This window comes from Peromyscus leucopus, chromosome 16_21 (assembly GCF_004664715.2).
Source record: "Peromyscus leucopus breed LL Stock chromosome 16_21, UCI_PerLeu_2.1, whole genome shotgun sequence".
NCBI lineage: Eukaryota > Metazoa > Chordata > Mammalia > Rodentia > Cricetidae > Peromyscus > Peromyscus leucopus.
The window spans coordinates 36,464,188-36,750,820 of record NC_051084.1 but is presented as its reverse complement, the minus strand read 5'-3'; the positions used below and the strand labels follow the sequence as shown (position 1 = coordinate 36,750,820).

Below are 286,633 nucleotides of genomic sequence, written 5' to 3'. Positions count from 1 at the left end.
CGCCATGCCCTAGCTCTACCACTCTAGACTCCAACCCTCTGAAACTCAAGCCCAATGAAATGCCTTTTAAAAATAGGTTGACTAGGTCATTGTGTTTTCACACAGCAATAGCAAAATGGCTAACACAAGCCCTTGCTGGCTTTCTGCTCTAGCAGAGTGTGGAGTCAGCAAATGAGTCTAGAACTCTCCATCCCTCCCAGACTGCAGGGGTTGTGCATGCAAGATTATGGGATGGACGTCTGTTCTGATCAGGTTGACATGGACCACCCTTCTTGTTCGATTGGGTACTTTATCATCCCCCTGAGGAAAAGTAGGTGCCACTGAGTTGTCTGGGCCTGAGGTGTACCCACCACTGGTATGGGAAACTGAACATAAGGCCAACTCACAAACAAGGGCTATGTCTGGACCATAGAATGGAGATATGTGCTGGCAACAATTCTACCAGGATCTCAAAGTTCTTTCTCCTAACAAACCTCATTCCTGAAAGGTTAAGTTTGTGTCAGCTTCTTCTGCTCGGTCTGATACATACACACACACACACACACACACACACACACACACACACACACACACACGTGTATGGTTTTTTGAGACAGAGTTTCTTCATGTAGTTTTGGTGCCTGTCCTGGATCCCACTCTGTAAACCAGGCTGGCCTTGAACTCACAGAGATGCGCCTGGCTTTGCCTCCTGAGTGCTGGGATTAAAGGCATGCGCCACCACCGCCCAGCCCTGATTCTTACATTTAACACACATGAGGACATTAACACCATGTTTGGCCATGGCCAGCTCCGGTTGTTGGTCCAGTACAGGCAGGGTGGGATGCTGTGGAGGGACCAGAGCTGGCTGTCTATCTTTCCTGCTTAGGTGGATGCTGTCCCCTGGGATGTGCCTAATCAGCCCCTGGTAACCCTCAGTCTCCCTGAGATCCAAACATGATACTGTCCCCAGCCCGCGCATGTCTTTCCACCTCCCCCAGGCCTTTGAAGTGCTCTGTGGCTTTGACCCCACCCTGTGGCTTCTCTGCTCTCCCCTTCTGAGTTCTCCCCAGGGGACACACTCACAGGACCTGGAGGGGCTGGACTGAGCCTGGTTCAGCAGGGTGGGTGGAAGAAGATCACAGATTGTTGTCAGGTTCTGGGCAACCAGAAGACACTTAGTCCTCTGCCGGTGTCATGAGGAAGAGACCTTAGCCCGGAGCGCAAATGGCATGTGCCAGCCAGCATCATCATTGTCAATGCTGTCATCACTGTTATTGTTACAGCTCTAGGCTAGCTCTGCCACTTCACTACATCGACCCTCTCATCTCGGCCTCCTTGCCTGTAAGACAACCATGCCACCCACCTGGGGTTATTTTGAGACCCAGACAAAATAATGGATATGAAACTCCTTTGGAAAAATATGAGTAAGTCCGTACTATTGTTCAGATCTTCTCCAGTTGCCTGCGACGTCACACACAATTCCCCTGTGAGGATGTGACTGTCACTGTCCTTTATGGGAACTCAAGCGTGAGCTTCACAGTTTACTCTTGAGCTCAAGGAAAATTCTTACAAGTTCATCCTTTTGACCAAGACCAGCAAACAAACAAAAAACCAAGTTTCCAGAAAAATGAAGCTGGAATTCGGAAGTTGGAGCATCAGTAGGAGAATGTACCAAATTTGTGATAATTTTTCAGAAGAATGAGACAAGAGCCAGCTTGGAGGTGCACACCTGTGATACTAGGGTTCCTGAGGCAGAACTGGGTAGAAAACTACAACCTGAGGCCAGCCTGGTCTACATAATGAGTTCTAGGCTAGCTGTCTCAAAAAAAAAAAAAAAAAAAAAAAAAAAAAAAAAAAAAAAAAAAAAACCCTCACAAAAAAACCCCATCCAAACTAAACCAAACCAACTCTTAGAGTTGGGTAACACATAACCAAAATATAATAAATTCTGTCTTGGTGTAAAAATGGATTGCTATGGGGAGGGGCTCCAGCACCTTCATGCCAGCTAAGTAGCCACTGACGGCTGGTGATCTCTGGGGCAGAGTCAGTTTTCTGTTGAAGTGGGTGTGTGCTGGTTGGCTTTTGTCAACTTGACACAAACTTAGACATATCTGAGAAGAGAGAATCTTAATTGATAAAATGCCTCCCTAAGTGTAGAGACCCACAGAGGTTTCCTAGTGAGAACTTAGAGTCTGAGAATCTGAGCTTGTTTTACCCAGCAGGGCTGTATAAGGGGATGATTTGACCACAGGTGTTTGGAAGTCTACACTTGGCTGTGCTGTGTGCTTTGATCTAGCAAGGTGGAGGTCTTTTGCCCTGCCCCTTGGCATTGTTATAAAAAGCCCTTTTGAAGAGGCAGAAGGGACCACTGGGTTTTGATCCAGGTCCTCTTGAAGCTATCTTTGTTTCTGTCTTTCTCCTCTTCGCTATTTTTCTATCTTAAAGTTTCTCCTCCTCATAGGAACCCTGGAAAAGGTGGAAGCTGGCCTCCCACACCTAAAATTGCCCTGCATGTAGTCTTTAGCTCATGTTCTTGATTAATGATTGATGTGGAAGAGCCACGCTAACTGTGGGTAGTGTCATCCATGGTTAGATGGTTCTGGGTGGAATATGAAAGCAGACTGGGCAAGCTAGTAAGCATCGTTCCTCCATAGCTCTGCTTCAGTCACGCCTTCATGTTTCCGTCTTGACTTCTTCCCTGCCTTGGCTTCCTGTGGTATTGTATTCCCCCAAATATTGTGCATTCTAATAAACTTTTTTTTTTTGCATTCTAATAAACTTATCTGGGGTCGGAGAACAGAAAAGCTACAATATTAAACATAGAGGATAGGCAGTGGTAGCACACGCCTTTAATCCTAGCATTCCAGAAGCAGAAATCCATGTGTTCAAGGATACAGCCAAGCATGGTGACTTGAGCCTTTAATCCCAGAAAGCCAGCCTTTAATCCCAGGGAGTGGTGGTAGAAAGCAGAAAGGTATATAAGGTGTGAGGACCAGAAACTAGAAGCATTTGGCTGGTTAAGCTTTTAGCTGGTTAGCTTCAGGCTTTCGAGCAGCAGTTCAGCTGAGAGCCATTGGGGTGAGGACACAGAAGCTTCCAGTCTGAGAAAATAGGACCAGCTGAGAAGTTGGCCAGGTGAGGTTAGCTGTGGCTCAATAACTGGCCTCAGGTTTGATTTTATTAATAAGAACTTTTAAGACTCATGCTACAGCTTCCCTCAATTGACTGTGGCCTGTGATATGTGAGTCAAATAAACCCTTTCTTCTCCAATACTATGACTTCTGGTCATAGTGTTTTATCACAGCAATAGAAACCCTAAGACAGGGCATGGCAGATGTCCCATTTAGAGCTGAGTAATCCAGTCTCTTAGTCTCTGGAGAGTGACCTATAGTGGAATATGAGGGGTCCAGCTCCTTGATAGCCCTCTTCCAGGGTCTGGGAAGAATATATGACCAGCTGAATATCTACTCTTTGATAATAATAAATGAATCTAAGTACACAAAACTCTTCAGTCCATACACTTTGTTCTTCTGAGTCACTTCTCTCTCTACACAACTTCTTTTCTGCCCTCATGCTTAGCTCCTCTCTGTCTCTTCCCTTCCTGTCCTCTCATAGCCCTAACTAAGCTCTTCTGCTATCAATCTCATCTTCATCCTCTGTTTCTCCATCTCTCATCTTCCCTTCCTCTCCTACTCTCCTGACCTGACTCAAATCCACCTACAATCTGCAAAACCTTTTTCTTGCTCCTTGCTCCTCTGGCTGATCCACTCTTACCCTAACCAGGAATCGGGAATTCTGCTCCAGTCTTCACTCCACCTGGTTATGCAAAAAAAGCTTTTGTCCTTAGTCAATAGCTCTGCAATGCCACTAGGTCTGTGAGAGAAAGGGATGCTCTGAGCTTCATTTGCACAGGAAAAAAGCTATGCATCTACATGTCCACCTGTCTCCCAGGCTTAGGAGAGAGGCATTGTCTCTGTAGGGGTGTTACCTAGTACAGATCAGCAGTAGGTCTGAGAGGCTTATACTGTTTGTCATTATGGCCTAGGAGTTATAGGTGCACAAGAAACTGATAGTAGGAAACAGCTGATATATTAAAAGCTGAATAACACCAAATATTCCTTGATATTTGACTTCTCCAGAAGAATTCCTTGATCTTTCTAGGTATAGCTTTATCATATACAGCTGAATCTCTATTTCATATTCTTGCAGCCTGCAGCAGTGACCGGTTGTGGCTCCCTTTAGCACCTTTTACTACAAAAAGAAACTTCTTTGATGACAGTTGAAAAATGCCACAATCTGTGGGCCAATAACTTAGGTGGTAATTTATTATTATGTTCATTTGGGAATAAATGTGTTAGTTCTCATCTATGACTTAGGCAGTCATGGGACTTTGGTCCCAGTTAGCAGTACCAGGTATGAGAAAATGCCCCTACCAGACTGGCCTGTGGAAAAGCCAGCAGTGAATTTTCTTGATAGGTGATTGACATGGTAGGGTTCAGCTCACTGTGGGTAGTGTCACCCATGGTGGTGGTTCCAAGGTGTATAAGAAAGCAGACCCAGCAAGCCATGGGGAGCAAGCCAGCAAGCAGCTTCTGCTTCAGTTTCTGCCTCCAGGTTCTTGTCTTGTATGGTGATATTTTATTTGTGCTGAAATGTGATTTTATTTGTATGTTAATAAGTAAAGTTGCCTGGGGGTCAGAGCTAATAGCAAGCCATTTAGCAGAAGTCTGGCAGTGGTAGCATGTAGCTAGAGTTTTTCTGCCTTGCCCATAGTTAGGACAAATCTCTGTCACCTGCCAGTCCCACAGCCACTCAGACCCAACCAAATAAACACAGAGACTTATATTGCTTACAAACTGTATGGCCATGGCAGGCTTCTTGCTAACTGTTCTTATAGCTTAAATTAATCCATTTCCATAAATCTATACCTTGCCATGTGGCTTGTGACTTACCGGCATCTTCACATGCTGTTTGTCATGGCAGCAGCTGGCAGTGACTCTGACTCAGCCTTCCACTTCCCAGAATTCTTCTCCTCCTTGTCCCGCCTATACTTCCTCCTGCCTGGCTACTGGCCAATTGGTGTTTTATTTATTAACCAATCAGAGCAACACATTTTATATACAGACCATCCCACAGTAGTAGAACATGCCCTTAATCCCGGTCACATGACAGGCAGATCTCTGTGTGTTCAAGGACACAGCCAGCATGGAGACACACACCTTTAATCTCAATACCAACCATAGAGACCTGGAGGTCTGTATAGCTAGGCAGTAACGAGGAGGTCATGTGGTTGGGTTTACAACCAATGAGAAGGCAGAACAGAAAGTCAATAAAAAGATAGACACACAGGAAGTAGGTCTCTTTCTCAGGGGAAGGACGGCAGCGGCAACAAGGGGTAAGAAGGTGGTCTTGGTCTCAGCTCCTGGCTCTGCTCTCTGATCTCTTGGGCTTTTAACTCTACATTTGGCTTTGTGTTTCTTATTTAATAAAACCGTTCAGAATTACATCTAAAGCCTTGAGTTCCTGCTCTGACTCCTTTCGTGACGAACTGTGATGTGGATTTTATAATCCAGACAGACCCTTTGCTCCTCATGTTGCTTTTGATCATAGTGTTTCATCACAGCAATGGAAACCCAAGCTAGAGTCATTTTAGAAGAGAGAACTTCAATTGAGAAAGTGTCCCTACGGGTAAGCCTGTGGTGCATGTTCTTAATGGATGATTGCTATAGTAGGGCCCAGCTCACTGTGAGTGGTGCCATCCATGGGCATGCCACTGACCTCCTCCTGGGGCTGCTTGTCCTCCTCCTTGGCTGAAGTGTTTCTTCTAATCTCCTTTGTAGAGTTGGTTTAATAACTTTACATTCCTTTCATCTGTTTTGACTACAGAAAGTTTTCGTTTCACCAATTAAAAGGTTTTTTTTTTTTAAAGATTTATTGATTTATTTAATGTGTATGGAGGTTTTGTCTGTATGTATATGTCTGTTCACCATGTGCATGCCTGGTGCCCAAGGAGATTAGAAGAGGGTGTCTAGCCGGGCGGCGGCAGCTCACGCCTTTAATCCCAGCACTCAGGAGGCAGAGGCAGGCGGATCTCTGTGAGTTTGAGGCCAGCCTGGGCTACCAAGTGAGTTCCAGGAAAGGCACAAAGCTACACAGAGAAACTCTGTCTCGAAAAAGCCAAAAAAAAAAAAAAAAAAAAAAAAAAAAAAAGTAGAGGGTGTCACTGGAGTCATAGATTGTGGTGAGCATTGGGTTCTCTGAAACAGTGACAGGTGCTCTTAACCACTGAGCCAACTTCCCAGCCCCCTCCTTCAGTTCTAATAGATAGTTTGGCTGGGGATAAAACAGTTGTGGTCTTTCATAACCGAGAATACATTCCTAGGCCATTCTGGCTTTAAAGTTTTCTGTTGAATATTCAGATGTTATTCTAATGAGCTCGTGTTTATAAGTGACTTGAACTTTCTCTTTTGCAGCTTTCTGTGTTCTCTCCCTCTCCCTTCTGTCTTTTTGATATTTTAACTATATTGTGTCATAGGGAGTTACTTTTTGGTCCTATTTGATGTTCTGTAGGTTTCTTACTCTTGGATATAGGCATCCCTTTCTCTAGATTTAGAAATTCTCCTTCTATGACTTTATTGAAGATATTCTGTATGTCTTCACCACAATATTCTCCTTCTTTTATGTCCATAACTCAGAGGTTGGGTCTTTTCATGATATTCTAAAACTTTCTCCTGTTCCATTTACACATTAAAAAAATTTTTTAAGTGATCCAATTTCTTTAGTTTATCTCCCATTCTTGCCTCTCTGCTTTCAACATGATCTGTTCCATTGGTGAGGCTTTCCACTGAGGCTTTTGCTTAGCATTATCATATAGAGTTCCTAAAGAATTAATAAAAACATTATATTTTTTTAAAGATGGATTGATATGATGGTTCGCATCTATGATCCCAGAACTTGGGCACTAGAGACAGGAGGATCAGGAGTTCAAGGCCGTCCTTGGTTACACAGGAAGTTTGAGGCAGACTGGGCTACATGAGATCCTGTTTAAAAAAAAAAAAGTAAAAAAAAAAAAAGACGGATGAAAAATATTGGTACGAAGCAAACACTGTCTTCTGAGCCCCATTCTGTGCTCCTCATAAAGACTGCCGTTCCTGTTGAGAGTTCAACAGCTGGTTTAGGAGAGGTCACTGAAGGAAAAGAGTGACTCTGGAATTCTGCAGGAGGCGGGGAAGGAGGTGCAGGCTCCAGGAGGGACAGCACAGACAAGAAGGCTCCGGGCCACAAAGGTGGCGGCAATGTAGTAAAGGCCAGGCACGTTCTATGTGGAAAACCATGGAAGCCATGGAACATTAAGGTCTGGAATGAGATTCAGTGGTGTGAACACACAATGTAGCGAAGATAAAGCCAGGTAAAGGGTGACTTGGGTTGGATGGCCAGAGGGGTCCACAGTGAGACCATTTCAAGACGCGGCATTTACCTTGCCTGTAAGTGGGGTGGCTAAGCCTGTGTTTACAGATCCACCAGTTAAGACAAAGTTTGGATATCATACTGTTAGTGTGGTTGAAGGGAAAAAAAATAAAAATCATAAGACAGACGAGAGAGAGAGAGAGAGAGAGAGAGAGAGAGAGAGAGAGAGAGAGAGAGAGAATTGTTTTTTTCTAAATTTTAAGTTGAGGTTGAAGTTATTTCTCCAAGATAATCTCTTTGATATTAAAAGTTAAGAGGGGGCTGGAGGGGTAGTTCAATGGCTCAGAGCACTGGCTGCTCTTCCAGAGGACCTAGGTTTGATCCCCAGCACCCACATAGTGGCTCACAACCACCAGTTCTAGAGGATCCAACACTCTCTTCTGGCCTCTTAGGGTACCAGGAACACATATGGCACACAGACATACATGCAAAGTGAAATACCCATATAATTGAAATAAAATAATAATACAAAGTTTTTTAAGTTAAGAGATGGAAGCTATAGGTTTTCTTTTACAGTCTAATATTCAATTTAACTTTTAAAAAGTTAATGAAAATAAAACAGAACTGAAACATTTAAAAGAAACACACTCACCGCCTACTCCAGCAACTCATTTAAGTCATACCAACTATAGAATGTGAAAAACAAATTCATAAGTGTAATTACTTTAAAATACGCTACTTTCACTTTTGCCAGTATTTTAAATTTGTGTATCTATTCTATAGTGGAAGTAGCAATTCTCTCTAAAAACATTATCTTCTGAAAATCTTGCACATTGGAGCTGCAGGCAATAGCTGATGTAAAACTGCAGAACAGGCCTTTCAAACCTGGCATTTCACTACTACAGTGACCAAGGTATAGAACTGCACAGTGCCTAGACATCCCCATAGGAACCATTATTCTCAGCTGGGCGGTGGCGCACGCCTTTAAACCCAGAACTCAGGAGGCAGAGGCAGGCAGAGCTGTAGTACAAATCCTAACTGGTCTTAATAAAAACCTGGAGCCAGACATGGGGGTAAATGCTGGAAGATCAGAGAGACAAAGACAAGCCACATCCACCTCTCACCTCACCAACACCTCAGCTGAAAAGAACTGAGCTTCTGTCTCCTCCCGCCTTATATCCCTTTCTCTGCCCAACCATATCACTTCCTGTCTCAACCTCCCTAGTGTTGGGATTAAAGGCACAAGTGCCTCCCAAGTACTGGGAGAAAAGGCATGAGATCCCAAGTGCTGGGATTAAAGGCGTGTGTGTGCCACCACTGCCTGGCTTCCATGGCTAACTAGTGGCTGGCTTTGACCTCTGATCTTCAGGCAAGTTTTATTTGTTAGAACATACACAAAATACCACCACACAGAGCTCTGTGAGTTCAAGGCCAGCCTTGGTCTACAGAGTGAGTTCCAGGACAGCCAAGGATGCACCATAAAACCCTGTCTTAAAAAAAAAAAAAGAACCATGATTTTCTTCAGTGTAGAATAGCTGTTCTTGGTCACTGTTCTAATGCTGCGAAGAGACACCATGACCAAGGGAACTGTTAGGAAAGAAGGCACTTAACCGGGGACTGGCTTACAGTTTCAGAGGCTTAGTCCGTTCTCACCATGGCAGGGGGCACATGATGGCACCCTTGACATTGGAGCAGTAGCTGAGAGCTACATCCTGGTCTGCAGGCGGGACGGGCTGCGTGTATGCGTGAGATAAGAAGACACTGGACAGGAAGCCGTTGGCCTCACTTTGGACTTGTGTCGGGGCCAAACTCGGGTCGTCAGGCTTGGAAGCGGGCACCTGTACCTGCTGAGCCGTCCCTTGCCACCCCCACTTTATAGATGTGTAAACTGAGGTTTCAAGTCATTTTTGGTGACATCCCACAGCTTGTACACCAAGGAGGCTCTCAGCCTTGAGCCCAGGTAGTCTGTTCCCAAGCCCCCTCTCAGAAGCGCACCATGAATTCCTTCAGCTTGTCTGCCCCGCCCCCATAGCCTCCCCTTGTCCACTGCCTTACCTGACTAGCCTTGAGAACAAGCCTGGACAGGACATGCTGACTAAACACACTCATAGTTAGGTGACAGATAAGCAGAGCCCCCCCACCCCGTGATGATCAGTACCCCTGTTCCTCTGTGAACTTGCAGGGTCTGGGAAAGCCTTGGTAGCCAGGCCTCCTCTCCGGGAAGCAGGAATGTCACCCTCCAGCCCCGGGAAGCCTCTGAGTCCACCAGACTGAGGCACTGGCTGCATTTCCAGCCACCCCAGGACGGAGGTCCTGACGAGGCCCTTGGCTTCCTGGCAGGGAGAGTATGCGGAAAGCCCTCCCATCTGAGTGACGGGACCTCTAAAGTCCAGTTATGAGGTGTCACCATATCTCAAACAACTGCTTCTTTATTGCGTAAGCTCACACCAGAAATCTGTCTCTTTTTGGGCAGCGGCTGATGGAAAAACAGGGGGCTTTTCCATGCATTTATTATGTGAAAGATAACATATGGGGGACATGCACAGTGATACGTAATTAGACATAGAACAAGCCAGACCAGAGGAGCTGCCAAAAACCCACGACAGGATAATGACAGTGCTTTGAGTGGTATCGTTTATTTTACAATCTGTCATTGCAGTGGATTGCCCCGGTCACCCGCTGAACAAGAACAGGCCATGTAAACATGGAGCTGGAAGCCCGTTCAGGGATCCCTGGCCAGGCACCATCTTGGATTATTAGTTCCTGTGGCTTTTCCAAGGTAAAGAAAGATTCACCCTGAGGCCCTGGCTGCAAAGGAGCTGAACAGAATGTAGTGGGGACAATGTCTACAGAGGCATGGAATGGCAGCGTGTCCCTGGCCTCCCTGCTGGACATGTCTTTTTTTATTTTTCCAGATGGGGAGCAGTGGGTGGCTTCCCCTCCCAGCCCTGTGGCAATCTTGCTTTGAGATCTTCCCTACCAGTGAAATTCTCTGTGCCTCACATCCCACAGTGCAGAATGGGAAAAACTCACGCAGGAAGTCCAGGTCGGGTAGCTGGTGACTGATGAGGAGACGATCCTGCTGTCCTGGCCCTTCCATGATGACCCTGTGACAAACAGGAGTCATCTGAAAAATGTGGGGTTGGGGGGTGGCTTGGTGGGTAAGGCACCTGCTGTGTGAGCATGGGGGTCTGAGTTCGGATCCCCAAGACCTGTGTAAAAGCCCGGCACAGTGCACATGTCTAATTTCATTACTAGGGGTTGGAGGAGACGGATGAATCCTTGAGCTCACTGGCCAGTCAGCCCAGCCAATCATTGAGCTCCAGGTCCAGTGAGCGACCCTGTCTCAAAAACAAGATGGAGACAGAAAAAGGAAGATACCACCTATTGACCACATCCCCCACCCCCCCACCCATCACTGGTATGTGGGTGTACTTGTATGGATGTACATAAACACACACACACACACACACACACACACACACACACACACACCACAGATAGAGAATCTCCAAATCTACCTGGGAAAGGCAGAGAGTGGCGACAGAAAGACCCATCTAAGGGGTCGAGGTAAGGGGAGGCCTTTCTGGGTGAATAAGGAGGGTAGCCTGGACTATCTAAATCAGTCATCCTTGGCTACAAGGACTAGTAAGGAGGGTGGCATTATTGCCGAGCTTGGACAGGCAGACGCCGATCAGATGTCCTGGCAGATGTTTCAGCAGCAGCTATCGGTGGCCTTTGTTCATAGCTGCGATTCTGGCAGTCTTGGGGACATATCTTGTCACCAGGCATCTGTGCATGTAATACCCTCCCGAATGGCCTCGCGGCTTTATTCTTTTGTAAGGGCTTGACACCATCAACTCTGAGCTCATGCTGATAATTTCCCCACCTGTTCGGCTCGTCACTCATCAGCATGGCGCGTTTCAAGCCTTTCCGATTAAAAACATGCGAAGTCAATCCCCATGCTAGTTTGACTTTGAAGGTCCGCTGCATGCACACCTAGCGCTCAGCAGGTTCCAAAGCTCCCCACCCCCTTGTCCTTGCAGATGGTGGATCCCCACAATTGGTCAGTCTCTTTCCCCTAAGTTCCTCACATCTGTCCCCAGCACCCCCGTTTTCCTCAGCTGCTGCCTTGGTTCAGGCTCAGTGTCTCTTAGGCCTTCATTACCCTGCTAGTCTGGGCTGGGCTGTCCGTCTACCTCTGCTCAATTCTGCTGCTCATCTTCTCCTACCTTTCTCTGTGCCGCACTGTGCACAGCGATGAGGTTTCTAGCCTTTATTTATTGCTCTGGATCCTCTCACCTCTCCATAATGGTTTATTTGTCCACCCATCGAGCCTCCAGCCAGACTCTTTCCGGCTGGGCTCTGTATGCACGAATCCCCAAAGCACAGGCCAGCTGTGCTTCTCCCCCGTCTCTGGGATGTTTGAGACAGGCTCTCACTCTGTAGACCAGGCTGACATGGAACTCACTAGGTAGCCCAAGCTGGCCTCAACCATGTCAAATCTCCTGCCTCCGCCTTCCAAAGTGCTGGATGACACCTCACCTCACAGGTGTGGAAGTCCCACCCATCTTCAGTCAGGGTGACGGGGGCTGTCTTAGTTAAGGAAGCAACTTGGGGAGAAAAGGGTTTATTTAGTTTACACTTCTGTATCACAGCCCATCACTGAAGGAAGTCAGGGCAGGGACCTGGAGGCAGGAGCTGATGCAGAGGCCACGGGGGCAGGGGGGGAGGGGGGGGAGGGAGGGGAAGTGCTGCTTATTGGCTCACTCCTCATGCCTTGCTCAGCCTGCTTTCTTATAGAACCCAGGGCCACCAGCCCAGAGGTGGCCCCACCCTCAGTGAGCTGGGCCCCCCCCCCCACAACAATCATTAATCAGTACAATGCACTACAAACTTGCCTGCAGGTAGATCTTACGGGGGCATTCTTCTGGGGGTACTTTCTCAATGGAGGGTCCCTCTTCCCAAATGACTCTGGCTTGTGTCAAGTTGACACAAGACTAGCCGGCACAGGGGGCATTTCAGCTCTTGTTGGCTAGCCTCAGATTTTTCTTACTTCCTTCTCTCCCCTTCCCCAAACCACCCCCGTTGTTCCCTCTCCCAGAGTCCCCCCTGCCTTTGAGGGCTTTGCTGAGACATCACCTCCTTCGTAAAGTTCCCCGCTTCTCTTTCTGGCTGGATACGGGTTTCTCCCCACCAGAGCCCTTAGGGGATGTTACGTTTCTCTGTGGGTCACCGACAGCGCCCCCTGCCCGTATCAGGATCGCTCCTAAGCAAGCCCATCCTTCCTCTAGGCTGTAAATTCTGACTTTGTGTCCTTCATCTTGCTGTGAACCGTGTGGATGGTCCTTCAACATGCATGCTCCAAGGACAGCCTGGCTTTAGCGCCTGGATCTGCTGCTTTCTAATCCCTCCAACTCGGTCCATTACATTAGCTCTCCAAGCCCCACACCGCTCATCGGTCCAGTGAGGGGAGGCTGAACATTAACACCTGTCTGGTGGGGTTGCCGGAGGATGACGTGAGTTAACACACAGGAAACACCTAGAAGGGCAGCAGACAGATGTGAAGCATCTGAAAATGCCACATCACCTCTCCTCCTCTCCCTGTTCCTCCTCCCCCTCCTCCCCCTCCTCTTCCTCCTCTTTTTTTCCTGATTCTTTTAGAGACAAATTTTGTGGCTCCCAAGCTGGCCTCATTCTCACCATGTAGCTGAAGATGACCTTATCTGATCCTCCTGCCTCCACCTCCCAGTGCTGGGATTACAGACATGTTCCAGTTTGTTCTGTGCCAGGGATGGAACCTGAACCCCTTTGTCCTATAATCCTAAGGATTTCTACCAGGGATCAGGGAGAGTGGATACAACAACAAACAGGTCCGTGTCTTCAAGACTAAAGCTTCATCAGAATGGCTTTCCTAGATCGTCCTGTCCATTTCAAAGACAAAGCCCAGCCTTTTCATTAAAAACAGAGGTAAACTGAGGCCTAATGCCACACCAGTGAATGGCCAGACTATGCTCAGATTCCAGTTTTCTTATTGCAATTGCTTTTCTGAATAAACTTTCCAAACTTCTACTCCCCAGGAAGAGGCAGCATCCCTGAGACAGCCCTGGAAGATAGGACCCGGACAGTGGGAAGACCCGCCCACTACTGTGGATCTGCCTACACTTACCCGGCCTTAAGGAGAACCTTAGGTCTGTGTTCAGATATCAGACAGTCAGGACACGAGGGCATATTGGTACCTGCCTGGCCACAAGGGAGGCACTGGTACATGTGCCTCTATCCTATTTACGACAATGTTTCAACTTCCTAGTTGTCATTTATCCCCATGGAGATAAGAGAAGTCATAATGAAACAAATATGGTTAAAAAATGACTCCCCCATCACCATCCCCATCAGGGGTTGGGTAGAGCCATTTAGTGTTTCTAAAAGAATATAAAGTGACACTGTTAACATCCTACTGAAACAGAAACTCCAAAGCAGCTTACTTCTTCCATGGAGCACGTTGGATAACCAGGGTGATATTAGCCACACTGACTGGACCATCAGTGGGAGGCATGCTGCAGGTGCTGGGGGCAGGTCTGCAGGTGTTTGGGGGCAGGTCTGCAGGTGTTTGGGGCAGGTCTGCAGGTGTTTGGGGCAGGTCTGCAGGTGTTTGGGGCAGGTCTGCAGGTGTTTGGGGGGCAGGTCTGCAGGTGTTTGGGGCAGGTCTGCAGGTGTTTGGGGGGCAGGTCTGCAGGTGTTTGGGGCAGGTCTGCAGGTGTTTGGGGGCAGGTCTGCAGGTGTTTGGGGGCAGGTCTGCAGGTGTTTGGGGGCAGGTCTGCAGGTGCTTGGGGCAGGTCTGCAGGTGTTTGGGGCAGGTTTGCAGGTGTTTGGGGCAGGTCTGCAGGTGTTTGGGGGCAGGTCTGCAGGGGCTTGGGGCAGGTCTGCAGGTGTTTGGGGCAGGTCTGCAGCTGTTTGGGGCAGGTCTGCAGGTGTTTGGGGCAGGTCTGTAGGTGTGTGGGGCAGGTCTGCAGGTGTTTGGGGCAGGTCTGCAGGTGTTTGTGGCAGGTCTGCAGGTGTTTGTTTGGGGCAGGTCTGCAGGTGTTTGGGGGCAGGTCTGCAGGTGTTTGGGGGGCAGGTCTGCAGGTTTGGGGGGCAGGTCTGCAGGTGTTTGGGGGGCAGGTCTGCAGGTGTTTGGGGGGCAGGTCTGCAGGTGTTTGGGGGGCAGGTCTGCAGGTGTTTGGGGCAGGTCTTCAGCTGTTTGGGGCAGGTCTGTAGATATTTGGGGCAGGTTTGCAGGTGTTTGGGGCAGGTCTGCAGGTGTTTGGGGCAGGTCTGTAGATATTTGGGGCAGGTTTGCAGGTGTTTGGGGCAGGTCTGCAGGGGCTTGGGGCAGGTCTGTAGATATTTGGGGCAGGTCTGCAGGTGTTTGGGGGGCAGGTCTGCAGGTGTTTGGGGGGCAGGTCTGCAGATGTGCTCGGCAGTGTTGAGATCTCCTGTCCTGCCACCTGCCAGCCTTCTGAGCATTTGCAAGGACCCAGTGAGGAACTGAGGTGGCAGGAGACCCCAGAACACTCCCGGCTCAGAGTGATTCCTCAGCTAGCCCTAGACATCTTTTGTATTTGTGCCAAGAACCAGAAAACCAACCCAAGAGACAAGTGGCGGAATGAAGCCCAGGTTGGAGGGAAGAAGGTTGAGGTCCATAAAAGTCTGTAAGCCTGTCCCAGCATCAGAGAGCTAGAGAGGGCCGAGCTGAGCTCTGAGACTTGGTGGGCTAGCCTGGGAACCCTTCACTGTTTGGATCTGTCATCCATGACCTCCTAATCATTCCTCAAAGCAAATGACCCAGGAGCGTGGGTTCCTAGTGTTCCTGATGCCCAGATAAAAGAACTAGGGTGGTTTGAGAAAGGAGAGGAAGATGGGTAGAGTTGGAAATAAATTAAAAGGTGCTAGGGTGAGAGAAGTTTCCAGAAGGATATAAGGCATCAATGGTGTCTCTCATGCCATCCCCTCTGCAGTGAGATTAGCTGGCTCCGGATGAAACCCAAGCATATAGGTGGGGACATCACCCTGTGCCTGCGCCCATCCTTCAAGCCGGGCCACAGCAGTGACTTCCTGTTACTGAGTGTGGGTTTAGGAACGCTTCATCACTTGATCAGCTCAAGGCAAAAGGGTCCAGAAAGTTCAGTCAAATATTCAAGAAGTTTTTTTTTTTTAAATAATACCCAGAAAAATAGGCTAGAACTTCCGAGTTAAACAAGTGAGAAATCCAAGCGAGGAGGGTGGAGAGAGTTGCCTTCCCTCAGATTTCATGAAAAACGTCTGCAAAATCAATCAGAAACTCAGTCAGTTCATTTCAAAGTCCTGGGAGTCTAGACAGAAGTTAAAGCTTCACATGGATTGAGGTGGATAGTTGGAAATTTGGTTGATCCAAACTCCGGCAAGATTTCAATCTGAAATCCGGATCAATCTAGAGTTCAGTGTGGGTGAGTCCAAGCCGTAGACTCCAATATTTAGTGGGATTCATCATCATGTCAACCTGACCATGTCAACCAGGCAGAACTAGGACCAACATCTGGGTGTGGGACTGAGGTTACGTCAGGCAGATGGAGGCAGGGCATTGGCTGGCTGTGTGCTATGCTCTGGGAGCCAAAATGGAAACCAAGTGGTACTGCCTGAGAGTTTTTGGTAGGATTTCTATCAACCGTGGAAATGGCAGAGCCGGTTAGAGCGTCATTCCCAGACAAGACCCGGCCATTGCCTTCAGGAGACCCCACATGCCAATTTATTGACCCGCTATGGCCATAGACATGGCTGAGCCATTAGACCTTGTAAAAGCCGCCCCCATCTCCTGGCCCAGCCAATGGCCAGTGAGCTAATATGTCCTCACCTAAAGAACGACGGCTGGGAAGATACACGTAGCACACACTTGTCCCCACACGGCCTGCCTGTCTGCTCTCCCACGCTCCTTCCCCTCTTTGGCCAGAGCCGAGTAGGTAAAGCCAAGAGCTGGCTGCCGCCCCAGCTCATGGAGGCGTAGCTGGGCTCTGACCCAGTGCCTCAAACAGGTTCCATATGGCCCTCCCGGCTGCCCCTCACTCCCTTCCCCACCTGGGCTGTTTCTGAGATTAACTTCTTTTCCTGGTTGTCAGCAAACAGCCGGAGGGAGGGAGGGGCGGCTGACTAGCTTGGGGGCTGAGTTGTGTGGAATTCTCATCACTTAGGCTGGCCAAAGAGGCACCCATTTTCTGGGTAGTTGAGAGAGGGGACATGAAGGGGACAGGTGGCTTGAGCCTAGGAGAGATGCTACCTGCTCCTCCGGCACCACTACAACACAGTTCGGTGTGAGCATCAGGCCTGGAGACTCCCAGATGGAAAAGAGCAGTGAGCTGGGGCTCCCTGATTAGAGACCCAGATTTCCTTCTGTAGTTAAGACAGGTGAAATAAAAGATAACAAAGGGGGCAGCGGGCATGGGAGAGGACCTGAGGGGACAGAGAGGCTACTCCATATACGGAACACAGGTAACACAGCAGTCTCAATTGATCAGTGGGACACCAGAGTGGGACCCTAAGGCAGCCACCCTGCTGAGCCTGCTGCCCACCCTTTGGTGGCCGGGATGCCCAGGACTGAGGGATTAGGTAGGATGAGCATCGAAGACATTGCTGGAGCTTGGGTCTGCGGTCCTGGTGGCCATGGCTGGACTTGGCCCTGGCTTAAGCTTCCTCTTCCTGGGCTTGTATTTCTCCTCTGAGGTTCTGACTTAAAGATCTGTGTGTGACTTAAAGAGTCAGTGCTGCATGAACAGGTCCGCCGACTGCCATCCGAGGCAAAGTTCGGGAAGTCAAGAAAGCCTTTGGGTTCCGTTCCAATTCTTCTCATCCTCCGAGAGGCCCTAGCCAGGCCTCCCGGGACCCTTAGATTCTTTGCCTATAAACCAGACAAATCCTGACCTGGGTACCCAGGAACCTCTCCAGGATGTGACCTCCGACCTTTGAACTTTTTTGCCCTCCCCCTTCTCTACCCCGCCAAGACCAATGCAGACTGATCCAGAGGCAGCTCATCCCCTCCTGAGCTCTTGGCTGAACCACGTCCTGGTCTTCTTAACTCTCATCCCTCTTCCAGCCTGTCACCACCCTTGCCCAGGAGCTGGCCCCCAGGTCTGGGGCTCCGGGCATCTGAACAGCTCACACTGCCACATTCTTGGCCCTGCTTTGGGAACCTGTGCTCTTGCCTGGAAAGATCAAAGCAGAAGTCCGCTTTGTTTTCAGCGATGGTATCTGGCTGCAGCAGGTGGTGGTTTAGAATCTCCACCCTGGACAGCCCTCAGGGATCTCTGGCCATCTCATTTTCCTCATGGGGAATGGAATCCAGATCTCCACGGCCCCCAGAATTCCATCTGCAGAGTTCCCGTGGGCTAAGGGAGGAGGCAACCCAGCCATGCCAGCCTCTCTTCTCTTCCCAAGCTATGGGCAGAGGGAGGAAAAGCATCCTTGCCGATGAAGGGGCTAATGGCCCCCAGTGCTTTGAGTGTCTGTGGCTCTGCAGACAGAACTTCAGGGACCCCACCCCCAGCCCCCACCAAGAGGTGGTACTTTCAAGGGCATCAGGAAGCAAGGTTAGGGTGGGGAGAAAGTTTGACAGGTAAGGTACTTGTCTTGTCACCAAGGCTGATGAGTTGAGTTTGATCCCCAGAGCCCACATAGGAGAAAGAGAGAATTGGTTCCAGAAAGTTCTTCTCTGACCTCTCTCCTCATATGCATGCACATGTACACACACACACACACACACACACACACACACACACACACACACACACACGAATAGGCTAAACACAAAATATACTAGAGTGGTATAATAGGTGCTGGTATTTCATGCAGGGTGACTACTTTCAGACTAGGGTGTGAGCAGGTGTGCATTGGAAACCCACGGCACCCCACAGCCAGGCTTCCAGGAGACCCTCCTACAGTAGCAGCAAACATCCGTGGAGGATCAGCCCCTGGCATTTCCTTGATTTCTCAAGCCCTCTGGGACCCACTCCGGTCAGTTCCTGGAAATGCTGAGCAGTTTCCCAGACTGGCTCTCCAGGCTCTGCTGACTCATGGCGGCAGGACAGCCGTTTCCTGCCGGAGCTCAGCTGAGTCATCATCTTCTCCATCCGCTGCTTGTCACGGGGACAGTTTCTTCTGTACTGGGCAGGATGAGGGGATTGAGGACAGAAAACATTTCTTGGTAGGTTCTTCTGCCTTTTGAGAGGACCCACAGGTTTAGAGGGACATCCAGAGTTGGGCTGCTTCCTGTCTGCCATGGAAGCCCTGGGGTTGGTTGGAGCCAGGAAGGCTCTGGAGAGGCAGAGGGGGGAACCTCAGGGCAACCTTGTCTGCATCTGGGGGAAGCTAGTTAAGGTCACCACCAAACGGGAAGGAAGCATCTCAGAGAGGAAGTGAATGACCTGGGCATGTTACTAACTGACCTCCCTGCCTGCACTTCCTTGAGATGAGGTCTGCAAACCCTCTGGGGCTCCACCTTGTCTGACTTGACCCAAGCTGCACACCAGCCTTGACTTATGATGGGCTGTTTGCTGCAACCTCAGCTGTGGATTGCTCCATTGTGTTCCTGCCTCAGGACCTTGGAACATACGCTCTGCGACTGTTCTTCCCTAATTTTACTTACTAAAATTCTTTTCAAACCTAAGACCTCAGTCTGAATGTTACTCTCTCTGAGAAGGCTTCCTGGGCCTTGTCCATCCCTCTAGACTATGTAGGAATATGTGCTTGGTCTCTCTCTCTCTCTCTCTCTCTCTCTCTCTCTCTCTCTCTCTCTCTCACAAACACACACACACACACATACACACACACACACGATTTCTCCTTCAAGGACCTTAGTGCAGTTAAAACCGATATTTCTTTAGTGTCCATCATCCCTTCTTGAAGATGGCATTGGTCATGTCTGCATCCCCCGCCCAATGACAGTCCACAGCAGGTGTTCCTAGATATTTGTTGAATGAGGTGTGGACTGTGGTCCATTCACGGGTGACACTCCAGTGAACCAGCTTGTCGCTTTGTGTGGAAACCTTTCCAACAGAATTAGCCAGGACTAAATGGATGAGCTGCCTCTGGGGACAGAGAACCTCCTGTCCCTGGAGGAATCCATGCTGAGGCTAAGTGGCTAGCTGACAGGAAACACTGGAGAAGCAGGGATGGAGACCGAGGCAAACTGGAGTGCACAGGACAGGTTAAGTAAGGCCGCCTCGGGGCCTTGGAGGAAAGTGAGTCCCATCCATCATCATCGTTTGATCTTTCAGAGCAGCTGGAAATGTGGGAATCATATGAAGTCTAATGTCAACTGCAATCAACCTCGGAGCCACACCCAGAGGCTGCATTTCACCACCTGGCCTGGTTCTAAGATTCTGGGGTGGGAGGGGAGCAACTTCCCTTCATCTCAAGGCTCTTCCAGCCTGCCTGCCTTTCCCTCCCAGGTTCTACCTGGGCCCCACTGTCCAAGACTTACACCCCATCCACTCAGCACAGAGCCCTTCGTTCAGGTCTCCTTGGAAAGTACCATGCACCCATCCTCTGCCAAGGGCACTGTTGGCTGCTGGTGACGCATCCAGTCATCCCTTGTGAGGGCACTGAGGGCTGTGGGCAGCACATGCATCCATCCCCTGGGGGGGCACTTGTGTCTCACAGCTGCATTCCGTGACACTGAAGGCAGCTGGGGAACAGGACCTTTCTCTGTTCTGTGTCCACATCAGTGCACAGCTGCCAGGCTACAGACTCGCCCCCTGCCATCATTTGAGACAGCTTAAAGGGCCGTTAGTGCCTCTTCCAGAACAGTCAAGGTCCTCCCTACAGCCCCATCACATCCGGGTCAGCTAGTCCTTGCTGTTCCCATCTCCCTAGGTCCCTGTAGGTATATTTCCTACAGAGGTTCATGACTTTCTGCGCAGCAGCTCTAGGAGTCTCTCTGATTTCAAGGAACCACCACCACCACCACCAGGACTTTGCCCCTAGTCACTCCCTTCAGACATCTCCTTTTTTTTTCTTTTTGTTTTCGAGACTTCTTGGAGCCTGGGGAGATGGCTCGTTCGGTTAAAAAGTGCTTGGTTTGTAAGCATGACATCTGAGTTCAACTCCCAGAATCCATGTAAGAACTCTAAGTAGGATGACACACATTTGTAGCCCCAGCACTAGGGAGGTAGGTGAACACAGGTAGATCTTTGGGGCTCACTGGTGGGCCAGCCCACCCTACTCTGAGAGCCTTGGGCCAGTGAGAGACCCTGTTTTTCAATCAAGTGGGTGATGCCTGAGGAACATCTGAGGTTGTCCTTGGGCCTCTCCATGAACATGTGTGCAGTCTACAAACATACATGTACCTAAGCCAGCTGCGGTGGCACAAGCCTTTAATCCCAGCACTTGGGAGGCAGAGGCAGGCGGATCTCTGAGTTTGAGGCCAGCCTAGTTTACTGAGTGAGTTCTAATATAGCCAGGGCTACAAAGAGAAACCCTGTCTCAAAAAACAAACAAGCAAATAAATAATTCAATAAATACCAGGCATGTATCTGCAAACACATGTACACCTGTACACAGACATGTGCACCTGTGTATACATGGACTGACTCTCTCTCTCTCTCTCTCTCTCTCTCTCTCTCTCTCTCTCTCTCTCCCTCTCTCTCTCAGAAAAGACTGACCCGAAGAACCCACCTGGAGATATTCATGGTTGATGATATCTCAGGGGCCCCTTTCCAGAGTGGTCTGTTATCTGAGGGAGTTTTTTTTTTTTTTTTTTTTTTTTTTTTTTTTTTTGTGAAAGTGGGGGGAATGAGATTTCAGGGATCAGCAGAGCAGGTAACGGGGTAAGCTTTGAGGATTTCTAGCATATCTATGGATCAGGGACCACACCGTGCCTATAGCTCAAGGAAGACAGAGTGTTGTCCAGCCCATGACTATTAACCGGTGAGGCTGGAGCTTGTAAGAGCCATAGCCTTCTACCACACTGGGACTGTTAAACCAAGAAGTGGTGAGATGTGGCTAGATGAGTTTGACCAAATGTGAGATTCCTCCCCTCTGGAGTGGCTTGCGTTCACTGATGGGCTGTGAAATCCACTACAGGATCGTATCCATACATGAGCTCAGTGATGACGGAGACGCATGTATCTGTGTCAACGCCAAAAGGCTGGGTGCAGATGTCTTAGACTCCCCCAGACTCCCTCGGTTCATGACACCTTTCTGTCCCAGTGATGTTTTACTGGCGTGGCCCTAATGTCAAAAGAAACACCAGAAAGATGCATGGTTAACTTAGTGTGTGTTTCTCTCCTGACAACTCTGCAGCCATCCGCAAAAAGTGAATATATGCAAATTGAAGGGGAAATGTTCATATCTCATTTTTATACAACCACGGTTATTTACTAATGGGGTATATGTTGGGCACCACAGAGCTTTGCAAACCTTGCACTTATGTTGAATACCATCACCTCATCTCCTGTACTGCAATGGTTTGCACATGACATTTTTTTTTTTTCCCACTGTGGTGGTTTGAAAGAAAATGAGCCTCATAGGCTCGTACGGAATGGCACTATTAGGAGGTGTGGACTTGTTGGAGTAGGTGTGGCTTTGTTGGAGGAAGTGTGTCACTGGGGGTGGGCTTTGAGGTCTCAGATGTTCAAGCCAGGCCCAGAGTGGCATTCTTACCCTGTTGCCTGCCGATCTGAATGTACAACTCTCAGCTCCTTCTCCAGCACCATGTCTGCCTGCGTGCCACCATGCTTCCTGCCGTAACTATAATGGACTAAACCTCTGAACTGTAAGCCAGCCCCACCCCAGTTAAATGTTTTCGTCTGTAAGAGTTGCTGTGGTCATGGTGTCTCTTCACAGTAATAGAAGCCCTGACTGAGACAGTCACCATCCAAAGCTGTGATAACAAAGGAAAGAATATGTATGGCATGTCCATGCTCAAAGGCAGTACTGCCTAGAGCTAGCAGTTCCCTGAGCATCTGATAGGTGTCCAAAGCTCCGGTAAGATTTACTCCTGCCGGGGCTAGAGAGCTGGCTCAACATCTAAGAGCCCTGGCTGCTCTTGCAATGGACCGGCTGGGTTTGGTTCCCAGAATCCCATAACCCACATGGTGGCTCACAACCACCTCTAACTTCACTTCCAAGGGATCCAACGCCCTCTTCTGGCCTCCTTGGGCATTGCATGCACATGGTGTGCATGCATGCAGGCAAGCATGCACACACACACGGAACACAGAAAGAAAGAAGTCTTTGAGATTTCCAGTCTTTGTAGTTGCGGTGATGATAGGGCCACACAGCAGGTCTACAAACAATTGTACCCAATCCAGCTTATTGAAGGGGGAGACGCTACTTATAGGAATATGGGTGACTCTAGGGCACTTAGAGTACCAACCGGTCTACCCCAGCATGGGTAAGGACTCATTCAGTCTGCATCCCTGGAGCTCCCTACTGCACTTGTAGGCAGCCCCACAGCAAAGAGACTCCTCCATCCTACCCATTGCTTGTTGCATACATAGCCTTGTATTATGAGCGGCCATCTTCCCAGTCAAGCAGCTGCCATCTTATGGAGTTCAGCTGGGCATCCCTCCCAAAAGGGTTGTACCAGCTAGGCCTGTTGGCTGTTTACACTCCCTCATGGAGGGGTCAAAGGGGGGGCATGAGACCCTCACCTGGGTATCCAGCTGCTCACCACCAACCTTTATACTCAACTCTACCTTAATTGCATGCATGAGGCCTCTGGAGGGACTGGGGATACAGGCTGCAGGATGCCTCTTCCTATGCTGCTGTGGGGAAGCCCTCACCCCACTGTGTAAAGGCTTTCCAGGTATGGCCTCATGGGAGGAGCACCCACACCCCTGTAGGTAACCCCTCATCTCTACGCTCTGTGAGGAACCCCAATAAACTCACAGGTTCCCCAGGGTGAACTTCGGCAGAATCGTGCCTCAGTTTGTCATTGGGACCTTAGGAAGAGGGGTAGGTGTTGCTTACATCCCCTGGGAAAGAATTTTAGCAACAGCTTGGGAAGGGGCCTCTTGAATCTTGTAACTCTCTGGGTGTTCTGGGGTTTCAGTCATACGAGAGTGGTCCTTAGGGACGGAGCTATGATTTGTATTCTTGTGTGTTGGGCATTAAAAAAAAAAAGTCTTTACATGTATCTATTTATTGTGTGTTCTTGGGATGTGGTGGTGGGGGGTGGGGGTGCCTGCATGACACAGTGCACATGTAGAGGTCAGAGGATAACTCACAGGAGCCGCTTCTCTCCTCCTGCCACGTGGGACCCAGGCCTGGAACTCAGGTCATCGGGCTTGGCAGCAAGCCTCTTCACCTGCTGAACCAGCCCCCCAGCCCCAGTGGGGAAATTTTTGTGAGCTCACATTTTATTAAATCTTAGCTCTGGGCATCCCAGGATCCTCCCTGGGAAGGCTTCCTCCCAGGATGAGTTGACCTGATTTGGGAGTCAGGGTGCTTTGCTGCAGAACCTCTGCCCCAGATTTAATCTATCATCCATCTCGGTTCCTCAAAGCACCCGTGGGTCCCTTTGGTTCGGTGGGTCCCTTATGGTGCTTCCCCTTGGGCCAGTGACATCTTTGGATTTCAGCCCTTCCTACCCTTCCCTTTGGAATATTTCCCTAACACTACACAAACTCAGAAATGTGTTTGCAGGGCTGCTTATAACTCATCTGGAATAGATTGTGTGTGTGTGTGTGTGTGTGTGTGTGTGTGTGTGTGTTGGTGCCAAGGACCCCATACATGCCACCCAAGAATTCTGATCCTCAGCTACATCCTCTGGCCTCCTATCTAGTTCTCTAGCAAGGGAACTTTGTAAATTAAATACCTTTGTTTTGACATTGGCGACAGAAGTCTTAGTGGTTGACTGTCTGTCCATCCCTTCACCTAACCACACGTGGACCTACCCTCTATTCCCATCTCATTCTCCTGTGTTCACCTGCAAGCTGCCTCAGAGAAAATGAGAGAAAGCCTCTTCCTTCTTCCCCTTTGCAAAATCCAGAGCTAAAGCTAACCAGAAGGGTGCACACCTGTAATCCCAACACCTGGAGGCGGGAGGATCAGAAGTTCAAGGTCATTGTCAGCTGCGTGACAACTTTGAGGTCACCAGGGAAACATGAGACACTGGATAGATAGATAGATAGATAGATAGATAGATAGATAGATAGATAGATAGATAGATAGATAGATAGATGGATGGATGGATGGATGGATGGATGGTGGGTGGATGGATGGATGGACAGATGAGGGAGGGAGGAAGAAAAATACAATAGAATCAAACAAAGAAAGCATCTCTTAAACTACTGGCCTTCCTTTAAAAGCCCCTTTCTTCACCCTCAACCTCCTCTGCCCCTTCTTCCTGCTTGGACATGCTCAGTCCTGGCATTTAGGACTGCTGTTGTAGGTGGCCATCAGTGAGGTAAGGAGAATCTCCCCCTCCCCCCACACGCCAGTTCCACCTTACATTTGGACCTCTGTGAGCCCAGTGACACTCTGGGCCCAACACGAATGGGACTGTGGGAAAGACAGGGGTGGGGGCCCTTGGCAATGAATGAGCAGGTGCAGCCAGGGCCAGCCACCCTGACAACATATGTTCCCGGTCCCCAGAACAAGCCTCACTTGTTACAAAAACAAAGCAAGCCATCTCTCTTGGTGCTCAGCTAATGCGTCTTTGAAGCCGTGTGACTCCAGGAGGGTCCAGGCGGCCGCTGACACTCAGTGTGTTTGGTCAGGCTGCTTGCCAGCCTGTGCCGGTCTGACATGGACCCCTGTCCCCATCTGCAGCAGTAAATCACTCATGTGGTCGCCGTGGGAGGGGAAAGAGGTCGGATGTCGGGCAAAGGGCTGCCTGGTGGGCACCATCCCATCCATGTTCCATCCTTCACAGACAGGCAGCCTGTGAGGATGAACCGTATTTGGGGGGAGGCTAGCATTCATGTCTCAGTCCCCCCACTGGGGTTTGGAGGTAGAGCCAAAGATTGTGGATGATTACCCCCCACCTTCACATGAGGAGCCTGGGACCCACTGATTTGCACTCTGGGGAATTGCTTGGATGTGGCTTCGGTATCACACTTTCTCCAAGTTCTCCCTTTCCGCGGCGGGGCCGAGTTTGGGGTTGTGTTTTGCCGAAAAGGAGCGACAGTGGGCAGAGCTCCAAGCCGGGAAATGAGGGTCGTACTTCTTCCACACGGCAACGCTATGTGATCTGGTTCCAGCAGTTTCGTGCCTCGGGCCTCTGTGTCTTGGCCAGGAGCTGAAGAACTCCTGTGCTGGGCTGTCTGCTCAGGCCAGATTTCCCAGAGGACTCGGAGTTTCCACTGCTCTGGAAGGTTTTCTTCCTCTCATCTCATCTGAGTGAAAGAGGCAGTTGGGAGTCCCTACTCCGGCCCTCTTTGGGACCCTGAGCCAGGGCTGAGGATGGTGGGAATGAGGTGCTAAGGCTGGACCTTGACTAGATTTTTCCCCCAAGGTCAGCACATCTGGTCTCCATTTCCCTCTGTGGCAGGCGTGGCTGAGCGGAGCCTTTCTCTATAGCTCTGAGCAAACAGTCCAAAGGCCAGGTTCAGGCCTCTCTTGGTGGTTCAGGCCTCTCTTGGTCTTGGGCAACCTAGGGCTTTCTCCTAAGAACCTCAGGTACCCTTCTGCAGGAGAGTCCCTAGCAGGTAGGTGAGTCTTGCATCAGACACACAGAGAGAAACAGAGAGAGACAGAGACAGACTGACAGAGAGACAGACCGACAGAGAGAGAGAGAGAGAGAGAGAGAGAGAGAGAGAGAGAGAGAGAGAGAGAGAGAAAGGGACTCAGGGTATGGCCAGGGAAGGAAGAGGTCCTCAGGAGTTGGGAATGTTGGAACCCCTGAAGAAAAGAAGTCAGGAGCATCAGGGAACCAATGTTGACTTCCTGAAGGTGCTGAGGGGCCACAGGAAGAGGTGCTCAGAGGTCTCGGGGTCACCATCTTCAGAGCAGGCTGGGGTGGAGGTGCCTCATCTGGTTTTCTATTTTCTTACTGCTACTCTGACCCTTGGGCACAGAGAATAAGAATTCTGTGGGGGCCAGGTGGGACTTTCTGGGGTCACATGCTACTTCTTTAAGAGACAAATTTGTGCTTGTTGACTCGGGGGATCCCCTAGGACCTCCTATGAGGGGGCAGGACGACATGACAGTTCAGAACACCAGTTCTGGGGTCTCACATGCCTGGGCTGAGTGCTGGCCCGATAGAGCTTTGAGTCGGTTTATTATGCAGTGTGGAAGTGGGTAAAGAGCACAGAGCCGGATAAGCACAAGCGAAACATTCAGCCTGGCACGTAGGGAGCCATTAGTAAACGCTGCAGACAGCTGTTAGCCACTTATCAGCCCTCCCTCCGTCCCCACTTCCACTCATTCTGTATTCGTCTATTCATTCACTCATCCTTCCATCCTTCCTTCCCCTCTCTCCTCCCCTTTATTCTCATCTGTCCATTCATCTTTCCACCCCATCTCTTCCTCCCCTCTTTTCTTTAATCCATCCTTCCTCCTATCTATCCCTCCTTTCCCTCCTCCATTTATCTCTCCCTCCTCAACTTATCCCTCCATCCTTCCCTTTTTCTTTAACCCATTCTTCCATCTTTCTATCCGTCTTTCCTTCAGTCTGTCCTTCCTGGCATCCATTTATTCCTTATTCTATCCCCCTATTCTTCAATGTACTTTTCTCCCTCCCTCCCTTCCATCCATCCATCCATCTGTCCATCCATCCTTCCATCCACTTACCTATCCCTCCCTCCTTCCTTCCCTCCGAGCTACGTGCTGGAGGGATCCTAGAGTCTGGCCAGTGGCTCAGCAGCTCTCATGGGTGGGAAGCTTGCCAACTGTGCTGACCCTGAACTGTCCCTCAGAGGTTTCGATTCCGTGTAGGACCCAGAACCCTGCATGTTACACAAAGCTTCCCGGTCATGCGGATCAGGTGGCCCTTAGGCCCTTCTCCAGAAACATTCACCAGGTATCTCGTTGCATTTTTACCAAGGGGGAAACTGAGGCTGAAAGAAAGGCCCCTTCTCCCTCCCCTTCCCCTCTGCCTCTGTAGTGTGATGTTTGGGACGAGTGTGACCAGGGTGGTGGAAGGCCATTGACAGCTCCCCCCCCCCCCGCCCCCCCTCCTGCCGACTCCCACAGGAGCCTGTCAGGACCTGGATTTATTCCTCTCCACCAGCTTTCTACCCTTTATTTCCTGCTTTATTTATGCTCCTTGCCTTTTATCTCCCGCCTGGCGGGCCCACGGGGACCATTATGTAGCTGTGACTGTGTCCACATCTATCTCTGGCCCCGGGGGTTGAGCCCCAGCCGGCCCTCATCACTTATTCTCCAGGTCTCCAGGGCTCAGTGCAGCTGTCCCTGTGCACGGCCAGCCTGGGTGACATTCCCTTCAGACGAGACTGTTGTAAGGGGGACAAGGGACGATCGGGTCAGATAGGCTACTGGCGGCTTGTCTGGGGACCAAGATGAAGGTGACCTTTCAGGAATTAGCTGGGTGGGAGGAGACAGCAGGCTGTCAGGATTTCACGGTCCTAGTCTGGACTGGGCCAGTGACTCTGGACTTGTGGCTCTAGTCCACGGTTGCTTCCAGAACTCCTGGGAGTGTAGCAAGTGCATCCCTAATTATTCTATCTATCTATCTATCTATCTATCTATCTATCTATCTATCTATCTATCTATCTATCTATCTACCTGTCTGTCTGTCTGTCTGTCTGTCTGTCTTTCCTTGTCTGTTTGTCTATCTGTGTCTCACTTTTACCTGGAGCCCAGCCGTTTAGCTGGACTGTCTGGCCAGAGCCCTGCAGGAGGTCCTCCTGACTCTGCTTTCTCAGTGATGGGATTACAGGCACACGTTGCCATGCCTACCAGGCTTTCATGTGGGTGCTGGGCATCTAAACCCAGGTTCTCATGCTTGAGCAGCAAGCTCTGTACTGACTGAGCACCCCACCCCACCCCTTCACCCCATCAAATCGGTTTCTTTATAAACCAATGGGTGTTCCTGAGAAAGGCAGGGCACAGGGCACATGCTTTGGCCGTGGGAAGTTTTAGATTGAACAGGGGCAGAGTGCATTGAACGGCAGTCCCTAAAAGATACGTCGGCGACTCCCAGAGCTGCACCTGTAACCTCACAAGGATAAAGGGTCTTTGCATCTAGAATTGAGTTAGGGATCTGGAAGTGAGATCATCCTGAATTTAAGGAGGGCCCTCAATCCCCAACAACAAATAAAAGACAAAAGAAGGCACCAAAGGGAGCCCGCTAGCTAGCGGAGCCAGGGCAGGCAGACCAGACCCCCCACAATCCCACATCAAGCATCCCTGAGGCCTCTTGCAGGCAGCCCAGTCTTGCTCCATCCTGATTTCAGCCCCTTGGCTGGCTTCAAGCCTCATCAAGTGAGCTCATTTGTTCTGCAAATCCCAGGGGGGCAACTCAGAGAGGAGCTATGTCTCTCTGCTGTGAGACCCGTCAGGGCCATTAGCAGCTACCGTGCTGAGGAAGCCCTGGGGTGCAAGGTCGGATGCCGGACACTGAGCCAGGGATCACCTGTTAGGACCCGTGCCTTGGGGAGGTGGGGAAAATGGGGGGGGGGCTACCCGGTCTGACCTTTCTCAGAATAGGGTGATTGAGCAGAGTCTGGGGGCCTGCCCTGGTTGCCATGCCAAGAGACAGGATCATAGGCCGGCGGGGAAGTTACTATGCAGCGTGACCCACTCTGGCAGGATTTGGGAGCTAGAGGACTTTAGAGAAGGGGTTACTGGAGGGACCTGCCCCCAGGCCCAGCCCACCTTTCCATTCAGCAGATGGGCTTGCCGTCTGTCCTGAAATCTTCCACCTCTTCACTAGACCCTCCATTCTGAAGGCCAGGCTGCCTTGGCCCCCTCAAAGCCAGGAATTCATGATCATTGCAGCAGTGATGGTAGCCACGGTTTACTGAGAGATTATGTCATGCTTGACCCCCTTCCTGAGTGCTTTGTGCTCATTTTATTTCTCACATCCCTGTCAGCCCATTTTGCAGACTAGGGAAGGAAAACTTCAGAGAGGCTGAGTTGCTTGTCCAAAGTGGGGGATCTAGGACTCGAACCCATGATATCTGACTGTTCTCCATCACGGTGTTACACCACCTCCCCCAGTTGTAGAGACTGGAGACATTACACCAGACGTGGAAGAATAACTCTGGGATGGAACATGCATTCATCCGTTTCATTCTGCACCCCCACCCCCCACTTCTCTACATGCATTGCTTCAGAGCTTTTTTAAAGTGCATTTTGTTGCTCAAAAATCTTCAGTGGCTCCCCTTGACTTCCTGAAAATCCCCAACACCTTTAATTCCAGGACTGGGGAGGCAGAGGCAGGTGCATCTCTGTGAGTTCAAGGCTAGCCTGGTCCACAGATCGAGAAAACCGTAAAGCAAACCGGTAGCTGGTCCATCTGACATTCCCAGCTCCCTGTGACGTCTCCCATCCCCACCCCCCACCCCCACACAAGAGGATCTTCTGTTTGTGGGTCCTTTCCCAGTGGTTTCCTCTTGAGGCCTTCAGCATCCACCTGACTCCCTGCTTTGGGCTTTCCCCTCCCAAAATACTTCCTCATCCCCTTTATCCACCCATCCTCAGGGCTACTAAAATTCCACTTCCCCCTGTAAGCCTGCAGAGCCCACCAGCCCTCAGCCACCCCACTTCCACGGCCCTGTAGCAATCCTTGTCCTGTTCTGCAATAGGTGGTAGTGGCTGGTTTGGGCTTGCCTCCCAGCAGTTTGGTTGAAAACCCAACTCCTCACTTGATCTTAGCAGAGCAGCCATGATACACACCTGGCGATGTGCAGGGCCAGCATTTCCCAGTAGTCAGTAGGCCGTGCGAATCACATAGATACCTTGTTTGAATGCAGCTCCAGAGTCTGGTGACCCGGAGTGGAACTGAGGTCACATTTATAGCCAGGTCCCAGGGGATTCGGGTGCTTCTGTTATGTGACCACATCTGGGTACCAAGGCTGGACACTTGGCAGAGTTTCCAGCCCCCGGGACCTGAATCAAACAGCAGGCTTGGGCCACAGCTTCTCATCTCCTTGGAGCTGGGCGTGTGCCCCTAGAATTGCCCCAGGAACTGAGGGGTGGCCAGGATGAGAGCACAGGGCAGGCTTTCCTTACCTGTGCAGGTATTTTTTTTTTTTTTTTTTTATGTGACTGAAGATACTTAGTGAAGTCCTCATAGGGCAGGCTCCTGATTACAGATGCAAAAGTGGAGCTAGATTGGAATACCAAAGTGTTATGGCTTTTTAATGGGTGTCCGTCCTCTGCCAGGCACTTTGAGGATTTCAAAGAAGGGTACCCAGCCTGCAGAGCCCCCGGCCCAAAACCTCTGTAAGCCCACCACCATCCACCCACCCCGAGGCACAGGCAGCTCACGGCTCGGGAAGGACCAGGAGGGTGGTCCAGGAGCGATTCTGCAATCACAGCTCCTGCCTCTCAACACCACCCAAGATGGGTGCTAGCTGGCAAGGACTTCAGTCCTGGCACCCAGGAAATGCTGTGCTTAGAAGGCCCAGGGTGCCCTCTGCTGGACCCTGGAGCTATTTCGCCCCTAAGTCCCAGGAGGGAAGGGGTCAAGGATTCTGAGGATGCAGGTAGAAGGGCAAGAGTACCTGCTGCTTCTGAACATCCTGGAAGATGCTGAGGGAGGGTGGGCTAGGGAAGCTCGACCCACGTCTTTTTTGTTTGTTTCCAGATCCCACCATCCACAGATCTAAAATCCAGGTCTGATGAGAGGTCACTGGTTGCAGTTTTACAGGCAAACTGAGCTACAGGGAGGGTATCCCACCCTCCCTCTGTCTCCACCACCATCACCACCACACCACCACCACCACCACCACCACCACTGCCACCACCACCTCCACCTTTTCTCTGATCTCTCAGCATCAGCACCAGCACCAGCATTGATTTGAAGTGGCTCATGCTTAAAGGTGGCATCCTGAAGCCTGGCTTTTGCTGTGTCCCCAGGAGGCTCCTGCTTTGAGCAGTACATGCTCTGGACGTCCCTGTGGTGCATAATGAACCTGGGTTCCTGTGGGTCTAGTTTAGCCTCTGTGGTCGTGGGACTTAGAATGCAGTCTGGGTCTAGGACCAGGGCCATTCTTACAGAGGCAAGAGTCAGCCTGTGTCTAGGGTCAGTCACCAGGAGAGCACCAGGGGCAGGTGCCTGACAGTCAAGACCACAGCCATGCATCTCAGCAAGTGCAGGAGACCTGTGGTGGGAGAGGAAGACAGAGAAAGAGGAGCCTGCCCATCCATCCATCCATCCATCCATCCATCCATCCATCCATCCATCCCCCCAAGTCCAGCAAGATGACTGCTTTGAGCCTTTAGGAGACTTACAAGCTAGGAGGTCAAGGCCAGTTGTCAGGACATCTAAACCAGTGCCCCAGGCTTGCTTGGTTATGGCTGTCCTAGGGTACAGAACCCTAATGTATGAGTATTGATTTCTTAGTTAAAAACAACAACAAACATCTCAGTTGTTTGCGGGGTGTGCACAGTGTTCTGGGTTTGACCCCAGCCAGGGTGATAAGACATATATGTTTTCCAGCACTGAGGAGGTAGACACAGGAAGACTTTGAGGTCAGCCTGGGATACTTGAGACTCTGTATGGAAAGAAGAGGAGGAAAGAGAGGAAGAGGAGGAGGAGGAAGAGGAGGGGGAGGAGTGGGGGAAGAGGGGGAGGAGGAGAGGGGAAGTAAGATGACCTTATAAAAGTACCCAGGAGAAGGGACTCAGTGGTTCCGTGGGTGGGGAGGGCATGAGCCTGTAAGCAGCTGATGCCACTATAGACAGGGATGCTGAGAGAACCCTACAGGCTGAGGGTGGGTTTTGCAGACCTTCGGGAGGTGGCTGGCACCCCGCCCCCCTGGAATCGTATGGGATTGGTGAAAGTCTGATTTTCTGTTTCCCATCGGATCAGAGAGCCACACCAAACCAAGTCAACCAAACAAACAAACACGAATCACCCTAAGACATGACTGGTGAGCTATGAACCCCATGGTCTAAAACGTCCCTGCTGACACATTTTGGTGTCAATACTATGGGATGTTGAATACAAGACAATGGACCCTCTGTCATCCTCAAATGCTGATTTGCTTTCTGCCAGTATAGGCTAAGTTTACATTTTCTAGAACATTCTGAATGAAACTCTACAGAATGTACTTTTGGGGTGGGGTCTGATTTCTTTCATTTAGCCTAGTTATCCCTTTTTTTGAAAAAAAAGTGCGTGTGTACCCACATGTGTGTGAAGATGTGCATACCCACATGTGTGTGAAGATATGTATACCCACATGTATGTGAAGATGTGCATACCCACATGTGTGTGAAGATATGTATACCCACATGTATGTGAAGATGTGCATCCCCACGTGTGTGTGAAGATGTACATACATACCCACATGTGTGTGAGGGTCTTCCTCAGTCACTTTCTGTCTCAGTTCTTTAGACAGTCTCCTGCTGAACTCTGGACTCCCTGTTTCAGCCAGACTGGCTGAATCCTTGGGAATCCTTGGAATATGTCCTTTCCCAGTGCTGGAGTTTTGACTGTTTGCAGCTACATGGAACTCTCACATGGTTGCTGAGGATTCAAGTTCAGGTTCTGGGCTTGCAAAGTCAGCATTTGACCCACAGAACCACCTCCCCAGGTCTGGCCAAATGATCCCGATAGTCCCCATGCCATTGTTGGCATTCAGCTGATCAATTCTTACAACTAAGCGGAAGTCCCGGCATTTACACACCCACGGCATCTGCTGCTGTGACCATTCGGGAGGACCTACGTGTGGGGACATACGCTTTCCCTTTTCCTGAGTAACTGCCTAGGTGTAAAAAGAAACCTCTACACTGTTCTCAGAAGTGGGCTAGCCTCTCACCAGAGTGCCAACGGCTGTAGCTAACCTACCTGAGCCAGTTTTAGTCAACATCACGGCTGACTTGCATTTTCCTGATGATGAATGGTACTGAACATCTTCTCATGGCTTGTTTGTGTGCTGAGCCTTGGGGAGGTGCCTGCTCAGTTTTATTCTTACCCATTTGAACACTTGAACTGTTTTTTTTTTTTTTTTTTTTGAGTTGTAAGAGTTTCTTTCTCTTTCCACACCCCCCTTCCTTCATGTAAGCACAGCCATGCATGTACATATGTGCTTTGAGAATATCTTGGGTGTTGGCCCTTGACTAATACCTTGTTTGAGACAGGGTCTCTTTTTTTGAAGATTGTATTTTTATTTTTAATTATGTGTGTGTGGGGGGGGGGGAGAAGGGTTTGCACATGACTGCAATGCCCACAAAAGCCAGAAGGGGGAGTTAGATCCCTCTGGAGCTGTTGTTGTGGGTAGTTGTGAGTCACCTGATGTGGGTTCCAGGAATGGAACTCAGGTCCACTGCCAGGGCAGTATTTGCTCTGAACCACTGAGCCAGCTCTCCAGCCCTGAAGCTGGGCCTCTTGTTCACTGCTGTGCAAAGGGCCAGCTGGTCCTTGAGCTTCTGTGGGATTCTCTTGCCTCCGCCTCTCGCCATGCGGTAGGAGCCTGGGAGGACAGATGCCTGCTACATCATCCAGCTTTACCCAAATCCTGGGATTCAAACTCAGGTCCTTATGCTTATGCGGCCAATGCTTTACCCGCTGAGCCATCCCCCGAGCCAGAGATCCCTGTTGTCGACTTGACCCAAGGCCTTTGGTGGATAAATACACAAGGCAAATCATCTTTCCTGGTATGTGATTTCCATTTCCATTTTCATTCCATGACTCCATCCATTGAAGAAGAGCAAACTTTATTTTTAGTTTTTTTTGAGACAGGGTTTCTCTGTGTTGCTCTGGTAGTCATGGAACTCACTTTCTAGCCCAGGCTAGCCTTGAACGTGGAGATCCAGCTGCCTAATCCGAGTGCTGGGATTAAAGGTGTGCACCACCACGCCCAGCTCAAACTTTAAAAATTTTGATGAAGTCTGCTTTATTTTTTTATTTGATAGCTTGTGATTTTTTTTTGCTCCATATTTACATTTTTTTTTTTTTTGGTCAAACCCAAAGTCACTAAAATTTCTCCTATCAGTGCTATAAACTGAATGCTTATCTCTAAGCCCATGATCCTTGGGGTGAATTTCTGTATGTAATCCAGGTTAAGAAGCCCAGTTGTATTCTTCTTTTTTTCTTTTCCTCTCCCTTCCTCCCCTTCTCACTCACTTCCTTGCCCCCTTGCTTGTGGATGGGCACATCTAATTGCTTCAGCAACCATTTGCTGAAATCATCCCGTGCTGGCTGTCTGGCCTGCCTGTCGAGAGTCAATCGAGCATGCACGTGTGGACCTGCTTTTACAGACTCCTCAGTGCTTCCCACGGAACTATTTGGCTCGATTACAATACCATGATGGCTTATTAGAGCGTTCTAATAAGTCATGAATCAGACAGAAAGGTCTTCCCGTTCTGCTCCACTTCAAAAATTATCTTGACTATTCTTGTCTTTTGTAATCCTATAAAAATTTTAAATCCATTTTTAATAATCTTTTTAAAATAAAAAAATTAAGTGTGATTATTCTCTCTCTCTCTCTCTCTCTCTCTCTCTCTCTCTCTCTCTCTCTCTGTGTGTGTGTGTGTGTGTGTGTGTGTGCATGTGGAGGTCAGAGGACAACTCTCTGGAGTCAGGTCTCTCCTTCCACCTTTACATGTCCCAAGCATCAGGCCGCCAGACTTGAGTAGGAAGCATCATGACCTGCTGAGCCATCTCTCTGGCCCCATTTGTAATTTCCTCCCCCAAAAAAATCCCTTAATTTTTTTTATTATTCATTTTATATACCAACACCACAGATCCCTCTCTCATTCCTCCTCCTGCTCCCCTGCAGCCTCCCCCCTCCCCCTCCTCCAACAGGGTAAATTCTCCCACGGGAAGACAGCCAAGCCTAGTACATTCAGTTGATGCAGGAACACGCCCCTCCCTACTTTATCAGGGATGAGCAAGGTGTCCGACCATAGGTAATGGGATCCAGAAAGTCGGCTCACGCACCAGGGATAGAGTCTAATCACACTGCCAGGGGCCCTCAAACAGACCCAGCTACACAACTGTCTCCCGTATGCAGAGGGTCTAGTCTGGTCCCATGCAGGTTCCACAGCTGTCGGTCTAAAGTTCGTGAGTTCCTTTGAGCTTGGTTCGGTTTTCTCTGTAGATTTCTCCATCATGATATTCCCTCCCTTATGCATGTAATCCCTCTTTCCTCTCTTCAACTGGACTCTTAGAGCTCGGCCTGGTACATGTCTGTGGATCTCTGCATCTGTTTCCATCAGTTACTGGAGGAAGGCTCTATGATGACAGGGCATTCACCAATCTGATTACCAGAATAGGCCAGTTCGGGCACCCTCGACACTGTTGCTAGTGGTCTAATCTGGGGTCATCCTTGTGGATTCCTGGGAATTTCCCTAGCACCAGGTTTCTCCCTTACACCATAATGTCTCCCTGTATCAAGATATCTCTTTCATTGTTCTCCCACTCTGTCCCTCCTCCAGCTCAACCACCCCATCCCCTCATGTTCGCATCCCTTATCCTGTACCCTCTATTGCCTGCCTCATCCCCAGTTTACTCATCAGGATACCCTCTGTTTCCCCATCCCAAGATGATCCATACATCCCTCTTAGGGTTCTTCATGAAAAACCCTTAAATTTTTAAAATTATTGTTACTATTAGTGTGTGTGTGTGTGTGTGTGTGTGTGTGTTGAATTCTATAATCTCCTACCTCAGTAATTCCAGTGACTTATTAGTGATTCTACAGGATCTCGTGTTAACACCACAAATAGAGTGTTGTCTCTCCCTTTCCACTCTGGAAACGTTCAATTTCATTTTCTTGTCTTATTGCTCTGGCTTCAATGCCAGGGAAGGCCAAACTGGAATAAGAAGTGTGGACTTTCTTGTTTCCTCCTCAGTCAACAGGAAGCAGGCAGGATTTTGGCGTCTGTCATCTGGCTTGTCTTCACATTGGTAAGCTGGGGAGAGTGTCCCTGTGGACATGTGAGGGAGTGTCACCTGTGGGCGTGGCTAGAGGACATGGGTATTACTGTGGGCTTTTTCCTTTCTGGTATTTTTGTGGGAGCCCCAGGAAGGCTGCCCCTGTCTTGGAGGCAGCAATAGTCAACTCCCCACTCTGCTGGGTCCGGAGCTCAGCTCACGGGGCCATTGACTTGTTCTGAGAAGGTCCCTCTGCCTTCTCCCGTCTGCGACTAGAGGCGCTTTCTCCCTGCCTTTCCTCCTGCGGCCCTGCAGAAACCTGAATGGAAGGAGACATGAAAGAGGAGGGCTCGGGTTGCCGTAGCTCAGGTTACTTCACCACAGCGTCTCATTCAAAAATAAACCCGAGGGGATAAGGAGACGGGGTGACGGGGACAGGAGGGAGCTGTCAGTGCTGCCCTGTTTCCAGGCTGTATTTTTAGAGCTGGTATTTAGGCTTGGCTTGGGGACAAGGGGCTGGAAAATGTAAGGCATTTCCTCTTCCTGTCAACTGAGACACTGTGTGTGTGTGTGTGTGTGTGTGTGTGTGTGTGTGTGTGTGTAGGGCCTTGCCACCTTCCCATTTAGCACCTCCAGAATGACAAACAATACACACTTCCTCTGTGCCTGCTCCACCCCCACTCCACTGGATGTACCCTCATCAGACCTGTCCCACCTTGGGACATTCTCTGCTTCTTCTCCGGGCCATCGACTCTCTGGTTCTGCAAGGAGTGGAGTCCTTCCCTCACTCCCCTGGACTGACTTGATGCTGTCTGTCCCAAGTGCCGAGCCAGTCAGCAGACGTGTAGGACTGGCCTTGACACCCTCTGGGTGGGACATCTTAGGATCCAGTGCGGGCGCACCAGGCCAGTCTGTTCACACAGGTATAGGTGAATGTGTCGTGTGGGAAATACTCAGCCCTTCTCTGCCCCAGCGCCCCCACGACCTTGAAGATGGTAATGGCACCCGCTCCCTGAATGGATCAGGATTCTGTGATTTCCTGTAGATATGGCCCTTGCTTGATACTAGGTAAGGTACTTGCCTCACACAGGGTTCAACAGGAAGAAGATACCACATGGACTGACCGGTCCTGCTTGTGAGCCGGCTTCATGTCAGCCCTGGTGGTCAGGGGCTGAAGTAGATACCCTCTATCCTATCTGTAGCCTGCCCAGTTGGAGACCTGCGCTCTGCCCTGAGAGCCACCAATTCCCCCCCACCTGTGGCTTTGGACCAGGCCAGGTTTCTGCTCTGCAGACTGAAGACTCTCCTTTACTCATGGTAAGGTGGTGATGTGAACTACATTTGCATAGTGTAAATATTACAGCTTTGAGGGAAAAGGCTTCCCCCAAGTGTTACAGCTCTGAAGGAAAAAATATCCTGGTAGCCGGGATCCAAGGAATACCACAGAGTCACACCACACAACAAACTGCACCCTAGAGATTTATTGGGAGAGAAGAACCCAGGAGGGTGGCTGCCTCTGCTCAGGCAAGAAGTAATAGAGAACTGAACAGAAGACAGGGTTTATTTATATAGGTTTTCTTGGGGGTGGAGCTTTTCCAGGGTGGAGATTGGTGGGATTTCAAGTCCAGAGCTTGGAGCAACCCAGGAATTGGTGGGATTTTGAGTCCTGAGCTTGGGCTTTTTACTCTGTAGGGTGAGCCCTGAGTCCTGCTGTTAAGGCAGTTAAAGTATTCTGTAGGTAGAACCTGGAAGTTGGAGGTCCTCAGGGCCTGGCCACTCCGCACCTCGGGGGACTTGCAAAGACGATGATGTGAACTACTTTTGCATGGCTGTGCCCCAAATACCTGCAAGAGCAAGTGAAGTGGAGGAAAGATTGCTGTCCGCGTGTGGTTTTGGAACTGTCATTCCATCCGGCTGGGGAAGGCATGGAGGAACAGAGAGGCTCACCTCACGGTCACACCAGGCCGGACAGGAAATAAAAAAGGACAAAGGGAAGCCATGACAGAATATAGCCCTCAGTAACCACTCCTTCCACTCAGGCTCCAGCTCCCACCCTTCACTACCTCCCAATAATGTCATCAGATAAGAATCCATCAAGGGATAAACCCATTGATCAGGTCAGAGCCCTCAGGATTGGACCATCTCTAAAACACCATTCTAGACACAAGCAGAGGTATACCAACTCTCGGGCAATTTTTGTTTATTTGTTTTGAGATGGGGGTCTCCCTATTATGTAGCTCTGGTTCTCCAGAAACCTGCTATGTAGATCCTGCTGGCCTTGAATTCACAGAAATCCACCTGCCTCTACCTCCAAAGTTCTGGGATTAAAGGCATGTGCCATCCCACCCCACCCCCCAAAGCAAGTCTAAATACCGACGGGCTAACAGTGGAAATTAACTGTTTTAATGATGATACGAGTAACCAGAGACTGGAGATCATTGATGTCATGGGTACCCTGTAGATCTCTGGCTACCTTGGTGTCTTTTTTGTAAAGTGACTTCAGTACTTGGGGGTCTCGTTTTCCTAATTTGTGAAGTGATAGGAAGATTACATGTAACGAAATGGTATCCTGTCTTAAATGGGAAGACATTCTGACCTGTGTTACCACATGGAATGAGTGACCTCTGGGACACTGTGTTAAGTGAAATAAGCCAGTGACACAGAGTCGAGCCATGTGGGGTGCTGCATAGTTCCACCTACGGTAGACAGCTAAAGATGAGAGAGCAAGGAAGTGGAGGGAGGGGGAAGTGAGTGGCTGGGGGAGGGCCCTGGGAAGTTACTTAGCCACGACAGGAGGGTAGTTTTACAAGACAGAAAAACTGCAGAGACAGATGGCGGTAAGAGATGCGGTGAGGATTAGCTTTAACTGTCAACTTGACACAAGAATTGCCTGGGAAGAAAGTCTCAGTGAGGGATTGTCTATAGCGGGCTGGACTGTGGGGATGTCCATGTGGAATGGTATTCATTAAGTTATTAATTAATTGCTGTGGGAAGACCCAGCCCACCATGGGTGGTACCATTCCCTAGGCACTGATCCTAAACTGGAGAAGAGTGGGTAAATCAAGCTAAACATAAGCAAGCATGCACGCATTTCTCTTTGCTCTTGACTCATGCATGCAATGTGTCTAGGTGTTTGAAGTTCTTGCCTTGATTTCCTCATAATGATGAAGTGTAACTTGGAGTTATAAGCTGAAAAAAAAGAAAAAAAAACCTCCTTCTCCTCTAAATTGCTTTTTGTCGGGATATTTTATCACAGCAACAGAAATGAAACTAGAATACATGCATACTGTGAATATACAACCTGCTGCACACTTAAAAACATCGAGGCCGGCGGATTGCTTTATGAGCATGTCACCACAATAAAAAGATTGAGAGAGGGGACCGCAGAGATAGTTCAGTGGGGGAGAGGGCTTGCTGCACAAGCCCAAGGCTCTAATTCAGACCTCAGAACTTCTAAAAAAAAAAAAAAAAAGCTTGGCATGGCCACGCACACACATCCCTGTCGCCCCATCATTATGGGGAAGGAGGAGACAGGAAGGTCACTGGGGCTTGCTTGCCACCAGCTTCACTCCAGGTTCGGTGAGAGACTCTGTCTCAAAAGAACACAGTGGAGAGTGAAGGTCCAGAATACCCAGTGTCCTCCTTTGTCCTCTGCATGTTCACATGTATCACACACATACACCATACCCAGTTTTTCTCATGTTTACAACCAATATTTAATGGGGGCTGGGATAATAGAAGCAATTAAAATAGATAGCTGCTGAGGTCTGTACCAACACCCCTTCCAAGGGCTGGCTTCTCTGTCTGGGATGGCTTGAAAGAAAACGGCCTTCAAAGGGAGTGGCACTATTAGGAGGTGTGGTCTTATTGGAGGAGGTGTGGGCTTTTTGGAGGAAGTGCGTCACTTCGGGGGTGAGCTTTGAGTTCTCCTTTGCTGAAGTTCACTTCCTGTTGCCTTTGGATCAAGATGTAGGACGATGAGTTCCTCCTCCAGCACCATGTCTGCCTGCATGCCACCGTGTCCCACCATAACAATAATGGACTGAACCTCTGACCTGTAAGCCACTCCAGTTAAATGTTTTCCTTTATAAGAGCTGCCGTGGCCATGGTGTCTCTTCACAGCAGTAGAAACCCTGACTAAGACTCTACCTCGCCCTTCCTACCGCCTTCTCTCTCAATAGTTACCACAGCTCCCTCTTCCCTTTCCACCGTGTGGGTCTCAGGAATCAAACTCAGGCACCAGGCTTGGTAGCAAGTGCCTCTACCCAGTACTGTGAACCATCTCACTGCCTACTTATTTATTAACTTACTTATTTGTTTGTTTGTTTACTTATTTATGTGATAGGTTTTCACCTAGCCCAGGCTAGCTTCAAACTTGCTGTGTAACCAAGGGTGACCTTGAACTCCTGACCCTCCTGCAGAAACAACAGCTCTGTACGGTGGCATACTGGTATGGTTGTGCACACCTGGTAATCCCAGCTACTCTGGAGGCTGAGACAGGAGAATTTCAAGTTTGAGGCCAACCTTGGTAATTTAGCAAGACCCTGTCTCAAAAAAAAAAAAAAAAAAAAAAAAAAAAAAAATGGAGCCTGAAGATGTAGCTCATTGGTAGGGTGCTTGCCTAGCATAAATGAAGGCCCTGGATTTAGCCCCTGGTGCACCCCACCCCAGCATAAACAATCAACCAAATAAACAGGCCCAGTTTCCCCCGGCAGACCTGGGGGATGGGCATCTGGTGGTGGTGAGTAGGATCTAACCTGGCACCAGACAGTTTAGGAATCTCTGCTAACCCATTCCTTGGCTGCCTAAATGCAGGACCCAGGACCGAGACAGGGAAAGCTGCTTTCCCAAGACCACACATGGGCAAGCCAGGACTGGAGCTTAGTCTCCTCCTACCCTGTCCCCGGGTTTCAAGTCCACAGAGACCCCATGCATTCTGTTGTCCCACTACCGCCCATGAAAGGCTTCCTCATCCCTGACTGCTTCCAAGGAAGCTAGCTGATTCTCAGTTTCACAGGGGCCCACAGAAGACAGTACCCTGCAACAGAAGCCAAGGTCTCCTCCTCTTTTCCATGTTGGGGGCCCCAGTCAGGAGACCAGCCTCAGAGAAGGAGGGGCCAGACTTGGGGAGGGGGGCAATCACAGATGTTCACAGCAATATCCAAGCCCTTACTCTGCTCCTGGGGAGGCCGGAAAGGGATGTTCACAAACTGCCCAAACATCTGGACAGGGAAGAAAGCCAATATGCTCCGTGCAGATGTTTTCGAAAGCTCAATGCTGGGTGTCGGCAGAGATCAGACACCTGGGTGAAGGGACGGGGGTGCTCATTTTAAAGGGTGAGTCCGTGATTCAGGCTAGCATTGGTTCGAAACCGAGGGTGAGGGTGTGCCCCCCACCTGGCTGGCTTGCCTTGTTTCAAACAGTCCCTATATGCTGGGTGCCCATTTGAATTTTTTTCATATAGTTATCTCATTTGACCCTGACAATAACCCTGTGGGGGCAGATTCTATCACTGTTCTCACGCTGAAGCTCTGGGAGGTTGTGTTGTTAACCCAGGCTCACCCAATAAGTTGCGGTAGCAGGCTTACACAGGAACTCATGGAGGCCATCCGTGTACAGCCCTTCCCAGTCTCGTAAGTACCCGCCCCTCAGCAAGGGTCTCTGGGGAATCCCGGAACCTCTCCACCTAACGTCATATAGCTATGGCGCTCATTGCATAGAGAGAACAGGTTCCTGGGGATCGGTTATTTCCAGGGTTGGTCATGAGGACTCGGTGGGGATCCAAGCCAGGGCCCCGTCCAGGCTGGTGGGTGGTTGGCCCGATGCCAGTCCTCTGAAGGCTTCTGAGACCATAGCCCTCTTCCCAAAATGAAAAGTGAGCTCCCTGTGGCAAGCTGGCTGTGGCCAGCAGGGCTATTTATTTTTCTGTCCCTAAGCCTTTAAGTCATCTGTTTACCCAGAGAAGTCAAGAAGCTGGGCCAGGCGTCCCTGTTTGGGCCTCCCTCCCCCCAGCCTGGGCCTCACAGGCAGAGTCAGAGACCCTGACAGCCCCGGGGTGACAGTAAACAGGGAAGAGCCCTGGGGTCTAGAACCACAGAGTCAGGGACACGGGCTGTGCCTGGTCACTGTTTCAGGGAAGTCCTCAGACCTGTGGTTCTGGGGGGAAATGGGGCCATGCTCAGAGTTGCACGAAGAATCCAGCTCCCCTTTCTACGGCCCCTGTCCCCAATGTGGTCCTGTGGCATCTTCTCTCTTCCTTCTCACAACAAGGAAAGAACAGCTGCCCCCCACCCCACCCCCCACCCCACCCCCCACCATGGAAATGGCAACCATTTACCACACAGGGCAAATGTTCTGCAGCCAGGCTCTACCCCTGTGGGGGGAGGTACAACCCCCCCACCCCCCACCCCCCACACCCTGTCCCTTCTCAGAGACCACAAAGGGGAGGTCAGTCAGGGCCAGCAAAGGGAATGGTGGGTGCTTCCTGGCCACTGAGCATCCCAGGGTATGTACGCCCTCTGCTTGGCTGGCCCAGGAACTTCCTGAGCTGAGGCGGGGGAGCTGAAGACCACTCCGCACTCTGTGGCTGGAACAGCGAGAGACAAGGTGAGCTCTCAGGCTGTACACATGGAGCCATTTCCAGAGCCCACAGCTCCCCAACTAGGAACATATCAAGAAAAGGTGACCCTGGTTCCAGAGGGAAACTCAGGTACTGTCTTAGTCAGTGGTCTATTGCTGGGAAGAGACACACACCATGGCCACAGCAGCTCTTACAAAGGAAAGCGTTTCATTGGGGCTGGCTTCCGGTTTCAGAGGTTCAGTCCACTGTCAACGTGACGGGGAGCATGGCGGCATGCAGGCAGGAAAGCGGATGAGAGTTCTACATCCAGATCCGCTGGAAGGCAAAGGCACTTGGCTTAGGCCATGGAAACCTCAAACCCAGTGACACACTTCCTCCAACAAGGCCATACCTACTCCAACAAGGCCATACCTACTCCAACAAGGCCACATCTCCTGATTCTCAGAAATGCTACCACTCCCTGGTGGCCAAGCATTTAAATCTACGGGCCTGGGGGGGCCATTCTCATTCAAACCACCACAGGGGTCAAGCATGGTTGAGAAATACTGTCCCATCCAGTCCTGGAGTGCCCTCTCCCACTGTGGATACTGTGATTCTTGGTGTGATATCAGAAAGAGTTCCTGAGGGTTGGGGGTGGGTTTCCCAGCCTCTCCTACCACCTGGTATGGTACCCCTGCAATGCCTGGTTGTTCTGGAACAAGTGAGCTAAGACTGACAGTTTGTGGGAGCGCTTCTGCAAGGCTCCACATCGTGGTTTTGTTTAGGGATCCTCCTCTGCCCTCCCCTGGCCCCCTGGCTGGGTTGTGCCCTGGAGCAGTGAGATGTTACAGTGGTTCCCACCTATCTGGTGGCAGAGGATGACAAAGATCCCCCTTAGCCATGCTTCTAGACCATCATCTTTGAAGGAATCTTGTCAGTCTGTCTTGGCAGCCATGAAGGTGGGCCAGTATGTATCTGTGGCCCTGGATCCCAGAGGAGCCGTGGGCATGTGGGGCTCAGGTTCTGTCTTCCAAAGTTTACTGGGCATCAGTGTGTATCAGTGTGTGTGTGTGTGTGTGTGTGTGTGTGTGTGTGTGTGTGTGTGTGTGTGGAGGGGGAGGGGAATTTTCCAGGAAGCCACTCCAGACACGTAGCCTCCAAGGCTCTGGGTCTGTTCTACTTGTTGACCACAGACAGAAGATGTTCTTTCTGCATCCGAGTTTCTTCTTGGGAAAACTTCAAAGGAAAAAAAAAAAAAACAAAAACAACTTTTTAAACCAAATTTTATTTTGTAGCCCAAGCTTGCCTCCAACCCACAATCCTCCTGCCTCAGCTTCTTGAATGCTAAGATTGCAGGTGTGTCCCACCACGCCAGGGGTGGGGGGAAATTCTTGTCTTCCTCTTCCTCCGTTCTCCCACTTCAAAGGGGAGGAGAGGGAGCGAGAGGGCAGGCCTCCCTGACCACTCACACCAGCATCAGGGATGTCATGGGACAAATGGGGAACCCAGAGTCCCCAACACCAATTACACACCATGCATGAACTTCAGATCCATATGGCCACACAGACACACAGACACACAGACACACACACACACACACACACAGGTGTTTGTATATGCGTCTGTACTGACTGGCTTCCGCTTATACCCTTTCATTTCCACCAATCCAGTCAGGCTTTCTAATCCTTGAGATCTCAGAGGCATGGGTGTCATGTGCACGTGCTAGGTCACCATCAGGAGGGCCTGTGTTGATGTTACAGTTGGTTGCACTAGGTGGCTGAGGTCATGACAACTTGGAGACAAGAAGTTGTCGTCCTTGGGGCTGGAGAGATGGCTCAGTGGTTAAGAGCACTGGCTGCCTTTGTGGAGGACATGAGTTCGGTGCTGAGCATCCACATGGCAGCTAATAACTACCTGTAATATTCCAGGAAGTCCAACACCCACTTCTGGCTGCCACAGGTACTGCAGGCACATGGTACACATACACGGAAGCAGACACACATTCATAAAATAAAATTAATTCTTTTCAAAGTTGTGGTCCTATGGCTCTCATAATCAGCACATTTGTAAAATCCTAAGCTATTTTTTTTTTTTTTTTTTTTTTTTTTGGTTTTTCGAGACAGGGTTTCTCTGTGTAGCTTTGCGCCTTTCCTGGAGCTCACTTGGTAGCCCAGGCTGGCCTCGAACTCACAGAGATACGCCTGCCTCTGCCTCCCGAGTGCTGGGATTAAAGGCGTGCGCCACCACCGCCCGGCCCCTAAGCTATTTTTATTATTGTTTTGGTTGTTGAGACAGAGTCTCGTGTGGTCCAGGTGGTCTCATCAAACTTCTGATCTCCCCGCCTCTCTCTCCTTACTGCTGGGGTTACAGGTGTGTACCACCACGTTCAGCTCCAAGTTCACTTCGTTTGTTTGTTTTTGTTTGTTTATTATGGGGTCTCACTGGGTTCAAACCCACAGAGATCCACTCACCTCTGCTTCCTGAGTGCTGGGATTAAAAGTGTGTACCAGCATGCCCAGCCTCCAAGTTCACATTTTAAGGACATTGCCAGGATCATGTCTCCACTCACCCTGCCTGACAGAAGTCCACCCTCCCCCACCCCATCCCCCATCCACAGAGCTAAGGTGTGGAAGGAGTAGAGGGAAGCTGCGTGTCCAGGGCACCACAGCTGGTTGTGGGCGTGGGGGGGGGGATAATGCCTCTGGTACTTCTCCCAGTTTACTCTGTCACTCGTTGCTTTTACTGAGAAGGCAGAGACCGAGCTGGGGACAAGCAAGGGCCTGAGACTTGAGAGGAGGAGATGGCTGGAAGCGGCAGAACCTTCCGAGTGAGCAGCCCGGCTCTAGCTGGAGTGACCGTGCACTCAACTGTCCCTGGGGACAGGCCAGCGGAACAGCTGTGGCGTTAGAGCCGGGCTGAACCCCTGCCCTGGACCTCAGGCAGGCTGGCATGCGTTGGGCTTCCTCCATGGCAGTCAATCTTAGTAGGACAGCTGATGCCAGGCCTTCAGGGTGAGAGGGCTGGTCAGGAGGCCAGCCTACGGCCCCTCGGCTCCCTCTGCAGTGATCCTACAACATCTTCGATGCCCACACCCGTCTCCAGGCGCACCCTGGGGCAGAGACTGCTGAGCGCCTTTGTTCTTCCGCAGAACAACTTGATTTGGGGTAGTTACTGGAAAATAGAGGGGCCGTCCCTGACGCAAACCAGGACCCATCTCTACCAGGACTGTCTAAGATCTCTGGGAGCGAAGATCCAACCCCAACAAAACTACCGTGGCCCCCCTTGGGGGCTCCTGTTAATGAGGATGTGGCTAAGTCTGGGGACAAGTGCAGGCCGGCAGCTGGGACGTGGGAAGTGTTGGCGAGTCCATCTTCCCACTAACTCAGGACTCGGCAGCAATCACAGCTAATTCCTAGACCACTCACCATCTGCCAGCCACTCCGTGTGATGTGGTGATCCTCAGAGACCCGTGTGATGGTGACGGCCTATTAGCTCCACTTCATGGAGCAGGTAAACAAGGCCCAGAGCAGTCAAGAACCCTGCCTGACATCACACAGCCCTGGGTCCTGTGGGTTCTGCTGCCTGGCTTATGAAGCGGCCTCTGCAAACTGCTCTGTGTGTGTTTATGGTGGCTCGGCTACCTGCCACACCCAGTTGATTCTGTGTATTTCTACTTGGGTCCTGGGGATTAAACTCAGAGGCAGGCTGAGCTGTCTCCCCAGCCCCCAGCATTTGGGGCATGCTCTTTAGGTCCTTTGTGTCGTCGTGTGTCCCCCACCCCCCACCCCCGCTCCCACCTTGGGTCATAGCACCTAAAGCCAGTGTGGCTCTGGGGGCCGTAGTGACACCCTTCCTATGAAAACCGCCCTCTGCTGCCTCTAGAGCACCCCACTCTCCCCAAAAGAGCTGAGTCTGTGCAATGTGAGACGGGTGGGCACTTGCCAGAGGTTTACAGAAAGATCCAGGGGCCACTCTGGGTTGACTTATGTTGGCGCCGATCGCCATAGCTCCGAATAGCTACTGTCTTGTCCCAGGTTGACACCCTCATAGTCCAAGGAGATTAATGGGTGGGTGGGAGGGAGCTTCAGAGCCTTGGGACTAGCTTGCCATTCAAGGAGGGGGCAGGAGAAGCCAGCCTGTGACTCAGTACTGCCCAGCGCTGAAAGCCAGGAAGCATGGCTACTCTCAACCAAAGGAACAAAATGTCCTGATGTTAGGGCTGAGTGGGACCCGCCTGCATTGCTGTGGGGGGGTGGCTCTATGTAGGAGTGGGGACAAAGAGGCTCCTAAAGAGTCTGTGTGTGTCACGAGAGGTGTGTGTGTCACCGCAGGGCAGTAGCTTGCAGAGTGGACAGGGCGTGGCTCTCTAGTCTACACTCCCTTTCTTAGAAATGACCTGCCACTCTGCTCCCCCAACCCCCACCCCTGAAACCCACCTACACTGTAGAAGCTGCATTTCTTAAATAAAGAAATAAGACATTAAACTGCCTGGGTTTCAAGCCCGATTCTTCCGTTCTTGGTCAAGTGGCCTGGCGCAAGAGAATTTCCCTAGGGGCAAAATGGAGGTCCTTACTTCTGGGGGAAGGGAAGAGAGAGCAGGCTATTAAATGCCACCTGCTCTTCCTGCTCAGGTCCATTAAATAATGGGGTCAGATAGGAAGGGGGAGGAGGAGAGGAAAAAAAAAAAACCATTTCCCAAAAATACAGACCTCAGCCTTGAACCTGAGCAGCTGGCTGGAGCTGGCGGCCTCTTTCCCAGATTGTTTATGTAGATTTCCTTGTAAACACAAAGGATGAAAAACAAATCCCAAAATATTTAAAAATAAATGAATGAGGGGAGAAGCAGTTGTGGGTGGTGCAGATGGACAGCTCTAGGCCTTACCCCCAGGGATTAAAAGCTTAAGGGAGGGACTGGGGCATGACCCCAGGGCCCTTTCCAGCCCCCTCTTCCTTCTTGTTACGGTTCTCTGTTGTTCCAGGGCTGAATCTACATTCCTGTAACAGGCATCTGTCATGAAGAAAGCCAAGGCGCTGTGCAGGAATTGACCCAACATAACACTGCTTCTCTTTCTTTACCCTTGCCCACTACAGACATCATTAATCAATCACAGCATTTTACTTCTCTGGTCTCGACTTCTAAACATCCTAAAGCCCTTGGCTTTCTGTGCACCTTTCCTGCTCAGAGAGTGGTACCAGTTGCTAAGAAGAATAGAATAGTGGTACCATGCGGAGAGATACCCTTGAACTCAGTGTGTCCGGGAATGAGGCCGGCTCCGCCCTTTGGTTGCTGGGAAGCACTCTCTGAAAACATCTTGAACTTTCTGTTTTGGGATTGTTTGGGTCAGAATGGGCCCTGAAGTTGGTTGTTGGGTGGGGGGGAGAGGGAGAGAGAGGTGAGGGCATAGGTATCTGTGCAAAGAAGAAAGGGTCTGCTCCCCTCCTCCCCAGGGCCAGGTGGTGTGCCTCAAGGAGAATGGCCAGCCATCTTATAGCCTTTCTGGATGCAGACCCCCAGACTGGGAAAGAATCTCCGTAAGTGGTTCCAATGTATAATCCTGGCATTCCCACCCTGAAGGTGGAGAACATGATGACAAGCTTCTCCCCAAGCCCTGGTTACCTGAGGCTTTGGTTTTCAGCATCATGTTCAGAATGGGGGAGAAAGTAAACCAAAGGCCACACATAAAACAGGCATGGCAATCCCATCACTCAGGAAGTGGCAGCAGAAGGTCACCCTGAGCTACATAGCAAGTTTAAGGTCAGCTTGGCTATCTCAAATAAATAAATAAATAAATAGTCCTTGGGCCAGTTAGAATGGGGGAGGAGAGGGTGGGGTGTTGGGGGAATGAATATGGACAAGGCACCATGGTATATGTATTTGAACGTTGAAGGAAATTCAGTAAGAAATAAAAAGGAGGACATGGCTACTCCTATGGTAGAGGAGAGGTTTACTGTAGATATAAGAGAGAGCCCAGAAAGGGGCAGAGACATCTGGGAGAGTCCAGAGTGGATATGATCCTGAGCCAGGCCTTGTGAGGAGATAGGGGAGGGGAGAGCCAGGAGACCAAGAGACTAAAAGACCAAAAGTGTGAAAAACAGTGTGGCCAAAATGGCTGGATTATATCAGGAGGAGCAGCTGGGGGGAGGGCAGCCCAGCCCCTGGGTTGGAGAGTTCAGGGTGGGGCCGGGGTATGCCAGCAAGGAGGACTCTGTAACAGGTAGGGACTGAGGGACGCTGGCAGAACCTGGCAGTTGGGTCCTCTGTTAAATAGACACCTCTGTTGTTGGAGGGCTTCTCTCCAGGTTCCACCAAGCCCCGCAGTCCCACAATCCACGTATAAAATAATCACTCAAACGCTTATATTATTTATAAACTGTATGGCCGTGGCAGGCTTCTTGTTAACTGTTCCTATATCTTAAATTAACCCATTTCTATAAATCTATACCCATTTCTATACCTTGCCACGTCACTTATGGCTTACTGACGTCTTTACATGTTGCTTGTCCTGACGGTGGCTGCAGTGTCTATCTCTCCTTCTTCCTGTTTCCCCAATTCTCCTCTCTCCTTGTCCCGCCTATACTTCCTGTCTGGTCACTGGCCATCAGTGTTTTATTTATAAAGAGCGATATCCACAACACACCTCAGCCATTTGTTTCCGTTTTGAGACCTAACAAAAAATGACGTAATGAAATGCATCATTCTGTATGCTAAGAAACAAACAGACAAAAAAAGCTATGAAAGTTAGCTTCAAATCTCTGGAGACAAATGAAAAAGGCAACGGAGTACTCTACAATTCAAGGTCTGCTCACTCTGCTGCGGACATTAGCTACTGTTTATTAGTGGGTGCCTCCTGGGAAGTGCAACCTACAACCAATGTGTGCAAGAGAAGTTGCACTTCTTGACATGGTCTCTCCCTCCCTCTTTCTTGCCCTCCTTCCCTTTCTCTTTCTGCCTTTTGTCCTATTTTATTTTTTTTTACTTTGAGACAGGGTTTTACTCCAAAACTCAGGTATCCTGGAACTTAGTGTGTACCCTAGGCTGGTCTTGAACTCAAAGCAATCCTCCTGCCTTAGTCTCCCAAGTGCTAGGAATAAAAGGCATGAACCACCATGTCCTCACACCCCCTCCCCACCCCCAACCCCCCCAAAAAAAAGAATGAGGACAGAGACTCTGAGCCACTGCACATGGTAGATTTAAGGTCACATTCACTGTGTCAATGGAGAAATCGTGGAGCTCAACAGGACCAAGGAGGTGGGTAGCCAGGGGAGAAGACTCACTGAGTCCTTGGACAAACGCCACCCCTTGTTGCTAGGACGCAATGTATCCACTCATCTTTGCTCTTTCCTATCTCCTGCCTAGTTCCTGAGCATCCACCTGGTGTCCCGTGTCATGCCAGGCACTACAAGAGCATTAAGGAAGACTTGACCCGTGCCCTTGAGGAGGGCACACTTTTGACCAGCTCTCCTTGGCACCTGCATTCTCCCTCCCTAGTCCTGTATCCACTGCAGACATCACCAATCCATCACCAACCACACTTTTAACACAGAGCCTAGCCAGAAGTTCAGGCATCTCTCCGAATCCATGCACTCCAGCGTTTCCAGGCAACGGCTACTGTCAGGAACCATCCCTGTTCCTCACAGGGGTGAAAGATGCAGATCCAATAACATGTTGAAGTGGAGCATCTTCTTCCTAAGACGGCTCTTCCTAAGCAGAGCTGCAGATAGGGGGTCAAACCGCGAAGCCAGGAGAAAGTTATGTGCAGGAACTGTGCCTGCCCCTCCGGGTAGGACACACAGCCTGGCACAGGTCGCCTGGTCCATGAGCCGTGCGTGTGAGCACTTGCTGGCTAAGTGAAGAAACATTCTCAGTCCCTGTCTGCTACATTAGCTGGGGCAGGAGACAGGGAGGCAGTCAGTGCAGACCTGCGACTCTGGGAGGCTTGCTCAGACAGACAAGCATTTCAGATGGGGGGGGGTGCTGGTGGGCTCCTGTCACCCGCATCCCCCCCCACCCTTGTCCAAGCTGCTTCCTTCCTCAGCCAGAGCCTCCTGGGGTCAAGTTCATTAGTACAGGTAGGCGGGGCCTGTCTGATGCAGGTGGGCGGGGCCGGCCTGATACACTTCTTTCTTCCACTCAGCAGCTACTTGGCTACATCGCTGGAGAGGCTCAGGTGTCTGACTGACGGTGGGAAGCCTGGGACATGAGGGACCTGAGGCTGCTCCCGGAATGTGACAACACCTATCGGTGACAAGAGGAAAGAGGCCAGGGAGGCGGACACCCGCCAGCCCTATCTGGCTGTATTCCTAGGACTGAATGTTTCCGCTTCCAAAGCAGACAGGTGAGGATCAGAGAGGTGGCTTCCCCGGAGGGGAAACAGAGTCTGGGCTTGGCGGACTCGCTCTGTGTGTTTATGAATTAGAATCCCACCTGGGAGTCTGGGAGAGCAGAATTGTCATCACCCTCTTCCAGCCTGGAGCTGATGTGAACCACATATGGCTCGGTGAGGCAAAGCTGGCCCAGAGAGGTTAAGTGAGTCATTTTGGGTCACACGGCTTTTCAGGACCTTGTTCATACATTGTTTTCTGTAGAGAAACCTAGAGATGGCACAGGTCTGAAATCCACTGGAGGCTGCCCATGGAGGGCAATAGAGCACTCTAGGTAAATGTCTAGGCCTTGGGATCAGGCTGTCCCATTACCTTTACAATGCCGACTTTAGTCACCTGACTTCAGCTTGGGGGAATAGTATGTCCTTCATGAGCCTCTTTCTCTAACGTCAGTTGAGATTCATTCTATGCTGTGGGGCGTTTACCCACCAACTCCACAGCTCCCCAGAGTTTTCTTGAGTGCGAGCAGCAGGAAATATTAGATAGAAGGATTTATTGCGGAGAATATTGCGGAGATAAACAGATAGAAAATACAGGATAGCCTCGAGAGGGCCTGGAACCTATTCCAAAGGGGACCCAACTGTCTCTGTCGGGATGGAGCAAAAGACCTCCTCCCCCAGCACAGCCAAGTGCAGACCATCTCAGACACCTGCACTCAGGCCCGTGGCCCTAATCATCCTCCATGTGGACCTGCTGGGTAAAGCCACGAGGAACCCGAGAACGGGCTCCCACCCTATGCCATCGAGGCACAAAATGAACACTCCTCACTCCCACATAAAGGTGAATGGACAAAATACAACGTACTTATAGAAGAGGAAACTAACTCGGGCACGGGTTGCACACGAAGGTATTGAAGGATGAGCAAGAGTCTGCTGGGGAGACGCAGTGCACTCACTGGAAAAGCATCTGAGGGGACGGCCCTGGAGTGGTGACTTCCTGCAGGCATGTGTGCACATGTGCGCATGCCTGAGACCTCCGACGGGAGCTGCTCCCTCTAGAGCAGCGGTTCTGAACCTTCCTAATGCTGCGACCCTTTAATACAGTTCCTCACGTCGTGGTGACCCCCAACCATAACATTATTTTCATTGCTACTTTGTAACTGTAATTTTATGATGGTTACCAATTATAAGGTAAATATCTGATATGCGACCCCCGTGAAAGGGTCCTTCGACTCCCCAAGGGTCGTGACCCACAGGTTGAGAACCACTGCTCCAGGGCCAAGACTCAGGCCGGTAGCTGCAGCCTCTTGGAGGCAACAGAAAGAGGAGCAACCAGAGAAAGACTAAGAACTAGGCTGTGTTCTGAGTGAGGGGGGTCTCAGTCCAACCTAGAAAACTCACACTGCTCAAGAGAATTGGGGTAGGGGGACAATGGAAGTGGCAGGCAACTGATCACCCCAGGAGTAAGGTCACTTGTATAGTGAGGCCTGCACCCTCCCTTTCCAGAGCAGAGGCCTTTGAATTCAGAGAGGTCAGTCAGTCTACCCAAGGGCACACAGCAGATCTGAGTCAGAGCAGGGAGAAACAGGCGGACTTCCAGAGCTGTGAGGGTCAAAACCATTGTTCTCCTCTCACACAAGAGGACCAGGCACAGGCTGGGGAGGGAAAACTATTTAGGTAGGGCTGGGTGACAGCAAAGCCTGGGCACTCGTGTCCCTGGACAAAGAGAAGGAGTTGGCAGGATCTGTGCCGCAGGGCCAGACTTACAAACGGCACACACTAGAAGAAGGAGCTGAAAACATACATGCCAGAGAAAAAGACAGACCCCGTTACAGACACGGGCTGTTTACACAGTGGTAGGGCTGGAGGTGTTGTGTGGTAAGTAGCAGAGTGCTTGCCTTGCATACAGAAGTTCCTCAGTTCCATCCCTAGCACCGTAAACAAACAAATAAATAAATGAATGAATGAATGAATGAATGTACATCAGTAGGAAAAAAGACAAATGGCCCAGTGGAAACATGGGCAGGGGCCTTCATTAGCCCCTTCATTAGCCAGTTGCCAAGAAAAGGAATCACACCCAACCAGCACACCCTCGGGAGCAATTAGAGAAGTTTAAACACAACACAGTTCATCAACTTAGCCAGCCCTCAGATCTTAAATGGTCAAAGAAGGGGTGTGGTACCGGGGATGCACCCTCCTGCGTGGAAATTGCCATTGGCACAGCCACGTGCACGTGCTAACCCCCCCAAATACACACAGCCCGCTCTATGCATGCTCTGGGTACCTGCCCTTGAGAGACACTAGCATGTCTGGAGCAGCCAGCTGGGCAGCTGGTAAAGGCATCTGTGAGTCCGCCTGCCCGAGTTCAGTCCCAGAGCCCACAAAAAGGTGGAAGGAGAAAACCAGCTCCAGAGAGCTGTCCTCTGAGTCTGCCTGCTCTGTGACATGTGAACCTAATACACACACACACACACACACACACACACACACACACACACACACACCACATTATATTAGGGTTCTCTAGATTTATTAGAGTGGCCCATGGGCTATGGTCCAGCTAGTCCAACAGTGGCTGTCTGCCAACAGAAAGTCCGAGAATCCAGTAGTTAGTTGTTCAGTCCACGAGGCTGGATGTCTCCTCTGGTCTCCAGTCGATGCCAGCGTCCTGAAGAAGTGGATTCTAATGCCAGTGAAGGAATGGACTTGCCAGTGAGAGAGAACAGGCAGAGAGCCAAAGCATCCTCCATCCGTGTCCTTTACATAAGCTGCCACGGGAAGGTGTGGCCCAGATTAGAAGGGGATCTTTCCACCTCAAAAAGTCAGGACTAAAGGTGAATCTTCCCTCTTCAAATGATTTAATTAAGAAAAATCCCTCCTGGGTGTACATAGCTTCTTGGATTTGAGTTAATACCAGATGTAGTCAAGTTGACAACCAAGAATAGCCACATGCCAACCAGAAAGAAAGCAAAAGACCCACACTGGGATGCTTTTTTTTTTGGCGGGGGGAGTTGTTTTTTGTTTTGTTTTGTTTTGTGGAATCTGGCAACTCTAGACCTGATGATGGAGCTGGTGAAATTGAATAAGTCATAGAAGAAGCCAGAAACCCCTCAGACAGGTGCGCATGATGTCTCTAGCCCCGTAGAGTTTTCTAGAGAACAGAGGTGGTTTGGAGCTGGCAAGATGGCTTAGTGGAAAAGAACGTTTGCTGTGCAAGCCTGACGCCCTGAGTTCCGCCCCTGAGATCCTCAGGAGAAAGAGCATCAGCTCCTGTAGGCGGCCCTCTGAGCTCCACACACGTGCTGTAGCAAGTGTGTGCCCCATCATACCTGCATGCAAGAGGTGGATGAGCTTCCAGCTTCCTCCCGGCTTTCAGTGGACAACCCCAGGCTCCCCCTGAGTCCTTGATGTGGGAAATCTGGCTACATTCAAACTTCCAGGAAGCTGAGTGTGGTGGCAAACGCCCTTACTCCCATCTACTTGAGAGGCTGAGGCAAGAGGGGTCAAAGTTCAGGGCTAGCCTGGGTAACTTAAGGAGCTCCTGTGTCAAGACAAAGTTAAAAGAGATAAGGGGTGGTAGGGTGGCTCGGTGGTAGAGCACCTACCTAGAATGCACATGGCTCTATGTTCAGTCCCTAGAATTGCAAAAATAAATAATAAATATATAAATAAGGAAATAAAGTGCCTTGAATCCTCAAGGCCTCCCAGGCCATTTTTCTCTCCGGAGGTAAGCTCGGGGATTTCACGGCTGTCTGTTAGAGTTTCAGAAAGCAACTGGCAGTAGTCCTCAGTGCCAAAGGGTCTGGAGAATGAATGAGGTAGGGGGGAGGTTACAACAGATGTGAGCCGGGAGGGAAGTCAACTTTCAGAGTTTGTGCACATTGAATTCAAATTCCTCATCGACTTTACTTGTTCTATTAGAGACGGAGGCTTCTGGAGGGAAACTTGCCATTCCGAGATGTCATGAAATGACCTTTTTTTTTTCTTCCCCCAGAGCTAAGTTGTATATTTAAAGGGAAGATATTTTCCAATGTCTTAACGGCAATAGTCAAAATAAGTCTGCAGGTGTAAACAGTTAGTACAAGTAGGTTCCCAGCTCTGGCCCGCGGTTTCAAAACACCCGGCGACTGCCTGCTTAATGGAGCAGATCACGAGGCCATAAACCGCTTTCCTCGACTGCCCACGAGAGCAGATGTGGCTGCCTGCCTCAGTGGCATGAGTGACATTTGGGGGTATACTGGTTGCTCTGTGGCAAGAGGGGGTACCTGACCTCACTAAGAATACTCAGTTAGACGTGGAGGCTTTAAGAGGCAGGCTGTGTTCGCCAAGGGGCCAGGGAAGACCCAGGTAGGGGAGGTACACACCGAAAATGAGCATTCATGGAAGCTGCTTCTGCTACGAGGAACCAGAGAGAAGGATCCCACAGAATATTCTAGAAGGTGCCTCTCTAGATGGTTTTATTTAGGACCAGAATCCAGGAGAACAATAAAATTCAAACTGTTCTATTCTTTGCATTTCTATTTTGGCAGTGCTGGTGTGTGTGTGTGTGTGTGTGTGTGTGTGTGTGTGTGTGTGTGTGTGTGTGTGTGTCTGTAAACAAGATCTGTGGTTGGTATGTAAAATGAATTTAAAAAAAATTTCTTAAATAAAAAAAAGAAGAAGACTGGATCAGGAAGCTGGGGTTGTTGGAAAAGAATCTCCTGGCACCTAACAGACTCAGTTCAGAGGACATCTCTAGGACTCACGGTGGAAGGGACAGAGGACAAGGGGGGCGGGGGTGAGGGGGTGGCAGGCGGGGTGGAGACCTGCCTGATGTCAGAATGTACAGAACAAAGATGGGCGCTGGCTGTGGTTTCTGCTGCTTCAAAGCTTGGCCCACTGCTTGTCTCTCTGTTTCTCTTGCACCCCACCCAACCTAGCTCTGTCACCCTCAATTTCCCTCACCTTCTCTCCTTCCAGCAGGCAGAGGCGGGAGTGTATCCGGACCTGGCTGTCCCCTTGGCTCTGGTTTCTGTGCTTCGGTGGGTGCTTTGTCCTGAGGTAGTGGGGTATTGTAAAGATGGAAATGTGTTTTTCCACACTTTGGAACATTGGCTTCCTATGCAGGCTGCAAAGATTTTCCCCAAAATCATGTACTCTGAGGAGCTCTGAGGTCTCCACTTAATCCAAGAGTGGGACTCGGGAGAGACATTGGGAGAGATGGATAGACCTGCCTTCCCAGAAAGCTAGGGTGTGGGATCAAGTGACACCCCAAAAGAACAGGAAGAAGAAGTTTTGGGTTTGGGGCAACTAAGCACAGAAGTAACTAATAAATGAGTCAATTTTGAGGGTTTCTTAGGGAGACTCCAGCAGAGCTGGAAGCTTCTAGAGAAAGGAGCGAATCTGAGACTCCAGGGATGGAGGAAATGGCAAAACTGGTCCAGAGATGGAGAGAGAGGGAGATGACTCCAGGAGGAAGTTGTGAGGGGGGATGTGAAGGGGAATGGACACCCAGGTTTTAGGAGACCCACAGCACCTGGGAAGTGGCCCAGAGGAGCCTGGATTTAAATTTTAACGTTCTTTTTTTTTTTTTTTCTTTGGTGGTGGGTAGGTAGGCAGGATCTCATGTAGCCCAGGCTGGGCTCTACTCAATGGTAGCTGAGGATAACCTTAAACAGCTGGCCCTTCTGCCTCTCCACCCCCTTCCCAGTGCTGGGGTTACAGATGTGCACCTGACCTGACTCTGAAAGGTCACATGTAAAGGGAGGTTGGACGCCTGTCTGGTGCCAGAGCCTCAGTAGACTTCCTGTGCCCTGTGGATGCTGCGAATCCTCTGTCATGGGTGCCTGCATCTGCTTCTGATGTTTGCTGTATGCTTTATGCTTCCTGCTCTCTGGCTGCTCTAGGTTGGTGGGAACCCCCCACAGCACAGAGAGGGGCACCCTCTGTGAAACTACCAAGGCAGGGCTCTTGCTTAGCCTACCTGTGGACCTCTCCTGGGCTCAAATGAGTTAGCCTGGGCTCTCCTGAATGGAAGTCTTGGTCTCCAGCTGTGCCACTGAGAGATATGAGCCTATACATGGTGGGGTCTCATGGGGCCATCAGGTCCAGGGAGGCATGCCCTTGAAGGGGATGGGGGCAGGGGACTCTAGCCCTCTCTTTCCCAGCATAGGATGAGTAGTTTTACTCCGCCACATGCATCTTCCATGGTATGGTGCCTTAGCACAAGCCTAAAAGCAGAGGGCTAGTGGCTCTTGGCCTGCAACCTTCACAACTGGAAGCCAAAGGAACCGTTTCTCATTTTAGGCTGATCATCTCCAGGCATGTGCTATAGCGACAGAATTAATTGACCTCACCTACCTACCTATCTACAAGCTGTCTTCCTATTCTCTCATTAGTCTACTCATCTGTTTTCCTACATATATAGTTATCATCCATTTACCTGCCTGTATCATTTAGCTATCCACCTATTTCTGTCTACCCATCCATCCCTCTATCCATGTATCTAGCGTCTACCTACCCATCACCTATCTATCCATGGAGCTGTCTATGCATTATCCATCCATCATCTGTCTACTCACCTCTCTTCCTGTGGTCTACCCACCCGTGTGTCATCTCTCTCCTATCTCCTTACCCAGCCATCCGTTCATCTGTCTCACAAAGCAGTCACGGGGAGGATGAAAGACTACCCTAAACCAAAGAACCTAAAGTGAACCTCATTCTCTGTGGAACTGGTTGTCCTTCTTTCTAGGATTTTCACCTTTTTTTTTTTTGAGACAGAGTTTGTGTAGCCCAGGCTGGTCCCGAACTCCGTATGTAGCCAAGGAGATCTTGAACGCTTGACCCTTCCACCTCTACCTCCCAAGTGCTAGAATTACAGACATGGGCAACCACACCCGGTTCATGGAGTTCTGTGGATACAGCCCAGGACTTCACGCATGCTAGGCAAGCACTCTGCTGATGGAGCCATAGTCCCAACCCTTGGATTTTCACCTTGCATGGGCAGACTGACGGAACCACTCCCGACACACAGTGGTTCTAGTTGAATCAGTCTTTCCAAGGGCAGTACCCCTTTTACCAGAATGATTTGTTTCTTTCTCTGCTTCTATTTAATGGTGGGTCTCCAGGGGTTTGAAGGCTCTCTGGGGGAACCAGGACTGTGATGGATGGAATTGAGCCCGGGGATGAGTAGAGGAAACATGGGCCGATGAGTGGAGAAGGCATGCCTAGGGCTTGCTGGATGCCTCAGGTTCTAACCTCACCTGTCTAGTCTCTGGACCTACCAACAGAATGGGGGGGTGAGGGTGGGTGGGAGTTATCCTGTTGATTTCAGGGGCTCTCCGCTTGGGCTTCTGTGGTAACAGTCCTGGCTTGTAGACAGCTTGTTGCCAAACAACCATTTAACACAGGCTTGTGAGTGGGCACGATGGCCACCTGTTTTGACTCTCGGGTCCAGGGAGTTGGGCGACTTCAAAGGTCACTCAGCAGCGTGTGACTCAGGTCTGTAATGATGGGACAGTACTCACGGTCACCTTACCGTCGGCTGCTGACTGTCAGGGTTGGTGTCCCTGAGAGGATATTCTCTGAGGTGTGGAGAACAAGTTCCACATGGACTCCTGAGGACCTCGGCCCAGGACCACCTGCCCTGTACTATAAAGCAAGACAGAGCCGGGGGCAGTGAGAGAACCAAGGAACTGTGGTGGGTTCCCGGAGCAGGGAAGGGCCATGGACAGGGCACAGGCTCATCTGCCCTTCAGGACAAGTCCGTGGCTTTTAGCCCAAACTCCAAGTTTCCTGGGCTTCCTTAGAGGAAGTGTAGATAAACTGAGCCCAGCTGCCCAGTCCCTAGAGAGACCCAAACACAATTCAACTGAGCCCAGAGACTCCCAAATAGAGAGCATTCACCCCAGAGAGTATTCTGTTAATCTAGGGGGGGGCAGTCCAGGACCCAGCTGCCTCCACCAACAGTCACCTTACTCCAGGATACGGCCCCACACAGACCACCAGGGCCTCCCCAGCTTCCTCCATGTCTATGAACACGCTGCCACCCCAGTTATCCACTTCGTCTGGCTGGCCTGGCGCCCGACCGGCTTCCTCCTGGTTTTGGCTGCAGTGATTGGAAAGAGAGGGGGCATGTCATAGCTTGGGGGCACATCCATGTCAGGGCCGGGAAGCCCAGGCTTCGCTTTCTGTCATCTTTCTTCCCCCCCCCACTGCCAGCACCCCCCCACACCCGCCTGCAATTGGACCCAGATGCCAGAAACGATCTGGCTTGAACGGCTGAAGTAAGACCACATGGGCACAGTGAAAACTCACCCCTTACAGCTTCCTTACCATCACCCTTAGACACTGGCAGGCAGACAGGGGGCCCTGGAGGCCAAGCGTCTGGGGCTCCGTGTGTAGTGAATAGTTCGCATGGAGCAGCCATGAGCGGCACACACATGCCTGATGGCCGCTGGGCTTCGACCAAGGAGTTTACACTGGCGGCTGGGGAGGGGGGGCGGGGGCGCTTGGTGTGGCTCAGAGACAAGTTCCTCTGCTCCCGCAGCCTCGCTTCCTTCAAGATAAACTTCAGATTCCCGGGTCCCAGTCTGGACCCTGCCCCTGCCGGCTGTGTGGCCTCAGGCAAGGTGCGTCGCCTCTCTGAGCAAACGTCTCTGCATCTAGAAAGCAGTTGACGAAAATACCTTCTCTTTAGAGTTTGGGTGCAGCTCGGGGTACTCTGGGGAGGGGTGTGGGAAATAAATCCGAGCAGCTGAGGGATTTAGTGAGCAGACCCGCCATCTCAGATTCACATTTCTACAATCACCCAAAGCCCGGAGAAGTGAAGTTGTGTCGTTCATTTGTCAAAACCAACGTGAGACACCACTCCCCGCCCCCCCCATCATATTGATTTATCCCTGTTGCTGTGACTATGCTTGGACTTCCCGAAGACTTTTCAGCACCCAGGAGGACTACACGGTGCTGCCCCAGACCCCACCAGAGGATGGTTATTTCCGAGTACATCTCAACAAGCCTTCAGTTCAGAAACACCCAGCTGTACGAGGGCAAGAGAGGAAGCTGGGAATCTGATCCCGGAAGTGAAGGTAATGTTCTAGAAGACAAAGAAAGATGTCTGAGGCTGTGGGAGACTTGAGGCCATTGTTGAATGTCTCCTCACCTTGCTGTTAGTTGTGACCCAACTGCTCCCTGGCTGACACGCTCCCTCGGTGCTCAGTGTCTCCATGAGACTGTGGTGTGAGGAAAGGTCTGACCTGGCCATGGGACTCTGCTCAGTTCACAGGGGAAGTGGATGACTCTTTTCCCAGATGTCTTTGAATGGGTGACTGTCGCTTTCTCCATCTCCTACCCCCACAGCTGACTGAGACCAGCTTCCTTCCCTCTCCGTGAGGCTCTACCCTTTCAGATCTGCTCCCTTGCTGTCTGTGACTGTTGTGACTCTGGGTCACCTCATCTGGCAGACGGGCCTCAGCTCTTCAAGGGACTCATTTAGACAAGCCGAACTGACGTGAGCGGTCTCCACAGCAGTTAGACAGGAGGGTCCTGCGGAGATATCAAGCAGCTACTCTGGGGCGCAGCATCCGGTCTGGAAAGGGCGCAGGCTGGTGGCTGGATTATCTCTTCAGATACCACACACTCACTGCCCCGGCAGCCGAAAAGATCCAAGCTCTCTGCTTCCTCTCTGAGTGAGCCACAAACACATCCTTGTTAGAAAAGAGCAAGCAATAGCAAGATGGCGCAGCTGGTCAGGGCCCCTGCGGCCAGGACTGAGAGCTTCACTTTGTTTGTTTGTTTGTTTTGTTTTAAAGCTGGAGGCCATGGTGTAGTCCAAAGACCAGAAAGGACGCAGTGAAGGAAAATCGCGCAGAAGCTAGCTAACCTGGAGTGTGCAACTCAACAGAAACAAGAGACCGTACCTCTGGCAGAGCAGGTGGCTGGAGGGTTAAGGACACTTACCATTAATAAGCCTGATGGCCTGGGTTCAGTTCCTGCCGCGGAAAGGTGAAAAGAGAAAACTGACTCCTAAAAGTTGTCCTCTGATCCCTACATCTCCCCATCCCCATTACATAAATAAACATAACCCCCCCCCTCCCAAAAGCACAAATGTACAGTGACCAGGGAAGCGTCCACTCTGGATCCCACACTCGGAACTTTTGTCTCTCTTTGGGGTAGCCATGTTTGCAGCGGGGTGTGCATCTTAGGGGCCTGTTTTTCTTGCTCTTTTGTTTACACACACGCGCGTCATCGGCTTTGTTTCAGGCAGTCCGTGGACGTACCTCACAAAGTGTTCCACAGCTGGAGTCTTCCTGCTTGCCATATGTCCTGGAGACCTTCCCACATCAGTTCTCAGAAGCCTGCACCCCATTCTCTGTAACTGCACCTCTAGCCACCCATGCATCCATGGGGGGGGGGAGTCTACAGAACCACGCCCCCAGGGAACATCTGGGCGAGCTGTCATGCCCGTCGGTGGCTGCTGCAAACATCTGTGTACTAGTAAGTCACAGACTGTGCCTGTGGGGGACCTAGGAGGGGTGCGGCCGTATCAAGGACTATGAGACATGGTGGGGCAAAGCTGAGAGTGTGGATTTAAGTCCTGGTTCCACCAACCCATGAACCATGTGGGCTCTTTCCACATAGGTTCTCTGATTTTTTTTTTTTTAAATCCAGGGAAATGGGCATGACAATGATCACTCAGACACAGAGGTATCCCAAGGCTTGAGCCTTTCTTCTGGTGCCTGCAGTGAGTGAGAAGTACATGGAAACTGACTCTTAAAAACAATTGCTTCAAGCTGGGAATCATGGTGTATATCTTTAATCCTAGCACTTAGAAGGCAAGGCAGGCAGATTCCCAAGTTTGAGGCCAGCCTGGCCTACAGAGTGAGTTCTAGGGCAGCCAGGGCTACATAATGAGACCCTGACAAAAAAATAATAATTAGTAATAATAATCAATTGTTTTGTTGTGATATGGAGGCCAGAAGACGACTTTGTGGAATTGGTTCTCTCCTTCCACCTTTAGGTGGGTTCTGGGGATCCAGCTGAGGTCAGGCTTGTATGGGAAATGCTCTAACTGAAGAGCCATCTCTCCAGCCCAGAACTCTCTGACCTAGATCATGCATGTGATCACCCAGAATATGGCACTAGGGATGGTGAATGCCTTAGCTTAGACTTGTTTCTAACTAACTTTTGAAACTTAAATTAACCCATTTCTATTCACCTGTGTGCTGCCCCAAGGCTTGTTTAACACAGCTACATACTGTCCATCTACCCTATCCTTCCTCTGCCTAACTATTGGCCTTTCAGCTTTTTATTAGACCAATCAGGTGCCTTAGGTAGGCAAGGTAAAACAGCAACACATCTTTACCTAGTTAAACAAACACAGCACAAACAAAAGCAACCCACCTTTACATAGTGGAACAATTATTCTGCAACACAAAGGAGATTTATTTGCCTCAGAGGGACAAAGGGCAGGGAAGAAGAGACAAAGACAGGAGATCGAGGGCCAGGGAGAAGGGGAAGGGATACAAGAGAGAGGGAACACAGATATTAGTTCTGGACGGACAAAGGACTGTCTCTGCATAGAGAGGAGACAGATGTGGCCCATAGGCAATGGTAGTTTATAAAGGTAAAAGGGGAACCCCATGTTAGGATGAGGTGTTTAATTTTAATTGGGCATGTTAATTAGGTGAGCCAAAGGGGGTTTGGTTGCTGGAATTCAATATTTAGATAGCTGGACCTTGGTAGTCAGCCTCAGGAGGAGGAAGTGGCCAAATAAGGGAATGGACCTTGGTGGCTGCTGTAGGAATGTGATCTAACGGTTTTTAGCAAAGCGGAGGGGATGGGGGGGCAGGGAGAGCAAGGCCTGCCAGAGCCATGTGTGCCATGCTCAGTCAGGCTGGCTCGAGTCCCTTCCCCCTCAGCCCGTCCCCCTGCCGGCCACCAACCCTGCAGGCCCAGGCACCAGGTCACCGGTCCCAGAACCCAGTGCCCCCCTTAGAGGGCGGCTGATGGTGTTGCCAGGCCGGACCTGCATCTCTGGCTCTGCTGCTGGAAGGATGGACAGGACACACGTGGATGAACACCAGTAAACAGAGGTGGGGAGCCGGACAAACTGGGGGCCTGCCCACACAGCTCCCCCAGACCCACAGCAGATTCGAAGGGACCAGGAGGGAGAGACGGGAGAGGGGTCTGCACAGTGGGGGTGGGGTGGAGGCGAAAACACCAGGCAGAGCCGAGGGATGGAAGCAGGTAGAGACTGCTTAAAGGGTACTTCTTGCACAGGGATTGGAGGGACCCTGGACAGACAGGCCACAGGGACCTCAGACGTGACCCTGCTCTGTCTCTTGACGACTGTTCACCATGGGAAAAATCTCCCTCTTTTCCTGGGCCTTGATTTGAGTGTCTACCAAAGGGGTCTTAGGTGGGGGTTGGACTAGAGAGTTCTCTGCGGGACACTTTGCAGCCTGAGCCCCCTTGGGAATGCCTGCCTGATCCTCAAACCTCTGCTGGCTTCTCATCCTGAGCCTGAGGTCTCACAGTCACCATCTAAATCTCTCTCCGAAGTGCTGGTACTTAACAGTTCATAAACTGTCTTTCCTGTCAGCTCCCTCGTCCATCTCTGCTTTAGAGCCTTGGGGACTGCCTGGGCTGAGATTTGAACCCCACTCTATGGCCAGGGTCCTGAGGCTGACAGAGGCCATGTGATCTCCCAGAGGCTGGACTGAGTGGCGGGGGCCACGCTCCTGAAAGCCATACTATTGTCGTCCGAGTTAGACTGGATGACTTAGGGTCTGCACACTCACCAGACAGCAGCTATGAGGCCCTGCCCGCAGCCTCCAGATCAGGCCCTCTGCCCACACGGTCTGCTTCCGCCCTCAGAGGCGGAACTTATGTAATGCTGAAGATCAAACCTGGGTCTTCGCGTATGCTACCCAAGCTCTCTACCTCGCTACATGAGCGCCTGTGTAAGTTTCTTTGGGAACAGTTATTGGTAGATGAGTGAGGGGAAGCAGAAGGTTGCTGGGCAATGTGTGTTTCCTGCAGGTGAGCATGTTGAGCCGTGGACTCAATCTAATTGGGGAACACCAGAGTCCACATACATGTGGACACACACACACACACACACACACGCACGCACGCACGCACGCACGCACGCACGCACGCACGCACACGCACACGCGCGCGTTCATGCACCCACAATACATGCCCTACATGGGCTCTATCCTCTTTAGTCTGACACTTTCTGTGTTAATCAGACTTCTTGTCACAGTAACAAAAAGCTGAAGAGAAATACTGAAGGAGGAATTGGGCTCATGGCAGCAGAGCTTCCCACCCATGGGAAGCTGGGCCACTACTGTGGGCCTGTAGTGAGAGGGGACATCACGGTAGCATGACCGCGTGGTTGAGCAAGGTTGCTCACCGTGACTGCCAGAAGGCAGAGTAGAAAGAGACAGAAAAGGGTTCTGGACAAGGTATACCACCCCAGAAGCACCCCTCAGGGACCTGCTTCCTCCCACGAGGCCTTGTCTCACCCTTTCCCACTACCTCTCTACCACGTTCTCAGGTCGTGGGTCCATCAAGGAATTAACTCATTGATGAAGGCAAAACCCGTGCGAACCTCTGAGACTCCCCCAGAATACTTCAGACTGGAAGGCACCCGAGGAGCGTCAGGGCAGTGACCAGTGCTCCTGGCCTGCCTGGCCCACTGCCCCCCCCTCCCCCCCTTTGGCATAGGAGACAAGGACCCTGGGTGCCTTTGGTCCTTCTTCCCATCACTCTCCGTGTGAGTCAATGCATCTGCTCCGCACTCTGGCCCATTGCCTCCTCACTGACTGCATCAGCCAGGCCTCCGCCAACCCCATCCCTTCCTTACCACCAGGGAAGCACAGGTTGGCTGTGAGACCCAGGAGATGGGCGCCAACAGCAGGCAGGGGACAGATGGCAGTCACGCCAGCGACTTCCCTAGGGCCTTTCCTCACGGGATCCTCACAGCAACCTCGGGAGCCAGGCCTTTGCTCCAGAGGCGTAAGTGGTCTGCCCAGAGATGTCAGTGACTTACTCAAGGTCACACAGCTCACAAATGGCAGTGCTTGGGTTGATGCCTGAGCTTCTGAGGGAAGGAAGGGTAGGAAGGGACTCAGCTCCTCATGGCCTAAGCTCATCCATGCTGGGTCTTTAGCTGTCCTGATGGGAGGGGAGGGATGGGTTCTCACCTCCACTCAGCCCTACCCCTGAGCACCTTCTACCAGCCTGGAGGAAGGGAGGAGGAGGAGAGGCAACTGGCTTCTCGACCCCCTGGTCACACAGCCCTGCCCTCTACTCACTTGGCAGAGAAGAAAGGACATGGCCATCCTCCGGCCCACAGTGGCCTGGGGCTGTAGTCACTGGGGTCCCTGGTGGCTGGGCTTGCTGCCGATAGGCAGCCCACACAGCTGCCGTGGATAGCAGTCAGACTGCCCTTCAGCTCCCCAGGGTAGAGAGAACGTTCCAGAACAGCTTGGAATCATTAGACACTCTGTGCTGTGTGCTTGTGGTGACAGCTGAGTTACAGACCCAGGGCCTCTTCTCCTGCCTAACCTTCTCTCACCCCCTCCCTATGTAGCTGTGACTCCCCCAGCCTTGTGAAAGGGACAGGAATGTCATGTAGGCCCTGGCATGGCTCCCTCACATCCACAGTTCGAAACTAAGGCACTTGGAAGGGAATGAAAGGGAAGCTGCCCTCTGGTATTGCAGCTGCTGGGTGACTTCAGACGAGTCACATAACCTCTCTGGGTGTCTGTCTGTTTGGCTTGTCAGCAGGGACTCTTGGGCCCTGCCTGGTGGAGAAACACCCATGTGGGAAAGCAGATGTTCAGAGAGGCTGGAGCCCTCGGGATGGGAGCGGGCAGCCTGGGGTCGGCCTAGAGGACGCTGGAGTGCAGAACCAAGTCATTCTGAAGCAGGCAAGGAACCCACCTCCCTTTACAGATGGGGAAACTGAGGCCTGAGGCCCAGTGAACAACCAAGGAAGCTGGGGTTAGAAGCTGGTCTTCCTCTGGTCCCAATCTGCCCTTCGATGCTAGTCACAGAAGCACTGACTTATAAAGTATGTTTGGGCTCTGGACACTGAGGTCTTAGGTACTCTCCGTGAACCTGTCCATGCATCCTTTGGAGGGGAGTCTTGTGGCCTACAGGCTAGAGTGAGACAGGAACAGTGGCTGGAGATACTGGGGTCTGTTTGCTTCAACAGCAGAAAGAGTAAGAGGCAATCTGAGCCTTGAAGACATAAAAGAAATATGACACTGTAGTAGAACATTATTTTAGGGTGTGTTACTTTTGCTTATGCTGTATCTGTTAAATTCTGTGAAGCTGCGTTCCTGTGCCTGTCTAAAACACCTAATGGTCTAATAAAAAGCTGAATGGCTAATAGCAAGGCAGGAGAAAGGATAGGCAGGGCTGGCAGGCAGAGAGAATATATAGAAGGAGAAATCTGAGAAGAGAAAGAGTAGTCAGAAAAGGAGGAGGACCTGGGAGCCAGCCACCCAGCTACCCAGCCAGACACGGAGTAAGAAAGAAAGCCATACAGAAATAGAGAAAGGTGAAAGTCCAGAGGCAAAAGACAAATGGGTTATTTTAAAGTTAAGAAAGACTGGCAAGAAACAAGCCAAGCTAAGGCCAGGCATTTATAAGTAAAAATAAGCCGCCGTGTGATTTACTTGGGAGCTAGGTGGCGGGCCCCCAAAGATTAAAAAGCAACAACTACATGACACTCTTAGAAAGATCTGTCATTGCAGTGGCTGGAATACCTGGCAGAAATGAGGCTGGAGAGTTTAATCTCTGCTCACAGTTTCAGAGAGATTTCAGCTCACCACAGATGGGAGGCATAGCAGCAGAAGTGTATGGAGGAGGCTTCTCCTGTGGTGGCCCACGAGGGGCAGAATCTGTGGCCAGAACCAGGGACCATTCTAACCTTCAAAGGCCTGCCCAGATAGACGTGTTCCATCCTCCAGGCCCAACTTCTTAAAGCCCCACAGCCTTCAAAATGGAGCCACAAACTGGGACACAAAGGCTTAAAACATGAGCCTGTGGAGGTGGCTCAGATTCCAGCCTCAGGCTGTGTTCTGAGCCTCATGGCAGTGCGAACTAGCGTGATCGGAAAGAGGACATGCCAGCGGGTCCTTCCCCATGTTCCCTTCTTAGCCTTGCGGGGAAGGTTCTGGAACAGGCAGCCTATGGCAGGTGGGAACCTTGCCAGGAGGAGGCATTCCCACACCGGAAGGAGAATGGGCCAAAAGATTGGCCGGCTTGAGTTTGAATCCCAGCTGGAACATGCTTTGCATTTCCACTGGATAGTACACGTCCAACATCTATAAGCCTTGGTTTTCCTACTGTAGATCAACACCCATTAACCACCACATCAGTAGGACTCGAAATAGTTCATGGGATGCTCTCGATCCAGTGAACTCAGACGAGTGTGAGTGAGTGTGTGTGTGTGTGTGTGTGTGTGTGTGTGTGTGTGTGTGTGTACATAAAAGCCCATGCTAATTTATATATGTGTGGCCAGGTCAACCCGAGGAAGGAAGTAACCTGGGCAGAGCCAGCTGGAAGGGGCAAGCAGCAGGTAGCAGGGTCTTCTGCAAACTCCCTAATCCCTTGTGGCAGAGCTGGCCACCACTCGACATTTCTTGGCTAGGGGATGCAGGGGTCCAGACTTGGTCTACCTCAGCCAGACAGGCTTTGGCAGAAACTTGACTTGTTCCTCTGAACAATGTCTTTCTAGTAGCCAAGGCTGGCAAGAGATGGTCAGGGAGCTGTGTGGGGAGGTTTCTCGGCTGCTCCGCTGGCTGCCCTTTGTGCTTAGGTCTCTCGCTCTTGGGCTGTGGGTACCTTATGCCACCCTCATTCCCTCAGCCCCTTTAGTTGGGCTCTTGGAGATGTTGGGGGACAAACTGGCCCCCACCGCTCTGTACTTTCTTAAGCTGAGGGACCCTAGTGAGACTGAGTCTTTCTCCTGTTCCTCATGCCAAGGCCCCAAGCAGAGGGCTCTGGCCCCAGCACTCTGCTCAGAGGCCTGGGCCATTGTTGCCCTAACTCCCATCTTCAGACATCTCTAGATCCGTGAAGTCAAAATGTCTCTCTACTTGGGTATGTGTAAAGGAATGTGACTGCATATGTGTGTGTGGCATGTAACTGCTTGTATGAAGGTGTGAGCACGCGTGCACTGCATACCTCCTATGTGTGTGCATATGTAGGGAAGAGTCCAAAGACCAGCCTTCAGAGGCTTGGTGACTGTGGCTGACCATCCTCCACCCCTGTCTTTCTCTCCACTCAGTCCTCGAACCAGGCAGTTAAAGGTACCATGGGACCGTGGGATGAGAAAGATCTTCATCCTTTGCCTCATGGGATCACATCCTGATGATGGGAGTTGGAACACATGAGAAATCCAGAGAGGTGGGTCATTGGAAAAGACCAAGATAGACAGGGTTGTATTGAGTGTCTGTCTCTCTCTCCTCCTCTTCAACGTGTAGAGGCAGCAGGTAAACAGTAAAGGGTGGCATCAGAGACACTGCAGAACCTCTCGGCAATGTGATCCAAGGAGGCCCAGGTCTTGGTCATTCAAGCCTGTCATCCCTGCCCTCCCAAGCAGAGCCGCTGACAGCCAGGGTGGTCCCCACCCCTCCACTGCAGAGCCCAAGGAGTTTTTGGCTTGCAGGGTTTCGTGGAGGAGAGAAGAGAGAAAAAAAAGAGGGAATGATCCAATTTCAACCTTTTGGCCAATGCACAAATTTCCATCATTTCCTCCCTCTTCCCTTCCATTCCCCCCTTCCCGTTCATTCCCCCTTCTCTTCTCCTCCCTTGCCTTTTCTCCTCTCCTCTCCTTTCTTCCTTTCTCTCATTCTCTTTATTTTTTTAAGAGTAGAATGACCCAGGAATAAAAAAAGGGGGAAGCTTCTAGAATGAATCGCTCATCTTGTTCCAGATTCAGGTTGAAGGTGCTCCCTTCTAGGAGTTCCACAGAGGTTGCTGTGGAAGCTGCAAGGCCGATTGGGTAGGAGCTGAACTAGAGTCAGGATGGTTGAGGGAGGGGTAGTTGGGGGGGTTGTCAGGAGCCCAGGGAACAGCTGTCTTTTGGGAGCCAGAGGCTACCAGAAGGAAGGACCAGGGGAGCAGAAGGGAAGACTGAGCCTGTGGGCTCTCATTGATCCTGCTAAAGTGAGTCATGGTGCTGGGCACTCTGGGTAGTTGCTTTGCTTTTAGACTGCTGGGTGAGGGGATTCGAGCCTGTAATCTTCACACTCAGGAGATGGAGATGGGAGGGAGGATCAAGATTTTAGGTCATGATGGGCTACAGAGCCAGTTCAAGGACAGCCTGGGCTGCATAAAACCTTGTCTCAAAAAACAAAAACAAATAACAGTGCCAGGGAGACGGCTCAGCGGGTATAGGAGCTTGCCATTGCAAGCCTGAGGACCTGAGTTTAGATTCCCAGAACCCACGTAAAAGCCAAATGTCTGCAAAACCGGCATCCGTCTGTCAAGATGGGAGTTAGAGATAGGAGAGTTCCCTGGAAACTGGCAGGTCAGCTGGCCGGTAGTACTTACCACAGAGGCAAACAAGAGCGGCTCTGCCTCAGATGAGATCGAAGAGGACAAAGTTGACCTCTAACCTCCATGTGTGGATGTGGCGTGCACATGCTCTCACACAGAAACATGCAAAACGCACATACACAGGAACAACCACTAGCCTCTTAGGGAGGGTGTGTGTCCATGTCCAAGGTCCCCAGTCAGGCTGTCCTCAGGTTGTCTGATGGCAGTGACCCTCCTCCATCCCTCCCAGTGGAGGCCTCCTCTCCAAGGGTGGGCCAGACTGCACCATCACCATGATAGACAGGATTCCTTCTAGGCATCCGAAGCTGGTCCAGCTTGCAGCCTGGAGATGCCTGATCATGGAAACTTACAGGGAGCCAAGCTTGTGGGTGGGGCTGGGGACCAGAGGACAACTTCCATTTCTCCTTGGGGCATTAGCAGAGAAGTTGGGAGAGCTAGCCCTAGGGCCAGATGGTTCTGCTTAAACCACAGTTCCACACTGACAAGCTGTGTGGCTGTAGGCAAGTTACTGAGTCTTGCTGGGCCCCAGTTTCCTCATCTATAAAATGGAGACCCGGTGAGCACCCACCCCACAGATTGCTTTGAGTCTGAACCAAGCTGACACGTGCAGGAGCTTAGTTTACAGCTCTGCCTATGCCAAGGCCTGAGTCCATAGCAACCGTTACCATGGCCCCTTAGGGAGGAGGCAACATCGGACCTGGAGGTGCATCTAAAACTGGTGTCCCAAGAGTGAGACCCAGAGGATGGGAAGGCCACGTGGGTTGCTAGTGAACTACAAGTCCCTAGCTTCCCCCCACCCCTCTTTCTATTGGGTTTCCTGGTGTAGTGGCTTCAGAGATGCATCTTCATCCTCAGACGTCTCTCCTCCCGACTCAGCTGGGAGGTTGATGGGCCCTGCCTAGCCAATGTCGGCAGCTGCTTCCACCGATAGCCTAGAGAGTACAGGGACTTGGCCGTGTCTCCCCAGCCCTGGCGCTGAGGGCCTAGCAGCATCTTCTAGAAGGCACTGGCGTTAAGCTGCTGCCTCCCTGGAGCCCTGTACCTCTCTTTCCTCAGCCTCCCTGTGCCTGTCTCCATGGTGTCCACAGGTCACCTCGGAGGGTCCAGAAACAGCCAGTCATTCACATCAATATAATGAGGCAGTCACGGGTCCCCAGCGCCTGAGAGCAAGCTCCCTCTCCGAGGCCAGTTTCTGCAGCTTGGGGTCAAGGCTGGGGATTCCATCACTGAATAGTTGGCAGAGGGAGATGCGGGGATGGACCAGCATCCCTGTTGTGTCTGGAGTCTCGCATTGGCCTCTGACCCTCCCTCCTGCCTTGCCTTCCTAAGGCTGCGTCTCCCCTGCCGTCTCCTTCAGCCCCAGCTGGAGGACAACAGAAGCGGCATGTGTGGTTGAGGAGGGAGCAGAGGATGCAGGCTCAGTTTGATGCAGAGCGGGGGAAGTCAGTGAGGGAGGGGTGAGAAGCTGCCACAGAGTCTTCTCGCCTTTGCCATTGTGCCTCTAGCCCAGGCTGGCCTTGATCTCTGTATGTAGCCGATGACCTTAAACTCCTGATCCTCCTGCTTCTGCCTCCTAGGTGCTGGGGTGGTTGGCATGTATCACTAAGCGTGGTTTATGTGCTTCTGAGGATCACATGGGGCCTCGGGCATGTTAGATGAACACTCTACTGACTGACTGCATGCCAGCCCTGTCCCAGGTTCCTGTGCGGCTCCAGGCAAGTGGCAGCTCCATTCTCACGTGGTTTCCCCCTGTCATTCCTCTCAGGGATCTTACCATTCTGACAGCCTAGTATTCATTTATGATGCCTACCAAGAAGACTCAACTGATAACTAATGAGGTACTAAGAACTCACTGGGTGCCATGCATCTACTCAGCGCTTCGCCCTGGTTTTCAGGCAGGGGAGATGCATCCGTTAGCTATTGCCATATACAGCTCACAAATAAGCGACCTCAATGGCCTCGCAGAGCCAGGAGCGTACCTGATGCTCACTGACCTAGGCTGGCCTGGGTGGCTCTGCTTTAGTCTGCTCACTATATGGGATGCACTGCCTCCAAGGCCATCATGTCATTCAGTATCCCAGGACAAGGGCTCACTGGGACATGCTCCTCTGGTGGCATAGACCAAGCCCTGTGGCAGCACACAAAGCCCTGCCCTAAACCATTGGCCAAGCTAATCCCCCTGGCAGGCAGAGAAACCACCCTTCAACAGGGCCCAGAGAGGAACTTCCTTGCACAGCTTGGTTGACAGCAGTCCCACAGGAGGGCTGGAGAGATCACCAAGTGCCGGGCGTGCAGGTGTGAGAACCTGATCTCTAGGGAACACATCCCAGCACTCAGAAGTCGAGGCAGAGGATTCCCAGGGCTTGCTGGCTAATTAGCCTCATCCAATCACTGTTCATCCCAGACCCTGTGGAAGATACCTGATGTCAGCTTCTGGTCTCTACTCACCTATGTACCCAATACACATGTCCACACATATGCATGAACATCACACACACACACACACACACACACACACACACACACACACACACAATAATAATAAAACAAAATTGAAAAAGTTCCACAGGAAAGAGAAACGGACAGTTAAAGGGGTGACTCTCTGATGGTAGAATTCTACTGAGTGGCACCTGGACAAGGGGACCGTGAGAAACCAAGTCACGCTTATCCGTACTCAGCCTTTCATGGCCGCCGTGACCCATCTTGATTCTCCTGGTTTGAGAAGGCTCTTCCAGCAGCTTCTTGGAGGCAGGTTGTGTTCTTGTCACATCTGTCTTCCTAACCACAGCTCCTTGCTTCTGGAAACACGATAGGCCTTCGGAGAGAGCGCTATGGAAACCTCCCCCACAAACAGCCTTCCCCATCTTGCTAATGAAAGGGAAAAAAAACAGCGGCTTTGAGGAAACAAGGTTTTATTATTTTGAAGTTAATCCACTTACCATGAAGGACTAGCCGCCGAGCACGCCACAAGGACAGTCCGTAGAGGACTTGCTACCTATGGCTTATTTACCTGTTCCTGTAGTAGTTCACCATGGATGGCGAAGGCTGGGGAACAAGACAGGTCAGTCTCCATGTCTACCTCTGAAGAGCTGGGGACAGACACAGGCTGTGGTGAGAAAGCAGAGCCGGGAGGTGAGAAGCAGGCAGCCTTCACGGAGCACAAAGGAGGCTAACTGAAGCAGGGTGGAACCTTTGGGGAGCTCAGATCCTGAAGGAGTAGCTAGGACCGGGAGGGAGCTGTGGGTGAGGCCCTCTGGCAGCAGGCAGGGCATGGTTCAAATCCCAAGGGGAGAGACAGCAGGAAGGACAGAGAACCGGAGTCCACGTGGCTGGGGTAGATCCAGAAGATGGGAAACTGTAAGAGTGGAGGTGGGATTGGACAGAGAGGTTGAGCCAGGTGACCTGTGAACTTTGATGAGAGTGTGTGCTTCTCACATAAGTGATGGAAGTGCTGGGAGGTTCTGAGCAGAAGAGTGGGCTTCAGTGACGTCATTGCTAGAGCCTGTGAAGCCTGCCTGGAGGCTCTGGGATGGGTGGGCAGAATTGGTAGAAGGGCATATGGGATCTGGCATGAAGCAGTGGTTAGGGGCTGGAATGACCACATACACCAGATAGATTATTTAGGGGATGAAAACAGGACCCAGTGGCTGATGGAGATAAGGAGAAGACGGAGAATTCTAGAATGGTTGCTAGAACTACAGTTTATGTTTACAAGTAGATGATGGTATTCCCAACTAAGACTGAGAATTTTGGAGACGGCATCTCCAGAAGGAAGTGTTTGAGTAGGAGGAATGTATGGGCCTGGGGACCAGCGGGACTGATTATCAGTGAGGGTGGCCAACAGGAAGGTAACCTGGAACATGATCTAGGCCAGTGGTTCTCAAACTGTGGATCAAGACCCCTTTGGGGAGCAAACAACCCTTTCACAGGGGTAGCCTAAGACCATCAGAAAACACAGGTATATTACATTACAATTCCTAACAGTAGCAAAATGACAGTTATGAAGTAGCAATGAACGTAATTGTATGGTTGGGGGGTCACCACAACATGAGGAACTGTATTAAAGGGTCACAGTATTAAAAGGTTGGGAACCACTGCTCAAGGTTGATAATGAAGTTTTGAGGTAGGAGCTTTTGAAGCCACGGAAGGAGTGGGGCCACCGATGTGCTCCCCAAGACATTTTAAGCTTCAGGAAACAGGAGACTCTTGAAAGTGACTCCAGGGGTAGGGAATGCCGCTCAGCCAGTAGAGTTCCTGCTCAGCATGTACAAAGCTCTGCATTGGCTTACCACCATGCCATAAAACTCGTGTGGTGGCACACACGTGTAATCTCAGCATTCGGGAGACCGAGGCAGGAGGATGAGGAGTTCAAGGTTACCTTGGCTATGGTATTGAGTTTGAGGCCAGCCTGGGCTACCTGGGACCCCATTTCAAAAAAACGAAAGTGATTCTAAGGAGAATGACTTTGATCTTTGTCACTTGTTATATTGGAGGCGGTCGCTAAGCTCTGCCATCATCCTCAAGGTTGTCCAAGACCTGAATCTGGGCTGGTTTTCATTTGTTTGGGACTGTCCTGGGTGGGGAATTCAATCAACAGCCTTGCCCATGCCAAGTAGTGCTCCACCACGGAGCTGTAGCCACTGCCCTGCACATATCTGCCACCTCTGTTCTTCTGTGTGCATATGTTCTGCAGGACCAGGGAAGGCAGGCTAAGTACCTGGAGGATGTGAACTCCGGAGGAGGAAGTTAGAAAGCAATTCGTTAATAGATGTAATGCCTGCCTTTGGCTATGTTTGGCAAGACACACAAAAGGGGATTAGGCTCATAAAAGAATTGGCTGGCTAACAAGGGGGAGTGGGAGGAAATTAAATATCCACTAATTAGTACTTGTGGGGTTGGACGAGGTAGGGAATTCTTAAAGTGGAACAAGGCAAAATTGAGAAATGTCTGCGGGAAGAAAGGCTCATTGACATCTGCCCAGTGCGGACTTCTGCTTCGGGCCCTGATGGAGTCAGAGATACTGGACCCCAGCCTCCAACCACCATAAACAAGTAGAAAGCAGGATCGAACATAAGAAACATCTGTTTTCAGACACCAGATGACCGGAATAAGGCAGTGTTCCCCAAGAGAAGGAAAACAATAAGATAAACTCTGTGACCGTCGGACTCCTCCGGGAGACGAAGGGCAGGCTGTGCTCCAGGGTGGAGAGCCACAAAGCATTTCAAGGTGCGGGGGTGGGGTGGGGGTGGGGTGGGGGTGCGGGGGGGGGGGGGTGCGGGCAAGATTCGAGCTCAGAGAAGTGATGTGGCTGGGGTTTGAGCCGCAGAAAACCTGGGCAACTGGACCCAGGCAGAGAAAAGAGCTTCAACGACGGAGTCATCCTGAGACATGGATTCATTGCTAAATTTGACATGTGTGGGATGATGTTCATGTCTATAGGGGTCAAAAAAATAAGTCATGATTAAGGAGTTGTAGCTGAACGATGTTCTGATGTGTTCAGGTTTAGGACAACCAGAGTAGAGAGGCCTTGGAGAGCATGGGAGATGTTCAGTGGGAACTTTATTTATTTATTATTTTTAAACAGGAGCTCTCTACCTAACCCTGGCTGTCCTGGAACTCACTCTGTGGACCAGGCTGGTCTTGAACTCACAGAGATCCACCTGCCTCTGCCTCCCCAGAACTGGGATTAAAGGCGTGGGCCACCACACCCCTCCCTGAGGAGGAACTTTAGAAAGGCCAGATCTTAGCAGAGTTAACCCAAGAATCCCCAGAGTGAGGGTTATCGTAGGCCTATCCCAATAAGGTTTAAAGAAAAGCCTTGAAAGGATCAAAATGACCTCCAAGGAAATTGCTGGAATAAAATTCAATACTGTTTTGTTTTTGTTTTTGTTTGTTGTTGTTGTTGTTTTGGTTTTTGAGACAGGGTTTCTCTGTGTAGCTTTGGAGCCTGTCCTGGAACTCACTCTGCAGCCCATGCTGGCCTCGAACTCACAGAGATCCACCTGGCTCTGCCTCACAAGTTCTAAGATTAAAGGCGTGCGCCACCACTGCCCGGCTCAATACTCTTTCAGGACAAACAAACAAACAAACAAACAAACCCAGACAAACAAAAAAAACCTCGGCATTTAATGGTATAACATTCTGGCTATAAGAAACAATACTCAATACCCATAACTCAAGAGAAACATTACTGGCTAGAAACAGACCCTGAGGTGACAATTAGAGGGTGCTATAGTTTTAGCTGTCAACTTGACACAATGTAGGACCACAGGAGAAGGGAGTTGTAATAAAGAATCATCTGGTTTGGGCTGACCTGTGGGTGTGTCTATGAGGGATTTTCTAATCTAAGATGGGAAGGCCCACCTGGAATATGGACAGCTCCATTTGATGGGCTGGGTCCTGGACTGTGTAAATCAGAAAAAAATCAAGCTGGGCCCAGACATGCATGAATTTTTCACCCTTTGCTCCTGATTATGGGTGTGATGTGACCAAGTCCCTCGGGTTTCTGCAGCTGTGACTTCCTTGCAAGTGAACTGTAACCTGGACTGTGAGTCCCAAATACACCCTATCTCCCCTAAGTTGCTTTTTGTATTTTATCACAGCAATGGAAATGCAACCAGGACCTATGGAATTTGTAGATAAGGTCCTCAAAACTAAAAAATGGATTCAAGTATTTAAAGAAAAACATGAGCTGGGCATGGTGGAACACATCTATAGTATTGGTACTAGAGAGGCTGAGGCAGGAAGAGGGCCACATAGGCTGGGGATACACAGCAAGACCCTGTCTCCAAAAACAAGTAAAGAACCTAAAATAGAATAATAATGAATAAATGTGTCGATATATTGTGTACCCTAATAAACTTGCCTGAGGGTCAGAGGACAGAGCAGCCATTAGATTAGACACAGAGCCAGGCAGTGGTGGCACACACCTTTAATCCTATCACTTGAGATCTCATGACTTTGCTTGGGAAGCACACACGCCTTTAATCCCAGGAAGTAATATGGCAGGGCGGAGAAAGGTATATAAGGCGTGAGGAGACAGGAACTCACTCTCTTTAGGCTGAGGGTTTTGTAGAGGTAAGAACTAGTGGTTGGCTGCTCTGCTTCTCTGATCCTTCAGCTTTCAATCTGATATCTGGCTCTGGGTTTTGTTTTGTTTTTTTTTATTGAAAGACCATCTAAGATTAGAACAACAAATAAATAAGTGAAATGTATTAAAAACAAACAAAATCATAGAGAATTTAAAAATACAGTGGCTAAAATGGAGCTTTCACGTGTGGCTAAATTAGCCGGTCTGATAGACAGAAAAGGGTTGGTGGGTGTCCAGGCAAACTGAAGGGCCGAGAGACACACCTGAGAAAAGCTAACAGAGATTCAGTGAGCACTGGACAAACGGTCTTCAGTACACATAGAGTCCAGAGAAGGAGGGGTGGGGTGGTGAATATTTGAAAATTAATGGCCAGTCATTTTCCAAATTTGATGAAAACCAGAAACTCACAGGCTTTTAAAACCCCCCCTCAATGAATTTCAATCAGGGAAAATATAAAGAAAACCACCGGAAGGCACAATGCAATCAAGTTGCAAAAGGCCAGTGATGATGAGAGAAAAAAAAAAAGGCAGAGAAAGATCTGAGCCTTGCGGTCAGGATCAAGCTGATGGTGTGGCTGTCATAGGCACTGCTAGAAACTGTAAGCGAGATAACTGAGAGAGAGACCTCTCTCTCTCTGTCTCTCTCTGTCTCTGTCTCTCTGTCTCTGTCTCTGTCTCTGTCTCTCTCTCTCCTTTCCCTCTTTGCCTTTTGAAATAGAGTCTTGCTATGTAGCCCAGGCTGGCCTTCAACTACAGAGATCCCCCCACCTCTGCCTACCAAGTGCTCACTTTACAGGTCCTGGGAGCATACCCGGCTGAAGGTGGATCTCTTTTCCAGCTTTTATTGGATACCATGTATCCAGATAGCATTTTGAGCCAGTGGCCGTCACCTGCCAATCTGACAAGTGTAACCCACCTGCATTAACTCCTGTAGCAGCTTAAACGGCATGGGAACGACGGGCAGCAAGGGAGAAGTTCAGAAAACCTAAAATGTGTGCCTAAAACAAAAACCATTCCTGGTGTCCAATGCCAGTAGATAAGATTGCCGTGTCTGTGAGCGAGCTCTTTGGGAAAAGGAAAAAAAAAATCATAACTCTGAATTTGAAAGGTCTTTGTTTATGCTTTAAAAATTAGGCTTTCTATTTTTTTCTCTTTTTCCATTTTCGTGTGTGTGTGTGTGTGTGTGTGTGTGTGTGTGTGTGTGTGTGTACTTGCCCGTGCACACATGCCCGTGAATGTGCATGTAGAGGCCCAGGGGTGATGTTGGGAATCACCCTCAATCACCCTTTGTGCCCGCTAATTTAATGTCCACTTGGCACAGGCTAGCACCACCTGGTGTGAATGTGTGAAGAGCCGAGGAACCCCTGAGTGAAGAATGTGTATTGTCATGGGCCTTGGCCATGTCAAGAGTCAATGCCTCAGATCCATGGGACATTGGCAAAGCCTTTCCCCACTCACCCCCAACTCGGGCCAGTGACAGACAGATGGTGAAGCCTTCCTCTGGTCCAAGGTGAATGTCAGCAGTGTGTGCAAAAACTAGCTACTGCTCCTTCCTCCCCCGGATGCTCACAGCCTGAGACTGTTCACCTACAGAGACCTCCTACAGAGACCAGCTAGGGCCAGAGCCCCTCTCCTGGGTGGTTGTATAGTTAGGGCATCTCCATCGGAGAGCACTCACCACCTGACCTCCCGTACATGTGTCTGTGTCTGGTCCTTTCCTCATTCCCTCACTGCCCCCATTCAGGCTGCCAGGGCCAGCTGTGGGCTAGCCTGTGGTACATTTTCTTGACTGATGACTGATGTAGAAGGGCCCAGCTCACTGTGGTGGTTTGATAGAAAATGGTCCCCAAAAGAGTGGCTTTGTTGGAGTGGGTGTGGCCTTGATGGAGGAAGTGTGTCACTGTTGAGGTCTCTCTTGCTCAAGCTTCCCTCAGTGTGACTGTCAGTCGACTTCCTGTTGCCTGCAAGATGTAGGACTCTCAGCTATTCCTCCAGCACCATGTCTGATTTCATGCTGCCATGCTCCCTGCCATGATGATAATGGACTGAACTTCTGAAACTGTAAGCAAGCCCCCTCAATTAAATGTTTTCCCTTTGAGAGTTGTCTTGGTCATGGTGTCTCTTCATAGCAATGAAAACCCTCTATAAGACACTGTGGGTGGTGCCACCCCTATGCTGCTGGCCCTGGGGTGTATAAGAAAGCAGGCTTAGCAAGTATGGGGAGCAAGCCAGTAGGAAGCACTCCTCCATGGCCTCTTCATTAGTGCCCGTCACCAGCCTCCTATCTTGAGTGCATCTCCCGTTTTCCTCCATAGTGGACTATAATGTAGAACTGTAAGCTGAAATAAATTCTTCCCTTCCCAAGTTACTTTTGGACATGGTGTTTTTTATCACAGCAACAGAAACCCTAACTGAGATATTCTTCCACCTTATTCAATGAGGCAGGCTCTCTCAAGGAAACCCAGAGCTTGCCAATGTGGCTGGTCGATTAGCCAGCTTGCTCTGGGGATCCCTTGTCTCTGCCTTCTGGGGCTGGAATTACAGGGTGGGTTCTGAACTCTGGTCCTTGCAGTTACTGGATATCTGTTTTAACCGCTGAACCACCTTCTCGGGCCAAAGTCTGCAGACTGAGACAACACTCGGCATCTGTGGAGGTTGAGATGGTCAAACATAAGAGGATTCACAATCACCTCTGATCTCACTTATCTAAATTTCTGGGTGGGCATGTAAGGGAGTTCCTCAGTTGGCGTTACTGAGAAAAGAAGATCCACCCTACATGTGGCAGCGTCATCCCATGAGTTGGGGCGTAGACTGAGGGAAAGGGAAGGTGATCTGAGCACCAGCATTTTTCCCTCTCTGCTTCCTGACTGGATGCAATGTGACCCTCTGCCTCACACACTGGTTGCTGTGATGGACTGCACCCTCCAACTGTGGGCCAGAGCAAACCCTTCCTTCATTAGTAGCCTAGGTGATTTGTCACGACAAGAAGAATAACTAATACAGTGTTCAAGGAGGGTTGTGCTCCCTTGTGATGGGGACAAAGAGGACCAAGGAGAAGAGGACTGAGCTACCTAAAATGGCCAGTGTTCTATGTTCAAGTTTGTTTTCTGTTGCTGTGATGAACATCACAACCAAGAGTCACTCAGGGAGGAAAGGATCACAGTCTGAGGGAAGTCAGAATAGGAAGTCAAGGTAGGAACTGAAAGAGAAACCATGGAGGGACTGCTTACTGGCTTGCTCTCTGCTCAGTTTCTTATACAGCCCAGGATCGCCTGCCTTGTGAAGGTGCCATCCACGTGGGCCAAGCTTTCCCATATGAACCACCAATCAAGATAATCTTTCAAAGATGTGGCCACAGGCCAAGCCGATTGAGGAAATTCTTCAATTGAGGTTCCCTCTCCCTAGGTGACTCTCAAGACAGCAATAAAAACTAACCATTTTCTCTGAGCATCATGGCAATGTTTAAGAGCTGGAAGGCAAAAGCAGAGGTCATCCCTGGCTTCTTCTCCTTTAATTAGGGGGAAACCCTTTCTCTGAACAACCATCAAGTTATCTGTTAGCACTATCAGCTGAGACTCTAGCTGCAAGGGAAGCTAGTAAAGTGTGTATCTGGTATTTTTATCCTCGGTTATGGGAGTTTGATTTTTTTCCCAGTGAGAGAAAAGGGGGATTATGTTGGGATGACTTTTGGATAGGCATCCCCACAGTGACCGATTTACTCAAAAACACCAAGAGTGAGAAATGAGGTGATCCAGAGAGTAATCTTCAGATGTCATTTCATGGAGCTTTCTGTATAGGGCCAAGGAAAGGGAGTGTGATTGGTCTCTAAGCAGCAAGTAGCACCAAACTTGGCAGTTTCAGGAAACAAACATTTCTTCTCTCATAACTTCTGAGGGTCAGGGCACTGGGAACAGCTTGGCCAGTTGATTTTATCTCATTGTGTCTCCTGAGGTGTCAGTCAACTGACCTGCAGTCATCTCAGGAAAGCTCACTAATGTGGATATTGACTGGGGTACTTCGTTCTTCACTACCTGATGGCTAGATCCTCAGTTATTTACTGGCTGGTGACTCTTGTCTTCAGTTCTCCCACTGATTATTGGCTGAGGGCTTGAGTTCCTCACTGGCTACTACTGGCTGGAGTCCTTAGGTTTTCATTTACTCACTGGCTCTTGGCAGGGGCCTTAGGTCCTTCTGGATGCTGGCTAAGGTCCTCAGGATCTCACTGGCTCTTGGCTACTGTCTTCAGGCCCTCACAGGATAGTGGGCAATGGACTCCGTTCCTTGTCAAGTGAGTCTCTTTACAGGCAGCATGGATGTCCATGGTGCATAACTGTAGGTTTCCCAAAGAGTGAGTCACCTGTGAGGTAGAATAAAAGAAAGACTAAGATGAAGACTTTGTTATCTTCTATCATCTGATCTTGGAAGGGACATGCCATCCCCCACATATTGTTATTTTCCAACCCTAGCACAGCATGGAAAGTGACCATTCAAGTTGATCCCCAGGAGGTGGGCATCTTTGGGGGCCATTATGGAAACTGACACCGTAGTGTCTGTGGTGGTTTGATTAGGAATGGCCCCCATACACTCATGTGTTTGAATGCTTAGCCCATAGGAAGTGACACTATTAGGAGGTGTGGCCTTGTTGAAGGAAGTGTGTCACTGTGGAGGTGGGCTTTGAGGTCTCATATGCACAAGCCATACCCAGTGTGGGACACAGTTGCTTCTGCTGTCTACAGATCAAGATGTAGATCTCAGTTCCTTCTCCAGCACCATGTCTGCCTGCATGCCACCATGAACTAATGGACTAAACCTCTGAAACTGTATGCCAGCCCCAATTAAATGTTTTCCTTTATAAGAGTTGCTGTGGTCATAATGTCTTTTCACAGCGACAGAAACCCTAACTAAGACAGAGCCCTTCAAGAAGACAGAAAGGAAGATGAAATCTGATGTGAGCCTAGAGAGTCTGGTACTAGGGGATCAAAGGAGAACATCTCAAAAGAGAAGCATTCAGTACTTTTTAATAAGCAGTGGGAAGAGTAGCTAAGGGTTGAAAATTGCTCACTGACTTGTCCACTAGGATCATTGGAATTGTTAAAAAGAAGCTCCTGTTGACCAGGTTTACAGTGAGCAGAGGGGTGAGTGGCTGGGGAGCCAGGGGACCAGAACCAGTATGGACCACCTTTGAGAGAGAGTGGCTTGAGATGGGGGGAAGGGAGATCCGAACAGAAGCTGGAGGAGCATTGGGTCTCCTCCAGCGTAGAAGAGGGCTTAGCTGGAGGGGTGACAGCCAGTGGGGCTGGAAGAGGAGAAGATGCAGAAGGAGGGGGTGATGGATGAGTTCATCTCTTGGAGGAGGCAGGAGGATGGAAGGTCAAGGACACAGGTGGGCTGCTTGGCTCTGAGCAGAGAGACACCTCATCCTCTGAGGCTGCTGTGGGGGAGGCAGGGAGAGTCTGGCTGGGGCGAGGCCCAAGGGTGAGGATGGCTAGGATCTGGGAACTCGCACCTGATGGCCTCAATTTTCTTGGAGAGTTGGGGAGGCAAGGTCACAGCGAGCCGTGTGCACGATGATGTTGATTGCCATGGTGATTGCTCACAGGTGAAGGGAGGTGCGGCAACAGCCTGTTCCCATGAGCCGGGCGAGCCCTCCCCCTGTGAGCTCATGTGTTCTTATCTTCCAGCAAACTCATTTTTCATCGTTGGCGGGGTCTCCAGACAGCACCTGTCCGAGTCGCCACGAGGTATGAGTTAGTGGAACTGAAATGAACGAGGCGGAGAGTACTAGAACTCAGTGGATATGAAGAAGCACGATGCAGAGACCGCCAAGGTCTGTGTCACCAAGACTTCACCCAAACGCTGCTACGCCTCTGATGGGGAACTCAGGAGCCAAAGGAGGACTTCCATTTTCAAACAAATCCTTAAGACTTTACTTCAGGAGGGTTGAAGTCTGGCTCCTCATATCCTACGTGTCCTGCAGGAAGTCCCAGAACAAGACCCCCACACACAAGCCCTTCCTCAATGAGTCTCCCCTAGAAAGGACCATCTGTTTCTTCCATCTCCTAGTATAGGAGGCTTTCTGACCCCCTTGGCTCCTCTCTCAGACTTTCTATTAGGCAACAGAGCCATGACCTGCTCATCTGTCTTCTTCTGACCTTCTCAAAATGCCCCAGTGTGGTGTTGCATGCCTGCCTATGTTCCTGGCACTCAAGAGGTAGAGACAGGAGCATCAGGAGTTCGAGGCAGGCCTTAGCCACATAGTGAGTTTCAGATCAGCCTGGGTTGTCTCAAAATACAAAACAAAACAAAAAACAGAGAGGAGGGGAGGGGGAGGGGAGCAGAGGAGAGGGACAGGGCCTATTTGGAGACAAGGCGTGTCTTCTGTATTTGGTAATGACCAAGTTGATGGGCTTCAGAGATGCTTAAAGCAGTGTGCTTTCTGACATTGGTCTCTTCCCCTCATAGTCAGACATAAAGTGTGAGCTTTCTGCCAACTACAGTCTACAAGATGACCATCTCTGGTCCTCTGCCCCACCTTACCCTGATCCCGATGCCCTACACTCCCCCAGCATCTTCTGCTCGGTTTTCACAGTCACACCTCAGAGCCTTGTCCACACATATGTCTTCAGTGAATGGCAAGATTTTTCACACAGTTAGTGCTGACACCATAGTGGAGCAAGGATTCAGGGCATGGGAAGAGTGAATATACACTGTCCTGGCACCATCAGGAGCATGGAGAGTTAGCTTCCAAGATGGTGCCCGTCACCTCGTGGCCTTTGGTGGGCCCTCCCACATGGAATTAAGACTGACCTGCCATCAATGGAACACAGCAGAAGACAGAGTGCACTTGCCAAAGGCAGCTTCTGGAAAGTGTCAGAGTCTTCTACCATGCTATACTGGATCTCTCCCATCAGGGGAGAGCTGGTGGCCCTGTCATAAGGATGCTTAAGCAACCACATGGAGACACCTAAATGGAGCGGTGCTGGGTCCTGCCACTGAGGCCACTGAGCTACCCTGGAAATAGATCTTCTTGTTCAGATGAGGGCAGTCTCTACTGATACCTAACAGTCACCTCCCAAGAGGTTCCCAGGTATAAGTGGTCCAGTCGCTTCAACCATCTTGATGCCCAGAAATGGGGAAAGAATGAATGTAATGTGATGTCATCAAAACCACCAGGCTTTTGTCGAGTCATGACAACGTGTTTGCTCACTGCTGCGCCCTCCCTTCTCTGCGGTTTCAGAGCTTGGCTCCCTCCTCCAGGAAGCACAGGGTTTGAGCAGCAGCTCCACGTTGCACAGCAGAGCTTCTAAGAACCAATCCAATACTTAGCCTCCAGCTCCCACGTAGAGCTCCCGGAGCTGTATCATCACTTCGTCAGCCTTCTCCTGCCTGGAGCACGTCTTCATTTGGCTCCCGCCCTCAGCCTCCCACGCCTCAACGTCATCTCTTTGTGTGTATGGCGTGTGCGCGCTTCTGTGGGTATGTGCATGTGTACCCGTGGGTGCACATGCATGTGTCAGTGCTTGTGCGTGTGTGTGTGTGTGTGTGTGTGTGTGTGTGTGTGTGCGCGCATGTGTGTGTGTCATAAGGTTGACATCTGGCGTCTTCCTCCATTGCTCTCCACCTTGTTTTTCTGAGACAGTCTCTCGCTAATCTTGAGCTCACTGGCTTAGCTAAACCGGTTGGCCTGAGCGTCTCAGGGATCCTCCTGTCTCTACCTCCCCGGTGCTGGAGTTACAGATGCATGCCGCTGGAGGATGCCCAGCTTTTATGTGGGTTCCGAGGCTCCAAACTCGGGTCCTCATGCCTGCGCCACAGGCTCTCCACTGGCTGAGCCACCTGCCCCCAGCACCATCTCTTGCAAGCAGGTTCATTCTTTCCTTCTCAAATCCTTTGTATTCGGTACCAGGTGAAATGTTAACGCGGCTGCTGAGGATGAATGTCACCCGGGCTGGCTCACGGAGGCAAACGAGGGCTGTCACAACATTGTCCACCAACAGATGCTTCTGCAGTCGACTGTTCTAGAAACCATGACGTCCTGAACACACAGTTCCTGGCTTTGCGATGAGCTTGTCAGATTGGCTCAAAGAAAGAAGAACTCTGGCCATAAAAAAGCAGGAACATAATTGAGCTAAGGGCTGTAATGTGCCCACAGAGGCCATTTCCATGGCGACCCCTGGAGTCTGATGCTTTCAAAGCCCTTCTTGAGTTTCAGAGACAGAAACAGTCACAGAAACACAGTCCATGGAAAGAAAGAAGGGAAAATGGACACACAGCCTTGTACCATCAGCTCTCTATTTCTCCAATTCCAGCTCCTCCCCGTTCCCTTGGCTCAGGGAACCTTCTAGCCTCTTCTGGAAAGGAGGTCCCACCAAAGCTGGCTCCACCTCAAGATCCTTACACACAAGGTGCCAATTCCTCCTCTCTGCTTACAATAGCTGTGTGTCTGCTTCACCCTGCCTAAGAGACATCGATATTCAGACAGGCCCAGGGCATCAGTATCCACAGGGTATCCAGACAGGCCCAGGGCATCGGTATCCACAGGGTATCCAGACAGGTCCAGGGCATCGGTATCCACAGAGTATCCAGACAGGCCCAGGGCATCGGTATCCACAGGGTATCCAGACAAAGCCAGGCCCAACTGGAGAAGAAGTGGAGAGAGAAGCCCAGAGAGATGGTCCAGCAGGTAAAGGGGATGCCACTAACAAATGACCTGAGTTCCATCCCTGGAAGCCTCATGGCAGAAGGAGAGAGCCAACTCCTGTGTGTTGTCCTCTGCCCTCCATGTGTGAGCCATGGCATTTTGCACATCACTTCCCACCATAACTAGCTCAATAATAAAAATACAATAATAATTGTTTAAAAGCTGGAGACACCTGCTGATCGGATATCATTGGAACTGCCAGCGGTGCAGCGGCCACGTCCCTGGGCTGACGGAATTCCGGAAGAATGTCTCCGCAGTGTTGAACTTGGCTGGCAGGGACAGGCAGGAAAGGCAAATGGCATGTGGAATGAAAAATCTGGAGCAAGGCCTTTCCGATGATTTGGCCATTTGAGGAAGGGCTCGGGTGGGAATGAGCAGCCAGACCATGTGTGTGCGCTCTTGGGAAAACTCCCAGAATTCACGCTTCATCTCCCCAGGGAGAGACCCACATAGCACTCCACCCCCCGCCATGATGCCCACGTGAGGAGTGGCTTTTGCCTCTCTCTTCTGCCTCCCTTTAGATACCTCCTGCTCCCCTGCACTGCAGGAAGGCCCTTGTTCCTCCCTAGCTGGTGGGTGGGGATACCTGACTGACTGACTGACATAGACAACTGCTCTCCTGTGGAAGCATCTGTCAGCAGATGGCTTTTCCCCTGGGTGCTGGGGTCCTGCACAAGGCCAACCAAGAGTTTTAGGTGCCGGGAGGCAGTGGTGCACGCATTTAATCCCAGCACTTGGGAGGCAGAGCCAGGTGGATCTCTGTGAGTTTATCACCAGCTGGTCTACAGAGAGAGATCCAGGACAGGCACCAAAACTACACAGAGAAAACCTGTATCAAAAAAAAAAAAAAAAAAAAAAGAGTTTTAAGCCCAGGCCATTTCATGGTGGGAGAAGTCAGATGCTCGGTGTCTTAGTCAGGACTCAGAGTTGCGGGGAGCCGAACCAACTCTTCAGGCTTGAGCAAAAGAGGAATTAATCGGAACATATTCCTGAAATGGCCCGGATAACTCTGCCTTCAGATGCAGCCTGCTCCGGGTGTCATGGTTGCTAGGGAACAGTTGCAGCCCATTTCTCAGGTGTGTTCTCTGTGCACATCTTCATCCCAAGCATCCAGCTACCCCGAAACCGGGACTCAAATTCATGTGGTTCTGGGGAGTGAGGAGATGACTTGGTTGATAAAGTACCATGCAAGCCTGAGGTGCTGAGTTTGGGTCCCCAACATCCACATAAAGGCTGGATGCTAGCCTGCATCTGTAACCCCAATACTGTGTGGGAGGGGTAGTGAGTCTCTAGAGCTTCTGGCTAGTCAACCTTGCCAAATCAGTAAGCTCCAGGGTTAGCTGAGTTTTTAATGAAGTGGATGTCCCACATTGTTCTTCCAACCAGCTGGGTTTAGGCTTTGTATAACCAATAACCTACAGCATCCTATCAATGACTAGTTCACACAAACACATCTGGACTGTTTCCAAGTCTGGGCAGCCCAAGGGAGGGCCGCATACAGGAATGTCTAGTTCAAATGTCCTGACAGACTAAAGGATTGGGGAGGGGCTGCAGACGTGAGAGAGGCAGGGCCTCTTCTAAGGGACCCCAGGCATCCGAGCATTTTGGGAGATGTTCATCAAAAGGTTCTCCTTTCGAGTCCTGTGGCTTAGAGGAAGGGTTAGAAGTGGCCTGTGGATGGAGCAGCTGGCATAGAAGGAGACAGTGAGGAAGGGAGGTCTTGGGGTACAACTGGTGGTGGGATGCCTTGTCCCTGAATTGCCCGGGCTGAGTGGCCACACAGGGCTGCAAGGAGCCGGTGTGTGGGGGAGGGGCGGGTACCGCTTGATCTGACAGCATTAAGCCCTGAGCAGGTGGGGCACACCTGTGATCCCGGCAATAGGGAGGCAGACACTGGGGATGGGTGTGTACACACATGTATACATCACATAAGAGTACATTACACACACATGCCCGTGCACGTGCACACACACACACACACACACACACACACACACGAAACAGAAAGAAGAGCCTATTTCTGTGCCACCCACCTTTTCTATGAGGCCAGCTCTGGATAACTGGGACACCCCCCCCCCCCCGGCTTCCCTCTGAGAAAAGGTGCCAGCCACTGAGGGCTCACATATGGCCTCGCCCAAGTTCCCATTCCCTCCCCACCTACGACAGATGACCGGGTGGAGGTTTAGAAGCCAGCCCCCTTTATCGTGGCTCAAGGCAACCCCAAAGGGCATCTGAGCTCCCAGTGGTGCCAGGGGCTGGCTGAACTCTCTCTCTCTGACCACCGGATTGCAAGGACACCCTGGTGTTTGCCCCCCCACCCCCCGCGCCCACGTTTCTCAGTCCATCCCCCTGCATGCACGGTATGTCTCAGCCTGTCTCCTTGAGAGCCCAGGCCCCAGCCCCGGGTGAGCAGGAGGCTGTCCGAAGGGCACAATATTAGAGGCCAGATTCTCAGTACAGTCACACCTTCCTTAATGACAAGCCTGTTCTGGGAGCTGTCACTGGGAGGCATGCTCATTCTGCAAGTGTCCTGGAGTATGATTCTGTAGACTAAGATAGCCAGAGCACCGTCAGACAATATAGTTCTAAGGCACCCCTTCACATATGTGGATTGAAACATCAGTGTTCAGGACAGGGTGGAACTTCTCTTTCTGGACCACGGGAAATAGCGCTAAGAAAGGAAATGCGGCTCAGAAGCACGTGCCTTGTTTGAGTTTTATGTAAAATTTAAAAAAAAAAACAAACTTTTTTTTTTTTTTTTTTTTTGTAGAAAAGCAATACATACTCATTGTAGGGGAAACGCTGAAAACTCCAGATAGCCAAGTAAATGAATGGATTTTACCCAAGGACCCACACAGCTTCCCACGAGAATAGAGAATGATTTGTGTGCCTCCCCTCGTGCGTACTAGGCCCTCCACACTCCCTACATCTTCCCCTTAGCTCCCCGCCCACCAGGGGTGGTGGGGGGATATGGAGAGGGTGTGGCAGGCAGACCTTGTGTCTTCTGACTCCAGCCTCTGAGTCTTCACGGTGTCCCCAGTCAGCAAGTTGGTGCCAGAGTTCCCGAGCACACACTTTGCTGTACAGAAGGGTGTGGATATAAAAGAAAGGCTCCTGGGCCAGGAAACCAAACCCTTCCTTAGTCTTGGCTCTGTTGTTCACTTGCTGGTTGACTTTAAACCACTATTTTCACCTGGTGGGGTCCCCATCAACATCAAGGAAATGGGAAAAAAAAAAAAAAAAAAAAAAAAAAAAAGCAGCAAGGATCAAGAAAGTGCAGTGCCTGGTACTACCTGCAGAGGGCACTACTAAGACATTTTCTAAAGAAAAAAGCAGGGAGGTGGGAGGTGGGACACCCCTCTCCCAGCCAAGGACTGTCACCCTTAGTAACCCTAGTTCTCCTGAGGGGCCAGGGAGAGGGCTCCTGGGGCCACAGAAGACTCCAATAAAGCTGGGGGAGTGGCAGGATGGGGTCCAGGGTAGAGTTGGTCTGAGCAAAAGGCTTGATTTCTCTTTCTCGGTTCTTTTCCTTTTCCCTAGGAGAGACAACAAGAGAATGTCTGTCTGTTTGTCTGTCTTACTTTTTTTTTTTAAATAAAATTTTTCCATTGTGAAAATGGCATGTGCTTATTCTTTAAAGTCCATAGTGCTATGCAACTTCTGGGGCTGGGAGAAAGCTTGGGGGCCCTCAGCGACCCTTCTACCATTAAAGTGGGAGCTTTAATCTGTGTCGTTTTAGCCTTTGATCCTTCCCCAGTGGGCCTCTCTCCTAGCGGAGGAGAAATCTTCTCAGACAGGAGGAGGGTGGAACAGGAAAGACCTGAGGTCCAGAGAGTTAAAACGGAGTTACAATAACTATGGCTGACACTTATTGAATGCTTACTGTGTGCCACACACTGGGCGAGGTGTTTCACATATAGTTCCGGATAACCCTAGAAAATGTGTGTGTGTGTGTGTGTGTGTGTGTGTGTGTGTGTGTGTGTGTGTAATATATCATCATCATCATCATCATCACCATCTTTACACATGCAAGAATTCAGCCAAAGAGAATTAGTTACTGACTCAGGGTGGTAAATCAAGAATTACACAGATTTGATTGACCCCAAAGACCTAACTTTGTCCATAGGTCAAGGCAAAGTTTTAGAGCTTCATGCAGACTGCTTTGGGCCGAAGCCTTGTATATGGGAAGAAATACTGACCTCCAAGGAAAGCAGAGCCCTCCTCAGCATTGACCCTTCAAGTGAGGGATCCAGGGTACCAGGGCCAGTCAGTTCCCGAAAGCGGAGAGCTTCTTCCACAGGTGCCTCCTTAGCCTCAGGCTCCTGCTGGAACACTCTCTCCCTAGTAGCAGGGGATAGCAAAGGAGGTGTGAGGGAAGGGTGAATCAGGAACACTGCTCTGAGAATCTGGGAAAAGTGGTCCTAAATGTGATGGGCTGAGGGTGAGATCCTGAGCCCATGGCCACATGGCTTCACACCCCGCTCTTCCTAACAGTGTGACCCGGGGTGGGTTAACTAACCTCTCCATACCTAGGTTTTCCTCATCTGTCAAGTGGGAGAGTAGAAAACCTACTGTTCGGATTCCACCATGGTCTATGTTACATATAATATTGTTCCCAGAATCGTGCCGGCATGTAGTCAATATCTCATAAAAATTAGTTACTATTGTTCTCTGGGCTGACTCAATTCCACCATTTAGACTGCAGTGAGAAAAACTTCGCAGATTGGTTCCCTCACATAAATGGTCAGACACAAGACATTGGCCATCATTTCAGTCCCAGCTCCATTCATCTTGCCTGGTGTTTAAACTTGACTACTCCTCTTGGCTGGAGGCTCTTGGGATCCTCAAAGGGTTGGTAACCAAGTATCTCCATTCTAGAAACTTTGTATGGAGTACCATCTGTGACCTCCCCCACCTCCAGGCCAGGTTCAACCAGAAGTCACCAAGCTATGAAAAGGGACAGCACCAGACCTTCAAAGAATTGGGTGTCCATGCCTCTTCTAAAGACCAAAGGGATCCTTGCTCAGGTGTGTGGGGCCTGATTAGACTATTAGTTTGTCACATAATCATTGCTACCTTACCAACATCATCCTGGTCAATATCACCATCTAATATGAACGGTGATCCATGTCACTTCCATTAGCCTTCCCACAGCCTCCACCATCACTGATGGAGTCTTCCCCATTTTCTTCTTCCTCTCTGCCATCTTTACCATCTCAAGAACATCTGGACACTTCCATGAACAGCTGTTGCTTGGGGTCAGTCAGAACCTTTTCCTGGAAAGAGACGGAAACCCAGGTCAAGTAACTCCAGAAAAGTGGAATTGAGGTTTATGGCTCATTGCTCCAAATGGAAAGGGAATGCACCCTAGGGATGACTGCCCAAAGGTGTCAAACACCCGAACCCAAGAGAAAGCTTATTCCACTCTGTCTCCCATCTCTCCTTCTCTCCACTGTTCACTCCTGTTCTGCACACCGAATTTGTCCTCATGAGCTTCATAGGTTCCTACGATGGCTGCATAGTGACTCAAAGCATATTAATTTTCACCTCCCAGGCTCCAACTAAAACCCCCAAAGGCAGTCCCTGGGGATTCTGCTTGCACACCGTTTGGTCTGTATTAGTGGCCGGAATGTGTGGTGGTGTGACTGATCTGACTTAATCACGTGTCTAGCGAGCGCACGACAACCGGGAAAACTGGTGAATAAGTGATCACCCTCGTTTTCTTTCTACATCTACACCATCTACACCACAACCTTTACCATGCATGACCACCACCACCACATCTCCATCATCTTCACCACCACCATCCTCACCACCGCCATCACCATCATGACCACCGTCATTACCACCACCTGCACCGCCCTCTTGTGCGCTACACCATGCCCGACTCTGAGCATCAAGCATAAAGCTGCATTGAGTCTGGCGAGGCTTCCAGTCCCGCAGGAATTTTCTGTGTCCAGGAAGCCAAAACAACTGAACCAAAAAGTTAGAGTATAGTCCTTGGTTGTCAGATAGGGGCAAAAAGTGAAGCCGTGGGTGCGAGGTCTCCACCTCTGTAGTACTGGTCTTAAGCACTAGGCAGGCTGGCATCCTTAGAAACCATCGGGGCTGTTCTGATGGACCAGACCGTTTGGCAAACAGCCACCACTATGCCGTAGCCCAGAGTTGGAGTTGGTCCTCCATACGTGCCCAGCTCTCTTACCCCCATCCCAATGCCCTGGGCCTCACCAGAGGCTCTCACCACACCTGCCCCTCCCCCAGGAGACTGTGGCTTGCTTTTTTTTTTTTCTTCTGGCTTTGTGCCTGCTATTCCGACTCCATCTCCGAGCAAACATCTGTTTCCAGATGTTGTCCCAGAGCCTTCTAAAGTGGAGGCAAAGCTTGAGCTAATATATCTCCAGCAGACCTGCCTGTCATCAGTGAGCTAGCACCAGAAAAGGACCAGGCTCCAGAAAGCAAGACGCTGACGAGGGTGTGGGGCACAAGAAAAATAAACAGGACCTCCGTCCTCACTTGAAAAAGGGCCTCCACAAGAAAGGGCCTCCAGATAGGTGCTTCTGAGCACTGCAAAGGAGAGCCGTCCTGAGATGAGACTCGAAGACTGGATTCATGCTCTGGACGAAGGGTCCCAGGGTGGCAGGGGGGGGTAAAGAACCGAAGAGCTGCCTCGGGCTGGCAAGCACGCATCTGCTCCCGCACACAAATCGGGCTCTTTGTGATCTGTCCATCGTCAGCCAGAAACATCTGTGTCTTGAATCGCAATTGCCTGTCTCTCCCACAGCTCTCCTGCCTGTCGTCCTGCCTGTCGGGGAGCACTCAGTCCTCGGATGCTTTTCAGAGCCCAGATTGGGGTGCCAAGATTCTGAGCCCTTCCCCAAGGCTGACAGACAGCAGCTCTAAGCTCTGGGCTCTCGCGCTCCGCCATGATTGTTCTGCCTCGGAAAAGCAGCAAACGGCCCAATGGATGACGCCCTTGCTCATGGTTCCTGACGTCTGCAGACCATGCATTGCCGTCCTCTCTCCTGGGTTTTCTGCTTTGTCAGGGCCTTGCGTGCATGTTAGCATTTCAGTATTTCAGCATTCCCCAAGAAGCAGTTCATACCCTTTCCATCCCTGCCAGCTAGGAGGCTGTGTTCTCAGGTCAGACTTGACTGAGGGGTACATGGTCTGAAGAGACCGAAGTCAGGACCCCGAGTCCTGGGGGCCATGTCTCAAACTCAATCTGAATCAGAAAAAAAAAATGCTTTTATCTCCAGTACCAATCTTAATAGATTGATAAGAGCCTCCTACGTAGAAAAGCCTAAGTGTGTGTGTGTGTGTGTGTGTGTGTGTGTGTGTGTGTTTGCATGCATATTGAGAGTGCTACTCTGTCATTGATTAGTGATGTCTGCCAATGGTCTAGGCATAAGAGTGTCAGCATGTGTACCAACCATATCCAGGCCATCCCATCTGAGGAAGGAACGATGGAAGACACTAATTGTTGCGGCCCCTGCTATCAGGAAGCCAGGTGACACACCGTGGTCGGGGAGGAACCATCGAGCTCTTCTCCCGGTCTTCTCATGGGGATCCTGCCATGCTCCAAGGCCCAGCTCAGGGCCTCCTCTTTCTAGAAGCCTTTCTGAACTTTCACCCCCACCCCCACGTCTCCACCAGTAACTTGTCCTCCTCTTCAAATCCCAAGGCACTCACCATCTGCCTGCCTCCTTTGGCTTTCTGCTTGTGTTGCTGGCACCTGCTCACACAGTCAGTTCCCTGTGGCAACTTGGCTCTGGGTTTCAACTCCCAGAGAACTCAGTGACAGGTGTGGACTGGTGGACGGCCAGTGTGCTAGGCCCACAAAAGGGTCCACAGTGGCCCTCCTCTCAGCTGCAAAGATCCAGGACATGAGGGAGGCATGAGCCTTGGTTGGATCACTGTCCTGCGTGAGCTTTGTTGCGGGTGCCCAGTTTCTGTGGTTACTCTCATAGTGACGATCGATAACCCACTCTGAGTCCTTCATGCGGACGTCACACGGTGGGTGTCACTGCATCCGATTCTCATGATGACTCTGAGGCACAGGAACTGCTCTCCTCGTAGCTCAGATTTTAAAAGCAAATGTAGCTGGGCACGGTGGCATGTGATTGTGACCTTAGTGCTGGGGAGGCAGAGGCAGATAGAGCCCTACAGGTCCCAGTGGGAGACCCTGTCTCCAAAAGGAAGGTAGATGTCTCCTGAAGAACAACACAGGAGGTTGTCCTCTGCCTTCACACCCATGCACACATGCAGACGTGCACCTGCACATACCTGGGCATGCATGCAAGCGTGGATACAGAAGTGTGGGGATAGAAAGAGAAAAAGAATGGAAAGGAGCCCAGACTTATCCAGGTCTGTCTGACCTTGGAGAAAGGCCAAGTAGAAACTGAACTTATTAATGGAATTCTCAAATTCTCTGAGATCTGAGGAATGAAGTCTGTTTGGGTCTCCAGCTGTTCCTGGAAGAAGTCAGCAAGCATGATGTGGTTTGAGAAGGCTGTGGGGAGGCCCTGGCTCTGACAGGTAGCTGTGGCCTCTGCTCATCATAACCCTCACCAAATCCTAAATTCCAGGGTCACATGACCCTCCAGTGAGGCCCAGTAGCCCACCCTGGGGTACACACATCCTGGCCTCCACAGCCTGGGCTAGTTCTTATCTTGACCGTGTGACTTGTTTTGGTCATTAGCAAGTATCATACATGTGGAGGCCTGATAAACACCCTGAGAACCCTGACTTTGGAAGTCAGTTCTCATGCTTTAGGGAAAGTCAGGAAGGATCACAGGATGTTCAGAGGCCATCTCAATGGTACCTGGAAGATGAGAGGCACTCCACCAAAATTCCACAATGCAGCCCCACAAGAAACCCAACCACGGGCTGGAGAGATGGCTCAGAGGTTAAGAGCACTGGCTGTTCTTCCAGAGGTCCTGAGTTCAATTCCCAGCAACCACATGGTGGCTCACAACCATCTGTAATGAGATCTGGCGCCCTCTTCTGGCCTGCAGGCATACATGCAAACAGAACACTGAATACTTAATAAATAAATCAATCTTTAAAAAAAAAGAAGAAACCCAACCACACAGCTAAGAGCAACAGAACCACTCAGCTGAGCCACGCCAACCAAGAGAATTCAGAGAAGTCATACATCACTGTTAAGACTTAGAGCTGTTTACTGTGCACTTGTAGAGGACTGAGACACCGGCTCTCATCCCCAAGGTATCATTACTCCACACAGTTGAGTCCTGACCACTCAGAGGCAGGTACATGTTCTCACATATGCATCTAGACCACACAGGCTATGCACGGAGATCAGTACATACTCCTTTATTGGATACACTGGATACATGTATGAGCGTATTCCCAACACACACACACACACACACACACACACACACACACACACACACACTGCAGAGGTTGGGGAGAGCATGCACACATAGCCTGTGTCTCTCCGGAGGCAAACCCGTTCATCTTGTACGTGTCTGCCTGTATGTGATTTCAGAAATGCACATCATCTCCTGTGCCCAAGATGGTTACTTTCCTATTGCTGTGAAGAGACACTGTGACCAAGGCAACTAAGAAAAGAAAGCACGTAATTTGGAGTTCACGGTTCCAGAGGGTGAGCAGATGAGGATGACGGCAGGGAACACAGCAGCAGGCTGGCACTACAGTAGCTGAGAGCTACCTCTGATCCATGGGCATGAAGTAGAGAGCCAGAGAGAGACACTGGATAATGGTATAGACTTTTGAAACCTCAAAGCCCACCCCAGTGACCCACTTTCTCCAACAAGGCCACACCTCCTAATCCTTCCCAAACAGTTCTACTAACGAGAGGCCAAGCATTCCAACATCTGAGCCTATGAGGGACATTCTCATGCCAACCCACCACAGTCCCCAACCACCACAGCTGATAGAGGCAAACACATGGGGTAAGAGCCTAAATAAACAGCAGCTGGGAAACATCCACACACCTGCACCCACACTCCTGGAAAGCCTGACCACCCAACTGCTCCAAGCCCCTCTGCCTGTGTGTTTTCATCAATGTAACCTCCACACCGGGCTCCGCTCTTAACTTTCCGAGTTTGGTATGGCTTCATTCAGTAAAGCTACCAGGCCCCTTTCCTGTGTACCCGCAGCTCCTGGCCTCAGCTCACACCTGTTCTGCACGGTCACAGCCCATGACCTACTCCACGTGGCTGTGTGGGAGATAAGGGGGGGGGGCTTCAGAGAAGGTGTTTCCAGATGCCTGGTCCACAGTTCCTTCTCCTTTGCACGCGAGTTTCGGCCTCAGTGAGCCGCCCACCTTCCCCAGAGCTCCAGGCACTTCATTTTTCTCCGGGCCTTTGCACAGGCCGGCCTCTCTGCTCGGCATGCTCTGCCTAAGCCCTTCAGCTGCCGACTCTGCTTACTCATCAGCTCCTACACCACAGATCTTATAGGAGGATCCTCTTCTGCCATTCCCCCACCCCCACTGTGTCCTGCATTTCATATCCAATGACGTCAACCAGCCATTAATCCATCTTGTCCACAGCTGTGTCCCCAACACTATCACAGAGCCCTGTTCCAGAAAGGGCTCCGTGCATATTTGGTGGGTGAGTGGACTTTTGGCGTCTGTCCCCTCCACGGTCCTTTCCTCTCCGTGCTCACCAGCCTGTCCCATAAGTAGACACAGAGGCACCAGCTAAGAATCACCCGGGAAGAGCGAGGCCTCAAGGCCACCCACCCATGTGCCACTCACTTTCTTGTTCAAGCCCACCACCCCTTCTAGGGTGAGCCTCAAGGACCCCCCCCCCCGCCTGGCTCTGGGAAGTCCCAACTTAGGAAAGGACAAACATAGGTGGAGTTTGGATAGGATTCAGGCCACAGACAGTGGCTTCCACGTGCCAGGTGAAAGTTTCATTTTGTTTGGTAACTCACTGGACTCCACGAAGCCACCATGGCCCACATTCTTTCTCCCTCGACGCTTGTCTCTCACGGGACTCAAGAACAGGACTGGAAAGCTGGGTTGCCCTGCCAGTGACCATGAGGCTGGGAAAGAAACATGGACCAGGAGGTTGGGCAGGTTCTCAGTCTGGACCTACTTAACTTGGTTTTGCCAGTCATGGGTACTACTGGGAGTCATGGGTACCACAGGGATTCATGGGTACCACAGGGATTCATGGGTACTACAGGGATTCATAGGTACTACAGGGATTCATGGGTAGGTACTACAGGGATCATGGGTGCTACAGGGATTCATGGGTGCTACAGGCTTGAGTGAAGGGTGGGCTTGGACCAAATCAGGTGATGTCAGGCCTCAGGCCAGGGCCAGCTGGGCCAAGATCATTGTGGGGAGAGGTCAATCATCCAGCAGGAGCCACAGGGTATCATTGATGGCGCCAACCAAGGGACCAAAAAGCAGAAAGAACTGAGGAGGCTCCATGGAGGAGAGGGAGGGGAACTCTCAGAAGCCCCAAGAAGGCAGCTGGGTGAGAAGCAAGGGGCAAGTGAGCTGGGGTGTGTGGGGGATGGAAATCAACCCATGGAGGACATATGAACTAACCCCCGCCCCCCTCCCCCCCCACACACCACAGTGAGGTGAAGGCAGAGCGGTGACTCCCCCTAGAGGCCTCTCTGATTCCTGGATGAGTGGGGTCATCTTGGAGCACGATGGGAATTTGTACCTCTGTGGTACTTTATCCACTAACCTCCAAGAGATCCCTAGACAGAGATGGGTGGACACCACCGTGTAACTCAACTCAAACTGGCTTGAACAGAACTGACTCACAGTTGGAAGAGTTCAGGCATGGACGAGCTGGTACCAGCAGCCACGAGTTCCTACGAGATGCCATTTATTGAGTGCCTACTGTGTGCTTTAAATTCATCTCCTCTGGCTGGGGGTGGTGGTGGTACACACCTTTAATCCCAGCACTTGTGAGGCAGAGGCAGGTGGATCTCTGTGAGTTCGAGGCCAGCCTGGTCTACAAAGTGAGTTTCAGGACAGCCAAGGCTGTTACACAGAGAAACCCTGTCTCAAAACACACACAGAGATATAGACACAGACACAGACACACACAAACACACACACACACACACACACACACACACACACACACACACACACACACTTCATCTCTTCATTAAAGTCCTCCAGAAAAGCTAGATCCTTTATTATGAGCCCATTTTATTTAGTTGGTTTTTCTTTGGAACAGAATCTCATACAGCCCACGCTGCCCTCAGACTCACCCTGTAGCTCAGAATGACCTTGAATTTGCCATCCTTCTGCATCTATCTCCCAAGGGATGATAGACATGTGCCACTACACCTGATTTAATTTAAACCCATTGTCAGAAAAGGGCACTTTTTTGTTGTTTTTTCTGACTGTATGGGGTCTCTCAAAGCGTTGGGTTTAGACATTTTTCCCCCATTGTTGGGCTCGGCTCAGACTACCGTGACACCCTGAACCTTGAAATTCCAATCTCAACAATGCTGCAGCCCCAAACGTCTTCAGTGTTGCTGCTTCAGCTCCCTGAACACCCTGTTCGAGCCTTCCTTTAGACTGACCCGGGCAGGGCACAGAGAAGCCTCAAGTCGCTGCAGAGAACATCCCAGCTGAGAAACTCTCCAGCGCCCCCTAGCGGTCCTTAACGTGGCGGTCTTCTCAGACATTTGTACTGGTGGAGACATCTCTCGATAGGGCTGGGGTCACGGAAGCCTGCTTGTTAATGAGATAGATACACCAGGGAAATGCTGCCACAGGGACTTTATGGCCACCAGCCCTTTCCACTGCCTTGCTTCCTAGCCCTCCAGTTCTCCGCGGTGGCTTACTACCTAGCAGTCAGGCTTACGTTAATTAGTGTGAGTACTACATGACAAGCTCCTGTCCAGAGATGTGCACTGTACACTAATGCATGCCTTAGATATTAAGCGCCCTCCCCACCACTCAACATGCAAAACGTAAAGTTTGCCCCGTTACGAGGAAAGGGCACCCACCCCAACAGCCCTGACACTTCCACATCCATTCCACAACTCAAGGGGCCAGCCTCCCCTCCCCTGCCCCATGCTCCAGAAAGCTCAACACACCATCTCCTTTGCAGGAATCTCTAGAAGCACCAGGAAATGAGAACTCTAGAGACAGAAGTCACTGATGGGGAGAGGGTGAGAATAGAGGAAAATTCCAAATGCAGACTGCCCAAAGGCCACTGAGCTCTTCTACAGAAGAGGAAGCCACGCAGGCCAGATGGGGTTAGTTCTAGAGGGGATGGGAGAAGCTTGGGTGTGAGGGTGTGGTAATTGTCGGCCTTTGATGGCTTGGACTCCTAGGTAGTCTAATAGGCTATGGGTCTCAGATCAACATGGGTAAGAAAGGGAGACACCTTGCCTGTTAGACATCTTAGAGTAAACCTGGGTGGTGGGCTCGAATTCCTGATACATTTCTGTTCTGTAATTCTTAAGGTCTCTGTCCCGAAAGAGAAAAGGGCGCCAATACTGCTGCCCCGGAGCGCTGATTTTTCCACTCCGGAGTGAATCTGTGGCTGGTATCATGGTCCCACCAGAGACACCTACAAAGATACCTGGTTGGGGATGGATGAGGGAGAGATTGTCTGATGCAGTCGCGGCAGATCTCACAGCTCAGGACATGCAGAACTATGCAGGCGCCCTGATAGTGTCTCAACGGGTTGCCTGGAGGGTCCTCGAGGCCTTGGGAAAGCAGGGTGCTGTGATGCTGGGTCTTGGGTGCCCGGAGGGTCCCCGATGTTCTGGGAAAGCAGGATGCTGTGATGTCGGGTCCCTATGACTTTGAGGAAGACGCCCCGGGTCTTGAGTGTGAATCTAAGCAAAGGAAGAGGAGCGCAGACCCCCCCCCTGCCTGCTCCACTCCACACCCCCTCCCCGCCTATAAATAACCTCAAGTGTCACTTCAAAGGGCACCGGGAGCTCAGGACAGGGGCTACGAGGGTTGGCGGGCCCCACACACCACGCCCCCCACCCCGGGCGACTTTGCATAAATAAACAAACCCCAGCCGCGGCCCCGCGGGAGGCGGAGGAGGAGCGGGAGGAGGGCGAAGGAGGAGGGCGAGGGAGGGGCGCGGGAGATTAGTTTGGGAAGTAGCGCCCGGCGCTCATCCGATCCGCGCGGCCGCGCTGGCTGTGTCAAGTTACAGAGGCGCCGGAATCGGCCCCAGCACGGCTCACTGCGGCCGCGACCCACCTCTGCCCATGGAGCCCTGCATGCGCGCCCCTTCGCCTGGGGACTGACACTCGCTCGCCCCGGAGACTCAAGACACCTAGTAGGACCCCGAGAGTCGCACCAGCCCGAGGACTCTGCAGAAGCGAGAAGAGAAAGAGCGGGAGAGGGGGTCAGATCCCCCAACTTGGAACAATCTTCGAAATAACATTTTTCCTACTCTGGCGTACCCCGATCGCGCCTGCTGGTGGCTCTCGGCTGTCCCCCTACTCCGACTGCTCATTTTCTGTCCTCTTTGGAGAGCAAAGGAAGGGGACGTCCTCCGGCCACGCTAACCCCCCCCCCCGTCCCCCCTGCCTCACTGTTGGGATTGTGCTTCTTGGATCTCTTTTTTTTATTTATTCTATTTATTTATTTATTGGTTCTTAAGACGCGAGGGGATGGTGGCGGAGCGCGCCCGCAAAGCGGCAGCCACCGGCACTCGCGGCCCTGGGGAGCTGGGCGCGCCCGGGCCCGGGACGGTGGCGCTGGCGGAGCAGTGCACGAGGCTGCCGAGCCCCGGGTGCTGCGGACTGCTGGCTCTGGCGCTGTGCTCGCTGGCACTCAGCCTGCTCGCCCACTTTCGGACCTCCGAGCTTCAGGCCCGGGTGCTGCGCCTGGAAGCGGAGCGCGGGGAGCAGCAAATGGAGAAAGCTATTTTGGGAAGAGTCAACCAACTGCTGGACGAGGTTTGTGCCCTTTGTTGCTGGCTTTTATCCCCTCCCCGCGGCGCCCCCTCGCACAGTCCCGGGGACTCCAGGAGCCGTTGCGGGCGGGCGGGCGGGCGCTCGCTGGCTCGCTTGCACGGTCGCCCCAGGTTGTCTGCACTAGGATTGAAGGAAGGGACCGCCTCTGGGCTGCCAGAGATCCAGAGCACCAGGCCAGCATGTGCAGGACCTCCCAGGTCCGGGAGACCCCAAAGTCTTTCTCTGGGGGCGCCCTGTGCGCGCGACAGTCAGGTGGAGGAAGGCAGGGAGCGCAAAAGGTGCGCGGAGGCAGCCTGGGCTGGTGGGAAACAGGCAGGGGAGGCTTGCTGGGCTCTGGTGGTCTTCTCCATTCCACGAGGGTGGGTGCTGCCCGATTCTTACGGTCACGTTTGGAAACAGGGCAAGAGGGTGAGCCATTTAATGACCTAAAGGGGCAGCCTCTAAGTAGATTGCTCATTGCTGGTCCCTGTTTGCCGGTCCAGGCCCCTGGGGCCCAAGAGTGAGTTGCCTGTCTCTGTCCTCCTTGGGGTCCCGTTAACCTTTGATTCTTCCGGCTGTGGCCGCTGGAAGGGTCCTAACTTCCTCCTCTCAACTGGGAAAAGGATGCAGCGCTCCCTCCCTCCGTCCCTCCCTCCAAAGTGCTCTATCCCAGGCAGATCAAAAGTTACTAATGTGTCTTGTCTCTTTGCTGGGGCAGTCCAGAGAGGGCACAGGGAGGCAGTGGCGTCCTCCCTTGAGAGGCGGGAAAAGCACACTCTAGTGGGGCGGGGTGGGGGTGATCAGGAGGGAAAGCTGAGCGCCTCAAGATGGAGAGGACTTGTGGCTTAAGAGAATCTGAACAACACGGAGGACCCAAGATCCTGGAGGAGGCTGGCCTGGAATGGTTGGGGGGGGGCGGGGCGGGGGGTATCTCTCTCACAGTAGGAGGAGGTGTGGGATAGTAACCAACAGGGTGCTAAAAGCCAGCAGCCCTGGGGTTTTGTACCCACTCTGAGATTTATTTGGATGCTGTGCAACCTGGGACAAATACTGTACCCTCTCTGAGCTTACAGAATGATGGCAAGCATTAGCCAGGTCTAACAGGCTTGGGTCTCCTGTAGTTGGGTTTCTTTGGGGTACCTCTTTTAGAGTTCTCTGAGTGACCCCATGGGGGAAGTTACAGGCCACAGCATAGAGGGTGGCCCCGGGACAAGTCCCTGCTGTGTGAGTGGCGCCCCATGCCTCCTGCTACAGCTCATGGCCATGACTGGCCAGAACTAAGAAGGCTCAGGCAGGCCACCCACAATCCCCTAGGCCTCGGGCAGTCTTGCTGGTTGGCTGAGTGGGGAGGGTACTGGCTGGACTGTGAAGAGAGTTGCAAACCTTCCCATGTGCGCCCAACCCTTGCCAAGTCCTCCCTGTGCCAGGGCTCCAGTGCCCAGGACCTGCCCAGGTCACTGTTGTCTTTCACGGGGAGTCCCCTGCTCCAAGCGGTAGCTTAGTTAGCTCATGACTTCAAGACCTCAACCTCTAGAATGGAGAGGGACCCCAAGGATGATCTGAAGTGACCCCCATTTTACAGAGGGGGGAACTGAGGTCTGGAGAATGGCAGTAGGTTGCTCAGGTCCACGTGGTGGCATCCAGTATTAGAGCTAAGCCTCCCTACCCTGGCATCCGTTCCTCTTTGCCACTGTGTCCTGCTGCTGTTTACCGAGAGCTAGCTGACTGGGGGTGGGGGTGGGGGGTCAGGGGTGGGGAAAGTGCCCTGGGAACACTTCAACCTTCCTGAACTTGAGTGGGACGCAGAGAGAAAATGAGTAGGCACCGTATCGTGTGGGAAACGTCACCGTAACGGAGGGAAAGTGGCCAGGAAATGTGTTACATTAATGTTATGGTGGTGGCACCAAGGTCGGCTTCCTGAGGAAGTGATTTTTAGGGCCAGGACTTAAAGAGTGAGTAGGAGTTTGCCTGGCACAGGGGGTAAAAGCATGAGGCTTTGTGCTAAGACACCCCGCCCCCAGGGAACAGGTTCTAGGGGCTGGGGGAACCAGCGGTGGGGTGGCGCGGCCTTGGGGCTGTGAATGAAGACCTAAACCATGAGGACCAGGGAGAGAGGCACGGTTGAAGGTGAGGCTGGATGAGATGGGCAGCTCAGGTCCAGAAAGACCTTAGAGATTGCTAGATGGGTAAAGGGGGAAAAGGAGAACCACCAAAGGGTTGAACGGAAGGTATTTACGTTCCTCCAATGGGAAATGACAAGGGGCTGCTGGGGACCATGGCTCCGACTGGTGTTGGGGACAGGTATGAGAGGACTTGGTGGCTGCAGGGGTGGTGACTCCTGGAGGCAGTTGTCAGCGGTTATTGGAGGGAGCCGTCCTGCCATGGAACCCTGGCCAATTGGAGGCCTGCAGTCTGGGGGGCTGCTGGAGGGATACTCAAAGGCCACATGGTGTCATCCAGTAATCACTAACATATGCGACATATTCTATTGGAATTAAATAAAAATTGAACTGGAGTTCCGCAAGCACTCTAGTCTCACGGAAAGGGCTTGGCAGACACAGGAGCTGGCGACCGGCTGGGCAGGCAGCGGATATGGTGACAGTCTCGAAAGAAGTCCAGATGGGGAAGCCCTGAGCAGGCTGTGTCAGCCGTGATTCTCGGTGCTGTGACAAAAATAACCCGCCAGAAACAGCAGAAGCAAGGAAGGGCATATGTCTGCTCAGCTCACGGTTTCAGAGCTTTCAGTCCCTCTGGTGGGAGGGGACAAAACAGTTCTTTCCGTGTGTCCCTCCAATTCCCTGCAGACCTCCAGCTACAGATGCTCACCCAGGCTCTTCTGCCCTACGTCATCCTCTCTGGAATCACCCTCACAGACACACCCAGGTGCGCTTCCACTCATCTCCTGGGCATTTCTTCATTCAATCAAGTTGATAAGACTAACCGTTACTATGGGCAACTGTGAGGCCTGCCAAAGCGTCCCGAGTGCCACTAGAAAGGGAGGCATCCTTTGTCTCTCCCCCCCCCCCGCCGCCGCCGGGGGGGGGGATTTTCTAAAGTACAGGCAAAGAAGCAGAGGAAGGGGTGAGAGCTGACAGGATGGCTCAGTGGGTAAGAGCATTTGCTGAGTAAGCATGAGCATTGGCTGAGTAAGTTCAATTTAGAGTTGTATTCTGTCTCCACGGGCATGCATGTGCATACACGTATGTGTGTGTGCGCGCGTGCACATCCACACACGATGATAAATAACTTTTAATTAAAAAATAAGGAATGGGTGAGGCATGACCTGGGCGAGAGAGGGAGGGCGCGTTGTTTTGTTTCAATAGAGTTTTGTGACATGGTTGCGAAGTGAGCCCCTGCTCTTATGTCACCGACACAGGGAGCCAGAGGGCTTAGGGACTAAAATTAAATTCCCGCTGCTATCATGAGCCACACCACCCCCTGCAGTTAGGTTTCTTCTCTGCCAGATCCAGGCTCCAAGGCCATCCAGGCACTGCTGTGAGACCTTCAGGAGGCAAATGCACCAAAATGCATGAAGCGGCCCCACCAGCAGGGGGTGATGATACCCCGGGGTCCTGGGGTAGCAATTATTCCTGGGGCAGGTGAGCCTGAGCCCCTCCTTGAAGGAGGAATGAGGGACTTCAGAAGGGCCCCATGCAATGGTTTGCTGGTTCCCTGAAATCCAGAAAGACACCAAGCGGAGTGTGCAGAGGACAGAGATCAAGTCTGTCGGGCTGAGAAAGAGGGAGCTGCTGGGAGGGCAGGCCAAGCAGAGGGACCCAGTAGGAAGGACACTTGGTTCTGAAGAAGCAAGCGAGGGCAGCTAGCTCCTAGGGGCCCAGGCGCTGGTGGATGGGTCATCACTGGACAAAGACCGACCTGCGGGGACTGAGAATGTGGTTTGACTCAGCGCCTCTCTATGGTCTGGGACCCTTAATGAGCACTCCAGCTGCCTGCTGCTTGATTTCCTTGCTGTGAAGAAAGAAACTGGAATGTCCCAAATGGAGAAAATCAGACGACACCTAGGCGAGGACTGAGCAGGAGATGGGGGGAGAGGGAGGAAGGGGGTGGGGGGAGGGGCGGGATTGAGATTAAAAGCAGCCAAATTCATTCCGGAGGCCCAGGATTAGAGAGGGCGGGTCTTGCAGCCCTGTAGACTCTGGAGGAGGCCAGACAGACTCCCACCCCAGTTACAACGCTGTCCTCAGTACCCTTGCCGTCATTGTCCCCTGGAGTGGCTCATAGGGTGCACCGAGGCCACACATATGACGAGGGTGGCGCCTTCCATCCTCCCCACTCCCCATTGGCTGGCACTCTTCTACCCCACTTTGCAGATAAGGAGACCCATGTCGCTAAACCTCCCTCCCACTCTCTGTGACTCATTCCTTCCACCTTGGGGAATCCCTGGGAAAGGAAGTTATAGAAACTTCCGGGCCAAGATGTTGACGGAGTGCAGGCAGACCCCCACACCCCTAAAGGACCAGTTTATGAGAATGTCTCAAGTCTATGGGGTATGTGTACAGGGAACTTTTATTGGGCTGTTGAGAGGAGAGATCAAAGCCGGGGTAAAGAGACTGAAGCGCTGGGCTGTGGACTGAGGCGGGTTCTGAAGGGAGCAGGCTGTGTAACAGGGCGGCTTGTCTGTGCAGCAGCATCCCGGGCCCATGACAGCTGCCTGAGCCTCAGAAAGCAGACAGACCCTAGGTCCAGGCACCTTTAAACAAAGCCCAGCATGCCACCGAGTCCATCCCAAATTGCTGCCTCCTTTTGTGCAGGGGGTGAAGTCTGGGGCTCTCATTCCTCTGCGATGGGAAGACAGGAGAGTCCAAAGATGCTCCTCACACTAGTATCAAAAGACCAGAACATGATCCCTGCTGGAGAGACGTAGGAAGCATGTCTCCTCCATGGCACCCTTTCCAGTCTCTAGTTAGCTACTAGCTCGTTGGTGGTCAATATATGACGCATGTGTGCCTGGCTCCCATTCCAGGGTCCCCAGCAGACATGGCCCATCGATTACAGATCACTTAGCATGGCCTTGGAGTCTTGCAGCAGTGTTCCAGGAAACTCCAGAGAACTAACAAGAGTTGACATTCAAAGTGAAGAGAGCTGTTTCATGACTTGAAGTTTTTTGTTTTTATTTAAAGACCAAGTTTACTTAGAATAGATTAAGTGAGAGAGAGTTGTCCCAGTCTCTGGCTTCTGCGGAGGCTTGCCAAGGTAGGTCCAAGCAAGATGAAGGCGCTCACTGGGTAGCCAGCCCTTGCAGGACAGTGGTGGGAAGTGAAAGTATCAACACAGAGTTCTATCAGCCGGAAACCAGTTTCACAGTTCAGTCACTCCCAGAAAGCTGTCTTTCCCCCTTACTCCAAATCCTTCTAGACTCTTCTCTGTGTCCTCTGGAGAGATTTCTGGAGCCATGAGAACTCCCTCCCTGCTCTGACTTGCCTGTGGCACTTCCTGGACATGCCTGACATGACATTTAGCTCAGAGAAAGGAAATGCAGACATAGCACACACTGCTGGCTTCCCTGCCCAATGGGGGCAGACATTACCAGTCACTCAATAAATGCTCTCCCTGAGCCAGGTCAATCCTTCTCCATCCAGGGCTCCAGGCCATACTCCCAGCCCATCAGAGCCAATCCAAAAGGAAAAGTCTACTGGCCGTCTGTGACTTAGCCACATGGGCCAGGTGTTGTCCTCCGGGGAGCCTTTAAATGTCCTATTTATTTGTCCACACACAACCTGGTAACAGGGGTAGAGTCTCTAGGCTTGTTATTGAGTGTGGCCTGGAACTTTGCAGGTGGTAGGCAGATTTTACCAATCATCTGTATGAAGATCACATGTGTATGTACACGTGCTTGCAGATAAACAAGTGTGTGGAGATGAGAGGACAACCTGAAGTGTCCATCATTCCTCAGACAAGTGTGTGTGTGTGTGTGTGCGCGCGCGCGCGTGTGTGCACATGCATGCATGTTGTGAGTGTAACAGGATCTCTCACTGGCTTAGAACTTGCCAAGCAGACTAGGTTGACTGGCCAGTGATCCCCAGGGGTCTTCCTGCCTCTGCCTCTCTAGCATTAGGATTACAAGCGCATGTGTGTGCGCGCGCGCGCGCGCACACACACACACACACACACACACACACACACGCACACGCGCACCATGCCCAGCGTGTGTTTCCGATTTTAACATGGGTTCTAGGAATCGAACTCAGGTCCCCATGCTTCATGACACTTGACAACTGAGCTCTCTCTCCCCAGCCTCTGATTCACGATCTTGTTGGAGGCTAGGAAAGGCGTCCCAGCCAGCTGAGCTTCTCACGCTTCCAGTCCCAGCTGGGCGCTCAGCATTTGCTCACAGAATGTCACAGCAGCCAACAGAGGGTACATGTTCTGGCAGCATGCCTGGCCCTGGCTGGAGGGTAGGGGTGGCTCTACTTGATCAGTTCTGCCTGGACCAAGCAGCTGGGCTTCTTCCTCTTTGGCCCCCACCCCCAAGGTCGAGTGCTCCATCTCTGCCTTCCTAGGCTGCTTGGCAAGGTTTTTGTGCACACGCGTGCGTGCACACAGGTGGGCAAGCCCACAGCATCTGGTGTCACACTGACCTCTGCCACCAGTTGGGTGACACTCAGGATCCTGATTAGAATAATGCAAATGTCAGTGTCCTTTGCACAGAGGTGGTAGCTGATCAGATGAAGTCATCCTGGTATGGTGACAGGAACCACTGTCACCCCACTCGTCACAGGCAGCCACTCATCCTCAGTATTTATTCATAGCCACGTGTATCGGGGTCTCACTATGGACCCGGCATTCACCGTCCAGAGCTTTGCACCTGCGGACTCACTAAAGCTGTGTGACAGACAATCTTAACGTGTACTTTCTGTTTTCACTCTTCCTTCTTGACAGAACGAAGTTGAAGCCTGTAGAGGTTAAGTAACTGGTTAGCGGTAGTGGAAGCTTTCAACCTAGGTGGCATGGCCACTGGCATGGACTTGCCTGCCTGAAGGCCAAGACTAGGAGGTGATGGGTTGGGTTTGGCCCCTACAGAGGTGACGCTTAACTGAACTGGCCTGGTGCCGGGCATGGGTTACTGCCCACAGAAATGGCTCCACAGGTGTGTTCCTTTCTTCTAGTCTTGGTAAGGAAGACCCCAAGGAGCGTCCTCATCCTGGCCTGACCTCAGCAGTGCCGGGTTCTTACCAGGAACTGCTTCATCGTGAGTCTGGGGTCATCTGATGGGCAGAGCCACGGTCCTGGTTCATCATTCTGTCTGTCTGTCTGTCTGTCTGTCTGTCTCTCTCTGTGTGTGGGGGGGGGTGATGGAACTAGGCCCCCACTCCCAGCCCCTTCTTCTGCTCCCTTTGGCGGACGTCTGCCCACCCTGAGCAGCTGGTGTTCTCTCAGCCAGTGAGGGGATTAAACAGGCTCCCTTAGAGGAAACTGAGGCCCAGGGCTGGGGAGGACCCTAGTCAGGCTAAGGGTCCCTACCTCTTCTGGATGTCATCTGGACTCCCAGCAGATCCCATGCCACACTCCCTGCCCCGCCTCCCCCCCATGTGGCCGAGGTGCTGTGTCACTCTAGGGACAGACCTGCCAACCCTCTATGGCCCTGAGGACACTCAGGAAGGGGCTGCTGGCAGCCGGACTCCCCTGGCCCTTCAGCTGGGCACAAAGGGGTGGAACTGTCTGGGAGAGGCGGGGCCCAGCCTGCCAGGAACACTGGACTCCTGTCTCTCCTCTGGAGGCTATTGTGGGGTTCTGGGAAACCCCACATGGCTGGAGTCCACTCCGGATGGGCCTCTCTAGCACTCTTCCTTTCCTGACCCAACCCCAGCTTCAGAGGCCTCTGGGGAAGACGGCCTAGTCTACCCTTCCATCTTGTCTTCCCTTTCCTCCCTGCTCTCCTTTCTCAGACTCTCGCTGCCAGCCAGCCTCCCCAGCCAGCCTCATTTTTTACCTGGTCTGCAAGCTGCCACAGGGAGGCCTAGCTACCCGGCTGCTGTCCCGGGCCCCGGACACCCCATCACATCCGATCACAGTTGTCAGTTGCACTCAGCGTGATCTCCCAGGCCGTCTACACAGAGTCAGGCTCTGATAGAGCGGCCTGTGGGGTGGGCCAGGGGCAGACATCTGAGACAAGGATGCTGGAGAGAACAAGCTGAACAGGCACTCACCGGGACTCTGGGCCAGTGAGAAGATTCCCGGGCCCGGCAGAAGGAATGGAGACCTGGGAGGCCCAAGAGTGGCCCTGCTGCCTCGAGTCCACCCCCTCCCTAAGCCTCACAGAGCAAAGGAAAGAAGCCACGGGCTGTATCAGGAATACCAGCCTAGGTCCTCCAGCTTACATGCCCCTGTGACGGGGAGCTCATTACCTTATATTATTATGACTCATGGCTATTTCGGGGTTGGTCAAATCTCACTTTCAGTGTGTTCTTTATCTTGACAGAGTTCTAGGCTCATCCCCCACCTGCCCCCACTAATTTCCAGCATGAATGGAAAGCCCCTAAAGTTATGTGTCTGAATCAAAGGAGGAGGGGTCTGACGTCTCTCTTATATATCATCTGTGGTCACCTGGGCTCCAGCCTCCCACAGAACTGTCTGTCTCTCCTCTTCCTCCCTCCTCCTCCCCCCCCCCATCACGTCACCGTACTGCCCAGGCCAGCTTCCCACCCACCCATTGCTCTCAGCCCAGAGGTGACTCACCTACCAGCTCAGCTGTGTGACCTTAAGCAAGCTGATAGGCCTCTCTGTGCCTTGAGCTGCACCTCCTTGATAATCATGAGAAATCACCCTCTACGAGGGATCATTCTAGACTTTAAGGATTAGGAGTCAGGGATTCAGCTAAGTCAATGAAGTGCTTGCCAAAGAAGCATGGATCCTCAAAAATCCATGGTTTTGTTTGTTTTGTTTTGTCTTTTAAAGCCTGACATGATAGCAGGTGTCTGTAGTGCTAGTGCTGGGTGAATGGAAATAGCAGATCCTAGAGCGCTCTGCCTGGCCAGCCTGGCCAAGTCAGTAAGCCCAGGTCCAACAAGAGACCCTGCCTCAAAAGATAAGTTAGAAGGCAACCAAGGAAGACACCTGTGTTAACCTCACACAATATGCATCCGTGCCCCTGCATACACACACACACACACACACACACACACACACACACCTGTGCCTACACACACACACATACATGCACACACATGCACCTGTGCCTACACTCACAGACACACAACACATGCACCTGTGCCCACAAAAACACCTATGCCTACATGCACACTCATATATACAAACATACACATATACACTTATACCTATACACACATACATCTATAATACACACACAGACAGACAGACACACATATATATATACATACACACACACCCATGCCTACACACATGCACATATACACACAATTTATACATGCAAACGTACATATATAAATATAAATATAAATACACACATATGCACACTTACGTCCAAACATACACATGCACATATACACACACATAATCACACACATGGAGTTAATGTGTTTTGATTTAGCTGGCATTTAGCTAATAGATATTTTTATCTCCATCTATCACAGACACGGCATGAAGGGCATGGGCTCCAAGCCAGGCTTCCTGGGTCAAGTCTGGCACTCTTAACCCCTCTGTGCCTCAGTTTCCTGCTCATGAAATGGGTTGTGGCAGACGCTGAGTGAACGCCCAGACATGAAGTTTGCCCGGTTTCTGAGAAGCGCGCCGCTGTGCTGGCTTCCTGTCTTCCTCAGCACTGGCTCCTCACCTGGCTGTCCGCCTCAGCTCGGCTGTCACCTCCCTGTGATGGGCCAGGGCAGTCTGTGGCCGTGACTGTGGTCTGTGGTCACTCGCTCCTCCCAGCTTCAGCCACGCCAACAACGGGGTCGTGGACTGTCCTGTGTCACTCCTTACAGGTTCCCAGGGCCTGCTTGGTTCCCGAGGCTCTACAGAGCACACAGCTGCACTCCACTCCTGACCGGGGTGGGAAGGAAGGAAAGGAGGTAGAAAGCAACCCCAGCTCCCCCTACCCAGGACTCTTGTCCCTGGACCTGTCCCCTCCGTGGCCTGGCTTTATCTCCTCAGGTCCCTGAGGTGCCCTGTACCCCATTCCAAGCCACTCCCACTCACAGCCAATTGCAGGACCTACCTAGCTCCTTGACTCCCCAGAGGCAGCAGGCAGACCTTGGGGTAGCCAGAAGGAAGGACTTCCCCATATGAGGTCTGGAAAGCTCACACACAGGTACAGGCACCTCCTTTCCCTGAGCTTTGGAACGAAGGTCGTGTTTTTCTGTGGTTCTCACGCAGCCATTAGAAAGGGCTGCACAGGGCACCCATAGACGCTTGGGCCCCAGCTTCCCAGCCCCGGGAGTCTCTGATCAGACGCCAGGCTCTCACACAAAGACTACAGGGGGAGGGCAGTTCCTTGGCCTCCTTGTGGCCGGCAGCCCTGGAGTGGTTTGGGCGAGTCTGATTTGGGTTGAGTGGGTGTGGGTGGGTGTCTGAGTTTCCTCCACTTTGATTACACCCAACCAGGGCACACAGCCACACTCTTGGGCCTGTCCCTTTCCCAGCTCTTATCTGTGGGCCCCTCCTCCCCCCCACCCCCTTTGCTGCTCTGGGTTCGGGCCACACAACTAGCCTTGGGTGCTGGTTTGAGCCTCTGCCGCCTACTGTGGGTTCTGCCCAGGCCCAGCTCAAAGCCATAGGGAGCAGGTCCCAAAGGGCAGACCAGACAGATGCCTGACTGGGTTGTGTCCACAGCCATGTTCACCTCTGGCAGCTCCTGACCCCCAGACTTAACAGGCATGCCACAGGCAGGAGGATTATTGGAAGTACAGGACAGTCAGTTCTCACGCTGTTGGTATCCACAGGTGTCATGGGCACACCAGTGCCTCCGTGGCATGTAGGAGAGGCAGACCACCTGAAATCAGCTCAGGACAGGGGTGGCCCACACCACCCCAGCCAAGCAGTAACTTGACTTAACCTCAAGGCCAGCGTCTCTTCTTGTTGCTCCCTCCCTCCAGCATTCCAGCCATCCAGTTGGTCCAGCAGATAACTAAAGCCACCCCTACTTTATGGCTGGGGGCATTGGAGCCCGGATGTTTTATCTGTTACGTAAGAACTGTTAGTGGGGAAATTGTGATGGGACCCACAAGCTTGGCCCTACCACGTCATCTCAGGCTCCTATCCATACCGCAAAGCCTCACAGAGAATAAATGATTCACCGGAGTCTGTGAATTCACAGGTAGTCCCAAGGGCAGATAGGAGTCATACGATCATTTATTAAACTAATTACTATGTGACTGTTTTCCCCCCTAAAACACTTATCACCATGGGTAGTGTAGAGTACTTAGTGTGGGTCATTAAAAGAAAAAAAAATTTTTTTTTTGAGATAGGGATGACCTGGAACTTGCTTTGTAGACCAGGTTAGCTTTGAAATCACAGAGACCAGTTTGCCTCTGCCTCCTGAATGCTAGGATTAAAGGCGTGTGAGACCAAGTTTGGCCTAAAATACTTTTGAGACAGAGTTTCATGTAGCTCGAACTTGATGTATAGCTGAGAATGACCTTGAACTTCTGATCCTATTTTCTCCACCTTCTGAGTGTTTGGATTAGAGGCGTGGACCACCACGCCCGGTTTGTGGGCTACTGGAGATTTAACTTGGGGCTTTGTCCACGCCTAGCGAGCAGGCACCCCGCTAACAGCTGCATCCCCACCCATTTTGTTTGGTTGTTTTGGTGGCGCCTTGTGGGGACAGTCTCACTCTGCAGCCCAGGCTGGCCTCCATGTTGCCATGATCCCCCTGCTTCTACTGTGTGCTGGGATTACAGACGTGCCCCCACGACCCCTGGCGTTCTCTCTCTGGTGCAGGGGATGTAAGCCACAACCTCACCATGCCAGGCAAACGCTTCATACCACTGAGCTACAGCCAACCCCATGGAGTGTGTCACCCTCAACTGCGAGGGACTATCACCGATGCTTCCTGTTGGGCTGCTCTCTCTCAGCACCTGCGTGGATATTGTCAGGAGACTATATCTCGTTTTGAAGCCTCTTCTTGAGGGGAGACCCCGGAGGGACGGTGACCCCGGGCCTCTAGCCTCGACACCCTCTACCACCGTCTGGACCCATAAGTGACAGAGGCTGGGGTTGGGTAGACGCCTGGTCCCTTTAAGAGCCCGGAGCCAGGACCTGGGGAGTGAGTGGCCCCTAAGCCCAAGCTGGGTTGGAATTGTGTTCTCTGGGGAAGCGAGTGGCTGCCTGGCATCTTCCCTTTGATACTGACACCAGCATTTTAATAGCTGCGACCCATCGGGCTGGTGGTGTTTCAGCCCTGACCGCACAGGGCATTCCAGGAGGCCCTGGCTACCAGCCAAGACAGAAGAAGGGCCCCTCAGCATAGAGGGGCTGGGGTCCATGCCCCAACCAAGACTGCAGAAAGTGTCCCACCCACCCACCTCCAGCCTTAATCTAGGGTGTCTCACTAGGGCCTCACGATACCTAAGGGGCCAGGACTAGTCGGGTAAGCAACCAAAGCTGGTCACTCAGAGGGTATGTCTTGGTGACCTGGGTCACTCATTCCTCTCTGAGGGGGTTTGGCCTTCACTCAACACCTGACTGAGTTAGTCATAGCCCATGGCCCCCAGCTCCCCACTGCGGTGGGGCCTGAGTTGAGCTCACTGTGACACTTGATTTGTCAACAGCCAGCGTTTCCTGAATGCCCGCTGTGTGCCAGGCTCTGTTGTAGGCACTGGACACACGGTGACGAAGAACACAGAACATATGGTTTGTCTTCCTGTGAATTTATCTTCTGTTGGCAAAAGGGGGGGGGGCAATAGATGAGAGAGAGAAAAAATGTAAAGGAGGAAATGAAGTAGGGAAGGGGACAGGAAATATGTGGAACGGGGACAGGAAGCAAGGAGGGACTCTTTAGGAGCATGCCAGGTGGACAACTAGAAAGAGAACATTCTAGAAAGAGAGCAATCACACTTGCAAAGGCCCTGGGGTAGGAGGAAGCCTGGAGAGATGGTGGTTCTGGCAACTGCTGAGAACCGGGCTTCTGGGTCCAGGTTGGATGTAGTGTGGAGGCATTAGGTTATCAAGGTCATTGGGCTAGAGGTGTGCCCAGAGCAGGTGGTAGCCTGGGGTTGGGGAAAAGGGCTGATCTGGGTGTGTCTACAAGGTACAAGATGGGGGCGTTTGCTGGCAGGGTGTGTGGGGACGAGTCATCAGTGATGAGTTGGAGGGTGGGAGAAACTGAGTCGGCTCTGATGGGACCTGTGTGGGAGGGATGGGGCAGCAGGCTGTGGGCTCAGCCTTGGGACCCTGTTCTGAGATGGCAAAGAATAAGCTGTCAGGCAAGCAGCTGGTCACATGACCCAGAGGAAGGTCCAGGCTAGAGGTGTGAATATGGGGCTGTCATCAATCATTGCAATAGTTTGGATAAGAGTAGACCCATAGGTGCATATATGTGAATGCTTAGTCACCAGGGAGTGGAACTGTTTGAAAGGATTAGAAGGATTAGGAGGTGTGGCCTTGTTGAAGGAAGTGTGTCACTGGGGGTGGGCTTTGAGATTTCAAAAGTCCATGTCAGGCCCAAGTGTTTGCTCTCTCTCTCTCTCTCTCTCTCTCTCTCTCTCTCTCTCTCTCTCTCCTTCTCTCTTTCTCTCTCTCTCTCTCTCTCTCTCTCTCTCTCTCTCTCTCTCTCTCTCTCTCTCTCTGTGTGTGTGTGTGTGTATGCTAGTAGATCAGGATGAGCTCTCAGCCCTTCTTCAGCACCATGCCTGCTTACTGTTATTTGAAACTTAGATGGTCCTTTAATTAAAAAAAAAAAAAAAAACCCAGAGCCCGATATCAGGGTGAAAGCTGAAAGATTGGAGAAGCAGAACAGCCAGCCACTAGTTCTTACCTCTACGAAATCCTCAGCCTAAAGAGAGTGAGTTCCTGTTTCCTTACACCTTATATTACCTTTCTCTGCCTAACCACCACTTCCTGGGATTAAAGGCCTGTGTGCTTCCCAAGCAAAGGCCTGAGATCTCAAGTGCTGGGATTAAAGGTGTGTGCCACCACTGCCTGACCTCTGTGTCTAATCTTGTACACAGAGGAGGGGAAAGAGAAGGGTGTGAATACTGCTACAGGTCAAGGAAGACAAGAATTGGCCACAGATTCAGCAGCCCAGGGAGGTGATCAGTCACCAGAAGGAAATCCTCTGCCAGGCAGGGAAGGTGAAGGTAGCCAGGTATTTTTTTTTAATGTTTTTGGTGTGTGTGTGTGTGTGTGTGTGTGTGTGTGTGTGTGTGTGTGTGTGTACACGTACGTACATATGTAACACAAGCTAGAGTTATCTGGGAAGAGGAACCTCAACTGAGAAAATTCCTCCATCAGATTTCCTATAGGCAGATCTGTAGGGCATTTTCTTCATTAATGGTTGATGAGGGAGGGCCTGGTCCACAGTGCTGACTAGCTTTATGTCAACCTGACACAAGCTAGAGTCTCTGGAGAGGAAGGAGCCTCAACTGAGAACAATAAGATAGGGCTATAGGCAAGCCTGTAAGTCATTTTCCTAATTGATGGGAGAGAGTCAAGCCAGCTGCGGTTGGGGCCACCCCTAGGCTGGTAGTCCTCAGTTCCTTAAGAAAGCAGGCCGAGCAACCTTGGGGAGCAAGCCAGTTAGCAGCACCTCTCCATGGCCTCTGCATCAGCCCCTGCCTCCAGGTTCCTGTCCTGTTTGGGTTCCTGTCCTGACTTCCTTCAGTGATGGACTACAATGTAGAAGTATGAGCCAAATAAACCCTTTCCTCCCCAACTTCTTTGGTCATGGTGTCCATCACAGCAATAGAAAGCCAACCAGGACAGACACTGGTACCAGGTTCAGGGGTATGCTGTTTAGGGAGGACAGTGGAAGGAGTCTGGAACTCTGAGCTCAAAGCTCTTGAGTGCTTGAGCTGGATGGGCTGTCCTGTGGGAACCCGGAAGAGGCTGTGGAAGTCGGTGCAGCCGCTGCAGGCTGGCTTGTGAACTTCCAGAGGGAGGTGGGAGAGCTCTTCAAAGACCCGATCGGGCTTGTTCGCGTGGTATTTTGAATTGAGAATCTCTGGTGTCTGGCCAGCAGTGATTAGCGAGAGACCAGTGCCGCTCAAGTGAAACCTTTGTTTCTGCTGGGACAGTTGGTGCTCTTCAGCTAGAGCTGAGTAGTAGCGGTAATGAAGAAGAGCCCAGAATCATGGAGGTGAAGTCTTTGGGGAGGGGGTGGGGCGGCTAAGGCTGCATCACCTGCTGGCCGCCATACTTGGTAAATGTGTAAGAGGGTTTTTTTTTGGGGGGGGGGTTGGTTTTGTTTTTGGTGTGTGTGTGTGTGTGTCCTACGTGTTACTGGTCTTGGCAGCATGAGAGCTTCTGGACTGACAGGGTCAGGGAGAGCAGCAGCTGAGGCTTGGTGCTGGCAGAGGCCGGGGGAGGCCATGGGTGAAGGTGCAGCCTCAGTTGCGGTAGAGACTCCAGGATTGAAGGGGTCATGGGAAAAAGTGGAGACTGGCCTCCCTGCGACAGGGTCGGAACACCCAGGCCATTGGTAAAGTGCAGCCTGTGGAGGTGTCAGGATCGTGGACTGACCACCCGAGACAGAAGCAGCTGTGGGGTGGAGCCGGCCTAAGCCTATGAAATACACTCTGTGGGCTGTGAATGACGGGGCCGGAGAAGCAGGGCCTCCAGAGGGGTCTCAGTCAACCCTGTGTTTCCCAAGCTGACCTCCTAGCAAGGTTCATGTGATTGTCCTATGTGAGGCTCACATCCCTCTGCAGAGAGGACACATAGACCCCGGCCTCCATAAATAGTCCACCATGTGCCGCCATTTGGCACCAATGGATTTCATTGCTGCCATGCACACAACTTCCTGGGGCTTCAGGTGTCCCGCCTCTTTAGGGCCTTCCGGATTGGCACTGTAGTTTCCAAGTGGGGAGGAAGAGGTTTGGTGGAAAGGGGTATCTAGGGCCTGTTCAGCCTCCCCAGCCCCCCCATCACCCATCCCTGTCCACCTGCCTGTGCTGGCCTTGAGGGGGTGAGTAGAGCGGAAGGCTTTGTCCTCGCCCAGGTACCCGGCTGGAGAAGGAAAACAATAGCAAAGAGCTAAGAAACATGTGCCAGCCAGTCACCACGGGCAGCCACTAGTTGATAGGGCCCTGAGTAGAGCCTGCTGAATAATGATGAGCTGCCAGGCTTTGACCCCAGAACAATCCCGTTTACCCCCCTCTCCCCACATGCACTCCCCTTCATCCCCCCAGGCCGGCTTCCCAAGGCTGGAGCTTTGCGAGCTCCCGGTGATTTCTCTTGTCTTTTTTGTGCAGAAATGGAAGTTCTACTCACGCAGGCGCCGGGAGGCTCCCAAGATGTCTCCAGGATGTAACTGCCCACCAGGTAAGGAGCCCTGCGAACGAACGGGTCAGGCCCCACGTCCCGGAAGTCCTTCTTGTATTTCTGTCCAGCTCGACTACTGCCTCTCCTTGAGCTACTGTTCATCTTCCTGTCCCCCATCCTTCCCTCCGTCCCTCCTTTCCTCTATTCCTCTCCCTCCCTCCATCCGTTCATGTACCCATCCATCATTCATTAATCTAAGCACACCCATTCATTAATTCCTCTCCACACCTGACGCTCTCTAAAGTAGATTAACTGAAAGCATATCATTTGGTGGACGTGTTTTGAAATAATTCATGATGGACTATGCAGAGTCCAAGAGAAAAATCAGCCCAGCAAGTGTGGGGACTCTTCTTACCACGTCACTGTTGTGCCTTCCGTTTCTGAAGGCCTAGGAGGTAACAAGAATGTCTGTCACCTGACGTGGATGGATGGCCCTGTGGTGCTGGAAGTATACACTGGATTCAAATTCTGCTTTAGCTATTGTCTGGCCTTGCATGAGGAGATCCAGGATGCCACAGGACCTTGGCTCACACAGTCTGCTCCTCAGCTGTCTCTTTCTGTATTTAAAGCCGTGTGCAGAGGGCCTGCTCGGTCCAGGCATCATATTCGGTGGTGGGTTCAAGTGCACTGTCACCAGTTACCACCACTGATAAGTGAGAGGTACTTATCCAGCTTCTCTGTGTGTGTGTGAGGGCTCCTCCAGCTTCTGACCGTGTTCATTAAGCTAATGACAGAGGAGGGATGGGCACTGTTTGGACTGGGATATAAGCCTTGGAAGGGACAGAAAGAAAAGGATTTGGGGAAACACAGAGACATGCTTAATAATAATAATAATAATAATAATAATAATAATAATAATAATAATAATTGCTAGAGGCTTTGCCTGCTCAGGGTCTCCTAGTGCACACTGAAGCCTCCTAGGTAACTATGGTGGGTAAATGGCCCTGGAAAGGCTCCGTGTGGGCTCCTGGGAAGGTCCTCCCCTGGCTTTAGAAGCTTACAACCCTCTAGAAACACCCCACAGGTTCCCTGAGCCAGGGATGAGAGACTGACAGATGTTAAATGTATCAATCGCTTTTTCCCTTGCTGTGACCAAATGCCTGGCAGGAAGCACCTAAAGGGAGAAAGAGTTTGTCTTGGCTCACAGTCGGTGGGGGTGCAGTCCATTGTGATGGGCCAGGCACAGCCCCAGAATCAGCCCCTGCCTGTGGCAGCAAGAGGCTGTTTGTTCACATCTCAGCAGATCAGGGGAGGGAGCGGGAGAGAGGTAGGTTTCTCAGATTGCCTTTTCTTTTTTATTCCTTCTGGGATCCTAGCCTGTGGGATGATGCCCAGGGTGGGTCTACCCTCCACAGCTAAGCCTCTCTGGAAATGCCCTCACAGACACACCCTGAACTGTGTTTGCACGGTGATTTTAAACCCACTCAGCCCAACAGCACACTAAGCATGCAAGCCGTGGAGGTACCTGGTGGCCAGGCGTGAATGGGCTAGTGCGCTATCTCTGAAGGTGGGACACTTTGATAAGGGCCACTGGTCCCACAAGCTGCCTGTCTGGATTAATGAAAAGGGTGTCCAGAGCCCCAGGAAGCCAGCTCCTTCTCTCTGAGGCTTAGGAGATTGGGCCCGGAGTCCAGAGAGCCACAGAAAGCTTTCTGCTAGATCCAGGAGATGCCAAAATTAGTGAGCTGAGATGTAGGTGTCGATGAGGTGACGGGGTCTGGACAGGTTTCTGGGCCCACCCGGGCTCTGTGTGACTGTGTCTATTGTCTTAGACAAGAGTGGCACCATGGAAGACGGTTTTGAATTCTATCTCTGACATTTATCGGCTGTGTAGCCGTCAGAGTTTCCTGATCTTTCTGTGCCTCAGTTGCTGTGTCTGAAACAAGGATCAAGGTCACTTGGTAAATACGTGGTAGAGGTCAATAGGCTTGTCAGCTGGCTTCTTAGTGCCTTACCTGATATTAAGCAGTAATATTAGTATTATTATCATCATTATTATTTCTTAATCTCCTCCATTGTCTCATGTCTGTCCATGATGTACCAAAATTCTTTGCTCAGCTACCATATCCTGGCATTGGAGGCAGTATTGGTTAATGTTCAAGGCCATGGTCGTCACCTGCCCCTGCTGACTAGGGAAGGCAGAGGCATCTCACCCCAGAGTGAAAAGTATTTTCTTAACACAGAAACTCACCTACTCTACCTAACAGCCATTTTTGTCACTGTCCCCAAGTGAGGACCTACTGTGTGCAGGGAGCAAGCATCTCGTATTGGTGGGTAACCTCCCTCAAGAGGCTGAAAAATGGCTGGGACCATAGCTCAGTTGGTAAAGTGGTTGCCTAGCATGCACGAAGCCCTGGGCTCTGTTCTCAGCATATATATACTCGCTGTGGGGGCTCATTCCTATAACTCTAGCACTCGGGAGGTGGAGGCAGGAGGACCAGAAGTTCAAGGCCATCCTCTGCTTCATAGTGAATCAGAAGCCAACCTGAGACTCCTGAGAGGAGACCCTCTTTTGGAAAATAAAACGAAAACTCATGGCAAAAAGAGGTGAGGGGAAACTGAGCATCCCAGATGCTTGCAAGTCCTCAAATGGGCAGGAAATCCCTCTCCTACCCCTCCCAGTACCTGAATCCTTCTTTCAGATCATTGCCTTGGGGTTAGAGTTTACAAATCTCTCTGTGGCTCCTGATGCCTTTATAAAATATACAAACACAAAGTATTACACATCTTTATCCCTGTATACAGTAGGTGCTCAATGAATGTCAATAAATTGGTAATTAGATTCTTCCTCGTAGTCTCCACCCATGGTCAATCTACTTCACCTGTGTTGCCCTGCACTCTACCTCGAGTCTTGCCCGCCCTGAATTTCCCTCTATTGGACACATCAAATCAACACTTTCTGCCTATGGTGGCTGATGGATCAGATCCTGCAGCTCCAAACCCACGCCTGTCCCCTTTGGTTCCTGTGGTCCAAAGAGGCCAAAGCTGGAGTCCTGTGGTGGGTGTGTTCTTCCTGGTGGCAGCCCTGGGTCCCTGGGCAGCATTCAGGAGTCTCAGGACTCATAATCATGGGCAGAAAACCTGCCTCCTGCCCTTCCTACGCTGACCTCGCCAGCATCCTCCTGAGATCCTCCCTGCCCCAAAATAGCTCTCTTTCAGCATCCTGCTGCGTACACTGTCTGCCAGGGGAGCGATGGTCTCACAAGCCCAGGGCAGGATGCCAGAGGTCAAGCCTCAGGGAAGAGGGCCGCAGCAGCCAGAAGTGGAGGAATGGGTGTGGGCCCTTCGTAAAGCACACAGGGCAGGGGGAGGGTCCTGAGAACAGATATATGTACCGTGGGACTTCCTAGACCACTTGAGGCCAATACAAAGATCAGGGAAATTCACCCATTCTCTGTCCCTGTTCTTACTAACACGTGAGGAGCAGGACAATATAGGCTCCAGCTAGTGAGGAAGCAGCTCCTTCAGGCCCGTCGTGCTGGGGCTGGGTGGGGCTGGCAGCAGGCATGCTGCCGTGGGACCGTCCCTTTTGCCCAGGCCCAGTCTCTTATGGGACGGGGAGGCTGGGGTCTCGACTATCAGGCTGGAGGGGTCGGGGTCGGGCAGCAACTGTGGGAGTGTGGGATGGTGTCATCCACCAGCTTGTCAGCCCCAGGACAGGTACGTGACTAGAAGATGGATGCGGGGGGAGAGGAAAAGTTGCTTTGGCCAGGCTGGTGGATGATGCCACAGCCACCGTGTGGTTCAGACATTCTGTGAGGAGCACTATGAAGTACCAGAGAGCCCCAAGAAGCAGGGAACAGCAGGTAAATGTCATCTAGGAGGTAGCACTGGAGGTTGGCCGTACAGAACAAGGAAGCAAGCTAGAGGGTACGCTCAATAAGGGTGCTAATCTGCCACCGTGACCGATGTCTGAGTAAAGGAACTTCAGAGGGTAAATGTCTCTTACCGAGTGTGTCACAGGAGCGTGGTGCAGAGCAGGGAGGTGGCTGTGCTGTCCGTGTCTTGTAGATTGCTTCTCTGAGGCTCTGGCAGCTCCTTAGACTTTCACCAGCATAAAAGGAGAGAGGACAGGTACCAAGTAGTCATACGCAGGTGGTCAGAACTTGAGGAAGAGCCACCCTTCAGTCCTGCTCACCTACCTCTGGCCAGACCCTACTTACAGGATGGCCCATGGAAAGCTGGACAGACCAGTGCTGAGTGGTTCATGTACAGATTGTAATCTTAGCCCTGAGGAGGTAGAAGCAAGAGGATCAGGAGTTCAAGGTAGACCTCAGCCACATGGCAAGTTCAAGGCCAGTGAAGTCCAGAAGGCCAGTCAGTAAGTATTTACTCCCATGGAAGGTGGGAGAAACAACATTGAAGATCCACTAACAGTTGGATCGCAGGTCCTTCTAGAGAATGCCCAGAACAAAAGCTTTGAGGAATGAGGAGGCGGGTGCATCTGAGGTTGACCAGTAGTTTAAGGAACTTGGAGCCCAGAGTGGTGACAGGAAACAGATGAGCAGGGATTAGGGTAGAAAGAGATGTCAAAGCTGCAGGGAACCAGGCTCTGCTCAGACATTGTTTATGTTGAGGGTGACTGAAAGCTTGTTACTTACTTTCCTCCTCTTTGGGTACTCACAGAAGCAGCTTAATGGAGAGAGGTTTGTTTTGGTTCACAGTTCGGGATGATACAGTCTATCATGGTGGGGGAAAGCATGGTGGATGAGGAGGCGTGGTGGCAGCAGGAATCTGAGTAGCTGCTTGTTCACATGGCATTGGCCGGAAGACAGAGAGGTTGGGTCAGATGTAGAAAAGTGGCTGTAATCGCCAAGACCCATTCCCTATTGCATCACTTCCTTTACATAGGCCCACTTCCTAAAGGGTCCCACCACCCCTCCCCAAACATGACTGCTTGCTGAGGACCAAGTGTTCAAACACTGGGAACATGTCATATCCAAATCAGAGTAGTTGGTAATGACTGCCTGGAGGCCAGTGCCCAAGGCATCTTGCATCCAGATCATCAAAAAGTGTGGTAATCGCTTAATAATGTCTGCTGTGGGTGCAGGAATGGTGAGCAGAAGCTGCGTCTTGCACCCAGGCTGTGCTTCCTCACAGAGCATAAATGTAGCATCAGGAAAGGTTTGGGGAGGAAGGATGTGGTCCAGTCCAATGTGTATTTCAGAACAATAAGTCGTTGTGTTGTGGATGATGCCTCCAAGGCAGGAGAATCCCCTTCCAGCACCAAAGATTGCCATCGCAGGAATAGGACTTTGTTTTCTCATGACCCTTGGTTACTTTCCATGGGTGGTGACAGCTGGTGCCACACACCCTAAACCTCTTCTTTGGCCAGCCCTGCCCTGTTTTTCCTGGCTCCAGATTTTTGACCCCAACAGCCAACATGGGTAGAGCCTGTGGCCAGGGCTTTGGTCTCAACTAGGCTCCTGTCACCACCTCTGAGTGGCAGCTGAGCAAATCCACAGACAGGGTCCTCTCTCTGTGGCCCTTATTCCCGTTTTAGCTAACCCAAGAAACAAGAGGCGGAAGACCAGAGGCTCCCTTGGCACCTCGGCCAAAGAGGATTGCAGAGTGGAGGGAGTTACGGCAGGGAAGTCATTCAAAGTAGAGAGACACAGTCTTCCGGTAGTTCCAAAACTCTGCTGAACCTGCACATAATTACCAGGTTACTTCTGAGTCATCTGTGGCTAGTCCTTGGAGCGGTTCCCCATGCTCAGCTAGGCACACTGCATTACATGCTTCCTGCTAGCATGGATGTTCCAGCTCACCCTGCTCCTGCTGCGGTGTGAAGGTTATGCCTTCACCAGCAGTGTCGGCCTCGTCGCTCACCTCTCCTGAGCTCCCTTACAGCCAGCTTCAGTCCCACAGTGACTGCGGCGCTGTGCTGCTGTGAGCGGGCCGGCGGCAGCAGCTTCAATGGCTCCTTAACTCTGCCCACTGCACTCCGCTCCTCTGCTCCAACACCATCTGTGGCTCCCCTGTGCTCACAACCCAATGCCACGCCTACCTTCTCTCTCTAGCCTGGTCTCTGCCAATCTCCAGCTGTTCCCCTTATCTCTCAGTAAACCTGGGCGGGACCTTCTGACCCATGCACCGCCCCCCACCCCCAGTCCCTCATCAGTTTCTGTTCTCACCTTCTCCCTCCTGAACTCTCAACCCTCCCATCCTGCCGCCTTATCACCTCTGCAGGGCCTTCCCCCCATCGCCTCCCACTTTTGCCACGTCCCTGAGTTCTGCTATGCGAAAGCCCCTGAGGCAGGCTCAGCGCATGATCCAGGTGAAACCTCCTAGTTATGTGTCTGAAATCGGAAGTGCGAGCAGACCCAGGGACTCACCCTTGCTGGGGTTTCTCCTAAGCGACAGTCATTAGCCCATCAGCTGTCTGATGTGGGTGCTGTAGATGCTTGAGAGCAGTATCAGCGTGGGAATGATAAAGTGGGAGCCCCTTGGTGGGGTTCCTAGCCAGAGAGAATGCTCTGCCCACAAAGCATGCTGGTAGCCTCCTCAGCACCGAATAGGTGTGTCTCACCGGCCATCCTTCCGCAGGGATGCACAACTGCAGCCATCTTGCCCCACTCCATGCCTTCTCAAAATTCGGCATGCTGCCCAGTACCTAAACAGGTTTTAAAAATTAATTGTGTGTACGTGTGTGCATGTGCGTGTGCGTGTGCGTGTGCATGTGCGTGTGCGTGTGCGTGTGCGTGTGTGTGTGTGTGTGTGTGTATGTGTGAATGTGCATGCCATAATGCACCTGTGGAAGTCTCAGAGGACAATCTGCAGAAGTCACTTCTCTTCTTCCACCACATGGGTCCTGGGGATCCAAACTCAGGTCATCAGGCTCGATCAGTGCCCTTTCCCTGCTGAGCCATCTTGCCGCAAGCCGTAGGTAGGGTCCTGTGACGCCATCTTTTCCCTCACATCCCATCCGTCACAACTGCCGCTGAAGGTGGGCCTGGTGGTCCACAGCTGTAACCCTGCGATCCTGGCACTCAGAAGGTGGATGGAGGCAGGAGGATGGCTGTAAGCTGGAGACCAGCTAATAGTGAGTTCTAAGCCAGCCTGAGCTGCATAGAGAGACACGCCTCAAAGAACAAAAGAACCGTTGGTTCCATTTTGATCTTTCCATATCCACAAGCATCACTTTGTCCAGAGTGCCACTGTGTGTCACCTCACGTACTGCAGGAGCCTGCTGACCTGGCCACTTTCAACCCTTCATAAAGAAGCCAGATGGTGTTTTGTAAAGTTAATGCACAGCCCTCACGAACCCAGCACTTCAGCATCTCCCGTGGCTCTTAGGAATAGAGACAGAAATCCTCAGCACCCTCACCCTTATCTGTCATGTCCTCCCAGCAGGCTCCTGGGGACATCTGTTTTGCTGGTGACCTATCCACTCTGGGAGTGACAAGTCTGTGGAGCCCTGGCCACCTGGAACAGGGATGCCGGGGCTTAGAGATGAACCAGAAAACAGGTGCCGAGTCCAGATGTTTCCTTTGGGCCCTGAGAGCTCACTAGAAGGGAGGTCGGTTGTTAGTGTGGAGAGGGCTCTGTGTTTCAGAAGCCCTTGAGCAGCAGCTCCGGCCTCCTCATGGGAAACAAGGTCAGGTGACCAGCGTGGGAGAGCCCCAGCAGCCCACAGCTGTGGAGTGGCCAGGTGCAGCCTAGCTGCGAGAGTGCTGTGTCTGCTCCTGGAAATGCATCTTTTCTCCTGCCCTTGGCCTGCGTTTTAGGGCCCCTGGGGGAATCCTCTGAGGTATATTTCTTCCCCCATTTCCTCCTGAAAGCAATTCCAAACGATGCTGATAATGTGTTTCTCCTAGAGCAGCTCTGATAACAGTCCACCCGGGTGGTCACGGAGATTTGTAAGGAAATAAAAATAAAGAAATAGAAAATTCTAGGGAAGAAAAAGCCCAGAGAGCTTGCTCCAGACCCTGAGGGACTCAGGTGGCTTTCTGTCTCTGGACCTTGGTATCTTCATATATATATATATATATATATATATATATATATATATATATATATATGAAGAGTGGGTGACGGTGAACCCTAGCTTGGCAGCATTTGGCGAAGGGAAGGCTTGCCTGGCAGGGTGGCTCCCCTCCTAGACAAAGCCTGGAGAAGTGCGCATGTGTGTGGCAGCTGCTCTCCACCAAGGCACCACAGAAAAAAGTGCGCATGTGTGCGAGATGAAAAGATGGATGGGCAGCATTGTGTCTGCTGCAAGGTAAAGGATGGCAGAAAAGGGGAAGGGGAGCGGGGGGCGGGGCTATAATCTGACCAGAGAGTGGCCAGAGATGCCATGGAGAGTTACAGTATAACAATAGAATGGCCAGAGATGCCATGGAGCGTTACAGTGTAACAATGGCATCAGAAATGCCATGGAGAGTTACAGTGTAACAATAGTGTAACAATAGAATCAGAGTGGCCAGAGATGCTATGGAGTGTTACAGTGTAACAATGGCATCAGAGTGGCCAGGGATGCCATGGAGCGTTACAGTATAACAATGTCATCAACGAGCTACCATCCACAGGGAGCATGAGTCAGCTATTACTAGAGCTGATCAAGTCCATGGACAGAGTTTACGCTAGGGAGGGAAAGCAATGACCAAGGGTTTACAATACTAGTTATGTATATGCAGTTAGAAATAGCACAGTACTCAGAGGCATGTGTCCTACACGTGTGAAAACTTGCATGGTAGACCAGGGTTGTGACTTATGCCTGTGATCCTAGCATGCGGAAGGCAGAGGCAGGAGGATTACAGATTCAAGTCCTTTCTGGGCCACAGAGTGAATTTAAAGCCAGCCCATACAATGTGTGTGTGGGGGGGAACCCAGTCTCAATAATAAAATAACTAAATGTGTGGCATGATAAGCCTCAGACTCAGTGGGGACACGGTGGAGACCTCAGGGTGCTCGGGTGTTTGGATGTCTATGTAGCTGGGTGCTGAATGTGCCAAAGCTCTTACCTAAGTTGGGAGCAGCTTGATTGAACTCTAACCCACTTAAGCAGTTCCTCCATCTAAACTGTACAGTTCGACAGTTTTTTGTTATCATTGCAGAGTTGTGCCACTATCTTAGTAACCAATTTTAGGACATTGTTATCACCTCAAAAAGAGACCTGGCACCTTTTTTCAGTACCTCATCACCACCACCACTACCCCCAGCCCTAGGTCAGCCCAGCCTCCTTTCTACCCCCGTGGATTTCACTGAACATTTCCAAGATTTATCCATGTGGTAGCAGGTGTCATTACGTCATTGACATGATTTTTAAGCCTCTTTAGCCAGCTGAAAAATTTCAAGATTAGACCTGTGTTAACAGTGAGGTGTCTAGAGAATGTCACTGGACTCGAGGATATTACTGATAAACACTCCCTTGGGGTCCTACAACCAGGATGTGACAGTTTTGGTGTTCCACTTCCAGTCTGGGTTGGTGACAATAACGCCAGGGGACAAACGCTGCCTGGGTTCAGCAGGCTCCCAAGGTGGGCTCCCTTCTGTCCCTGCCCATCTTCTGTTGCTCAGGATCGCCACCTCTGAGATAACTTCATTAGTCCTGGAGGTATGATTGGCAGCTCTGATGCCTGACTCGCTTACAGTGCCTTTCAGCAGTGATTGGATCTCCGGTGAGGGACCAGACAGACAGACTTCCAGCCCAGCAGAGTCCTTGATGCCTGTGAGCATCAGTCTCCATCATCATAAGACGTAGATGCCAGAACCTACCTGTAGGGGGTGGTAGTCAAGGGCCTGCTTGAATTTCTCTGGCTGGCCCATTGTACAAGAGGATGGTCCTGTGAGGGCTGTATGGTCAGTAGAATGATGCTTGCCTGGCAGTGGCCATGGGGAGCAATTGGCACACCATGAGAGAGGCATGATAACCCAGCCGTTTCAAGTGTGGCCTTATACCTCCAACACCCCAAGTTCTAATCTCAGAAAGCCCAGTTCTGTTCCTGCCTAGTCTTGGGGCTATGAGTCGTCTCTAGACCTCATGTAAATGAGAGATAATGATAGTACAGAAGTTTGGGATAGCTGGGCTCAACGTGGGGCCTGACACATGCAGGACTCGAAATAACTGTTGGTTTCAACAATGGTGATGGTGGTGATGATGATGGTGATGGTGGTGATGGTGATGGTGGTGATGGTGATGGTGGTGATGGTGATGGTGATGGTGGTGATGGTGATGGTGATGGTGATAATGATGCTCATGATGGGAACAGGAGTGCACAGGAGCTTCCGGTGACATGGAGCCCATGAGGAGAGGATATGGTCTTTATTCAGTTACCACATGGGGTCCCACAAGGCAAGGTCATCTTTTATCACGGGATTAGGTAGAGAAATAGGGCCTAGACTGCTCAAGGGGCTGCCAGCCCACGTCTCCCTCCCTTTCTGCACCTCTGGAGGCCAGATCGTTTAGAAGACACCATCAGAGCTCTGAAGCACGTGAGATGTCCACTGCTCTCCAGGATGGGATGGTGGCATTTGCTGTGGGGTAAGGAGCCCTCGTCAGAGTCTCAGCTTCCTGTGTCTGGCTCTCCAACCCTGAGAAATCCCCTTCCACCTTTGGGCTTCCGTTGGCCATCTTTTACAAATGATTATGTGTCTTAGTTAGGTTTTCCGCTCTTGTGATGAAACATCATGACCAGAAAGCAAGTTGGGGAGGAAAAGGTTTATTTGGCTCACACTTCCGGATCACAGTCCATCACTGGAGGAAGTCAGAACAGGAACTCTAGCAGGCCTGGAACCTGGAGGCAGGAGCTGATTCAGAGGCCATGGAGGGGTGCTGCTCACTGGCTTACTCCCCCTGCTTGCTTAGCCTGCTTTCTTATAGAACCCAGGACCACCAGCCCAGGGATGGCAAAACCCACCATGGGCTGGGCCCTCCCCCATTGATCACTAATTGAGAAATTACCTTGCAGCTGGATCTCATGGAGGCATTTCCTCAGCTGAGGCTCCCTCCTCTCTGATGACTCCAGCTTGTGTCAAGCTGACACACAAAATCAGCCAGTACGACACGCTCTCGCAGTTCTTGACCAGCTGAGTTATGCAGACGGGGAGGTATCAAGGGAGGGAAGCAGACCCAGCTACAACCCAGCTATTAGGAGAAGACCGACTGAGGTTGCTGTGGGAAACGAAGAAAGGACCATGGGCGAATACTGAGTAAGGGTGCCAGTTGGCCACTCCGTTGGAGTTCACTGATGCTGTCTAGGCACAGGGCTTTGGGGTCCTGGCTTATGAAGAAAGACTCCCCTTCCTTTACCCTCCAGCTACAACATTACCTGGGAGCCTCTGGATGACAGTGTGTCCTTAGAGGCCATGTCCCTGATCCTTCTCCTGAAGCCTCACTGTGCATTAAGAGACCATGGGCTAAGTTCGGGACAGCATTTTGTTAGGGTGGCTGTAATGGTATTTTTGTAGAAATCCCATTGTCTTGGAACTTCCGAGAGAGTCACAAGGGACAATTGGACAGTTAGCTAGTAGGTAGATTCCCAGATGATGTCTCCTTGTCAGTTGAGTGCCTACCCGGAGATGTCAGTGAGGAAAAACGTGGAGAACATAAAGACCACTTTGCCCCCCAACTGGGGAGATTATCATGTCCATTAGGATCCCACAGGTGGGTGTCATATATTCATTCACCTGTCGGAAACCTTGCTCTTTGACCTGTGGTGTGAGGGGAGAAAGTATAGCCACAGCAGCATGAATTCCCTCCTGCTACCCACTCACCCTAATCTATCAAGACATGGCTAGACTCCTGGACTGGCTATGGACTCCAGGGGCTGCCTGTGAGCAACCACTGGCAAATTACTTAGGCCTGCCTGTGGGTAGAGAGTGGATCTGGGATGCACTCGGCACTGTGGGGGGTACCAGACACTCAGAGACAACCCTTCTTGTGCTCAATGGGATTAGGAATGTACTAATCAGAGGCAGAGTTATGGGAGGGGTGAGAGGTCAGCCCTGATCTGATGGCCTTAGAAAGATAAAAGGCCTCCCATGGGCCACCAGCTTGCTGGCGCCCAGCTTCACTGCTCAGTTGGGGAGACAGACAGGGAGCATCTTGGGAGCTGGCTAGAGAGACTGAGGCTGGAGACCTTCTATTCCAGGAGAGAAACAAGGTCCCATTCAGAGGCTCCTGACAGCCCTGGGCCCACAGGCTCACTCACTGTGGACTCGCTTATTCATTCACCTAATTGTTCACTAAACAGTTCATGAGCAGGGTCCCAGAACATCGGTCCTTAGGAGTTGTGGCGCTCATGACAGGCTGTAAGGCAAGCAGCTCCCTGCCCCGACTCAGTGGTGAGCACCTTGCTGGTCATGACCAGCTCTGCCCTGAAGAGTCCCCAGAGAAGCTTCCCACAGTGACACTAAAAGGAACTCCCTATGGGTCCAGGGGCCTATGCTCAGAGAGTTATAAGGGACCATGGGGCAGGCCACATCTCGGACACTGGCATAAACCTCAACTCTTCCCAGGACCTGCCCTCATCACCCCTGCTCCTAGTCACAGCCCTCACCAACCTCTCACCTCAGTTGTTCCCACCCCCTTCAGCCATCAGGGCGTCCTCATGTCCTCTGCTGGTGGCCCGTGTGATCACCTGTGCACCCTGCCAGCTCCTGACACCCTCCCATCATCTTTCGGAGGTCATGACTCACGCTAGGATCTTGTCCCCATGAGGAGCACTTTAAACCCCCACGGGGAGGGAGGAAATGCAATGGTCTGGTCTGGCACAGACACAGCACGCCCAGCAGGTGATGTGGGTAGAAGCGGATGCCAGCTCCCTACATAACTATGTGTGCTATCACAAGGTGGCCTGGCTCACTGTGACGGGGCAGCAAAGAGGGCAGGGCAGAGCAGGGCAGGGCCTGGGCAGAGCAGAGCAGGGCAGGGCAGAGCAGGGCCGGGCCTGGGTGTCCTGGAGGCAGCGTGTGCAAGCAGACCACCTGCGTGCACCCCAGCGATGCACCCCGAGGTGGAGGAAGGCCTCCTAGCTGCACATCCTGGTGGTGTTCCAGGGAACTGGGTCCTTTCTGGTTAATTGAGGCTTAATTGAAGCTTCACTGCTCAGTACCCAGCATGCCTCCTTTCTTATTTCATTCCCCACCCCATCCTTTTGTTTCCCCTTCACCAAACGAGAATAAAAGAGGAAGAGAATGGACTTTGGGAGATCCTCTAAATGCTAGAGCCGTTCCCAACCTTCCGGACGCTGCCACCCTTTAATACAGCTCCTCATGTGGAAGTGAGCCCCAACCATAAAATGACTTTTGTTGCTACTTCCTAACTGTAAGGCTGATACTGTTACAGATTGTAATGTAAATATTTGTGTTTTCTGATGGTCCTAGGGGACCCCCGTGAAAGGGTCATTTGACTCCCCAAAGGGTTGCAAACCCCAGGTTGAGAATCACTACTCTAGAAGACTCCAGCTCCCAGCCTTGCCAACTTCGTGGAACCTGCTAGTTCCTCCCTCAGCTTGGCAGGGGGAAGGATCAGGGGGATCCGATCCCCAAACTGCACTTTAGGAGAGAGGAGGCCCAGGGCCTTTGATCACAGGATAATGCTGCCTTCATTCTGGCTCCAAATAGCCCCCCTCTAGCCTGTGTAGAGGAGAGAGCTCCCTCACCTCACCACCACCCCCCCCTACTCCTCCCCCACCTCACACACACCCCACCCCCCCACTCCCACCCCACCCCGCTGTCCTACAGCGGCCCATAGAGCACAAGCCTCTTCCCAGGTGTGAAGTTCAAACTGTGAACACCAGATGGGAATCAGATGTCATCTCAGGCAGGGCAGGACTGTGACAAAACCTTTCTTCAGAGGACATCTCACAGGAAGCCCCAAATTACGTCAGGAACAAGTCAAGAGCAGAGCCTCATGGCTAGGATGGGGCTGGCGGCTCCCCGCAGCCATCACTGGACAGCTTTGGGGTTCGGGGAATGCCATGCAAAGCTCCTGGATGCCATCCACCCTTGTGTTTTACAGGAAAGGGTGGTCACGTGGGGAAAGGGACGCTCTTCCCCCACCCTCATGGCCAGACAAGGATAGAAGTGTGTGCTAATCTGGCCAGGCTTTCCACCATGCCTCGTCCCATACATGGCCACAGAGACACTGAGTCTCATGGAGGCGGGAATTGGATGGACTCGGAGACCAGTTGAAAAGACACAGACAGCTCAGTAGCCAGGGTCAGCCAGCACCATGGGCCCCTGGTGGTTCCTCGGGCCAAACCAGGCTAAGGGTTCCAGCTTTCTCTGTCCCTTAGACACCTAGTCTTCCTGACAGGTGACGCCTTGGGTAAAGCACAGCCGAAGACGTTACCACATCCCTGAAGCCAGTTGGCCTCCAAAGCTACCACCGACCCAGCAGCTATTTCTAGGGGTGAAGTCAGAGCCAACCATCTCTCCTGCTACATTACGGCTTTAGCCCTCTGTCCCATGTGCTGGGGTCCAGGGATTACAGCAGGTTCCCTAGATAGGCACCATTTGCCTTGACTCAGGTCCTTTCCTCCCTCCAATCCCACCCCTGTGGGTGGGCCTGAGGTGCTGGGAGCATGCGACTATAGACAGGCACAGAAAGCAAACAAAGGAATAGACCCACACACACACTAGAGAAAAACTCAGGTATCACTCTTCCTTGGGCACTGTCCACTTATTTTTTTTTTTGAGACAGGGTCTCTCACTGACATCTAAGACTCCCTGATTAGTGAGGGATAAGCTGGTGAGTCATCATGCCCAGCTTTTTACACAGATTTTAAGGTGATCAAACTCAGGGACACCTTGCTTGTGTGGCACATACATTACCAATTGAGCCGCAGGAACCAGATTTTCTTCTAAAGCAGCTCAGGCTGGAGCAGGTTTCTGGTGTTCATCTCCGCAGTCTTCCAGAGGGAACTGGGTGCAACTCAGGGCATCTGCCACCTTCACACGTTGCTGGGACGTGATGAGTCACTGTCTTGGTCTTGGAAAGCCTAAGTTCTCCTGGTCCTTCTCTATCCAGCCCGTGCAGGGAGCCAAGGCCCTGGAAGTTGGTTTCCCCGGAACCCTCCACCCATAGTGTCCTGGGCAGGGAAGTACCTGCCCCTTTCCCAGCCATCAGAGAGGCCCCTTCCTTGTGTTGCAGGGTCCCCTAGGACCAGCAGTACCTACAGCTTGCTGCCTTCTCCCTCACACCCTGTCAGAGCTAGACAGGCCTGGATAGGATCTGGTAGGAACTAAACCCAGACAAGGGCTAAGAGACTTTATCAAGGTTGTCCTACTGTGGACAAGTGGGTTAATCTCTTGGGCCTCAGCTTTCTCGGCTGTAAAGTGGGGGTAGGAACGGTCCATCTGGCACACGGGAGGTACCACCTGGTACACCTGGTACATGACACTGAGCTCCCCTGAACCCCAGCTCAAGCTTCTACCCATACTCTCACTGCCTCCCCTCCTGTGCCTCTGACGCACCTTGGCTCTGGGGACTGGCCTTCCAGAACATTCTGTTTGGACAGGTGAGCCTCTCAGCTGCCCGTTGGTTGTAGTAAAGGCGCTGTACGCACAGAACCTGCTGACTACAGAACAGGGTGTGTGCATGGATAAGGGTCTGTGGTAAAGCCTTCAGGTCCACACTGTGAGGCAGGGCTTAGCCTGGCTCTCATCAGCGCTATGTGACCTCCAGTTCCTGATGCCCGGCTCCCACGTGTGTGAAATGGGTTCTGTCAGCCTCAGCCAGTAGCTGAGGAGAGGCCAGCGAGTTCACAAGGGTTAAGCACCTTTGAAAGATCTAAAACGGATTGCAGCAAACGGGCCAGCTGTTATTTACAGGGTGATGGACAAGGCCTGACCTGTGCCTTCTAGAAACCCATCCCCACTGGGCCTCCGAGCAGTGGCCACCGGAAATGCCTCACCAATTATATCCTGTAGTCTGTGCCTGGCAGCTGTGGTGTTTTGAGAGCTCTGGCCACAGCAGCGTCCGCGGAGCAGGTGACTTGTTCATTCACTCATTCAACAAATATCTATCAACACCTGCCATGAGGAGACTTCGGGCTCCAGGGTCCCAAGGGTCAACCTGATGAGCACATCTTTTCCCTACTGGAGCTTCCAGATCTAGCAGGAGAGACAGACAAAATAAGTACAAAACAAATGGGGCGGCCGGGGGGGGGGGGGGAGCCGACCCGTAGCTCTGTTGGCAGATTGTCTGCCTTCCATACATGGAGTCCTGGTTTTGATTCCCAGCCCTGCATAAACCAAGTATGGTGGCACATGCTTATAATTCCAGCAGTTGGGAGGACGAGGCAAGAGGATCAGGAGTTCAAGATCATCCTCTGCTACATAATAATTTTGAGGTCAGCCTAGGCTACATGAGATCCTTTCTGAGGGGGAAAACATGGTAGGGGGAGAGGGATGGGGATGAATGGGAAGAAGGAAGAAAATACCACTGACTCTTTGGGAAGAATATTAGCCAAAGAGATTCCTTTCTTTGCCCGGCTTTGGTGGACTATGACTGGCTAATAAACATTGTATATCTTTAAGTTTGCGACTGGATCGAGGGGGAAATCCCAGCAGGGCCTCTAGCAGGGCAGGGCTTTCCACGTTGGACCATGTTCAGGGAAACGCATAGGAAGGGGGCATTTGAATTGACAAATGAGTCATCTACCCCAAGAGTCAACAGTTGATTCTCAGGCTGTGAGAACCACTCGGGCGGAGCGTGACATGGAGTAAGCCGCTGTGAAGGTATCAATCAAATGTGTCGGATGACTGAATCCATCTGAGCTTTTGGTCCGCAGAAACAGCTCAGGCAAAGACCCCGAGGTAGGAATGAGCTTGTGTCTGAAGAAAAAAAAGGAAGGTCTGAGTGATCTAGTGAAGTGAGTGGTCTGGGGGTGAGGGGTTCCGGGGGTGGGGGCTCACATGGGTGGCGGGGCCAGCTCTGCCATGGTCAACGGGACTCTGTGGTCCGTAGAGTTTGGAAAGTCTTCCCTCAGTGAACCTGGAAGGCCCTGGAAGGTTTCGGGGGGCGGGGGTGGTGGTGGTCAGGGAAGATGGGGACAGCTAGAGGCTCCGGTTCTGTTTCAGAGCCTTCGGACTTGCACCCTTGAGTGGGCGGAGTTTAAATGAGGATGGGTTACTTGGGGGTGGAGCAACAGATCAGAGCCTTCAGACTTGCATCCTTGAGTGGGCGGAGTTTAAATGAGGATGGGGTACTTGGGGGTGGAGCAACAGATCAGAGCCTTCAGACTTGCACCCTTGAGTGGGCGGAGTTTAAACGAGGATGGGGTACTTGGGGGTGGAGCTTGAGGGAGAGCGGCTGAGGAGCCACCTCACCTGTTGGAGCAGGTTTCCAGGCAGGGATGAAACCAGACTCTGGCTGGATGAAGAAGGTAGAGGACCAGCCAAGCAGCATGGAAGTGGCTGGCTGGTGACTTGAGGGTCTGGCAGACTGCATCCCCTGCTGTGGAATCCTTCGCTAGCGGAAGAAGGCAGAGGCTGAACACTCCGGTTCACTTCCAGGTCATCAGTACACACTGGCTTAGGTGCCGAAGATGAGGCCAGAGAGAGAGCGCTGGCTGCCTGTCTGCTGCAGTCTCGGGGGGCTTGTTATCTGGAGGACGAGAGGGGCTGCTGGAGCCGGCTGGCCTAAGATCCCCTTCCCACCCTGGCAGACAGCACAGGCGTCAGCCAACCCCCAGATACTAGGATGAGGCCCCCTTTGAAACTTGAGCAAGGTGAGGTTAGGGCAGACTGGAGGAAGCGTTGCTTCTCACGGCACCTCTGGACCTCAAGAGACTCCAGAGGTGGTCATGGCTGGGAGCATCATGCAATGCCTACTGGACCTGGGTGAAGGGACCGAATCAAGGGCCCTAAAGGGCCCCCCAGAGGAAAGCTGGGATTTCTGTGACCTTTCAGTTGACGTCAAGGAGGAAAATCAGTCTCCCGGGGCCTCTGCTGGCAGTAAGGAGGGAACCTTCCTATCCTAGCCCAGCCTGGGCTCCCAGACCCCAGGCGCCAGAGCTGGAAGGGGCCCAAACTATACTAGGAAGCATCGTTCCTCTGCTGAGTAGCACCAGAGCTCTTGAATCCAGGCCATGGCAGCCCTGTGTGGCCCTACCTTGCTGATCTGGCTAGCAGCACAGCCATTATAAGGACTAAGACAGCTGGCCTCCACCCCTAAGGCTTTTGCACCCACTCTCCTCTCCTCGGGGTGCAACGTCTTCTCCTCACTTTTGCCCATGAGTTCTGTTCACCCTTCAGATTGTGCCACAGAAGAAATATCCTAGGCGGTGGTGGCCTCTGCCTCCCAGCCCAGGGTCACTTCCCCAGCTTCAGGTCACATGTCACTCACTGTTAAAAAAACTCTCAGAGCATCTCTGAGCACAGCCTTACCCAGCTGTGCCAAAGGGGCACGCTTACATTCTGCTTCCTGCTGGGCAGTGACAGACAGCGCCTGGTCTACTCTTGTAGTTGGCCCGCTGCAGACCCTCTCCAAGTTCAAGGCTACCAGGCCCAGAGAGTGGTTTACTGGCCTCAATGGCATCTTTTCTTTCGCTCCTTCATGTGAGCATTCAATGCACGTGTCGCTGAGCACCCTTGGCTTGGGACCTCTAGGGCAGTGTTCTCCACCTATGGTTCATCACCCCTTTTGGGGGGACGGTCAGACAGCCCGTTCACAGGGGTCCCCTAAGACCATTGGAAAACACAGATATTTACATTATGATTCATAGCAGTAGCAAAATTACAGTTATGAAATAGGAACAAAAGTAATGTTATGGTCGAGGGTCACCACAACTTGAGGAACTGTATTAAAGGATCGCAGCATTAGCAAGGTTGAGAACCACTGCCCTAGGGGAATAAAACAATCTTTTCCCTCTCAGGACTTAGTAAGGGAGGACCCGCCATCGCTGGCACCAGTGAATGTCAAGTCACAGTGGTGACTAGCACCGTTAGAGAGCGTGTGTGTGGCGCCACAAGAAACTAAGAAGGGAAAGCCACAACATTAACCTCAGAGCGAGATCCAGGAAGGCTTCCCCGAGGAAGTGGCCCTTGAACAGAGATCTGAGATGGAACTAGATCTGTCCAGGCAAAGGGAGGAGGGAAGAGAATGCTCTGAGGCTGGTAAGGGAGTAGGAAAAAATGAAGAGAAAGAGAGTAGTGGACGGAGCTGGGAACTTAGGAACAGTGACATTAGATGGAATTTGAAAGGTCAGCAGCAGCTGGGGGCATGTGGAACTTTATTGTATGAATAATGGGAGCCAGTGGGGGATATTGGGCAGGGCCATGACCTTGGTGTGACAGTTGAGACTCATTTCTGTTTAGTGCAGGGACCAGACCCTAAGCCATCCCAATGCTTAATGCTTAGTCCCTATAGGATCCCTGCCCACCGAGGACCTATCCATGCCCAGGGACTGCTCTGCCCCATGCTCACGGAGCATCCTGACCTGAGCATTCTCCCTCACTGGAAGCTGGGGACCATGAGGTTGAAGACCTCTCTCTACCCAGGGCAGGCTATGGGTGTCCAAACCAGCTCCAGAACTCACCGAGTAAGACCTGCACATTCAAGGACTGTCCTTTTGCAAGCAGAGCTGGGCTCCCCATCGTGCTTATTGACCCTGCCACATGGCGTGAGACGGGGTTCAGATGGGCCTTTGCTGGGACTCCACGGCAGAACTGATGGCAGAATTGATGGAAACCTGTATCAGGGGCCAGCCAAATGAAACTCTTGTAGCGGTGCAGTGAGTCAACTGTTTATGCTCTCCAGCGCTAAGCCTAGGATCAAAGGCTCCTGAGAAGAAGCAGTGGTTCCTAGGATGTCCACATTGGGAGGGGCAGATTATCTCCTCCATCCCCAACCGTTGCAGCAGAACAGGAGTCTAGTGAGGTCCAGAGGACCAGTATCTTCACGCTGCTCATGTGGTCAGTGTTTGACTGCCTGCCCACACTATGCGTAGCTGGTTATGACATTCAACCCCTCCCTGCTCGAGGCAAGAAAGGGAGGTGGAGCTCAGGGAGTAGATCAAGACCAGACAACCTTAGATTCGTCGCTTCCTAATTTCTTCACTTGTTGAGTCTTTGTCTGTCCTGAAATATCCACGAGCTGTGACTGCCACCAACTATATCCACATGTGGCTATTTATTGACTTTGAGACAGAGTTTCCTTATGTAGCACAAGCTGGTCTTGGACTTGAGATCCTCCTGCCTTGGCCTCCGTGGTCCTGGAGTTACAGGTATGTGCCACCACGCCCAGCTTCAGTTTTATTTAGTATCGATTGATGTCACCATCAAGAGTTACAGCAGATGGGTGTGGAGGCACACACCCCTACAGTGTCACTCCAGGCTTACCAGAAAGGCTTGTCAACTCAACAAATGGCCTCAGAGCCTAAACGTAACTGGTGATGAGTCTCTGCCCTCAGTCTCTCTCTGCAGTATGGGCATCCAGTGGGAGAGGCTCATGATTTTCTCCAGGGGTGCCCCAGAGTTCCTGGGGCTCCTCTCCATGTGGGCCAGACTTCAGGCCCTGTGTGCGGCCCCTCTGACTTCTTTAGCTTGTGGTCCATGTGGATAGACGTCCTTGGAGGATGGAGACATCATACATGACAGTCAGCTCCAGGTTGAAAGGATGTGCTGTTGGCCGAAGATTGCTGTCGGGTCTTCGGGTGCCTCTGGGCCATCACACACCTCCTGTCTCTAGTTCCTCACCCCTCCTAGTGTTTGGAGCCCAGGATAACACCCCTAATTTTCACCACTGCCCAGGCCCACTCAGTCAAAAGGCTGTCAATCCCCATGGACCCTGTGTCCCAGGCTCCTGACACATCTTAGCTCACCGTGACACTCGTCTCTGTTCTTGGGAACTAACACACCTCCCATCCAAGGACTGCTGTCTCCGCCCCCTCTGTCTCCATAGGTTAAATCCCCTGCCTTGCAGGCCTAGCTCACAGTAGGTCTTCAGCGTGTGATAAGCAACTCTACTGAGGTATCAGGCCCTCCTCGAGCCTTGGCATACGTCCTATGTAAATCTAGGCAACTTGAGCATAAGGGAGGACCCTATCTCCCTCTATAGACCCTTAGAGACGTGAACTTTGAGGAGATGGAGCAGTATGGCAGATCTTCACAGGCCAAGGGAGAAGGGGACATGGGGTGAGCAATTGAGTCTTGGGTCTCCTTGGGTAAGACCTCATGCTTACGTGGGACTCAGTTCCCCTTGCGCTGCACGTCCCAGGGGGCCTCTGAGGCTTTGCTTATGCTGATCTTCCTGGGTTGAGAGTTCTGGGTGTCTGTGACAGCCAGGCTACACCCCAGTGACTTCCAGGACCTCTGCAGGGCACCTCACAGTTGTCCATCTTTCCTTCTAAAGCATTCTGCTTGCTGGAGATGGACGCTGTGGGCCTTTCTCATGCCTCCCTTCTCAGGTGTCTCCATAGCCTCTGTATCTCTCATCAGTGTCCTAAGTGTTGGGGTTCCCAGAACCCTGTTTGTCTCTTACACCCTCTTCTTAGTGAACTCGTTGCCTCTGCCCCTGGGATTCCCGTTTCCATGGAGAACAGTATTTTTTCAGTTTTGGGTCACGACCTACTGGCTTGTGAAATCAATTTGATGATGACTTGTGATCAGCATTTTTTAAAAATTAATAGGATGAAGAAAAATGAAGTCTCAAATCTCAGAAGCGTTGTGTGTAGGAAGGCCACTGCGGCTCATCCCTGGGGACGTGTCCCAGTTGGACATTCTTACAGTGACAGTCACACTCTGGACATCCATAGACCTAGGGAGTCACAACCTCCTCAACCTGTGTTTTGGGCTCATTTTTTTTTTCTTTCTTTTTTGCCCTCTGGATCTGTGGGTCTAGTTGTCCACCTCCCATCAGGATGGCCACAGAGGCTACAATTACTAGGTTTCCTCTTGAACCAGCCCCTTGTATGTCCCCAGTCTCAGGGACAGGCAGGCATCATCTGTTACCCAGCATAGCATCTCCAGACACATCCTAAAATTGTCCTTCCTCTTCCTCTGCCTCCACCCCTGCCAGGCTCTCTGTCCTTGGCATTCCACCTTCCCCCTTCCCACCTCCATGTCTGTCCTTTCCTTCCACTGTAGCGCTGCTTTCCTCCACCCCCTCCCTCCTGACCACCCCTCCCCCCCAACCCCCACCCCCTTCTACCCCCTCCACCTCCTCATCACTGCGGCTCCATCATCTCTACCGGGCAAACTGGACAGGCTTTCCATTCTGCAAAGCCAGCCCAGCAAGCCCTCCCCATTCCCAGGGTTGGATTCTGAGGGACAGCCACGCCCTCCCAAGCCTCCTTGCACAGCCCCCTGCCTGCCTCCTTCCTCAGAAGCAGCAATCTGCTTCAGGTGTTGGCTCCTACCACCACGCTTAGTCTTAAACCATAGCCCGCCCGTTGTTTTTAAAACCATAGGTGTGTAGTCCCCAGGTTGGCCCTTCGTGCCCTACAGCAGGTCCTGGAACTCTCCATTTAGCCAGCCATTGAGAACGGTCTGCCCACTGTGTTCCAAAAGCCGCTGTCCTGTGTGTATGCCGTGCAAGTGTCTCTGTTATTCAAGTGTCTCTGTTATCTCTCTTTTCCCCACTTTGAGAGACAGGGATTTGAGGGCAGGGACTTGGTACCCACGGGGATCTTGCTGCTGTTTTCCCCAGCCCCAGGGTAGGATGAATGAACTGTTCCTGGACCTGATACGCAACACCTCCCCCCCCCCATATCCTCCCTCCTTCCAGCCCTTGCCGGAAATAACCTTGTAGGAGGCTCCTGGCACGGCTGGAGGCCTCTCTCTAGGTAGCTGTGCAGGTCTCCCTGGATTACAGAGAGACCTAGATGAAGAGCTGCCCAATCCTGGGTGACAAGGAGCCCAGGGGCTCCAGGACAGGAGCCTGCGTGAAGAGGGGTCCGGTGGACCCGAAGGGGGCTCGGGGACACTGTCCCCGTTCCTAATCAACAGGAAGGGCCTCTTCCTCCAGGATCACTTTTCAGCCAGCTGCTTGGACAGAACCTGAGCTGGGGATGGGGCATGGGGGAGGGACGGCGACACCCAGGCCCACGGGCCGGCCAATGCTGGGACCCACAGCCGGCCACGGTTACACACCCTACTTCTGCATCCCCAATGCCTGGGCAAGGCTGGCCCAGGGAGTGAGCTTGCCTGGTCTGCTGGCCCCTTCCTGCTCCCCTCCCCCAGCCCTTTCTCTCCTCCTGCTCTTTCCTCCTCACTCGGGGACATTCAATCCTTCCTTTGATGGACAGCCAAGAAGAGACTTCTTCCACATCCTAAATTTGTTAGCACCCGCTAATCATCTTAACCTTCCTCCCTGCTGCACGCCCAACTGGTGCCTCCTTAAAGACACAGGGCACTCTTCTGATTCTCAGTGGGAGTCCCTGGAGAGGCCTCAGTACCACCCCCACCCCCATCCCAACCCCCCGCGGAGGGGGGGGCGGGGTGCGGCATGCAGAACTTTTCCTCAGGAGGCTCCTCTGTGCAGTGTCCTGGTGAACCCCAATATGAAGGCGTTGGGGGGGGCAGAGGCAGCAGAAGTAGCATGGCTGTTCAGAGCACCCTCAGTCCTCCTCAGGTGGGACCACCCCAGGGTGCTTGAAGACAGCTGAAGATGCCCTGAGCCTGGGGGACCATGCAGAGAAATTCTCCAACTCTGATGCTTCCAACCCTCACCATTTTCTCTTCTTCTCCAGGATCTGTACCCCCTTCTCTCCTCCTCTATCTCCTCCTCCTCCTCCCTTCTCCTAGCCTCTCTGTCATCCCCATCCTCTCCCCCCTCCCCTGCTAGCCTCCCTCCTCCTCCTTCTCCTCCTCCTCCTTCTCTTTACAGCCACCATCTACTTTTACAGGCACATGCTTAGGCTTAGGCAGGACCCTAAGAGGAAGGAATTCTTGGCCCCATTGCACTACAGAGAAAACCAAGACCAGAAGCGAGGGCGGGGTGGGGGGGGGGTGGAGACACCAGCGCTTGTCTGTGTATATAAGTTCAGCCCTAAGAACCAGGCCTCAGCTTGCTGCTGAGCTCCATCCATCCTGTCTCCAAAACATAGTCCCGTCACTAACTGTGGTCTATTAAATGATGTCTCTCGAAAGCATCTTGTTTGGGGGACATATACATGGCAGTCCCCCAACACAGTTATGTATTTCCTCCCTTCCTCCTCCTCCTCCTCTCTCTCTCTCTCTCTCTCTCTCTCTCTCTCCCCCCCCCCCCCCCGCCTCTCTCCTCACCCCTCTCCTCCCTCCTTCTGCCCCTTCTCTCTTCCCTCCTCACAGGCGAGAATGCTCTGTGGCCTCCAGCCCTTGTCCTGGCCCTAAGCCTCCCAATAAATAACAGGTCTCAGGGCCCGGGCTCTGCAGGATCTCAACTCGGGAGACAGGCCCGTGCTGGCTCAAGCCTCAGGCGCCCTGGGAGACAGGGACAGGGCCTCCGCCCAGGCAGCAGGGAAGGAGGCTCTGGTCGGCTCTCCCTTTGCATCTGGGACTGATAGAAACATGGCAGGCTTCTTCACAAAGTCAGGCAAGAAACCCGAAGAGAGTTCAAGAGCAAGGTCTTTAAGGGGGCTTGGGACTGGTCCCCAGGGAGGAAGCAGAGAGTTGCTGACTAGGGTCACTCTCTCTGAAAGGGCTGGACCCTGGCCCAGAGGAGCCTGCACCCCTGTGTGCTTGGAAGATGGGCAGGAAGCAGCCCTTTGCTCCCAGCTCCATCCTGCTCCTCATTCAGCAGTGCCTGGGCACCTATGATGGGTCTGTCCAACCGGAGGGTTTCCTGGTCATTTGCTCAGCTGAACCAGCTGACACTGGAAGGTTCTGGGGAAGAAAAGGGGTGGAGTCATAGGTTTCCTAGAAGTGTGTGTGTGTGTGTGGGGGGGGGTGTCACAAGGTAATGCGGCTGAGGTTGCCAATGATTAAAGAAAGCTGAAGATTTGAAACAAATCATGGTCAAATCATGTTTCAGACAGCCTGGACCCCCAGTGGACTGGGGTGGGTTTGGGGTAGGGCCCAACAGGAAGCAAAGCCCATGCTCAGAGCTCAAAGGGAAACCGCTCTGGAGGAGGAGAATAGAAGGAGCAGGGATAGGCCTGGTGACTGACACTCCATCCCCTCGCCTGCCACCTGACTGGGGTCTTCTCCACACGGTTCAGGCAAATGGATTAGGAGGCTACACGGGACCAGAAAAGGACAGTCCCACACCCAGCCCGCTTATGAGACTGAAGCAGAGCATCTGTGGAGAAACAAGTGGGGACCATAGCATCCCTCCTTCTATGTCCAGATCACTGGGTACTGTGGACATTTGTGTAGCCCCAGGCTGGCACCTCCAGCCAGCTTTCACTCCTGTGTCTGTGTCCCCGTGGGGCTTCCAGAGTGGTCACCGTACCCAGATAGCCAAGGTACCTCAACCCCCACCTCAACGTCATCTCATCTCCACATCCCCTACTACCTCAAGTGGAAGAGAAATTTCTCAACCACTTCACCAGGTCCCACGGGAAATGTTAAAACTATTTTTAATGGCTTTGAGGGGCCGACGGAACGACTTAGTGGGTAAAGGAGCTTTGAGTCAATGTGATGATCTGAATTTTATCTCTGGGACCCACATTCGTGGAGCAGGAGAGAACTGACGCCCCAAAGCTGTCCTCTGACTTCCAAATCCATGCACCCATTCATACACACAAATACATTAAAAAAAAATTAGTGATATTTTTAATGGCTTAAATTCTCAACAGTATTATACCATAGCACTCACAGGACGCTCTTCTCTTGTCCCCTTAGGGACGGACAAAGTGCCCTCCTCTAGAATTCCCTTCCAACCTCTCCCAAGATGCCCCGGTCACCTGTCTGGTCTTTCGGAAGCCTCTGGATAGCGCCACCTCTGTGGCTCCACAACCCTTCATCCCCCCCCCCCATCATGGAGGCCTGTGGTCAGGAGCAGCCGCTCAGTACTCTCCTGCCCTGTCTTTGGGGGAGGGCTGTGGTCTTCTTCTCTCTCAACAGCAAGGGCCCATTTTTATTTGTTTTTATTACATAAAAAGGATATTATTTCTCTTTCTCTCTACATCTTTTGATCTTGGCCCAATCCTTGCTCCCATTTCACTCAACTTTCTGACCCTAGTCATCAAGGAACCCTCTTTCTTCAGAAGCCAACTGTACAGTCTTCTCTTGGGACAAGGGTGATGTCACCTGCGGTCTTCCCAGGATGCCTCAACCTGCGACCAGGGAGGTTGGCTGCAACAATCCTCAAGGGACCCCCATCTGCTGGAGTGTCAACACTCCAGACAGACTTCCAGGCTCCTTGCTCTGGGTGAACTGCCTGACTGATTTTAGCTTCCCTTGAATATGCGTTCTACCCTAGTGCCTCCTGGGTCAGCAGTGGTCCCACAACCAGCTCCTGGGTGAGGTCAGAGGTCAGGAGAGTGGGCGGATTGGCTCCGCTTGATGATTTACTAACCACTCTCCCCATTAACTGGAGAGGTGGTAACTAGGACACACATTAGCATCAGCTGGGAGCCAGTAACTGGGCCACAACTATGGGATGGGCTCTGTGGAGTGAGGTGGAGGAAGGCTGTCCCTTTGGACCATGGCTATCTGAAAGACTGTCTGCCTTCCCTAGAGCCATGTTTGCCCACATACAATGCCCTGGATGTGATCCCCAGCACCACATAAGCTGGGCGCGTTAATACATGCTGTTAATCCCAGCACTCCGGAGTTGGAGGTTGGACTATAAGAAGTTCAAGGTCATCCCTAGACAAATAGCAAGTTTGAGACCAACCTGGGCTACATGATTCCCTGGCTCCAGAACAACAAACAGATGCCAACCCTCCTTAAATGAAATCTGCACTAATCCATGACCCTGGGGCGGAAGCTCTATGGGAGCTTTGCCGTCTACGTAGTGCCTACCACAAACAGCCGTGTCTCAGTCAGCAGGACCTGGGTTCGAATCCCACTTGTGGCGTATGAGGGCTTCAGGAAGCATGGCTCTCAATCTTGCTCAGTCTGTCCCCAGGGGGACAGGTGGGAATAGGACTACATCTCCTGGGGACCTCGTGAGAGACCTGGGAATGCCACCCCGTGAACATGTTCTCTGCTCCGTGGAGCAGGTCCAACATGGGACCTTGGGAGTTTCTCTAGCAGTGACCCCCATTTGGAAGAGGTTGCCTTTGGAGAACTCGGCCTGCCTAGCCATGGCAGGACTTGACTAATGTGACTCATGTTTGCTGACTCCTGAACGGTCACCTGCTGTTAGAGGACTGGGCTGTCATTCTCCTACTGCCAGGAGCCTGGCTACCCGTGGTCTGCAATGCCCTTTTGAAGACAGGGAGGAAAATGGGTAGGTCTAGGCAGTTAGAGAGGCTAAGTGGCCTTAGCTGGTGTTGTGTGACAACTTTTCCCTGGGAAAATGGTAACACACACATCTACTCACCTCAGGTAGGGAACCCGTGACCGACCAGAGTACAGACCCCACCAATTCCAACTTGGTAAACTAATGAGTTTTATTGGGGTTACTTGCAGGAATATGGGTGAGGGATCACTTACAGGAGCAGAAATGACTCAAAGACAGATGCACCACCAAAGCCCACCCCAGCATGGGTGACAGTCCACAAAAGCTGGGGACCTGGAGCCCCCTGCACAGCCTGCAGGCAGCTCAACAGGTTGGAGAGTGTCCCTCCCCAGTGACTGCGGTCACTCCTCTAGGCAGCAGGTCTGATTTCTGCTTCTTCCAGGCAGTTGGTCTGGTCTCGGAGTCTTGCAGCTTTGATTGAGAATCTTCTTTGCAGCGTGGCTTCCTTTAGCCTGAGAGGGACTCCCAGCTTTTACCTGTTACTCCGGCGGGGAGGGGCCTAATGCATCTGGTCAATTTCAGGGACTTCCTGAAGCTTTTTTGAATTGCTTAACATCCCACTTAAAGGGCTTCCCTGCAGGGTGGAATGTGCCCATCTCAGAGGAACCTGTTAAACAATAGCAGGCCCAGACTGCTCTACCTGCAGCCTCATCTTACCAACCCCATTCTAGAAACATCAGGATAGCGAGGGAAATCCACCTGGCTGCCCAAACCCGACAGGCCTAGCTCCTGGACAGTGAGTGAGGTTAGGTCCAAGGGGGACATGGCCAACTTGTCAACATTATCATCCCGGTGCTGTGTCAGGCTTGGCTCTGCATTAGGTCTGTGTTTATTGTGTTTTCCTAGTGCCTAGGGCAGAAAAGCGTGCAGAGACCACCCAGCCTCTTCCTCCCTGCACAACTCCCACGCCTCTGCCCTCTAGAGTGGCTGCCTCAGGCTGCCCAGCTGCAAAGCTGGGGGTGTCTGAGCAGAGGGTGAAGTGCAGGAGCCCCTTTGTAGGAACTGATGACACCTGATACCACACCCTACCACCCTCGGGTGCCAGTTCCCTCCAAACAGCATCTTCTCTTAAGTCAGTCTGATGGGAGGGGAAGCCACCAGAGCATCTCTGTACTCCTGGATGCTGTGACACCATGGTCCTCATGTCCTGTGTATCATCCAGGGCCTTGTCATCCAGGGCCCCTAGACAGTCATGAGAGCTGCATACATGTGAGGATGTGTTTGCTTTGGGGAAATAGGAAGAAGCACGTACTGATTCCATAGTATCCATGAGCACCCGAGGGACAGGAGAAAATGGAAACAGGTTAGTGGCAGCAGGGCTTGGGACCGGGGGTGACGCCTTTACTGTCTTTAAAGAGTCATTTAAACAATGAATAAATGTCAGAAAACTAACAAGGAAGGAAGGAAGGGAGGAAGGAAGGAAGGAAGGAAGGAAGGAAGGAAGGAAGGAAGGAAGGAAGGAAGAGCCTAATCGAAGATCCAGTTTCTGCTCTTCTCAGCTCAGATGATCCCAGTTACTCAGGTCCTCAGTCACTCCAGAGTTCTGTACCCAACATGCTGTACGGAGATCACCCAGCCAGTCATGCCACCACATCCAGCCCCTGCCTACCTTGCTTTGGGTGCCCACTTCATCCATTCATTTCCCTGTCTCTTCTCCCATAGGCTTAAACCCCTCTCAGTTCAAAGACAATCATCTGTACTGGCCACCAGACCCTGGGCAGAGCTCCTGCTCCTTCAGATATGAACACTCTTGCTAAGACCCAGATCAAGTGTGACAGCCTTGATTGATTAGCTATGACTGTCCAAAGTAAAAATAACAGCTCTGAAATCCATTAGTTATGTCTGCAGGGGACCCAGTATGGGGACTAGTGGATTGTGCTCAGGATTTGCTATTCCAGAGTAAACTGGCATGAAAAGTAGGGCTCCTCTCAATGACTGTCCTGGCTGTGATGAAGGAAAGGCTCCTGTTTTTCTGGGCAATGTGCTGGTGTGGAATGAGGAAGATCTTTGCAGTCACCTGGGCCTAGGCATAAATCTCAGCCCCGTCTTTTTTTTTTTTTTTTTTTTTTTTTTTTTTTTTATTTGACCTCGGAAGAGCTACTTCTCCTAGGGTGTCTGAGTGTTTCGTTTGTAAGTTAAAGCACTGAGTTCTGAAGATCAGAAGTGGGTCATGGGAAGAGCCCTGCCTTCTGTGGCACACAAAGTAGCTGACATCCCGGCCACAGAAGGTTTGCAGGAGCCACTGGGGGGTCCAGGCTTCTGTGTTGGAGGTTGTTTTCTTTAGATCCCCCTGACCACAGTTGTACACAGCTTGACCCCTGACCACAGTTGCGCACACCTTGACCCCTGACCACAGTTTGTACACACCTTGACCCCTGACCACAGTTTGTACACAGCTTGACCATGGCCTCTTGGGCACATTATACAGCTGCTTGAGATGTAGTTAACTGAGAGACAAAGTCAAGAATGATTTTTTTTTCTCTTGGGGATTGTAGCTCAGTTGGTAGAATGCTTGCCTAGCATGAACAAGGCCCTGGGTTCAAACCCTAGCACCACAAATGACTGGCACAGTGGCACACACCTATAATTCCGCATCCAGGAGGTAGAGGCAGGAGCTTCAGGAGCTTCAGAAGTTCAAGGTCATCCTCAGCTACATAGAGAGTTCAAAGCCTGCCTAGGCTATAAGGGGTTGGGAAAAAAGAAAGAATAGAAATTAAGCAAAACATTAAGAAAATCCACAAGTTTAAGGCCAGCTGAGTTCAAAGCTAGCCTGGGCCACTTAGTGAGACCCTATCCCAACACAAAAAGAAAGAGCTGGGCAGTGGTGGCACACACCTTTAATCCCAGCACTTGGGAAGCAGAGGCAGGTGAATCTCTGAGTTCAAGGACAGCCTGGTCTACAAAGCGAGTTCCAGGACACCCTATCTTGAAAAATCAAAAAGTAGAGAGAAAAGAAAATGTGGGGTGGGGTGGGGGGAACTAGGGGTGTAGCTCAGTGGTAGAGCCCTTGCTTAGCATGTTTGCAAACTCCTGCGTTCAATCCTCAATTCCCAGTACTGGAAAAAACGACAAAATACTCACAAGCCCACAGGCAGCTAAAACCCTCACTGAGCACCGACTGCTGATCATTTCTCATCACTGCTCTGCAGGGCCCGGCTGTACTTCAAGCCAGAGAGAAACAGCCTTCAAGCCACTTGCTTGGCCTTGTGCCAAGTGGAAGGAGGTGGCCTTGTGCTACAATACCCAAGGAAAGCACCAACCATTGCTTTCGGGTGCACGTGACTCACAAACACCCTTATCGCATTGTTCTTCACAGATACCTAGTTGAGGTGGAAGCCGGGGTCCCTGCACCCTGCACTTCCTTCCAATCCTCATTCACATCTTCAGCCTGCGTTGGCTGGACACTCATTTCCCCCTAGGTCAGCCATTCTGAGCCACGGGATTGAAACTAGTGGATCCGAGAGCGCCACAGAGAACAAACGTGTGTTACGAATTAGAACCCACAGACCAGATGGGTCTCACGGCTCTGTTGGGTTTGCAGAAGGGCTTTTCAGATGTTGCTGAGTCAGCACCAACATCTAGACATCAGAGTTTTGGACAAAAGATCTAACTTTTCACTTTCTTGGGTGTTTTCAAGATCAGCAGCAAACAACTGCAACTAAGGGTGGTCAGTCCATCTTGGGCAGACAGACAAGCCCTAGGTGCTCTGCCCCAGGCTTCTCCACTCCTGAGAGAATGCCTAGTCCATTCCATTCCTGTCTGCTAACTTGCTTGGCTCCTTGAAGCCCCACAGTGTAGAATCCGTAAGTCTCAACTCCCCTGGAGTGATGAGCAAAGCCTGTGCCCACCACAGACCTCACAGCCTAGCAGAGAGTTCTAGGTAGGAAAAAAAAAAAAAAAAGGCTGGGGGGCGGGGGAGATTGACATCCAAACAGAGATGTAAGAATAAGGAAAGAGACATTTTGATGTCCCAGGATTGCGGTGAGTCGGAATCCACAGCCTGGAGGAGGAGGAGGAGAAGGAGGAGAGGAGGAGGAGGAGGAGGAGGAGGAGGAGGAGGAGGAGGAGGTGTGGTCTGCGATGTACACGCTGCGTTTGCCAGAGAACCGGCTGTCCCTGTGGGTCATGGAAAGGGGACCCTGGCTTGCATAACTGCTGACTTCCTGGGAAGGACCCGAGGTGAGGTGGGGGATGGGGCAGGAAGTCACCCTCCTTGGGAAGACCTCTGTAGGTCAAATGGGAGGATCCCACCGCTCCTGGCAGATTCAGTCAAGAGTGACAGGTTCAAGTTCAGAGATCCTGGGCCTCCAGATTCTTATCAAAATAAAGCTGGACCGAGCTGAGTCCACCCTGCAAGCCCAGCCCTGATTACTTCTCATTTTCGTCACACAGCCCATCCCCCTCTCTGACCTGATATCCCCATCTGTGTGTGGCCATCGGCCCCTCTGCCCTGGGCTGGGGCAGGGGGTGGGTGGGGCTGTGCCCGGAAACTGCTCAGCCTGAGAACAATGCCTGCCCTTGGACTGAGTCTGCAGAACCCAGCCGCAATCTCTACCACCCGTGAGACCTACGCAAGAGTCCATCACTCAGAACTTTTCACTCTTGACCCCGGCCTGGAAGTGTCAGGGGCCCAAGGAAGCAAGGACAGATACAGCGTGTCCTGCTGTCCAGAGCTGGGCACATGGATCAATTGTTTCTGTTTTAGCTGGGGCTCACCCAGCCTGATCCATCCTGTCTGCTAATCCTCCCAGAGTCCTGCCTGCTGGGTCTGCATTTCCAGAGCTTCAGCGGCTCCTCAGAAAGGCAGTTCACAGGGTGGTCAGCAGCTAGACCAGCCTGTCCCCTCCGTAGCTTGTGGCCCCGGCAGGAAACATCGCCCTGTGTGCTCAATGTCCCGGTATGTAAAAATAAGCTACCACCACTGGTATCCAACTAATACAAGACTCGTAAGGGCTGCCTATGATGATGTCCACAAAACATCGTGTGTGGTGGCTGGCCCGCGTGTGAGAAGAGCTTTCTAAGTGTGCCACATGCTTCTGGAATTAGATGTCACTTGGTCATGCCTCCTATAAGCATTGTCACTGCTGTGGCGCCGTTGATTACGTACTTAACTTTAAACCAGGCACTGTGAAGGCACTTTGCTCGCAGTCTCCCATATGCTCCCCCAGCTCCAACAGGGTGGATGCTAACACCAAAACTCAGAGAGGTGAAGCAATTGGCCCGCGATCACACAGCTAGTATACAGCAACGTTAAGGTTTTTTGTTTTGTTTTGTTTTTTTTGGACTCTCGTGCTGTGACTCTTTGTGAGATGCTAACACTGGTGGCCTCAGTGTGTCCTTTCTACCTAGAGCCTCTCTGTCTCTTTTCTCTATGCTCAACGCCTAAATTAAAATCTCTTCAACAAAATTTCCAGCTCCGGTCCGGTGTTGCGGTAAAGTCACTTGCTGCAAAGGCCAGGAGACCTGAGTTTGATCCCCAGGACTCACAGGATGGTGGAAGGAGAGAACTGATTACAGAGATAGTCTTTAACCGCCCCACGCTTACCATGGGACACATACCCACATGCGCGCACGCATGCACTAATAATAAACTTGAAAAGCAAATCCCCGACTCCTTTGCTATATACTGCTTTAGTCCTGAAGGTCTTTTCAGCAAATGAAGCCAGGAATCCTGTTCTGGCTGGTGAACTCACAGAAAGCCTTGGGAACTCCTGGGACTTCTGAGGGTGGTGTGTGGAGCCGACTAGTCCCTTCCCTGCGGGTGCTCTCGGGGTGGCTGTCATTGTTCCGGGATGGGTCAAGTTTGGATGGGGTTAGCATTCCCACATCAGTGGGGGGGCCAGTGTGAGGACAGAGATGAGAGTGACTGGAAGATGACCCAGGGCTGATGCCGCAATGTCCTCCCCGGGCATCCTGCAGGTTCCCCCTTAGCTGTCTAAACCTTTCCTCACTGCCGAAGGCTTCATTCTTAGTTTGCTTTTACAGCTGAAAAACTAACAGACAGACAGGGGTCAGGAGGGCAAACTTCAGAACCCAGAGCGTCCCAAGTGCCGGCTCCGCCGCTCCTCAGCTGTGTGACTTTGAACTAATTATTTCATTTCTCTCTACTGAAAAAGACTCCTCCACGAAATGGGGCGATAGAGCACCCTTCCTGTGAGGAGGGCTGTGAGGTCACACATCCCTCTACAGCAGTGGTTCTGGACCTTCCTAACGCTGCGGCCCTTGAACACAGTTCCCCATGTTGTCGTGAGCCCCAACCATAAAATTATTCATTGCTGCTCCATACCTATAATTGTGCCGCTGTTAGGAATGGTAATGTAGATATCGGATATGCGACCTCAAGGGAGTCGGGACCCACAGGTTGAGAACCTAAGCCCTGCAGCATCTGGCATGACTGTGGGCTGGAGACACCACCCCTGTGGGCCACTCTGCCCTGTGTGGACTGTAATGACATCACCTTATAGCAATGTTATGAGGAGCAGAGAGAGCGGCGAGACCAAAGACTCAGGGCAATACCATCCCATGGTGGGGTAATCAGTGTGATGCAGTCATTAAAAAGCCCATTTGGGGAGCAGGTGAGATGGATCCATCGGTAAAGGCGCTTGCTGCCAAGCCTGGCCTAAGATCAATCCTCAGTCTTTCTTTCTCTCCTTCTTCTCCCACTCCTCTCTCCCTCTCTCACCGAAGCGGCCCCTTTGGATCCTGCAGAAGACTAGACTTGACCTCCGTCACCTAGGCAAGGTCCTACACCCAGGCCCGCTGCCTGTGGATACCTGCAGGCACTTCCCAGAGCCTCGGGGCTGCTTTTCCTGGGGTAGATAAAACTGCAGAGGTGGCAATAGGGTCCCCTACTTCTGCTGTGGACTCCTCCTTCATCATCTCCACAATGGAGCCTGGCCCCGGGCATTCACTGTAGCCGTTTCCTAACACGGTCCCGGGTTGTATGGGAAGATGCACCCCTGTGTGGGCACTGGGATAAAGCAGAAGTTCTGTTCGGAAGGAGGAGGGGAGAAGAGCTGCAGGGGAGGATGAGGAGGGAGTCTGCAGTCCTGACAAGCCCTGTGCCTCTTCCCAGCCACCTACCCCAGTCTATCCCCAAGCATTCACCAAACGAGGTGGGGTAGCAAATGGGAACACAAAAGGGACAATCTCTGCACTGAAGGGCGGGGCACCCAGGAGCAGAGAGGTCAGAGTATCCTGCCAGATAGGGAGTTCACCTCCATAGGCTCCACAGGAAACCAGTCATTGAAATTGCCCTCAGGAGACTATGGGTGGCAGCGGTTCGGCCATGGTCTTGGGAACAAAGCTGTTGAATGAGGACTTCTAGGGTTGGAGCAGGACTGGCTGGGGGGGGTTCTCCCTGACCCCCACACTTTCATTGCTCACACCCTCGGTCTGCCTTTTTTTTTTTTTTTAGGATGGAAGATCCCACCTATCTCAGGTTGGCTTTGAACTTCTTATGTAGCTGAGGGTGACCTTGAGTTTTGATCCTCTTGAGAGCTGAGATTACAAGTCTGGGCCACAGAGATCAGTTCGTGCAATGTTGGGGATAAAACCTAGGGCCTTCTGCATGCCAGGCAAGCACCAACTGAGCTATAACCCCAACCACCTCTCTGCCAGTCTAAACAGCTGAGTGGGAAAGGAGATAAAGGATGATACAAAATATCCTACCTTTGGTACGAGGCACGCTGGAGCCTTTCTGCTACCTAACAAGGCTAGAGCTGCGCCTCCCTGGAAAGTCAGAGCTCTTAGCCCTCATCTCACCCTCCAGGTGGGTCTAGTCTAGACCTTGTCACACATGCCAGTTCCTGCTGATTGGCAGTAGAAAGAACTGCAATTGCCTAGGCTCATTGGGGGCGCGGGGAGGTAACAATGCCTGATGTCTTAGTCTGTGTTCTATTGCTGTGAAGAGACACCGTGATCACGGCAACTCTTATAAAGGAAAGCATTTACTCGGGGATGGCTTACAGTTTGAGGGGTTTAGTCCATTAGCCCCACGGCGGCGGGGAGCATGGCGACATGCAGGCAGACATGATAGCTGGGAGTTCTATGTCTGCATCTGAAGGCAGCAGGGAGAGACCGACCCTGGGCCTGGCTTGGGCTCTTGAAACCTCAAAGCCCACCTCCCAGTGACACACTTCCTCCAACAAGGCCACACCTACCCCAACAAGGACACACCTCCTAATCCTTCTAAGCAGTGCCGTTCCCTGATGACTGAGCATTCAAATAAATGAGCCTACGGGGGACATTCTTATTCAAACTGCCACAACCGATTAGCAATGTCTACTGTGAGTACAAGAGCGTGTATTTAAAGAATTCCTTCTCTGGGGAGACATAAACAGTATCTCCCTGTCCCTCATAAGGTCCCAGAGACAAGCATGATTCCACTAAAGATCTTCCCGGGGAACCAGTGAGTTTATTGGGCTTGCATACAGAGCGCATGGTAAGGGATTACTGATGGGAACATGAATGGCCTCAAAGCAGCCTCATGGGAAAGTCTTTCCCCAGCATGAATGGTGGCTTCCCCCTAGCTACGTAAATGGGAGGTTCCTTCCCTTAGCCTTCTCCAGCATGTATACTCTAGCACCCAAGGCTGTGTGCAATTGGGGCAGGACTGCATCCAGATGATTAGAAGGAGAAGCTGGCCTCTGGGACCAGAGTCAGTGACTCCCCTCGTCTCTTCCGTCTAGGAGGGGATGGCGATAGTCAGCCCACTCGGCAGTGAAGGGCATTTGCAAACAGACATAGCCGATCTGAGGAAGACAGTGGCTGGCCATTTTGTTCTGAGGACTGTTTTCTACAATAGAAAGAGGGAGGGAGACAGACAGAGGCTGTACCTGCTACCCACGTCTTGCAGGCCCTGGCACTCGAGCTCACCTGGAATGCCTGGACATGTTTGTGACTGAAGAAAGCATGACAGATCTGAGCCGTGGAATGCTGCAGATGTTTAACAACTGGTTTATAGGGTGGAAAGGGGCTGTTTGGTTGCTTTTGCCGATTTCTACCATGTGAACGCCTACTGTGGCCGGTTTTCAGCTGTCCGCGCATGAGGTTCCGAAGCGCCAAGCTAAGGAGAGCTGTGCCTACTGGCTCACGGGAGACCAAATGTGCTGATTTTGAGCAGTTGTCAGATTTTCTAAAGCCTCCTGCCATCCCCCAGACCTCTACCAACTCTGGGCTGTTCTGAACTAGGTTTCAGGATCCTTTTGCACGCTGTGAATCTCTGGCAAGCTACAGCCAGAGGTTTCTTCATCCATAGACTGGAGTTCATTGTGTCAATCATAAAGCATGATTTGCCCAGCATGTTCCTGGGGCAACCAATCCAGATGCTCTACCTAGAAATTGACCTCAGTGCTCCCTATCAGGTCTCTAGACATGGCCTGCTGTCCCTTGAAAGTAAAGACAGCCCAATTGAGTTCCTTCCCACTCTGCAGGCATAGTATGGCTGGTATTGTAAACAACTCAAGGTCCTTAGAGAATCTGGGATACCCAGTATCGGTCGTGGTAGAGACAGGCCGGCAGTGAGAGGTGTAGAACAGGATTCAGACCCCAGCTCCTGGGAGCCCCACAGCCAGGCAGGGACAGAACATGAATTCAGAGCACACTGTGACTCTGTACTGGCTCTGCCTAGGACCAGGACCAGATTTGGAGAGGGTCTAAGTAAACAGAACCTTCCACTCTCAAGGACCTCCTGATTCCAGCATGGAAAACATTGAGTTCACATAAGCCAGGTTCAAAACCAGGCAGGCAGTGGAGAGTTTAAAGCCTAAAAAGTAACAGACTAAGAGATGCAAGCCAGGTCAAGCATGGTGGCGCACGCCTTTAATCCCAGCATTTGGGAGGCAGAGGCAGGAGGATCTCTGTGAGTTCGAGGCCATCTTGGTCTATATAGTGAGCTCCAGAACAGCCAGGACTACATGAAGAGACCCTGTCTCAAAACAAGCAAACAAACAAGAAAATCCCAGGTACTGCCTAAGGTCATGGGTCACCTTAGACAAGTTGCTTAACCTCCAGTGGATGGACAAATGCAGCCCAACTTCTTCCAAACACAATGAAATCCTTATTTTAGCATTTTTTTTCTTGTAACTTGATGGCATGGCGCTCCAGCATGGACTCTTCTGATGACAGTATTGTGAGGTGCTGCCAGGTTTGAATGCTCCGAGTCCACATCAGTGAGAAGGGGTGAGCCTGCCGCTCCCACCCCAAGCTTGTCCCAAGAGCAGATGTCATTTTGCAGAGACCTTATCAATACTATGCCTCCTGCAACCCGGGTAATGTTGTCTTATAGAATAATTAGTGATTTGATGAGTGCATGAAGGGCCCTGAGAACGTGGTGAATGTCGACTGCATACGTGAATGAATGAATGAATAAATGAATGAATGAATGATGAATGAATGGCTCCTCCTACCACAGGCTTTTCTCAGAGTCCTCACGATCCATCCATCAGGGCTCTTTGGCTATGCTCCAGCTCTCTCCCATAGGATGCTCTAACTTCTCAGCAGGAGGAAATGAGTGATTCCTCTCCATGTCACCAGAGCTTAGTATCAGGCCTTTGATAACACGTGGGGTTGTTGTTGTTGCTTAATGCAGTTTTCCTTCCTCAAAGGGTGTGTCTGCCTGTGTGTTCTTCATCTTTATGTAGCCATAGCGTGGTATAGAACGTATTGAAGAAAGGCCCCTCAGAATTCTGGCCGCCCCAGGTTGCATCACAGGATCTGCTCCTGGTTATCTATTTAAAGGAGGTAAGACTGCCTCGCTCCAAGAGTGGCAGGTAGCAGATATGAGGAGCAAGGTCTTAGACAGAGGGCTTCTACTCTGGGTATCTACTGTAGACTGCCTCTGGGCATCCTGTTGTGGCCCACTCCATCCTTCCTGGGCCCTGTGGAATAATCTGCATCGTTCTCTCTTCTGTTCCCATGGCCTGCACAGGCACAGGTAGCTTCCTCCTTCTTCAGATGGGGTGATGTGAACAGTCACTCACAGAGTCCCATCCCACCCATCACCACCACCCCACCACCCACCCCGGTCAGGAGAGATGGAGCGTTTTGTTAGGAAGCTCCCCGATGAGGAGTCAGGAGGCTGGATTTTGTTCACATCTTCACCCAACCTCCTTGGGCCTCTCGGTCCCTACTCTGTCTAAAGTGAAGTTGACGATGCTTTGAACTGGCTGTCCTTTGAGTGCCAGGCCAGAAAAATGGATCAGTCATGAGTCACATGACTGACCAGAGCACAGACATGTGACACGACAGCACCATTTCACTTTACAGAAGTGTCAGCTGCCCATCCGCTGTTTATTGAACACAGCACTGGCCAAGGGCCCGGTGTGAAATCCAGGGGTCCCCACTGCAGGCCGGTGAGAGGACGACATGGAGGAGGGTAACAGTTGGCTCTGTCATGATCTTCCAGAAGGATCAGTCAGAATGATGGCGCTCTTCCCCATGGATAGAAAAGGGTTTGTTGTAGACAAAGCCTTGTCCTGTCTCTGAGTCCATTCCACATCAGTTCTCTCCACCCACCTACGGGTCCTGGAAATCAAACTCGGGCCATCAGGATCGGCAGCAAGAGCTTTTACCCGCTCAGCCACCTCCTCCTCCCTTCCAGCACTAGGGATTTATCTTGTTGCTGTGACGAAATGCCCAGCAAAAGCAGCTTCAGGAAGGGATCATTTACTTTGGCTCCCACTTTGAGCTCAGCGTCCATCATGGTGCAGAAGGCATGGCACCGGACCTTCCTGTCGGTGGAAACACTGTGTCCGTAGTCAGGAAGCAGAGGATGAATCCTTGACACTTCCTCATAGACATGCTCGGAGGTTGGTCTCCTAGGTGACTCTAGGTCCTGTCAAGGTGACAGTCATTGCCAACCCCCTACACACACACACACACACACACACACACACACACACACACACACCATCATCATCATCATCATCATCATCATCCTGTGACAGCATCAACATAGGAGCTTCTTCCTCACTGAAGTCTCTGTGAGTGACAGGCTGAGGGGTGGTGAGAGCTTGGCAAAGCAGAGCCCCTGGGAGCCGTGGAGAAGTCCTACAGAGAGGCACAGGAGGCGGTGCCGGATGGTAACCTCACTCTGAGGGAGAGGCTCGCTGTAGACGTGAGTCGGAAGCACTCCTGGTTTACTAACAGCAGGCAGGTCCACCCCCAGAGCTCCACCCTGTACCACCAAGAGCATCCCCAATCTTGCAGACTGGAAGCTGGGCCCTGTCAGACCCGGTAGGCTCCATGTAGCTGCCCTTCATATGGCCAAACCATCCCAAAATCCCCAGAGTCCCAATTTTGTCATTGTTGAATACTTTCCCCCCCAACCAGGAGGCACAGCCTTCCCAGGAAGCCTATGCTTTCGAGATAGTTGCAGGTTCTGCATGACATCCTCCTGTCCCTCAGCTTAATAGGTCCCAGATGCTCTCCCTCCCTGACCCTCGCTGCCCCCAGCCTGTTCTGGACCCCTGCCATCTGGCCCAGAGCTTCCCAGTCAGCCACTACACCTTTTTTTTTTTTTTTTTTCTTTTTTCTGGTTGTTGTTTTTAATTGAAACATTTTGTTCACCCGGACACGATGGCTTGACAGAGGCCAGCAAGATGGGCTGTTTCTTCCTGGATGGGAACCAAAACACAGAATGGTACTGGCAGAGGGGGGAGGGGAGAAGGAAGGGGCTTTGAGGCCGTAAGGAACCTGTGGGGAAGCATCGGGCGGCCATGCTGGCAGAGCATGAAAGGCAACAGAAGCAGCTAGCTTCTAAGCTGACGTGGTCAGGTCAGCAGGGGCTGAAGGGGACATGCAGCCGGGACCCCTCCCCTTGGGGCTGTGCCCCCCCTGCCTCCGTAGCTCCCTTCTACAGAAATGCCATTCAGACAGTCTCCTGTCACTACTTCCTTTCCTGCCCTCTTGGCTCCCACCCTCACAATGCTTGAACTTGTAACTCTTGATAATGAGACAGGGCTGCTGCTGAAGTCCAGTGCGGGAGGAGGGAACATGGAGGGGGAGGGACGGGAGGGAAGGAGGGAGTCCAGAGAGAGGAGAGAGAGAGAGAGAGAGAGAGAGAGAGAGAGAGAGAGAGAGAGAGAGAGAGAGAAGACTGATCCCCAGACTGAGAAGTGGGTGTCAGGAAAGCAGTAGTGGGCGGCAGACCTGGAGGGCAAGATGTCTGACTCAGTGCCTAACAGAAACCAGGCCAGGCCAATAGACATCAGGCTGGGAGGGGAGGGCTGGAGAGCTCCCCCCCCACACACCTGCTCCTGTTGCCAGTTTTCCATTGCATGTCCTGGGAAAGCCTACAGGAGTGTGAGCACACTAACAGCATCAGTCTCTCCAGCGTCTTCTGTGACCTCTCTGCGCTTGCATTGGAGGCCACCTCGGAGCAACCTGAACCATAAACGCGCACAGGCAGGTCCCTGAGAACGCAACTTGACAGGCAGGAAGGTGAAGGGTGGGGACCCCTAGACCCCCTCTCAGGGCTGAGCCGGGGGTCCAGACCCCTGCATTTCTCATCCAATTATAAAAAAAACATGGAGACAAAATAAAGGGGAAATGGATCACACCGGCAAGAGTGAGCCAGGAAAAGACGAACTTTGAAGACCAGATGGAAACCCGTTTGCCAAAGAATTCTTGGATGTTGTTTCTAAGGTGACCCCCCCCCCACCCTCTCCCTCTGGCAGCAGTGACACTGACCAGTCCTTTTCTCTCTCTTTCAGGACCTCCTGTAAGTACAGGCTGCAGCTGGTCCCCGTGTGTGCGCGCGCGCGCGTCTCAAAGGCCTGTGTCGTCTATGGTAACAGGGCCCTGGGTGGGGCGCTGACAGCCCCTACTGTCTTCCAGGGGGGGTCCTTCCCCAAGTCCCACAAAGATCTAGGACTCTGTATCCCTTCAGGGCTAGACAGTGGCCACCCTGGCCTTCTAGCCTTCATTTCATTCTAGAAGACTGGCTTACCCCTTTCTTGGCCTGCCTTCCAAACACACACACACACACACACACACACACACACACACACACACACACACACCAATAACAATGGTGAAAGAAGTGGTAGCTATCAGAAAGAAGGAAGATCACCCAGCTAGGTTCTGCTCCCTCCCCCAATGTCTTTGTCCCATGCAGAAAGCAGGTCAGGGCACAGCTCCAGGCTACGGAGACTCCACAGTGCCATCCACACCCCTGCGTGGGCAGCCCCATTCTGGCCAGGCCCCGAGGGGCAGCTGAGGCCGGTGGTGGTAATAGCCGTACAGGCCACATGTCCTGCTTCCTGGGCCTTAGTCCTAGGGGTGGGCAGGGAGCTGGACCTTTTCCAAATGCCCGGAGAAGAACTCAAGGAAACACCTCCCTAAGGTAAAGGGCCCGAAGCCAGAATCACGTGCTCTTTGAGGAACAGTCTTTGATAGCCCTACAAAAGACCTGAGGGCACTGGGGGACTCTGGGGACCGGCTCTGAAAGGGCCCAGCCACTTCACATCAGATCTCTCTCAAGGTCACTGAAATCTACCCCACCCTCTCCCCGTCCCTCCTGAGTTGCTAGGAGGTGGCTTTGGGGCTGTGAGGAACCAGTGGAAGTCAGAGGAAGAGAGTACCCTATTTGTGAAACCAGTGCACCTGATTCTTAAAGAGACCGTTATTTAATACTCTGTGATTACGCTGAAATCCCACCCCCCCCCACCCCTGACCCCTAAGAATCCTCCCACCACTTTGTCTGGTAGGACTCGGATAGCAGAGCAGCGAAGGAGGAAGGTGCATTATCATGGCTGGTTTAGGGGCATCAAATGGCCATTCCTGTCCCCCATCTCCCAAAATAGATGGCGGGGGCTGGGGATGTGGCTGAGGTGGTGGAGTTGGAGTGCTTGCCTAGCATGCGTGGAACTCTGGGTCTAATCCCCAGCATACATCCCAGCACTTGGAAGATGGAAACAGGAAGATCTAAAATTCAAGGTCATCCTCAGCTGTATAAGGAGTTCAAGGCCAGCCTGGGCTACTTAGATTTGGTTTTTTTCTAAAAAGGAACTATGGTAGGCCACCTGCTGGAATGGGATCATGTATCCCTTCCTTTTTTTTTTTCGAAGAGTCCACATCTGCCTCATCCTGAGGACACGCCAGAGGTGGCATTAACTCCAGGTGCCTCATTAGAACCTCGGCGTCCTCAGAGTTGTGCCTACCTGCCTGGCATATCGTTCCTAGCCGGAGTGGGTGCTGTCATTCCTGGATTCTGGGGACTGGCAAAGTGGGGTATGAGTGCCTACCTACAGTCTCTACCTGTCTGAGCTTTGGAGCAAGGGGCAAGGCCCAGGTAGTTTTTTGTGCTTCTAAGCTTGACGCAGAGGAGAGTCCCCAGGTCCTTGCCCAGCTCTGACTAACACGGCTGAAAAACAGAAGGACGAAGAGGGATTGGGGGGGGAATGGGGGGGGACGGGGACACACTTCCTCAGCCCCGTGTGCTTTGATTCCTGCAAGGAAGGATGTTGATGGCCAGAGGTGAGGGTTGGACAGATGGCCATCTGCTGCCCTGAGGGCTGTCTCTTAGGGGCTGGCTCTGCACTCCAGTGGGGATGCCCAGGTTCCTGTGGGCACAAGGTTGGCACACACGGTGGAGGATGCATTGATGTGGCAGCGGGAATTAGCAAAGGGTAGCAAATTAGCCTCTCCCTCTGCCCCTCCTCAGTGTCCAAGGCAGAAGCCTGTCTCCCCTCTGCCCCCCTTTCTCATCATTTGAGTTATAGGAGCACACAGCACCCTCTGCTTAAAAAAAAAATCTGTAACTCCTGTTGATTAATGTATTTCCTTTATTTCTACCCCACCTCACTCCGGGAGAGAGGGGTTTAAAACTATGTACTAGTTGGGTTTTTTTTTTTTTTTGTCAATTTGACACAAGCTAGGGTCATGTGGGAAGAAGCTCCTCAGTTGAAAAAAAAATACCTCCATCGGACTGACCTGGAGGCAAGTTATTTTCTTGACTAGTGATTGGTGCGGGAGAGGACCCAGCCCACTGTGGATGATGCTGTCCTTGGGCAGGGAGTCCTGGGCTGCATAAGGAAACAAGCTGAGCAAGCCATGGGGAGCAAGGCAGGGAGCAGAACCCCTCTATGGGCCTGGAGTTCCTGCCCTGACTTCACGATGGACTGACATCTGAACCCTCCCCCCTTGGTCATGGTATTTACTGCAATAGAAAGCCAACTGGAACAAACAAGGCAAGGAAACAGGGGTGGGGAACTGAACAGGAGAGGCAGAAAAACTGGGATTTGAGCTCCCTGTTGGCCCATGCAAAAGGGGAAATCAGTTTTTTGTTTTTGTTTTTTGTTTTTTCAAAAACTCAGTCTACAGTTAGGTAGGAAGGCATTGGACACTTAGTGAAAGGTGGCTTTCCGTGGTCCTGTGCTTCACCCACTTGTCCTCACCTAATAATGGGGTCTAATAAATGGCTCGTGCTAGTATTTGCTTAGCACTTGCTGTATACAAGTCCCTGAGTTCAGTGTTACACTAGTTTATCTCATCGTAAAGACAGGTGCTTACTCAGTTCTCCCGTTGTCGGGCTGAGAAAACGGAAGGCGCCTTGGACTTCCGGTCATCCTCATCACTCACACTGAAAGTGCAGAGCCAAGACTGAGCACAGGTGGGCTGGCTACGCAGCTCTTGCTCCTGTTCCAGAAGATTCTATCTCTGCTACCGAAACATCTCCACCTGTGCTGGGCCCCACCCCGTGGGCCAGGGCTCAGGCTCAGCTCATTTTTTTTTTTTTTAATTGAAAAGCTTTTTTTTCCATACCCTTTATCTTGTGTTTCCCCTCCCCTAATTCCTCCCAGATCCTCCCCACTGCCCTCCCCACCTGAATTTATGTTCTTTTCTCTCTCACTCACTTTCAAAAACAAACAAGGAACAAAAACAAGCAAAAAACACATACAAAAAACCCACAAAAACGAAAATCAAACAAGCAAAAAACCCACAAGAGGAAAAAATAAAAATGCCTAAACAAAGCAAAATGAAACAAAAGGTCCACAAAAATGCCTTTGAGTTTGTTTTGTGTGGGCCAAGAACTCCTGGGCATGGGGCCTGTGCTAAAGCATGATTGATAGACCCAGCGATACCCCACTGGAGAAAATCTGATCTTCCCTTTGCCATTGGGTATCAAGAAGCCAGTTGCAGATGGCTTCTTGGTTAGGGGTGGGACCCTGTGTCTACTTCCCGCCTCAGTCCTGGGACCCCATCTGGCTTGAACCTGTGCAGGTCCGGTGTGTGCTGCCACAGTCTCTGTGAGTTCACACGCATCAGTCCTGTTGTGTCAGGAGGACATTGTTCCCTTGGAGCCACCCATTACCTCTGGCCCTTTCTGTCCCCTCTTCTCTACAGACTCCCAGGCCTTGAGGGTAGGAGCTCAGTGAAGTCATCCCCACTTAGGACTGAGTCCTCCAGAGGCTCTCACTCGATGCAGACTGTCCACTTGTGGGTCTCTGTGTTAGTTACCAACTACTTCAAGAAGCAGCTTCTCTGACGTGGGTTGGGCAAGGCCCTGATCTATGGGTGTAGCAGTGTGCCATTTCATTGCTATATCCCTTTATCAGAATAATAGTGGGTTCTCCCCTAGACCCATGACCTCCCTAGTCTCAGGTTTGGGGCCACCTGAGCAGTGTTAGGTGTTCCCACTCATGGAGTGGGTCTTAAATCCAGTCCAAAAGTGGTTGGTTACTCCCACAGTGTTTGAGCCACGACTACACAAGTGTTATCTTTCAGGCAGGTTGCTGATGTAGGTGACAGGGTTTATAGCTGCATTGACTTCACCTTTCTTCTCTGGTGATGTGCAGGGTACCTTCCGGGACCATGAACGCTAGTCACTAGGGTGAAGGTTCTAGTGAGGCGCCAGCTTGACTTCTCTGTGTTCACTGGCATAAGTCGGTGCTCTCTCCGGCAACAGGCCCTGACCATCAGGTTGGGGCAAGCAACTGACAGCCTTGGCAATAGCTTGTGATGTGTGGGCATTCCCATGGGGCCCCGTTGGCCAACAACTCAATAATGTATAAGTCATGCCTAGACTGGAGGTTTTATTTGGTGGCATAAGATGTCGAGTTGAGGTACTGGCTCCCCTATTTGGTGACTCTGTTTACCTTCTTTTCGTGTGTATTTCTATTTTAAGGAGCGACTGCAGAGTTTTTGTTGCTGTTGTTGTTGTTCTTTATGTATTTCAGATACTAACCTTCTATCAGATGTACAGTTGTTAAAGATCTCTTCCCACTCTGTAGGCTGTTGCTTTCCCCGAATGACAGTGTCCTTTGCCATATAGAAACTTTTCAGCTTTTTAGGTCCCATTCATTAACTCTTGATCTTAATCTTATATCAGACTCAGGGTAGCTGGTCTTCTGTTGAAACCCTTGATGCATTTGGAGTTGAGTTTTGTGCAGAGTGAGAGACATGGATCTATTTTCATTCTTCTACACACAGTCATCCAGTATAACTGGCATCATTTATTGAAGAGGCTGTCTTCTCCAATGGTTATTTTTTACTTCTTTGTCAAAAAATCAGGTGTCCATAGGTGCGTGACATTGTGTCTGGGTCTTCAGTTCAGTTCCATTGATCAACTCAACTCCATTGTCCACATGTCTGCCTTCATGCCAGTCCCATGCTGGTTTTATTTCTGTAGCTCTGCAACACAACCTGAGTCTAGGATGGTGGCCCTCCTGCAGTTCTCCTATCGTTCAGGATTGTTTTAGCTACCCTGCTTGGTTGGTTGGTTTGGGTTTTGTGTGTGTGTGTGTGTGTGTGTGTGTGTGTGTGTGCGCGTTTCTACATAAAGTTGAAGACTGATTTTTCAGTTTCTGTAAAGAACTGTATTGGTGTTTTCGTTGGGATTGCATTGAATCTATAGATTGCTTTTGGTAGAACGGCCCTTTTCACAATATCACTCCTACTCCTCCACGCAGGTTTAGCTCCTGAGAGCATCTCAGGAGTCTGCCCCCTCTTGGCAGAAGGCAGCTATCAGTATAGTACAGTACCTTCTGGGTCAAACCTATCTGAGGTCAGGGTCCAGCCACTCTCTGGATTTTGTGGGTTTCTCAGAGATTTCCTGTATGTATTGCTATGGTTGGAAGTATAATTGATAGGATATTTTTGGATAATTTCTATTTATTTATATATTTACTTATTTTGAGAGAGAGTCTTACTCTGTGGTCCATGCTGGCCTAGACTTCATCATCTTCCTGCCTCAACCTCCCAGGTGCCAGGATGACTCTAGGCTGACATACGCCTAGCTGGTGTTCTTCTCTTCTTCACATTGTGGAGACTTTTGTCCGTTGGGTTCAGGGAAGCAGGAAGGCTGAAGAGTCCCCGCCCCCCACCCCAGTGCCGACCCATCCCGGAGTTGGTGATCTTATGTAGTCTCACGCATCAAAGAAGTCCCACTGTCTCCCTCACGATCCTCTGCGGGTCCCCCCCCCCCATCTCTGGCCCCACACCATTGCTATAGATGTGGCCCGTGCACCAGGGGCATCCGAGCAGATGGCAGGCTCTGCCCTACCTGTGCCTTCTCCTGTGTGGTGGAACAGGGAACAGGGAGTCCTGATTACCTCTCATCCCTACCCTTTCCTGGTCAGGGCCAGTGGGCAGAAATGGTGCCCAGAGTACCACAGGGAGCCAGAGAGAAGGGTTCAGAGGCAGCAGCGTGCTAGTGAGAGGCGAAACCCCAGTGACCCTTGAGTCACGGGAAGGGACGGATCATCTTTCTGTTTGCTGTCCTAGTCCTGAGCCTGGCATATAGGAGGAGGTCCTGGTTATTTGGCTTTGTGGATGGATGGATGGATGGATGGATGGATGGATAGATGACAGAAAGGAAGCCCCATCCCTGTCTTGATAACAAACTAAAAAGCCCCTAGGGTACAGGGGACTCCCCTGGGGTCACAGCTGATTGGGGCCATGTTACCCCATCGACTATTCATAATTCCCACCTCTGTCAAGTTCACTCTCCACCTCTTTATTTCAGGGCCCCACTGGAAGACCTGGACTCCCAGTAAGTAACTCATTTCTTCTCTCTCTGCCTCCTTTTCATGTGGGCGCTGGGGATAGAGCCTGTGCCCTGGCATACTTCAGGCACGCTCGCACTGAGCCACACCCCGGAGCCGTCACTCAGTCTTTCTCGGTCCCTTGACTGGCTGGCTTGGGGGGCAAGTTCTCCTCACAGTTCTCTGAGTGCGACCTCCCTCCGGAGTCTTTAATCTGTGGCCGAGGGCAAAACCACACCCATGCCCTCTACTTTGGTACACTGGAGATTACCTGGGGCCTATGGCTACAAGTCCTGGCAACCCTCCTGAGGTGTTAGCAGGCAGGCCCAGCAGCAGACCCTCCCAACCCAGGAGCTGTTGTCAAGATAGAGAGTTTCGTAATGGGGGACTGGAACAAGTGGCCAGTCCCTGGCTCATTCCCACCCTCTTTCGTGGTAGATGACATTCAAATTACTGTTCTAGTCTTCCTGCCGCCCTCTGGTGAAAGGTGGACTCCCCAGTCCTTTGTTCCTCCCCAGTTGCCATAAGAAGGCTGAGTAACCACAGAGACTTTGGACAACAGTGGGTAGAAGTCATGTGACTAGCCATCACTTCCTGGCGCTTTAATAGGTCCCGGGCATTCTGAGCATCCCCAGCCTCGATCGCCTGATAAGTCAGAGAAAAACAGTATCAGCTCGGAGAAGTGAGTCTTCCCCAATCCATGTCACTGATGGGAAGACAAAGGCTCAGGCTCAGGAGGAGGCGCGCAGCGGTCAACCAGGCCGAGTTTCCCAATAGCAGATTGTTAATGGGTTATCACACCCCCCTGAGCACTGTGCTTCCTTGTGGCCCACGACTAACTTATTGGAGCGCCATCTTTAAAGTCTCCTAAGAGATTTGTCTGCTTCGGTAAATGAGATGAGGACTGGACATGGATACCGTGGGCTATGGAGCAGGAAGTGGCTCAGACAAGATGCTGTAGCCGTCTAGGGGGTTAAGGAAAGGCATGGATGGCTTTGGGAGTGTGGCATGGAGGAGGCATCTAGGCAGAGTATATATACAAGGGATTCAGGGGAGGAGGGCTTACAGGGGTACCTTTGATACCTGTCTTCCCAGTCTCCCTTGGCTAAAGGCCACTTCCATTGGATTCTAGAACCTTCTGGATGTGAATTCTACTATAGCCTTTTGACTTATTCAACAGGCTTCTAGAATCTATGGCCAATAACTTTGTTAGTCAAGTGCTGAGATTCTCCCAGGGATGCAAGTGACTCAGTCCAGTGAAATCTAAGCAGGGGGATGGTCAGGTGACTGAGAGGAATGTGGATGGGCTTTTTTTTTTCCCTCTTACAACATCCACCTTTAAAAGGCATTTAGGGGGCGATCCTCAGAGCAGGGACACTGCCGAATTTCCAGCCACTGGCCTTTCCATGCTTGTCCCTTACCCAAGCATTTTATGGCCAGGGCTGCAAAGAACATTATTTTCCAAAAAGAAAGGAAAAATAATCCAAGACCCACACACACCCTGGAATATCATTCAAAAGTCCAAGCTTTAAAATGGTGAATGGACTGTGAGGTCGTCTTCGTCCGTCAGAGCGGACAACAGGCACGGGCCTGGCGTGGCCTTGGTAGGAGGGGCAGATCCGCTGGTTGAGGGTCTGACCTTACATGCCAAGGGCCGTGAGGTGACCTGCTAGCAGGTGCACCCGTGCTGGCCCTTTATTAAGACATAAAGGACAGGAAGAGTAAACGTGCATACAGAACCATGGTGCTGTGGGCTTCCGCTTTATTTAGCCCACGTCATTTTGCCCAGCATTCACCAGATGTCAGGTTCTTGGCATAAGGCAGGAGCATCTCACAGGGACCTCAGCAGCCTCAAAGCTGTCACCCCCCCATCTCCCACTCAGTAAGGCTGGTGCTCAGGGAGGACGGGGAAACAGTCGGTGCTTACAACCAGCACTGTGCCATTCTTAGCAAAGGCAGAATGCTTTGCTCATAGATGCCCTTGATCTTGACAATGTAAGCCTAACAGGAACTGACGGCGTTTCTTGTGCGTCCCACACATGTCTTGGGATGCCGCTTGTCCCTTGAGGCATTTTGCCTCTGTGGTTGCCTCTTAGGGATCAACAGATCCAGAGTCACCTCAGAATGCACCCCCCCAACACACGTACACACACCCCTAGGGAGATTTCAGGGCAATCTTCTGTCCAGGATCCTGGACATCATCTTCTATACCCCGTTGCTCCTCATCCTTTGAGGCCCCACCCCAGATTTTTATGATGTCTGCACGCCTATGATTACAAAAAAAGATTTTTCTACTGAAAGGGGGACGCATGAAACTTTGTAAGCAGATTTCCAGAGCCAGAGGATGTAACCCTGGCTACAAAACAAAGCATGTGGATCCACATGCTGGAGCAGCCTTCGAGAAGAGGGGGCAGGGTATGACACCAGAGCAGGAGAAGGAGAAGCCGGGGAGCATGGGCGTTGCTCCCCACCCCCCCCCCTCCCCCCGCCTCTGGCAGACAGACATAGGGAAGTCATTTGTCCTTGCTCTGTGCCTTCAAGTCAAAGATGATGACTCCTAGGCCCATTTTGGCTATCACTGATGGGCTGCCACAACACAAGCCTAAGGGAGAAAGGGCCTTGGAGACACCTAGGGACACTGAGGCCCAGGCTGATGACCTCCCCTGGCTGTAACCTTTATTCTGTAGCACCATGCTTGAGTGCAGAAAACCATAGGTGAGAGATGAGAAGTCTGGCTCCATCGAGGCATGGAGGTCCCAACACTAGTTAGTGAGGTTTCCTGCAAAGTTCATCCACGACATCCACGTGACACTTGGTGCCACTCCAGATGTTGCCCCAGCTGCCCCAACAAAGCTGCCTAGCTGTGCCTCCAAGCCACGCCTGCACAGCGCATGGGACTCTCTGGCGGGTGGCAACCACATTGACTGTTTCCACCTCCTTCATCAGGGGAACAAGGGTGCCATTGGGATGCCTGGACGTGTGGTGAGTTGGCCCACATGCCCCTGCTTGCGGGGTGGCCATTGCTTGCTTCTCCATGCTGGCTTTGTCCTCCATGCATGGTGAAATGCTGCCCAGGGCAACTTCAGCAAGGCCAAGGAAGGAGAGGGGAAGATATTTTATTCCAGTCTCCAGTCTGTTAAAAAAAAAAAAAAAAAAAAAAACAGCATCTTGCGGTTCATCTGCAACACACAACTTCAGTTCCTAGAGTCCGATATTTCAAGAGAGATCACATCTGCCCAAACCTCTTAGGAAATATTGTTACACTTGTTCTATTTAATGCAAACCATTGCTTTTAATTTCTCACTGGGCTGTAGTACTTAAGGTCCCAATGCCAGCCAGGGTTTCTGCCACCTACTGAGGGCTTGTTGGAATGTGTCCTTGGAGACGCAGGGACTTGGTACTCTGCAGAACACTGGACAGCAGAGAGAAAAATACAAGAAAGTCGCTGAACACACAGGGGGGGATGGAGTGAGAGCTGAGTACCCCAAGGCACCAGCTGCCCCCGCAACCATCCCCAGAGCCGCCACCGTCTCCCACGAGCGCCCTCCGTGGATGGGCGCTACACTCTGAAGTAGTGATACAGTTCCTGTTTCCTTTGTGAAAAGAAGTGAGGAAAGCGTTCAGGGGACACAAGAGTGGTTGGTCAGAAGACATGAGAAGGGCTGAATCCAGGCCTTGAATCCCTGGCCCCTGGATTGTCCTGTCAGCCTCAGGATGAAGATCTCCAGGGCCTAGAAACCCAGAAGCCTGAGCGGGCGAAGGGCATGCCCACATCAGGATGTAGCCAGGACATGGATCTAGTCGGGGCTGCCCTCCTCATCTGACTGCTGACTACCCACCACCACCAGCCTTCACCTCCAGCATGCTCCCGCTGCCACATGCTGGCTTTGCCTGTGACTCTCGTCTCTGTGACGGGATTGGCCTCAAGCATGACTGTGACATCTCTGTGTGTGAATCTGCATGGCTGGAGCAAGCATGGATTTGGGGCACCCCAGGCTTAGGTCACTCTTGCTAGTACTGACATCACATTGAGGTATTGAACCAAACCGAAGAGCCTTCACATATCAGCTCATTCAGTCCTCAAAAGAACGGCATGCTGAGAGGCACAATTTCCACCCCACCCCCAGTACTCGGGATAAGAGAGCCAAGGCTTGGAAGGTAAAGATCTCAAGATTCTGCACTAGGAAGTGAGTAAGCAGGTACTTGAATGCAGGCAACCAGGCTCGAAATTTGGGCCCTTGATCCTGGCAGTCCACTCATAATATCACAACTGAAAGGAAGGGCTGGCCTTAAACTGATGCCTCAGAGGCCTGGAACATTCCAGGGTTCAGTACAGGTGCTCCATGCGGCCCGAGCTGTGAGGCCACCTCCATGGTGCTGGGGCTCGCATTAGTTGATGTCATTTTGCCCAACATTGACCAGGTTCTTAGCATAGGGTTTCCCAGAGTGATAGCTCGTGGGGACCTCAAAAACTTCAAAGCTCTTGCCCAGTGCTCCCTCACCCCACCCCCACCCCCACCCCCACCCCCCACACTCACTCTCAACAATGCTTGGTACCTTGAAGAGTGGAAAAACATTCAGTGTGTACAAACAGCCTTGTGCCATTCTTTAGTATCATAAGGGCTACCGAGACCTGTCAGAGTGTGGGAGTCCTGGCCCCCTCCATGGAGCCCTCACACTGGTTCTGAACCAGGACACTGGGCATTGTGCCTGCCCTATGGTTCCGCTCCATCGGTCTACCCATTTGACAGTGGGTCTGTATGCGCTGTCACCAGATCCCATCCAGAGATGAGACATTACCCTTCAATCCTTCTGCAAGTCATTGTGTTGAGTACCCGGAAGTGAAACACAGCCTTAAAGATAGATGCCATTGGATGGGTAAAATCTACCCAGGAAGCGCACAAAGTCAGTTAGGTCAGTGTTAGGAGCTTTTCCCCTTGGGTGCAGCAGCTGACCTGCAGGAAGTCCCCCGCTGAGTGCAAAATGTACTTCCGCCACTCCTTCTCGCCCGCGCCGCCCCCCCCCCCGCCCCCACCACCAGTGCTTCCTGTGTGGTGGCAATGGGAAGAGGTAGGGGAGCCACCGGAAGCCTCCCACCTCCTGGGCAAAGCTTTCCAGCCACTTTGGAGCTCCTCACCGGCTGGTGCTATTTTAAATGTAGGATGGCCCATTTGGCTGCTCACTAGGGGTCCTGGCATAAGCCACTTGATAAGGACTGAAGTGTCCAGTGACCAGTAGGTGTGAAATTCCTGGGTCATTCCCGTACTTCACCAGAAGTGGCGCCCCTGGCCAGTTTAGAGCTGGGTAGATTGAAGCTGCCTCTCCATTGGCCACTGCGATGACAAGGGACCCCTGGCTGGGTATTCAGCTTTCTTTGTCTACCAACTCACCCTCCATCCTCGTAGAATTTGTGTCTCCCGCTTCCTACCAATGCCGCCATTATTATTATTATTATTATTATTATTATTATTATTATTATTATTTGGCAGTACTGGTGATTGAATGTAGGGCTTTGAGCTTATGAGGCAAGCATCCATCCTCCTACTGAGTTCAATCCTCTGCCCTCTTTAGACTTTATCTTTGAGACAGGATCTCACAGAGTTGGCCCTAGCTGGCCTTGAACTCACTCTCTAGTTCAGGCAGGCCTTTCCTGCTTCAGTCTCCAGATGGTTGGGATTATAGGCCTGAGCCACTCAGGCCTGGTAGCCACCTTCTGCCCCTCCCTACTCCCCTAACCCCCCCCCCGCCCCCGCCCCCACCCCAGCACCCACATGTCTCTAGCTTTCCCTCTACTTGGCATGTGTAGCCCTAAGGGCCCTAGTCTTACTTCTGTTAAGTACAGAGTAAATACAGCAGGGCTTTGTACTTGGTGCTCAGAGGGACCTTCAGAGCTCCTGGGGTCCGTGATCACAGGCCCTGGCCATAGCCTATTGGACCTGGGCTACCCAGGGAGATTTTTCTGACTGTGTTGGGTTTCTCTTTCTCTCTGTCCCTCTGCCTGGGTCACGCTCGCTCATTCACTCGCTCACTCACTCACTCACTCACTCGCTCGCTCACACGTGCACGCAGCACTTGGACAGGGTCCCCTGTTTCTCTCCTGGTGATGTAGAGCAGCTGGCCGCGCTTCTGGCTGAGATGGCCGTCGCGTGTCTGCATCTGTGTTCTGTTGTGCTGTGTTTCTTATTTCACAGTGATTTTTTTTTTCAGTTGCTGCGCCATTAACACGGATTCTTGTGCCCTTGTCTGTCTCTCATCTTTTTTTCTCTCCCCCCCCCCTTTTCTACCCCTTGCCCTGTGTTTCGTGGGGCGGCCTGCCCAGGGTGTCAAAGGTCAACCAGGAGAGAAGGTGAGTCCTTGCTGCCCCCTTCACCTTTATCCCCCAGCCTTGTCTCTTACTGGGAGGCTTTGAGGCTGACGTCCCCCACACCCTGGTGTGGAGCCCTGGGAGCCCCCGGATTCCTGGGCAGGGCTCCAGCTGTCCCAGTTCAGTGAGTCTGCCCCTATTTGCCTTAACCACGTGTGATGGATCCCATTGCTCTGATTCCTAGCTGTGGACTGTCACCCACCCTCAAGGAAAGGAGACTGGCTTGTCACTGTTGTGTAGCTCGGACTGCCCAGGAGGACCTCAGGGTCACAGAAAGAACCCCTCACCCTGCCTGGGAAGCCAGAAGTCTCTGGGTAGCGGGGATAGGGGGTGGGGAGGTCTGCGGGGTGAGGGTAGGACATTCTGAAATAGCAGCCTGGTGGATTCTGAAAATTTCAGACCATAATCTATCCAATCAGAGGAGAAAGGAAGATCCAGGGAAAGACTGAGGTTTGTCCAGTGTCCCCAGCAGCCAACATGACCAGGGACAAGAACCTGGGTTTCCTGGTCCTCAGCTTTTCTTCCGTCCTTGCTGACACTGGACACGTCAGTATTGTGGGGCTTTTTTTTTTTTGTTCTGCCTCCCCGCCCCCCTTTTAAGACAGAGTTTGACTTGTAGCCCAGGCTAGGCTAGAACTCACCATGTAGCCCAAGCTGACCTGAAAACTTATAATGGATAATGGTCTTCCTACCTGGTGCTCCTGCTTGCTGAGAACTGGGATTACAGGCATGAGATTCCCCCCTCACTGTCCCCTCCTCACTGTCCTGCCCCCCCCCCACTGTTTCTGCAACAGAGTATCCTATCCCCAAAGTAACAACAAATGCTAACATTAGTAGTTGCTCCAGCGTCTGGCACACTCCAGGCTCCTCATGTTGTGAAGTGTTCTTGTTTCTATCCGCCGGGCTAAGGCTGACAGCCCTTATGGAAACTTTACTATTTCTCTGTGCACTAGGCACTGAGAAGAAAAGTTGCGTGCTCATGGCCACATGGCTAGAAGGTGACAGAGCTGGAGAGGAGCCCTGGATGCTGTGACTCCAAGACTGAGAGGCTACTGGCCATAGGGCTGGGCGGTCTTCCAAATGGAACAAAACTATTGGTCCCATCCTATCAGGGGGTGAAACTGCCAAGGAGAGACAGACACAGCCCCTTCCTCGGACCACATGGCGCTTTTAAACTTTCCAGTATTATCCCATGAAGTGTCCATATCCCGCCTACATGCTAGGTGATGTTTTCTCTGCCATAGTTTGGGAAATGAACAGAGAAATTAGCTTGTCCCAAATTAGCTTGTCCCACAGCTGCTAAGGAGCAGGGTTTCCCTTCAAAGCATGCATTTTGCCCTAAGCCGTGTCCACCAAGGCTACAGTTACTGGCTTGAGATCACTGCTACCTGTTTGTGAGGCAGGACATTGAACGAAATGCATTTCGGACCCTTCCCCACAAGGGCTGCAGAACATTCCGAGCTCCAGTACTCAGGGGGATCGTGTGAGCTCGGCAGGCTGCCATGACTCTAACTCAGGGCTCTGGCCTTTTTCCTTCCCCTCCTGCCTTGGCTATGGACTCCTGGTGGGGACCCCTACACATACACACCCTGTATTTACCCAGCTGGCTCAACCACCTGTGATAGCACCCAGGGCTCCCAGCCAAGGAGCTCCGGGACATGCCGGAGGGGCTCAGCACTGGGCACAGCCACCACAGGCATTCCCTGGGACAATCAGCCTTTGGACCCAAGGCTGCTGGGCCCGTAGAGCCAGGGTATTGTATGCCTTGACCCTCCGTTCTCATAATTCCCGTTTAACAATCGTGGCGTGTGCTGCCAGGTGAAATGGGTGGAATGTCAGTGCCGAACCCCCTTTCCCTGTGTCTCCTGCCCTGGATGTCATGGATCCTGCTCTCTGCACTCGCCAAGCCCGTTGTCCTGTCCCACCCATGTCTCTCCGTGTCTGCTGCTTCCTACGGCCCTCCGCAGCTCCTCTGGGATGTTCTAATGATCGTCTTTGGGCTCCTCATTTCCAACCGATCTCTGGCCTCCCTTCGGTCTATGGGGTTGGCATCCCCTCTCCCAGATGCCAGCTCCCCAATACCCATCCCCTTTTTGCATCCTTTTCCCACCACTCTCCTCCCTGTCTACCCTTCCACACACCCTCTGTCTCCCCACAGGGTGCCCCTGGAGACGCCGGCATGTCCATCGTCGGGCCTCGAGGCCCCCCTGTAAGTTGTTGCTGTTCTTTTGCGGGGTGTGGAGGTCGGGAGAGCTAATGGAAAGAGCTTTTTTTTGGGGGGGGGGAGGGTGAGCCTCGGCGCAGGCCTCTGGGTGTGGCCATCGCATGCGGTGTGGTCAGCCCTGCTGGTCTTCAAGTATTGCTGTTGATGTTAAAGAAAGTGGGCTGACTAAATATACCTAAATTACTGCCTCCCCGGAGGGCTCCCCGGGCCTAGCCTCTCAGCCACAAAACTCCAGCAGCTGGGAGGCAGGAGAGGTGGTTGCTGTTGTTTACATGAGGAAAAAGCAGAAAAGCGCTGCCTGCCCTGAGTGGGTGTCCCGGCTTTCTCTGGAACTGATCTCCACTTCCTGAAACCAGGATCAGATGACACAGTCCAGGTTCACTGGCCCCGGCACCCACTCCTGGTTCTAATGGGGCCCCAACCCACCTTCCACATGCCAAGCCTCCTCCTCGCTGTCAGTACCAGGTCCGGGGAGGCAGCTAGCACCTCCCGGCTTCCCTCTGACGTGCTTCCTTAGGAACTGCCTGGCATGCGGGTGATGGATTCAAGCAAGATGACACAGCTTTGGGGGGGAAGAGGGGGAGTGGGACCCCAAGACCTACTCACACTGCTTCAGTGGAACCAGTGTCAGGGAGGAGGCAGGAATTCAGCCTAGTCTCACGCAGCCTCTCTGAAGAGGAAACAGGCCCATAGAGGAGAAGGGGTTTGGCCAGGGTCCTGTGTGGTCACGGACCTCCCTTTCCCTGACGAGGAACATGAGGAACCTGTCATCTGATGGGGGAGCAGGGGGTACAGGGAATACAGGGAGAGAGAGTGGGGTAGCGGGAAGACCAGCGGTTCCCAACCTTCCTAACGCTGCAACCCTTTCATACAGTTCTTCATGGTGTAGTGAGCCCCAACCATAACATTATTTCCTTGCTACTTCATAACTGTAATCTTGCTACTGTTGTGACTAGTAATGCAAATATCTGATATGAGGGATATCTGGGATGTGACCCCCAAAAGGGTTGCACCCCACTGGAGTAGAGGAGCATGATTAGTGATGGGCACTAACCACACGCTAGGCCTCCAGAACAGGCAGGAGGTGTTCTTGCCCCCCACACCCCAACACATCACAGGAGGAACCTGAGAATCTCGTGCCCACACCGATTACCAGGCTCATAAGTGATAAGTGCAATTTTGTCCCAGCAGCCCCTTCCGGCTCCAAGTGTAGCTCGCTGTACATAAAGGACCTTCACCTTGAGGGGAAGAGGACGGTCCTTGTGGGTGCCTGCATTGGATCTGTGACAACATGGTGTCCTGACCATGCCCAGAGTCCTCTGACAGTGGCCACTGATCATCAGCCAGAAGGCCAGGCCACCCTGACTGAGTCCTTTCCAGACACCAAGCTACCCCTCAGCTGCCCCTGCTGCACCAGGCTGTGGAAGCAGGAGACAGGCAGACAAAAGGTCTGCTTGACATTAAGAGCTGAGGTCAAGTAGGCAAGCCTTAGGTGGCAGCTGGAGACATGGGGACACGTGGCTTTCCACCCTGTCAGGAAAGGCCCAGAATAATATTGCTCGTCGGAACCAGCCTTGCCTTTTTTTTTTTTTTTTTTTTTTTTTTTTTTTTGTATGTGTTTTGTTTTGTTTTGTTTTTGAGACAGGGTTTCTCTGTGTGGCCTTGGCTGTCCTGAAACTCACTCTATAGACCAGACTGGCCTCAGGCTCAGGGATCCACTTGCCCACTCTGCTGGAGGCTGATCAATAGTCTAAGCCAAAGGAGCCATCCAGGCCCTTGGAGCATGATGACTCCCGTTCCAATGGCACAAAGGAGCTGGAACCTAGTGTTTGGGAGTCCTCATGGAAGCCCTGTGAAACAGAGTGGGAGGCCCGACCCCAAGATACTCGGCATGTCATGGCCAACTAGGGATGACGGCATGTCAAGGGGCCTATCCCCTCCAATGGGCTCCCCAGCTGCTTTTTGGGGACAGTAGGGAGGACCTGAGCTCCCACCCTCACCCACGAGGAGCTGCCCACACCAGTAGACACACCCGCTGAGTGTCTGTCAGGAACCTAGAGCCCGCCAGGTTTGGGGTAGATGATGGGATTCTGATGCTTGCCCTCCAGGCCCATGACAGCAGTCTCATTGGCCACGACGGCACAGATCACGGGTGCTGCTGCAGTAGGGAGAAAGTAGGGACAGAGAGGAAGGGTGCCTCTGGGCTCCGGCCAGTCCAGGAAGGAATGGCCTTAAGGGAAGGAACAACTGAACAACGTTCAAGGTCTTGCGGAGTCCACCCAGGGAAGGAGAGTCAGGAGGGGTGTCAAGCTCCTGAACTGAGAGAAGAACCCAGAAAAGGAACTGAATGGGAAAGCCAGGACGAGGCAAGGGCTTTGCTTGAAGGACAAGATGTTCAGGAACTGTATCCCAAGACCGTGGGGGCCCTCGGGTTGTGTTAGGTGGATGAGGGACACAACAGTACACACACGCACACGCACACACACGGCACACAGAGGTAGCCTCTCCCTGTGCTCAGCGGGAGCACACTGAATGGAAGTGACAGGGGAGTGCTGTTTAAATGCCCTGATCCAGGCTAAATCTCTATCTATCTATCTATCTATCTATCTATCTATCTATCTATCTATCTATCTATCTATCTACCTACCTACCTATCTACCTATCTATCCATCCATCCATCTACCCATTCATCTACCTACCTATCTACCTACCTATCTATCCATCTATTCACCCACCCATCCATCCATCCATCTATCTACCCAACCATCTACCCATCCATCCATTCATTCATCCATCCATCCATCCATCTACCTATCTACCTACCTATCTATCCATCCATTCACCCATCTATCCATCCATCCATCCATCTACTCATCCATCCATCCATCATCTATTTACCTATCCATCCATCCATCCGTCTACCTACCTACCTATCCATCCATCCATCCATCCATCCATCCATCCATCCACCTACCTATCTACCTACCTATCTATCCATTTACCCATTTATCCATCCACCCACCCATCTATCTGTCTACATACACATAGAAACACATACCTGCACACACCATTGGAGATGGACATGGTGGATTTTGGTGATGACCAAAATCAATTTTAGAAAAGAAAAGGAGTTTTGGACACCCCACACTTCTGAGTCACACAGTTCATGGTGGTGCCCTCCCCAGGAGGAGGAGGGGCAGGTGTTGCCAGGGATGGGAGGTGCCTCAGAGCAAGATGAACTTCAGGGATGGGTGGATGTAGCTCATTTACCCTTTTCACATATAGACCCTCCATCCATAAATGTAATGTGTGTCTGTTCTTGGTGAATGCTGGTTGTCCAAATGCTGAAGTTCATTTAGAAAAAAAACCAAACAAAAACAAAAACATAAGCTCATGACTGCTAGGAAAAAGAACAGGACAGCTGAGACAAGTGGCTAGAAAAGAAACAAAACCAAATGCCCATGGGAATCTGATTTGTGATAAAAGTATCATTTAACAGTAGAAAGAGAAAGGTGGATTGTTCTGAAATGGGTGTTAAGGCATGAGACAGGCCCTGTGGGAAAAGGCAAATGGAAAGTTTGGTTCTGTATGTGTGTAGTGTGTGTGTGTGAGAGAGAGAGGGGGAGAGGGGGGCATGCATATCACGATGCACATTGTGGAGATCAGAGGACAACTTCTCAGAGTCCCCTCTCTCCTTCAATTTTTCCATGCACTCCAGGGATCAAATTCAGGTCATCAGTTGTCTAAAGCAAAGGCTTTACCATCTGGACCACCTCCCCAGCCCCTGATCCTTTCTTTATAGTGAATCTCTATCCTACCCAATCTATCAAGACAGATTGTCAGTGCAGAAGATATTCCGAGGTAATCTGGGCACAGTGGTATAGTATATAGCATATATACTATATATAGCATTATATATATCATATATATATATATATATCATATATACTATAGTATTAGCACTTGGGTGATGGAGGCCAGAGGATCAGGAGTTCAAGGCCAGCCTGTATATTTGATTTGAGGCAGCCTGAGCTACACAAGACCCTGTGTCAGAAAACCAACTCAAAACAAAATAAAAGAATAACAACAAAATACTAAGATGTCAAACATGAAATCATAAACTATATGAGCAAAATATGAACACATATTGTATAATTCCCAGTAAGAAGGCCTCTTTGAACATGACAGAAAACCCAAAAGCCACAGGGAAAGTTTGTTCATCTAAACATGACAATTCTAGGTGAGCAATTCAAAGACAAATGGTGAGTTAGGTAGCATTTGCAGAAACTGTTCTTAACAAATAGCTTTACTCAGACCAGGTCAGAAAAGATAAATAACCTAACAGAAAAGATTAGTGTAAGCCAGGGATTGGGAAGCTACCGTCCCAGCTACTCAGGAGGCTGAGACAGGAGGATTCCTTGAGCTCAGGAGTTCAGGGCCAGCCTGAGCAACATAGACCCATAGAAATATAGTCTCAAATATATTTGCTTGTTCATACTCTTTATAATACATTTAAATAATAATACATATTCCATAAATAATACATAATACCAGTATAACATATTAAAGTATACACCATAATAATACACTGCCTCAAACAGCCAGCTCTGCAGCCTGGACTCAGCACGACCAGAACACTGGCAGAGACCCTAAGCTCAGCATAAATTGAGATGTAAATTACAGTCCCCTAGTAAGACTCCACTGCCTTCTCCATGCCCAAGCTCTCCAGGAAGCAGACTCCCATTCCCATGTGGTCAATGACAGCATTCCTCCCCAGAGCCTTGAAAAAGCCCTGGTTAGTCCCGGACTTGGCCCTGGTTTGGAAGGATGCGTGCTCCTTACCGGAGCTGGCACTGTAATTAACAGAGCGTGTGATTATCCCAGCCACGTAAATATCAGCTGAGATGGCTGTGAAGACGCTTCTTGGAACCCTTCCCTCTTGACCTCTTCCTCGGGCCTCTCCGTGTCCAGAGCAGTTACTGAAAGTTTACATTGGGAGGTCTCAGAGATTATATTGCAACAGTTTCCGGGTTTCTCCTTAGGCCTATTCTTAGCAACCCTTATCCTTGAGAGGCCAGTGCCCTCTGACATATGAGTGGTGTCGCCGCTGTCTTGCCTTTGGACACTTGCCACAAGTCAGCCTGCAGCTGACATCAGCCAGTTATTCCCTGTGGGCCAGCACCCGACCCTGACATGGCAAGGGGTCCTTATGCCACCTGGCCAGATGGGTGATGTGGTTTCTCTGGGTACATGCACAGATCCAGGGAGCCTGGAAATATTTCAGGGTCACAGCACATGAGCCCAAAGACATTGTCCCCTGGATGGGATCTTGTTTCTGAACTGCTTCTTGATTAAGACCTCTAGGGATCTCAAGATGCTGGGGAGATGGTTTCGTGGGTAGAGTACTTGCCTTGAGAACACCTGAGTTCAGGTCTCTATGAGGCACATTAAAAGCCAGGCACTGTGGCACGCGTCAGGAACCACAGCACTGGAGACGGAGACAGGAAGATCCCCGGAACTCAGTGACTAGCTAGTCTAGCCAAATCAGTGAGCTCTGGGCCAAGCAAAGAGACACGCTGTCCTTAAAACCCATGTGAAGAGCAAATAGAGGAAGGTCTGGCATTGCACTCTTGCCTCTAGACTCATACCTTGCACATATATGGATGGACACACACACACATACACACACACACACACACAAGCATGTACACATGCATACAATAAACACAAGCATCCTGGCTGGTTTCTGGTGCCCCTCTGATCAGCTTAATTCAACAAGTGCCCAATGGTGGAGCTTCTATTTCCAGATGCATTACAAGCAGAATTGGTGGTAGTTCTGTGACCTGATGAGATTACATGGTTATTCCCATTCTAGGGATGGGGAAACTGAGGCTTGGGGAGGTTAGACAATGGCTTGGCATCACACAGTTGTTGATGAAGGCTGGACTAGAACTCAGCCTGCCAGAACCAACAGTCTATACTTGCAAAGGAGTTCTTCCATGTAAGCTGAGGGGATCCCAAGCTGAGAGCTGGCATGTCTTTTAGGAAAAGCAGGCGAGTCACTGTTGCTGGGCAGACAGGAGAGGCACAGAGGAGACAGGGAGATAACCAGGTCACAGGCATTCAGTGGAGGATGGCTTCATCCTAACAAGCAATTATGAAGGTGTATTGGTGCACACCTTTAATTCCAGCACCTGGGAGGCAGAGGCAGGCAGATCTCGGTAAATTCAAGGCCAGCCTGGTCTACATAGTGAGTTTCAGGATAGCCAGGGCTACATAGTGAGACCTGTTTCAAAAAGATAAAAACAAAACACAGATTTTTTTTATCACATGTATTTGTGTGTGTGTGTGTGTGTGTGTGTGTGTGTGTGTGCGCGCGCGTGCGTGCGCGCACGCGCATGTGCGCACACATGTATGAGTATGGATGTGCGTGTGCACACACATGTGCTGACAACTTGTAGAAGTCAGTTTTCTCCTTCCACTTCGTGGGTCCCAGGGATTATACCAAAGTCATCAGGCTTTATGGCAAGTGTTTTCACCTGTGCAGCCATCTTGCTGGAGCCTTGAACGATATGAGTAGCAGGGATCCAACCCTTGTTGGATCCTGAGGAGGGGAGTGACCAGGATCCAGGTTTCTCAGTTCTCTGTTACCTTTGACCTTTGGGTTAGCCACTCAGACCTGCAGCCACAGTTGTGTGTTGCTTGGGAATCCTGAGGATTAGCCACTGGACTGTGACCAGGAGCATACAACTGTCTCTGTGGCACTCTGCACCTCTAAGGAAACAAGCCTGGGTGTCTCTCCTTCTGAGAGACAGGGGGAATCCAGAGATTGCCCAGCTGCTGGGAGAAGCCTGCTGAGTAGCAGCAATCTGACCCATCCTAGCCTGAAAGCATACATTTTTGAAGGTCAAGTTCTGCAAACTTCCAAACCATCCTTAGATTAGTGGCCATGAGCAATGCCTGTAAATCAAGAAAACAGACCCAATTTTGGTCCAGGACTTCTGTGCGATCCAGAGTAAGCCTCCCCTGTCCTGACGGTCCCATTGGTCTATTTACATGTCAAGGCTCCAGGGGTCCAAGCAGTGTAAAGTATCTCCAGCCACTTCTAGAAGTAGGCCCCAAGGATGCTGGCTGCTTCCTTCCCTCTCCCCAGCTTGGTCCCTACAGGAACTCTGTTAGGATGCTCCCTTTCTGTCTTCCCCATCCTCCCATAGCCAGCTCACAGGTGATAACATGGAGTCAAAGATGGGCACAAAGATGAACCGGAAGGATGGGCTTGGCTCCACCCCTCCTCACTCATCCTTACTGTTCTGTTCTTCTCAGGGCCAGCCGGGCACTCGAGGCTTCCCTGGATTTCCGGTAAGTGCAGAGGGCTCAGATTAGCAGAGATAGGAAGGTAGGTCCTGGGCCTGGCTGGGTTAAAGTGCATCCACCCTCATGATCCCTGAGGCCACATTTTTCCCTCCTGATTCCTAACCACGAAGGACCCACTCTATGACCTTTCATGGGCCAGTAGCTCAGGGCTGGGCTCCTGCTACAAGAAAGGACAGAGACATCCATATAGATAGTGATGGCCGGACAGGAGCTGAGTGAGTGAATTTGCAGCTGATACATCCCATTTGGTACCCAGATGTGGGCAGATGGTGGGCCAGAGAACGTGAACTGATTGGCCGCTGGCCAGGCACCGAAGAGAGGCCTACCAGGGAAGTGGCAGTCAGGTGGCCCTAGGGTGGCCCTTGGAGTATCCTTTAACCCTTGCCCGTGAAGCCTAGATAGGCTCTAAGGGGCAGGACCAGAGAAGCCACTGCCTCAGTGCCGACCAACACTAGCTTTCAAGGAACACACTGTGCCCAGGCTGCCTCCTGGGCAGGAGACCTGGGAAACTAGGCCTTTGCATCAAGCCCTTCTCTTTGCAGGGTCCTATTGGTCTTGACGGCAAGCCGGTAAGTGAACCCTTGGGGTAAGTAGACCCTTGAGTTGGGCTCTGTCCTGCTCACTCACCTGGGGCTCCTGGCCCTCCTCCATCCCAGATCATTGAAAGACAGTTGCCACAGAAAGAAAAACTGGCCAGAATGGCTGATGGCAAGAGGAGGAGGAGCTATTTGAATAAGTCACCTCTGACCCCAGTGGGCTACCACGGGGCAAAGCCTCCGGTGGTCAAGCTGGAGGTCCAATGAGTGGAGCAAAAGTCACCCACAGACTTTGGTGAGTCTGAAGGACACGGGATCAGGAGTCGGGGAAGGCAAGGAGGCAGCGGGAACACTAAACAGGTGGAATAGAACAGGCTGCTCCAGTACCACCCAAGTGCCAAGGTGATTCCTGTTCTCCTCAAAGTTGGGGTCCCCTCTGCCGCTAAGGCTCCATGTGCACACCCAGGTCCACCTCTGGTCACCTTAACCCTTTGGACTTGGTCTCCTGGTCCAAGCATTCATAGGAATTGGAAGATGGCTGCCGTTCCAGAGCTCTTGGAGTCCCCACAATTGCATTCTCTGTGGCTATCATGTACATCTCTTAACTCTTCCTCAGATCCTCAGGTGGGGACCTGGTCACCCCAGCCCACCAAACCACATAGAGCCCAGAGGCTACAGTGGTCATGTCTGCTGACCACAAGGTCAGCTATCCCCCGCAAAGCTGTCCTGGGTATATGTCGTGGATGTAGCTGGGGTCCAGGGCAACACCCCAAGTTCTGTCCTCCTTTGGAGAGCAGGTAACTATAGCTGAGAAAGTGAAAGGAAGAAGGGACCCTACCCCCGGGCCAGTCAGCCTGCAGGTTAGGGTCTGGTCAGATGAGTGAGTGACAAGTGACGCTGAGAAAGAAAAGAAGCTAACTGCATCGCACAAGGAGGACCATGTTGGAGCAGGCAGGGTGAGGGCTTCTGTGTTTAGACAATGTACATGAAACCCTTTTCCTTCCAGGGCCACCCCGGACCTAAAGGAGAGACGGTAAGACCCCCTACTTCCTTTCCTTCACAAGACAGGTGGGGGACCAGTCTGGTTTCACTCCTACAAGGGGACAGAGCCTGCCTGTCACAGTCACCCCTAGCTGGGTACACCCCTCACCACCCTAGGTCATCACGCAGGGAGAAGTGATAAGCCCTTCACCTCCCGTACTGGAGATATCCAGGGTGTCACCCTTGACCCGTGCCTCATAGCTCTTAGCAGATCAACTAGTAACAAGCTCACACTCCCAGACTGCACAGGGGAGCCTTTCCCAACACGCTAACATCAGCACTCTCGGGGTGGGGGTGGGGTGCTCCCGAGGAGATGGTGGCCCTTTGCTTTCCCACAGTGCCTATCCCAGGACTCTCAAGCCCCACCACTGTGAGCCTGCTTGAAGTTTCCTAGTTTCCAGGTAGATCCAGTTGTGAGTCCGAAGCAGAAGGACTCTTTTCTACATCTTGCCACACTGAGGCCACTCACCCAGATGCCCAGGGGCCCAGAGACTGGCACTCAGGGGGTTCCCACAGGCCAGCAGAGGGCTCACAGCAACCTCAGAAGCTCAGGCGAGGGTTCAAATTCAGAGCGTGTTGGACTGGAAATGGCTAGCCTTCCATGATCACACCCTGAACCATGTCTGAACACTGTCATCCTCTTGGTGCTGGGAGGCAGAGGTGATGCCAGCCCCTTCATCTTTGGCCCTGTGAGGGTCTGCAGAGCCGGGCCCAGAGGGATCAGCCCACACCTGCTCCTGTCCTGCCCTCCTACCGCACATCAGCACAGGCCTCCTCACCCCGGGCTTCAGTGGGGTCTCCTGAAAGTCCACCAGACACTGAACCCGACTCCTCCCTTGAACCAAATGATAAGGCAACCTTGACAGAAATGCCAAGTCTCCTCGTGCCTTCCAGGGAGCTCAGAACGTGGATTAGGATGTCCATCCTGGCTTCCTGTACACCACAGGCCTCTCAAAATGTAGTGTCTGCAGCGCAGGCCTGCCCCACCCATGCTGAAGCCTATTGTTGGCTGTTTTTTACTCTTTGCTCTTTTGGGGGGGGCCCACACCCATCTCCCAAATAAGTCACATGGAGTATTATTATTACTTATGATTGCCTGACCTTAGCTTGGCTTATTTCTAGCTAGCTTTTCTTTCTTTCTCTCTCTCTTTCTCTTTCTTTCTCTTTCTCTCTTTCTCTTCCTCTCCTTTCTCTTTCTCTCTTTCTCTTTCTTTCTCTCTCTTTCTCTCTTTCTCTTTCTCTCTCTCTTTCTTTCTTTCTCTCTCTTTCTTTTCTTTTCTTTCTTTCTTTCTTTCTTTCTTTCTTTCTTTCTTTCTTTCTTTCTATTTTTCAAGACAGGGTTTCTCTGTGTAGCCCTGGCTGTCCTGGAACTCACTCTGTAGCCCAAGCTGGCCTCCAACTAACAGAGATCCACCTGCCTCTGTCTCCCAAATGCTGGGATTAAAGGCGTGCGCTGCTGCTGCTGCTGCTGCTGCTGCCGCCGCCGCCGCCGCCGCCGCCGCCACCACCACCACCACCACTGCCTGGCTCTAGCCAGCTTTTCTTAAGTTATCCCGTCTACCTTTTGCCTCTGGGCTTTTTTCTTTCTTTATTCTGTATACCTTTCTTTACTTCTTACTCCGTGGCTTGCTGTGTAGCTGAGTGGCTAGGCCCCTTATGTCCTCCTCTCCCCCTTTTCTCATTCCTTATTCCTCTTCCCAGATTTCTCCTCCTATTCTCCTGCCTGCCAACCCTGCCTATCCCTTTTCCTACCTTGCTATTGGCCGTTCAGCTCTCTATTAGACCAATCAGGTGTTTTAGACAGGCAAAGTAACACAGCTTCACAGAGTTCAACAAATGCAACATGAAAGAACGCAACACATCTTTGCATCATTAAAACAAATGTTCCACAGCATAAACAATGTAATGCATCTTAAGATATATTCTACAACACAAGCCTTTCTGGTTCAGTGGCCAGGAGAGTAGGAAGTAGGCTGTGTTGGGGTCTCCTGAGGCCCCCAGGTGCAGGATGTATGGTCCTTCAGAGTAAAATACTCAGACACCCAAGCCTCCCATGCAGAGGTCCCTTAAGATGTCAGTGTCTGGAGGAATGGGGTGGGTGATGGGGACCAACTGGCCACACCCACTGAGGCTCAACATATAAAGCCAAACCACCTTAGTTGAGATGGTCGTAGGCAGTCCTGCCCTGTAGGACTTTGGGACAGTCTGAGAAGTGCCTAGAAGCCCAGCATGTGTCTCAATCCAACCAGGCACGTGTCTCTGATCTATCCACCCACTGACACATGTGCTTTCTTCCACAGGGCCTGGTGGGTCCCCGAGGACAACCGGTTGGTAGCTAGCTCCTCTTCTTTGTCCCCAGCAGGGAGGTTGGGGACCATGTGGTCTGGGATCTGAGCCCTGACACTGTCATTTCCTTCTCTTTGCAGGGACCTCCAGGACAAAAGGGAGAAAAGGTAAGTGCAGCTGACGCCTCCTAGACCTGTGCCAGGGGCAAAGCCTTCCACCAGGCAGGAAGGGGTCAAAGCGGCTGCTTCCAGATGTGAGTTTTAAAGAAACCCTAGAGACACCTAGTATGTGAGAGAAAAACAATGGCACTCCCCCCACACACTGTCAGTCTTGAGTCTGGAGACCTGCATAAGTTTGGCCCTATCCACCTGCCATCCCACAGGGCTCCTTCACTCTGTGATATCAACTTAGAGTCCTGCTGGCCTAACTTTTCCCTGGCCTCCTATATTCTCTGCCTTGTTCACTTTCTGACCAAGATGGGTAGGTTTACCCCTGGACAGCGGTACAGGAGCCTGGCATTCTTGGTTTGGGAGGAGGTATTCCCAGAGCCCTGCTAGCCACAAGACATTATAGAGTCTGTTGGCCCCATCAAGGCTATTGGGTACTAACCCAGGACATGGGCTGACAACTGAGCTGGACATAATTCCTAATCCTGCCATTATGGTAAGTGGCAGGTAGTGGGGTCTTATCCCTGACCCCCCCCCATGCAGCCTCCTCCAGGCAGGCCCTAGGGGGTTTCTCCTGTTGCCTACTAGAGGCAAGGGAAGAGGGACCACTTCATCTCAAAGGGCCCAAAGCAGAGCAGTGGCACCAGCGGATGAGGAGATACATGGTGTGTTTGGGGGGTACAGATCTCCCTGATAAGTGCCTAACACCTCTCTCTCCTTCTCTCCCTTCCTAGGGTCAGTGTGGCGAGTACCCACACCGGGTAAGTGATGCTCCAAGCTAAGGGGTGTTCTTTGCTCCATCCTGAAGCCCAGTTACTACCTGGGGGTGCAGGGTAGGGGGTGGGGACCTGCAACCCTGTGTGTAAGCAGGTTGATGATCTGCTTTCAGCTCTGTGTCTGGTGGTCATTGATGTGCCTGGGGCCAGACTCCTAATGGCCTCGTTTGTCTGCTGAACAAGTGTCTGAGAGTCTCTTGAATGTGTGTGTCACCTTGCCCTCCATTGGCCAGGAGGCAGGCATGGATCTGGGTGTTGCCTCTCTGCCTGGTGGGGTATGTGTGTGGCGGCGGCGGCGGCGGGGTGTCTGTAGATCTGGAAGGCCTGGACACATATGAGGGACTTTTGAGTTAGTCATGGTTTCCGATGACCCAGATCTCCAGGAGGGGAGATCATCTGGCCACTGCACCCCTGGAGGCAGCGTGCATCTTGCCTGTTAGGAACACAGGAAACCCTTCTCAGCAGGAGCGTTATGGAGGGGTAGGATGTTTCTGGACTGAGACGGCTCCTCCCCTAGCCCTCCTGACCCTGTCTTTTCCTGGCTTCCTCTAAGCATAGGGACCCAGTGTCCACTCGTGCGCTGACAGCAGAGCTCCTGCTGCGGACGGGGAGGGTGGAGCCCTTCCCTGATTCCTCCCTGAAGCCCCAGTGGGATACAGTGAAGCAACCTGCAGACCACCCCTATCGTGCTCAGACCTGGGCCACAAGTGTGAAGGAGATCATCGTAGGTGACCTCCCATTTATAGGGGCTTCGGTATACCCGGAAACACACAATCTATCGCCCTGGCTGCTACTACAGCCGAGCAGGGTGGAACATAGCGGATAGAGCCCATCACACCCCCTACCCCACCCCTACCTCCCACCATAAACCAGGCTCAGAATGCACTTGACTCTCCAGGGTCTCTAGCATGGCCAGCCTCTGCCCAGCCTCTCAGGACACAGAATCCCACGCCAGTCCCTGACATCTGGGTCCTTGGACAACCAGTGAGAGGCTGTGTTAGGGCTGGCGTGTAACGGGGAGGAATAGGTTTGAGGCCCAGGCCAGCAGCCACACGGGCAGAGCTGGCCTGTGAGTGGCATGCACTTCAGGGGTGTAGGGCCCTGCTGGTCCATCTAGCCCAACCCTGCTACAACAATAGAAAGCCAGCTGTGTCTATTTGAAACGATGGGCTTGCAAGATGGTTCTGTCACCCAAAAGCAAGACAGCACATTCCCCTGGCACAGAGACAGTACAAGTGCAAGCGTTTCTACAGTGTGTCATTGACTCTGCAGGGGTGCTTAGGGCGGGGAGGGCAGGCTCTCTGCCCCTCAACCCTGCACAAGAACAGAGCAGGGAACTGTGATAAGGAACAGTGATAAAGTCCCGGAAGCGTAGTATGAAGACTTCAGTCAGGCAGGGATGGGGGGGCGGGATTTGAAGACCCAACTGACAGGCAAGTTGATTTAGAAGTATGAGAGCAGGGAGCCTCTAATGGATCGCTGGCTTTCCAAGGAGTAGGCAGAGGTGGGTCCGCTGGTGTCAGGCGGGGTTGCTAGGAGGTCTGTGGGCTCTCTCCTGCTCCGTGTGACCCCGTCTCAGCTGCCCCCCTCCTTTACCTCCCAAACCAGGAGTCGCCAAGTGGCGTTCTAGCAGCTCTGCGCTCCAGCCCGATAATGTCCCTAAAGGTTTGTCGGCTGTAGGTGGGCTCCAGCCCCTCTTGCCTGAGACACTTCCCTGGACACAGAGCTCAGCGTTGCACACCCCTGGGCCTCAGCATGGGAGGCAGGGGCTCTGCATGGCTCATGTGTGATAGCTGCCCCTTTGTGCAGCAGGAATAACCTAGAAGGGCCCCCAGGCGGGCTCCTAATTCCCTGGCTGAGTGTTGTTTTCAGCCCAGAGGGATCATGGTTCTTAACATCCAGCCCAGGGGCCTTTGGTGAGTTGAGGGGCCTTAAACACATGCAGGTGATCCCCCATGGTCTTCATACGGGTTCTAACTTCCCAGTCATCTCAAGTTCAGCCTAGCCAAGCATGGAGAAAAAAAAAAAGCAGCAGAAATTACCCCAAATGAGAATTATGTTAGATAATGTGATCGTAAGTTGCCCATCCCCCTAGACGTGGTTGACCATTCCCAAGACATCTTTTCTGAGCATGCCAGCCGCAGAACGAGGCCTCAGCCATACTTAGTGCGTGCCTCACAAGCCATACCCATAGCCAACTCAACCCAGGGAGCCAGGCTTAGCTCCCCTTGACCATGGTCCTCCGATTTGCTGACATCAGCCATTCTTGTCCTACCCAAAAAAACGAACCCACAGGGACCACACGCCAGCCTGGCTCCACGCACCAATTTAGCTCGTTCTGTGGCTCCGACCCTCAGCCCAGCAGCCGCTGTCCACCGGGCAGGCCCGGGTGGGGCAGCGCAGTGTTGGATGGTGTGTCTGTCATATGGCCTGAGTGGTCTGGCACAGCATCAGAGGTGGGCCTGGCCAGGGAAAGCCCCTCTCCCGGAACTCAAGGAGGCTACTAGCCAGTAGCCGAGCTGAGGCGGGGTGGTTATGAGGCCCATGCCTTCAGAAGGACAGCTGAGGTTGCCAGAGGCAAGATGAGCATTGTGTCTGTCCCTTGAGCTGAGCCTTAGGGAAGTCGCCCCTCCCCAACCCCATCTATCCTGCCGCTGTGTTCACACTGACCTCTCTCCCCTCTTCCTCCTCTCTCCACTTGGCCTTCTCGGTGACTTCCTACATCGTTCTGAATACCTGTGACCTCTGGCCTCTGCCCTCTGGCCTTCCAACTCATGTCTCTCCTCAGCTGTTGCCTCTCCTCAATTCAGTGCGGCTGGCTCCACCCCCAGTCATTAAAAGGCGGACCTTCCAGGTAGATACTGTGTGGGGCTTTCCCAGGGGCTTGGCACATCTTGGGGGCGCGACGGGGCAGCTGGGGTCACCCACTGTGCCAGAACCTGCTTCTAAGGTTAGGCGGACATCGGCCCGGCGATGCCATGGAAGTGGAGACACACAGCACACCGGCCCCGCCATAGCATGGCACCCTGACGGCCACCACCAACAGGCCTGATGACGAGTCTTTCATGAGTTAGACGCCACCGTCTTTATCGCCACGGATGCAGAAATACAGGCTCAAAAAGGTTCACCTTGCCTGAGGTCACAGAGCAAGGATTTATACCCAGGTTCTCTCCCCGTTCCCAGGGTGCCTCGGGCTCCCTCCTCTGTAAAGTAAGAGCAGGCGTAGTGGCCGTGGTAGGGCAGGGAAATCGAGTCGCAGAGAATGAGTGGACGCACCCACCGTCACAGGACTTAGCCAGAGGGAGAAGCGGAATGAGAAGCAGGTCTCTGATGCCCGTTCCCACACTCTCCCTGCTCAGGCACACAGCCTGCCGAGTCCGACATCTCAGAGCCTGGGGGTGAGGAATGAGGGTGTTTGTAGAGCGGCATGCCCCACAACCCACGGGCGAACAGCTACTCTCCTATCTTCCTGCCTCGCTTACCTCCAAGGAGGCTTGGCCAGCAGCAGGTTGTCCCCGGGGACAAAGCATCGTTGCCCATGCTGTCTGAGGTCACATGAGGCCCAGGCACTGCCGGTCTCACCCTTCATCTGCCTTCTATGGCCCGGGTGTCCCCAGGGCCCCAGGGAGCTGGGAGTGGCCGCGCCTTGAGCTACTTGCCTGGTGAGTCCACAGCCCAGGAGCCTGGATACTCAAGTACTTGACTGAATAAGGCTGAAAACTCACTCCGGTGATCAACTAAAAATACAGAGTCACGTGATCCATGTGCAGTCTATTAAGCATTCAGCCCATTCTTGTAGGCGGCGGATCGCGTTACCCCCACCAAATCCTTGAGAGCCTCCAGGGCTCCAACGGTTACTCAGGAGGCCGCTGGCAGCTCAAAGCAGCACCAGGCCCTTTCAGGGCCACTCATCCTGCTGCCTACAGGCCCCACTTTAGGGAAGCTGAGGTAGTGCTCTTGAACACACATCCCCACACACACACACACACAGAGTCACTGTGTACGTGGCCTTGCTTGCACTAGCCACTCTTTGATGGACATTTACTGTGTTCTAGGACCTGCTGTGAGCATTCTGCCTGGTGGGTTGTAAAGTGTGGCTCAGTCAACAGTGCTTGTTGGGCAAGCAGGACGACATGAGTTTGGACCTCCAGGCACATACTTGTAAACCTAGCCCTGGAGTGGGAAAGACAGAAGATTCCCTAGGGCTCTCTGGCCAAGCCACCTGAGCCTAACCTGTGACCTCCCGGTCCCCACGAGAGACCCTGTCTCAAAAGAAATGAGGACAGCCCCCCGAGGAGCGATACCTAAGATGGATGTCTGCCCTCCACACACATGTGTGCTGTACATACACACCAGAATCATGCATGATTATCTCATGTAAGCTGCATACCAACTCCCTGTGGGCCATAGTCTAAATTTCCGGTTGGCAGAGGAAGTCCCTAGACCAGTGGCTCTCAACCTTTCTAAAGCTGCGACTCTTTCATACAGCTCCTTATGTTGTGGTGACCCCCACACACACCATAAAATTATTTCACTGCTACTTCATAACTATAATGTTGCTACTGTTATGAATGGTAATCTAACTATCTCATACGCAGGATTTCTGAATATATGACTCCCAAGGGGGTCTCGATCCACAGGTTGAGAACCACAGTAGATCCAGCCACCACCTGTTGCTGTATCTGTGTCCAAGACACACAGGTGGCCAGGCAAGACTTATCTGTACTGCCCTGACTCAGTTTCCAGAGCAGGGCCAGCAGGAGTTGCCCTCATGGCTGCCGCAGATTCTCTGGGGAGTTAGGGTTTTCTGCCGTCAGCCATCATGGGACATGAGAAGGCTTACCAGTTTCCTACTGATAGAGCTGTATTGATTATGCATGTTACGCAAGATGGTCTCAAGTGAGCGGAAAGGGGAAGCTTATGTAAGAGCAGATGCTGACTGATGCGTCTAGCAGATGGTGCTGGAGGCCACTTCCCAACAACAAGGACTTGGCGGATGAGCCCCACTTAACTGAGCAGTGAGCCAGACCAAACCCCGTGGCCTCTGACCTAGGGTCTCATTTGATCCCCTGGAACAGATAATCAAAACCAGCCTATGCTGAGACAGGAAACAAGGACCCCATGCTCCCATCCCGCCACTGGGAGGCCAGGGCTGCTGATAAACACGCTCCATTAAGAGAGTGATAGAGGCAGGCTGCAGACCACCTGGGTTGAGCTCTGGCTTCGGGCCGGGCCAGGAGCAGGGCTTGGGTTCAGGCCAGGGGTCATCTCTCCCTCACTCTCTATCTCTGCCACGACCGCCAGACTCTCTGCCCTGGGGACCTGTAGAAGCCCCCACAGCTCAGCCCCCTGATGCCCTGGTCCTCTCCCTGCTGCCGTTAGCCCCTGCATGCAGTCACCATCACTGGCAACACAGCATCAACTACCCTCACCACCCACCCACCGCCCCCACTGCATTCCTAGCAGGGTCCACGGAGGCCTCGGCAGATGCATGGCACGTGGGGGGTGGGGGTCTGACTGCTGCCCTGACACCTCTCTAATGCGTGCTTTCTCTAACTTCAGGGGGAACAAGGCCAGGCTGGCATCCAAGGCCCTCCAGGGCCCCCAGGGCCCCCGGGACCAAGCGGCCCTCTGGGACACCCAGGACTGCCAGGGCCTATCGGGCCACCTGTAAGTGTCCCTCCCTCTCTTCTTCAAGATTTGCTCCCTAGAAGTCTCCTAGAAGTGCTCTAAACCTTGAAGACAGACCAAATGACAGAAACGTTTTGTCAAGGACCGGGACATGGGTGGCCTCTGCAAGAAGCTGTTCGTGCCTGAGACTCTACTCAGCTCTTTGCCCTCCCAATTTTACTACCGCACCTGCAGGGCTGTGTCAGTCATGGTCTCCAGGGGGCACGCTGATAAGCTACTTTATGTCACTGCAGAATAACTGGGAAAAGTCTGAAGGGCCCTTGGCAGCTGTCCCTGACCCTGGTTTAAGAAAACCCGAGTCAGGGCAGTGGATTCTGGAAAGGTACAAGGGGTGGCCTCCGATGACTGTGTCTTTCAAGGTAAATGCAGGATCTGCGCTGCTGGCCCACCTTCCGGGCATGCTGCTCCAGTCAGTGGGGCCCTGCTTCCCGGGTCCTGAGGACCAGCAGTGCCACTGCTGGGGAAGGGTGCCATAGACATTCCCTTCAAGTGACAGATCCACCCCCAACTCACTCATTTTCAAACTCTGGCCAAGACCGCGTCCTCCGCAGCCGCGTTATAGCGGAGATATATGTGTTCAACGCTGATAAAGCCTTCCAGGTAGCTTGAAAGGGTTGACATCAGAGTCACTCAAGTTCATGCCCGGGGCCCTTCGGCTGCTCTGACTTTTAGCCATCTTGAGACTTTTGTGGAGGGTCCCTGAGAACTGGACCACAGTTCTGGCCACCACAATCTCCCGTTGGGGTAGAAGGACTGGACTGTAGTGAGAGTCTGTGTCCCTCAGAGCTGGTTCAGCTTGGTTCCCAAAAGGCATATTTACAGAACTTTACCCCCCAGGACTCTGGCAGGGGTGTGCGGTGGGGGAAGGGGTACTTAGCCTCACCTCCATCGGTCTGTAGATGGGAAAACAGAAAAACTAAAAGGAAACGAATTTAGAAAATTGAGCCAGACTAAGCCTTCAAAGTGCGCCAAATTCGCAGCTTTGCCAACTACCAGCCTCTGCCCCAGTACTGGCCTCTCTCTCTCTCTCTCTGCATGGCAGCTAGGTGTATTGTTTGTTTGTTTGTTTTTTCTTAGATTGTTTATAAAGGAATAAACCCTGAGTGTCTTTTACACCAGTGGAAACAGACTAGACCTAACTTCTTGGTTTTCTCCAGCCCACGTTTTTTGCCTAGACCTCTGCCCAAGACCACAGTCCCCAACCACCCCTGGCCTCTCTCTCCCTTGGTACCCACAGGCCCCTGTACCCATACCAGCTCACCATGGCCAGCTGCTGTGGTTACCTCCAGGCAGAGGGGGGCGGACAGGCTCTTCTTCAGGGGTTCGGGGCCAAGGGCAAGATTGGGACTTTGTTGGGCAAGGTCAGCTTTCCAGCAAGGGGCCTAAATTAGGAGGTACATGGGTAAAGGATCTTTACGAAGCCACACTGCCAATTTAGCCCCAGGCCACTGACCTACTTTCCAGTGGGCAAGCACAGCACAGTTGCCCACAGTGCCCACATGGCTCCAGTCAGGGATGCTAGCCTGGTGTCCCCATGTGCCCTCCCTAGGTTTCAGCTTCTCTCCGGGACACCCTGGAGCTATCTGGGGCTCTCTGCTCCAGCCTCCACTGTGAACATGACTAACCCCATTCACCTTCTCCTTCCTTTTACAGGGTTTACCTGGGCCTCCTGGACCAAAGGTAAGTACTCCCCTAAGTGATAAGAGGTGCTGTAGAGAAAGCATTCCCTGTAGGGGTGTCCGCTGAGAAAGGCTGAAGCTGAGTGATGGATTAAATGTGGTCCACTTCTAAAATGTCACCTCCTCTTTAAGAACTTTTGATCTCACCAGGTAGCACCTTTTTTGGGTGGGCAAACTGGCTAAGCAGGGGCTATGTTTGGCATAAAAAGTACACTCCAGAGTTGGAGGTGCAGTTTGGTGGCTGAGGGGTTTCCTGGAATACAGGAGGCCCTGGGTTTGAATCCCCAGCACTTCATAAACAAGGTGTGATGCTTATGCCCACAGCTGGAAAGCAGAGGCAGGGAGATCAGAAAGTTCAAGGTTATCTGTGGCTACATAACAAGCTAGAGGCCAGCCTGGGCTACATGAGACCCTGTCTTTAAAAATAAAACAAAAGGGTTTTTTTGTTTTGTTTTGTTTTGTTTTTTAAAGAAAGACAAAAGACAAAGGCACACTCTTGGATGCCTGGGGAGTTTGTGTTCTAGCTGGAAACACGAGGCAGACAGATGTCGTGACATGGTCACAGTGTCTCCCAAAGCTGTCCGATATGGAAAAACCTCCAAAGTGACCTGGTCTCTTGGGAAATGTTGCCTGGGAGCCCACGCTGGCAAAGGCATTGTCACTTTGAAGTCAGGAGCCCTGGGGACCAAAGGGCATGAAACACTGAGGGTGGCCGCCACTCTGTAAACGTGGAAGCAGAGAGCCAGGAGGGGCGGGAGAAGACTCTTCGGTAGAACCCAAACTGGATGTCCCGAGTCTCCAACAAGCTGACCCCTCACAGCAACCTTCAGCCATTAGAACAGTATCTGGGGACCTCGGAGGGCAGAGGGCTGTTGCTCCAGGAATAGCTGGGTCCAGGGGACGGCCAGAGACCAGGGGGGTCATGGGGAGGCAGAAGGTGACATTGTGTCGCAAGGGGCACCAGCTGGTCTGGCATGGAAAGCCATTTGGATTTTCTTTCTTCCCCAGGGAGACCCCGGGATCCAGGGCTACCATGGCCGCAAGGTAAGCAGGAGGTGGGGGATACTACCTCTCCTGTGGGGAACCCAAGAGGGGCCTCATTACAGGGATGCACACAGGCCAGGGCTGGGTGGGGAGCAGCATAAACTCACACCTGTGCCAGCCGTGTGAGCCTCCTTGTTTACAAGGTTGTCCGAACACTCGGGGAAGGACAGGAACAGATGGGACGGAGCCTTGCCCAGCTAGTGGCCCAATCCAACCTCAAGTAAGGAAGTGACTCTCTCCTTGACCTGGCTGGCTATGTCTGGTGTCTGGACTGGGTGAGCCAGAATACTGGACCCCTCTAACACAAGCTCCATGCTTGTGAGCCTGGAAGTGGGTATAGACAGACCCAGCCCTGCTCTTGGGCAGTTCTCAGGCCAGACCGATAAGCATGCCCACACAGATTGCCTTACTAGACACAAACTGTTAAGTGCTACCACTACATAGCACTCTGAAAGCAGGGTGGAAAGACCGAGCCCAAGTGGGAAGAGTTGGGGAAGCTTCCTGGGAGAAAGCAGCCAAGTGCTCAACCGTATGAGTGGGTGTATCAGCTAGCTAGTGCTGTGTAACAAAAGATCCCAAATGGGCTGACTTAAAATCATGATTATTTCTTATGTTTCTGTGGATTGGTGGCCTGGGGTTCTACAGTGCTACCTGGGTTCACAGGAGTAGAAGTTAGGAGGACAAAGATAGCCTTATTCGGTCCTGGGGTGGTGCGGGCTGGATGGCTTCTACTCTCTAGGTGCCTTTCGTCTTCCAGCAGGCTGGATGGGCTTCCCCACAGCAAGGTAGGCCCAGGACAGCCTTCAAGGTGGGCAGGTTCAAATACATGAGCGCGCTCCCAGCATCATCTCGTGCCACATTTCCTAAGGACCTTCTGCTCAGATGAGTCACACAGCCAAGTCACCTGCAACAGCATAGGAAGAGACCTAGTTCTGACTGATCGGCGGAAGGGGTAGAAAAGCTTTGTGACCTCTGTGGCCCTTTAGCAAATCTGAAAGGAAATAGTATTTTAGACAAGGAAACCGTTTGAGCCAAGGCCCAGAAGCAGTTACTACCACAACCATAAGTGTGTAATGCTTTCAATGACTGCTAGTACTTACTGAATGCCAGCTGTAGGCCAAGCATTATCCTTCAATACGGCCAATACTGTTCCCAATCCTATACCCCTTTGGGGCTGCTGTAATTTGCTCCCACTTTGAAAATGGGAAAACCGAGGCTCACCCAAGTCTCAGCTAGGAGAAGTCAGAACAAGAATTCAAGTCAGGTTTGGGTCCTTCACATGGTAGCAGATGCTACAAGGATCCCAGCCATTGGCCGGGAAGCTCCAGAATCCTCCAGAATCTTCCAGAAGGGGGAAATGCAGCAGGAAGGAGATGTATGGGTGAGGGAAAGAGTCTTGGAAAAGGAGACTCCACTCAGCTAGGATGTACACGCCTCACTCTCGCGGTTCTGGTAGCTGCCATTGCCGAGGTGTTTTATGGGTGCCTGGTGGGGGAAATGGTGAGACACGAGAGATCTTTAATTAGTTCTGCATAAACTGAGAGGCTCGCGCTGTGTCAGGAAGTGGAAATTATAGCCCCACGGTTGCTTCCATCCACTCTCTCAGACTCACAAAATTTACTGCCTCCCGGTGCAGCCCGGGTCGGTTTTCCCATTAGTAGTCAGATGGGTTCTTTCAAGCTGTGAAGGGGTGGGGTGCTGGCGGAGGGGCCCCTGGGATCATAGTGATGCCCTTGGCTGGGACTGTTGTGACCAGTGGTATCTACCTCTGCTACAAACAAGTGTAATACTTCAAAAACAAAGCCTGGGAAATTGTTGTCTTGAGGCTGGCGAGGGCCCAGCTGTGGGCTAGGGTGTCCTGGAGGGCCTGGGCATGTGCGTGGCCATCCTCTATGTGGGTAGATGATAGCAAGGTGCATTCAGTCCAGGCATCCCTGCATTGGCAAAGGAATGGCATAATATCGTTGAGGAAGGGGCAGCTCCTGGGGAGGAGGAGGCTGGCTCAGGCACAGAGTGCCCTAGCCTGACAGGAGAATGGCCTACGCTGCTCTCCCAGGACTAGATGTGAGCAAGGACTATGGTGGCCCTCCAGAAAAGCAGTTCTGGCTCCATCCAAGAAAGACACTTCCAAATGCCAGGTGCCAGGGAGAGAGCCAGAGGCTTGGAACCACTGGCCCGGACTGTTAATGGTTGCTTCTGCAGCGGTCAAGGTTACAATCCCTTCTTGCTCAGGGAAGCCACGGCTTCCTGGACACGGACTGTCCACACATGTTCCCTTGGGGCCTTACACAGCTTTGTGAGCCTCTTGGCACCTTGGTTGCCATCTTTTCATCTTGTGTCTAGGGCAGTCAGAGCCTCCTCAGCCTTAGGGACTCCGGAGCAGCCCCCTCTGCCTCTCCCCTCACGGAGCAGCCCCCTCTGCCTCTCCCCTCATGCTGAGTTCTTTACCGGGTCTCTTTGCTAGGCCACGCCCCTCTGCTCCTCCATAGAAGTCTCCTTTCGTAGTTTCTAACAGCCAAGGCCGTAGCTGCCCCCTCTACCTCTGTGAACCTTCACCCCTCCCAGCTACCTCCCAGGGCACCTCAGCAACCCCACACCCATGCCACTAGCTCCCCCCTCCTCTGGGACCAGTGCCTCCTAGTCCGAGAGCAGAGGGGTCCCCTGCAAGGACACAGACAGGCACCCTGGGACCGTGGCATCTTGACGCCGGCGATCCTCATGTCCAAACAGACACTGGTTTCCCTCTCAATCCTGACGTGAAGTGATTGTCACTCGTGCTCAGGCAAGGGCCGCCATCCTCCACGTCTTAGTTTAAAGCCAATGGCACCTGTCTCACCCGGTCTGTCCCAGAGCCCGGCCTGGGAGACCATTATCCCCCAGGTGTTAATACTTTGGTGAACGTCATGCTGGAATCAGAAGTGAGGTCCCGCCAGCCTGTCTGAAAGCACCTTGTGGATTCTCTAGGAGAGGAAGGCTGGATGGCGCCCCCCCTTACCCATCAGCCTTCCCTTGCTCTCTTTCTTCCCTCTCCCTCTTCCTTTCCTCCCACTCTGTGGTTCATTAAGGTACAAGGAGGAGAAATTAATTTGGAGGAGGAATGGACATGGATGTCAGAAAGATGTTCCCACCACTCCCCACTAGCGGAGGAGGAGTGGCCACCACTTACGGTGACTCTGAGGCCAGACAGCTGTGCGGCCACCCCACCCCCACCCCACCCCACCCCCCACCCCCGTGGTCTCTGCGAGAGAGTGGGCGTCCTTGGTGTAGCAGATGGACCTGCCCCATGAGCTCAGCTTGTTCTGTCTCCCAGGCTTGGCACACGAGGTGGAGTTTAATTTCTCAGCCTGTGAAGGATGAGAATGAGACACTCCCTCCATGCCCCCACTCCTACCCTCCACCACCACCCCGCCCCCGCACTGGCTGGACCAGGCCTGGGTCCTCTCAACCAGGCCAGCAAGGCTTACTTCTCTACTAGATCTTTGAGAGCAAAGCCCAGGGTGGCTAGCACCCTTATGCAGCCCCTATACCTGCCCGAGGCCAACGCTCCTGCCTAGACATCGCATGCATTGCTGTATACCCATGTGTTACCTGCTTGACCCAAGTTTATAACGACTATATTGCGCAGTATAAAGCATGTCTCAAACATCACACATCACAGCCTCCGGTCTCCTTCGGACTAGTGTAAGTCACAAACCTGATGGGAGCTTATCTCGCAGTGCATTCAAATGAGTACCGTGTCTGGTGCACCCCAGATCATCCGCATGGACATCTGTAGAGGACCATAGCTAAGACACACGTTCTGAAGGAGGCAGTTCTGTGGAGTGATGACCAGCACCGCTAGGAATATTCTCCGAGCCTCTCCCATATGCCAGCTGGGGTATCAGGCACTCCATAGGCATCACTTTGTGCCCCGGCCCCTTTGTGGAGCCCAGGCTTACCTTAAACTCATGTGGTAGCTGAGGATGACTTTGAACACCTGCCTGATCCTTCTGACTTCCCGAGGGCTGGGATTATAGCTATGCTTCCTCACACTCGGTTTATGTGGTGTCAGAAACTGAACCTAGGGTTCTGTGTATGCCAGGCAAGCATTCTACCAACTGAGTCTCGCCCCAACCCCTGTGCATCCCTCACTGTATTGTCTCCTAAATCCACCTCAGAAAGTCAGATTTTTTGGTATCTCTCGCAAAGCATGGATCACAGAGTCTGTCTCCCTCTAGCCCCGAGCTGGGAGGTGGTGACATGTGGGTCTGTCTAAATTCAGAGCCTTACTCTGAGTGACTTTGTGACCTGCCTGCGTGTTAGGGTCTCCAAGGGAATCTAGTGTTCCGAAAGGCTTTCTCCCTCATCTTCCCAGGAAGGACATGAGGTGGAAGCTGAGATGTCCTCTTTGTGGAGACAGAGACCACGGCTGGGTTCACATCTCGCAGGGCAGAAGGTGTAGGCACATGGGTACCTCGTTTAGATGAACTGAGAGTGTGTGTGCCTTGTCCAGTGGAGTGACCCTAGATACCCGAGCTGCTGCTTACTCCTAAAACAGCTCATCTCCAGATTCCACTACTCCTGAGAGATCCCTGTGGCCCTCTGGCCCCCAGAGGGTCCAAGTGACCCAGGATCCCTGTGGCATTTCCAAACAGCAGAGGGTACACAGCATTTTCTGTCAACGTTGGGGAGCCCCAGTGAGGACATCCAGACTTTGGAAATGGATGCAGATAAGAGCAGGGAGACACAGGCCTCGAGGGCACCGGACAGCCTCCAGCCCCCACTCCATGACCTCTGGGCTCTGCTCCGCCCTCCAAAGCCCACAGATTAATTAGAACTGACTTTTCCTTTGGAACTGACCACACAATCAACCGATCTCAAATTGCGATTACCAGCCAGCCATCCTTCCAAAGCCCCCGAGCCTTCAATGGGGCACCCGACCCCAGGAATTCCCTGGATCACTCCCTGCCAGCCCTAATTACCGGAGGACCTGGGATTTCCACGGTTCCGGTCCTTGCTTCTGGGCAGGGAAGCAGGAACTCAGTCCCCTTTTTCCTGGAAGGACAAACCAAGAACTCTTGCTGGGGACCAAGTGAGTCTCCTCTCCTCATCTCTGCAGCTTTTCCAACCCAGGGGCTCCCCAGCCTTCGCAGCCCACTCACCAGGCAATCCCCCATCCCCTGCAGAGAACAAAGATGCCATGTCACTGACCCCTTGTAGGAGAGCCCTGGCCCCGAGTTAGGGAAATCCATTCATCTCCCTAGCCTGCCGGCCCTTTGCTTGGCTGCAGAGAGCGGACGCTGAGGCCCCACCCACCCCTGTCCCTCCAGACAGACTTCTTGCCAAGTCCCTGGGCAGCTTGTTCAACAAACAGTAAATCACCAATTAGGAGGCCACACCCGCTGGCCAAGCTTGTGCCATCCTGTCATCTCTAGAAAGGATGGGTCCTCCCACCTAGAAACTTCAAAGGACACGGAACCTGTTGATAGTGAGGGTGGGGACACATGAGGGGGGCTCCTGGGAGCTGGGACGGGCCTTCAGGGTCGCTTAGTGCAGCCCCCTAACCAACTCTTGGTCTCTTGAACCACAGTGATGGTAGATCCCCCCTCCCCTCCTGCGGCTTCCATTCATTGTTTCTTGGCACCATGTTAAAGAGCCAGCATCCCCCAAGGGTAGCTGGCTACATGGAAGTCACAGTCATCATATGCTGGGCAGAGTGGCCAAGACCCTTTGGGGGCACTTGGAGCACCCACTTGCCCAGCCACAGGATGGTCCAGATGGGGTGTGGAGAACCCCCTGCCCCCCCCCCACACACACACCAGGGAGCCTCTGGGATCCCCACTGGGAAGGCAGAGGCAGAGAGGAATCGGAGCCATAGGTTTGGACAGCTGTGAGATCCGAGCCCCAAAGCCAAGCAGGGCACTGAGCCAGTGGGGCCAAGCTGAGCACAGTTCCACCTGTGCCTTTGGAACTGAAACACTCAAGAGGGCAACAGAAAAGGAGGCCCTAAATCCCACCGAGGCATGCCACAGCTTCAAAGTGTGTTGCTGTCCTTCAGCCCTGGCCGCGCCAGCCTCTGCTTCCCCTTCTGAAACAGGGTCTTGGATCCTGGAGGGCGCCTCTCTCCCATCCAGGAAGCAATGCTCTCTGGCCTATCCAGAGGTCAGGCAGGGCAAGCCCCTAGGCTGGAGCTGAGCAGCGAAGCTAATGAGAGCGGAGAGAGCCCTGGTGTGGGGTCAGCCTGGCGCCCTTGCTTCCTGCCCAGCAAAAGGGCAGGAGGGAGGAGAGTCCTGAGGCCCTGAGACCAAGATCAACCAAGGGGGGCTGAGGAAGAGGGGAGATCGGCCGCCCTACAGAGGACTACTCCCTAGAAGGAAGTAAGGATGGCTGGTTCTTTTGTGTATGCAGGCATGTCTTCACAAGGTCAAGCCCACTTGAGCTATGGCTTCTTGGGCTGCCTTCCAGCTGCAGGACGTTTCCCCAGTAGAGGCATCCTTGGCTGTCCTGGAGGTATTAGGAGGGGACAGTGGAACCCCACCAACCCCCCCCCCAGACTTGTATTTTGACCCAAACTAAGGCTCCCTTGACTCCTTTTTCTGGAACCATGGACCAAGCGTCTCCAACTGACGGATCTTCTTCTATGCAGAGCCATGCAGGCCGCCAGGGTGGGGCTGGGGGGTGGGGTGGGGTGTCGGGTGGGGGGTGGGGAAGTAGATCCAGTCTGATCTCGCTGTGCAAAAGAGAAGGATGGAGTCAGAGAGGAAAACAGTCACGCTGACACCTAGACCATCGTCACACATGGACGATGGGAGAGGTTTCAGAGACCTTGCAGAAAGCTCAGGAAAAAAAGCAACCGGGAGCTTCTGAGCAGCCAGGGCCTCTCAAGGTGATATCCCTCCAACATCCCTGCACACACTAGGGAACTCTGTCTAGGACAGTGGTTCTCAACCTTCCTAATGCTACAACCCTTTAGTACAGTTCCTCAGGTCATGGTGACCCCCAACCATAAAGTTATTTCGTTGCTACTTTGTAACTGTAATTTTGCTACTGTTACAAGTCATAATCTGATATGCAACCCCCAAAGTGGGTTGTGACCCGCAGGTTGACTAGGGACTCCTGGCTGAGTCAGAGTGGTGGAGTCTATTGGAATCTTATCAGGGGACCTGGTCCTCTAGAGAGGAGTGCCACCTAGGACCCTAAGGGGGCCTTTAAGACCACTGTGGCCAAGATGGCCAAGTTCAGAGTTGGTCCTTCTGCACCCTCTGCTGGCCACAGAGCAGACCTGCCTGTGCTGACTGGACCCCTCCAACACCCTGGGCAGGCCAGGGTGGAAGAGGATTGATTTGGTGTTTGGACATAAAGATTAGGGCCTTGTGTAGAACTCAGGCACTTGGCTCCAAGAGGATGAATATGATGCATGCAGTGTCCATCACAGATGGGCGTGACATGTGTCCAGATGTCAAGTGCAGAGTGAGCTGGGCGTGGTGGCACTAGCCCATGATCCCAGATAATCAGGAGGCTGAGGCAGGAGGATCACAATCCTGTCTGGGCTATAGAGTGAGCTCAAGGCCAACCTTCACAGCTTAGTGAAACCCTGTCTCAAAATTAAAGGTAAAGACATCTCGTGAGATCGAGTTTAACAGTAAAACAATTTTGTAGCATGCATGATGCTCTGGGTTCAGTCCAGTATTAGGGGTAGGAATACAAGGTGAGGACCCAGGACTGGGACATGGGGACAGTAAAGGGTCTCACAGAATTATAAATATGGCTTTGAACTGAGGAAGTAGCAGAGAGCTGTGAGGCCATGGAGGTGGATGGCAGGCACTTCTAGGAACACAGTGGTTTATCTTCACCAGGAAACCAGGATGGAGGCAGACCTCAGAATACCGTGCTCAGGAGCCCAGGGGGCCCCATGTCTTTTATCTTTGGGCAGTGGAGACTGTGAAGTTGGAAGCCTCATTATCTCGCCTGTGTGCTGGGAGGACTTGGAGACATCGGTGGGGAGGGCCCAGCATGGAGGAAGAGAGCGGGAGTCGCTCTCGCCTTTGTCTGGAGAAGGAAGGGCAGAGCTGTCCTGTGAGATAGCGGGGAAGAGAATCTGAGCAGATACAGGTCAGGCGGGAGTGACAGTGGGAGTCAATGTGTCTGGGCTCTGGATTTCCCACCGCAGCAGCACCCCCAGCACCCCTGAGGCATCCACTGCTGACAGAGCCCTGCTGCCTCTCAGTACTGGGGTGTTGCATGGGGTTCAGTGCATGAGGCAAGAGCTAGCCCCCCTAGACAATCGGATTACAGTCTTGACTCACCTTTTCACGGCCCCTTGCGTCACTGGCTGCCATCTCCTGACCCACTTCGTGATGATGATGGTATGACGGCTTTCCTGGGGCCTCTCCTCCTGCAGCTCTGATGGTCACAGGGGGCAGGATCAGAAAGGGGGGTTGGAAAAATGAACGATAGCTCAAAAGCCCAGAGAGCTTAGGAAGAAGAGGCCCCCGGATGAAAGTAGAGACACACATGTCTGCTCCAGCAGTGGGCACCATGTTAGCAAACCCGCTGGCGGTAAGAAGGTTTGTAGACGGTAAGAAGGTCTGTAGACGGTAAGAAGGTCTGTAGACGGTAAGCAGCCACATGGCTGTTCTTGCCACCGCCTGACTCCAGGCCCAGCATAGTGGAGGCAGGGGGATCCTCCAGTTCAAGGCCATCTGCCTGGCTAGGTTTAATGTGTGTGTGTGTGTGTGTGTGTGTCTGTGTGTGTGTCTGTGTGTGAATGTGTCTATGTGTCTGTGTGTGTGTCTGTGTGTGTCTGTGTGTGTGTCTGTGTGTGTGTCTGTGTCTGTGTGTCTGTGTGTGTGTCTGTGTGTGTGTGTGTCTGTGTGTGTGTGTGTGTCTGTGTCTATGTCTGTGTGTCTGTGTCTGTGTCTGTGTGTGTGTGTGTCTGTGTCTATGTGAATGTGTGTCTGTGTGTGTGTGTGTCTGTGTGTCTGTGTGTCTGTGTCTATGTGTCTGTGTGTGTGTCTGTGTCTGTGTGTCTGTGTGTGTGTCTGTGTCTGTGTGTCTGTGTGTGTCTGTCTGTGTCTGTGTGTGTGTGTCTGTGTGTGTGTCTCTGTGTGTGTCTGTCTGTGTGTCTGTCTGTGTGTCTGTGTCTGTGTGTCTGTGTGTGTCTGTCTGTGTCTGTGTGTGTGTGTCTGTGTGTGTGTCTCTGTGTGTGTCTGTCTGTGTGTCTGTCTGTGTGTCTGTCTGTGTCTGTGTGTGTGTCTGTCTGTGTGTCTGTGTCTGTGTGTGTGTATCTGTGTCTGTGTGTCTGTGTGTGTGTCTGTGTGTGTGTGTCTGTGTGTCTGTGTGTGTGTCTGTGTGTGTGTCTGTGTGTGTGTCTGTGTGTGTGTCTGTGTGTCTGTGTCTGTGTGTCTGTGTGTGTTCTCCCCATCTCCCTCTTTCTCTCTCTTCTACATCTGTGACTTGGGTCTTCCTTCAAGATGGCGTCAGGGAACTGAGGGAATTGGCGCATGCGGCTCCTGCCACGGCAGGGTCCTCGGAACTCCTGGGGGTTGGATGAGAAGCTCCAAGCTTGGAACTCAAGCTTGTGGGACCTAATGCTGAGTCTGGTCCTTTACTCATGGTTGCTCTTGTTTCTTTGTCCAGGGAGAGCGGGGCATGCCGGGGATGCCAGGCAAGCATGGAACCAAGGTACCCATCCCTCTCTATTCCTCTTCCACACTCTGTGAATCTTAGTTCCTTCTTGGGTCCCTTCCTTTTCATAACCTGTTGGGAACATGGGATGCACACTCCCTCAACCCTCCCCCTTCCTAGATCTATCTTTCCTAACATGAGCAGGGTAGGGCTGGTGTGATGTGGCTCGATTGCTTCCTGGGATTTCTGGATCATAAAAATCCTTCTCAGCTTTCAGCTTTAGTATGGGCCTGAGATCCAAAGAAAACATAAGAACCCCAACGCCCTCCACTTGAGCTTTTCTTTCTTTTTTTTTCTTAATATTTATTTATTATGTATATGATGTTCTGACTGCATGTATGCCTGCAGGCCAGAAGAGGGCGCCAGATCTCATGACAGATGGTTGTGAGCCACCATGTGGTTGTTGAGAATTGAACTCAGGACCTCCCAAAGAAGAGCCAGTGCTCTTAACCTCTGAGCCACCTCTCCAGTCCCACTTGGGCTTTTCTAAATGGCACTTTGAACAACATTTTCACTTCAAAGTATATGGTCTTGAGGAAATAAGAAAATTAATTTTATAAACCAGGTGTGGTGGTACACACTTGTAATCCAGCACAGTTCAAGGCCAGCCTGTGCTACATGAGACCCCATCTATTAAAAAAAAAGAAGAAGATTAAAAAGGAAAAGGGAGATGGCTCAGCAGAGCTTACTGTACAACTGTGCTAGTATGAGGACCTGAGTTCGGATCCCCAGCAGCCACATAAATGGGGTGGCACATGCCTATAATCCCAGCACTGGGAAGAAACAGGAAGGTCCTGTGACCTTGCTGACCAGCTAGTCTAGACAATCAGTGAACACCAGGTTGTCTCAAAAAATAAGGTGGAGAGTGATAGAGGAAGAACCTGACATTGACCTCTGGCCTCCACGTGTGTACACATGGGTGTATATCCCTACAAACACATGTGCACACACACATATACCTCACACACAAAAGAAGGCATGGGGTTTACTTCCAGTTCTTGAGGGAAAAGGTTTAAAGAGCTATGGTTGGTGGTAACCCCACTCATACACAGGGGTGCACTAGGCTTTGGTGAAACCAGAGCCTTCCTATGGGGTTACCTGGTGGTCCCCACCCTTTGACCACAAGGAGCTAGCCCAGTAAGCCTCACTGTCCCTGAACTCCCACTGAAAGTCCTGGTAACCCAGCAGACGGACAGCCCACGTTCTATCCTCCGGTGCACTCTTGGGGTGCCCAGCTCAGGGTATCACATTCTCCCACACGCTGGGGCAGTACTGGCTATCAGTCACCAGAAATGTGCAGATGGTAAGACCAGGCAGAGCTGCTCAGCTAGCGGCCTCTGACCTCAGAGACCTTCATGCCTTTTTTTTTTTTTTCCTTTACCAGGGGGCTCCTGGGATTGCCATGGCTGGGATGAAGGTCGGTAAACACTGTCACTCTGTGTTAGGGGCAGGATACGAGGGTATCATGAGACCACAGAGCTAGGGCTTGGGCTCAGCAGCCTGGCAGCTGGACCCAGGGGTTTCAGCCAGGTCTCCAGCCTCCACTCACAGCCTCCCTAGTCTGCCACTGAGAGAAGCCAGCCCTTTGCCACACTCCAGAACCAGCTGCCATGGGCTTCCAAACACCTTTTCCCTGAACCCTTAACTAAGCCAGTGGGTACCATGAGGGTGCCCAGTGGTACCCAATATGGATCTTAGCAGTGCTCCATTCACAGGTGGCACCTCCTGGGATGCTCCTAACCTACCCATCCTTCTAGGGCAGCAGTTCTCAACCTGTGGGTCGCGACCCCCTTTCTCGGGGGGGGGGGGGTCACCTAAGACCATCAGGAAACCCTGATGTTTGCATTATGGTTCATAACAGTAGCAAAATTACAGTTAAGAAGTAGCAATGAAAATAACTTTATGGTTGGGGGGTCACCACAACATGAGGAACTGTATGAAAGGGTCAAAGCATTAGGAAGGTTGAGAACCACTGCTCTAGGGTGGGGAAATGAGACCCTCAGGAGCAGCTTCCCAGAAGGCCGTTGTCCTGGAGTTTCCCCTGAGCAGAGGAAGTGCCCCTCCCCCCAGGCAGAGGGCCCTTGTCCCCGCTTGGTCCCTCCCCCTTCTTCATCCTTGTCGTCTTTGTCCCCACACAGGGCGAGCCTGGGACTCCAGGAGCCAAGGTACTGACAGAAAGGGGAATCCCCAGGGGCACAGAGATGGGCGGTGGGGTGAGGCGGACAGGGGCCACCATTTTCCTTCTGGTCCCCCCGAGGCCCAGCCAGGTTGTGTGTGAGCATACTGTAAGGAATTTCCTCTTTCCTGGTCCTGCCTGCAGGCATGGCAGCTGTCAGGGGTGGGGGTGGGGGGAATAAGGAGGTGGGGGGGCAGAATTGGGGGGTGGAATGGGGGAGGACACGATATACCGTCATCTGCATGTAACCAAGGGTCTCATCTTATCTAGAACAATCAGTGATGTACCAGCATGACAGAAATGTCAAACGAACTTGAAAAAGGACTGAGTGAAAAATCTTTCACGGAGCCAGGCCAGGTGGCACAGGCCTAGACTCTTGCCTGTCTGGGGGACTGAGGCAGGAAGGTCACAAGCTCAAACCAAGCCCATTGAACTTGGCAAGGTCTTTTTGTCCAGGGAATGATAAAAGAGGGCAGCGGCAGTGGTAGTGTACTTATCTGCTATGGGGGAGGCCTGGGGGGGGGGCGCGGGGCGGGGTCGTGGTGAATATGCTAATGTGCACTGGAAATCCTAAAAAGCCAATACAGTCTGCAGTACCTGTATGTTTATCTGAACTCCTCTTGTTGACAAGGAGCCCGAGGGCAGTTGTCTGGGAACCCCAGTCTCTGATTCCACCCCATCCTTCCCTTACCACCATGTCCATTTATCAATGACTTTCTCTTGTCTCTAAGAGAGATGCAGGGAAGCTGGGGCCCCGGGCATGCTGGGAAAGAAGGGACAGAGGGTAGGACAGAATGCCTCAGGGGACATGGGCCCCAGGGGCTCCACCCTGTAGCTACTGTGCTGGGTAGGCATGATATGGAAAAAGAGAATGTGGCATGGACCAGCAAACCTGGGGACACAAACCCTTCCAGAAGTCCTTGGCTACCAGCGAAAGGCCAGGGACAAGGACCACACCTCGTCATCTTTGTTACCAAGCATCCCTGTAGGCAGGACCTTGTCTTTTGTTCCAGCTACTGGGAGTGCCCAGGCTAAAACCCACCCCAGGGGCAGTCCAGACAAGGCTGGGCACTGGGGAGCCAGTCTGCCCTTCCTTTTCCCCACCCCTAGTCATCCTTACCAGGCTCCTGCCTGGCTTTCTGCCTCCTTCCCTGCCTCCATACCATGTTACCAGGCAGCCTGTCCCCAAGGGCAAGTGGCAGGGATAGGACACCTAGAGACTCAGTGTGGCATCTTCGCTGCCTCCAGCTGGAAAGATCATTAAGACTATGGCCCCAGAGTCCCCCAGATCATGTTCTTGTGTATGGGAATGGCATTAACCACACTCTTGACTGTGGAGACAAGAATTCCAATGCCAACCTGAATCAGCTCCCTGCTGGTGAGGTGCGCTTTCCATCAGACACTGTTCTGGAGTGAACTACACCCTCCAACATTCATCAGCCGCAGTCCAGAGCCCTACGGTGTCTGCATTAGAGGACAGGGATTTTAGGGGAGCATAAAGGTTAAATGAGGTCACAAGGGTGGGACCCTAATCTGATGCTGGCACTGGTGGCCTTATCAGGTGAAGATAGTCCTCCTCTTTGCCAAGTGAGAGCAGACAGATGAGAGCCATCTCCAAGCCAGGAGAGCCCTCCCCTTCTCCCTCACACAGGCACCCAGATGGCAGTCTGGGGCGATAAGGGACTAGATCTCTGCTCTCTCAGCCACCCAGGCACAGTATTTTGTTATGACACCGTGCTGACTTATACAGACACTGTAGAGGCAAAGTGAAGACTGTACCCCAAAAGGTGGACCATGGGAGACCTGGGGGAGACTGGCTGTGCCATTAGCTCAGTAAGGGACAGTCCAAAGTCACCTATCTCTTGGGGTAGGCTGGCTCCGCCTAATAAATGAGGCTTGGAGTCCAGCAACCTGACAGGATTTGTGCCGTGGGGACAGATAGCTGAGTTCTGCAGCGTTGGGCAGAGCCTGAGCAGGGAAATACTGCCTCAGTGATCCACAGACCAAATGTATTAGCCAGCAAGACTTACATCCTCTCACGGCCCTAGAGGCCAGAAGCCCAAAGGCAGTGGGTAGGAGGGGTGTGCACTCTGAAGGCTTTTCCTTTCAAGTGGTTTACGACAATTTTAATGTCCCCTCAGCTTGCAGAAGTCTCAACTCATATACTTCCATTTTCACATAGCATCTGTGGGTCTGTGTCTGTGTGTCTGTCTCCAGACTTCCCCATCCTATAATGTCATGGGAACACTGGGTTCTGTCTACTCCAGCGTGATCTTCATATTCGGTCTTAACGGATCTTGATTGACCCTATTTCCAAAAAGGGTCACTTTCTGAAGTACCAGAGGTTAGGGCTTCAACACCGAACTTTGGTGGAACACAAATTTGGCCCATGACACAAACTTCTCACAAAGGACATTCTGGTGTTTGGATTCTGTCTTAGAGGCAGGAGGAGGCAGACAGAAAAGGCACGGGCCAGTGTGGTGGAGGGGGTGGGAGGGGGAAGAGGGCAGACATAAAGACATGAAGAAGAGCAGAGTGGATACAAGGGAGAAAGAATTCCCAAGCCCCCGCTTTCCAAACTGCCCTCCTCCCTGCTTCCAAGGGCTCTCTGGAGAGAGAGACTCAACTGTGGACTGTGGCCAGGGTTTCTTCTCCATCCTGAGAATTCTAAGAGCCAGGCTCACATGGGAACAGAGCAGGGATGTCAGCCATTGCCCGTGTGAAGTCCCTCAGGAAAGAATAAGTCAGGACGGAGGTCCAAGAGGAAGCAGAGGCCCAAGGAGGGGCTGATAAACAAAAGCCAGGGGAACCACAGGGAGGCATAGGCAGGAGGATCTCTGTGAGTACGAAGCCAGCCTGGTCTACAAAGCGAGATCCAGGACAGCCGGAGCTGTTACACAGAGAAACCCTGTCTTGAAAAAAAAACAAAACAGCAACAAAAGAGCCAGACATCCTGAAGAAGCCGTTCTTAATCTCTCTCTCTCTCTCTCTCTCTCTCTCTCTCTCTCTCTCTCTCTCTCTCTCTCTCTCTCTCCAGGGTGAGAAGGGGGCTTCAGGTCCCCCTGGGCTCTCCGGCCTCTCGGGGCAGAAGGTAGGTGGGTACACATTTTCGGTGGTGGATGGTGGGTTCTCTGCAAGCCTTGCTCTCCTCCTGGCCCTGTCCATTCCCAGACTTGGGGAAAGCAGTGGGGTACAGTCAGATGGAGGTGTGGGTCCCACAAGAGGGCCCAAGAACGCACAAATTCGAAGAATTCAGGAGCTATGCCCCTGCTTGGATGTCTTGGTGTAGGCTCTGAAAGTCAGCTTATTTGAAGCCGTTTAAATCAGTTATTCGTGCATTTGTAAGCAGGCGTGTGCGCCTGTGTGTGCCCCTGCGCGTGGTGCACACGTGTGTGCATTCATATGGAGGCCCGAGGTTAGCCTGGTTGTCCTTCCTCAGGAGCGGTCTACTGTGTTTTTTGAGAAAGTGTACTTCTATGTCCCCCCCCTGCCCCCGCTTGACAATTAAGCTAGACTGGCTGGCTAGTGAACCTCTGGGATCTGCCTTCCTCTGCCTCCCCAGCACGGGGGGTGTTATAAGCACTTGGTACCACACCCGGCTTTTCACTGTAGGGGTAGAGGCAGGGGGTGCTGGGAATCCAGATTCTCATCCTTGAGCTTGTGAGGCATCCCTGCTTAGGTTCCTTAAAGTTATTTTTAAAAGTAGGTCATTTTAAAAAAGACTTGAGGTCCAGTATGTCTGGAGAGAGCTCCGTAAGAGAGGCCCCCAGCAGAGTCAGGATCAAGGGCTCTGAGCATGCCAGACTGAAGAGGCAGACAAAGCTTTCTGTCACACTGCGTGTTCCCAACCCACCCAGGAGCACTCACTGCACAAGTCCCCAGTGTAATGTGCCTCCTCCCCACCCCCCATGGTTCGCCCCCCTCCCCAGCCTCAATCACCAATATGTCGGTCTGTTGCTGGAGGGCTTCTCTCCAGGTTCCACCAAGCCCCGCAGTCCCACAATCCAAGTATAAAATAATCACTCAGACGCTTATATTATTTATAAACTGTATGGCTGTGGCAGGCTTCTTGCTAACTGTTCTTTTATCTTAAATTAACCCATTTCTATAAATCTATACCTTGCCACGTGGCTGGTGGCTTACCGGGGTCTTTACATGCTGCTTGTCCTGGTGGTGGCTGCAGTGTCTCTCCTTCCTGTTTCCCCAATTCTCCTCTCTCCTTGTCCCGCCTATACTTCCTGTCTGGTCACTGGCCATCAGTGTTTTATTTATATAGAGTGATATCCACAGCACTTGCCCTTTTCTTCTTTTTTTAAAAAGGAAGGTTTTAACTTTAACATGTAAAATTACATATAACAAAACAATTATCATGCAAGAATTACAGTTACAATATTAAAGAAGATGTCCTATCTATCTTATATTTGTGAGTTTAAGCTTAAAATTTAAAGATAAGTTATATCTAACTTATCTTTTATCATAACTGAGGAAATTACATATAACAAAACAATTATCAAGCAAGAATTACAGTTACAATATTAAAGAAGATATCCTATCTATCTTATATTTGTGAGTTTAAGCTTAAGTTTAAAGATAAGTTATATCTAACTTATCTTTTATCATAACTGAGGAAATTACAACTATCTAGTCTTTAACCACATCAAAGACCTGAGAAGGAACATAATGGTACCTGAGAAATGGTAGATGGATGCAAGCAACTTTCGGGAATCTTGTAAGAGTAGACCAAGACAGCTGGCAGCCTGGACAGTCACCTAATGTTTCTCAGCATTGTTGGTGCATTCAAATTGGCTACAAGCCTAGAGTATCTGACAGACCATTTTCAGAAGCAGGAATTCTGAAAGATCGGTCCCACGGGTGGCAGGGCTGACCCAGAAACCCCAAGCCCTTGGGTGGCCTTTCTGCAGCCGGCCTGGCCTCAGGATTGTCCTGTCGGCTGCTCTTCGTCCTTGGACAGGAGTCCATCAGTCACCTCCTCCCGAGTGGAGAGCCAGTGATATAACTCTGCTTTCCCTCCCCAGGGAGAAAAAGGCGATGCAGGCAATGCCCTTGGAGGAGGCAAGGGGGAACCCGGCCCCCCAGGGCTCCCTGGGCCCCCGGGGCCAAAGGTGAGTCTTGGCTGGCATCTGTGTCAACAGAGACGTGGAGCCCCAAAGAGGCCTGGGCAGATGGACAGCTCCGAGAGTGCAAGGTGTCGAACATGGCTGGTTGCTGCCTTCCCTGCATCCTAGAAAAATGGCTGCAGCCTAACTCAGCAGGAGCTGCGGCTTTGCCAGAGGCAGCAGCAACCCCCCCCCCCATGCTCTCAGGCCTGGGGTCATAGGTCATGAGGTTGCCACAGCTTGGGTCTCAATGGGGACTTGAGGATGCCTGGCCACCATGTCTATGTCTTCTGATCTAGGGAAGGAGAGTTAGAGAGCTGTATTTGCTAACTCTGGTCCACGTTCCAGGGCTCTGCCTTCACACCTCAACCCACACCGCCCATCCAGGACGCGTGGGGGATCTCTACCCCAATTCCCAGGGCCTTCATGTCCCCTTCTGTTGCCCAGGCAGGCAGGACCTGGTATAGTGCGTCTTTCCAACAGACTCCTGACTCTGCCTCAGCTGCCCTGAGCGCCCTCACCTCCTCTCTCTTCTTCCCAGGGAGAAGCTGGTGTCGATGGCCAGGCTGGGCCCCCAGGACTGCAAGGAGACAAGGTAGAGTCCCCCACAGTCAGGAGCAGCAGGATGAGGGTGGTTCGGGGTGTTCGAACACAGCTCAGGAGACCAGTCATCCCGAGCCTGACTGGACCCCAGTGCTGACCCCGAGCTAGCCAGCTTTGACTCCTGATTCCTTCTTTTGACTTGAACCTCGGAGAAGCATCTGCTGAGACCACAGGCATGCAAAAGCCTGCCTGGAGAACGGGACACTTTAGCTGGCAAATGAGTCTGAACCCTGGCTCACAGTCACTCCCCACACCACAGATCTACACGGAGAACGCTTTTCTGTCCACTCCCTGCCTCTTCCACAGGCACATGATAACCAAAATGCTGAGGTGGGCGGGGCACAGAGGGCAGTTCCTCAGAGGGGCAGTGGCAGGGTCATCCGAGTTGAGTTGATAAAGCATTCAATTTTTCTTTAACTTCGTTGCGTCTTCAAAATTCACATTACCCCGGAAAAATTAGATGTGTGATTTATCCTTCACTAGACACCATTGTCCCATCTATTCCATGTCACCTGGTCCTATTTCCAGCTAGAGCAGCCCCTGACCCACTCTAGGACATCAATATCCCTCTGGCTGTTCCCTCCTGACATCCCTGGAAATCTGTTTCACCCTGTGGTTCCCCCTGTCCCAGTGGGCCCTAAAAAGATCGCATGGGCTCACTGAGGCCATCGTTGAACACCAGGCAACGAGCCCTTGCAACCAGTGCGGAATGGAAACCAGGAGAAGCGAAGGGCTGGATACCTCCTGCCAAGGTTGTGACTGGTTTAGGGACCCGAGGAAAGGTAGCCAAAGGGACAGAAAAAAGTCACTAACGACTAACCTAGGACAGAAAGGAAGGGGTATCATTAAGCTCAAAGGGAATAGGGCCCTGAGGAACTCAAACTCAGAGGAAGAAAGTGTGGGCAGGTATTAGGGAAGTTTCTGGAAGTGGGCGGAGCCTGCACGGAAACATACAGGGAGGTCTGTCCTGTTGGCTTGAGCCAAGGTGAATGAGCTAAGGGTGGCTCACCTGTGGTCATCAGGTGTTCTCACATTCAGCCCTGTCAACCATTTCACTCATTTGTCATGTAACAGGGACAGCCAGGAGCAGCTGGGGAGCCGGGACCAGCTGGCCCCAAGGTATGTCCTGTCCGCCTGTCACCTGGAGTTGTAGCATGGAGGGACTTGACCCCGAGCTCTTGGAGAGGTGGGAAGGGAACGGTGCGCTGCTGGCCCTAGGAGGGAGATCTGCCCAGCCATGGTGATTATACCCATGCACCACTGGGCCTGTCTGGTCTCGAATGCTCAAGCACACGCTGCTTGTTTGACTCACAAACCTCGAGCAGCCTGACAGACAGTCCTGGATGCTCTACGCCACCCTGTGTCCAGGCAGGTACAGGGACCGCCACCATCGGCTACAGGCCCTCGGGCCCCTCCTGTCCCAGGCTCTGGCTGAGAGCTCCTCTGTCTTTCAGGGCTCCAAGGGTGAACCCGGCAAGGGAGAGATGGTAGATTATAATGGAAACATCAGCGAGGCACTTCAGGTGAGTGGGTCCCACTCCAGAGGCTGGAGATCCCAAGTCCTGGCGGAGCTCTTCGCCCAGCTAGGAAATACTTGGCTCTGGCCAAGCCAAGAGCCATTGGGAGTACCCTGGTTCCCATCAAGTGCCAATTATCACGTGCTCTGGGGGCACATGACTCCTGGGCACCCCCTTCGCCTGGTGGGAGCTGCCTCCACCTCCCTGAAAACATCAGTTTTCCATCAGTTTCATCCTGTTTCAAGTTCATGAGCCCCCATCTTTTAAATAGATGCCTCCATCTTGGCACAGTTATTCATGGCTGGATCATGTGGTGGGAAGTGGAAAAGCCGCCCCCGCGTGTGGAAGGGTTTTTAGCACATCTCAGTCCACTAGACTGGCAGCACCCCATCTTTAATCAGGACCGGGCAGTCCCAGAGTTCCCCTTGGGGCAAAACTACACCAGATTAAGAATTGCCCCTTCAAACAGCCTAGGTGTATGAAACTGTAGAGAGGCATGCGGAGCTGTATGAAGTCTGTGGGTGTATGTGGAGGTGTGGGAAGCTGTGTGGAGGCGTGGGAAGCTGTGTGGAGGTGTGTGAAGCTATGTGGAGCTGTGTGGAAGTGTATGGAGCTGTGCGAACGTGTGTGGAGGTGTGTGAAGCTGTGTGGTGTGTGAAGCTATGTGGAGGTGTGTGGAAGTGTGGAGCTGTGTGAAGCTATGTAGAGGTGTGTGGAGCTGTGTGGTGTGTGGAGCTGTGTGGAGCTGTGAGGAGCTGTGTGGAGGTGTGTGAAGCTATGTAGACATATGTGGAGCTGTGAGGAACTGTGAGGTGTGTGTGTGAAGCTGTGAGGGGGTGTGTAGAGCTGAGTGGAGGTGTGTAAAGCTGTGAGGAGGTGTGAGGTGTATGGAGGTGTGGGAGCCTTTGTTAGGACCAAGGGGTCATCTGCCTGCTGAGCTTTAAGGATGCGCTTTGCCAGCCTCTGCTCTGGGTTCTGGGAGAAAAAGAAAGAACAGGGAAATCCCCTGCAGGGATCAGGAAGAAAAGGGGTGATGTGTCCTTCTTGCCTAGGGTTAAGAGATTGCACCCCACAGTAGTAAGCAGGTCTAGTCCACCTAGGATAGCATTAGGCTTTTGAGAGGCCCCATCTAGATGTCCCCTATCCAGATGACAAGCCTCTGGGAGGTGTGGGGGTGATACAGGGCTGAGAGCCAATCTGTGAGGTCTTCCTCCAGCCCGTCCCTGCAGAGGGACGTGACTGCAGAGGGGACCTGGCAGGGGGACACGTGCCCTCCAGCTAATTGTACTGTGCTGTTTTTTCAGGAGATCAGGACACTGGCCTTGATGGTAAGTTACACCCCTCCCTGGTTTTCCCTCAGGCACTGGACTGGGCATAGAGAGCAGAGTCTAGATTTCTAACCCCCAGAAGGCATGAGCTGAGCTCCTGGGCCATGCCAGGCAGAGGGTGCACAGAGCCTGGCCAGGGCAGGAGCTGTGTGCCCCTGTATCAGGGCTGTTGGTGGTGACAGTTCCTCATCTACCCGGTGGTTCATACAGGCACAGTGTGAACTCTGGGCGGTATTTACAGCATCTCCAGGGGCACAGTCTCTCTCTCTCTCTCTCTCTCTCTCTCTCTCTCTCTCTCTCTCTCTCTCTCTCTTTCTCTTTCTCCTGAAAAATGAGTAGCAGCTGTCTAGGCAATCTCAGTTTCTGTGCCTGGAAAACCCCTGGAATTCCATGCTGGCGTCTGCACGTGTGCTGACCAGTGGCAGGCTCGAAGGAAACATTGGTAGTTAGGACAACTGTCACCGTCACCAACTTCAACCTCCACGGTGGGTGGAGAGGAGAGGGCCCCGAAGTCCTGGAGCCGTGGGAGTCTCTGTTCCTCTAATGTTTGGGAACTGTATACAGCAGGGTGACAGGCAAGGTGGCCTGCACCTATAGTCCAAGGACTCAGGAGGCAGAGGCAGGAGGGTCACCCCAAGTTCAAGGCCAGCCTGGTCTCTGTAGTGAGTTCTGGCCCAGCTGGAGCCACCTACAAGACCTTGTGTCAAACAAACTCCATTTCCAGGAATACCTCATCCCTGGACACGGGTACAAACCACAAGGTTCTAGAACCAATGAACTTCATTTGAGAACATTAAAATATGTGATTTTAAGGTTGGGGAGATGGTTCAGTGGCTAAGAGCACTGACTGCTCTTCCAGAGGACCCGGGTTCAATTCCCTGCACCCACATGGCAACTCAGAACTGTCTGTAACTCTAAGATCTGATATCCTCACACAGACATACATGCAGGTAAAATATCAATGTAAATAAAATAGGAATAATTTTTTTTTCTAAAAAAATGAGTATGATTTTAAAAGTCCATTAGAGGTGGTGCCGGTAGCTCTGTTGGTAGCATGCTTGTTGGACTTTTGAACACGAGGACCCCAGTTTGATCTCCAGAACCCACACAAAAAGCTAAGTGTTGGGCCAGGGAGATGGCTCAGCAGGTAAAGGTGTTTCCTGTGCATTCCTGGCGACCTGAATTTCATCCATAGAAAAAAAGAGAACCAGTTCCACAAAGTTGTCCCCTGACCTCCATATTCATGGTGTAGCTTGTGTGTGCATGTGTGAGTATATGTACACACACACACACACACACACACACACACACACACACACCCCTGAGGAAATGTTATGTTGGAAAGTGAACGATCCCTGTAAACCAGCCCCACATACAGCCCTCTGGTGACAGTCATCCCTCCTACTAGAAAATTCTACCTTTCCTTCCTAGGGTCCTCCTGGTCTTCCTGGACAAACAGGCCCGCCCGGACCTCCTGGGACTCCAGGCCAAAGGGTGAGACTTGCCCTGGTGGTGGGTGGGGAGTGGGGGCTGGGGAGGTGGGGGTACAGAGTGGAGTGTTTAAAATGCCGAGCGGATGACACCTTCTGAGCACATCGCCGTGGGGCCTCCCTGTGCCCTGTGACCCCCTTCATCTTCCCAGGACCCCCACGCCTACCTGTCATCCCTCTGTGCACCTTAGGTCCTACCACCCACTCCCGTCCCCTCCTCAGTCCCAGCCTCGAGCTCTGCCATTCTTCCCAGATAGTTAGTCTTTGGTCTTGTGCTTCAGAGAACCCCTCAGATACAGTGGGATCTGGAAGAACACACCCCTGGTCTCAGCCACCAGACCCAGGTTGCCCACTTCCAACTCCCAACCTCCCTCCCTCGGCGCCTTTGCCATTGTTCTTGCCCTCCACCCACCCTTTCCTCCGCTTTTCTAGAAGAAACCTTGTGTGTTCTCTGCCTCTGAGAGCCTGCCCTCCTCCAGGTAGCCTTCTCCAGGAAGTCACTCCAGACCCATCCGGCAGAATTAAATGCCTCTCTCCTCTGCTCCTTCCTACATCATGTTACTACACCCTCCCCCCACTTCATAACCCAAATTAGGAAGGGTCTGAGATGGCCGTGAAGTTCCTTGTAGGCAGTGAGGACAGGAGGGTTGGGCTAAGGTGACCAGGAGTTGTGGGGTGTTCAGAGCCCTCAGGGACAGCCCTGTGAGACTGTGGCTAAAACATGGGTCACAGGATGCCCAGCTCCCCTCACCACCGTACTTTGGGATCCTGACCCGTGATGCCAAGGCAACCAAAGGTGTGCCTTCCAGAAGCTATGGGGTCAGGGGCAGGGTACCAAGGAGGTGGGCATTGGCATCTCTGCCTTTCAACCATTTCTGTTGCCCCTGCTGCAGGGGGAGATTGGACTGCCAGGCCCTCCAGGACACGACGGGGACAAGGTAAACAGCATTGTCTACAGCAAGGATTCTGCAAGTGGTTCTCACCCAGGGAGTGTGGGCAGGAGGGCTCAGGAGCAGGCCCAGCCAGGGAAAGTAAGGAGGGCCAGAAAGAGGGGTCCCAGCTGTACCCTGGCAGAGTCAGCCTGGGGATCTCTTTATCAGCTCCCATCCAGTGAGCCCAGCCTTTGGCCACCAAGCCTTTTCTGATCTCTCCTCCTAATCTTTTCTCCATCAATATCCCTAAGAAGTGCCATTAATATCTCTATAGGGACCTCGGGGAAAACCAGGAGATATGGGACCCCCTGGCCCCCAAGGGCCCCCAGGAAAGGATGGGCCTCCGGGATTGAAGGGAGAGGCCGGACCCCCAGGGATCCCCGGGGAGAAAGGGGAGACAGGAGAAGCAGGCCCCCAGGTAAGTGTCTGGGCAGCTGGCACCCTGCATGCACCACCTCCATCCTGACATGGGCTCTGCATGCTGCCAGCAGCTCCCGAGTTCAGAGAACCAAGGTTTACCAGCTGCTGCCTGCCATGCCACTCACTTTATGAAGGCTGGTATCCTGTAGTGTCCCCACTCAGGAGACTCGAGTCCTGTGCCAACCTCTCCTGTGTCCTTAGGGAAGTCACTGAGCCTTGCAGAGCCTCAGTTTCCCACCTCTAAGATGGGAATAACAATGCCTTTCCTGGATCCCCCCCCCCCCCCGCCCCATGGAATGTTGAAAAAAGACAGAGTCAGGGCTGTGAGCCTACTCCTCCAGAAGCATGTGGAAACCCTACATCAGAAGAGTTTGCATGAATGGAAAAGGCGCCCCCTGCCCAGTCCAGCTAGGCTGCTGACTTAGCTAAGGAGCTTTCTCTGGGCCTGGACAGTACCATCCGTGAAATGGCCCTACCCTGGGAGGAAGGGAGTCTCGCATGTATGCATGCCATAGATGGGCACGTTTGCTCAGCATGACGACTCTGAGCTTCACTGACAGAGATCTTTGTCGATCTGTAGGGTCTAGACGGCCCAACTGGGGAGAAAGGAGAACCAGGTGACCAAGGGAAGCCCGGAGCGACAGGATTGCCTGGGCCCATCGGGCTCCCGGGATTCACAGTAAGGCGAGAGGACCGGATGTCAAGGGTGTCCACAGGCAGCTGCAGATGAGGGCATAAGAGCAAGAGGCTCCTCGCTGGGGTCAACAGCCTGAGAGTGCCTGGCATCATGCCAGGCTGGATTAGCCTGGGCCTGTCAGTGCTGGCTTGGAGTCCTGCTGGGGTCCAGAGTCCTAGCTTCTTCAGTACACAGTGTGGTAGCTTCTGTCTTCAGTGGCTGCTTAGCCGAAGGGCGCCGGACTCAGACTTGGAATTCCCCTCTTAGAACTAGAACGAGACAGGCAGGTCCCTGGGGTGTGCAGGCCAGCCAGCCTAGCTTAATTAGTGAGCCCCAGGTCCACCAAAAAGTCGGGGGAGAGAAAGTGAACAAGCAAACAAGGCAGGCACTTGGGGGACATTTGAGGTTGACGTCCTGCCTCATACACCCACACACCAACACCCACAAAAAAGTCAGAGACCCTCAGAGGTCAAATGTGACTCAGTGGACCCTGATAGTGAATGTCTACCCAGCAGTAGGTGACACATAGCTCCTCAGCGTGCCCACCTCCAAGATGGAAGCTGAGCTCCTGGGCTTGGTATGGTCTCTTCCTTGTCCACCACCCCCACTGGCTCCCCCGAGGCTCTGGGATCTGAGCTATATCCACTTTCTATCTGTGTTCCATAAGTCATCACCAACAGCAGCTTAAAATGACACACCTTTGTCATTATGTCCATTCTGCGGCTCAGGAGCCAAGGCCTGTCGTCATTGGGTTCCCCAACCAGGGTCTCCAAGGCTGCAGTCAAATCAGTGGCCATCTGTGTTCTTACCTGTAGCCTGTGGTCTTCTTCCAAGCCACTATCTGTTGGCAAGATCTGGTCCCTTGCCATAGTAGAATTGAATCCCCCGGCTCCTGCATGCCACCTACAATTCCTGGTCACATGGTCCTCCGTATGGTGGACAGTTCACCTCACAATAGCTTATTTCTTGAAAGTCATTGAGAGGATTTTTTTTCTAGAATCTAGAACTATTAAGATGGAACCATGTGTGTGTATGTGTCTACATGTATGTATATAGTTATAACATGTCTTGGCATGTATTACATTTTCCTATGTATAACACATGTATGTGATGGTGTATAAAATAGTCATAAGAGTGGCAGGCATCATAGTCCCTCTTCCAATACTGAAAAACAAGGCCGGGCGGTGGTGGCACACGTCTTTAATCCCAGGACTTGGGAGGCAGAGCCAGGCGGATCTCTGTGAGTTCGAGGCCAGCCTGGTCTCCAAAGTGAGTTCCAGGAAAGGCGCAAAACTACACAGAGAAACCCTGTCTCAAAAAACCAAAAAAAAAAAAAAGAAAAAGAAAAAGAAAAAGAAGTCACAGTTCCACCCTGCAGCCTGTCTGCTGCAAGAAGCGTACCCAGGACTTGCCCTTCTCCCGCCACTGGAGTCTCAGCTCCTTGAAGATGGTTGTCACGGGGCCATCGTGGTCTACTGTCCTGTAGGCTGACTACCTATACAGCCTCTCCAGGAGCAGCCTGGTCCTTGTAGCTTATCACAGATGTGAGGGTGGCCCTGTGGCCAAACTCCTGGCTACCAGCTCTCACACTGGGATGTCTTTGTGCCCACAGGGAGAGAAAGGAGAAGCTGGGGAGAAAGGTGACCCAGGAGTGGAGGTAGGTCCATCCTGCTCTTCCTTCCGTGTGATCACCTGACAAGGGCCTCACTAGAAATACCAGGTTTTCTCCAAGTTGCTGAGCATCTCTGACTGGGCAAGGCCGGAAGCTGGGCAACTGTCAGGTGCTGAGCCCCCAGGCTGCCCTGGTCACACACTGAACAGTTCCTACAGCGCTCAGAGAACATCCTAAGACTATAATGGGCATAAGAATAAATAGAACTGCCTGGCTGTGCCAGAGGTTGAGCTTTTTGGGCAAGTTCTGAACGGCCAAGTAGGATTTGGTCACAAAGTGTCAGAGGGATGCTTTCCAGAGAGGCGAGATTCTCTGGGAGGCGGAGAGGAAGGGTGAGGAGCGAGAAGTCAGCCTGGAAACAGGCTTTGTGGAGGATGCAGAGCGCCATGCATAGCTGTACAGGGAAAGCAGCAGAGATCCTGGAGATGGGAGGGAGTTTGGCAGGAAGGCCTGGGCAGTTACCCCAGAGGAAAGCGAGAGACCACCAAACGTCATGGTCCCCCACAAGGTCCCCTAGCCTGTCACCCTTTAATGTCACCAGCCCCATCTGAATTTAGTGAAACAGACCCCAGTATTCTACCACTATTCCTTATTTAGGAATGGATCGCACCCTAAAGAAGCAGTCCTAAGTTCTGGGACACAAACGTTCCTTCCGGAAGTATTCCAAGTCAAAACTGAAAACAGACAGTGCTCCTAACAAGAAGGAAGGGATTGAAATCCTTAGGCTAATAAGCCAGCAGTCCTGGCTTTGTCCATGGCTGAGGGCATCCTTATGCCAAGCGCCATTCCCGGCCCAACTGTCCCAGTAGACACTTGCTCTCCGACCCAAGGGCCAGTGTGTTATCAAGGAAGGGGGCTGATGGGGGAACACACCCAAAGATAGAAAATTCAATTTCACATCAACTATAAAAGACTAGAAAACAAAATTATATTTATGTACCATTGTAAGCACATAAATGTATTCAGCTATGGCTAATATTTCCAAAAAGGCAGGAGAAAGTTGGACAAACTATTAGCAGTCCCTCTCAACTTATACGACAGCCATATATTATTTTCTTCCTTTCGATTCTCTTTCATTTATAAAATATTTAATAAGTCTGTGTCGCTTTTAAACACTTTTTTGTTTGTTTGTTTGGTTCGTTTGGTTTTTCAAGGCACGGTTCTCTGTGTAGCCCTGGCTGTCCTGGAACTCACTCTGTAGATCAAGCTGGCCTTGAACTCACAGAGATCTGCCTGCCTCTGCCTCCAGAGTGCATCACCATTCTCAGTGGGGTTTGGGTTTCTACAAGTACTCTTATAATCAGATCCATACATTATTTATTTATAATAAGTGTGTGTATGGGGGGGGTTGGGTTGTGTCTAGAACTTTCACGCATGCTAGCCAAATGCTCTCACCACTAAGCTACAGCCCCATCCGAGGGCCCCAGTTTCATTTCTGCTGTTGTGATAAAATACTCTGACAAAAAAAAGCAACTTGGGGAGAGAAAGGGTTCAGCTTAGCTGACAGTCCCGGCTATAGTCCATTACTTCAGGGAAGTCAGGGTGGTGGGAGCTTGAGTCAGCTGTGGTCACGTCACATCCACAGTCAAGAACAGAGAGCCATGAATGCATGCTCACTTACTGGGCTTCATTTCTCCACTCACACAGTTCAGGCATTCCTCCAGCCTAGGGAATGCGCTGCCCACAGTGGGCTGGCTCTTTCCACATCACTTAACTTACTAGTGTACCACAGACATGGCCACGGGTCACCCCGAAGTGAATAATCCCTGAGACTCTTCTGGGTTGTGTCAAGTTGACAAAGCTAACCATCGAGCCAAGCACGGGAAACCTTTCAGAGACTGTGTTCCCTACAAGGAGGTAGTCATTGAGCAGAAACACCATGATTCAAGGGACACTGGTGTTTTCCTGTCCAGCCTGAATCTCTCTTGCTGCATCTGCTCTCAAAAGAACCGTTTTCTGGCCTACCCTTTACAAATCTGGGGTGGAGCTAGTCTTGAAGAATATTCTTCAGGGACATCTCAGCCTCCCCTGGCTTCAGATAACCAGTCTCCATTCCCATAAGCTCCAACCCACTTTTTTAAGAGGTCTGGGTAACACACGAATCCAGAGGCCAGAGTTGAAGACAGCAGGGGGTGGAGTCTGGGCAGACTGGAGGCCACGCCCCTCCTAGAGGGCAGGGCTCTCATTCTTTTCCTGGGCAGTGATTGCCATGTACAACATGGTAGGAATCCACTGCTAGCTAAGCAGTGTTTCAGGGCACCCAGGAGGAGCAGGTGTTCTGGAGAGGTTTCCTGAAAATGTTTTTCGGCCAACACTGTGTGAGGCTAACAGTTCACCCTGAATTCCTGACCTAAGTCTCCTTTAGGGAGGCTATGTATTGGCCTACCCTTCAGGGGCATTCCTATTCTCTCGTGAACTTAGCTGGATCAGGACCATAACAGAACATAACAGAGCTTCCTTTTTGGATTACAGGTTCCCGGGCCGCCAGGGCCAGAGGGGCCTCCAGGACCTCCGGTGAGTGTCAAGGACTCGGTAGCATTTCAGCCATTGTGGTTGGACCTATGGTATCCCCTCCCTTGGCCATCCCTGAGCTCAGCTTCAGCCTTGGGTCCTCCCCAGGAGAACTTCTCACTTCCACAAACCCTCCTCATCCAGCTTCCCTCCCGTCTTAAACATGCCATCCCGGCGACACATGCCAAGGAGCCCTGGCACTGCCTGGTGGACTGGCATGGTTGCCACAGGCCTGCTCTGCCATTGCTCTGCCAACATTTGTCTCACCCTTTTCTATCAGATGTCTGGTCTTGCCCTCTCCTCCTTCCAGAGAGCAAAAAGATGACCTTTTAAGAAAGTGACCCATTAAAACCAGCCCAGTTGGATGCAAACAGAGGGTCCCCAAACACCTCAAATGAGCAGGCGTTGCTCTGTGTCTCTTCACGTTCCACGATGCCCCTGACCTTCTGGGTCATCCATTGTACTAGCAACAATACTGATAGTCGACACCGTTTAGTGGACGTTCCCATGTCCCACACACTAAGTGTTTCATATCCTTCAATTCCCTCTGTTTCCACTGCTGCCCCCTCGGCCCTTCGTGAGACTCCGAGCCAGCTGTGGGAGACCACAGAGAGATTGTGTATCAGCCCCTGGCTGGGCAGATGGTTCTGACTCCACCCCAGGAAGCTCCATGCTTACAGGGCCCTCACATTCCCTCTACCTCTCAAGAGCCAGGACCTGAGACTATATACCCCAAACCCTTGCCCTCCTGGGGTCACCTACATATGTGGTTCTTTAAAAAAAAGATTTATGTATTTATGCATATGAGCGCTCTATTTGCATGTCTGCCTGCATGACAAAAGAGGGCATCAGATCCCATTATAGATGGTTGGAAGAATTGAACTCAGGACCTCTGGGGGAGCAGCCAGTGCTCTTAATCACTGAGCCATCTCTCCAGCCCCTACACATGTGGTTCTAATGCTTCTTGTTCTGATCCCAAATGCAGGGCCTCCAAGGTGTTCCTGGACCAAAGGTAAGAAAAGGTCATGTGACAGATGCTGTGGCTGGGACACGCTTCTGAGACCTAGCTGCTCCATCTCCCTAAATGGCACCACCCACTAGGCGCAGCCAGGCCACCAGGGCAGAATGAAGTCCTATAGTCCCTATAACGTCCACCGCTGACGCCTGGCCTGCTTTGGGATGTGAATTTCCCCATCCACCTCCTGAGCTCCACGGAGTGACTTGCTTAGCAAATGATCAAACTCTTGCCACGTCTCTCCAGACCTTTCCCTCAACCTAAAGTATGGCGAGACTGCCGCTCCCAGCCTCTAAGACCTCAGGGCACAGGACTGGGCTGTCTCGGGCAGACCCCTTCACTGTTTTCTACCATCTCTCCTTTTCCTGCAGGGGGAAGCAGGCCTGGATGGCACCAAAGGAGAGAAGGGGTCCCAGGGAGAAAAGGGAGACCGAGGGCCTCTGGGATTGCCTGTAAGTACCTGGGAGCCATAAGGCTTCTGGGAGGAGCTGCCCTGGGTAGCCCTTCCCCCAGGCTTCTGCACCCAAAGTTCTGAGCATCCCAGTGTGCTGGGTTCTTCCCTGTCATAGTTGGGGAGGAATCCAGGCCCTCAGCATCTTTCCCAGGCCTAGTCTTAGTGCTGGAACAATGTGAAGCTCACTGAGGTAGGGTCCATACCTAAGGAACAACCTGATGGAGAACCAGAAAGGCCTGAGGTCAGCCTCAAGCCCTCTGGGGCCTGACTTGAAGCCATCAAGGTGTGCCCTGAGGGGGTAAGCATGGAAAACTTGGGGAACTACAGCAATGGTCATCTTCCCCAAACAACCCCAAAGGAGACCCCAGCTCTCTTCTGCTATGTGCTAGTCACAGCACGCAGGCATGTATGAAGCCAGCTCTGTGATCCCAGCAGGCTAAGACTGCTCCCACAGCCTGGGCTCTCAGCCTTCCAGAGCTGGAGGGCTCCCTCATCAGCCTCTGGGGACGGCCTCCAGGATTCTGCGTGCCGAGAGGTACAGCCCAGGCATCGTGAGCCTCTCTCCCACCCTCCCAGTGGCCTGCTGGCTCTTCCTGTGTCACGGTCTGAGTCTGCTTTTCAAGAGTTAAGAGAGACTTCAGCAAACCGTCTTGTCATTTTACGGAGGGTCACTTGAGGTCACAGATGGAGCTGGTGGCAAGACTGGACCCAAGGCTGCTCACCCATTGAAGCTTAGGGGGGCTTCCGCTGTCTCCAGCTCCAAGCCAGTCCCTAGCCCCAGGTAGCTGTAAACAGCAGAGGAACCATGGGAAGCCAATGCAGTCAGGGACGGCTTCCCTCTTGCTGGTGCAACTAGCGAGCGTAGGAAGAGCTAAGGAGCTGATTGACTTGACAGACCACAAGAAAGTGATGACTTTAGCAGATGCTGGCCCTCTCGGAAGCCGTGTCTGGAATGGCTTACGTACACAAGGAAGCACCTTCCTGACCCCGTCAGCCACAGATCACCTGTTGTTCACCTTCATAAGCGCCAACAACCCCGATGAACATGAGAGGCTTCAGTTAGGGGTGCCCAGGCCAATAACCCAGCAACCCAACAGGTGACGTAAACAAAGACAGTACCAGATGAGTGACAGGGAAGCCCTCCCGGGTTTGTGTCTCCAACAGTTTCTGGTAGAGGCATGTACAAAGAAATCCTTTCCTTAGCTTGAAAGAAGGCCCGGGGCGATGACTCCGTCAAGTGCAAACGTGAGGCCCCCCTGTTCAGATCCCTGGGACCCATGTTAAGCCTTTAATCCTAGCAGGGAGGCAGAGGTAGGTGGATCTGAGTTCAAGGCCAGCCTGGTCTACAGAGCGAGTTCCAGGGCAGCCAGGGCTTCACAGAGAAACCCTGTCTCAAAAAAAAAAAAAAAAAAAAAAAAAAACCTGAAAAAGAAACTGGGCAGCAGCGGTGTGTGCCGGTAATCTCTAGCAATGGTAAGACTGCCGATCCCTGGAAGCCCACGGCCAGCTAGCCTGGGCTCTGTAGAGAACTTCCTGGCCAATGAGAAAGCCCGTCTCCAACAAAAGGAGGAAGGTGATGAAGGAATGACCTGGGAGGTTGTCCTCTGACCTACCATATGCCCTCACCTACATGCATGTCTGCATGCTCACACCTACAAAAACAAACACGCTCCATCACAGACTGCTGTTCACAAGGACTTCAGGTTAGGCAGTAGGGAGTGGAAATGACTGCAGTGCCCTGGAGATCTTGCGGCCCTGCCTAGGGAGAAGGGTCTCCTCGCTCAGGTGATATTGGCTTTGGAGGGAGGAGAGCTCGGCACGTTTGAATCTTTCAGCCCGATGCCTGACATCTTATAGGCAGTTGCTCCGTAAATATTCTGAGCAATAGACCAATAGCATTTATAGCCCTGGAAGGAGGATGCTAGTGGCTCACCATGGGTCTGAGTGCTTTGGTCCATGCCCTCTGACCCAACCACCTCGAGAGCACTTGGTGATGGCATTGCATCTGCAAATCCCGTGGATGCTCCAGGCTGCTTCTAGGCTGCACCTGGGTGTCAGCAGCTATGTGGTGGCAGGTAGCAGTCTCTCCAGATCTATCCCGCTGGCTCCCCGCTTCCATTTAGCTCCCAGTGATGCCAGTACACTGGAGTCTTCTGCTGGAAGGGCTATGCGACTTGGTCAGCATAGAACCTGAATAGCTGTATTGTAAATAAAACCGCAGGAGAGACACTGTATGTGCAGCCAGAGTTGGGAACCTCAGCTCTAGCTCGGGGTCAAAGTCAGTCCCAGAACTGGTAGTCTCAACACTCAAAACACAGCTTTGCAGCCTCATCCTACCCAATACCCTTTCGAGGACCAGCCCCTTACGCTCCAAATTCTGGTCTCTCCCCTCATCTACCCTGAGACTGAGGCTCATTTCTGAGTCTCAGTTAGAAGCAGTTTTCAAGAACTCCGTGCTTGCTGGCTAGGGTGTCCCGTCCTGCCAACCCCAGAGACCACTTCAGAACCTGGCACTAATGCAGAGGCCCCCTTCCCACCAAGTCATTGTCCATCGGTCAGCAGGGAGTAATGAGGTCACAGGGCACCCTGGCTGAGTAGCATCTCACCTTCAGGGACCCATTTACCACAAATGTGTAGCTTTAGATCTATGACCCTGACAGCTGCCTCCAAAGCCTTTGTCTGTAAAAGGACACTTGTTTGAAAGTATGTGCATGGACCAAGTTTGTGTCTAACTGAAAAGGGCCAGAGAAATGTCAGGATCATCATCCAAGGGCTGACCCCCCACCCCCGCCTGCCCAGATGGAGCAGAACTAAGCCTGCTTCTACTCAGGTTTAAAAGCTAGTGTCGGGACCAGGGAGAGGGTTGTTAAGTGGGTAAAAGCACTTGCTGTGAGGCTAAAAACCTGAGTTCAGTTTCTGGAACCCACATGGTAGATGAAGAAAATCAATTCCCAGAAGTTGTCTTAGCTACACACACAGAGAGAGAAAGAGACAGAGACAGAGAGAATGAAAGCAATTTTAAAATTGCTCCTGGGGGTTAGGAGGTGCAGAATGGCCTCTCTTTATAGGGGTGCAAAAGAAGCTGGGATCACACACACACACCCCTCCCCCAGGATACCCTCCACGTAGCCTGCCCTGGAGAGGCAGCATAGCTCTGGATCCACCTGTACATCCAGGAATGCCTTTCTGGGTCCCCTTCCCTGAGCACCAAAGCACCCTGGGAGGAGGAGTTCCTGTGGGGTGAAGGGAGAGAGGGGTGACAAGAGCTGTAGAGGGTCAGAGCCTCCGTCCCCAGGGTTCACGCCCGCTCAGCTGCCAGCCACGGCCCTCAGTGTCTCCGTGTCCTTGTTCAGTGTCCGTGTGTAAACACACCCCTTGTCCTCCCAAGCTCGTTCGTTCTCCCATTGTGTTTATGGCATTTGCGTCTGTCCGGAGTCACGCTCTACTCACCTCTCCCCTCCCCGTTGTCTCCCTTTTTCTCTCTCCCACCCCCTCCCTTCCCTTCCTTTGGGTCAAACCGTGCCCTTCGCCCTTTGTCCAGGGAGCTTCAGGTTTGGACGGCAGGCCTGGGCCACCGGTGAGTGTCATTTCTCCATCACCCCTTCCCCCCACCCCCGCCCACCCGCCCCATCCCTGTCTGGCCTGTGACCCCTCTTGTCTTTCCTGCTGTGGCCTTGCTCACTCCCCACCCCCTGATCCCCCACCGCGGCAGCAGCGATCACGCTTTGTCCTGCCGCCACCGTAGACACCAGAAAGTCCTCTCCGTGCCCACATCAGAAATGCCCCTCCAGACCCACACGGTGGTCACCGTGAGCGTGCACTCAAGGACCCCAGACATGCGAAGCGTGGGACAGCAGAAGTCACTCTAGCAACAGTGACCCCTGATGCTGAGTCCAGCCTGGGAACCCTTCCTTACCCTGGGGCTTGAGCCAGGACGTGTCCCCGGCAAACACAAGTGTCTGTGTGTGACCTTCACGCTGCGTCATTGTCATACTGTGAAATCTGTCCATCTCCTGTCTGCCCGGCAGGGCCTCCCAGTCACATGCAGTCACCCCACCTGGAGTGTTTGTTGGGGAGCAGAGAAGGGTCAGGATGGGAAGCAGCCTGTGGGAGCTCCGAGGCCAGTCTCAGCTCAGTGTCCTGTGGGTGCGTCTTAACCACACCTGTCACTGTGGGTGGCACCCAAGCCACCCTGTAGGCACAAGGGGTCTATAATAGAGCAAGTGAGGGACCTGGACCCTCTGTGACTCCATTCCTCCTGATTCCAGAAAAGAGCTCTCACTATCTCTTCCGAGGGGCAACAGAAAACATCCGCTGCTTTACCTGCACAGAACGCCCTGCGGACTTCCCAGCTTGGAAGCCACACCGGGGCTGTGTGCCCAGTCACTGGTAGCCAGCCCGCTGTGCCTCGATAGCCAGCTTAAGGTCCATCTTAGCATTCTAAGGTCCATCCCACTCCAGTCAAGGCTATCCTTAGCTGGCTGGAGTGCCATGTGGGAGAAAAGAACACCAGCTGGGCTCTGTTGTGGAAGACACTCAAGACAGGGTCAGGGGGACAGAGCCTAGGGAGCTTTCAGAGGTAGGAGGGTGCCCAGGCGACCCATCAGAGCCTCATCCTACCGAATGCCAACTCTATCTCCTTGTATGAAGGAGCCACGGAGTGTCCTGTCCTGCTGATAGTTGGGCAGCTTCTGCACATTTATCCCTGGGGGCCTTGGAACATATTCCCTAATTGACCTTCTAGATTTACGGAGGAGAGACTGAAGCCTGGGTCAGTCTGTGGAGTCTGTGGGACGTGGAGGCAGGGAAGCGGTGAACCCCTACTGTTACCCACAATCCACTCTCTTCCTCCTCATTGCACGGAGGACACCAAGAGCTTCTCCTGTGCAGCCGACCAGCATTCTCCCAGACGCTCACGCCCCACCTCCCCCAGCTACATACACTCAAGAGTACCAGACAGCAGCCTCCCGGGACCAGCCCTATGCCCCACAGTCTGGACTGAGTAGGACGCATACATACTGAGGAGGCCAATAAACAGGAGGCTGTGAAATAGAAACTTGGTCTAGTTGGGATGCAGGTGGGAACCTGGGAGAAATGTTTGCTGGCTCTGTAGCAAGCCCAGCTCTGTCTCCCAGCAACCCCCAAGGGCCCCCTACCTCCCTAGGACCCCAAGTTAAGAGAGAACCTGCCCCTACTCCCTGAAGGCCAGTGTGGTTCAGACACTGGAGAATACTAACTCAGGCCTGTTCCTCAGGCCGGGGTGGTGGGGGGGAGTCCTGTGGGGTCTACAGTGGGTTGGGGGAGGGGTGCTGGATGGCCCTCTCACACCTGCCTCTAAGTGTGTCTCCTCCGCACGCACGCACGCACGCACGGGTCTCTGTGGCATGAGGACCCTCCCGCTGCATGTGGAGCTGTGACCGCAAGGGGGCGCCGGCCCTAGGCCCCCCACTCCCGGGACGGGGTCACCTCCCTCCCCAGTGCTTGTTGGTGGCAAACCAGGCAACCACCCTACTCTTTTCAGCCTCGGCAGGCTTGGCTGTGATGTGAGAGGTCCCACGAATCCGGCTCTGAGGTGGGGGAAGGAACATCCCTCCAAGGCCCTTAAATCCAAAATGGATCGTGGCCCGGTCAAACGGCCTCCTTGAACAAGCCTGGCTTTGCCAAGCCTGAAAACCGGGGCTCAGGCTTTGCACATCTTCAGGTCCAGGGTGGGATTCTCAGGGCTCTCTGCAGCAACCGGCCCTTGACCTCTGCTTCCTTTCCCCTCCCCAGGGTACTCCAGGACCAATCGGAGTTACAGGCCCTGCTGGACCAAAGGGCGAGAGGGTGAGTGCTCAGTGAGCTGGGAGCTTGGGAAACCAGGAAGGCTTGCTCATCCCCCCCCCCACCCACACACCTGGGACCCATCCCCCAGGGTCTCAGCCCTCACCCCTTCTCCCATCCATCACTCCTGGTTATCCCCGTAGCAGCCTAAGGGAGAAGCGAACCCTCGTATGCCTGTGAGGAGACAGGTGAGAAGGAAAAGCTCTCTCGCTGCTGGTAGCCTGTCACCTGTCACCTGTCACCTGTCACAGCCCAGTCTCTCAAGGATGCAGGTCTGCTATGCTCATTTAGAGAAACAGTATGGGACAGAAGGTCATGTGGGATTTAGAAAGTCCCCAGATGACATCAGAAAGTCAGAAAGTCAGGGCACTGGGCAGGGGTCCCCACCGCCAGTGTGGAGTGGCCACAGCCATGTCACTCAGTATCTGAAGCCCAATCCATCCCTCACAGAATGGGTGTGTATGAGGATGGGCGTGACAAGAATCGGCTCTGAGCCCGGGGGCGTTGGTGGTGCACGCCTTTAATCCCAGCACTCGGGAGGCAGAGCCAGGCGGATCTCTGTGAGTTCGAGGCCTGGTCTACCAAGTGAGCTCCAGGAAAGGCGCAAAGCTACACAGAGAAACCCTGTCTCGAAAAACAAAAAAGAAAAAGAAAAAAGAAAAAAGAATCGGCTCTGGGGGGGTGGGGGGTGCACGCTATTCCTCTCAGCCATCCAGGTTCTCACACACCCAGGATCCGTCGTCCTTAGTGGACAGACTCCACGGCTGATCCACCCCCACGGAGCACCTGTGGAGTTCTCCGTCCACACCTTTCTCCCTCTGCCCTTTGCCTACCCAGGAGAGGTTTGTGGTGGGGAAGTGGGTGGCTTCTCCATAGACCATGAGCCTCTCGGAGATCATCCGTCCCCTGGGGGAACCAGGATTGCCTCTCCGTGGTGATGGCACGGGCTTCGGGGAAGAAAGCAAAGCTCCTCTCGTGGTACGGGAAGACAGCAGGAAGTTCTTAGAGCGCACCCTGCCTCACACACACTCAATTCCTCAGGGCTCTGGCTCCGCAGGGAATCAGAAAACGGTCATGGAAAGGAAATCATCACAGCGTGGAAAGCTCATGCGGCGTCTCTCTCTCTCTTTCAGGGCAGCAAAGGCGACCCAGGGCTGACAGGACCAACGGGAGCAGCAGGGCTTCCTGTGAGTCTCCAGGGCCTAGAGGTTTCCTTCTGTCTACCCCCCCCCCCCGCCCCGACCCCTGCCCAACACAGCCCAGAGCCTGGAGCCCACACCTGGGGTTGAGAAAGAAGCTGGACAGAGTTAACTGGGGATGGTCCAGAAGTCCCTGTGGGGTGTGACAGGGGGCAGGTGCTCATCACAGGGACCATCTCATCTCACCTGTGTAACAGCAGGTCTAGAACCTTCCACTTGAGCCCCTGTGCTATCCAGAAGGGTCCCAGGGCACCCCCACTTCTGCTCTCCAGGACCCAGATCCCCACAACACAGAAAGGGGTGCTAACCTTGAAGACTGAACTTGGCTTCCATCTGCAATGCATTTGCCTGTAGCTTTGCTACAGAAGCCAAGTGGCTGTCTCACAGAGCCTGGATTCCGTTTCCCCGTCCACCCGAGGTTCATGTGGCTACGGACTAAACAAGCGTGTCTGCACCGGTGGATGCTCGACACTCCTTCCCCCAGGGGGTTGTGCACTCTAAAAGAGGGGCTCAGCAGCTGTGCAGCCAGGGGCTGGCGAGAGAGTCATGGAAATACTCAGCCCAGAGTACCCCACCCGCACCCCTGACTGCAGCATGAAACCTACCCCGCGCCCCGTGAAAGATCTCAGAAAAACGCAACAGCCAGTGGGGACATGGGCTACAGGGCAAGACAATTGAGAGCCTTGTCCACGGATTTGCTTGTAAATCCATGCGCCTCTAGGTCAGGTTCCTGGATGCATTTGCTTCTCTGTTCTCCTTCTGTAAAATGGGGGTAATGAGGCCCCTCTCCACTGGACTGGGGCATCTGCCTGTTTCCGAGCCCGAGGGGAAGGACCTCACGGCCGCTTCGTGTTTTCTCATTAACATGTCTTCGTCCCTCTGATTTAATACAGGGTTTACATGGACCACCCGGGGACAAAGGAAACCGGGTAAGTCTGAGCCCTTGCACTCGGGATCTGGTTACTAATGTCTTCATGATGGGATGGAATGATCAATTGGAGACTCCTGACCTAACAGGACAAATAGTCTTCCCTTATAAATCATCCTAAATTGAAAGGCTTTCTAGTGAGGGGCTCCATGCCATACGTGCCGGGAGGAGTATGTCTCCTCGTTTCCAGAGCAGGCTAAATGAATCCCACAGCAACCATCAGACTAGCATGGCCGTCCAGTAACAGGAGCCTCGCACGTAGCCTGCTTTATGCTGCCCTGAGAACTGGCCCCTTCGTGGTATTTTTAGATCCATCGTCACCTCGGCTTTGCCTCCTGAAACTTAGATTTGTTAAGCATTCCAGTCCACTGGTGACCAAGAAAATAAATTCCAGCTCCAAGAACAGACAGCCAAGCCCTTTTAAAAAATAGAAAGAAAGTATCCCAGCTGCTATTTCTCTTGGAGGCTTGGCAGGGAATGGAATGAACTGCACCCTCCAGACCCTCCCCCCCACCTTGGCTCCTGCTGTCTTCAGCAGGACGCATTAAATGTCCCCAGCACCATAGGCATATAACACTCATGGCCTTGGGCACTTGGGCACAGCACCCATAATCTGACTACATCTACCCGAGGGATAGCCCTCTCCGTCACCTCCCATAGTGCCCATCTGTGTGCAGGGCACACCCCCTGAGGACCAAGAGCATCTTCTAGCAGACAAAAAAAAAAAAGCTCAAGGACCTTACATGGGAAGAAACCACTGTCCAGAACACTGAAATACGCTGAATTGAGTTCCCCCAGTGAGACAGAGGCAGCCAGCACACATGGATTCCAGAATCTGACTGATCTTCGACCACTGATCGTATCTTCAGGAATAGAACATGTCAGAATCGGTCTATTTCTGTCTGGCCGTAGTTAAATCCATTCTCCTCAATTTGTGAAGTATTTACCAGGCACTTCTAAACCCCTAAAGTCTCCTCACCAGCAGCCACACAAAAGCAACTCAACTTGTTCCCCAAAACCTATGAATAAGTGAGAGGAGGCAGAACCACCCCTACCAAACTGTCTATGGCAAGACCACACGAAATCCACTGCAACAAACCGATTCCCTTTTAGCCATGTGGCTGGTCTCTGAGTCTCCACAAAACCTGATCATTCCATTTCTTCATTGGCATACAAACCTTCCTAACTCATTTCTAATGTGTTCTGGTTTTCTTTATCACACTCAATTAACATTTTTCAAGCCTATTTCTTAAGACTTTTTCCGTTGGCTGGAGGCACTGAGTCACTTGAAATAAAGGTAACCCTTCTGCTGTCGGGGCCAGTGAGGTACCCTTGTCACAGATGGGGGAGGATGAGAAAACGGACCAGCCTGTTGTCTCTGATGCTAAACCATCATCAGTGGAAGCCCCAGGAATTGTGGGAAATCTTTCTTCTCCATTTCCTCTTCCCACATCCTTTGATAGATTCCCACATCCTATATATAAATTAGAATATATCTCTTCATTGGAGTCAAAGTCGGGGGCTAAGGGTGAAGCTCAGTTGGTAGAATTGCTTACTTAAAGCCCTGGGTTCCAGTTTAACTCTGCAGAGCTTAGCAATTGGCACACACCTCTAATCTCAGCACTCGGGAGTTGGCACACACCTCTAATTCAGCACTCAGGAGGCAGGAGGCAGGAGGATCCAGAAGTCAGGGCTGTCTCTGGCTATATATCCTCTGAGGCCCACCTGGGACCTTACCTCAGAAAACCAAAAAAAAAAAAAAAAAAAAAAAAAGAAAAGAAAAGAAAGTCATGTTTAGAAAGCCACGTGGTACACCACAAAGTTCCAGATGAATTGTCCCAAGCAGCAGCTTTCAAAAAAAGGGACAACTCATTTTTCTCACCCAGGAGTCAACTCTCAGGATGCTAAATGTGCTTTTAAAAAGAGACACTCTGAAGCTGGCTGCCTCATTCGGGCCTCTGAGCCACCAGCCCTACTGGGGCCTAGAGGGATATTGGATACCGACACTTTGATCCAGGTGACATGTCAGAGGCTGAGGTTCTGATTCAAAGTGTCACTGTTGCTACCTGGGAAGGTGACTCTGGAGATATCCAGGGTTAGCCTGGGTTTTAGAGAGCAGCTCCTACAGGCAGCCCTCAAAATGTACCCTCATCAAACTTGGCCTTCCTCATGCCCAGGGAATCATTGAAAATGTGTCCCACTTTACCTAAACCAAGACGCAACCTTAAAATCATACTATTGGGCTGGCAACATGGCCGCACAGGCAAAGGTCTTACCACCAAGCCTGACAACCTGAGTTCAATCCCATGTGGTGAAAGGAAAGGACTGACTCCCACAAGTTGTCCTCATACACACACACACACACACACACACACACACACACACACACACTTACACTGTTGCATGTCTTACCCAAAAATGGTCCTACGCCTCTTTCCTGTTCATGGAATGAGGAAGGTCCTTGTAATGACGGCCAAAGACCCAGACTCCAAAACAAGAAGCTTGCCAAGGACACACAAGACCAGAAAGGGTGCTCTGCTCCCGTCTCTGCAGGTGCCTACCTTCTCCCACCCATGCCCCACTTGTCTCTAAGTGACTCAGGGAATTTGGCCCAGGAGACACATTTACAACAGAAACAGGTCAAAGCCAGACATGGCCTGTGTTCCCAGTGTTTGGGAGGTCGAGGCGGAAGGTCCAGGAGTTCACACCGTCATCCTCAACTACACATCAAGTGTGAGGCCAGTCTTGGTTACGGGAGAACACACGGTCAAAACAATAGCCAAAAGGGGGTCAAAGAATAAGGGTATCACTACTCCGGCACTGTAATTATCGGGACATTGACCGGCTGGTTGTGACCATATCAGTGCCTGCGGGCTGGCCAGCGGAAAAGGTCCAAGCATGCTGAGACTGTTTGCACACTCTGCCATGCAGGCCTGGGGATGGGGGAGTGTCTGGGGGGTGCATGTCTTGCTTCCTGAGTCCTTCTGTGCCCTCCTGTCCCCCTCCTCCAATCTTTCTGGCCTGGGCCAACCTCCTTCTTCTTTTATTCCCTGTCTTTCCCACCACATATGTGCTCCACTAAAACCCCGCACCCCTCATCCTTCCCCCACCCCCCGATTTGTGTCTCCTGAAGTCAGTTTTCCACAGTCATCAGGAATGTTGAAGGCACCCCTGGGGATCACTGCCTGCCCCTCCCTTCTCACCAGCTGGAGCTGGCGGTGGGCACACCTCTTGTATGTCCCACTCTGGGGTGGGCAGTAGGAGACATGTAGGTAAAGCAGCAGCTCCAGAATCTTCCAGAACACCTGATGTGGGGTGATGCCCCAGAGTGTGGGTGGCCCACACTCTGTGACCTGTAGGCAAATTATCTAAGAGCTGGAACCAACTCTCCAGCGACTCTGCCCATCTCCTTCATTAGGAAACTCTACACATGACTCTGAGAACAAGGTCACTTCCCTGGGTTTTCCATTCCAAACACTGGTGACTCGGCTCGTCCACACGAAGGGAATCCTCATGCCGGAGCCTTTTCATCGGTGGGCGTGCCTTTGACCCAGTGAAATGACTGCGTGTGCACACGTGTGTCCTCTTCAACACCCATCATTCCGAAAAGCCAAGCAGAGTAATGTGCGGACAAATTCCAGATGACCTCTGAAATAAAAACTGCTGGGGTCATGTTGAAAGACCTGGGAAAACATCAGAACTATTGTTAACCTCTCCTGTCTATGAAACCTAACACACAGCACCCTGCAGCTACAGGAATGAATGCTGTAGACCCCAAACCCCCTCGGGGAGCACTTGTCCCCACACTAGGTAGTAGGAGACTGTCGTCACCATGGGTGACAGAACCCACCCTCCCTTACTGAGGAATGCAGCATCCCACCAGTGAGCATTTCTCGTACACAGGTCACACACCAATTTTAGAAGCGAGTGTTATGGACCCATTCTACAGGTGAAAAAACTGAAGCCCGGAAGAGTTAAAGTTAGTAACGGGCAGAACTAGCTGTACCTTTGACCTTGCCATGATGGAGCAGCAATATACAAGTCCCCGGGCATGAGATAACCCACCTTCCACAGAGCAGAGTGTCTGGGGAGACTCCCTAGGGACCTACATGTCCCATTTTAAAAGACTGAGATGTGAAAATTTAACTACAAATTCATTTCTGGATGACTTTCAAGAGGAATGCCCTAGAGCCCTTCTTTAGATGAACCCCAAGACATAAAAATAGGGTTCAATGAGGAGGAGGATTGCCGATGCTTTTCAGAGAGAGATGAACTCCCTGAGCTAGCGGTAATAAAGTGTGCCGTGATGCCCCTGTGGAGGTCAGAAGACAAGCTGTGGGAATCACTTCTCTCCTACCATGTGCGGAGTGGACTCAGGTTCTCAGCCTAAGTGGCAAGCACCTGTAGCACGAATCCTAATTGGTCTTAATAAAAACCCAGAGCCAGATACCAGGGTAAATGCTGAAAGATCAGAGAGACAAAGGAACAAGCCACAGCTACCTCTCACCTCACCAACTCCTCAGCTGAAAAGGACTGAGCTCCTGTCTCCTCCCGCCTTATATCCCTTTCTCTGCCCAACCATATCACTTCCTGTCTCAACCTCCCTAGGGCTGGGATTAAAGGCACACGTGCCTCCCAAGTACTGGGAGTAAAGGCATGAGATTCCAAGTGCTGGGATTAAAGGCGTGTGCCACCACTGCCTGGCCTCTATGGCTAACTAGTGGCTGGCTTTGACCTCTGATCTTCAGGCAAGCTTTATTTGCACAAAAATATCACCACAAGCACCTTTACCTGCTGGGCTATCATGACTGCCCAACAGTACAATTTTAAGTAGTGATGATGTGAGACCAGAATAAACCAGAGAGACACTTGATAGAGAAGATCAACCTGAGAATATATACATGCACAGGTGCATACGCATGCACACACCGTCCTGCATACATGCGTACAGGCTGCAGTCATGCATACATGTGCACATGCCGGGACTCTAAACAGAGTCATCTTGCCTCCTAAGGGGAGAGCAAAGGGATGAGAACTCATCGGGACAAGAGAGGGCTAGAGAGATGGCTCAGTGGTTAAAAATGTGTACTGCTCTTACAGAGGACCCGAGTTCGGTTCCCAGCACCCACAGAGGACAGACCACAACCACCTGTCACTCCAGTTCCAGGAGGCTCTGACACCTCTGGCCTCCATGGACACCTGCACTCGCATGCACACACATGCACGCACATACACCTGTTTAAAAAGAAACTAAACCTTAACTGGGACTAGAGGTTGTCAGCCCAAAGCCCTTTGCGATTGAGCCCTTAAAGAGATGGAAACGTAACCCATCATCCTTTGCCGGCCTTCAGATCAGCAGAATTGGGCGCCACTGTCTTTAGGGGGCTCCTCCTTCCGTGCCAGCTCAGAGAGGCCCCTGTTCTCACCTCCCTCTCCTCCCCCTCCCTCCCTCCCTCCTTTGCCAGAATCTTAGGTGCTTAGAGTTGGGAGACGGGTGTGTCCCCTAATCCTTCCAGGATGCTAACTAGATTAAGAAAAGCTACTTGTCCCTCTGTCCTTCTCTGTCTCGTTTTCCGTCTCTAACATGTGAATGATCCTAAAGTGATGATGATGCGCTGATGTTGTTTTTTTCCCCCCCTTACCTTGGACTAAACCATCGCTTGCAGGGGGAGAGGGGGAAGAAAGGTTCTAGAGGGCCTAAAGGGGATAAAGGGGACCAAGGAGCGCCCGGACTAGACGCCCCCTGCCCGCTGGTATGTTTCCGTTCTTCCTTCGCATGCTTCTGAATTTTTTTTCCCACAGGGTTGCGGGCTGGGAACAAAGGAGGCAAATGCATGAGGAGCCGAGCTCCACAGATGCCACCGAGCCTGTCTGTGCCTCGGGAGTCCCTGCCTGCCGAGGGTGGGCCCCAGAGCCACAGCTGCAAGCCATTCTGCTAAATCCCGTGCCTTTGAGTCCCTCTCCTTTGAAGATTCAGAACAATGGATGGGTGGGAAGAGAGGACCCGCGCGCAGGGTCTGGGGAGAAGGTCTCAGGGCTCTGGTCCCATCGTGCTCTGCAAACCCACGCAGTGTTTATGGCATGAGATTTGCCTCCTCTGTGTCATGGTCACCTCTGGGGCCTGCAGCTCTAGCTGTCTGAGACCTCACTCCGTCAGGATGCAAGACCCCAGAGTTAGTCTCCTGAGGGCCACCGAGTCGGTGCTGAGCAGGACAGGGGCTTTTCATGCACTGCCCAGTAGTCAGACTCAGAAAGCTGAAGACCAAAATGGGTAGATAGTCCCAGGCAGCCTTCCTAAGAAGCCAGCAATTTATGACTGTTGTGCACCAGCCTGGCTTCTCAAGTGACCTTTCAAAGCTCTGGAAGGTTCTGAAAGCCACGCTGCTCTCCAGCGGGAGGTTGTCTGTGATTGTGCCAGGGAGTAGGTGTCTGCATACATCAGGGTCTGCATCCTGGCCAGGATAGGACTGGGCCTTTCCACTGCCCAGTTGGAGATGGCTGACCTTGACCTCAGTAATCATCGTGGTTGGTTTTATGAACAGGGCCACCGAGGTTTTAAAGGAGAGAAAGGGGAGCCGGGGCTACCAGGGCTGGACGGACTGGATGCCCCATGCCCACTGGTATGGCATTCCCCTCCCTTGCCTGCGTGGCCAAGCTGGGCTACCCCACGTGTGTGGTGTGTACCCGTGTGCCTCCTGACCCTCTTGCTCCATTCTCCCAGCTCCTGCTAACTGCTTCTTCACTCTGTGGACACCAAGAGTCACGTTGCCTAGAGCTTTGGTGGCTCCCAACCATGCCGTCCTCTTGCATGTGAAGTAGCCAGCTGTTTTCTTAGCTTTCTCCTGCAACTGCTTCTGAAGCAACCCGGCCCCCCATAACATCAGGCAGCCCCCTGCAAAGCCGGTCTTGGCTGCATCTAATCCTCATTGCCTGATTGCATCTAGACCGTTCTGAAGGCTAGGGCAGCACATGGGTTGGGCAGGACTTTAACACTGACTGGTTTGCCTCTACACGGTGCACTTAGCCATGAATATACAAGCTGAGCAAACGAACAAAACACTGAGTGAGCGGCCAGTCACCCTGCCAACCAAGCCCAGATGCAAACCCACCCCTTCCCCACAGTTTGGCAAGGGACATGGGGGCATGCTTCTAGACAGAGACATTCTATAATTAAGGTGGAGGTAGGGACCACCCTGTCCATTCCTCCAGACTGGATCCTGGGTCATGGCCCCGGTGACACCATCAGACCTAGAGTATGGTCCGGGATCGGGTGTTAGATGCTAAAAACCCCAAAGGCTCTCTTTGGTGTCTCTGCCCTTTGTCTTTAGGTAGCTCACTAGGAAAGAGAGTGGAAAGGTCTAGACTGTAGTTAGGAGGAGGTGGGTGGTGGCCAAGTACCCCGGAGCATGTCTGGAGCTGAAACTCAGGAGCTGGTTTCTCCCAGGTCCAGTCTTGCTCCGGACGGTAACTTCCGGAGTATCTCTGCATGACCCTCTTAACTAACCGTAAAGGAAACAGAAGGCAACTCTTAACCCTGTAGGCACTGGTCTAGGCACGCCTGCTTGCCTTCCATTTCCCCGGGAGATTCTGGAGCTGCCGTCACCACAGAACTCCCTGCCTCGAAATCCTGCCTCGTCCGTCACTCACAGATCCTCTTTGAAAGAAAAATGGCGTTAGAAAGTCTGGATGATCACAGGGTTGCTTGGAGGGCACCAGAGATGTTTTAGAACACAAATGCAGAGCCAGACGGCACAGGTCAAGCACACAGAGTAGCAAGACACGACTCGCCCTGCCCCCCATCCCGAGCATGCAGCGTGCATGGGTGCCTTTCTCAGCCATGACTTCCAAAGCGCTTCCATTAATTAAAACTGGGTCTTTCCTGGGCCACAGTCACACACACACACACACACACACACACACACACACACACACACACGCCCCATCTGAATACTCTTAGTTCTGCAAAGGCACCTTGGCCTTTCTACTCTTCGCCTGCTTTTCCACTGTGCCCTGCCACCATCCAAGTCCGGATGGAAATGCCACTGTGGCCCTCAAAGGTCCCTCTCCTTCCCAGGGTCTGTGTGCAGTGTGCCGCACTGTGGCAGTGGGGTGCCTTGGCATGGCATGATGGACTGTGAAGGGGACGGAGGGGCACCATGAATCTGAAAGACACCGCCCTATGCAAAGCCTCTTCCAAGCCCAGAGGAGAAATGAGGAGGAAGATTATTTGACCATTCAAAATGATGTCTTTCCCATAACATCCCATAATGATGTGTCCTTTGTTTCGAATTGTCAGGAATGGGGTGCAGGAACTATTGGCATGACCCTAGCACATGCTGGGTTTCTTTGGGCTGGGACAATCCCTGTGGCATGCTGGGTGGTTGGGGGGTTCCCTGTTGGGGTGGGTGGAGGAGACCCCCTAGAGACCGCAGTTCTAGGATGGCGCTGCCCTTCTGTGAGACCTAGACTGAGGCCCGGAGCCCTGTGCTCTCGGTTCTGCCTCACCCTCCCCTCAAGCCTGACCTCTGGAAGATTCCTGGATTGCCACACAGTATGCCAGAGAGGCCAGAATGTTCAGCCCGAGAAGCCTTGTGAATGTTCCCTCTCACGGGCACAGCATCCTGAGGTTGCTTGGCCTCCGACAATGTCCAGTCACTTCCCAGCCCTAGGCTCCATTTCCCCCCCAGATTCAGGTGTCTGAGGCAGGGCCAGAAAGATGTCTCAAGATCCTGTTGCTATCCCCCTGAGGCTGCCTGTCCCTTGCCACCCCGCCCCCATCCAGTAGTTATCTGGGACTGTTTGGATGACACCTCCCATTGCTTAGGAAGAGAAACAAGCCCAGGCCGGCGGCACACCATTCCCTCGACAGGTTTGCAGAGGAAGACCAGGGTCCCACGTGCCCAGGGACCTGAGTTCTTAGCTCTCCACCGAGTCAGAGCAAAGACGGTCCTCTGTGCTCTTCATGGGCATCTGTACAGGCTGAGCCTCTCAGCCTTGCGCTCGCTGCAGCTACACTCGGCATTAGCCGGAGGGAAAACGGTGGCATCTAAATGCCTCTCACCCCCTTCTAAGACGCCGACCCAGGGCAAGAAAGGAAGCAGACAACAGTGGACAGGCAGGACACGTCCCAGTGAGGCTGTGGAAATGTTTGTGTCGCTGTTACCCTACCCACTCAGCTAACTACCTCAAGAGTCTAAGCATTCTCTGCCTCCTCGCAGGGAGAAGACGGTTTACCAGTCCAAGGCTGCTGGAACAAGGTAAGATTCCCAGAGGCCCTCGCAGCTCGGGGTCCACCCTTTCCCGACAGTACCACGAAGCTGTCGGTTGCCATCCTTTTCCGCAGACGAGACAGCAAGATGTGGCAGAAGAGAGGGGTACCCATTAAACAGCCACTCACTGCACACACCTGGAGAACACTTAGAACGCTGTTTTAAGGGAACCAGACAGGTGGATCAGTTGATAAGAGTGTTTGCGTAGCATGCACAAAGTCCCGAGGCTGATCCCCCAGCACGCGTAAATCCTGCATGGTGGTACACGTATGTAATCCCAGCACCCCCTCACCTAGGAGGTGGGGGTATCCCGAACATGGAGCTATCACCAGGTTCACAATGCCATTGTCATTAAAGCAGTCAGCTGCAGGCCACAAGGCCAGACCTCCCAGCCACAACTCCCACCCAAGTCACAGGACTCCCCAGCCTAAGGGCAGACGCCTACCTTTGTCCTCAGCAAGGTCTGCAGCAGGAGGACAGCCATCGCCCTGTACCTCACCCCCCCTCAGTATCTCTCAGCCCCCCCCCCATCATCTAAGGCTATCAACACATGTCCTCAGAGTAGGGCTCAGGACCCCACACTCGCAAGAGTTTATTTAGGCTTCCTCAGTCCAGTCCTGTGCCTGTAACTCAGAATTGCACAATGAGATCACTCCGTGCCCCTGTACCCTGGCGCTCAAAATCTCATTGATGTTCAGGACTGGAAAGAGTAGGGAGACAAACAAGGCATCAGATCTAGATCAACACCTAAAGCGCCCACAAGCCACAGAAAGGGAAAGTTCAGCATTGAGGGGGCGGTGCCTCCCTCACCCCCCACCCCATCCCACCCACCGCCCCACCCACCCACCACTCACCACCCACCCCAAGAATCTGCCCCTCACTCAGAGCCTCATCCAGGAGCTGTGAGAGGACCATTAAATAAGACCCTCCTCAGTCCCCAAAGATTCTCCTTCAAGGTTGTTGCTGGTGGGCAGAACATGGAATATGTTGAACTTAGCAGGGGAACCACAGCTGCTGTCCAGAGCTACAGCATGTTCGAGAAGCAGCAACTAAAGCATCCCAGGTCTGCTGGTTCACACCAGACATGACATCTGGGCAGATGTAGTGCATGAGCGTAGTTTCCAAGACAGCATAGAGAGACTGCCCTCTAGTGGCCACAGCCAGGAGTAGCTTCAAGGTGAACGTTGGGTTTCCCATCCTGGAGTTGGGCATGTCTTAAATTCAGATGGGGGTCTTACCTCAAGCAGGTTTAATGTTCCACACTTCCCTATCAGAGGTTCTGATGCAATCGAAGACAAATCCACCTCCCTTCCTCCAGGGGAGGCAGCATTCAGGCCCCCCTGAAACTAACTCTCCATTGTTCTGATTTTGTTTTGCAGTGACGCCTCTAACCTCGGATTGGCCTGTGTGTGTTTGTACATAGGATATTTATTTTTATACAGTTTTCACTTTTTGAAAATGCCCAATGTATGATGCATCTTACAGATCATTTAAAAAGAGGAGGAAAGCCTGAATATTTTGTACAGAAAACAACCCTTTCCCTTTTGTTTACAAGACATTTTTGTATAAATCTGTTTCTAATTCGCTGTCTGTGAGTCTGCTCCTAATGCTGCATGATATTTGTGCACACTTATTAAACATCACAGCTTAATAAATTATTGTGTTCCAGTGCCAAAGGGGGCCCGCCAGCACAGAGGTCTGCAAGCTTACGTGTGAATTCACAAACATGTGGAGGTCCATGATGTTTGCCAGACTAGATGTATCTGATAATATTTTAAACTTCAACTGACTTTCATTATTATTAAAAAAAAAAATGAAACGTGGCGATTTATGATCCTGATTAATCACTAAATTAAATCCATCCTGTCTTGTGCAAGCAGGAAGTTTCAGAAGCAGGAGCCCTCAGAAGTGTGGAGCAATATTGGGAAATGTTAGCTTCAACAAAAGGAGGGTGGGGACTTACTTAGGAGATGTTCCTTATGTCACACCCCAAATTCGTCACTTGAGCCTTGAGGGTTCAGCAATACGGAGGACCCCCAGGGCTGCAAAGGGGACTTACGTATTGTTTCAGGGTTTGGTTGGGGCTTTTGTTCGTTCTTATTTCTGTTGCTGTGATAAACTGTCACAACCAAAAGCAACCTAGAGCAGCGAAGGGTGGATTTTGGCTCACAGTTTCCAGAGAGTTTGAGTCTACCAATGTTAGGGAAGGGATGGCAACACGAGCGGGGAGCTGGCTGTTCACATCTCGTCCACACACAGGACACCGAGAAGAACCGGAAGTGGGCCCTGACCATAAAACCTCAAAGCCCGCCCCCAGGGAGGGACTTCCCTGAGCAAGGTTCCATCCCCTAAAGGCTCCATTAGCCTCTCAAAAAACAGCGCCACCTACTGGAGACTAAGGGTTCTAGTCTCATTTCTCATCCAAACGTCTACACCGCCTTTTGAGTTAGTTACTCTGGCTAGTCATGGCTACTGCAGAGCACGCTGTGTACTTCACAGAAACTGCAGGTCCAGGCGCAGCTGGCTGAAGGAGGGGGCTTTGCCTCGTGTGCCAGTCTACTGCAGCAGCAAAAAAAGAATGACCCCACCACCACCACACCCGCTAGATCTCCACCTCATGTGACAAACCCCAGGTTGTGTTGTTTTGTAGGAAATGGAGTTGTTGTGGGGCTGAAGAGATGGCTCGGTGGCCTAGAGCACTCACTGCTCTTGCAGGGGCCCATGGTTTGATTCCCAGCACCCTCATGGTGCACAAGCATCTGTAACTCCAGTTCCGAGGGATCTGGCGCCCTCTTCTGACCTCCGTGGGCACCAAGCCTGCACATGGTCCACACACATACATGCGAGCAAGACATGAGCACACATGAAGTAAAAGAGTGTTTTGTTTTTTGGTTTTTCGAGACAGGGTTTCTCTGTGTAGCTTTGTGCCTTTCCTGGAACTCACTTGGTAGCCCAGGCTGGCCTGGAACTCACAGAGATCCACCTGGCTCTGCCTCCCGAATGCTGGGATTAAAGGCGTGCGCCACCACCGCCCGGCTAAAGAGATGGCTCAGCCGTTAAAGGCTAGGCTCGCAACCAAAAATATAAAAGAGTGTTTTTAAAGTGTTTTAAAGGCTGGAAAGGTGGATCAGACAGCGACATGTCTGCTGCACAGGCCTGAGGGCCTGAGGTCAGTCCTCCGAGCCCATGGGGAAGAGCTAAGGGTGGGTGTACATGGTTGGAATCCCAGTGCCCAGAAGTAGATCCGCCAGCCTTGCTAGCCAGCCAGCTAGCTTAGCCTAATCAGAAAGCCTCAGGCTGGTGAAAGACCCTGTCTCAAAAAAACAAGGTGGGGTGGGTTCTGAGGATTAGGGCCTGAGGTTGTCTTCTGGTGCAGCACTTGTTCATACACACACACACACACACACACATACATACACACACACACATATTTTATATATATATATATATATATATATATATATATATATGTTACACACACACGTACACATATATGCATACATACACACGTGCATACACACATATTCATGCATATGCATATATACATACACACCTATACATATATATGTGTATACACACACACACACACACACACACACACAAGAAATAGAGCTGTCAAGAGGCTGAAGCAGAGGGATTGCAAATTTGGGGCCAGCTTGGGCTGCATAGTAAAACCGTTTCAAAAAAAAAAAAAAAGGGAGAGAGAGAAAGTTGTATGTTTTCCTGTCACCGTGCCTGCTTGGTAAAAGTCTCAGGAAATCTCTTCCTTATTTTTTTTTCCACTTTCATATCTGTGTGTAGTGTGTGTGTGCATGTTTGCATGTGTGTAAGTACATGTGTGGGTACCTGTGCACGTAGGTGTGTGGCATGTGGAGGCTCTCCAGGTTGATGTAAGGGGTCATCCTCCATCCCTCTTCCCTCTTACTCAACAGGCAGGGTCTCTCGGTCAAACCCAGAGCTCGCCAATATGGTGTCAGTAGCCAGACTGCTCTGGGGAATCTCGTGCCCCTGCCATCTGAGTCTGGGAGCTTTCATGTGGGTTCGGGGACCTGAATCCAGGTCCTCATACTGGCTCAGCAAATACCTTAACCCCTAAGCCACCTCCCCAGCCCTCAGGAAACCTCTGTTGATGAACAGGTCAGTGTTACTAGGGTATGTAGTCTGTGGTGTATTGTTAACTGTTTAGAGTGTCCTTGGGACTTCTGAGGGAAGCTGAAACCAACACTTACCTCCCTTTCCAGACCTATTTTCATTTTACATTTCTTTTATACAGCCACTGTTAACAGACCCTGCCCCACCACACACACGCACACACGCGCGCGCGCGCACACACACACACACACACACACACACACACACACTCCATCCTTCACATTCCTAAGAACCCGCCAGGTGTGAGGGTGAGCGCACACTCATTAACTGCTATGTTAATGGAAGCAAGCTGCACAGGCATCCACCCAGGGCTCACTTCCAGTAGGCTATTCTGGAAATCAGACCGTTCCTCCCGGGCGCCGGCTTCCTCCTGGGTACTTACTGACTCCCTCATCTGAAAACTGAAGCCGCTGATCTGGAGTGAATCCCAGTGGACACAGATAGCGTTTGTCTGTCCCCTCCTTGTGGGGAAGAAGTGTGCAGCCACCCAGGCCAGGTCCAAACCTCCAGCTGGTCTGATGAACCCTTTCAGGACGGCCCCATGACCCCCCTCCAGCACCTTCCCATCTTGTCCAGGGACAAGGGCTCCCAACACATTTTAATTTCACTGTCTTCACATTCAGAAGTGAAATATAACAAAGACACCAGCCAACGACATATCTTTCTACCAGCAGCCACAAAACAGAATGTCCTATATTTTTATGGAGGAAGAAATCCACAAAAATGCCCAGCCTTCCAAAGTCACATGGCCTGTCTCAAGTTGTGTTTATTGAAACTGGCCCTGGGCGGGAGGGGCTGGAGGGATGGCACAATGGTTAAGAGTACTAACTGCTCTTCCAGAGGACCCAGGTTCAATTCCCAGCACCCACATGACAGCTCACAACTGTCTGTAACTCCAAGATCTGACCCCCTCACACAGACATATGCAGGCAGAACACCAATGCACAAGAATAAATAAATTAAAAAAAAAAACTGGCCCTGGGGGTTACCTAGCTCCTAGACCAACTTCTCCACTCCTGAATGAGGACCTGGGAACTCCGAGTGCCACCAGGTTCTCCAAAGGCCGCTACCTGAATGTAGTCACAGCTCAGAGATGATGTCATTGTAGTAAGAGTGAGACCACACAGGAACACACACCCCCTCCCATTAGCACCCGAGACCGACATCAACTGAGTCTTCTGGGGTCAGTGGGCAACCTCTCCTGTTCCAAACCTATGCTTTTCACCCACTCAACACCACCAAGAGAATTCCAGTCACCCACCATGACAGAGAACTCCTGGCCCGGCACTAACCACAGCACTAGGAAGGTTGGGGCCCAAGGATAGAGAATCGGAGGCTGGCGTGCGTTACAGTCCAGTCGGGACTGTAGCTCAATGGCAGAACGTTGCCTGGCACTTGAGAGGCCCCGGGGTACAATCCCCACCTAAAGACAGTCCAAGGAAAATATGGACGAAGGAAACAATGTGACAGGCAGCCGGGGAATGTCATCACTAAGACTAAGGTCTCACACATCACACCAGCCTAGCTGTGGAGGAGTCTCCACCTTCCTGGCCAGGGGTTCACAGTCCTGTGTGCACAAACACACCATCTCTCCATGTCATCGGACCCCCTGTGCCCCTGGTCCAGGAACCCCCTCATCTCCCTCAGGGCACTGAGCTGTCCCTCGGCCCCCATCCTTATCCGAGCTTCTCCACTTGGATCTTAATTGTGCTGAGTGCCGAGAAGGAAGGTTAGAAGCACACGAGGTACCAGCCCTGACTTGAAGAAGATGGGTGCAATCAGAAGGGCCGGTGTGGTTGCGGGGTGCCCAGCAGGGGTCCTCAGGGAAAGGTGATTCTGAGCGTGGGGATGTAGCTCAGTTCTAGGGTGCTTGCCTAGCGTGGGCAAAGCCCTGGGTTCCATCCCTGGGACTATCCAAACCCAATCTGGTTGGTGCATGCCTGGAATCCCAGCACTTGGGAGAGTGGAGGCAGGAAGTCAGAAATTCAAGGTCATCTTTGGCTCCGTAGGGAGGTTGAGACTAGCTTGGGCTACATGAGACCCTGTCCAGAAAAGAAAAGAAAAGAAAACAAAAGAAAAGAAAAGAAAAGAAAAGAAAAGAAAAGAAAAGAAAAGAAAAGAAAAGAAAAGAAAAGAAAAAACCAATGCTCAAGATTCTCACTGTATTCTTGGGGCCGAAGGGCAGCTCCCGCTGCCTGTCCTGTGTTCTGCCTCAGAGGACATATTGCCCACCTTCACCTATGTGGAGACATGCGGGCATCTCAACCAAGACACGAGTAATGGCCGTCCCCAGGACTGGTGACTTCAGCATAAAGCTGAAAGAAGCCACGCCTTGATCAAGGAGCGGCTTAGCCCCCTTCCCACACGCTCCTCCAACCCCATCTATGATTCATCATGCTTACCCACCCTCCCCAGCATCTTGACGGCACAGGCAGAACATGGCGTGACCGTGACCTGACTCGGCCTATGGACTGGTCCACAGACTTGGCTTCTGGTCCTTTTCTCTTACATCCACTCTCTGGTCTTGGGGAGCTCCGGGTCATGGTATGTCCAAATTTCAGATGAGGGTGTTAGGCTTTGGGTGATTTCCAGTGGCTCTGTCATCTCCGACACCCTGAAGCCCTCTGATTCTACTTCCAGGTCAGCTGTAGGGATGACCGTGGACACGGAGGGGGGCATCCTATGCTCCCTATTGCCTGGAGTCTTTCGACTGCAATCGCATCATGCATGGAGCTGGCTTGCTAAGCTTGAGGCATGCGTGTGCTCGTAACCCTGGATAGGGAGGGGCCCCATGTGCTGAGTGCTCGGTGAGGGTCACAGCCAGCCAGGGTTCATGGGTCCTGAGGACAGAGGACACCAGGGGCCAGCGTGGTCAGGAAGGAGAGGCTGAGACCTTTGGGAAGGATTTGCAAAGCAGAAAGGGAGGAGCTGGCGGCTGCCTGGAGGTGGTCCTGTGGTTCATTTCTGTAGCAGAATCTCCCGATTAAGTAGGAGCCCAATGCCTCTTAGTTCTGAAGTCAGAGGATACACATGAGACCACAGTGGAAGAGAGAGGCAAAGATCCCATCCTGGCTGTGAGGAGCTGGTGGTCTGGCTACAGCTATGTGGGAGCTGGGCTGGGGAGATCTCTGGTCCTCAGAGGTGCCCATAAAATGTGCCGATGCTCAGCAAGCCTCCTTCTCAAACGTCCCCTTCTCTATGCCTTCTCAAGGGCCAGAGTCCTTGGCTAGTGGCCAAGAAGTGAGGGCAGCCCTGAGCCCACGGGGAAAGTGCCTAGCCTTGGAGGAGGACCAAGATGGAGGATCTGTCCCTGCTCAGAGGGCTGTCTGCAGAAGCCTTCCTGAAGGCCTGGTTTGAGGAGCCCATCGGAGCGCGCGACGGCATGAGAGCGAGGCCTCTGCCCTCTCCACACAGGAGCTCAGCTAGACCACCGAAGGTCTCCAGACCTGCTCCCTGCAGAGGTTCCGCGTGCTCTCTGCGGCCAGGTGGGCTGGCGTGACACCCAGAGTCTCCTTCCTTGCAAGAACTTCTGAGCAACGTGTCTACAGGAGGGGTAGTTGGCAGCTTCCTGTCCTGACCCCAGGGACCCTTCCTAGGAGGCTGTGGCCTGGATCCTATCATCTTTCTCAGCTCCTTCAACTCCACAGGGATCCTTGTCTGTCTTTTGGGGCTGCCTCCATTAATCCTGTCCTTTCTTGGGTTCTTTCAAATGCCATTTGCCAGAGGAACAAAGAGCAATGGCCTCAGGAAGGAAGCGGCAGGGATGTAGAAGAAAAACCCTCATGAGCAAAGGTAAGCAATAATGGCAGCTGCCTGGCCTGGCCCTCAGAGCCCCATCACCTTACACACACACACACACACACACACACACACACACACACACACACACCTGTGTAACATGGTGCGATGCCCCAGCTGCTACTGAGCCAACGCCAAAGGAACACACTCACAATCAAGATCGTTTCAAGATGGTCTGGAATAAGCTCCGTTCCTTTGGCAACATTGTTGGAAGCCATGGACCACCTTACTTCCCCATTGTCTTGCTACTTCGCCAATGAGCGTACCTGTCCGATCCACAACGCTTTCCAGGGAAGGAGGGCAGTGTCACTAACTACGCTGGCAACAACAGATGCGGGAGTCACACTGAGGATAACCCAAACACTAAACTCAGTCTCCAGCCCTCAGCACCTCCTCTCACTTAGTGCTGTAATCAGAACTGATGGTCTCAGGTGTCCAGGCAGGGAGAGGACAAAGGTCCTCTCACCTCTGACAGGGAGTTTGAACTGGAATACAAAGAACCGCTGGCCTAGGCAAGGAGTGAAGGTCACCGGAAGGTTATCGAGGGCAGCAGCCCTCAAAGGGAAGAGGCTCCATTGGAATAAATCACCATCCCAAAGGAGCCTCACCCCAAGACTCCCATGATGGAAAGGCTTAGACATCGGGGAATTCTGATGATCCTGACTTTGAACCTGTGACGGCATCTCTCTTTGATGCTTCAGAACACTTTTAGAACACTCATAATGTCTGAACTTGAGGGGTGCCACTCTGATCTTCATGTGGCAGCTTCCTTCTTCCCCCTTTTTGGGGGGAATCTCTTCGCCCAGTAGGAACAGTGTCCTTTTTTTCTATGACTACAGACAAATCGCATGCATCCATCTTAGATTCCTTTGGGAGTCAAGGACACATGCATGTAACTGGGCATGGAAACGGTCCCAGGCAGTGGACCTAGACATGACATGGGGAGCTAGTGGGTACTCTGGGATTGCCACAGCCAAATCACTGGCTATCGAACCCTCCAGCAATCCCCAGGGCATGAGAAAAGCGAACGTACCCTCCAGCAATCCCCAGGGCATGAGAAAAGCGAACGTGTCCTATATAATGCAAATGGGCTTGAGAGCTGTGGATGGCTGAGAGGATCCTAGACATCTGTGTATGGTTGGGTAGTCTACCACCTGCCAATGGATCCCGACTCAGAACCAGCGCCAGCGGGAGGAGACATACACCGTCTTGGTCACCTTTACAGCTGGGTCCCACAGCTCCTTGTCAGAAAGACTGTGAAACCGTTTGAGAAGAGACATTTTTACTTACACTCCACTCATTCCAAAGACTGTTTTTAATGGGGGGCGTCTGCCAAAGTAAACGTCCCTGAGACTCTAGCCACTGAGAATGTGGTCCCTGGTAATTAAGTCTCTGTGTTTAACCCGGCAGCAGCTTGCTATCTGGGGGACACTGGCCAAGAGCCTTCCACACAGTCTGAGTACCAACTTCATCATCTCTGCACAGGCTGCCTGCCTTCAATGACAAACGATGAGCTCTGGGAAAGCATTCGAGAAATGGAAAGAGCTGTGCCGAGGGGCTGGGCAGTAGACGGAAGCTCTTGTGTTTAGGGGGGGGGGGGAAGCTTCCTTTTTTGGAGACAAGCTTGATTTAACTGGAATCATCGAGGAAGAGTCATTAAATTTTCTGGTGAAATTAGGTTCAAAGAGGTCCCCCCTCACACCTGTGGAGGACCTTGAGGGACGAGCCATTTGGATGTTGAGTAACTGGGCTGTAGAAATAACAGGGCCAGTTCTAGGCAGGACATGAGGATGGACTGGCCCCTGTGAAGTTGCTTTCTGAAACTAAATTCCATAAAAATGTCCCTAGGGTTTTGATTTTCCTTTTCCTGAAAGAGACAAGTAAGCAACGTAAAAAGAATAATAATACCTCTTGCTTTAAAATCCCAGTTACCCAGTTAAGTGAGGTTTTCTCCTTCCCTGGCTCCCCTAGCCCCCACCCTCACCCACACACCACCCACCAACTCACCACTACGCCCTTTCCCCGGAGGAGGATGCTTCCTTTCCCCAGCAGCCTGCCTCCTTTTTACTGCCCATTGTGCCCTCTTGACCCACCCGGGCAGACTCTCCGTATGGCCAACCCGATGTCTTCAGCTTAAAAATCGTCAACCCAGAGCATCAGTAAGACAGATGTCATTCCCTCGTGTCTTGCACTGCACAGAGGTTAGTGGCAGGTTGGGTGTATTTTCTAAAGATCAGAAACTAATTTCCTGAACGGCATCATGAAAGCAAGCGGTTTGTCTGACTGGCCCCACAAGGCAGCACAGAGCAGTAAAATGGTTTTTGAAAAAGTCATAGGCAGGTCCAAACTTCGGACATTGTGACAAGCTGTGGTGGACCATAAAATTCAAACAGGAGAACCATGTGGTCAGTTATAACAGCAATAACAACAACAACAAATACAAAAAAAGTCCTCATAATATTTTAAATAAGTTTATGATTTTGTATTGGGCAGAATTTATAACTTCCCTGAGCCGCAAGCTGCCTGTGAGCTGCAGGTTGGATATGAGATGAATTATTTGTTGTTTTTGATTTTTTTTTATGGACCCACCCACACTTCAGTCAGTGGGTCTTGACTGTAAAAGAAGAAAACGTTCACTTGAATCCGGTTTGTGGCGCATCCTGTGTTCCTGTGATATCTGTGTTGATATTCAGGCAAAGTCACTTTTCCCTGGTGCTTTGGACAGTCTTCCTCTGCATCCCACTGTCATCCACTAAACCTCCTTTGAGGCCACTTGGTACTGAGTGCCCTGGGGTGAAACGGGGCACCCGTCACAGCTGTCCCTGCAGAAGTGCATACACACCCTGGTGCTTTACCACAAAAGCGCTCACTGGCCAACACTCAGGACCCCTCCTGAGCTGACTCCACAGTTTGACATCCAGGCAGAGCTTCTTGCTTCGAGGGAATGGACCGTGAGAGAGCTGGGAGGGGCTTGAACCTTCCTGCTCCGTTCTGGGCCTCCGCCAAATGGTTTCCAAAACACTCAGCAACACCCCCGCCCCCAAAGACACACATACACCTCCTGGAAAGGAAGATGATGCCCGCCCGCAGGGGGCCTCAGTTCAAATGGTCCCTTTGCCCTCGCACTCACTAGCTCCGCCTCTGCTCCCACCCTCAGCCCCTGCAGGTTTCTCGACTGGTCCTAGCATCTCCTTGGCAGATTTTATTTTATTTGTTCACTTTCCAGTTCTGTCGTCTCACCCCCAGACCACTTGGATCTATCCCCCGCCTCCATGCCCATCACTTCAGGCCTCTATCCCCTCCCCCAGGCCCTCCACCACCCACCCCCACACTTCTTGCAGATCAGCTTCAGTGCGGCCGTCCGATGGCTCTGCAAGGTTTCCTGGAGAGGGAGAAGCTAGGTTGAAAACTGTCTGACCTTGCCTGTTTTCCTGGTCCCTTGCCTTGAGACAGACTCTGACAGATCTATTGCAATTCTTTCCCCATCAAAGAGAAAACCAGCCGCTGGTCCTAGCTTTACACTGAGTCTCTGTTCTAAGTCTTTGATTGGTGAAGAGGTGCTCCGCCTTTTCTTTGTTTTGGCTTCGTGATTAAAAGCGGAGTCTAGAGTTTTCCTGTAGGGTTTTAATTTAGTTCTCACGGAAACAGGCTCGGGGTCTGTGACTCTATCTCCACAGAGGAGGGTGGCCGACTTCAAGCAGAGCTTAAATGAAAAAAGTAACACCGGATGTCACATTCAGGAACTTTCTGCTTGTTTCATTCATGTTTTTTCCTTGTGCCTGCGAGTTTCACTGTTCAGAGCCACGCAAGCACTCGTGCCTTCAGATTTAAAGCCGTTCTCTGCCGGGCTCAGGCCTCCACTGATGGCCGCCCGCTTGCCCACCAAAGCATGATGGAGGGTTGTGAACAGAGGGCGACTGTCCCTCATGCTGGAAAAGCCTCGCGGAATGCTTCCAGATGTGTCCTTCGCTTTTCCTTGGGAATGCATCTAGTTTCCCTTCAGAGCACAGGCCGTTGAGATCTGGGATTAGGTCTCTGATCAAGCGACCGAGGGAACAATGGTTCTTTTACTTAAAAACCAACTCTTTGGTTTATAACTCAGCCAAAAATAAAACAAGCGAGCTCTGTGGCCAACTCGTCCCCTATGAAGAACCCTCAGTGTCTCCCATGAGCCACTGGGATTCCACAGAGTCCCTGGCACCCTTAGAGCTCTGCGCATGCGCTCTACAGTGAAGAAAAGGCGTCTCTAAGTGGCTTGGTGAAATTGTTGAGACATTCACCTGTGCTTTCTGGGGCAAGGAGAGGTGTTTGCTACTGGTCCGTATGGGACAGAGTGACGTTTCTGGGAATACGACTGGATGCAGACCGTGATAAAGCAGGTGTCACGTGAGCCCCTTGCCCAGGCACGATGCTGAGAGAGCCGTTGGCTGATAACTTAGAGCCTGGTGGCTTTTGTTGGCATCCCATGGCCCTGGACTCAAACTCTGCCTCACAATATTGAAAAATGAGGCCCTTTCGGGCAGAAGTCTTGTGCCTCCCACCATGGCATTTCTCCACCACCTCGGGTCTGCAAGCCTGCAGGACGAGACTAGACTTCGCCAAGCACAAAGTCGCACTTGATGTCTCTGGTTACCACTGGGAGAAGACTTCGCGATTCCGTGTGTCTGAGAGCTTGATTTCTAAGAAAGACACGGAGCCTCACATCCTACTTCAGTGAGTTAGAAAAACGCCGATCCACCAGGCAAAGAGCACCGAGAGAAAGGTGATGGTCCCCCACAGTCCCTCTGTACCCAAAGGAACTCACAGGACCCAGCGCCCCAGGCCGGTCTTCCCAGCTATTTTTGGAAGCATCTGGATGCTACACACCTTCCCCCTCACTGAACTGCTCTTTTTCCTACTTGGTGCTCTTGGTGTAGTATTTGACCCAGGGTTTCACTTCCATGGTGAACAATCACAGACTTGGTGAGTTGGGATGTTGGACTCTCCATCCCCATCTTAAATCTGGTGCACGGCCCTGGGCTCCCGGTTTCCCACTTGCCGGCCCCTCTTCCCCTGCCCTGATGCCTTAAATTCTTTCTTCTTCCTTCCTTCCTTCCTTCCTTCCTTCCTTCCTTCCTTCCTTCCTTCCTTCCTTCCTTCCTTCCTCCCTCCCTCCCTCCCTCCTCCCTCCCTCCCTCCCTCCCTCCCTCTCTCTCTCTCTCTCTCTCTCTCTCTTTCTTCTCTCTCTCTCTCTCTCTCTCTCTCTCTCTCATTTTATTCTGATCATCTTAACCACTGTTTTATCATATTCTTCATTCTGACTTTTTCCTCTTTTCCTGGTGCACCCAGCTTGATTTTCAATCCCCTTGGATACGTTGAAAGTTGGTTCATTTTTGTGTTGACACAGGAAAGCACTTTGCCGATAGATTCTGACTTCCAGGACTGGGCCCTTTTCAAGGCCACCCACACGTTACGTTACTCACCATTATCCGGTGCTAGTTCAAAACCCCGGGGCTCTCTGCTGGGTCTCCCTTTCCATTCTGACGTTGATTTCCGGTTATCATTGGTTCCTTTGGACAATGCCTGAATACTCCAGGTCAGAGGCAAACTCTTCACTTTCCTCTGTTGAATAACTTCCAGGTTAAGCGGCCCTAGGGACCCCTAGTGGCTAAGGGTGGGCATGTCACAATGCAGCAGACACTGGGTCCCCAGCAAATACACAACCTCGACTGTTTGAAATGCTCTGCTCCTGCTGCGGCCAGCGGCCAGCGAAGCTGGAACACGAAATCTGGCAAGGGACGCCGAGGTTAAACAGCACTCTAGACACCCAGTTTCAGTTCGTCAGGGAAGCAGCTCTCTTTATTCGTACCAACATGGGCTTATATACCCCTCTAACAGCAGAGGTCAAAACCACAGGAGAACTGATCCCCAGCACCCTCCGGAACCCAACTGCACATTTTTCACACAAACAACTTAACTGGGACAGGACAAAAAAGGGCATTTAAAATTAAAGCAGCAAACTTACTGCTGCCGACAGGCTCCCTCCTCTCCACCTGACTTAGAACTCGATTGAATGTGGCCCAGCAGGGCTGGCTGTGCGGTCTCTCCCCAGCCCTAGAAGTGTAGCACGGGTCTAAGGTCTTCCCAGAGAACAGGGGCTTCAGGATCCGACCCTGTTCCAGCCCTCGCTTTTACAAAGTACAGGAATCAAAGTTCACTGCAACTGGAATGTTCCAAATGGAAAAACCTCACCATGAAAATTAACTTCTTCTTTGAAATGTGACTTGGCATGCTGCCCAGATAAGCGCACCACTTTTGTAAGTAAGAGGACCCTGAAAGAAAAGAAGGAAGAAAAACAATTAACCATATTTGGGCTGAATATGTAGCTCAGTGGTTGAGGGCTTGCTTACCTTGCTCAAGGCCCTGGGTTCAACGCCCAACATTGTCAAAAGAAAAAAGAGAGAGAGAGATCCTAGTCCCCACCCCCACCCCACCCAGAAAACCCATGGGAGGGCAGGGACTCCATCCACAGCAATGTCCCAAACGTCAAAGATGAACCCACGAGAGCATCAGTTCTCAACCTGTGGGTCTCGACCCCACCAGGGGTCGCATATCAGATATTTACATTAGGATTTATAACAGTAGCAAAATTACAGTTATGAAGTAATAATGAATACTTTTATGGTGGGGGTGGTCACCACAACATGAGGAAGGTTGAGAACCACTGCTTGAGGGAGATGTGGGGAGATCGGTGAGTAAGCACACTAACCAAAGGCATCTGGGAAAGGTCTAGAAATACCAAGAGGACCCATTCACTGCCTAACTCAGCAACACAGGCAAGCAGGAGTCTCACCAACTCAGTCTAGACTCTAGAAGGTGCAGAAGAGGCAGCCGAGAGCTCCTCGCTCCGACTGTGGTCCTTGACGCCTGCGTGGCCCTAGAGTTTCACATTGCCATTTTGTATTCTCTCTGGTGTAAATATTTTCCACTGTAAAAAGAAATGTAAATACTGATTGTATATTTTGTTCTTGTCTTTTCTAAAGTGGAAGTTGATCTGGGTAATAAATCACAATTCATTTACATCTTGTTCCTTTTCCGTTGGTTTTTTTTTTTTTCTTCTTCTTCTTAGAAATCGTATACTTTAATATCTTTCAGGAGGCAGAGGCTGATTAAAGAAGGTCTTCATTCCTCACTAATGGAAGGAAGATGGCGCCGGCTGAGGAGATGGGGATTAGGGGGTCGGAGCACAAACGAGCTTTGAGTCTTTCATTAACAGGTGTGGGACCCTGATTGAAGCCTCTTAACCTCTTGGAGCTTCATCCAAAAGTGAAAACAGCTGCCAAGCTCTTAAAACACAACAGAGTAGCAGATGCAAAATACTTTGAAAGTAAAAACTTGTATTCAAAGGCACCAAACTTCTAAATTTTAACTGTCGGGGTCTCTATTGGTTGGGAGGTAGATCTTTCATACATGGGAAATCTCCACCCATTTCATGTTATTTTTTGCTTGAACTCTATTTTGAAATGAAACCAATAAGAAACTGAGTGTACTCTTAATTTCTGCTGCTACTGTTAAAGACCCATAGTTAATAGTCAAAACTATTTTATGGGCTTTAAAAGCCCTTGAAGAAGAAATGAGGTTTTTGGGTTGTTGTTTTTTTTGAGTGTGTGTGTGTATGATGTTTTGTCTTGTTGTTGTTGTTGGTGGTGGTGTGTGTGTGTGTGTGTGTGTGTGTGTGTGTTGATTGTTTGCCAACATGTATGTCTGTGTCCCTCACGCATTTGGATCTCCTGAGACTGGAGTTTCAGATGGTTGTGAGCTGCCCTGTGGATGCTGGGGATTGAACACAGGTCCTTGGAAAGAGCATCAGTGCTCCTAACAGCTGATCCACCAATCCAGCCCCAAGAAATAAGTTTTAATAATCTTCACAATGCCTAGGATTTAAATATGTTCTTAGTTTAACCGAAAATGTATCAGTTTCTAACATACCTTGAAGAACGGTTCAAGCCAGCAAGAATGAAACCAAACGAACTAAAACTGACGTCTGTCCAGTGTGAGTGGAAATCCCACAGAAGAGCCCAGGCACACAGAACCAAGAAGTGCCTTCTTAGCCATTCAAATAGCCAAACTGAAGCCATACAATTCAAAAGCAGACCGAGGTGCTTCCCATAGCATTTGACCGTGCATAGCAAATTTGAGGCCAGTCTGAGCTATATGAGACCCTGCCTATAAATAAATAAATAAATAAATAAATAAATAAATAAATAAATAAATAAATAAGCAGTCTCCAGAAAAACTGAACTCCGTACCCACATCACAGAAAGAGTTATCAAGCCCTTCCATGAGCAGCCAGGCTCCTAAAGAATTTAGTACTCAACAAGAATGTTGAGGAAGAGGTAAAGTCACACCAATTTAAAAGTGAACATATGTTGAAGATTTTATCTGAATTATATAACAAGAGAACCAGACACGGGTTTTAAAGGCCATTCAGAAGAACAATCAGCACAAGTTTATACGGGGTCACGGGACATTGGGAAGAACCGCAGATGGAAACAAAGTAAATTCTCACTACCATCAGGGACGGGACAGGAAAAAGGTCTACCCGTTATCTGCACTTTATAAAGTGCTGGGAAGCCCTGGCAGGCCGTTAGCAAGTCTAGAAGCTGGAAACCCAAGAGGCTGAACCAGAGGTGAGTCACTGCTTTCCACTGAAACCCAAACTGGTTTTGTACTGCTGTAAAGCTCTCTCTGCTTCACTGACTGCCCCGGCCTATGTCATAGCTGTTAGGACACATCATTTTCAACTCTTGCATTACTCTGGTAAATGAGCAATCAGGAAAAAAACCCTTGGGCAGATATTGATGGAACCCTATATGGATGTTAACCTTCTGACCTCTGACCTCTTAGCCCTTCCCCTCTCTCTGTTCACTGTCTCTGAGCCCACCCCCACCCCCACTCCCACCCCACCCCCACTGAGCTTGGGGCTAAGAACTCTTGACATAAATAACTAGATCTGCAGGGCTGATCCAAAGCAGATGTGGTAAAGGACATCGGCCCTAGATTCCACTGTGCTCATCTCTGGCAGAGCAGTAAATCTCCAGGTTTATACCGCCGGAGTCATTCCTCTGAATCAAACACCCCTAACCCTTCACATGGGGGGCTGGTAATTGGGAAGAGCCTCTTTGCCTCCAACCCCTTGGTTCAATATGCTGACAGTTAGGATGCTCTGAGAATAATGGACTGCAGTCTCTCTCTTTTGACCCCCTAGAACCTCATCCGATGCTACTTAATATAGCTCATTCTCCAGGGTTTGCAGTCAGAATGGCGGCATCTTAGTGCTGGAGACGGGAGCCACGTCTCCCTCCCCCTTCCCTAGTATCAGTTAATGTGGTCATTGTATTCTTGCCATGGCTAAACAGTGGTTTCCTTAGCAGTTTAAATAATAAATCAGAATATTAATTCAAGATGTGGCCACAGCACTAACAAGCTCTGTACCTTCCCCCAGCCCTTTACCTCCCAAGGCTGAACTCTAGATCTCTTCCGGTATCTACAGTGATGGCTGAACACACAGGATGGCCATTGGCATTTCACTAGGACGTGACTGTAGTTGCCGCTGGCAGCTGTGAGTGTGGTTGAAAACTGGCAGTGTACACGGTCTCTCAGACATCTGGTTTGAACGATGGGGAAGGAGAACTGGATGACTCAAGCTGGACTGAGATGGCTTCCCCAGCTCACGCATTGCCGGAGGACGCAACACGTTCCCCGGCATTGAGTGGCTGAATGGCATTTCTAGGGATTCCAAGCTTGAACAAGCCACAAAGTTTTGGGGATCAGATACCCCCAAAGCAGAATGTTTACTGTTCTAGCTTTGGGGAAGCAAAGATGGAGAGAGCTGAGTTAAGCCCACTCAACACCTAGAGGTGGCAGCCCCGTCACCTCCAAATCCACACTGGTGACATTAGATGTCTGAAGACTGTGTCCTGGAGGGGAGTCTGTAGAAAGCTCTCCTGCTCTCTCTAATAGTCAATGTCATGAAAACCTGGAGAATTGATCCAAAATGGTGAAACCAATAAAGAGGCATGGAAATGGAATGGATCCCGAGCCAGAACACGTGTGGCTAGCAGACTCTGAACACAGCCAGGATCATCAAGGTCTATCCAGAGGGCTTGGTATGGTGGCACATGCCTTTAATCCCAGCACTGAAGAGGCAGAGGCGGACAGATCTCTGTGAGTTTGAAGCCAGTCTGGTCTACATTGAGAGTTTCAGGAGAACCAGGGCTTCATAGAGAAACCCTGTCTCAAGAAAGGAAGGAAGGAGGGAGGGAGGGAGGGAGGGAGGGAGGGAGGGAGGGAGGGAGGGAGGGAGGGAGAAAAAGAAAGTACACAAAGATGGCTTAGAGGAAAAAGCACTGTCTACAAGTTTAACCACCTGAGTTCGATTCACAGCATCCACTTGGTGGAAAAAGAACCAACTCCAGCAGGTGGTCCTCTGACTTCCACACATGCCACACATGTCTCACCCATACACATACTACATTTTTATGGAATACATAAAAATATAATAAAGAAAACACTTTAAAAATAAAGTACATACCATGTATTTAGAAGAAAGGGGAAAGGTGGCCATAACTTGTTCTCAGATGGTTAAAAATAGAAAGAGATGAAGAGACAATAATAAATAAAACAAATGTGGGAAATATTAAAATGAGTGTACGTCTAAGTGAAAGGATAGACAGGAGTTTTTATATTGTAGTTTTTCCTAATGTTTGATATTATGTCAAAAATACATTTAAAAGAAGATAATTACAAAATCATTTCAGTGTTCTAAAACAAAGTAATTTGGGGCCAGTGAGGAAGCTTGTCAGGTACAGGCACTTGCCACCAAGCCTCACAGCCTGAGTTTGATTCCTGGGATCCACATGAAGAGACCCACCTCTCACTCCTCTATACCCGCTCAAATAACACAGAGAAATAAATGTAATCATTTTGAACTTTCACTTTGTATCCAAACAATTATTCAGTTATTAAAATAAACATACGTTCAAGATTGGAGAACCCAGAACATTTTCTTCAACCATTAAATTCCCACTGAAGTTAGTAAAAGAAATTATATTCACAAGGAAAGGAAGACATTGACCCAAAAACATATTTATGGACTGAAACATATGGCTAGGCCTAACTAATTACTGTTCATGGTTTTTTGGTTTTTTTTGTTTGTTTGTTTGTTTGTTTGTTTTTTGTTAGAATCCGGAACAAACAAAATTCCCAGTAGCCATTGTGAGAAAAATAATCTTGGCACACTGTCCATCAGTGTACAGAAAACAATAAAGGGTGAGTAGGAGTGAAAACAGATCTTCCAACTTCTTTTAAAAGATGCATTTCTCAACAATGAAAGCATGAAATTTGCAGGCAAATGGATGGAGCTAGAAAAAATCATCCTGAGTGAGGTAACCCAAACCCAGAAAGACAGTCATGGTATGTACTCACTCATAGGTGGATTCTAGATATAAAATAAAGAACAATCAGACCACACACACAAAAAAAAGATGCATTTCTCTCCGAGCAGTGGTGGCACACACCTTTAATCCCAGCACTTGGGAGGCAGAGGCAGGCGGATCTCTGATCTCTGTGAGTTCCAGGCTAGCCTGGGCTACAGAGGGAGTTCCATGACAGACTCCAAAGCTACACAGAAAAACCCTGTCTCGGGAGAGAGATCGGAAGAGGAGAGAGAGAGAGAGAGAGAGAGAGAGAGAGAGAGAGAGAGAGAGAGAAGAAAACGATGTATTTCTCACACCAGGTGGTGCACACCTTTAATCCTAGCACTCGGGAGGCTGAGACAGGTGGATCTCTGTGACTTTGAAGTCAGCCTGGGCTACAGAGGGAGATCCAGGACAGCCAGGGCTGTTATACAGAGAAGCACAGCCTTAAGGTAAAGGAAGAAAGGAAGGAAGGGAGGGAGAAAGGAAGGAAGGAAATATATACTTCTCATCTGCACTGTGCAGAGTCAGAGACACCTTTCTGGAGTTGTTTTAAATGTAACGAAGCCAGCTGGGTGTGTACACATCTATAACCCCAGTACTCCAGAGGCTGAAAGGGGGAATCCTGAGTTCAAGGCCAGTCTGGGCTTTTTCCTCCCCAGAAATAAAAATGAAAACAATAAAAAAGCATTGACAACCATATCGTCAAAACTGTGAAGTTTTATATAGTATGAAATTTGATAACAAAAGGAAACAGTTTCCCTGTACAAGACTGGAGAAGGTATGACTTCAAGACAGTGTGACATCTGTCAGACTTAATATATCTGCTGTGTGAACCTGAAACTCCACAGAGAAATTCTTTCACTTGTTCTAAAAGAGAATGAACGAGAGTATTTACCCAGCATTGTCTATTAGAGAGAGAATAACAAATGTTATGTCGACATGCCACAGAAACATCTTCGAGTTCTGACTGGATCCCACCTACCGTACACTAAAGTGACCGGGAAAGAAAAAAGTCACGTAAGAGACAGGGAGGTAGTGGACACCCATAACCCCAGGAGGCAGGTGGGGGAGGCAAGAGAATGGTCAGTTTGAGGGTAGCCTACTGAGTGAGACGTTATCTCTAAACAAACACATAAATAAATACAATAGGAAGAAAATGATTTGCACTAACATGACACCAGAGTAAAATATATTGTAAACTGATTGAAGTTTTAGTAAGAATGTGTGTGTGTGTTGTTTGTTTGTTTGTTTGTTTGTTTGTTTTCAAGACAGGGTTTCTCTGTGTGGTTTTGGTGCCTGTTCTGGATCTGTAGACCAGGCTGGCCTCGAACTCACAGAGATCCACCTGCCTCTGCCTCCGGAGTGCTGGGATTAAAGGCGTGAACCATCACCGCCCAGCCAAATGTGTGTGTGTGTGTGTGTGTGTGTGTGTGTGTGTGTGTGTGTGTTTAGGAAGTAATGACAAAGAAAAGAAACAGAATCGAGGAGTGAGGCAGTATGCACTAATAAACACACATGCGGAGACGGGGAGAGGGCCCAGTGGGTAAAGCCCTTGCCCTCAAGTATGAGAACCCATATGTTTAAAAAAGAAAAGTGGGCGGCTGGAGAGCTGGCTAAGAAATCAGGAGCACTTGTTGCTCTTGCAGAGGACCTGGGTCGGGTCCCTTGCACCCCCTTTGCAGCTCACAACCACCTTTAATTCCCATTCCAGAGGATCTGAGGCCCTCTTCTGGCCTCCAGGGGCACTGCATGCACATAGCGCACTCACAACAGCCTGCAATGCCAGTCCCAGGGGCTCCAGCGCCCGCTTCTGGCCTCTGCAGGCACCAGACATATATGCAGTGACACAGGCGTATATACAGGTAAACCCCCAAATAAACATAAATACATTTTAATAAATAGATTTTTACTTTAATCAAAGGGGCGGGGAAGGAAACAAATAGAAAAGAAACTTCCCCGAAATGCAGAGGCGTTGTCCATGGAGGAAGCAAAAGACTGTAAGAGCCACAAAGGGGGAGGGAGCTGTGAAACTCCGTCCTCAGACACGACGCGGTTGTACACATGGAACTATTGTGCGATCTGTACAAATCAAGCCAGTTAAAAGTTCCGGCGTGAAGCGGGGAGGGGCTCCCGAGGCCCCGCCCCTAGCTCTGAGGCATTATTGGCGGTTGATGCTGGGTATGGAGAGTCACTTTTCTTTGGAGGGGTGGCCACTGGTAGGCTGCCCATGTCCCGGTGGATGCCTCACATCCACGCACATATAGGAAGCACTAATGAGACTCAGTGGATCATTTAAAAAAAAAAAAGAAACAAAGATACAAAGTTGAAGCTGAGAGGGAGAGATGTTGGGGGAAAGGAATTGTAAGGGAGAGTGGAGAGTGTGGTCAAGATGCATTTGTATGAATGTATAAAACAAGTAAACAAATTATCTAAAAAAAACAGAAAAATTCTGATCAGTAGTTCCAGAAATTAATCTCTTTGAAACACTTTTGTTTTGTCCACCATTATCTATCTGTGTGTCATGTGTGTGCCCTGTGTGTGGTGTGGGAGGGATGTGGGGGGCAGGGGGGAGGTGTGCAATGTGGGTGGCATGTGGGGGGCTGTTGGGGAGAGGGATGTGGTAAGGTGGATGTGGGCGGCGGCGGCGGCGACTGTGGGGTGAGGGTATGAGAGGTGTGGTGCACTTGCTCTGTGTGTGGTTGGGCCTGTAGGGAGTGGAGGGTGGGGGGAGTGTGCAAGCTCACGTGTGTGTGCTTGTACACATCACAGCATCTCTTTTCTGCTAGAAATGCAGAGTCGGGAGGTATTTTCTTGGAATCCAGATCTGGAGACACGAGGTTTAAAGGGCATTGCAATCTCCTTCCTATGATACACTCAGATCACCTGGACAACTAACTGGGTTCCCAAAGGAAGTTTCGGAGATCTTTCCCCTCCTTGGGGAAGACCAGAAAGCAAACCAGCACCCTGTTGTCCTTAGTCACTGGGAAAAAGGTGCACTAGAAAGATGCCTAAACCACGCGGACACGTGGATGGTAAACCTAAGGATGGGTACAGATGGTCCTCTTTCATATGCCAAAGCCACACCTGACCATGGACGGGTCATTCACATAGAGTTCTAAAACAGACAATCCTCTTAGAACACAAGCCAGGAGCCATCCCAAGAGAAGCACTCCCCGGAAAGCAAGTCCAGGACCTGCTGGCTTCCACAGCCCAACATAAAATTTCCAGCCCGGTGGTTGGTTCAGGCTTCATCACAGCTATTCCAGAGACTGAGAGACAGAGGATCTCAAGTTCAAGGCTGGGCGCGGGGGCGGGACTGGAGAGATGGCTCAGCAATTAAGAGCACCCGAGTTCCATCCCCAGCACCCACACAGTGGCTCACAAACAGCTGTAAATCCAGTCCCACGTGATCTGAGGGCACCAGGCACTCCTGCCGTGCACAGACGTACACGCAGGAAAAACACTCATACACAAAAATTTTAAAATCTTAAAATAAATAATAATAATAATAAAGTTCAAGACCTAGGAAGACACTATTTTAAAAGAAAAGGTGAGAAGAGGCAAGCAGCCTAGATGTCCATCAACCTGTGAACAATAATGAAAATGTGGTATATAGACACAGTGAAATTCTACTCGGTTCTGAGGAAAACGGAAATCATGAGGTTCCCGGGTAAAACGTGGAACTGAAAAATATTATAGAGCGAGGTGACCCAGACCCAGAAAGGCAAACGCCACGTGTTCTTTCTTATTTGTGGATCCTGGCTCTGGATCTTTAGGTTTGAGTGTATAACCTAGCGTAACTGGAAAAGCCAGGAAATCAGAAAAGGATTGTAAGGTGCCCGGGCCTCAGAAACAGTGAGAGCAGGAAAGGAGGGATAGAAAGGATGTAAACATAGCGTGCTTATGTATGAAACTCAGAAATAATTACAATAAGCTCAAAAATTACATGCATTTTTAAAAAATAAATAGTAAATGGAAAGATAACGTGGCCGTGTGTGCATTTAACGGAGGAGTATCCACGCAAATAAAGGGAGAAATACTGAACCACGACGCTGTGGCTGCCTGCTCCGCTGGTTCCTAAAGAGACTGGCTCAGCGGGCACACAGTCAGCAGAACGGCCAGGACGTGCCACCGCAGAGTCGCCGTCAGCGTGTGACAGCCACCTGGGCGCTAGATTCTAAGCGCCACGTCCATTAAGGCCCCAGGGCGAGCCTCTGGGGAGCGCGACAGTAACTTCCGGGGTAAGCAAGCTGGGCACCCCGCCCTCACCAGTCACGTGTGCTCCCTGCAGTGCCCAGCGACGCCCAGGAGGGGGCGACGTCACTGGCGATGGCTCGCAGCTGACCACAGCTTTCCCTTTCTCTCCACACCCAGACCTTGCTTCTTATCAGACTTTTTCTTTTTCCTTTCCTTTTCCATAAATGGGGTTGAACCCAAGGCTTCACGTGCCGGACTGTGACGCTCAGCTGCATCGTCAGACCTTTTATTTATTTATTTATTTATTTATTTATTTATTTATTTATTTATTTATTTATTTATTTATTTAGAAACAGAAGCCTGCTAAGTGGCTCAGGTTGGACTTGAACTTGCAACCCTCCTAACTTCGGCCTCCCAGGTGGCTGGGTGACAGGCATTCGCCAGCAGACCCTGCTGTCCTGAGTCGTTATCTTCGGTCCCTTACCCCAGGGCTGCCCCAGGGATGAAGCACCCAAGCCGCTGCCCGGTATCCCTCACCTGCTTTTCTTTTCTCTTCCCCCACATCCCATCACTGCACCCTCATGTCCAAGGTCAGGCTGGGTTTGCTGAGCTGGGCCCATTTGCCTCCGCGAGTTCACTTTAGAAAGCCAGCCAGAGCCATTCACTTAACTCCAGTGCACATTACTCATTACAACACACACACACACACACACACACACACACACACACTCATACATATTCATGCATATACTCTCACACATCCATACACACACACAGACATACACATATACATGCATATACTCACACACACCCATACACACACATGTACACACTCATACATATACACATGAAGGAGAAGGAAGAGGAAGAAGAAAGGAGTTTCTGTTTTGTTCCGTGTTTTTTTTTTTTTTTTAGGTAAAAGGAAAGGGAAATTATTTTGGGAATAAACACTTAATTAGAAGAAACACCAGAGTAAGCCATCACACTGCATAATCCTTCAGAGCAAGTGAGGGAAGTTTTGAAATAGAAACTCGTCCTGTGAAAGGTGTGAGGAGACCGGAGGTCGCTGCTTTGTCCCAGTAAGTAAAAAGCTGAGCAAACACTGTACCAGCTGCTGTTCTTAGAGCTGACGCCACGCAAATCCCAGGGCAAACCTGGGCATCCACGGCCAAGGGCCCAGAGAACTGCAGCCTGCAAGGACAGAACCCATCGACAGAAATCTCTGGGGCACGCCGTACCAGCATCGGGGAATCTGAGCTGCGGCTGGGGAACTCCTGGAGGCCGCTCCAGGGCTTGCCAGAGAGCGGACCTTCTAGGAGGATTCGGTTTCCTCAGTGACAGTGTTCACACTTGGACAGAGTTTACCTCCACGAGCCTCTAGCTTCTAGCAGGGATTCGGGAAGTAAAGTAATGGTGGGATTTCGTCTTTTTTATTTTATTTTATTTTTTAAAAAAAAGATGTGTAGGTCTGTATGTCTGTGTGTGAGTTTGTGCACCTGGGTGCAGTGCCTGCAGAGGCAAGAAAAGAGTGTGTCAGATCCCCTGGAGCGAGAGTTACAGGCAGCTGTGAGCCGCTGGGAGCCTAACTCTGGTCCTTTGCAAGAGCGTATATGCTCTTAAGCGCTGAGCCATCTCTCCAGTTCCTGGGATGTTAAAATGCACGGGACTGTTCGACGCTCAGCCAGGCCCGCCCTGGAGTGACACTAACCAGAACTTAACCTCCTGGGCTTTGGCGGAACCTGGCATTCGACTGCCACCTGAAGGGACCAATTCAAATGAGAAGCGTGGTGACAGTCGTAGGCAGTCAAAGGCCCGGGCTCACTGAGGGACTGAGGCCTAATCCAAAGCCTCTCCTCCCCAGCACATCACGGAAGGCCTGTTCACCACAGCTCCTATTGCCTAGTGCATCACGTCTGGTTTCCAACAACACACACACACACACACACACACACACACACACACACACACACACACAAAAAAAATTGCAAGGCAGACCATGGAGCAAACAACACTTGGAAGCTGACTTGAGGAAGATTTTTCAAGACCAGTCTGGCCTAGGTGTGATGGGGCATCCCTTTAATGCCAAGGCTCGAGAGGCAGAGGCAGGTAGATCTCTGTATGTTCAAGTCCAGCCTGGTCTACATCGTGAGTTCCGGGTCAGCCAGGGCTGTACATGAGGACCCTGTCTCAAAACAAAGATCCTGGGAGAAATGAAAACATGCACCAAGCATTTCAGAGGCAGCAAACTAGTCATCCACGCATAGAGAACATAAACTCTTGTCAACACACAAAAATTACATGAACTTCCAGTCCCCGGAGCTTTGGTCAAGCCCGTAAAGGCTAGTGATAAGTCACAGCATGTAGTTATTTATCGGAAGTAATATCGAGGACTAAAAGGAAAGCATCATATAGGTAATACATGAAAATGAGGTGGGAGGGTGGGTGGTTTGCTGCATCTGGGCAGTGCTGAGGCTGAGCCCAGGGCCTCGTGAATATAGGCAGACTACTCCCAAACGCCATGTCCAGACCCTGAAAATGTATGCCCAGCAGAACGGAAAACCATGGCTGTAGCCATATGACAACTGTCTCTCTGGGAGTGTCTGCAGGAATTCGGGGTAAACGAGGGGATTCATTACCGTAAATACTAATTTGTTTTCTAATTCTAATTCTGTTTGGTTTCCTTGAGAAATGAGATTTTTTTTTAGTGCGGAAAAGAGAAGATCCAGGTACAATCTGGAAGAGTTTGAGTTACCGCTGTGTGGTTAAATGTGTCTGTATGAACTCAGGAACTGCTTAGTCTTTTAAAAGGGGAAGTGTGGGGCTGCAGAAATGGCCCAGGGTTAGGAGCACTGGCTGCCCTTATAGAAGACCCCACATGTTGGCTCACAACTGTCCGTAACTCCAGTTGCAGGGGATCTAATGCCCTCTCCTGGACTCTGAGGGCTCCAGGCACACATGTGGTACACAGGAATACATGCAGACAAAACACCCGTACACACAAAATAAAAATAAATGAATATAAGACAAAAAAACTTCTGAAAGAAGTGGAAATGTTTTCACAAACATGTCTGATAAGTTTTCTGTAGCCCGAGAATAGGTCTCTCCACCGACACAGTAAGACAGATTAAGCCAAATTAAAAAGTAAAAGACCGGGTATATTTGGGCAAAGCAACTCCCAGGTGAGCCCTCCAGCCCCCAGAGATGAGGTCAGGGGAAGGGGACAGGAGCGAAATCACATGGCTGATCGGAAGGAGGGGGCTTAACTACTCCCATAGGTGTGGGGCGATGACGCATCCTCCACAAGCTGGGTTTGTGCCCAATATACAGTTTGGATGGAGCTTCCGGAGAGGAGCCGCCTGCCGTCCCTGGGATACGGAACTGGGCTTTTTGGCAGTTCTCTGAGAGAGCAGGGTGTGGAGAGAGAGAACTGGGGCCAACCTGGAGATTCCAGCCACACATCTCCACCTTCTTGGATATATTCAAACCAGTTCAAGTCTGGCTACTTCCTGCCGGCCTGGGACAATGTGGTGAGGGGGAGACGGGAGTCGGTGGGCTCACACTCAGAGGGCCCACTGACTGCCATCCTGGAGTGGTTACAGAAAACCTATCAATGCCATCTAAGTTCTATTCCCTGCAGAAGCCTGAATGCAACAACCAACTCTCTCACACTAACTGTCTCCAGCACACACACACACATACACACACACACACACACACACACACACACACACACACACACACGGTTTGAAGTAACAATTTTCCTCTAAACAAAATGACTTGGTTACTGTTCTAATTTGTGAAGAGACACCATGACCGTGGCAACTCTTATAAAAGACAACACTTCACTGGTACTTACAGTTTCAGGGGGTTAGTCCATTATCATGTCAGGGAACATGGCTGGACACGTGGTGCTGGAAAAGTAGCTGAGAATTTTACAGCTGGATCCAGAGGCAGCAGAAAGAGATACTGGTCCAAGCATGGGCTTCTGAAACCTCAACGTCCACCCCAAAGCGACACACTTCCTCCAGCAAAGCCACGACTCCTAATCCCTCTCAAGTAGCACCTCTTCCCTGTGGCTAAGCATTCAAACATATGAGCTCGTGGGGCCTTCTTGTTTGTTTGTTTTTCGAGACAGGGTTTCTCTGTGTAGCTTTGCGCCTTTCCTGGAACTCACTCTGTAGACCAGGCTGGCCTCGAACTCACAGAGATCCGCCTGCCTCTGCCTCCTGAGTGCTGGGATTAAAGGTGTGAGCCACCACAGCCCGGCTTGTGGGGCCATTCTTATTCAAACCACCACATGAAGTGAAGTCTTCTTGGAGAAGCTCGTGGTGGAAAAGCCATAGCTGGGCCTGGAATTCCCGGCCAGCCTGCATAAGAGGAAGTTGAGGTTTGGTGAGATGTTCAGAGGCTACCACAGATGCTTACTGCCAAGCCTGAGGACCTGAGTTCAATCCCTAGGTCCCACATGGTGGAAGGAGAGAACTGACTGCCAGAAGTCGTCCTCAGACCTTCACCTGATGGCTGCAGCACACACATTCACACACAGCTTCACACACAGCTTCACACACAGCTTCACACACACCTACCACCCACAATAAATAAATGTAAAAAAAAATGGAAGAGGGAGTTGAGCTATTAAGATATAAAAAAGGGTTCAGGGCTGATTTGAAGAGTTCCACCACCACCAGCAGCCAGGAACGGGACAATCATTATAATTTATTAAAATCCATCAATCAATATGCTCATCGTTATATTCAAATTTATTTTAAAGAAACTAATGGTTGGCTGTAACAGAATGACAGGAAACCAATTTATTATCTCACATGAAGCATTTCTTCTGCCTTCCCACATCAGCCATGCCCCCATAATCAAACAGTAATGAGCACACGTGTCTCTTTATAAAGGTTCTCTGTCTAGTAAATGAAAAAGAAATGGAAGAATCAGAATATCACATTTTGCATCTCCAATAAATTAATAAATTTAGGCATTTACACTTATGGCTGAGACTGTCACAGGAAAAGAAAAGATAACCAGATAACCTAGGAAAGAGAACACAGCACCGTGGAGTCACCGGATGTACAGAGCCCAGCTGATCGATCTCCGAGTCTGGCTTTTCAGTACCTGACCTGAAACTGGAGCTGTGTGTGAACCACACAGGCATCGGCAAAATCCAGAATTGTGGGGGAGATGCTACGATTCTTCAGGAGACATCCGATCATGGGAATGATTCCTTGAAAACTGAGTCTTCTTGGGTAAACTAAAAAGAGAGGATGAAGGAGTCGGTCTGCAGATTAAAGGAGATGTCAGCCATGTGCAGTGATTTTTATACTTGGTCTAAGCCAAAAGGCTGAGCAGTGGTGTCATACTTTGTAATGGGGACGACTAAGGCATGGTGTCTAGAAAGAGACATTTAGGGGATAAAATTACTCAATGCCATGAGGGAGTGAGTGGTACAAGGTTCATGAGGACTTCCGTTCTAACGAAGACAGAGTGACGAAGACCAGATTTATTCTCCAGTCCAAAATCAGTAAGATAAGAGGCCAATAATAGAAAGCAGGGGGCAGGGAACCCTTGACTTCCGACACTGAATGTCTCGCTTCAAAGAGCGGTGACCACTGAGAGGGGTAACAAATGACGTGGGCTCTAGAGTGGCCCCAGCTTAGCCTGTGTTGATTCTCCCGACCAGACCAGTCAGCAAAGTGTCCCTGTCCGTCTGTCCACGTCGTCCAGTCTCCCCGAGTTGAGGAGACAAGGCTGAGAGTTTGGGGTTGTGCCAGGGAGAGACCGAGGCAAAGAGAAGGTGCTCTGAGGCACTCATCAACTCAGGTATGGATGGAAATTGCCAAAAGCCTGGGGATGAACCACCCAGGGGTCATTTTCAGGGGCCCACCAGCAAAGCCTGTGGCCTCACCCACCACTGGAAGAAAACTACTAGAGCAGGAGGATTCTAAGATCCAAGTCATGAGGCCAAACTGGCTCTGGAGCCAAAGCTGTTCAGCCCCTTTCCAGAAATGCTTAAACCTCAGGCCTCAAAATGCCCCAGCAGTTTCCAAGCAACTTGCATTCCAGAAAAAAAAAAAAAAAAAAAAAAAAAAAAAAAACCCTCAAGAATGTGTTCCAGGAATGTAAAACATCCACCAAGACAAAGATCACAGCGTGCAAGTGTGCGTGCATGCGTGCATGCATCATGACCCAGGTTACAAATGAACAGCAACTTTAACTGATAATGAGAGAAAAAAAAATATGATAGAGCTGACAGGCAAAAGTGTGAAGCAGTTGTTAGAACTGTAGTCCAGACAGCTGACAGCAGAGGAAGATCTAAACACGTGAGAAAGCCTCAAATACATTTTGAGAGATTGAAACTAAAAGCAGTTGAAAACTCAGACAGACATACACACACACACACACACACACACACACACTCGGAAGAAGAGTATGACACACGGCAAAAGAAAAGTTTCAACTTGAAAATACAGAAATGGGAATTATTCAAAACGGAACACAGAGACAAAAGACAGGAGGAAAAAGAGCGGCGGTGAGCATGACAGTGTGTCCAGCCTTAGAAGCGGTAACTGCGTACCCCCGAAGGAGAGAAGGAGAAGGGAAGGGATCCTCGTTTGCTTCTGCTTCCCTGTTGCTGTGATCAACACCATGACCAAAAAACAACCCAAGAAGAAAGGACATATTTCAGGTCACAGCCACCACTGAGAGACGTCAAGGCAAGATCTCAAGACGGGAATTTGAAGCAGAAACCGATAGCACCTGGTGTGGGAGCACAGCACTAGGAAGGCAGAGGAATGGCAGATCTCTGTGGGAGGCCAACCATAGTGAGTAAGTTCCAGGACAGACAGGGCTATGGAGAGACACCCTATCTCAAAATACAAACAAAAAAAAAAGAAAGAAAGAAAGAAAGAAAAAGAAAAAAAAGAAAAGAAAAGAAAAAAAAGGAAAAAAAGAGAAAGAACTCTGCTTACTGGCTTACTCTCCCCAGCTACCTTTCCTGCATGGAGCATGTCCACTTGCCTAGGGATGGCACCACCCACAGTGGGCTGGGTTCTCCTACATCAATCAGCAATCAAGAAAATGCCCCCAAAAACATGTCCACAGGCCCATCTGATGGGAGCAGTTCCTCAGCTGAGGTTCCTTCTTCCCAGATTTTCAACCAAGTTTAGCCATAATAAGAGGATTTTTTTTGGTGTTTGGTTTTTGAAGTCAGGGTTTCTCTGGGCGTGCGCCACCACCGCCTGGCCATTATCGTGTTTCTCAATTTCATCCAACAAAAACCTCCATTAGCTGTACCCCAAACAAGAACAAGCTTCAGTAAGGTTGATGATGGGCCACGCACCTTTAACATCACCAAACGACCATGTCCCACAGCAGGGAAAATCAGCACGGCCCGAATACTAAACCAGAAATCTGAGAGTCTGATACAGGTACAGCCTGCTATGAAATTAATTGCTCACAGAGCCAGCCAGAAAGTGAAAACTATACTGTCGAACATCTGTTGTTTGTGAATGTCGAGGGTCAGGCCACGTAAGATCAGCTCCTGCATTTTCCAGTGCTCCTGCATTTTCCAGGAAAGTACCTCCATTCTGCAAAGATCAGCAACAGGACTGTGATGTCCTTCAGTTCAAAACGAATGCCAGCTTTTCTGCCTGCTTTCTGATCCACCAAGATGTGAGCAAGCAGCCTCCCCTGCAAACCCACACCTACCCCTCTACCCCTCCCTGTACCCATTACAAACAGGACCCGTGATGGACCATATCCTTGAAGTCAGCCACCCAAATAATGTCCTCCCCCCACCCCCCGCTTAAAAAGCAAACAAAATGACTGTCAGACTGAAGTTGATCGATTCGATGTGGGAATAAAAGACAGAATAAAACCAACCTCAATAGTGGGGGAGGGGGGAGACTGCCTTTTAATACCAGAATGGCGAAGAATACCAGTTTATCCTCGGGAGTGGCGACTATGCCCTGGTACAGGGGGCTTGGGGCTTCTCAAGGGAGAAGAGGGGACTGCTGGAAAGTTTTATCAATGGATGTGTTCTTTATAGTCCCAAGGCCAACGTACAGCAGATGTTCTCCTTACTAGTTAGCATCTTTTGTTGGGCAGGTGGTCTTATCAGGATGCTGAGTCAGGAGTTTCTCAGCTCAGCGGTTAAGAAGACCCAGGTTCAGTTCCCAGCATCCACAGTGGACAGCTCTCAACTATTTGTAACTCCAGCTCCATGGGATTTGACACCCCCTTCTGGCCTCCACAGGTACTGCATGCACATGGCGCACATACAGACAAGTAGATACACACACATACACATAAATACAAGAAATTTTAGAAACATTTCCAACTATGAAGAAGGAGCATAGTATTATGATACCATGCCCACTCACTCAGTGTGGTACAGAATTCAAAAGTTGAGGTTTTACTGCAACCTTTGATAAATATAGGGGGGGAAAATTACTTTCAGAAGAAGCATTGGGAGCTCTTAATTCAACTGAATCACAAACATGCATAATAGATCTCAGGATGTGTACACATGAACTAAAGGTTATTTTCATTCCAAATGCATCAGCAGTGCAAGCATGTATATAGCACAGGGAGACAAGGAACAAATGAACAGCACAGCATCTCTCAGGCAGAGGATCACAGTGATAATCCTTAATAGTCCAGCTCCCTGAGGGCACACTTCCAGGGCTACATTCCAACAGTCATGGAGGGCAGCAGCCATCCTCTGTTCAGCATGGCTGGTTCCCACTCAAGGGTTCTGGAACCCTAGGAGTGGCCTCAGCCAGAGGCCCTATGCAGAGATATGTTCTTGGAAGTGGGGTGTAGATGTAACCAACAGTCTTATTAAATAAAAAACATAAAACCAATGCAAAGAAGAAAGCCAAGAGGTCAGAGCTAAGAGCTAAAACCTTACCCTTCCTCCTGCAGTGGTCCTACTTCTCCGAAAGAGAGCTACTTCCTGTGTTAAAGTCATTATAAAGACTTTCAGTTCTGCCTTCTCATTGGTTGTAAACCCAACCACATGACCACCTCGTCATTGCCTGTCTGTACAGACCTCCACGTCTTCTATGGTTGGTATTGAGATTAAAGGCGTGTGTCTCCAATGCTGGCTGTATCCCTGAACACACAGAGATCTACCTAGCTCTGCCTACCAAGTGCTGGGATTAAAGGCATGCACCACCACTGCCCAGCTTTCCTATGGTTTGCTAATAGCTCTGACCCCCCAGGCAACTTTATTTATTAAAATACAAATAACATTTTAGTACAAAATAAATATCACCATAGGGGGGGATGCTTCCCTTGATTTCCTCACCACATGAACAAAGTGGAGACTAACCTCCAATGAGATGGAAAAAATGAATGAGCAGAGAGGGGTGGAGGGGCCCTATAAGGAGAGCAGGGTAGAGGTGCTTTGGCCTCCCGACAACAGCTGACTCTAAGGCTGCTGTGTCCTGGTACTGACAAAATGACTTGCCAGTGACGTACTGGAGCAGCCAGAAGATCTGAAGATATGAGCTGGGCACGATGACACATGCATAGAATGCCAGCCCTCAGAAGGCTAAGGCAGGAGGGTTGCTGTGAGTTTGAAGCCAGACTGTGCTAAGTAGTGAATACCATGTCACTGGGACTACATAGGAAGAAGAAAAGGTGGGGAGAAAAAATTGCCAACATATCATGAGAGTCTGGGCATGAAGCCATAAGTTTTCTCAGGTCCCGCCCGGCCCTGCGGTCCCTGAGACACTTATAAAATAATCATTCAGAGGCTTAATATTAATCATCAATTGTATGGCCTATGGCAGGCTTCTTGCTAGCTAGCTCTTATAATTTAACCCATTTCTATTAATTGGTAAGTCGCCACGTGGCCATGGCATTACTGGTCTGCTATCTCCTTCAGCTGGTGTCTCTCTCTCTCCTCTCCTTTTGGGTTCTTCTCTCCATATACTCTCCTTGGATTTCCTGCCTGCCTCTAAGCTGCCTTGCCATAGGCCAATGCAGCTTTATTTATCAACCAATCAAAGTAACACATATTCACAGCATACAGAAAGACATCCCACAGCATGGGCAGATCTATTATACTTAATATCCTCTTAAAAGAGCATTATTGTAGTCTTTGGGGGGCTGCTAGGACAAAATACCAGAGGCTAGGTAACACAAACAGAAAATTTACTGTGCACTGTTTCGGAGACTGGGGAGTCAAAGATGGGGGTGCCAGTGGGTGGACCTTCCTGATGCACCCCAAATGGTAGAAGAGGAGTCACTGCTGGGAGTAAAAGATGGGGTGCCAGTGGGTGGACCTTCCTGATGCACCCCAAATGGTGGAGAGAAGACACTGCTCCAGCCTCTTTTCGAAGGCCACTAACTCACTTCCTAGTGCCTCACCTCTTAATACAGTCATGTTAAGGGCTCAGCCTCACATAGTAAGACCATAGCAAGTATCCTTCTATGTAAAAGGCACGTACAACAGAGAGATCTGGCGGTACCCTTCCCAGCGGGACATGGAGTTCCCATGTAGAATACAACTGCAAAATTCTTACGTCCAATCATTCTGGCATCTATTTTATCCTGTGCTGTCATGTGAAGCACACATTATATCTTGTCTGTATACATACATTTATCTCATATGTATAGTTATCTCTGGGGGATCTAAGATCCCAGCAGATAGCAAAATGCAAGGATGCTCAAGTCCCTTATATGGAAGGATTCCCTACTTGAACCTAACACAGCGATACCCTGTCTCAAAAGAAAAAAAAGAAAGAAAGAAAGAAAGAAAGAAAGAAAGAAAGAAAGAAAGAAAGAAAGAAAGAAAGAAAGAAAGAAAGAAAGAAAACAAAAAAGGCAGGAAGGAGGTGCGCTGTGTACAGCACAGGAATAAACAGACACAGTGGTGCTTACAGCACAGATGCCGCAAAGGTTTACTGTCAACATCAGCACCATCATTAAAGCACTCTGCAGCTGCTGACATGTGGGAAATGCCGAATAAATAGCAGCTATTTATATTACTACTACACTGTGCGTTCTCATATTAAGTAACATTCATAACAAAGATTCATAAGGCAAATATTTGAAGACATGATCGCAAAGCAGAACTTGGTGGCCCGCCCCCTCCCTCTTCAACCACCGTTATCGCTCTGAGATGAAGAGACAGCCTCGCGGAGGCTGGCTCTACTGCTTGTCCCAGGCCACATGTGCACACGCTGGGCCTAGAGCTGAGCCTCTACTGTCTAAACACCCCCTTCTTCCCTTGAGTGAAGCAGATAAGGATGGAATACATCGGAGGAATGTTTACACGTCTTCATTCATCCGGTCAACTGGTGGACGTTTCCCCCTCTACTGTTCAGTCACCAATGAGCCCTATGACAGACCAACATAGGTCCTAGAGGGAACCTGGTAGTTGTCTTGCCACATGACATGTGACCACACTACATCTAAATATTCATGTTTAGACACACAGGTTAGTGCTGCCCTCAACCCTGGCCATGGAAGCCTCTTCTGCAGTGGGCAGCAATTAACGCAGAGACGCATAACCACTCAAGGTGCTGAGAATAAATGACTGTTAACTGGATACTCAACTCTAAATGGGACTTCTACATCAACCTTACCCTCAGGTCTCTGGGAACATGGCCAAAGAGGATGCAGGGAAAGATGTTAGAGTCAGCAGGTGAGGATGCAGGAAGGATGTTAGAGCCAGCAGATGAGGATGCAGGATGTTAGAGCCAGCAGATGAGGATGCAGGATGTTAGAGCCAGCAGATGAGGATGCAGGATGTTAGAGCTAGCAGATGAGGATATAGGAAAGGATGTTAGAGTCAGAAGATGAGAATGCAGGAAGGATGTTAGAACCAGAAGTTGAGGGTGCAGGAAGGATGCTGGAGCCAGAAGATGAAGATGCAGGAAAGGATGCTAGAGCCAGCAGATGAGGATGTAGGATGTTAGAGCCAGCAGATAGGAAGGAGCGCTGTGCTATGGAAATGCTGTCTTCCAGACATGACATGATTGTTTTACTCATGAGCTCACTGCAGCTCTGGTCACCTGAATGAATGAGATCTGCACAAGGTCAAGCTAGCAAGATCAGTCAAGATCCCATCAGGCAGCAATAATTGGACTCAGTGGGTTACCAAAAAAAAAAAAAAAAAAAAAAAAAAAAAGTCTTGAAGGTGGGAGGAAGGCATTTGGGAAGTGTGGTGTGTGGGAAGGGGAAGTTGGAGGGTATGATCAAGATACATTGTAAATACATATGCAAAGAATACAATACGAAGTATTCTAAAGAAAACATGACATACCAACTATGAGCCATGGGGCTCGTAGTATTAAGAAAGCAGAATGCTGGCCGGGCGGTGGTGGTGCACGCCTTTAATCCCAGCACTTGGGAGGCAGAGGCAGGCGGATCTCTGTGAGTTCGAGGCCAGCCTAGGCTACCAAGTGAGTTCCAGGAAAGGCACAAAGCTACACAGAGAAACCCTGTTTCGAAAAACCAAAAAAAAGAAAGCAGAATGCAGGTGGTATTAAGAGTTCCTTAAGTCAGGCGTTGGTGGCACGTTCCTTTAACCTCAGCACTTGGGAGGTAGAGGCTGGTAGATCTCAGTGTGTTTGAGGCCAGCCTGGGCTACAAAGCAAGTTCCAGGACAGCCAGGGCTACACAGAGAAACCTTGTCTCGAGAAATAAAAACGAGTCCCTTAAATAAGGTGGATGTGTCATCCTCCCCTCCCCCACCTCATAATAAAGGATATTAAAAGACCAAGGTCCCTACAATGCTGGGGACTCATAATATCCCCCCCCCCTCAGGCTTCCTAGGCCATACTGACTCCTATGCCACTCACTCAGGGCCAGAAAACAGGGAGCAAGAAGATGTGCCGCTTGCCTCTAAGAGCTTGATTTAAAAGTTACACAGATAATATGCGCAGAAGGAGCCAGAGCACAGTGGTGCAATCATACACAACTGCAGGGGAACCTGGGAAGTGCAGTCTAGCTGTCTGGCTTCATTTGGAGAATCCGACTAATAAAGGAAAACGACAGGGGCTGGAGATGTGAGGCAGCTGGCAGAGTGCTTACAAAGTGTGCGTAACAGGCCTGGATTCGATTCCCAGCATTACACAAATTGGACGTGATGGTGCCTCTGGACTCACAGAACTTGGCAGGTAGATGCAGGAGGATCAGAAGTTCAAGGTCATCCTTGGGGCTAGCCTGGGCTACCCAAAAGAGGCCAGCTTGGGCTATATGAGACCCTGTCTCCAAAAAAAAAAAAGGGGGGGGAAGACATTGAAAAGTGGGCAAGCAACAGCCAATTCTGCCCTCCAAGTTTATTTCTACTCTCTGCCAAGACTGCGTTACGACAACCATAAAAATGTTTAAAGGCATAAATTTTCAAGGACAGACAAAGTAGGAGAAATGGCCACAGATGAAAAATACACAAGCAAACCGTATTTCCAGGCTGGTACCCTTTCCCAGGCAGTTCCTGGAAAGTATGTCCTACTGGATGAGTCAAAGTCCATTACTATAGCAAAATACATGAGATGAATTATAGAGAGAAAAAGGTTCTGGCTGACAGTTTTAAGAGGCTTCAGTCCATGATCAATTGGCCACTGCTTTACGCATATGGCAACATAACACAGTCTGGCGGGGCAAAGATGTTGAAGCAAAACAACTCATGTCACGGCCCAGAAGCAAAAGCAGCCAAGGTCCCATACCTCCCACTGACAGCACACCCCTGGTGACATCACGACCATGTCACAGAACAATTTCCCTTGAATTGAAAACATTCCACCATAAAAGGGAGCTCCTTAGGATCCAAGAAATTCTAAAGGGAACTTCATTAAGACTCAGGAAGTAGGAGCTGGAGAGATGGCTCAGGGGTTAAGAGCAGTGTCTGCTCTTCCAAAGGACCCGGGTTCAATTCCCAGCACTGGTAACTCCAGTTCCAGGGGATCTGACACCTTCACAACAATGTACATAAAATAAATTTAAATAAATTATTTAAAAAAAAAGACTCAGGAAGTAAATGGGAGCTGGCACACACCTTTAATCCCAGCACACAGGAGGCAGAGGCAGGTGGATCTCTGTGAGGCCACCCTGGTCTACATAGAGAATTCCAGGGCAGCCAGAGCTATACAGTGAGGAAAAAAAAAAAGCTGAGGAAGTAGACAACTCATAAGTCTCAAGAGAATCCCTGAAATTTACTAGATCTGCATGGTTACATAAGCAGTAGGGGATCCCGAAGAGAGACTCTTTCTGACTTGTCCAGCTGCCTGTAAGTCCTGCAGAGAGCTTGAGGGTTCCAGCTGGAATCATCACACTGGCTGGGGTAGGTTGTTGGTGACGTAGTTTTCCTGGGGCATCCATGTGCCTTTACATAACCCCAGTAAACTCACTGGCTCAGCATGTTAGACTTTGGTGGTGTCCTTCTTTGGGTCTGTCATTAGCTCCCCTCTGTAGAAGGCATTTCTACCATTTCCTGAAAGCTCCAGGTTGGAAGCTAAACCTTTAACAAAAGAGCCTTTTAGGGACATCCAAGAACTACACCAATGTGCCACCTAAGCAAGAAAGTCCATCAAGAAAAAAGATGGAAGGTCCCATACAAGAGAGGGACGGGATTGTCGAGGGGGTAGGAAAGGTGCCCTAGTTAGCTTTAATGGTCAACTTGACACAGGCTATAGTCATCTGAGGAGAAAGCCTGACCTGAGGATTTACCCACCTGTGGGCATGTGTGGGGGCCAAGTTGTCCTAATTGTTAACTGACGCCATCCCTAAGTAAGGGCGAAATAAAAAAGAGAGCTAAGTAAGCATGCGTCTAAGTGTGAGCCAGCAACCGGTATTCCACCATGGTTTCTGCTCCAAAATCCTGCTTAAGTTCCTGCCCTGAGTTTCTTCAGTGATGGACTATGACCTGGAAGTACAAGCCAGACAAACCCTTTCTTCCCCCTGACCTGCTTTCTGGCAGTGTCTTGTCACAATAAAAGAAAGAAAACTAAAAACAACAACAACAACAAAAAAAAAAAAAAGTGATCTCAACAACTACTCACATAGTGGTGGCCAGGTGGCACACACCTACTAATCAAAGAGTGTGCACTTGATCACAATATTCGATATTGTGCTAATGTATAGCATGGTGACTATAGTTGACAATGCCGGCATGTGTGGCTTGAAATCCGTTAAGAGAAAGGAACTGCCACATACACATACCTTTCATTCCATCCTGCAGGGAAGCTCAGAAGGTAAACAACTCAAAGCAGCTCCAGGAAGTTCCTGAAACTGACCAGATTCACTAAGTCCCTCCCTCCCAATAGTGAACAATAGAGACAGCTGAGATCCATTCTCAGACAAGCCAAGCTATAAAGATTCTGAGACCAGACCAGCTGCCTGGGTCAAGCAGAAATCAGCAGAGCTACATGGAAGAGGATTAGACCAACTGAGTGACTTGGAAGGGACACTCTCCAACCTATGGAACTGCCTGCAGGCTGTGCAGTGTGCTCCAGATTCCCAGATTTTGTGAATTGGCACTATTACTGGGGTGGGCTTTGGTGGTGTATCTGTCTTTGAGTCATTTCTGCTCCTGTAAGTGACCCTTCACCCATATTCCTGCAAGCAATCCCAATAAAACTCATTGGTTCACCAAGCTGAACTTTAGTGGTATCTGTACTTTGGTCTGTCATGGGCTCTCTATTCGGAGTGAGTAGATGTCCTCTTAAAAAAAAAGAAAACAGGGCTGGAGAGATGGCTCAGAGGTTAAGAGCACCGACTGCTCTTCCAGAGGTCCTGAGTTCAATTCCCAGCAACCACATGGTGGCTCACAACCATCTGTAATGAGATCTGGCGCCCTCTTCTGTATACATAATAAATAAATAAATCTTTAAAAAAAAAAAAAAAACCATATCCTTCTCTTTCAATCTTTTTTTTTTTTTTTTTTTGAGGGGGTGGTTCGAGACAGGGTTTCTCTGTGTAGCTTGGAACTTGCTTTGTAGACTAGGCTGGCCTTGAACTCACAGAGATCTGCCTGTCTCTGCCTCTCGAGTGCTACGCCACCCCACCCCCCAACCTTCTCTTTCATTTAAAAAATTTTTTTATTTATTTTTATTTTATGTGCATTGGTGTTTTGCCTACATGCATGTTTGTGTAAGGATTCCAGATCCCCTGAAACTGAAGTTACAGAGTATTGTAGAATATTATTTCAAGGTGTGTTACTTTTGTTTGTGCTCTGGAACATTTGTTTAATGATGCGACGATGTGTTTGATTAAATAAAATTCACCTGTGGTCAGGAGGCTGCGTCAGCAACTAGCTGACAGGAAGTGGTAGGGAGGAGCCAGGTGAGAAAGGGTTTATAAGGAGGGCGAGGAGAAGCTCGGGGGCTTCTTGGTGGACACAAGCAAGGAGAGGAGGTGAGCTTCTTGCTATTCAGCCTCTCTGAAGAGCAGAATTCCACCTGAACCTTTGAATCCTGAGTTCTTTAGAGGGAGAGAGGTTTAGTTCCCTTCATAGCTTTGCAAGAGTTGGAGCCGGAGGGAACAGATGTTGGTAGCCATGGAGTTGCAGTTGCTGATTTCGACAGCTGTGGCTTAAAAGGCAGCAACCACTTATATAAAGGACAACAACAAACAGTTGTGGGCTGCCATGTGGATGCTGGGAATTGAACCCAGGTCCTCGGGAAGAGCAGCCAGTGCTCTTAACTGCTGAGCCGTCTCTCCAGCCTCCCCCCCCCCTTCATTTTAATGGTAAAATTTAGTTTCCAGGGAGGGCCATCAGAGATGCCTTGACATCCAATGGCCAGAGTCATTTCAGAGTAGTTCTGGCCAGCAGGCTGGCCCAGTGGTTAAAGTGTTTACCCAGGCAAGGCTGATGGCCTGAGTCCTGCTTCTGGTCCACAGCAGAAGAAGAAGACCAACTCCAAAAGCTTGTCTCTGACCTCAGTGTATATGTTGTGTTATGTGCACGCATGTTACAAAAATAGTAATAATTTTTAAAGTGTCCTCTTGTCTCCAGGAATTAACTAAGGGCCACAGTTCAGCCTATTATACCAGACAGCAAGCAGTGATGTGTGGACTTAGCTTAATAAACGCTGTTCATTGAGCAGATTTTTTTTTTTCCCTCCAGGAGGGAACACAGTTCCCTTGCAGTAATCTTAATAGATGCAACTGGGCTCCATTTCCTGGCTTTGAGGTGATGAAAAATTAATTTCCATACTTCAGAAATAATAGTTCCCACTCACAGCACTACAGTAGAAGTAAATAGAGCATCAATAGTTACTATTATAGCAATGTTGTGCATCCGGGAGCCTGTCGGTCGTAAATCCTTTTCAACAGACATGTTATTTCTTCTAGGGGAACAAACAGATTTGTTGTAGATCAGAGAGTCAACTGACAGATGGCCTTTGTGAAAACACACCATTTGTATAAATAAATTATATTTTTACCACGGCACTCGGCATTTGTAGTTTCTGGAGAAAATAGCAATGCCCCCATTCTTTAGCTTGGGCTTGAACTGGAAAAGGCCGTTCTGTGTGTGCGCGGCTCACACTGCACAGACCTGCCAAGGCAGATGCTGAAGTCCAAATCCTCTCGATGCCTGCTGCCTCTCGCCATCACGGGCCCTGCCTAGAGGTAGCAGGGTGGCCTCCCAGACAGCATCGCGGAGCAGAGCAAGCGAGTGATCAGCTGGCACGCTCCACGAGCCCTAGTTCTGTTTCCGTTAAACTTCATGATACCATGTGCCTCGGGTTTCCTAACCACAACTTTGCATAATTGGGACTGATGGTGAATTTGTCTACGAGACCTGGGACATTTCATTGCGCTTTACCACACAGCTCATCACTTCAATGATGAAATGGCTGGTCGGTTCCTTTACAGCCCAGACCAGCCTTGATGCTGAGCCTGATGCTGTTGAAGTCATACACGTTGGAGCGGCACACACGTAACACACGCTTCAAATATTTACACATTCATGCACAAATGTGTATAATATGTATTTATATATGTGCATCTGTACTCTTCCTAACTCTAAACATCCTGCTCTCTGATTTCCTTTTTATCTTTAAATTACCATACAGAGAAAAAAGTTTTCCCTTCGGCGTTTTCATACAGACTTTTTTTTTTTTTTTTAAGATTTATTTATGTGTTTGTATGTATCTGTGCACCACATGCATGCAGTGCCCTCAGGGACCAGAAGAGGGCGTTGGACCTCCTAGAATTGGAGTTACAAATGGTTGTGAGCCATCACCCAGGCGTCTGCAAGAGCAACAAGTTCTTGTAACCACTGAGCCATCTCTCCGGCCCCCAATAATTTGGTGGGGTTTTGTTTAAGTTTTTGAGAACTTCATGGATGAGTACTGTATTTACATCATTTCCACCCTCCCTCTCCTCAACTCAGCCCCTCCACTCCCTCTCAAATTCATGTCCTCTTCTTTAATTATACATATATATGTATATATGCACCCATGTGTGTATAAGTAAAACATTGAGCCAATGTAGTGTTGTCCTTCTGTACATGTTTAGGGTTGACTACCTGGGGCTGGATAACCTATCAGGGTCATTGTCCCTGGGGATAACTACAGCCACTGTGGGAAGTTCTTCATCTAGGAGTAGAGTCTGGTAAATTTGTTCTGTCTGTGTTGGCATGTCAACTTGTCCGACCTTTATGCATATTGTTGAGATTTCATGGATTCACCTTCTCTGTTGTGTCTAGAAGACACCATCCAGCAAAGGTATCCTGATCCTCTGGCTCTTACCTTACTGTCTCCCTGTTCTCTGAGCCTTGGATGTTCTCTGCTCCACTGGGGCTGGCAGAAAAGGATAGGTTTTTAATTAATGTTTTTCAGGATCAGGACTGGTGAAAGGTTTCTCTTGTTAGGAGAATTCCAAGACATGAATTCCAGCCACAGATGGAAGAAACGGGGTTGAGGGCACAATGATCGCCTTTCTTTCTTCCTTCCTTCCTTCTTTCTTTCTTTCCTTCTTTATCCCCCTCTATGAATGATTTAGATCCTGAACAAGAAAACAAAAGTTTAACATTAATCATGACCACCATTCAAAATCTAGCGACCTGAGAGACTGCATGTTTCCAGCTTTAACAAGAAAGATTAACAAGACTGATTGATTGCCAGGACTTCCCCAGCGATTAGATATTTTCAAAAGCTGTATTTATTCTTTAAAGTGATTGCTGAGCTGGGAGGTTCATTCATAACCTCAGACCCCCAGACTGCTCTGAAGAGTTATGTTGGTAGGTAGGCTGATGGAATTACCACAGCATCCAGGGCAGTCCACTTCCAGCTGGTGGTTTCCCCCTGTCTGTATGCCTGTCTGTCTATACAAGACAGATTTCTTGAGGGGGAAGGAAACACAAGTGTACTTGCCTCAGGAAGAAAAGTCACCATAAAGCAGTCAGGATTGTATCTACGTCCCACTAGGTGAACCAGTGATCTTTTGTTGGGGTCACTAACAGGAGTATGGGTGATGGATTATTTATAGGACCAGGGGTGACTCAAAAGCAGCTATATCACCAAAAAAAGCCCACCCCAACACCCATGGCAGCTCACAAAAGATGCAACCCTGGAGCTTTCTGCACCCCTTGCCAGCAGCTCCACAGGTCAGAGAAATCTCTCTACAGCTCAGCTGCTCACTGTCTCCTACCCCACAGTCGTTCACTGTTTCTAAAACCCTGGGAAAGCTTATATGCTTCAGCTTCCTCAGACCTGTGACTGTTGGCCTGCTAAGTTTCCCCCACCTCCCACTTCCCTCCTGGAGGAAGCTGTTTCTGTTTGTTTCCTTGCTGGCCTGTGTAGCCCAGGCTGACCTTAAACTCGCTTTGGAGCCAAGGACAACTTTGAACTTCTGATCCTCCTTCCTCTGCCTCCGAAATGCTGTGTTTACAGGTGTGCACCACCATGCCCGGTTAATTTACCAGAGACCAAACCCAGGGCTTCATATATGCTGGGTGTGGTGGTTTGAAAGAAAATGGCTCCCAACGGGAGTTGGCACTATTGGGAGGTGTGGCCTTATTAGAAGAAGTGTGTCACTGTGGGGGTGGGCTTTGAGGTCTTTTTCTCAAGCTTCACTCAGTGTGAGAGTCAGTCGATTTCCTGTTGCCTCTGAGTCAACATGTAGGAATCTCAGCTCCAGCACCATGTCTGTCTGCACACCACCATGCTCCCCATCATGATGATAATGGACTGGACCTCTGAAACTAAGCAAGCCAACCCAATTAAATGTTTTCTTTATAAGAGTTGCTGTGGTCATGGTGTCTCTTTACAGCAATAAAAACTGGGCAAGACACTGGGCAAGCACTCTCCCAATTGAGCTATATCCCCAGCCCTTCATCTATCTTTATGACTCTTGGGGTATCTTTATGAGATCTTGGGGGATCTCAGCTTCCTTCAAAGAAGATCAGAAACACAAACAAAACTCATCTGGATGTACAAATCTTGCATGTGTGTACTTCCATCTGCCAACTATAAATATATAGCGGCATGGTCATGGTCCTATTGGAAAAGGCAAAGAGATCAATAGATCCTAGGGGAGGAAAACTGATCACCCATTGTGTGTGCATCATACACTGGATCAGAACTGATCGGGGAAAATAAAGGTCTGTTTAATCCACAGATGATGCATTAGATTGGGGGGCGGGGGGCATGGTTGAGAGGGAGCATGGTCCCAGTGCAGGCAGGAGGATCAGCAGGGTTTTGTTTTGACTTTTTGAGACAGGGTTTCTCTGTGTAGCCCTGGCTGTCCTCGAACTCACAGAGATCCACCTGCCTCTGCCTCTCGAGTGCTGGGATTAAAGGTGTGCGCATGCGCCACCACTGCCCGGCTGAGGATTAGCAGTTTGAGGCCAACCTCAGCTACACAACCAGTTTGAGGCTGCCTCCCATACACGAGACCTGTCTCAAAATAAAAGGAGGGAGAGAGAACAGAAGGAAGAAGATTTTAAAGGGCAAAATGAATGAACTTCTTTTTTTAAATAGGTGACTTGGAGCCAGTGAGGTGGGCCAGTGGGTAAAGGGGCCTGCCACCAAGCCTGGTGACCCGAGTTAGATTCCTGGAACTCGCTCGGTGGAAGGAGAGAATTGACTCCCTCAAGTTGTGCTCATGTGCAACATGGCACATGTACACCCCCCCCACACACACACACACACATACCAGGTGCACAAATAATTGATTGATGAAATAAAACCGAGGATTTGTGGATGAATTTCCAGCAGATCCAACAGGACATGAGTCTTTCTGACTACACTCTGATTTGAGCTGTTCATTTTCCGTCTCTGCACCAGGCCCCATGCCTGTCTGAAGGTAGACGCACTTTACCCAGCATCTCAATAAAACCTCACCAGACATCCTGTAAGGGTTTTTCTGGCACAAGCCTATCTTGGTAACTGGAGGCCAGGCAATACCACGATGTCACACCATCCCACAATCCTCACGCAAGACATTTATTGGGGACACCAACAGAAAATGGCAGCTGCCTCTGAACTGGAAGAGGAACAACAGAGGGCTGGACTTTCAGAGGGTCTTTGGAGCATGCCCAGTGAACTAGTGGAAAAGTACAGCTGGAAGTATTGCCCAGTGGTTAACTCTGAAACATTCTTTGGCCATTAACATAGATACAGCCGGGATTTCCAAGTGTCTAAGTGTTACAGCTCGGAAGGGAAAGGTATCCTGGCAGCTGGGAGCCAAGAAATATCACAAAATCACACCGCACAACAAACCTCACCCAAGAGATTTATTGGGAGGGAAAAACCCAGGAGCGTAGCTGCCTCTACCTCAGTGAGAAGCAGCAGCAGCAAACTGAGCTGAAGACAGAGTTTATATAGGATTTCTTGAAGGGGAGGAATGGGTGGAGCTTTCTGGGGTGGCCTGGGATTGGAGGGATTATGTGGCCTGATCTTGGGGCAGGCTCAGGGATTGGTAGGATTTTTTTTTTCTGTGGAGTGGGGCCTGGCCACTCTCTCATGGGGGTGGGGGTGGGGGTGGGAGTGGGGGCAGGGAGTGTTGGTGGAAAAGACTATTACAACTGATATGGAAGTCTGGGGCAGGGCCTGGTCCCCGGGATGCCTGGAGAGGCCTGGAGGGGTCAGGCAGGGCCACCGGAGTAGTCTGGGGTGAAGCCTGGCAGCTTGAGGTCTCTAGGGGCAGAGTCTACAAGGGGAGTTCTGTGCTCAGCAGGGAAAGCCACCCATACTGACTAGCCAACACCAAGCCTTGGTCAAGCGGAGGAAGGGTGTTTTTCCCTTGACCTTTTTACCTTACACATCCCAGTCACTAATGGTGTCAACTCAGAATCAATACGCGGGTTCATTGCATTAGACACACACGGGTCAAGGGTTTAAAAAAAAAATGTTCCAGCCGAAAACTGTCATCCACCCACCTCCTACCATTAGGTTAACTGCCTACTCCTTGAGGATACAGGTTGGGAGAGGTCCAAGAGGCTTTCGATCAAATGACTGAGTGCAAAACTTCCTTTGGACTTGTGACTCAAAAGCGGCTGCACCACCCAAAAGCTCCCCCCGCCCCCCTAACTGGTGAAGGCTCACAAAAGCGCAGCCCCTGCAGCTCTCTGCAGAACTTGCAGGCAGCCCAACAAGTCAGAGAAGGATCTCTGCAACTCGGCTGGTCAGTGCCTCCTCCCCCTCCCCCGGAGTTCACTGTTTCTATAACCTTGGGGAGAGGCCCTGCGGAACCTTGAAAGTATCAACTTTCCCAGACTCCGAGGGTTTGTTTACCTGATCAGCCCCCCCTCCCCCCTTACTGTCCCCAGCAACCCCCCACCTCTGCCTTTGGAGAGAATGTTTCCATTGGCAGGAAACCACTATACACAGTATATGCCTCCCATCTCAGTGGTAGGTTTCTGGTTATGTGTTAAAAGCCGGTGATAAAATATGAGCCATTGAACTCCATCTGCCCAATGGA

The 286,633-nt window shown here is 51.3% G+C and overlaps 1 protein-coding gene and 1 pseudogene across 13 annotated transcripts; both read left to right on the top strand.

The window, feature by feature from the left end:
* Positions 1-7,311: 7,311 nt before the first annotated feature.
* LOC114704771 lies at positions 7,312-9,785 on the top strand (annotated as a pseudogene).
* An 89,883-nt stretch (positions 9,786-99,668) lies between these two features.
* Col13a1 (collagen type XIII alpha 1 chain) lies at positions 99,669-251,101 on the top strand. 13 transcript variants are annotated; one of them, XM_037199530.1, is made up of 41 exons: positions 99,669-100,478; positions 116,822-116,891; positions 157,887-157,894; positions 164,141-164,167; positions 167,106-167,141; positions 170,479-170,505; positions 172,682-172,732; positions 180,071-180,106; positions 180,664-180,690; positions 181,664-181,690; positions 183,999-184,025; positions 184,125-184,151; positions 184,886-184,912; positions 187,716-187,781; positions 190,490-190,597; positions 192,272-192,298; positions 193,306-193,341; positions 202,960-203,004; positions 204,392-204,424; positions 205,146-205,172; positions 208,221-208,274; positions 210,220-210,306; positions 210,842-210,895; positions 211,978-212,022; positions 212,358-212,426; positions 213,725-213,748; positions 215,180-215,242; positions 216,132-216,176; positions 216,445-216,588; positions 217,171-217,269; positions 218,879-218,923; positions 221,411-221,452; positions 222,435-222,461; positions 222,836-222,916; positions 226,460-226,495; positions 228,691-228,744; positions 229,875-229,928; positions 230,834-230,869; positions 237,411-237,488; positions 240,087-240,125; positions 247,501-251,101. In XM_037199530.1, the coding sequence occupies exons 1-41, from the start codon at positions 100,191-100,193 to the stop codon at positions 247,531-247,533; spliced, it is 2,229 nt and encodes a 742-aa protein (XP_037055425.1). In that variant the 5' UTR covers positions 99,669-100,190; the 3' UTR covers positions 247,534-251,101. The 13 variants fall into 13 exon arrangements, with proteins under 13 accessions (XP_037055425.1, XP_037055424.1, XP_037055429.1 ...); XM_037199529.1 differs by lacking the exon at positions 237,411-237,488 and adding an exon at positions 236,535-236,621; XM_037199534.1 differs by lacking the exon at positions 247,501-251,101 and adding an exon at positions 241,517-241,792.
* Positions 251,102-286,633: the final 35,532 nt, after the last annotated feature.

Excerpts from the sequence above, each read along its gene's own strand:
- Col13a1 (XM_037199529.1), top strand. The coding sequence starts at position 100,191 with ATGGTGGCGGAGCGCGCCCGCAAAGCGGCAGCCACCGGCACTCGCGGC. Across the intron at positions 216,589-217,170 it reads CAGGAGAAGCAGGCCCCCAG|GGTCTAGACGGCCCAACTGG; the intron begins GTAAGTGTCTGG and ends GTCGATCTGTAG. Across the intron at positions 218,924-221,410 it reads AAGGTGACCCAGGAGTGGAG|GTTCCCGGGCCGCCAGGGCC; the intron begins GTAGGTCCATCC and ends TTTGGATTACAG.